At 44.8% G+C, this 215,513-nt stretch overlaps 1 protein-coding gene across 1 annotated transcript; it reads left to right on the plus strand.

Moving 5' to 3' along the window:
• The first annotated feature begins 37,929 nt into the window (after positions 1–37,929).
• On the plus strand, positions 37,930–186,291 carry CLPB (ClpB family mitochondrial disaggregase). Its single transcript, XM_060104923.1, has 16 exons — positions 37,930–38,391; positions 41,847–41,898; positions 73,797–73,883; positions 94,643–94,746; positions 115,211–115,339; positions 146,103–146,200; positions 158,643–158,757; positions 169,489–169,566; positions 170,829–170,884; positions 177,751–177,795; positions 178,171–178,332; positions 183,994–184,150; positions 184,906–184,979; positions 185,140–185,259; positions 185,476–185,580; positions 185,972–186,291. Exons 1-16 carry the CDS (start codon positions 38,001–38,003, stop codon positions 186,218–186,220), a joined length of 2,022 nt encoding a protein of 673 aa, XP_059960906.1. The 5' UTR covers positions 37,930–38,000; the 3' UTR covers positions 186,221–186,291.
• Positions 186,292–215,513: the final 29,222 nt, after the last annotated feature.

The raw sequence follows: 215,513 nt of genomic DNA on the forward strand, positions 1-215,513 counted from the left end.
CAAAGAGTTACAGACAGATACATTGATATGATGAACCAGATTCTGTACACCTAGGAGAAGCTACACTTTTATCAAATTTTCCCTGATAATTAATAAAAATTAAAGTTAAAAAACAAACAACAATTAAGGAGATATAAGCTCTTGGGGGTTTGCGCTGGCACATTCCACTCTAATTTGCAGCCTACTCACAGGATTTCCAGGAAATCTCTTTTGCCCAAAAACCCAGAGTTAGAAATGTAGAAATGCGGCCACTTTGTGGCCATTTCCCGCAAGGGTGGCTTTAAACCCACAGCTAACGGTCACTTAACATTCACAAGGACACAGGGCTGTAAAGGACACCTGCCCTCAAATATTGTGCTTAGGTAGGGAATGGCCAAAAAAACTCGACACTGACAAATTTTTCAAGGAGATAGCATGAAGAGGTAAGCTTTACTCACTCTTTTTCAAGAAGAGGAAAATGGAGAAAAGCTCAACATCAGGTATTATTAGACTCATGCAAATCTAACCCACAAAAAGATTTCAACTCAAGCATGTCAACTACCATCAGCAAAAAGTCTACAAACAATAAATGCTGAAGGGGTTTTAAAGAAATCTGTACCCTCTATCTGCTGGTGAGATGTAAAGTGGTAAAAGCCAATAATGAGAATATAAAGGAGCTGCGTTTTAAAGTGAAAATTGAGCCACCATTCCATACAGCAGGGCCATCGCTTAGCCTCTCATGTGAGAAGACCAGAGTTGAGCAGGCACAGGCTGCAACAGCTGCACTGCAGGAATTTCACAATAGCCAAGACACGGAAGCAAGCAAAATGTCCATCATCAGATGAATGGAGTAAGAAGTGGTCCATGTACACCATGGAATATTAGCCATGGAAAACAATGAATCACTGCTCTTTGAGGCACCATAAATGAGCCTAGAGATAATCACAGAATATGAGGTAAGTCGGAAAGCAAAAGACACATACTATGATATCACTTATAGACGTTATCCAACAACGGACACAAATGAACATATTTCCACACAAAAAGACACTCACAGACTTAGAAAACATAGTATGCTTATCTAAAAGGAAAGGTGGGGGGAATGGATAAATTAAGATTAGGGTTGCCATTCATGTACAAATACCTATTAAATTCATATATGAAAAAGACCGACCAGATAGCAACGGATGTCTACAGAACACTCTGCAATAATTTACATGGGAAGAGGATCTGTACATTAATATATATATATATATATATATATATATATATATATAATATACATTACATATATATGTGTGTAATGTACAAATTACTCACATTGTGTACACCTAGGACAAAGAATATTCTAATAATTACCCCGATTAAAAAAATTAATACAACGAACAAGAAGTAATGTGACATAAACTTACGGTTTTTGTTCCTGACACATTCCATTCTAATTCAAAACCTGGGAACAGGACTTCCAGAAAGGCTGTGCTGCCCTAGTGACCAGATTTGGGAATGGAGAAATGCTGCCTCCTTCTGGCCGTTTCCCACAACAGAAGCTTTAAATATTCACACTCATTGCAGGCCTGTAAATGACACCTGCCCTCAAAAAAAAATCCTGGGCTCGAGTATTGACCAAAATATTCAAAAGAGGGCAACCTTCCAAGAAGACAATTTCAAGAGATTTATTGTACTTACAGTTTTTTTCTGTTTTTGTTTATCAGAAATTTTAAAAAATGCGTGGAAAATGCTGAATATGAGGAATTATTAAACACATGCAAATCCAAATTACAAAAACCTATCAGCTCACATCAGTCAGAATGGCCATCAGCAAAAATTCTGCAAACAATAAATGCTGAAGGGGTTGTGGAGAAATGCGTACCCTCGGTTCAAAGTGAGACATGGTAAGAGCCAGTAATGAGAACACAAAGGATGTTCCTTGAAAAGGTAAATATTGAGCTGCCATTCAATCAAGCCCACCCACTGCTGGGCCTATCGCCTGAGAGGATGAGAATCAACAAGCCACAGGCTGGCAATCCTGCACTCCAGCAATATTTACCATAGCCAGCATTTGGAAGCAATGAAAATGTCAATCAACAGAGGAATGCACAAAGAAGAAGTGGTCCATGTACACAACAGGATATGACTCCAATAATAAAATATAAATTGAATTTAAAAAACAAATATATGTAGGGAGACATCAGCTTTTGGGTGTTTATCCGGGCACATTCCTCTCTAATTTATAACCGAGGAACACCACTGGCAGGAAGGTCTGTTTCCCTAGTTACCAGAGTGGGGAAAGCAGAAATGCTGCCACCCTCTGCCCGTTACCTGCAACAGCAGCTTTAAAACCTGTGCTAAGTTTCACTTCATATCCTCAAGTACTGGAGGGCTGTAAATGAAATCTGCCCTCAAAATGTCTTGAGGGAGGTAATGACCAAATTATTTCCAAATGTGGCACATACTTCAAGAAAACAATTTGGAGAGGTAAGCTGTACTCACAGCTTCCATTTGAAGAAAAAAGGGACATGCCTGAAAGCTCAATTTCAAGGGGTTATGAGACGCATGCAAATCCAACCACAAAGTGTTATCAGCTCACACCAGTCACAATAATCATCAGCAAAAATACTGCAATCAATAAATGCTGAAGGGGTTGTGGAGAAGTGCATACCCTCAACTTTAAGTGGGATGTATCCTGGTAAGAGCCACTAATGGGAATAGAATGGAGGTGCCTTTACAAGGTAAACATTTTGCTACCATATGATCCAGCAGGCCCACTCCTGGGCCTATAAACTAAGAAGACAGAATTGGAAGGACACAGCCAGGCAAATGTGCATTGCAGCAGTGTTACAATAGCCAAGACTTGAAAGCAACCAAAAAGTCCATCAACAGATGAGTGGACAAAGAAGAACTGGTACATGTACACATGGAACATTTGCCAAGGAAAAGAATGACACAATGCCATTTGCAGCACCATAGATGAGTCTAGAAGTAATCACGCAACTTGTAGTGAGCCAGAAAGCGAAAGACACATATCCTATGATATCACTTATAGGGGTTACCTAAAAATTGATACCAGTGAAGATATTTCCACAGAGAAAGGCAGTCACAGATTTATTAAACAAACTTATGGTTCACCAATGGAAAGGTGTGAGCATTGGATACATTAGGTTACTGGGGTTAACAGATATACAAACACAGGTGAAGTATATAATCACCAAAGACCTACGGAACACCGAGAGAAGACTACTCAACATTGTGTCATAACCTACATGGGAAAAAGATCCGAAGAAGAATAGATATATGTATATGCGTAAAAGAACCACATCTTGCACACCTAGAACAAGCAAAACTTTGTACTCAAACTTGCTGTGATAAAAAAATAAAAATTAAGTTAAAAAAATGAACAAGAAGTAGTGAGATATAATCTTAAGGGGATCTTTCCCTGTCACTTTCCACTCTAATTTACAACCTAGAACACGACTTCCATTGAGGCTCTGTTGCCCTACTAACCAGATTTGGTAGTGGAGAACTGCTGCCGCCTTGTGGCCATTTCACACAACAGCAGCTTTAAACCCAGCGCTAATGGTTAGTTGATATTCAAAATAATTGCAGGCCTGTAAACGACACCTGCCCTGAAAAAAATCCTTGGGTTGTAAATCGAGCAAAATATTCAAAAGACGTGCATGTTTCAAAACAACAATTTCAACAGGCATATTTTATGCACATTCTGTCTTCTGTTTCTTTTTGTTTCTTTCTCTTTTTTTGCTAAAAATAAGGGCATGGAAAAAAGGCTCATCATCAGGAATTAATAAAGCCATGGATATCCAGTCTACAAAAACGTTCACCTCACAGCCGTCAGAATGATCATCAGCAAAAAGTCTAAAAAGAGTAAATGCTGAAGGGATTTTAGAGAACTGTGTACCCTCTAGCTGCTTGTGGGATGTAACCTGGTAACAGCCAGTAGTGAGAACAGAATGGAGGTGCGTTTAATGGTAAAAATTGAGCTACCATGTGATCTAGTAGGCCCACTTATGGGCCTATCACCTGAGTAGACCAAAATCAAAAAGACACAGGCTGGGAATCCTGCACTGCAGCATCATTTAACATAGCCAAGACATGGAAGAAAACAAAATGTTCATCAACAGAAAAATGCAGAACGAATAAGTGGTCCATGTACAGAAGGAATATTTGCTGTGGAAAAGAATGAAACCATGCCCTTTGCACCACCATAGAAGGACCTACAGATAAACCCTCAATTTTAAGTAAGGAAGAAACCAAAAAACAGATAATCTATGATATCAATTATAGGTGTTATCTAAAAATTGATACCCATGAAATTACTTCCAAGAAGATGACACGCATGGATTCAGACAACAAAATTATGTTTAACCAAATGGAAAAGTGTAAGGAACAGATGAATTAGGATATGGGGGTTAACAGACATGTACTAACACATATGAAATATATAATCACAAAATACCTATGGAATACCAAGAGAGGTGTACTCAACACTCTCTAATAACCTACACGGGAAAGGATCCAAAGATGAATAGTTAGATACATAGATATAATGAATCAGATTTTGTACACCTAAAACAAACAACATTTTTATCAAATTTGCTCTGATAATTAACAAAAATTAAATTTAAATAACAAACGAGAAGTAAGGAGATATAAGCTCTTGGGGGTTTGCGCTGGCACATTCCACTCTAATTTGTAGCCTACTAACACGATTTCCAGGAAGGCTCTGTTGTCCAAAAACCTCGAGTTGGAAATGTAGAAATGGTGCCGCCTTGTGGCCGTTTCCCGCAAGAACGTCTTTAAACCCGCAGGTAACGGTCACTTAACATTCACAAGGACTCAGGGTTGTAAAGCACACCTGCCCTCAAAAAATGTCCTGAGGTAGGGAATGGCCAAAAAAATTCACAACTCGCAAATTTTTCAAAAAGATAGTGGGAAGAGGTAAGTTTTACATACTCTTTTTTTAAAGGAAGATGGATAAAAGCTCAACATCAGGAATTATTAGACTCATGCAAATCTAATCTACGATAAGGTTTCAACTCACATCAGTCGAATGACCATCAGCAAAATGTCTACAAACAATAAATGCTGAAGGGGTTTTAGAGAACTGTGTACCCTCTAGCTGCTGGTGAGATGTAAAATTAAAGATCCTGTAATGAGAACAGAAAGGAGCTGCATTTAAAAGTAAAATTTGAGATGCCATTCAATCCAGCATGCCCACCACTGGGCCTATCACCTAAGAGCCAAATCGAGAAGACACAGGCTGACAAAGCTGTACTGAAGCAATATTCAAAATAGCCAAGATATGGAAGCAGCCAAAATGTCAATCAACAGATGAATGGACAAAGAACAAGTGGTACATGTACCTAATGGAAGATTAGCTTTCAAAAAAAATTAACAATGCATTTTTCATGACTACAGATGACTCTAGAAATAATCATATTACGTTAAGTCAAAAGTGTATGATATATATCCTATGATATAATTTATAGATGTTATCCTAATATTCCTACCAATGAACATATTTCCAAAGGAAAAGACACTCAGAGACATATAAAGCAATCTAATAGTTAACCAGAATGAAAGTTGGGAGGATGGATAAATTAGGATTATGGGGTTAACATACATACACTAATGTATGTTATATGTGTATAAACTTATAATATATAAAATATATAAATTATATAATCACTAATACATATAAATTATATAATCACCAAACACCTACCAAATACCAAGGGAGGTTTACTCAACACTCTGTAATAACGTACATGGTAACAGGATCCAAAGATGAACAGATATATGTATGAAAAACTGATCAGAATTGGTACATCCAGAGAATCACAACACTCTAATTAAATTTACTCGGATATCAGCTTCCCTGGTGGCGCAGTGGTTGAGAATCTGCATGCCAATGCAGGGGACACAGGTTCGAGCCCTGGTCTGGGAGGATCCCACATGCTGTGGAGCAACTAGGCCCATGAGCCACAACTACTGATCCTGCGCATCTGGAGCCTGTGCTCCGCAACAAGAGAGGCCGCGATAGTGAGAGGCCCACGCACCGCGATGAAGAGTGGCCCCCGCTTGCCGCAACTAGAGAAAGCCCTCACACAGAAACAAAGACCCAACACAGCCAAAAATAAAAAAATAAATATTAAAGGCAAAGAAGACAGGGGAAATTGTAGATAGAGTAAGGATCTAGTTTAAAAAATTTTTACTCTGATAAAAAACATAAAATAAATTTAAAAGACAAACATAAGTAGGAGACATAAGCTTTTGGGAGTTTGTCCTGGAACATTCCACTACAATTTGCAACCTAGGCACACAACTTCCAGGAAGGCTCTCCTGCCCTGGTATCCAAAGCTGGGAATGTAGAAATCTGCCACCTTGTGGCCAATTCCCGCAACAGCAGCTTTAATCCCAGTGCTATTGGTCACTTAATATTCACAAGGACTGCAGGGCTTTAAATGACACCTGCCCTCAAAAAATATCCTGCGGTCAGGAATAGACATTAATATGCAAAACAGTAGAAAATCTGGAGAAGACAATTTCAAGAGGTAAATTTCCTCACAGTGTTTTTTTAAAGGACATGAAAAAATGTTCAACATCAAGAAGTATTAGGGACATGCAAATTTAAACTACAAAAAGGTATCACCTCACAATAGTCTGAATGGCCATCAGAGAAAAATGTCTGCAAACAATAAATGCTGAATGGGTTTCCAAGAATGGATACACTCCTATGCTGTTGCTGGGATGTAAACTGGTAACAGCCACTAATCAGAACAGAATGAAGCTGCCTTTAAAAGGTAACAGTTGAGCTACTATGTGATCCTGCCAAACCACTAATGGGCCTGTAACCCGAGAACACCAGAATTCAGAAAGACACAGGTACCCAAAAGTGCTCTTCAGCGATATTTACAATAGCCAGACATGGATGCAAGCAAAATGTCCAAGTACAGATGAATGGACAAAGAAGTGGTACATGTACACAATCGACTATTAGAAAAGATGAAACAATGCCTTGTGCAACACCACTGATGAACCTAGGGGTAATCATACCACATAAAGTAAGTCACAAAAAGAAAGACAAATATCCAATGATATCATTTACTAGTGTTATCTAAAAATTGATATCCATGAACATATTTCCACTGAGAAAGACCTATACAGACTTTGAAAAAGGTGAAAGGAATGGAAAAATTAGGATGTTGGGGTTAACATGCATTTAATAATTCATATAAAATATATAATCAAGAAGGACCTACTAGATGCCAAGGGAGGTCTACTCAACTCTCTCTAACAACCAACATGGGAAAGAATCTAAACCTGATTAGATATATGTATACGTATGAATGAATCAGATTCTGTACACCTAGAACAAACACAACATTGTAATCTAATTTACTCTGATAAGAAATAAAAATTAAATTAAACAAGAAGTAATGTGACACAAGATTTTGGGTATTTGTCCTGGCACTTTACACTCCAATTTACAACCTAGGAAGAGGAATTCCACTAAGCCTCTGTTTTCCCTAGCAATCAAGTTGAGTATGAATAAATTCCCCTGCCTTGTTGCCCTTTCCTGCAACTGCAAGTTAAAAACCAATGCTTATGGGTACTTAATAATCACAAGGACCGTTGGGCTGTAAATGATTGTGGGCTGTAAACCCACAATCAGGAAATGTCCAGGGGTAGGTAAGCAAAATAAATTCCAAAGGAACAGACTTTCAAGATCCTATTTCAATAGGTAAATTTTACACTGTTTAAAAGAAAAGCACTTGAAAAGATGCTCTAATTCCTGTATTACTACCGTCATGGAAATCACAACTACAATGAGGGATCACTTCACATGAGTAAGAATAGCTATCATCGAAAAGTCTACAAACAATAAATGCTTGAGATGTAGAAAAAAGGGAACCCTCCTATGCTGCTGTTGGGATCTAACGTGGTAACAGCCACTATAAATAACAGTATGGAGGTGCCTTTACAAGGTAAAATTAGAGGTACCATATGATCCAGCAGTCCCACTCCCAGGCGTATAACAGGAGAAAACCAGAATTGGAAAACACACATGCACCCATATGTGTACTGCAGCACAATTTACAATGTCTAAGACATGGAAGCAACCAAAATATCCATCAGCAGATGGATGGATAAAGAAGTGGTACACGTTCACAGTGAAATATTACTCAGAAATGAAAAAGAATGAAGGAATGCCATTTGCAGCATCATGGATAGAATTAGAGATAATCATACTAAGTGAAGTAAGTCAGAAAGAGAAAGTCAAATATCAGATGATACTACTTATAGCTGAAATTTTAAAATAGATACCAATGAACTAATTTACAAGAGAGAAACAGGGACTTTCCAGGTGGTCCAATGGTTAAGAATCCGAGCTTCCACTTCAGGTGGTATGGGTTCGATCCCTGGTGTTGGGAGAACTAATATCACGCATGCCTCGCAGTACAGCCAAACAAATAAAATAAAAGAGAGAGAAACAGACTCACAGACTTAGAAAACAAACTTATGGTCACCTAATGAGAAAGGTGGGCGGAAGGAATAAATCAGGAGGCTGGGAAAAATATTTACACACTAATATGTATAAAATAGATTACCAACAAGGACCTACTGTATAACAGAGGGAAGTCTACTCAACACTCTCTAATAACCTATATGGGAAAAGAATCTGAAGATGAATAGATGTATGAATATACATAACTGAACAAGATTCTGTATGTCTACCACAAACAGAATATTTTAAATCAACTTTACTCCAATAAAAAAGAAAAATTAAATTAAAACAAAAACAAGAAGTAACAAAACAGAAGATTTTGGGTGTTTGTTCTGCAACAGCCCACACTAATTTACAATCCAGGAGCCCGTCTTCCACAGTGGGTCTGGTTACCCAAGTAACCAGAGAGGGGCATGAAGGAAATCCTACTACCTGTGCCCATTTCCACAACAGCAACTTTAAAACGTGTGCTTATGGGCACTTCATAGTCACAAGGACTGCCAGGGTGTAAATGATACCTGCCCTTAACAAATGTCCTGTGGTAGTTATCAAACAAAAATTCAAAATAGTCAGACTTTCAAAAAGCCTATGTCAACTGTAACTTTTTCTCACAGTGTTTTAAAAAAACACATTCAAAGATGCTCAAAATATCGAATTATTAGACACATGCAAATCAAAACTACAACAAGGTATCACCTCGCACAGTCAGAATGGCCATCATCAAAAAGTTTACAAACCATAAATGCTGGAGAGGACATGGAGAAAAGGGAACCCTCCTATGCTGTTGGTGAGATGTAAGCTGGTAGCAGCCACTATAAAGCACAGTATGGAGATACCTTTATTTTTATTTTTATTTTTTTTTGCAGTATGCGGGCCTCTCACTGCTGTGGCCTCTCCCGTTGCAGAGCACAAGCTCCGGACGCGCAGGCTCAGCGGCCATGGCTCACGGGCCCAGCCGCTCCGCAGCATGTGGGATCTTCCCGGACCGGGGCACGAACCTGTGTCCCCTGCATCGGCAGGCAGACTCTCAACCACTGCGCCACCAGGGAAGCCCCTGGAGATACCTTTAAAAAGTAAAAATAGAGCTACCATATCATCCAGCAGTCCTACTTCTGGGCGTACATCTGCAGAAAGCCAGAATTCAAAAAAGACAAATGCACCCAAGCCCAAACATGCACTGTAGCACTATTTACAATAGCCAAGACATGGAGGCAACCAAAATGTCCATCAACAGATGAATGGATAATGAAGAAGTGGTACATGTACACAATCAAATACTACCCAGAAATGAAAAAGGATGATCATCTCTAGGTCCATTCCTTTTGCTGCAAATGGCATTATTTCATTCTAAGTGAAGTAAGTCAGATAGAAAAAGACAAATATCATATGATATCACTTATAGTGGAGTCAAAAAATGATAGAAATGAACAAATTTATAAAACAGAAACATACCAACAGACTTCAGATATCCTTCAGTGAGAAAAAATTTTAAATCTGTTACCAATCATTAAATGTCAACCTGAAAAATATAAGCAATAAATAACATTGTTAAGGTATTAATTCTCCCCAAATTAACCTATACCAGGCATTAGCAAACTAAACCTGGAGATCACATCCAGCCTATCACCTTCTTTTGTAAATTAAATTTAATGAATGACCCACAAGAAAACCCATAATGAGACGTCAGGTCATACCTCTCAACGTGGCTATTATTCCAAAGTCTACAAATATGAAATGTTGTTCATGACATGGAGAAGGGAATCCTAGTACACTGTTGGTGGGACTGTAAATTGGTATACCCACTATGAAAAGAATATGGAGGTCCTGAGAAAAGCTACAAGTAGAACTATTATATTAGCCAACAATTCCACTGCTTGGTATATGTCCAAAGAAAATGAAGATACCAATTTGACAAGATACATGCATCCCAGTGTTCATAACAGCATTATTTACAATTGCCAACATATGGAAGCAAACTAAATGTCCATCAACAGATGAGTGGATAAAGAAGATGTGGTATGTATACACAATAAACTATTACTCAGCCATTAAAAAGGGTCAAATTCTGCCATTTGCAACAACGTGGATAGGCCTAGAATATTTATACCTACTTAAATAAGTTAGAGAAAGACAAATACTCTATGTTCTCACTTCTCTGTAGAATCTAAAAATGCAAGAAAGGTATGTATATAACAAAACAGAAATAGGCTCACAGAGAACAAATTAGTGGTTACTGATGGGGCGAGGGAAAGACAGTAGTTTGTTTCTCTAAATCCAATACCCTTATGTATGAAATAAACAAACAAGGATATATAGTACAACACAGGGAAATATAGCCATTATTTTGTAATCACTTTAGTGGAGCATGATCTATAAAAATATTCAATCCATATGTTGTACCCCTGAGACTAATGTAATATTGTAAATCAACTATACTTCACTTTAAATAATCCATAGGGTGGCTGAATGGATGAAAGAAAGTTCAATTATACTGTGTACAAGAGATTCATGTTAACTTCTAATCCATATATATCATAAAGTTGAATGATTGGGAAAAAAACACTCCATGAAAATGATACTTGCCTGACTAGTCTGTTATGAGGTAAAAAAGACTTGAAGTCAAACCTCTCAAAGGAAAGAAGGTTATCATATAATGATAAATTGATTAATTCATCAAGAAATCATGACAATTATAAATATGTATGTATCCAGCTTTGGAGCCTCTCAACATATAAAGAATATATTAACCCACGTGAAGGGGAAAATGTGCAGAAATAAAATAATGGTAAGAAACATCGATACCCAACTTTCAACACTCTATAGATCATCCGGACAGAATATCAATCAGGAAACACTGAACTTGAACACACACTTGATATCAAATGAACCTAACATACATCTACAGTATATTCCACCCAACATCAGCAAACTTTCCATTGTTCTTAAGTACACATAGAACATTGCCTAGGGTAGATCCTATGTTAAGCCACAAAACAAGTCTTCAAAAATCCAAGAATATTGAAATCATATCAAGGATGATTTCCAAACACAATGGTATGAAACTGAAATTCAATATTAAAAAGAATAATTGAAAATTCAAGAACACTTAGAAATTGAACAATAAGCTCCTGAATAGCCAATGCACACAGGAATAAATCAAAAGGAAAATTTTAAAGAAATCTTAAAGCAAACAAAATTGGAAACACAAAGTACCTAAATCTATAGAATACAGGAACAAGACTGCAATTCAAAGAGTTATGTTTACAGTAATAAATGCAAATATTTTCAAAGGATTCTTGAGAGGGGATCAAGATGATAGAGTAGGAAGATACTGAGCTCCCCTCCTGCCACGGACACACCCAAATTACAACAACTTACATGGAAATTATCTCTGAAGACTAGCAGGGAACGTTTTCCACAACTAAAGATATAAGGAAGGAGAAACCACAAGGCAGGTAGGAGGACTGGAAACACAGTCTAATTGGAACCCACACGTGGAGCACAGTGACCCACAGCTGGAAGATATCACAATTGCATAGGTCCTCCACATGGAGGGAAGGGTCTGAGCCTGGCATAAGGCTGCTCAGCCCAGGGTTCCTGCACTGGAAGAAAAGAACATAGCAGGTCTGGCTTTGAAAACCTGCAGGGCTTATTTTCAGGAAAGCTAGAGGTTAAAGAAAACTGAGACTTTGCTCTCATAGGGCACACACAAATCTCACATGTTCTCAGTCCCTGTGCAGAGCCAATAGCATGAAAGACACGTGTGTCAGACCCACTTGTTAATCTCGGAGAGTTTCTTGGAAAGGCAAGAGGCAGCTGGGACTCCCACTAGGAACTGAGACATTGGCAAGCAATATTTTAGAGTCTTCCCTGGAACTGATTAGAATCAGGGGCCTGCCCCATTTACCACCATGCCCATAGCACTCCTGCACCAGAAGCCCTCACAACCAGAAACACTGGGGGCCTACCCTGTCTGCCTGTGCATCTGGAGAACCACACAGCCACCCATAATGGAGGGCTGCCTTGGCTATCAGCACACCCATGGCAATCACATACTGCAAGGGTTCACAGCCATTTAGGCCAGGGTCCAACACCACTTACCAGCTTATCTACAGCAGTTGGCCCTGCCGTAAGAGACAGGTGTGTGCAGCCCACACAGGGGACACCCCTGGAGCATGTGGCTCTGCTGGCCAGAGGACAATGTGCTGCTGGGCCCTATCAGTCATCTCCTATATAAGGCCACTTCTCTGAGACCCGGGAATGTAACAACCTGAACCTAATGAATAGAAGTGCACAGAGAATTAGGAAACATAAGGAAATAGAGGAATATGTTACAAATGAAGTAACAAGACACGATATCAGAAAAAGAACTGAATAAAACAGGGATAAGCATTCTACCCAATAAAAAAAGTGTTCACACTAATGATTATAAAGATGCTCACCCAAGTCAGGAGAAGAATAGATGGACATAGTGAGAATTTCAACAAAGAGTAATAACATGTCAAAAAGAACCAAACAGTGAACAATACAATAAAAGAGATTAAAACACACACACACACACACACACACACACACACACACACACACGAGAGAAGCCACATTATATTATATTATACAGAAGAACAGATCAGTGAAATGGAAAGCAGAGTAGTGAAAATCATCCAAACTGAATAGCACAAAGAAAAAACAATTAGGACTTTAGGTAAAGGGACCTCTGAGACAACATCAAGAATATTAACATGAGCATTACAGGGGTCCCAGAACGAGGAGAAGAGAGAAACGGGCAGAGAACTTATTAGAGGATATAGTAACTGATAACTTTCCTAACCTGGGGAAGGAAACACACATCCAGGTCCAGGAAACACAGAGTCCCAAACAAGATGAAGACAAACAGGTCCACACCAAGACATATTATAAAGCGCCAAAAATTACAAAATTTAAAGTGGGATCACAGAAGCACTGAAATAAAAGGGTCTAGTTATGTTCAAGGTATTCCCATAAGACTGTCAGATGACTTCTCAGCAGAATTTGCAGACTAGGAAGGAATGATAGGATATATTCAATGGGCTAAAAAGAAAAAGTCTATAACAGGAATACTCTACCAGCAAGATTATGATTCAGAATTGAAGGAGAGGGTTTCTCTGATGGCACAGTGGTTGATAATCTTCCTGCCAATGCAGGGGACACGGGTTTCAGCCCTGATCCAGGAAGATCCCACATGCCACAGAGCAACTAAGACTGTGTGCCACAACTACTGAGCCTGTGCTCTAGAGCCCATGGGCCACAACTACTGAGCCTGCGAGCCACGACTACTGAAGCCTGAGCACCTAGAACCCATGTTCCACAACAAGAAGAGCCACTGCAATGAGAAGCCCGTGCACCACAATGAAGAGTAACCTCCACTTGCCACAACTAGAGAAAAGCCCACACACTGCAATGAAGACCTAACGCAGCCAAAAATAAATAAATAAGTAAATTTACGGAAAAAAAAGAATTGAAGGAGAGATCAAGATTTTCCCAGACTAGCAAAAGCTAAAAGAGTTCATCACTAATAAACCAGCCTTATATGCAATGTTGAAGGATTTTACTTAAGCTTAAAAGAAGTCTCACTAATTATTGATAGTAACAAGAAAAACAAAAGTAAAAATCTCACTTCAAAAATTATACATAGAGTAAGGGTAGTAGATCAAACATTTATTAAGCTTCTGTAAAGAATAAAAGACAATAGTAGTATTTTTTAAAAAAAGAGAGGGCCCAAATAAATCAGAAATGAAAGTGATGATGTTACAACAGACACCACAGAAATACAAAGTATTCTAAGATACACACAGAGTAACTCAGGGCTCAGACTGAAAAGAACCCACACTCCATTCCACTGTACATGAGTTACAGGAGCCTCAGGAACTGAGGAGGGGGTCCCTGAGGGGAGGCACAAGATAGAAGATGTTAGGCATTAACCTGACTGTATTTATGTTAAACGTGCCTGAACTACATTCACGTGAGATGGTTTTGTCCTGTATGTACATCGGTACCTTTAGTCTAAACTGCAGATCTTTGGCTTCACCACCTCCACTGACAGCATTAGCTTCACCTGTTGTGGACCGTCTCCTATAGGATTTCCAGAACCACAAAGCATCGAGGCTTCACACGACCCAGAGTCTGTGAGACTCCACTTAGAGTCTCAGAGTCTCAACTCCACTCAGAGACGTAGAGTCACAACAGAGACTCCACTCTTGGAGGGCACACAACAGTAGTGTGCACATCAGGACCCAAGGGAAGGAGCAGTGACCCCAGAGGAGACTGATCAGACCTACATGCTAGTTTTAGAAGGTCTCCTGCAGAGGTGGGGGGTGACTGTGTCTCACCATAGGAACATGGACACTGGCAGCAGAAGTTCTGGGAAGTCCTCCTTGGCATGAGCCCTCCCAGAGTCCACCATTAGCCACATCAAAGAGCCAGGTAGGCTCCAGTGCTGGGTCACCTCAGGCCAAACAACCAACAGAGAGGGAACTCAACCCCATGCATCAGCAGACAAGTGGATTAAAGTTTCATTGAGGACTGGCCACCAGAGCAACACCCAGCTCAACCCACCACCAGTCCCTCACATCAGGAAGGTTGCACAAGCCTCTAAGATAGACTCATCCACCAGAGGGCAGACAGCAGAAGCAAGAAGAACTACAATCCTGCAGCCTATGGAAGGAAAACCACATTCACAGAAAGATAGACAAAATGGAAAGGCAGAGGAATTTGTACCAGATGAAGGAACAAGATATATCCCAGGAAAAAGAATTAAATGAGGTGGAGATAGGCCACCTTCCAGAAAAAGAATTCAGAATAATGATAGTGAAGATGATCCAAGGCCTTGGAAAAAGAATGGAGGCAAAGATCAAGAAGATGGAAGAAATGCTTAACAAAGACTTAGAAGAATTAAAGAACAAACAGAGATGAACAATACAATAACTGAAATGAAAAATACACTAGAATGAATCAATAGCAGAATAACTGAGGCAGAAGAACGGATAAGTGACCTGGAAGACAGAAAGGTGGAATTCACTGCTGCAGAACAGAATAAGCAAAAAAGAATGAAAAGAAATGAAGACAGCCTAAGAGACCTCTGGGATAACATTAAACGCAACAACATTCGCATTATAGGGGTCCCAGAAGGAGAAGAGAGAGAGAAAGAACCCGAGAAAATATTTGAAGAGATTATAGTCGAAAACGTCCCTAGCATGGGAAAGGAAGTAGCCACCCAAGTCCAGGAAGCACAGAGAGTCCCAGGCAGGATAAACCCAAGCAGAAAAATGCCAAGACACATAGCAATCAAATTGACAAAAATTAAAGACAAAAAAACTTATTGAAAGCAACAAGGGAAAAATGACAAATAACATACAAGGGAACTCCCATAAGGTTAACAGCTGATTTCTCAGCAGAAACGCTACAAACCAGAAGGGAGTGGCATGATATATTTAAAGTGATGAAAGGGAAGAACCTACAACCAAGAGAACTCTACCCAGCAAAGATCTCATTCAGATTCAACGGAGAAATCAAAAGCTTTACAGACAAGCAAAAGGTAAGAGAACTCAGCACCACCAAACCAGCTCTACAACAAATGCTAAAGGAACCTCTCTAAGTGGGAAACACAAGAGAAGGAAAGGATCTACAAAAACAAACCCATAACAATTAAGAAAATAGTAATAGGAACATACATATCAATATTTACCTTAAATGTGAATGGATTAAATGCTCCAACCAAAAGACACAGGCTTGTTGAATGGATACAAAAACAAGATCCATATATATGCTGTCTACAAGAGACCCATTTCAGATCTAGGGACACATACAGACTGAAAGTGAGGGGATGGAAAAGGATATTCCATGCAAATTAAAATCAAAAGAAAGCTGGAGTAGCAATACTCATATCAGATAAAATAGACTTTAAAATAAAGAATGTTACAAGAGACAAGGAAGGACACTACATAATGATTAATGGATCAATCCAAGAACAAGATATAACAATTATAAATATATATGTACCCAACATAGGAGCACCTCAATACATAAGGCAACTGCTAACAGCTGTAAAAGAGGAAATCGACAGTAACACAATAATAGCAGGAGACTTTAACACTTTACTTACACCAATGAAGGTCATCGAGACAGAAAATTAATAAGGAAACACAAGCTTTAAATGACACAATAGACCAAATAGATTTAATTGATATTTATAGGACATTCTATCCAAAAACAGCAGATTACACATTCTTCTCAACTGCACACAGAACATTCTCTGGGATACATCACATCTTGGGTCACAAATAAAGCCTCAGTAAATTTAAGAAAACTGAAATCATATCAAGTATCTGTTCCGACCAAAAGGCTATGAGCTTAGAAATGAATTATAGGGAAAAAAACGTAAAAAACACAAACACATGGAGGCTTAACAATACATTACTAAATAACAAAGAGATCACTGAAGAAATAAAAGAGGAAATCAAAAAATACCTAGAGAAAAATGTCAGCAAAAACATGATGATCCAAAACCTATGGGATGCAGCAAAAGCAGTTCTAAGAGGGAAGTTTATAGCAATACAAGCCTACATCAAGAAACAAGAAAAATCTCAAATAAACAATCTAACCTTACACCTAAAGGAACCAGAGAAAGAAGAACAAAACCCAAAGTTAGTAGAAGGAAAGAAATCATAAAGATCAGAGCAGAAATAAATGAAATAGAAACAAAGAAAACAATAGAAAATATCAATAAAACTAAAAGCTGGTTCTTTGAGAAGATAAACAAAAATGATAAAACTTTAGCCAGCCTCAAGAAAAAGAGGCAGAGGACTCAAATCAATAAAATTAGAAATGAAAAAGGAGAAGTTGCAACAGACACCACAGAAATACAAAGCATCCTAAGAGACTACTGCAAGCAACTGTATGCCAATAATATGGACAACCTGGAAGAAATGGACAAATTCTTAGAAAGGTATAACCTTCCAAGACTGAACCAGGAAGAAACAGAAAATATGAACAGACCAATCACAAGTAATGAAATTGAAACTGTGATTTAAAATCTTCCAAAAGTCCAGAACCAGATGGCATCAGAGGTGAATTCTATCAAACATTTAGACGAGAGCTAACACCAAACCATCTGAAACTCTTCAGAAATTTGCAGGGGAAGGAACACTCCCAAACTCATTCTATGAGGCCACCATCACCCTGATACCAAAACCAGAAAATGATACTACAAAAAAAAGAAAATTATAGACCAATATCACTGACGAATATAGATGTAAAAATCCCCAACAAAATACTAGCAAACAGAATCAAACAACACATTAAAAGGATCATACACTATGATCAGGTGGGGTTTATCCCAGGGATGCAAGGATTCTTCAATATACACAAATCATTCAATGTGATACACCATATTAACAAATTGTAGAATAAAAAATATGATCATCTCAATAGATGCAGGAAAAGCTTTTGACAAAATTCAACACCCATTTATGATAAGAAGTCTCCAGAAAGAGGGCATAGAGGGAATCTACCTCAAAATAATAAAGGCCATATATGACAAACCCACAGCACACATCATTCTCAATTGTGAAAAACTAAAAGCATTTCCTCTAAGATCAGGACAAAGACAAGTATGTCCACTGTCACCACTATTATTCAACATAGTTTTGGAAGTCCTAGACACAGCAATTAGAGAAGAAAAAGAAATAAAAGGAATACAAATTGGAAAAGAAGAAGTAAAACTGTCACTGTTTACAAATGACACGATACTATACATAGTGAATCCTAAAGATGACACCAGAAAACTACTAGAGCTAATCAATGAATTTGATAAAGTTGCAGGATACAAAATTAATGCACAGAAATCTCTTGCATTGCTATACACTAACAATAAAAGATCAGAAAGATAAATTAAGGAAAAAAATCCCATTCACTATTGCAAAAAAAAGAATAAAATACATAGGAATGAACCTACCTAAGGAGGTAAAAGACCTGTACTCAGAAAACTATAAGATACTGCTGAAATAAATCAAAGATGATATAAACAGATGGAGGTATAAACCATGTTCTTGGATTATAAGAATCAATATTGTGAAAATGACTATACTCCCCAAAGCAATCTACAGATTCAATGAAATCCCTACCAAATTACCAGTGGCATTTTCTACAGAACTAGAACAAAAAAATCTTAAAATTTGTATGGAGACAAAAAAAAAACACGAATAGCCAAATCAGTTTTGAGGGAAATTAAAAGAGCTGGAGGAATCAGACTTCCTGACTTCAGACTATACAACAAAGCTACACTAATGAAGACAGTATGGTACTGGCACAAAAACAGAAACATAGATCAATGAAACAGGATAGAAAGCCCAGAGATAAACCCACGCATATATGGTCAACTTATCTTTGATAAAGGAGGCAGGAATGTACAGTGGAGAGAGGAGAGACTCTTCAATAAGTGGTGCTGGGAAAGCTGGACAGCTACATGTAAAAGAATGAAATTAGAACACTCCATAACACCATACACAAAAATAAACTCAAAATGGATTAGAGACCTAAATGTAAGACCAGACACTATAAAACCCTTAGAGGAAAACTTAGGCAGAACACTCTATGACATAAACCACAGCAAGATCCTTTTTGACCCACCTCCTAGAGAAATGGAAATAGAAACAAAAATAAACAAATGGGACCTAATGAAACTTAAAAGCTTTTGCACAGCAAAGGAAAACATAAACAAGATGAAAATACAACCCTCAGAGTGGGAGAAAATATTTTCAAATGAAGTAAATGACGAAGGATTAATCTCCAAAATTTACAAGCAGCTCATGTAGCTCAATATCACAAAAACAAGCAACCCAATCCAAAAATGGGCAGAAGACCTAAATAGACATTTCTCCAAAGAAGATATACAGGTTGCCAACAAACACATGAGAGGATTCTGAACATCACTAATCATTAGAGAAATGCAAATCAAAACTACAGTGAAATATCACCTCACAGCAGTCAGAATGGCAATCATCAAAAAATCTACAAACAATAAATGCTGGAGAGGCATTTGCTGGAGAGGCATTTATTGGAGAAAAGGGAACACTCCTTCACTGTTGGTGGGAATGTAAATTGATATAGTCACTAGGGAAACCAGTATGGAGGTTCCTTAAAAAACTAAAAATAGAAGTACCATACGACCCAGCAATCCAACTACTGGACATTTACCCTGAGAAAACCATAATTCAAAAAGAGTTATGTACAACAATGTTCATTGCAGCTCTAGTTACAATAGTCAGGACATGGAAGCAACCTAAGTGTCCACAGACAGATGAATGGATAAAGAAGATTTGGCACATATATACAATGGAATATTACTCAGCCATAAAAAGAAACAAAACTGAGTTATTTGTAGTGAGGTGGATGGACTTAGAGTCTGTCCTACACAGTGAACTAAGTCAGAAAGAGAAAAACAAATACCGTATGCTAACACAGATATATGGAATCCAAAGAAAAAAAGTTTATGAAGGACCTAGGGGCAGGACAGGATTAAGAACACAGACGTAGAGAAAGGACTTGAGGACACGGGGTGGGGAAGGTAAGCTGGGACAAAGTGAGAGAGTGGCATGGACATATATACATTACCAAATGTAACATCGATAGCTACTGGGAAGCAGCCACATAGCACAGGGAGATCAGCTCGGTGTTTTGTGACCACATAAAGGGGTGGGATATGGAGGGTGGGAGGGAGATGCAAGAGGGAGGGGAGATGGTGATACATGTATATGTATAGCTGATTCACTTTGTTATACAGCAGAAATTAACACACCATTGTAAAGCAATTATACTCCAATAAAGGTGTAAAAGGAAAAAAAAAAAAGAAAGCCCAGAGATAAACCTACACAGCTATGGTCAACTAATCTATGACAAAGGAGGCAAGGCTACACAATGGATAAAAGACAGTCTCTTCAATCAGTGGTGCTGGGCTTCCCTGGTGGTGCAGTGGTTGAGAATCTACCTGCCAATGCAGGGGACATGGGTTCGAGCCCTGGTCTGGGAAGATCCCACATGCCGCGGAGCAGCTAGCCCCGTGAGCCACAATTACTGAGCCTGCGCGTCTGGAGCCTGTGCGCCTCAACAAGAGAGGCCGGAATAATGAGAGGCCCGAGCACCGCGATGAGGAGTGGCCCCCACTTGCCGCAACTAGAGAAAGCCCTCGCACAGAAACGAAGACCCAACACAGCCATAAATAAATAAATAAATAATTTTAAAAAAAGCAAAAGAAATCTGAATGAAGTATGGTCTTAAAAAAAAGAAGAATAAAAATAAAATAAAAAAACACATCCCCTGCCTCTGGGAGGGCAGGGGTTTAAAAAAAAATCAGTGGTGCTGGGGAAAATGGACAGCTACATGTAAAAGAATGAAATTAGAACACTCCCTAACACCGTACACAAAAATAAATTCAAAATGGATAAGAGACATTAATGTAAGACTGGACAGTATAAAACTCTTAGAGGAAAACATAGACAGAATACTCTGACATAAATCACAGCAAGATCTTTTTTGATCCACCTCCTAGAGTAATGCAATAAAAAAAGAAAAATAAACAAATGGGACTTAATGAAACATAAAAGCTTTTGCAAAGCAAAGGAAACTACAAACAAGATGAAAAGACAACCCTCAGAATGGGAGAAAATATTTGCAAACAAATCAACAAAGGGTTAATCTCCAATATATATAAACAGCTCATGCAGCTCAATATTAAAAAAAACAAACAACCCAATAAAAAATGGGCAGAAGATCTAGATAGACATTTCTTCCAAGAAGACATAGAGATGGCCAAGAAGCACATGAAAAGGCGCTCAACATCACTAATTAGAGAAATGCAAATCAAAACTACGAGGTATCACCTCACACCTGATAGAATGGGCATCATCAGAAAATCTACAAAGAACAAATGCTGGAGACAGTGTGGAGAAAAGGAACTCTCTTCCACTATTAGTGGGAATGTAAATTGATACAGTCACTATGGAGAACAGTATGGAGGTTCCTTAAAAAACTAAAAATAGAATTACCATATGATCCAGCACTCCCACTACTGGGCATATACCCAGAGAAAACCATAAATCAAACAGACACATTCATCACAATGTTCATTGCAGCACTATTTACAATAGCCAGGTAATGGAAGCAACCTAAATGCCCACAGACAGACGAATGGATAAAGATGTGGTACATATATAAAATGGAATATTACTCAGCCATAAAAAGGAATGAAATTAGGTCAGCTGTAGAGACGTCGATGGATCTAGAGACTGTCATACAGAGTGAAGTAAGTCAGAAAGAGAAAAACAAATATTGTATATTAATGCATATATGTGGAACCAAGAAAAATGGTACAGATGAACTAGTTTGCAGGGCAGAAATAGAGACACAGATGTAGAGAACAAACGTATGGACACCAAGGGGGGAAAGCCGTGGTGGGGGGCGGTGGTGGGATGAATTGGGAGATTGGGATTGACATGTATACACTTATATGTATAAAATAGATAACCAATAAGAACCTGCTGTGTAAAAAAATAAATAAAATTAAATTAAAAATAAATAAATAAAATTTAAAAAATGAAACAGAAAAAAATGTTCTTCCCTTCCCATAGATGTATTTATATGAATGAATTATTTCCATGTTTATGTCTATAAATACAAAAAAAGAGGAATAAAACCTACCTTGAATGAAAAAAGAAAAAAAATCAGAACCCACCAGTTATACAGAGGAAAACCCTATCAGGGCACTTGCTCCAGTGGTAAACAATTCTGAAGTTGGTCAGAGGTGGGGAATCGTCTCCCATGAAGCCAGCAGTCCTCCAGCAAGGAGCATCCTCATTGCAAAGCTGGGGGACCGTGCCGAGTCGTCTGTGAGTAAACATGAGCTGAGCTCCAGGCCAGCTGCTGCTGAACTGTTCCCACCCTTCACAGGTAAAACACCTGAATGTGTGCAAGGACTTGAAAGCCTAGAGGAAGGGCCGTGGAGCCACACCAGTGGCAGCACGCAGGCCAACTTGGTGCCTGCAGGCCAGCCAGGATGGTCCTGGCCCCGGGCGCTCTTCTGGAAGCTCTCCATTTCCCTGCCTGAGATACCCCTCCTGTCCCAGCCCCAACTGCGTTTTTCCTTCCTCACCTCTGCCTAGGGAGAAATTCCAGCGGCAGGTATGGGTGACACATCCTCTTCTTTAGCAGGTGGCAGCCTGGCAACTCCTGCGGAAAGTCCAGCAGAGCCCCACTCACACCGGGCCACCCACAAAGCCGTGGCCCCTCACTCCCTCCCACCAGCCCAGCCCCGAGACTGCTGACGCAGAAGAGAACATGGCGTCAGGCACAGCTGCAGGGGCTCTTGCTGCCTGGAGCAGTGTTTATATTGACCTCAAACCAGGCACACCTGGGGAGGGCTGGCCGGCAGGGTCAGGCTGCCGAGGTCAGCCAATCCTCAACCCTCAGGGGTTCACAGTTGCAGAAAATGGACCTTGATGAACCGGCCAGGTCCAAGGAACAGGTGTGGGCTCCTGAGAGTCAGGATAGACGAGGGGCTGCAGCTCCAGCTTGTTTTCTAATCATTTTATCTGGCCCATGAGTGGGAGACAATTTCAAGAAGACCCTCTCCTAATGAGAGGAACCCAGGAGTCAGGGAGAGGAGAGGTGGTGGATGGAGACAGAGGCCTGGTGCCCCAGCTGCAGTGGAAGTCTCTGGAAGACCAGGCGGAGGGAAGCCGCACAGAGTGATGCCCAGGGTCACAGACTTGTCAGAGCTGCTGTTTGTTAGTTCAAGTCCTGCTCTGAGGTGCTCTGTGTCAGCTCTGAGCGACAGGTGATCTGGGGGTGCTCTGCAATGAGGGCTATGTGCACGGTTCCTGTGTGCCCAGCCCTGCCGGGGTACCTGCACAGGGGAGCTCCGTATCCTGGGAGGGTCCTGACCACGAGAGCCCCATGGGCTGCTGGGTAGCTGCACAGGTGAGCTCCATACCCTGGGAGGAGCCTGACCACGAGAGCCCCGTGGGCTGCTGGGGACCTGGTAAAGGGTGTCAGGACAGTCAATGAAGCCACCGAACATATACATCCAGTAGTTCCTAATTCCTACACCCTGCTGGTCATTCTACCGTCCACCAGGACATGGTATTCTGTATTAGACTTCAATGATGCCTTCTTCTGTATTGCATTAGTCCCAGAGTCACAAGAAATTCTGGCTTGTGAGTGTCAGGACTCAACATACAACAAAAACAATACTGCTGGGCCGTCCTGCCCCAAGGGTTCAAAAACTCCCACACCATCTTTGGGGAAATGTTAGCTAAAGACCTAAAAGTTCTACCTCTGGAGAAGGGAACCCTCCTTCAATATGCAGATGACATTCTGATCGCCAGCCCTACTAAGGAGGCCTCTGAACTACCTAGCCAATAAAGGGTAGAAGGTGTCCAAGAAAAAGGCTCAAATGTCACAGACTAAGGTGACCTGCCTGGGCTTCATTCTCACAGAAGGTCGGAGAAGACCATCCCAGGAAAGGGAAGAAGCCATTTGCAGCCTTACGACTTCTAAAACTAGAAGACAGCTTAGGGGTTCCTGGGGAGGCCGGGGTTTGCTGCATCTGGATCCCTAACTACAGTCTAATAGCTGGGCCTCTATATGAAACACTGAAAGGAAAAGATGATGGTCCTTTTGAATAGAATCCAGAAGCAGCCTTTCAAGAATGGAAAGAGGGCCTGCCTGGTGGCGCAAGTGGTTGAGAGTCCGCCTGCCGATGCAGGGGATACGGGTTCGTGCCCCGGTCTGGGAGGATCCCATATGCCGCGGAGCGGCTGGGCCCGTGAGCCATGGCCGCTGAGCCTGCGCGTCCGGAGCCTGCGCGTCCGGAGCCTGTGCTCCGCAACGGGGGAGGCCACAACAGTGAGAGGCCCGCATACCGCAAAAAAAAAAAAAAAAAAAAAAAAAAAAAGAATGGAAAGAGCAGTCACTTCAGACCCTTGCCCTGGAACTCCCTAATTTAGCTAAACCCTTTGACCTTTACATTGCCAGTCAAATGTGAATTTCCCTTGGAGTATTAGTGAAAAAACTGGGGCCACTTGAAATGGAACAATGCTAGAATGCCCTCCAGGTAGGATAAACTATGGTCACCAAGTGCTTGGCCCGCTGCCCCATCCGGCCAGGATACTGGGGGTATCTAAAAACCTGGAAATCAGCAGCCTGCAAGGCCATCTCCCTCTCAAGGGAAAAGGACCCCACGTGGTGATCCTAAACACCCACCATGCCCTGAAGTTGCAGGGCTCGCTCCGTGGGCACACTGACCTTGAGGGAGGAGGCCCTCCAACTCCAACCTCCAGAGAGACAACCGGGGGCAACGGGCCCCCATGACGACTCATGTGACCATCACTTGACCTAGAGTTTCTCTCAGAAAACAACAAGAGTGTGACCCAAAAGAGCAGACTAGTGCTTGAAGGACTTACTGCACCCAGAGCGGAGCTAATAAGCTTGGCTGGGGAACCGTAGATAACGCTGTCACCATAGAAAAGCCTACAGACCCAGCGGTGACGGCGGCCAATAAGACCGGCTGGACTCCTGGCTACTTTAAAAGGCCGTTGACTCAGTGGCCGTCATGGTCCTGGATCACCACCGGCCCTGGGCTGTCTGGGAGTTGAGCGGGCAGGGCTCTGACACCTGGTGCTGTTTGTACGTTAATTCAGGGGCCTAATTGAAGAAAGCGCAGACTACTGGTCAGAGCATCTAGGCTGGCAGAAACCGTCAGCCTAAGGAGGCCGAACAAATGTGGGGCGGGGTAAAACTGGCCCCCCAGCGTCTCTGCACATCTCTTTCCTGGACGCTTAAAGGTCATTAGAATCTATAACACTTCCAATGCTGGTGCTCAGGCGGACGAGCAGTGAGACAGGAGGCCTGGGGACAATCAACCTCACCTGGAGGCTGCTGGGGAGAAGTTCTGCCCCTTCCCCCGGGTATGAGGACTCCCAACTCAGCATGAAGCATTTACAGAAGAGGGGTCTGCACCCTCGGCACCCCAAGAATGAGGAACGGGACAAAAAGCAGAGGAGGGGTTTGTCACCGGCAAAGCCCATTAAAAATTCCTGGGAGATAAAAAATAGAATCTGGGCAATAAAATAAAGTCTAACTTTTTTTTCCTTTGTGCTTTGTCTAATTTCACGTGCTCCTAGGGTTCCGCATGCAGAGGTCCCACACCCGGCACTTCAGACCCGATTTCCTGGTGCAGAATGGCTGGATCGACCCCTCAGCTCGCGGGGCCCCGTGCAGACTCCGCCGACATAGAGCCTGAGCTGCAGGCAACTCGGCTCTCGAGAGCTCCGCCCCCTCCCTCCCGCTGACGCTGCCGGGATCCCTACACAGCAGCCCGGCCCACAGCTAGCGGGGGAGCGCACGCTCTCACCTCTCCATTCTCTGATCAAAATATAAAGTTTCCTTTGCTTCTGAACCAAACTCAGTCTCAATCTGTTGGCCCCAATGACACTGGGCAGGGGGACCCTTTTGGGGCCCACTCTGGAGGATCAGTAACAGAAATTGAGAACACTGTAACTTCAATGAACAGATGTGTGAACCAAACTGTAATTAACATAGAGCAGTGTATAAGGCTCGGGTAAAATAAGATGTTTCTAACACTTCCATTTAATATTTCCATCACTTGATTATAAGCAAGTTCAGTGAAGAGGTTAGTCTTATTTGTCAGGTCAACATTAGAGAAATGAAGTGATTTCTTTCCAAGGATGTACATCTAATAATCTTGGCTGAAGCTTCAATCTTGTTTTGAATGCTTTACCATTGAAAATGTTACCTCTCTTTCAGCTCCCCCATTTCTGAGAAGTATAAAATCTTATAATTTATTATTACCAAAGGGGAAAGGTGGGAGGAGGGATAAATTAACAGTTTGGGATTAACACATACACACTGCTATGTATAAAATAGATCATCAACAAGGAACTACTGCATAGCACTGGGAACTACACTCAATATTTTACAATAACCTATAAGGGGGAAATAATCTGAAAAAGAATAGATATTTTTATCGACATCATCTATCAACGACAGATAAAATGTAACCTAAGGGAGGACGATGGTGAGCGCTTCTGACCCTGAAGACTTCAATCATCTAAAGTTCGGACTCTGCCTACTGCCCAAGGCCCTTAATAAACATACGTGTAGCTTAAAAATTCCCCAGTTTGGGGTTCGGGGAGACACTGATTTGGAAAAATCCCTGGTGTTCTCCTTACATGCACGGGACCCTTCCTACAGCTAAAACATGCCTGTGACACCCAGAGGATGGTACACCATTTGATCGCGAAGAGTTTGGAAAAGGCACCTCCTCTCCTCATCTCCTGGTGCTCGGGTTCACCCCTCCAGCGTCTTTCCTAACAATCTCCCCACTTGGGGATGTCAGCACTGTCAACATCCTGTTGCGCAGAGTTTGGAATTTGTCCAGAGGATGAAGCAGAAGGATGAGAAACAATGAGAGACAAGTCCTAGGTGTTCAGACAGGCACATGTCACTCTAATTTCCAATCAGGAAGACGAATTCACCAAAGGCTAGGATTGCCCACGGAAACAGAATAGGGCTTGAGGAAATCCCGCTGTTTTGTGGCCAGTTCCCAAAAACACAAGTTGAAAAATGGAACTCAGGGGCACTAAAATTCTCGGAACTGCAGAGTTGAAAATATCTATCGTCGAAAAATGTCTTGAGGTAAGTCACCAAAAAGGACTTGTAAGCAAGGGAGAATGGCAAAAGGGATTTGAAGAGGTAGAAAGGACTCACCATTAAAGCACAAGAAAAGGGGCTGAACATCGCCAACGATGCAGTTGGTCAAAAAGGGCGTAGGCGTTTTTTCTGAATATATTCAAGAAAAGGACATACACTCTTTTTAGCCAACCAAACAGGTGGGCACTGGAAATCAATACTACAAAAGGTATTACTTCGCATCAGTCAGAAGAGCCATCCTCATAAAGTGTAAACACCAGAAATGCAGGACAGGGCGAGGAGAAAAGGGAGCCCTGTGAGGCTGAGAGTGGAAATGCAAATTGCCAACGGCCACTCTGGAGAAGTGTATTGTGTTTACTAAAACATCTAAAAAATGAGCTACAGAGCATAGGGCACTTGCACTCATGGGCGTATATCTTGGGAAAAACAAAAATCAACAGGACACAGGCACCCCAACGTTTACCGCCTCTCTGTTTAAAAGAGCCTTGACTTGGATATAACCTAAATGTCCCTGGAAGGAAAAAATGGATAAAAGAGATGTGGTACTTATGTAGAGTGGAATATTACTCAGCCAGGAAATCAATGAAATAAGGCCAGTTGCAACAACTCTGGAGGAGTTACGTACGATCATTCTAAGTGACATAAGCCAGAAACAAAAAGACACGTATCATAAGATATCACTTAAAGTTGGAATCAAAAATGGCTACACATGAAATAAATTACAAAACAGAAACATAGTCAAATATGTAGAAAACACATATAGGGCTGCTAAAGCGGAAAGGGAGGGAGGGCTGAGGCATTATCCAGGAGGTTGAAATTAGCAAAGATACCATTCCAAATACCAAACTGATAATCGACAAGGCCTACACGGTACCTCAAAGAACTGCACTCAGCACACTCAAGTCACCGGAAAAGAATATATACGACTGGTAAGAATCTAAAAAAGAATTTATTGATGTCTCCCTGTGCGTGAATCAAGTGGATGTACAGCAGCAAGAAACAGAGCATTGAAAATCAGCTGTAACCAATATAATAATAAATTTTTTTTTAAAGTGAGACAGAAAAATTCTTACAACTTTTGCTCAGGGACTGTGATGCAACATGGATTGAACACATCTAGACCCACAGAAGGATGAGACATAATGCTGGAAAATGTTCGTGCTAAGAGAATTAGTGAGGTTGGGTGAGGAAATGCAGACCCTTTAAAGTACTACTGCCTGGTACCCATTCCATGGGTCCCAAATCTCCAGGTTCAAGGGAATCTTGCTACAGGAAAAACATACATGGGAAACCCAGAGGACTGTACACTGTGTGATCGAGAAAGGTGTCTAACATGCACCTCATTTTTCATCTCCTGGTGCTCGAGTTCGCCATTCCAGCTGCTGTACTAACAATCTCCCCAATTGGAGAATCAGCACCTTTAAACTCCTGTTTTGCACAGTTTGCAAATTGTCCGGAGGATGAACGGGCAGAGGGGGAACCAATGAGAGACTAGCTGTAGGTGTTTCGACAGGCACATGTCACTCTAATTTCCCATCAGGAAGAAGAATTAACCAAAGGCTCAGCCTTCTGCCCCGGAACCAGAATAGGGCCTGAAGCAATCCTGTGGTTTTGCGGCCAGCTCACAAAAAAGCGAGTTGAAAAATGGAGCTCAGGGGCAGTGCAATTCACAGACCTGAAGAGTTATAAATGACAAGTATAATGACAACTAACGTCCAAAAATATATTGAGGTAAGGCAACGAAGAGGATCTGAAAGCAAGGCAAAATTGTAGGAAACAGATTTCAAGAGGTAGATTGGACTCGCCTTTAAAGCACATGAAAAGCGGCAGAACTTCGACAATGATGCACTTGGCCAAAAAGGGCGCATACGCCCTTTTTGGCCAACCAAGCTAGCGGGCAAGGCAAATCCGCACTACTGCCAAACTCAGCTCGGGTGTCACTTCCTTGAGGTCTTCCCTTACCCACTACTCAGCCTGCTGTGTGCTCCCAGGGACACCTGAGTTGTCTCTGTTAGAGCACTTACCATTCTGCACTGATGTTTCCTGTTGACTGCAGGCCATCCAGAGTTCCATACCTTGACTGCCATTTCAGCACCTGGTGCCTCACGCTGTTCAGTTAAGTGAGGTTGAATATTATTGAAACTGTGTCAGCTTTAAAGGGTTGGTTGGTTGGGTCAGCTTACCCATAAGCATTCAACAAACATTTGTTGAGAGGAATGGAGTGGGATGGAGTGAAGTTGAATGGAGTCGTGAAAACTCTGATTATGATATTTAGCAGCATTATCTTAAAAGTCCACAAGATGTCAACACAACATTGTAAAACAACTATACCCCAATTTAAAAAAGAAAAATGGAACAGAAGGTGGAAAAAAAAAAGTCCACAAGATGTCAGTGTTTCTACCTGAGAAAAAAGAATGCAATAGTCTGAGATAAAGAACACTCTCACTGACGCCAGAAATTAATTTAAAGTGAATATTGGTATAGAAATAATAGATTGATATAATTGAATAAGCAATATATGCCCATGCTACAAAATTCAAAGTATATACGTGGAAAGTAAACTCTCCCTCCCTCCCTACTTCTTTCCCTGATCCCCCAGCCCCATTTTGTCTACCCCAAGGGCAACTATTTTTATTATCCTTCCAGAGATATCCTAAGTGTATAATCATATAAATGTATTTTTTTCTAAATAACACCGATGATTGTATACAATACAAGCGTTCTGTGCCTTGGTTTTTTTCACTTAAAATACCTCAGAGTTTTCATATTAAAAGAGATAATATTATTTATATCTGATTATTTATTATCATTTATACCATATCTTATTATTTATATATTAATATTAAAATAATAATATTTTAGCTGTACTAACATATTTACTAAACCTCCTATTATGGATATTCAGGCTGTTACCAATCTCTTGCTATTACAAATATCCCCAAACAACAGGCCTCATTTTACATATGTGCAAGTATATCTATATTTTAAATTCCAGTATTGAGATGTTGTCAGCCCTCCATTGAGACTGTACACATTTACACTCCCACCAACAATATGAGTGTCTTTTTCTTCACAAACTTGCCACAGATATATATATATATATAATATATATAGTTATATATATAAAACTTAATATATAACTTAAGTGTGTGTGTATATATATATATATATATATACTGTAAAATATATTGAAAATATATTTGCCAATCTGATAGGAGAATCATATCTCATTACAGTTTTAAAAAATGCTTTACTGGAGTATAATTGACATACAGTAAACTGCACATGTTTAAAACGTAAATTTAGTCAATTTTGACCTGTTTACCCACGTGAAACCATCACCACAATCAAGATAATAAACATCTCCATCACCCTCAAAGATTTCCTTGTGCTCCTTTGCAATCCCTCCCTCCTACCAACCTTCCTCACCCCTCCCCCATGCAACCACTGGTGTGCTTTGTGTTACTATAGTTTTTATTTTCTAGAATCTTATGTAAATAGGGTAATACAGTATGCAGTCTTTTTTTTAATCTTACTTTCACTCAGCATAATTATTTTGATATTCATCCATGTCATTGCATCTATCAGTAGTTCATTCCTTTTTATCATTGAGTAGTACTAGGTTGCATGGACACACCACAATTTGTTTATCCATTCTTGTGTTGATAGACATTTAGATTGTTTCCAGTTTGTAACTATCACAAATACGACAGTTACTTAGAAGCCATATGTTTCTGTTTCTCTTAGGTAAATACCTGGAAGTGGAATGGCTGGATCACACGGTACGTGTATGTTTAACTTTTAAAGAAATTGCCAAACTGTTTTCTAAAGTGATTGTACCATCTTGTGTTCCTATCAGCAGTGAATGAATGTGTGGTTGCTCCATATTCTCACCATATTTTGGGGTCAGCCTTTTTAATTTTAGACATTCTAATAGATGTGTAATGGTAATTCATTGTGTTTTTAGTTTTCATTTCCCTAATGAATAATGATGTTGAGGGTCTTTTCATTTCACTCTGATGAAGTGTCTGTTCAAATATTTCTACCATTTTAAAATCGGGTTGTTTTCTTATTATGGAGTCTTGAGAGTTCTTTTTATATTCTGGTACCAGTCTTTGATATATGATTTTCAAATATTTTCTCCCCTTTTGTGGCTTGTCTGTTCATTCTCTCAACAGTGGCTTTTGAGGAGCAAAGTTTCTCAATTTTGACGAAGTCTAATTTATCTCTTTTTTTCAAATGAATGTTTTTTGTGTTTTATCTAAGAAATCTTTGCCTTACTCAAAGTCACAAGGATTTTCTCTCTGTTTTCTTCTAGAGGTTTTAGAGTTTAGGTTTTACCTTAACCCATTTTGAGATCATTTTTGTATATGGTACAGGATGTGGATCATTATAGTTTTGATTTGTATGTTTATTATCACAGGTATTGAGTATATTTTCATATGTTTAAATATAATTTTTTTCTTGTGAACTCTTCAGTCAAGTTCTTTGTTCCAGGTTGCTATGATTGGATGTGCAGTTCATGTGCTGCTCAAAAGCCTAAGCCAACAAGACTAATGGAAGCAGAAACCTGGCAGCACACTGCTCACTCAACCCCTTTCCCTAATCCACCCCCAGGAAGACCCCGTCTTTACTTTGCACAAGGAGTGGTATAAGCTAGCACAAGCATTGACCTTGTCCATTTATTTATATCTTGTAGGCGTTCTTTGTATTACTTAGCCCTTAATCACTGTGGTGCAAATATATTTTTCCCAGACTGTCATTTATATTTTTCACTGTTTATGGTATTTTTCCATCAAGATTGCATTTTACAAAGTCAAATGTATCAGTCTTTTCTATTGTGGGTTCTGAGTTTTGTGTCATGCTTAGAAAGCTTCTCTACTTCAAATTCATTTTAAAAATACTTTATGCTTTTTCTAGCATTTTTATGGTTTCTTTTTTCACATTTCAACATTTTGATTCAGTAGCCATTTACTTTGGTGGAAGAGGTAAGATAGAAATCCAATTTTTTCCAATTGGCTCCCCAGTTGTCCCAATACCATTTACTAAATAATTCATCTTCAGGTTTTCATAAACAAAATTCTCATCTTTAGTGTAAAAAGTAGCCATGTTACTCTGCCCAGAGGCCACATACTACACTTTGATTCTGTGGGAAAGAGGCAGATGAGAAGAAAAGGAGGTGATACAAGAGATTTATTCTGCAAAATATTTTCCATGTGTGGTTTGGTTTAATGCTCAAGATTTCTACATTTACAACATGGTACAAAAAAATCTTTTGTTATAGCAATAACCTTGATCAGGAAAAGGTTAAATTATTTTCACTATCTGCTATTTGTTAATACAGGAAAGTGAGCAATGTATTGTATATGAGAAAAAATAATGCAGAACATTTTTCACACACACACCTACAAACATAGATAGAAAACACACACACAAGCACGCTCACACATTTCCTTCCTCAGAATGGTGTAATGGCTAAGAGTTTGGGCTCTGAGTCAGGCAAATCTGGGAATATTCATAGTATCTAACTCATAGGGTTAATGCAGGCAATTAAGAGAGTTTGCTCATATAAAGTGTTTATTAGCACTGCCTGACTCAGAATAAATCTCAGCATTCAGTACTTATTAACTTGCTCTGTTTTTGTAAGATGCTTAGGTAAGTTTCTCCAAGATTTCTCAGATGTAGTTTACATGTTATCTTTGGGGTATTGTACCTTCATTGACTAGAGAGATCACATGAAAAAAACATATTCAGCAAAACCTGGGAGAAACTTATCTGAGTATTTATATAAATAATAGATGCAGGTAGGTTATTTAGCACAGTGGCTGGAACATAGTAAATAGTTAATAAAACTTAGCTTCTATTATTACTAAAAAATCCATTCATATCACTTATTCCAAAGAGCTGTGGGAGAGTGGGCACCGAGGTAGGGGTATGACAGTATCCAGCAGGGTCTGCAGGACGTGAATTCTGTTACCAGACCCTATTCATTAACCTCTAGGTATGGTGCTAAATATACTTTAAAAGATCTTTGAGTAATGAAGGCTAACCAAAATGAACTACTTACCAGCCACTCTTGATATTTGGAAGAATACCTTATTTTAAAATTATATCTTTTGCTTCTGTTAACTGACCATATAACTTGTAGAAAAAAAATTGTTTTCAAAGGTTTCCACTGGAATGCCATGAGAGGATCTGGGGCTCTAGCCATCATCTTCCATGCAACCATGAAGATTCTTTGAGAACTCACATATTTTACCTTCAAAAAATCATGTAGGGGCTTCCCTGGTGGCGCAGTGGTTGGGAATCTGCCTGCTAATGCAGGGGACACGGGTTCGGGCCCTGGTCTGGGAGGATCCCACATGCCACGGAGTAACTAGGCCCATGAGCCACGACTGCTGAGCCTGCGCGTCTGGAGCCTGTGCTCCGCAACAAGAGGCCGCGATAGTGAGAGGCCCACGCACCGCGATGAAGAGTGGCCCCCGCTTGCCACAACTAGAGAAAGCCCTCGCACAGAAACGAAGACGCAACACAGCAATAATAAATTAATTAATTAATTTTAAAAAATCATGTAAATTTTGTATTTGAATTCATACCATTGAATGCTCTTTGAACTGAATGATGCCTATCCAAGATGGAGAGCAGCATGATGTGGTGGAAGGAGGCTTTGGAATCACACAGACCTGTGATGGCATCCTAGAGCCATTACTCACTAGTTTATGACATGGACAAGTCACTGAACCTGTTTCTCCATCTGAAAAATGGGGGTAAAATCCTACCTCATAGTTATTGTCAGAATTAAATAAGAACATACATGCCTTCTCTGTGCCAGCCACTGTGCAAAGTGCTTGAGATACATAAATGAATAAGACATGGACCCTATCCTCAAGGAGTTGACTCTAGTAAATCACTTAACATGGTATCCAGCATATAGTAGGTGCTCAACAAATACTTTGTTGAAAGGACTAATAAATGAATAGCAGACCCTTAATACATGTCAGTTTCTTCTTTATTTCCCCTGCCTATCCCAACTACCAACTGATTTGAGGGAGAAAATAGACTAAAGTACATTTCCCTTAAAAACACTTTATTTTGAATTAATTTTAGACTTACAGAAAGGTTGCAAAAATAGTACAAAGAGTTTCTTTATATCCCCCACCTCACTTTCTCAATGTTAACATCTTAAATAACCACAGTATAGTGATCCAGAACAGGAAATCAACATTTGTACAATATTACTAACTATAGAATTTACTTAAAATTCACCAGTATTCCCACTAATGTCCTTTTTTTGTCCCCAGATCCTATCCATGATCACACAAGGTATTTAGTTTTCATTTCCTTTCATCTCTTCCAGTCTGTAGCGGCTCCTCAGTCTTTCCTTATCTTTCATGACCTTGACTTTTTTTTTTTTTTTTGGCTGTGCCATGTGGCATGTGGGATCTTAGTTCCCCAACCAGGGATCTAACTCATGCCCCCTGCAGTGGAAGCGCAGAGTCTTAACCACTAGATCGCCAAGGAAGTCCCATGACCTTGACACTTTTGAAGAGTACCACAGTAGTCAGAATTCTAAGGTGACCTCCAAGATTCCCACCTCTGGGTGTACATGCCTTGTGCACACATTGAGAGAAAGAAGAACCTATGAATATGATGAACTATCACTCCTGTGATTTTATTACTTATCATTTGACATTGATTTATCAGAAGAGATATTACCTGGGTGGACCTTCACATTGACTCCTGTGTTCTTTTGACAAGCCTGTATCTGGTTTTTCTTTCCTTACTTTCTAGCACACAAGATAGTCCTGGGTCATCTTGTATTTTCCCTACCTCAGTTCTGAAAATAACCATTTCTCCAAAGAGAACTGGCTCCTTTTATTGGAGGATAGTGTTTAGATCTGGGTGGTATGGTGTATTCAGTGTTTAAGGTGTCATTGCTTCTAGACCTTCTCAGGAGACACAGAGAGGGAATATATGGGGTATACTAAACCATACATACTTACATATCTATCTTTCTGTATCGATGTATCTGTATATTTTTTATTTATTTATTTATTTATTTTTAATTTTTGGCCGAGCCGTGCAGCTAGCAGGATCTTAGTTCCCTGACCAGGGATCGAACCTGCACTCTCGGCAGTAAAAGCGTGGAGTCCTAACCACTGGACCACCAGGGAATTCCCTATCTGTATATATTTTGTTTTATTTTATTTTATTTTGTATATATTTTAAAACCATGAGTTTATACTGATACCCCTGATTCCAATCCAATGCCACAAGGTTCATTTTAGCTTTCTCTCCTTCCTTACTTATAACTTCTTTCTCTAACGGTGAAAAATCCAGCTTTCACTATCAACCATATATTTAATTATTTGTTTAAAAATGGGTGTGTGTGTTGTTTTTCAGGAGAAGTGTTTTCTTTAGAAACCTATAGAATGGTCTCCAACTCTACTCCATCAGTAGGTGACCACAGCAACTGCATTGATCCTTCATTTTCCGTCTCCTCCTAAACCCCACTCCAATATCTCTATTAACTTTATTACAAATTAAATGAAACTGGAGTCCTCTGTGCCCCAACCCAAGAGCTAGAAGCTCAGGGCCCAGGTGGGGTAACTAGAACCTGATATAAATCCTTGCTTTCTGAGCAGACCAAAAGGAAGTCTTCCTGAATTGAAGATCTTTTAAAATGTTATCAATGAGACCTAGGGGGGTTTGAATTGGTTATTGAAGATCTAGAATTCACTGAGTCCTGGCTGATTCTAATGGGTGATTCCCCCATGCTCCCTCACTACTTCTCACTCAGCCAAACATTGATCATTTAACACTCTCAGTACTCCCTACTAAATGCTGATAGTTATTCAACACTGCCTTTTTCCCTTCATAGATGTTATTTGTGAAAATCAAATGAGAGAATCAATGGATATGTGCTTGGAAAGTTATGCAGTTCTAAGTATACTGAGGGGCCCTGGAAAGTGTCTGCAGCAGGGGGTTTGAATTCTGCACACTCAGATGCTCTCCATCTTGTGACCCACCTGGTAATGGGAGCTCAGAGACCACTCTTCCTGCTGTGACCAACCCTAGTTGGGAGGCAGAAGTCCTCTAAGAAAACAGGGAGGGTGGAGCTGCTATAGTGAATACAGTGGCTAAAAAGACAGGATATCCTGGGAATCTCTTAAAATAGGGAGGTCAAAATGCTTTGACTATTGTACTTTTAAAACACTCATTCATTCATTCAACAGCTATTTGCTGAGTGCCTTTACTAAGAGATGGGGAGATGAGAAACCCCATCTCTGCCCACAAGAAGTTTAGAGTAGGGAATCCAATAAACCCCTAGTGCAGGGAATACAAGACCTGCCATTTCTTGAAGACCTACTGTGAGCCAGGGATGGTGGTGGTCTACATATTATCTCATTTAATACAACCGATTGTCTTGAAGGTAGGTATTATTATCTTTGATAAACATGAGGAAATTAAATATCAGAGAGGCAAAGAAATTTGTCCAAAGTCACACATGTAGTAAATACAAGAGTCATAATTGAAGTCCAGGTCTGCCTGGACTCTAAAGCTCATAGTCATTCCCCCACACTAATAAAGTGAGAGTAAGCCATTCACTGAACAAATATTTATTGAGTACCTCTTTTTGTTCCAGACATTGTTCTGGGTGCTAGTGATGTGTGAAAGTGAAAAAAATAAAGTCCTTGTGTCGTGGGTCTCACGTCTACTGGAGAAAGACAATAAACAAAACAAATAAGTATTTAGTATGTCAGGTGGTAAGTGCTATGAAGAAAAAGTAGGCAGGATAAGAAAGACAGGGGAAGGAAGATTGCTAATTTAAATAGAGTCATCTGGGAAGGCTCTGATACTGTGAAGTAAGTGCAGGAGCAGGAGCTGGAATTGGCATAAAGAAGAGCTTCCTCCTTTGCCTACCTGTGGGTTCATTCTGGAGAAGAGAGAGCAGGTTGGGGGTGCAGGTGTTAATGGAGAGGATGGGCTTGGAGTCAGAAGACTTGAGCTTTATTTATTGATATATTGATAAATCATTTCACTTTTGAGCCTAAATTTCCTTCCCTGTATACGGGAATTATAGTCCTTGCCCAGGTTCCCACATGCACCTACCATGAGGATGAGATGAGATAGCCCATGTGAAAGCCCTTTGAAAATAAGACAAGCAAGAAAGCAAGATTAGGCGTCAGCTTTTCAACCGAAAGGAAGTCTGTGTAGGAAAAGAAAAGGAATTCCTATTTCAGATACACCAGTTACCTAGAGATCTTTTTGAAAAGCAGTCCCAGGCTGAAAAGAGATGTAGGCTAAAAGAAATAAACATAAGTTTCATAACTGGCCTTCGCTGAAGATTCCTGTTTAATTTACAATAGTTAGAAATTGCGTCGCACGTTTTAACTAAACTTGGAAAACCGCTCTGGAAATCCAGCCTTAACTCTTGATCGCCGCGCCCCTACTTGCTTGTTTCCCTTCTTGCCACGCCCCCCCGCCCTATCTCCATTTCCCAACATACCTCGGGCTCCCGTAAGTCGGCAGTCATTCTGGCGCAAGTTCCAGAGCCTTCTGGGAAGTGTAGTTTATTTTTTCCTCCGCTGCGTCAATATCTAGGGCTGTGGACTACCACTCCCGTGAAGTAGTGCGTAATTCCACTACGCGGCGTCTTCGAACGCGCCGCGGCAGCCATGTTGGACGTGGAGAGCACAGGGGCCGGCACCAGAGGGTTATCGAAGCAGCTGTCACGATGCTGGGGTCCCTGGTGTTGAGGAGAACAGTGCCGGCGCCGCGGCTGCTCCTCCAGCTGCTTAGGTCCCCATCGCTCCGGAGCCGTGGGAGTGCCACCGACCGGAGTGTGACCACCGGGGGACGCGAGGAGCCTCAGTGGCTGAGGGCAGCCATCGGGGGGCGCCCTGGAACATCGCCGGCCTTACTCACCAGAGGAGAGGCAGCCACTGGGGGGCGCCAGAGAGGAGGTACCGAGACCCCCGCCACGTGGGGACGCCTTCCTAGCCCTGAAGACACTCTGCCTGGACAGGACAGCTGGAACGGGGTCCTCAACAGGGCCGGAATGGGCGTGTGGGCGCTGGCGACGGTGCTGGTGGTACACTGTTACAGCAAGAGCCCGTCCAACAAGGGTGATTATCTGGACAGTATGGGTTTGTGGAAGTGAGAGGCGGGAGGAGTGTCCTGACTCCATATCTTTGGAGGGTGGGAGGTGCATATAGATTTAGACCACCGGAGCCTCAGCCCTTGTAGGACATAGACATTATTAGGTCATAGAGCAGGACGAAGAGTTCAGTGTCTTTGAGTTGTATAATTTCCCAAATTGTACAACTATTATTGTATAATAATACAGTTATTACAGGTCAGCCTCCCTTCTTTGACCATCACTTTGTCCATCTGTACAATGGGAGCATTTTCTCTACCGTATCACCTGGTTCAATTCCTCTTTTAAGAGGTCTCCAAGGAACCGCGCGTGTTTTAAGGGCAACCATTAGATGATTTAGAGAAGTTGCCCCCCCTGAGAGGTGGCCTGAGAAAGGAAGAGGAGACTTGGTTTCAATGCCAGCTTTGGCCCTGCTCGCCCCTTGCTCCTCTCTATCTTCAGTTTCCCCACTTATACAGTGAAGGATGACTTCTCAGTACTCTTACAGTGCTGTTATTTTGACTCCTCTTGGAGTTCAGCAGCGTGAGTGCATCCATCAGGGAGACTCCTAAGGTTTTGCTGTGCCTGGTCTCAGGCGTGAGGTGATCTTGCTATGTGGGGCAGTTGGCAGGAGAAGGAAGACAAGGAAGTGGCTCTATAGAGCCCCAGAGCAACCATGGGGGCTGGCTGACCCAGGTTGGCATCCCCCCTGGGTGCATGGAGCCGAACAGGGACTGGGAGAGCAGGCAGAGAGCTAGACTTCTGGCCTACGTGAGTCCAGCTACTCAGGTTCTCAGCCTTTCCTCAAGGGAGAGGACTAAGGTATGGTGTTCCTAGATTCCATGCATCCCAAGCTCTGAGATTTTGGACCAAGAGGAGGGACTCCCTTGACATTCATTTGTTTATTCAACAGATGTGACCAACTATAAAGGAAGGGCCTTGGATGGGGAGTAAGGACACCTGGGGTCTTGTTTTGGTTCTGCCTCTAACTCCCATTGTGACTTTGGAGTTTTGCTCCTCCTCATGGTCCTCTGTTTTCTCATCTACAAAATGAGGGTGTTGAAATAGAAACCCTAAGGGCTCTTCTAGCTTGGGTATGCTATGATTCTATTACTTCCAGTATTTTTATACTCTGTGTGTGCCTACTTTGGAGCTCGATGTAGAACTCCTAACTTAACACAATGCCAGTTAAGGGGACAGTGCAGGCAGTTAGACCTGTGGGTCTGGTGAGTGGTCTGACAGTGTGTCGTTGGGGGATCAGAAGGTCAGCAGGGTCAGGAAAGCCTTCCTGAATGATTGGAGACCTTCCTGGAGGATGGGGAATTTGAACTTGAGTTCCGAAGGATAAGGCAAAGATGAAAAGGAGAGTGAATATTGTGAGCTCCATGAGAGCAGCAAGTGCATCTTGATATTTTCAGGTTGATGCCAGCTCCTTTCCCTAATACTTTCACGTTTGTCCACCATAGTCTCTGGTATTTAGTGTAGGTACTTAGTAAATGTACCTTGAGATGGTTTGTATTCTATGCAGAGGTTTCCGGGAACAAAGATAAAGTAGTCGCAGGTCAGCGTGGCATGTATAGAGGCTAGCAGAGTGTCCAGCCTGGTTGGAGGACAGGGGGTCTTTGGAATGAGGTGAGAGCAGATGGAGTGGGGTCTGGATATCAGGCACGAGGGTTTGGAAAGGTTGGAATTCTCCTGTAGGCAATGGAAAGTTGATGAGCAGGGAATGTTCCGAGGCCAGTATGTTTAGAAGGATTGGGGGAAGGTGTCCAAGGTCTTGCCTTAGAGCTTTTGGGGGGCTCCAGATTGGACTTTGTGGCATGTGAACCCCAGCAAAGAGACTAGGGTCTGTTCGCCAAAATAGATAATGACCAAAACCATGACCAGTTCAACCTTTCTGACCTGCCAGTTACCCTGTCTCCTTACTTTGAGTTGTAAGCTGAGACCCTCAGTGCAGCACAGTCATTACTGCCCTTTAGGAGCCAGGAGGCCCTAGTTCTCATCTCAGCTCATTCCTCACTCCCTCTGTGACCTTGCAGAGGCCACTTCTTTTTGAAGACTGAGGGGAGAGTGGATACAGCAATATCTGAGGAAGGCTTTTTTCCCTTCCAGCTAGGGGCTGCCCAAGCATGCCTGGGTGTGTGTTGGGAGAAGGTAACTGGGGAAGGTAACCAAGGAAGACCTGGCCCTGCAGTCTAGGCCAGGAGGTGAGGTGGAGGCATATGCATAGGTCTGAACCACAGAACTGGTTTGCATATGCATAATAAGGTGGATATTGTACACATGAGGAAACTGAGGCTCAGGAGGTTAGGTAAGTTAGCCAGCTCATACAGAAAGTAAGTGACAGAGTTAGGACTGGAGCCCGAGTCTGCTCCTTCCACCCTGCTCCAGTGCTTCCTCTCATGTTTTACTGGGTGACTCTCTTGGCTGGACTGAGAGCTCCTTGAGACAGGGATGGGTATGAGTCTGTCCAGTGCCCATCAGTGGAGCTCAGGACCAGCTGGGCTCAAAGTGTTGCACCAGCCCAGGAAAGAATTGTGCCTCTGCTGACTTGAGTTTTTTCGAGCCAGGCAGCTTTTCCTTATGGCCACAAGGTGGTGCCAGCAGCCTACAGGCTGCCCCGGCCAGGCCAGACTTAACATCTTTAAAACCAAGCACAGACTTAACATCGCCTTTCTGCTAGGCCTGGTGATTCCTAAAGGATTGATTGGAACCCTCTGCTTTGGATCTCCCTTTGTTGGGCGTGGCACTTGGGTGTTTGCAGATTTTTCAGCCATTATTTCATTTCTTTAGCATCCTTGTGAGGCCATCAGGGCAGGGATTACTGTCTCTGCTTTATAGTCAGGGAAGCTGGGGTTGAGGGAGGGGGGCTGCCATAGCACATGGTGAATAGCGGGCAGAGTGTATTGGAGCCTGGCCTCCTGGTCGAGCCTGTCTCCACTCTCAGAGGGGCCCACATCCCTGCCTGCTCCTCCCTATCCTGTCCCTCTTGCTGGAGTTGTGACCTGTGACATCAAGATTCAAAACTAGGCTGATAAACTGAAGTGGGGGGAGAAAGTGGGGCACGGTAGGGGGATGATTAATAACAGCAGTGATAATCACATAAACCTGCAGAGCTTTATAGCTAATGAAGAGTGAAGGAGTTCACACACTGAGTGTTTACTGTAGGCCACACGTGGTACTAACACGTTATTTGGATCACCTTTGTGATGAGAGTTAAGCGTTTGGGCTCTAATAGAAAGATGTGGAAGACAAGTTGTTAACAGAGGCTACCATGTAGGCAGGGGATGACTAGCTTTCTCTTTGTATATCTTGGCATCCTTTCACTTGCTAAAGCCCATGTTTCTGAAGTGCCTCCATATCCACTGTCTTACTGGGCCCTCCAAGCAGCCCTGAGGGGTAGGTCCTGGCCAGGGATTTGACCAGTGCTCCCTCTCTCTTCAGATGCAGCCCTGGTGGAAGCTGTTCGAGCCAACAATGTCCAAGAAGTCAACAGGTGAGTGTCATACCCCAAGCCTTGCTCTCCTGCGCAGGAGGGCTGAGCGGGATGGGCCCCTTGCTCTGGTGGTGGCTCTGCCTTGGAGGAAATCCTCACAGTGAGCTGGGAACTGAACCCTTTGTCTTCCTTGTAGTCACCGAGTCACTTGGGCTCCTTTGGCCCAGGTCAACCCTTAGATATTTTAAGGTAGAGAATCAGTCCCTGTGTCTTTTTTCTGGCCCCAAATATCCCCGGATCCTTTGGCTGTTTTGTTCTTTGAAGGGTATGGTTTGGAGTTCCTCTACATCCTGTAGGTTCTTCAATGAATCTTCCAGTTTGTTCTTGCTTCTCTGTGGGATCGGTCACTTGTAATTGCTTGTTGCCTGGATGGGGTGCAGGTGGGCACCAGTGGAGAGGCTTGGAGATTTGAGAGGGAGCTGGAAGAGACCTTTCTGCCAGAGCAGCCTGCCTGCAGGGCTGGGTGCACATGCTGGGCTCCTGCCCAGGGACTGACTGCATTTCTAGCCTCCCTGGCTCAGATGTTCCCCTAGTGACCACAGGTCAGTTAGATCTGAGACTTGTTCTTGCTCAGGGACAGGACTTGACTCGGGCCTCAGCCTGGTGCCCAGGGCAGGGCAGAGTCTGTGTCCTGGACGGATGCTCAGACATAGGGCATCAGTATGGGGCTGTTATTCAGGGGCAGAGGCTTCATTCTTGGTGAAACTAGTGGCCCGCATTAGGCCTAACTTTGGCCATTTTTTTGCCTTTTGTATAGAGGTAGGTGGCCATAGGACACCCTCCCTCCCCTGCCACTATGTCCACATTTTAAACAAGAAGTCAGGTGTTTGGAGAGGCTGTCACTGCACCCAGCGCTGCACACCCGTTGGTGCTCTCCCTCACTCCAGTTGCCTGAACATACAAGAAAGTGTTGAAAGGCAGTCACAGCCCCCATCAAGACTTATTGCTTTGATTCCCTTGCATTTTATCTGCAGCATTATTATTGATTCTCAAGGGTGCTTTTGAGTATTAATGTTCAAGGCTTAGTTTTTAATAAACCATTTTTGGAAGTATGGGCTGGGAGTTGCTTTGTAGCCAAATAAATATTATGGAGCAATAGTTTAATAAACATGTGATGATGCATCTTTAAAACCAAGCACAGATGTCAGCTTGTTGTTATAAGAGCCATTCATAACTCCAGGCATTGCGTGGCCAGAAACAGATGAGCCTCATTTCCTTCTGCTGCAGTACAATGGCATGAGGGGGCGGAAGGTGGCTGTGCCCCATCCTTTAAGGCCTTTGCTGACCCTTTAATCACCTGTTGATGACTGCTGAGGTAACTGCTGCCAGGCTGCTGCTTTCCTCTGGCGAGCCAGTATAGGCAGTGCATTTACAGAGCAGCAGTGCTGTGAATCCACCTTTCCATCACCTAGGGGAGGCTGAGTTTACCCTGTTCCATTGAGCCCCCAAGGGTTGATTGATTTAGCTCTTTCAAATACACATTTTTCTCATTAGCAGGTAAACCCCTGCCCCAAAATTACAGGAAGTGATTGAATTTATTTTGTGTGTGTGATTCAGAGCATTCATCCTTGCCTGTGTGGATCGGGTCTGTAGGGACTTTCCTGTGTGTCACCAGTCTCTAACCTGCCTTTCTCCTGCCTCCTCTTGTCCTATCTCTCTTGGTCATGATGACTCAATCAGAATCTCCCTTCACCCCTCGTGAGGGGGTCAGAGATGAGCAAGGCACAGACCCTGTCCCTCAGAACTGACAGTCTCCCCCCTCCACCACCACCTGGTCTCAAGGAAACAAACATGTAACCTACCAATCACAGTTCTTCCCACTCAGAGAGCTAGACCTACAGGTAGGGGTGGGGAGAGCCCGACAACCCTTGCTAGAAGGAAGCTTTCTTGAATTCCTACTGCAGGTCCTTGTTTAGCCTTTTTACACCCTAGACTCTGCACAGATGCTTAATGCTACCCCTAATTTCTTCCTCTGTGTGTCCTGGCCTTTAGTTCTGCCCAACAGACCTGCCGATACCAGGATAGAATTCCATTCTCAATTTTTAAAAAATATTTACTATAGTTTATACGTGGTTGGGTCACCATGTGTATGATATGTGGTTAAATCAGTATTTGGAATAAAACTCAGACCTGGTAATAATATTGTCCTCTACCCTCCTTTCCTCCTTGCCCTCTCTGGATTCTATGCTGTGTGTGTCTCTGCCTTGATGGCCCCCTACCTTCCGCTGGCCCCAGAGCCTTGGGAGAGCTCTGGATAGTGAAGGGCAGCAATCTGAAGCTCTTCTGCTCAGAGGCGGGAAATTTCATCATCCTCTTTAAGGATACTCTGGAATCTGCAGTTCCTAGGTTCTAGGTGTGGGCCCTCCACACAGATGGCTCTCTGTACACGGTGCTCATTACCCTCTGCTTAAAGCCTCCCAGCGTCAGCTCAAGTCCTACAGCCCTTGTGAAGACTTCCTTGACTCCTCCCAGCTGAGTGTGATCTGCCCGTTGCCCCACACCTGCCTGCTGGTCTGGGAGGGTACGTGGGTCATCTAGGAAGAGCCATGTTAGCTATGGCAGGAGAGGAATCCTTTGCTAGAAGAGAGGTTGGAGGTCAGGTGGGAGAAGCAGAGCTGAACATCAGGACTGAGGAGGCCCTCAGCCCACGAACAGGAAAACCAGTGTGGTTCCCATGCTGCCCAAATCAGGAACAGATGAGGAATCCTCACGCAGCAAGCCAACAGCTCTGGACAGCCACCTGAAGTATGGGCACTGTTGACCTGTTTTATGTAGAGCTGGCTAACCGTTTGTGGTATGGGCCTGCGTGGCTAAAGGGGCAGGGAAGGTTCTGCCACTCGCCACACTCTTTTTTATTTTAAGAAGGTTTGGGCTAGACTTCACCTTAAACCCCTGGATTGTATGCCTCCCCAGGGCAGGGACAAGGTCTGGTTTCCCACATGTCTTATCCTCTTCTCCAGCACAGTGAAAGTTGGGGAAAGCTGCTTTTTACTGACTTTTCAGCAAACCTGAAGTAGGCAATCCAGAGTCTTATTTCCATACTCCCATTGGCTATATCAGAGGAAGGCTGGGTCCCTTTTTCTTCCCGTTGTCCTCTCCTCCTTTCTCCCTGTGTGGCAACTGTTTCCTTCCTCCCCCAAGGCACTTAAACCTTTTTAGCAAGTTCAGGTCTGGCTCTTCAGGAGTGGAAGCCCAGTCCTGAGGCCCCTGTCCCACCTGTCAGCAGCATGAGCAGGTGGCCCTGCTTCTGGGCTCAGCCCAAACCCAAGCCTGGCTTCTGGACTCAGGATCCACTCACCCGAAACCTAGGGCACAGGGCAGTCTGAAGGACATCTGTCCAACCTCGGGCTGAGCCATGTGAGGAGCTGTCGGGGCTGGCAGAAGTGAGGCCTCCTGTTCTCCCAGTGGAGATCACATTTCCTTTCGAACAAACTTGGGTGAAAGACTATACCCCTACCCACTTCCCTTCTCCCGGCAGGGAGCTGGGCCTTTGCTGAGTGCTTTTTTTGTTGGTTTTTTTTTAAATTTATTTATTTTATTTTTGGCTGCGTTGGGTCTTTGTTGCTGCGCGCAGGCTTTTCTCTGGTTGTGGCGAGCGGGGGCTACTCTTTGTTGCGGTGCGCGGGCTTCTCATTGCGGTGGCTTCTCTTATTGCGGAGCACAGGCTGTAGACGCACGGGCTTCAGTAGTTGTGGCTCGCGGGCTCTAAAACACAGGCTCAATAGTTGTGGTGCACAGGCTTAGTTGCTCTGCGGCATGTGGGATCTTCCCGGACCAGGGCTTGAACCCATGTCCCCTGCATTGGCAGGCAGATTCTTAACCACTGTGTCACCAGGGAAGCCCTCTGCTGAGTGCTTAACTCAGTTGTTTCCATCCGCCCAAGTGCTTTTTAAAAGAAGGAAGTCTGATGGTGTCAATATTGGACTGCAGACTGCTTACCCTTTCTCTCCAGGATTCATTTGTTCATTTCACAAAATTTTACTGAGCACCTGTCATATGCTGGGTTGTATACTTGGCACAGGGCACATCTGACCACTCATGATTCCTGCCCTCAGTGAAGGAGTCTGGGGAAGACTGTGGTAACACAGTGTGATCAGTGCTGAGACAGGAGGCCAGGATGTGCCACTAATCAACCTGGGGGACCAGAGAAAATGTCCTAGAGGAAATGACACCTCTCGGACATTTCCTAGTGAAAAAGATTAGAGTCTTAAAATATCAGGAGGGCTTAGCAAATAGAAGGAGAAGGCGTTCCAGGCAAAGGGAACAGTGTAAGTGATAGTACTGAGGCAAGAAACAGCCTAGAGTGTGTGGTGAGGAGGGGAAATTATATACTGTTTGGTGTTGCTGGATCACAGCCTGAGGCCAGGAGAGACTGGAGATAGGAAGGACCCTGGTCATGGAGGGCATTGTCCATTTGTCCCTCAGTCATTCATCTGTCCAGCCTGTCCGTTGTGCCTAGCCCTGAGCTGAATTTGTGTTGGTGGCAACAAAATTAGAAAGGGGAAGCAGTCCTTGCTCTGGAGGAGCTCATTGACCCTCTTCTCGGGTGAAGAGGGAGCACATTAAGTCAAAAATCGAGAACCAGCAAAACAAGGCACAAGTTGCCTAACTTCTATAAGACTAAGTAACATGGAAATGATAATACCTATAACTTACAGAGTTGTTGAGTGTTCATTATTAATAATAGAATTATTACTTAGTTCAACCAATATATATGAGTGCTTATTAGGAGCTAGAAGTTGGACTGAGTGCTGGAGGTACAGTGGTGCACAAGATTGGCACAGTTTCTGCCCTCTTGGTACTTACAGTCTAACTGGGAGCCAGGTGACTAATTATGCAATTATAATTATGTACTTCAAAGTGATGAACAGTTTGTCTCTTCAACAAATGGTTCTGGGACAACTAGATATCCACATGCAAAAAAATGCAGTTGGAGCCCTACCTCACCTATACACAAAAATTAACTCAAAATGGATCATAGACCTAAATGTAAGAGCTAAAACTATAAAACTCTTAGAAGAAAACATAGAATTAAATCTTTGTGACTGTGGGCTAGGCAAAGCCTTCTTAGATATGGCACCAAAAGCATAGGAAACCAAAGAAAAAGTTAGATAAATTGGACTTCATGGAAATTAAAAACATTTGTGTTCAAAGGACACTTTCAAGAAGGTGAAAAGACTCTCCTACAGAAAAGGAGAAAATATTTGCAAATTATATGAGATTTGCATCCAGAATATGTAAAGAACTCTTACAACTCAACAATAAAAAAGTTAACCCAATTTAAAAATGGACAAAGGATCTGAATAGACATTTTTCTGAAAGAGATTTTCAAATGACCAATAAGCGTGTGAAAAGATGCCAAACATCATTAGCATTAGGGTGATGCTAATCAAAGCCACAATGAGATACTGCTTCTCACCCATTAGGATGGCTGTAATCAGAAAGGCATAATAGCAAGTGTTGGTAAGAATGTGGAGAAATTGGAATCCTCATATATTACTGGTGGGAATGTGAAATGGTGTAACTGCTTTGGAAAGCAGTTGGCAATTCTTCAAAATATTAAAGATAGAGTTACCTTATGATCCAGCAAGTCTACTCCTAGGTATGTACTGCAGAGAAATGAAAACATGTATATTAATGTACTTGTACATGAACGTTCACAGCAGCATTATTCATAGTAGCCTAAAGAGGGAAACAACTTCAAAGTCTATTAACTGATCAATGGATAAATAAAAATATGGTATAGCCATACAGTGGAATATTATTTATCAGTACAGAGAAATGAAGTACTGCTAGGTATATGCTACAACATGAATGAACCTTGGAAGCATTATGCTAAGTGAAAGAAGCCAGACACAAAAGACCACATATTATATGATTCAATTTACATAAAATGTCCAGAACAGACAAATCCATAGAGACAAAGTAGATTGGTGATTGCCAAAGACTGGAGAAGCTGGGGTTGGGAGGGCATAGGGGGTGACTGCTAATGGGTCCAGAGTTTCTTTCTGGGCTAATGAAAATGTTCTGAGGTTAGTAGTCAAGATCACACAACTCTGAATCTACTAAGAACAATTGAGTTGTGTACTTTTTAATGGATGGATTTTATGGTATGTGAATTATATCTTTTTTATTTCTCCTTTTTTTTTTTTTAGAAGAGAAGTTTTTGTTGTTGTTGTTGTTTTGTTTTGTTTTGTTTTTTTGCGGTACGCGGGACTTTCACTGTTGTGGCCTCTCCCATTGCGGAGCACAGGCTCCGGACGCACAGGCTCAGTGGCCATGGCTCACGGGCCCAGGTGCTCTGCAGCGTGTGGGATCCTCCCGGACTGGGGCACGAACCCGTGTCCCCTGCATCGGCAGGCGGACTCTCAACCACTGTGCCACCAGGGAAGCCCTAGAGGAGAGTTTTTAAAATATTTATTTTATTTATTTTTTGGCTGTGCCGCACGGCATGTGGGATCTTAGATCCCCGACCAGGGATTGAACCTGTGCCCCCCTGCAGTGGAAGCACGGAATCCTAACCACTGGACTGCCAGGGAAGTCCTGTGAATTATATCTTAATAAAACTCTTTAAAAAGTGAAGTACAAGACACTTGGGAATCTAACCTTGAGTATAAGAGGGGTTAGGGGTGGGGGTATGTTGTCAGTAAGGCAAAGCATCTGAGTGAGATTGAAGTGAACTCTGAAGAATTAAGAGAAAACTAGAACATTGTGTTAGAAGGACAGTAGGTAGAAGGCCCTGAGTCAAGCAAAGATGTGAAGGAATTAGAGAAGGCCAGTATGACTGGACTCTAGAGAGTAAGTGGGAGAGGGTGTGAAATAAAGTTGGAAAGTGAAGCAAGGACCATATCACACTGGATCTGTTGGCCAAGTTAATGATTTTTATTTTTACTAAGAACAGTGGGCAGCCATTGAAGAATTTTAAGGTGTGTGTATGTGAGAGAAAGAAAGAGACACATACATGGTGGCATGGTCTAGATCTGTAATTTTAAAGGATCACTCTGGCTGCTCTGTGGAGAATAGATTGATAGAGCTGTGGTGGATGCAGAAGACCGGTTGAAAGTGACTGGAGTAGTCCAGACCAGAGAGGATGATGGCAGGTGGTGACTTGAAGTAAGATGTCAGTAGCAGAGATGGAGGAGGTAAGCTAGATAGGACTTGGTAATGTGTAGAACAGTGTCAGTACCTGGTATGTAGTAGGTACTCAATATGTGAATCTTGAATGAATGAATGAATGAATAGAATTGGATATGGTTGATGAAGGAGAAGAAGGTGTTAAGAATGAATTTCTGTTTTCTGGCTTGATCAGCTGTGGAGATGCTGTTACCATTCACTGAGATGAAGATCCTGGAGGAGGACTGGGTTGGAAGAAAAAGATGAGTTCAGTTTTGAACATGCTGAGTTTAACGTTTCAGTGAGGTATTCAAGTGGAGAGGTCAACTAGGCAGTTGAGTGGGTCTTTCTGACTCTTCCTGCTATATACAGCATGCTGCCTCAATGATCGGTTTAGAGATTGTTTTGACATCTTGTTTTGATTTCTGGTTTGATGGTTTTAGACAATAAAGTACTTCATACCAGTTAAAAGTTTTTTACTAGATACCTTTGGGAAAAAGTCTGGTTTGATTTGCAACACAGGAAAGAAGAAAAGGTTGGGTTTTGTTGAAGGCTAAACACATTTATTCTAGCTCTGCATTGATGGCTTGGTTTGGTTCTTATCCCCAGATGCCCCAGCTTGGGGCTTGAGGCACTTGCTGTCCATGTGCCAGGATTAAGGTGTCCAGAATGTGCTTAGCTACAGTATAGGTAAACGTTCTGCATATTGATCCAGGGATTTTATCTAATTAACAAAAACCCTGGCTGGTAAATACATTTGGCTGTCTCGGGGCCTCAGGGAGGCTGTCTGTCTATTGATTGTTGTATCATTTTGGCTTGATGGGAAGATATTAATGATGGCATCAGAGCAACCAAAACATCTGACTCTCTTAACCAGTAAATATGTAAATGTTCTTGTGGCTTGCAGTAGATTGAAATAAAAGCTTTATCCTAGGCCAAAGGTCAAGGCCTAACTGGCATCACTCTTGTAATTTGATGCTTGTTGAGAGCATTTTTTGAATGCTAGGGTATAACCCACACAGGTTTTTTTGAATTCTAGGATGTTGGAAGGCAGCATAATGTTACAGAAAGAATACAAGGTTTTTAGGATTAGAAAACCTAAGTTCCCGTAATTCAAAAAGAGACATGTACCACAATGTTCATTACAGCACTATTTACAGTAGCCAGGACATGGAAGCAACCTAAGTATCCATCGACAGATGAATGGATAAAGATGTGGCACATATATACAATGAAATATTACTCAGCCATAAAAAGAAACGAAATTGAGTTATTTGTAATGAGGTGGATGGACCTAGAGTCTGTCATACAGAGTGAAGTAAGTCAGAAAGAGAAAAACAAATACCATATGCTAACACATATATATGGAATCTAAAAAAAAAAAAAAAAGGTTCTGAAGAACCTAGCGGCAGGACAGGAATAAAGATGCAGACGTAGAGAATGGACTTGAGGACACGGGGAGGGGGAAGGGTAAGCTGGGACAAAGTGAGAGAGTGGCATGGACATATATACACTACCAAATATAAAATAGATAGCTAGTGGGAAGCAGCCACATAGCACAGGGAGATCAGCTCTGTGCTTTGTGATCACCTAGAGGGGTGGGATAGGGAGGGTGGGAGGGAGACACAAGAGGGAGGGGATATGGGGATATATGTATACGTATAGCTGACGCACTTTGTTATACAGCAGAAACTAACACAACATTGTAAAGCAATTATACTCCAATAAAGATGTTTAAAAAAAATAACAGCTAGCAGTAATTGAATACTTGTAATGTGCCAGGCACAATTCTAAGCTCTTTAAGTATATGCTTATAACAATCCCAAGAGATGGATATCATTACCTCCACTTTATAGATAAGGAAACAAGGACAGAGTCAGGAAGAAAGCCAGCAGAGACAGGATTTAAACCTAGACCGTTCTAGTCGCTGTATTACCCTGGAATTACTAAGTTCATTATTATTCAGGAGACAGAATCAGTCGCTGATAGAAAAGTTACTAAAGTTTGACTGAAGTTATTAAAGTTTGCCACTGAATTTGTCACTAAATAGCTGGCTTGGATTTTAGGGAGAAGAGCAAGCAGTATGTATTTAAAATATATTACAAACCTCATCTGTTAACATCGTCACATAACTTTAAAGATGATATTTTTTATTTAAAATAATACTGTCAAATTAATTCTCGGTGGTTCTCTTATGTAAATAATTGGCATTAAAGTGAAGATTATTAAATAAAAAAAACAAGACCTGGGTTCCACTTCTGTCACAGTAACTGTCTCTATGACCCTTAGTAGGTAATAGACCCTCCCTTTTTGAATCTTAGTTTCCAAATCTTGTTAATGGGCTTCCCACTGAGAACTCTGAAATATAATTCTCACGGTTAAGCTCTACAGAAAAAACTGAGCCCTTTGGGGAGGGTCCAAATCACACACTAAAACACCAGGGTGTGCTCAAGTGGGCCTTCACCAAACAAGCAATTTTGCAGAGTGGTCCTGGGCCTGGCACCTTTTCTGAGGTGTGGACTTCCTGAGTCTCTGGTTGCTTGCTCCCTGGTGATGGAAGGCAACTGGGGCAGATTGGGTTAGCAGCTTTTTATGAACTTCAAGAGTAGGTGAGTTGTGGGAACAGCCAGTCAGCTGCTGAGAACCCCAGCAGAGTCAGGTGGTTGGCCAAGCCCAGGAGCAGAGAACAGCCAGGGCTTACTGGGGTGGCTTGGGGGAAGGAGGAATGCCCCTGAAGGGGAGCCCAGCCCTGGGATTGAGCCTCTAGTGCTGGCCCCACTGCTCCTTGGCTGTATGGCCTTGAGCTGGTAGTCCCTTAACTTCCTCAGTGACCTCGACTGTAAGATAACTTCACAGGCCACCCTCCCAGGATCTCGTGAGAGTTCCAGGCAGGTGAACTCTTGTGGTCTAGAAAATTACCCATCCTTTGGGTCATCAGTGTCACGTCTTCAGGGAAGCCTTCCCTAGCCCTCCAGGTACTTGTATACTACTTCCTCTGTGATAGCACTTATCACCCTCTTTTGGGATGGGTCATCTGTTTCCTTCTTCCTCTCTCTCTCTCTCTCTCTCTCTCTTTCTCTCTCTCTCTCTTTCTCTCTCTCTCTCTCTCTCTCTCTCTCTCTTTCTCTCACAGTACTGTGAGTTTTGGAGGTGAGAGACCATTGCTGTGTTGTTCATCTCTGTTCATGTAAACAGTTAACAAATACTTATTGAGAATTGTAAAAGTGTTTGGTGAATGGTAAGAGTTAGGCAGACGTTAATAGTTATTTACAGTCATAATAAACCTGTAAATGGAGGAACTGACATCCCCTAGGAAAAAAATAAAAATGGTGAATTAGTTCAGTCATTATTCATTCAACAAATAGTGCCTACTGTGTGCTGGCACTGTGCTAGGCCCTGATGGATCAGTGGTAAGCCAAAAATTTACAGACCTCACCTCATGAAGCTTAAAGCCTAGTCAGATGTTAATCATGCAAATATGAAATTATAGCTGTGACAAATGCTGCAAAGGAATGGTATGGAGAATCCTGAGTGCCGCTGAGAGATTTCCTCTGGTCAGGGAAAGCTTCCCAGAGGAAGCTGGAGTCCGAAGTGAAGGAGAGGAAGAATTAACCTAGGTGAAGAAGGATAAAAAGAGCTTTCCTGGCAGAAGGAACTTTTGTTTATAGAGGCCCCTTGGCAGGAGGAACAACAGCAAGTGTGAAGGACTGAAAAAGGCTGATGGGACTGCAGCTCAGAGGGGGGTGCCAGGAGCTTAGAGAATAAGCAGGTCTTGCAAGGCATCGGAGGCTGTCTATAGTAAGGAGCTTTGTCTTATTCTAACAGCAGTGACAGCTGAGTTGGGGGTGGGGCAGGGGTGGTTGAGAGGGGATTGATGTGCTCAGCTGCTCAGCAACCATTCTTTTTTTTTTTTTTTTTAATTCCTAGGTATTTTATTCTTTTTGTTGCAATGGTGAATGGGATTGTTTCCTTAATTTCTCTTTCTGATCTTTCATTGTTAGTGTATAGGAATGCAAGAGATTTCTGTGCATTAATTTTGTGTCCTGCAACTTCACCAAATTCATTAGCTCTAGTAGTTTTCTGGTGGCATCTTTAGGATTCTCTATGTATAGTATCATGTCATCTGCAAACAGTGACAGTTTTACTTTTTTTCCAATTTGTATTCCTTTTATTTCTTTTTCTTCTCCGACTGCCGTGGCTAGGAATTCCAAAACTGTGTTGAGTGATAGTGGTGAGAGTGGACATCCTTGTCTTGTTCCTGATCTTAGAGGAAATGCTTTCAGTTTTTCACCATTGAGAATGATGATTGCTGTGCGTTTGTCATATATGGCCTTTATTATGTTGAGGTAGGTTCCCTCTATGCCCACTTTCTGGAGAGTTTTTATCATAAATGGGTGTTGAATTTTGTCAAAAGCTTTTTCTGCATCTATTGAGATGATCATATGGTTTTTCTTCTTCAATTTGTTAATATGGTGTATCACATTGATTGATTTGCATATACTGAAGAATCCTTGCATCCCTGGGATAAATCCCACTTGATCATGGTGTATGATCCTTTTAATGTGTTGTTGGATTCTGTTTGCTAGTATTTTGTTGAGGATTTTTGCATCTATATTCATCAGTGATATTGGTCTGTAATTTTCTTTTTTTGTAGTATGTTTGTCTGATTTTGGTATCAGGGTGATGGTGGCCTCATAGAATGAGTTTGGGAGTGTTCCTTCCTCTGCAAATTTTTGGAAGAGTTTGAGAAGGATGGGTGTTAGCTCTTCTCTAAATGTTTGATAGAATTCACCTGTGAAGCCATCTGGTCCTGGACTTTTGTTTGTTGGAAGATTTTTAATCATTTTCAATTTCATTACTTGTGATTGGTCTGTTCATATTTTCTATTTCTTCCTGGTTCAGTCTTGGAAGGTTATACCTTTCTAAGAATTTGTCCATTTCTTCCAGGTTGTCCATTTTATTGGCATAGAGTTGCTTGTAGTAATCTCTCATGATCTTTTGTATTTCTGCGGTGTCCATTGTAACTTCTCCTTTTTCTAATTTTATTGATTTGAGTCCTCTCCCTCTTTTTCTTGATGAGTCTGGCTAAAGGTTTATCAATTTTGTTTATCTTCTCAAAGAACCAGCTTTTAGTTTTATTGATCTTTGCCATTGTTTTCTTTGTTTCTATTTCATTTATTTCTGCTCTGATCTTTATGATTTCTTTCCTTCTACTAACTTTGGGTTTTGTTTGTTCTTCTTTCTCTAGTTCCATTAGGTGTAAGGTTAGATTGTTTATTTGAGATTTTTCTTGTTTCTTGAGATAGGATTGTATTGCTATAAACTTCCTTCTTACAACTGCTTTTGCTGTTGGATCGTCAATTTTTTTTTGTCATTTGTCTCTACGTATTTTTTTATTTCCTCTTTGATTTCTTCAGTGATCTCTTGGGTATTTAGTAACATATTGTCTAGCCTCCATGTGTTTGTGTTTTTTACGTTTTTTTCCCTGTAATTTCTAATCTCATAGTGTTGTGGTCAGAAAAGATGCTTGATATGATTTCAAGTTTCTTAAATTTACCAAGGCTTTATTTGTGACCCAAGATATGATCTATCCTGGAGAATGTTCCGTGTGCACTTGAGAAGAAAGTGTAATCTGCTGGTTTTGGATGGAATGTCCTATAAATATCAATTAAATCTATCTCGTCTATTGTGTCATTTAAAGCTTGTGTTTCCTTATTAATTTTCTGTTTGGATGATCTGTCCATTGGTGCAAGTGAGGTGTTAAAGTCCCCCACTATTACTGTGTTACTGTCGATTTCCTCTTTTATAGCTGTTAGCATTTGTCTTATGCATTGAGGTGCTCCTATGTCAGTTTCCTCTTTTATAGCTGTTAGCATTTGTCTTATGTATTGAGGTGCTCCTATGTTGGGTGCATATATATTTATAATTGTTATATCTTCTTCTTGGATTGATCCCTTGATCATTATGTAGTGTCATTCCTTGTCTCTTGTAATAGTCTTTATTTTATTTTATTTTTAATTTATTTATTTTATTTTATTTTTTTGTGGTATGCGGGCCTCTCACTGTTGTGGCCTCTCCCGCTGTGGAGCACAGGCTCCGGACGCACAGGCTCAGCGGCCATGGCTCATGGGCCCAGCTGCTCCGCGGCATGTGGGATCTTCCCAGACTGGGGCACGAACCCATGTCCCCTGCATCGGCAGGCGGACTCTCAACCACTGCACCACCAGGGAAGTCCTAGTCTTTATTTTAAAGTCTATTATATCTGATATGAGTATTGCTACTCCAGCTTTCTTTTGATTTCCACTTGCATGGAATACCTTTTTCCTTCCCCTAACTTTCAGTCTGTATATGTCCCTAGGTCTGAAGTGGGTCTCTTGTACACAGCATATTTATGGGTCTTGTTTTTGTATCCATTCAGCGAGCCTTTGTCTTTTGGTTGGAGCCTTTAATCCATTCACATTTAAGGTAATTATCGATATGTATGTTCCTATTACCATTTTCTTAATTGTCTTGGGTTTGTTTTTGTAGGTACTTTTCTTCTCTTGTGTTTCCCACTTAGAGAAGTTCCTTTAGCATTTGTTGTAGAGCTGGTTTGGTGGTGCTGAATTCTGTTAGCTTTCGCTTATCTGTAAAGCTTTTGATTTCTCTGTCGAATCTGAATGAGATCTTTGCCAGGTAGGGTAATCTTGGTTGTAGGTTCTTCCCTTTCATCACTTTAAATATATCATGCCATTTCCTTCTGGCTTGTAGAGTTTCTGCTGAGAAATCAGTTGTTAACCTTATGGGAGTTCCCTTGCATGTTATTTGTCATTTTTCCCTTGTTGCTTTTAATAATTTTTCTTTGTCTTTAATTTTTTTCAATTTGATTACTATGTGTTTTGGTGTGTTTCTCCTTGGGTTTGTCCTGCCTGGGACTCTCTGTGCTTCCTGGACTTGGGTGCCCATTTCCTTCCCCATGTTAGGGAAGTTTTCGACTATAATCTCTTCAAATATTTTCTTGGGTTCTTTCTCTCTCTCTTCTCCTTCGGGGACCTCTATAATGCGAATGCTGGTGCGTTTAATGTTGTCCCAGAGGTCTCTTAGGCTGTCTTCATTTCTTTTCTTCTTTTTTCTTTATTCTGTTCTGCAGCAGTGAATTCCACCATTCTGTCTTCCAGGTCACTTATCCATTCTTCTGCCTCAGTTATTCTGCTATTGATTCCTTCTAGTGTATTTTTCTTTCCAGTTGTTGTATTGTTCATCTCTGTTTGTTCTTTAATTCTTCTAGGTGTTTGTTCTTTAATCTTCTAGGTCTTTGTTAAACATTTCTTACATCGTCTCGATCTTTGCCTCCATTCTTTTTCCGAGGTCCTGGATCATCTTCAGTATCATTATTCTGAATTCTTTTCCTGGAAGGTTGCCTATCTCCACTTCATTTAGTTGTTTTTCTGGGGTTTTATCTTGTTCCTTCATCTGGTGCATAGTCCTCTTCCTTTTCATTTTGTCTGTGTTTCTGTCAATGTGGTTTTCATTCCACAGGCTGCAGGATTGTAGTTCTTCTTGCTTCTGCTGTCTGCCCTCTTCAGCAACCATTCTGATTGCTGAGAAACATTAGGAACCAATCTGAGTGCCTACCAGCTTGTGTGTGCCAGCATCTTTTTGGGCACTGATCTAGCCACGGAGGCAGTGAGACTACAAAACTGCTGTCCCCCAGGGCTCCCCAGCAGGGGCAGCTGTCAGGCTGTATCTCCCCACCACCATTGCTGTGGTGCAAGTACTTCTTCTCCAAAGTCCCAGCTCAATCATGGCCATAACACAAATCCTGTCAGCGTGACTGGAACCAGTTGGATTTTTTCCCATGGAGTTTTCCTGGAAACTGAGGAACACAGAGAAATCTAAGAATATTAAAAATAGTCAAACTAATATGTTACTGGGCTTACCATATTCACTTTAGCAATTTGCCTCACAGTTCTGCTCTCTCTGTCCTCTTTGAAAAGCCTCCTCAGAAAATCTGACTTTCGAACTTTAAGGCTCTTCTACATCCTGCTTCCTTCCCTCTCCTCTCTTTGGAGCAGTGGTCCCAGGCCCAAAGTCCTCCTAAGGCCGTAAGTGGTTCTCTTCTTGTGACTCTGTCAGTGGGTTTGCTGGAGAGGTTTTCATATCGCTGGCAGGAATCCTGTCAGTAAGGAATTCAGAATCTGAGAAAACAAGGTTTGACTCCCAGCTGTGCCGTTTGTTAGCTCTGTGACCTTGGGAAAGTAGCCTAACCTCTCTAGCCTTGGATTTTTCATCTGCAAAGTGGGATGATGATTGACCTACCTCACACCTTTGCTGTGAGTATTAACTGAGAAAATTAAATGAGAAAAACCAGCGAGTGCTGTGCCTGGCACATACCAGGTGCTCAGTACATAGTAGGTGTTGTTTTTGAGTGTTGTTAATTACACTAAGTGTTTGCCCCTGAACTAGCAAAATAAATTAAGATAATGGATAGGATTTTCTGGATAATCTATTTTTACCCTCTACATTTTTCTTAAGCTCCTAGTGTGCATTCAGAGACCCCAGCGAATGAACACAAGGTAAATGGATATTAAGGTGGAGCAGAAAGACACCCAGCCTATCATGCTTAGTTTTACTACATTTTTTTAGAACCCATGTATATTCAGAGTTTTGTTTAATGGTTATAGCATATTACTTTGACAGCATACTTTTGTATATTTTTTACATATATTCGTTGTATATATATATTATAAAGCACATAAAATAATAATATTTTAATAACATTATTAACTATTATTAATAGTGACCAATGTTTATTGAATGCCTTTTTAGAGATAAGCATTACGTGAAACTTAAATCACTAAATCCTTAAAACTGTGCAAGTAGTATAGCCCCATTTCATAGATGATGAAACAGAAATTTGGATTGCTTGAGTAATTTACCCAAAGTCTCCCCCTTGGAAGTGACCCACCACTTCATTTTACAGATGAGGAGGCTGTGAGGCCCAAAGCAGAATGGAGCTTGCCTGGGTCACAGTTTCCTCCCAGCACTTTTCCAGGCTCAGGGAGATATTTTGTAGCTCAATGGAGAACCATTTCAGTCTGCCTTACTGGGAGTCTATAAGGTTCCTGAAGATAAATGTCAAATCTAGATCCCTTATCTGTCCTGCCCTCAACTCTGCTCTTCATTGACAGGCCCCACCCCACCCCTGCATTCCTCCCAGCCAAGCCGGCTCCCCTCTGTCCCAAGAACCCCCATTCCAGTCAGAACTGGCTTCTCTAGCCCTAAACACGCAGCTTACTTCTTCCCACCTGTGAGCCTTTGTAGCACTTCCAGCTCTACCCCTGTTCTCCTCACACCCCTATCTAGATCCTGTTCATGGTTCATTGCCCCCTTCAAGCCCTTCCTTTTCCAGAAAGCTCACCCTCCCTAATAATAATAGCTGCCATTTATTAGATACCCACTCTGTGTGAGGCAGAGTACCAGATACTGTATATGTATTATCTTCATTCTTTGCTGCAGTATTGCAAAACAGATTGCGTTATAATCATTTTCCACTTGAAACTCAGACAGATTTAGTGCTGCTTACTACCCTACAGCTTGTAAGGAGTAGAGCTGTGACTTAAACCGAGTCCCACGTGAATGCAAAGTATGTGCTTTTCTCACTGCAGTTCACTGCTAGTTCCAGCCCATGTTGATCTTTCTTATCAACATTCCCACAGCCTTAAAGTCTGAGCCAAATGGTATCATGTTTAGTTTTCACCTCCTTGTCTTTCTCCTCAGTTGCTTCATGCATGTGTCTCCTCACCCAGGCCATGCTGTCACAGCCAGGTAGATGGCACCTCCTCCTGCCTTCACCATAGCTAGTCACACAAGGCTGACTGGGCACTCAGAAAGCACACAGTACAGATAGAGTCTGGCCAGTTGATTGACTGGTTGAATAAAACCTTGTTTATCCTCCAGAGTCTACCCAGCAGGAGGGTACAGCAGCTGGGCAGGCTGACTGGTCTCCAGGATCCTCCATTCATGTGGATGGGAGGCCCAGGAAGGCTGCATAAGAATCCCGCTCTGAGGCTGAGCTGAGGCTTCCATCTCAATGCCCTTTTGTTTGGGAGGATAGCACCCAGGCCTCCCGGGAAGTCTGTGTATTTGACCAGCTTTTGCAGATAGTGAGCAGGGACCGAATGTAAAGCACAAACAATTGGAGGAGGCCCCTGAAATTCCCAGGGGTTCAGAGTCCAGCAGGCAGAGCAGTATCCTTCCCAGGGCCAACTGGGACTCAGGTACAGCCCCCGAATGGGTCTGTTAGGACCCAAGGCACTTTTGTCTCCAGCCTCACTTCCTCTCCAGTATTCATGTCTCCTCTTTAGGTTCTCTGATGGGCAACATCCAGCCCTCAGTTGGGCATCTCTAGGTATGAGGCACACTCTGCCTCCTGAATGATAAGCAGACTCTGATTGGTCAAACATTTACTCATTCATTTTATTTTTCCTTTTGAAATATAATTTGCATATCATAAAATTCACCCTTTTAAAGTATACAGTTCAGTGGTTTTTTTTAATATAGTTGTAAGATTATGCAACCATCGCTGCTCTCTAATTCCAGAACATTTTCATCACCATTTCCCCCCAAAAAACCCAGTCCCATTAGCAGTCACTCCCCATTCCCCCATCTCCTGGACCCTGGCAACTGCTAATTGACATTGTGTCTCCATGGATTTCCCTATATGGGTATTTCATATAAATGGACTCACACAATATGTGGCCTCCTGTCACTGGCTTCTTTCACTTAATATGTTTTCAGGGTTCATCTCTGTTGTAGCATGTATCAGTACTTTGTTCCTTTTAATGACTGAATAATATTCCATGTATAGATATACTACATTTTATTTATACATTCATCAGTTGATGGACATTTGTGTTTTCACTTTTTGGCTATTATGAATAACACTACTATGAACATTTGTGTACAGGTTTCATGTGAACGTATGTTTTTATATCTATACCTAGGAGTGGAACTGCCAGGTCATATGGTAACTCTATGTTTAACATTTTGAGGAACTGTCAGGCTATTTTCCAAAGTAACTACACCATTTTAACATTCTCACCAGCAATATAGAATATGAGGGTTCTGATTTCTCCACATCTTTGCGAACATTCGTTGTCATTTTTATTAGAGCCATCTTTTGTATGTGTGTAGTGATATCTCATGGTTTTGGTTTGCATTTCCTTGATAACATCTTTTAATAAGTTTTTTGGCCACTTGTACATTTTCTTTGCCATTTATTCATTCTTAAGGCCCATCATGAGCAGTATGCCCCATTTGGCATTGAGGAGGAGCATAAAGATGTATCCTCATGACCTTTGCCTTTCAAAGAACTTTCAGTCTGGTAAGAGAATTGTAATTAGTACATACGAAAAGTTAAGGCTCCATAGACAAGGGGGCATTTAGTCTGGGCCTGGAGATGGGTAGTATTTGGATACAAGGAGCTCGGTGGAAAGACATTCTGGGCAGTTGGAGTAATGTAAGCTTAAGCACTTTGTAATTAGAAAAGTATTATATTTTATGTCGTGGTGAATTCTGAGGTAATATTGTGAAAGCAACTGGCATAGCACTTGACAGATGGTGGGCTGCTGTTATGTACTTAGCGTGCTCTACTGCTTCCCTCTTTGGTCCCTGCTCTGTCTTCTAGGACTACACAGCTCCCTTTTCCTGTTCCAGACTTTTAAATATTAAGAGACAAAACTCCAAGCCAAATAAACCTTGGTTCTCTAAATTGTGATTTCAAGTCTTCTCCTCATCCTAGTCATTTTCTAATGAAGTGGCCACAAAGTTTTTGGTGCCCCTTCTGAATTCCAGTGTGGCATGACCATTATTGAGAGGAGCAGGGCAGTGATCCCCTTTTTAGAGATTTTAAGAATCTATTAACATGGCCTGAGCTTGCATTAGCTTTCTTGGCAGCTGCATTTTACTCTTAGAGTCTGTTAAGCTTGCAGTCAGCCCAGTCTACAGAAAACTAGGGCTTCCTGTACTTCTTTTTTTTTTTTTTAACATCTTTATTGGAGTATAATTGCTTTACAGTGGTGTGTTAGTTTCTGCTGTATAACAAAGTGAATCAGCTATACATATACATATATTCCCATTTCTCCTCCCTCTTGCATCTCCCTCCCACCCTCCCTATCCCACCCCTCTAGGTGGTCACAAAGCACTGAGCTGATCTCCCTGCGCCATGCAGCTGCTTCCCACTAGCTATCTATTTTATATTTGGTAGTGTATATATGTCCATGCCACTCTCTCACTTCGTCCCAGCTTACCCTTCCCCCTCCCCATGTCCTCAAGTCCATTCTCTACGTCTGCATCTTTATCGCTGTCCTTCCCCTAGGTTCTTCAGAACCTTTTTTTTTTTTAGATTCCATATGTATGTGTTAACATACGGTATTTGTTTTTCTCTTTCTGCCTTACTTCACTCTGTATGACAGTCTCTGGGTCCATCCACCTCACTGCAAATAACTCAATTTCGTTTCTTTTTATGGCTGAGTAATATTCCATTGTATATATGTGCCACATGCTCTTTATCTATTCATCTGTCAATGGAAACTTAGGTTGCTTCCATGTCCTCACTATTGTAAATAGTGCAGCAGTGAACATTGGGGTGCATGTGTCTTTTTGAATTATGGTTTTCTCAGGGTATATGCCCAGTAGTGGGATTGCTGGATCATATGGTAGTTCTATTTTTAGTTTTGTAAGGAACCTCCATACTGTTCTCCACAGTGGCTATATCAATTTACATTCCCACCAACAGTGCAGGAGGGTTCCCTCTTCTCCACACCCTCTCCAGCATTTATTGTTTGTAGATTTTTTGATGATGGGCATTCTGACCGGTGTGAGGGGATACCTCATTGTAGTTTTGATTTGCATTTCTCTAATGATTAGTGATGTTGGGGCTTCCTGTACTTCTATAACCTACCAATTAGATTTGTTTGCCAAGCTTGTTTTAACCAAGACCACTTTAAAGTATTGTATTGCCATGCAGCTGTGAAAGTGGTGGTAGTAGTATGGAGACTACCACGAAGAAGGGATGGATCTGGCCTTTCTCATCTTCAGTCTAAGAGAAGGGTCTCTTCCAAGGGAGAAGGTTCTAGACAGCAGAACTAATCAGAGTATCTCCATCCCTCAGATAACCTCCTTTTCACTTAAGACTTTTCCTTCTTTATCATTTTCTGTCAGTTGGTTAGTCCCATCAGATACTTGTGCTGGCCCCAGGCTAAATGTGGGAGAAAAGGGAAGAAGATGGGATATGTGCCCTGGAAGGCAGTGTGGTTCAGTAGAGAGAGCATGGGGTCCAGTCCCAAGCTGCCACTTAACAGACCATGTGATCTTAAGCAAGTCAGTTACCCTCTCTCTATATGACTCAGGCTCTTTCTCTAATCACAGGACCAGATGAGATTATAAATGTCAAGTGCCTGATGCATAGTAGGCTGCTCAAGAAACATGAGCTCTTTTGAACTCCACTATTCAAAAGCTTTGCAAGACCGGAAGAGCCAAGCATGCAGTGTGCTCACTGACCCTGTACAAACAGCTCTCAGAACACCTGTGATTCTTTAAGCACTTATTTGTGTACTTACTTGTCCCATTTCCCCACCCCCAGTTCAGACTGCGAGCTCCTTGTGGGCAGGATCCATGTCTGATTCATCTGTACCCTCAGTGCCCAGCACAGAGCCTGGTTGGAGAAGGGACTACTTAAGTTTTGTTACTGGGACAAACCTGAATTAATGAAAGCCAGATTTTGTCCCTCCCCGTGTAGAGGGCCAGGTACTGTGGTTGGCTTTGCACAGTCCATTCTTTACTGAAAATCTCATAGGGTTCTGGAGCTTAGCAGTAGTGGCTCAAGTGCCAACCCAATTTAAGAAATTTGAGCCACTTCTGTGTCTCGTTGTCATAGTATGACAAGCTTCCTATCAACCAGCCAGCTGCCCAGCTGCCCTACTGCCCTACTGCCCTCTGTGGCAGCCTAGAGGCCTGCCGTGGTGACAGTAGGTGGCGCTCATGGCCCTTTCCCACACTTCACTGCCTAGACAGACTTTGCCTTCTTGTCACCAAGGCAGCTGCTGACTGGGACATAGCTTAGAGCCCAGAGGTACCCAGATGAGAGTGAGGTACCCAGATGAGAGTGCCCTGGACCGCCCCCTCCCCTTTCTGGCCTTGTTGGTTTTTCTGTTTTATTGAGTCCCAGCCATGGCACACACTGCTTGAGGAAGTACAGATGTTTCCCATAGAAGATCCCAGGAATTCATTAAGGGAATCTGTGCTTCTGCCCATCCTTTGTGGCACGGCTCATGCCTCTGCCTCCAAGAAGTCGTCCCTGTGGCTCTTGCTCTGACCTACACTCACACGGTGCCTTGCTTGTATCTTAGCTGTTTGCCAGGTGTGTAGCTATCCAGTGAACACCTTGAAGACAAGAACACTGCATAATTCATCAAAGTGCCCTCAGTATCCTGCTCAGAGTCCTATAATAACCAGTTTCATGAAAAGTTTGTGGAATGAATAGTTGAATAATAGGACGTGGTTCCTCAAAAAAATTGTTACCCAAATTGAAGGACAATCTACAAACTAGCCTGACTCTGCAAAAATGTCTATATTATGAATATATATCAAAGAAAAGTTGAGGAACTGTTCTAGATGAAAGGAAACTGAAGGCACATGCAATGCTTGATTCCATTTTTTTTTTAATTTATTTATTTATGTATTTATGGCTGCATTGGGTCTTCATTGCTGCACGCAGGCTTTCTCTAGTTGTGGTGAGTGGGGGCTACTCTTCGTTGTGGTGCGTGGGCTGCTCATTGCGGTGGCCTCTCTTATTGTGGAGCACGGGCTCTAGACGCGTGGGCTTCAGTAGTTGTGGAGCGTGGGCTTCAGTAGTGGTGGCTTGTGGGCTCTAGAGCGCAGGCTCAGTAGTTGTGGCACACGGGCTTAGTTGCTCCACGGCATGTGGGATCCTCCCAGACCAGGGATGGAACCTGTGTCCCCTGCATTGGCAGGCAGATTCTTAATCACTGCGCCACCAGGGAAGTCCCTGATTCGAGTTTTGATCCTGGATTATAGCTGGATCTGGGGCAGAGAGGGGATTGCTATAAAGGATATTATTTGGATAATTGAAGAAATTTGAGTATGGGATATATATTAGATAAAAATATTTTATCAATGTTAAGTGTTCTGAATTCAACCATTATTGGTTAGTGGTTATGTAAGAGAGTGTCCTTATACTAGGAAATACGTGCTGAAGTATTTGGGAATAAAGGGGTATAATGTCTGAAACTAACTCTCACATGGTCTAGGAAAAAACAGAGAAAGAAAAGGAGTGGTAAGGCACATGAGGCAAAATGTAATGAGAATCCGAGTAAAGGATATACGTGAGTTTTGTGTGTGTGTGCTGTTTTTTAACTGCTCTGTAAGTTTGAAATCATTTCAAAATAAAATGTTAAAAATAATAATAATCTATGCACTTTAATGTGTGCCAAGTTCCTCCTAGAAACTGTAAGAAAGATGGGACAAAGAATGGTCCCATCTTTGGCTTTTATTCTGTTTAATCCAGCAGTATTCAGTAAAGTTCTGATACAGCTCCTCTGCTGTATGCCTTTTTTTTTTTAATAATAATTTATTTATTTATTTTTTGCTGTGTTGGATCTTCGTTGCTGCGGTGCAGGCTTTCTCTAGTTGCAGCGAGCAGGCGCTACTCTTCGTTGTGGTGTGCAGGCTTCTCATTGCGGTGGCTTCTCTTGTTGCGGAGCACGGGCTCTAGGCATGCGGGCTTCAGTAGTTGTGGCACTCAGGCTCAGTAGTTGTGGCTTGCAGGCTCTAGAGTGCAGGCTCAGTAGTTGTGGCACACAGGCTTAGTTGCTCCGTGGCGTGTGGGATCTTCCCAGACCAGGGCTTGAACCCGTGTCCCCGGCATTGGCAGGCAGATTCTTAACCACCGTGCCACCAGGGAAGTCCCCTCCGCTGTATGCTTTTGAACACATAAAACAATGGTAATGATGATAGCTAACACTTGGAAGTGCTTATGCATACATTATTTCCTTTGGTCATCTCAGCACCCTTGTTAGGTAGGTCTAGCAGACTGATAAATGATAAAGTAGGATGGCTGAGGTTCAGAGAGGTAAACATGACCTGCCCAAAGTCACACAGCCTGGAAGAGACAGGTGCAGGCTTATATCCGCATCAGTCTGTTCCAAGGCTGGTGCTTTCTGAGCCTCCATATCTGTATGTATAAAAGGAAGGTTTGGACAGATTGATCTCAGTGGGTCCCTCTTTACATCTGGAAATTTTAAAACTTTATACGATAGGAGGTAACTGGTTATGAAGCATGCAGGCACATTACACAGCACACCTCATTTGTTGTTGGTGCTGCCTAAGTGCCAGTCCTCCTCCCTCACTGCCCACCCACTGCCCTTTGGAGTAGTCCAGATATGGCCGCGCGGGATGGGCTACCTCACCGGGAATGAGAGCATCTGGAGAGATTCCTAGGGGCAGGGCCCTGAGCCGGCCCTTGAATGAGAGTACTCAGTCCAAGCAGTGAAAGCAAAAGATGCCAGAGAGGCCTCATGTCTGTGGAGTTGGAGCACCTGGACCTGCCTGAAGTCAGCTGGCCGAGGCTGGGGTCTGAGAGCAGCATTTCCTCCCTTGCCCCACCCTTCCCAGCCCAGACCCACCGGGTAGATAAGGCACAGATGGAGGCTGTGTGTGGATTCTAGCCCCAGGCGCCTTGCCTCTGCTCAGACAGCAGGGCCTGGTGCTGTTATTACTGTAAACAGGACCTTCTGGGAGGCTCCAGCCAGGGCCCTGTTGCCCAGATAGCAATTATGATTGAGTCTGCATGGCTCACTGCTTCCAGGCCTCTGATGCAGGTGGGACAGGGCTCCCACCCTTCAGCCCCCTCCCCGGCTGCAGCTGAGGGCAGTTCATGTGAAGGGTCCGGAAATCAGTTGGAACAATGCACGATTGAAGTTCAGTGGCCGCTTTATATTGATTGGTCATAAAGAAGAAGGAAGAAAAACCAGTGGTACCTCCCTCCCCTGAGTGGAAGAGCTGTTAGCCATAATAACACAAAACTGTCCTGTATCCCTGTCTGGGACTCCCTCCCTCCTATAAACAGCAAGCCTGAGGAGTTGTCTTTTCTTTGGAAGTCATGCTGGTGCCCGTGTCTGCTAGGAGTTCACTTCTGTTTTGATGCTGTACATATTTAGAATCCTAAGATTTTAGAACTGGCAGGGACTTGAAAAATCATTTAATTCAGTTCCCTTATTTTACTGCAGAGAAAAGTGAGGCCCAGAGAGACAGATTTGTCCAGGTCACACAGCTAGTTACTGAGAGAGCCATGACTGGAACACATGGCCTCCAGCCCCAGGCCTGTGTCTAAGCGTCCTCAGCCCTGAGAGCGAGGACATTTTCCTCACCCACATCTTCCACATATACACAAGAGCCTAAGTTCTTGGAAGAAGACAGGCACATGAGTATAGGTGAGAGATTTGTGTAGGGAAGTGCTACAGGCATTCATTTGTTCAACCCCGAGCCCTCTGGTGTGGGCCGCTGTGCCAGCATCAGGAGTCAAGAAACAAGACATGTCCTCATTTCTAGGGGGCCATGCTGACTACTGGGAGAGTAGGACAAGGCAACTGTATGACAGCTGTTGACACAAGCTAGCACAGGGCATCATGGCTGCACCAAGGCTATCTTAGCGAAGGCTTCTGGGAGGAAGAAAGGGTACGTTTTTCTTTTTCGGTTTTTTTTTTATTAATTTTTTTATTGGAGTATATTGGATTTACAGTGTGTTAGTTTCTGCTGTACAGCAAAGTGAATCAGTTATATGTATACATATATCCACCCTTTTTAAGATTCTATTCCCATATAGGTCATTACAGAGTATTGAGTAGAGTTCCCTGTGCTATGCAGTGGGTGCTTATTAGTTGTCTCTTTCATATGTAGTAGTATGTCTCTGTCAAGCCCACTCTCCCAGTTTATCCCTCCCCTGCACCCCCCACCACTGCCTTTCCCCCTTGGTAACCGTAAGTTGTTTTATACATCTGTGACTCAGTTTCTGTTTTGTCAGTTGGTTCATTTGTACCTTTTTTTAGATTCCACATATAAGCGATATCATATGATATTTGTCTTTCTCTGTCTGACTGACCTCACTCAGTATGACAAGCTCTAGGTCCAAAGTTTTTCTTTTCCTAAGAAATTTTTTTTTAAGAGTAATAGTATGCTTATTGTTACAAAAAAACAGCAACAGAACTTCAAACAATACAGAAGAGTTCATAGCCGGAAGTGAAAGTTTGAATCCCTTACCCCCGCTTCCCCAAAAGAGGTAACCACTGCTGCCTGTTTGGTCCGTAGCCTTCAGGACTCTCCTGGGTCCCTGATAGATGGGAGCAGCTTTTCTTCCCTTGATTAGTTACTCTCATGTGGAAATCTTCAGCTCTTGGGCTGGAGAACCCTTATTCTACCCACTGCCCTTGCCTGTGGGTTTGAGACCATCCATTTATCAATCCACAGAAAATTTGGAGCACTTATATTCCAAGTTCTGTGTACACCTTGGACATATCATCCTAGTTTGCTCTGTTGCTTCCTTAAAATGGGGTAGACACTCATTGGAAAATGATGATAGTAATGAAATAGGCTCTTCCATTTGTATAGCACTTTTATTGCATACCAAGTGCTTTTATATATTTTGTCTCGTTGTTTCTTCATGGTGCCCCTAAATGACATATGGAATAGGGCTGGTGGAGTCCTCTGCCTTTTTTTAACAGTTTTGGAACAGGCTCCGAGAGCAGGAGCTGTTACTCAGGTGAGGAGACCAAGTGAAATTGAGAGAGGTTGAGTCACTGGTTCATCCATGACTACCCACCCAGTAAGTGCCAGAGCCTGCATTTGAACCAAGGTCCCTCTCGCTTATTTTCCTGCCCCTCTCTACTGCCTGAGAGTTGTACATGAGCTGGGATTCAACTCTGGACTGCTGGTGCGGTCTCCTCTCCATCATCTACCCTGGGTTTGGTGTCACCCACCACTGCCCTGCCAAGCAGGAGACCTAGTTCATTAGGGAAGGGGCTTCCACAAGTCTGGAGTGAGCCCAGAAAGGCCTGCATTGCCCACCCTCACTTCTCAGCCCCTGGCCACAGGCAGCTCTGCCCTGAGTGGCAATCTGCATTAAGCCTTTCACTCATCATCTCAGGGATGATAGAATCCTAACCTTTTCGGAGACACCATGCTCTGTCACAAGCATTGCTCTTTTTAAAAGAGATTAATTCACTTGCCACATTTTGTCCGGTGGTGAAAATCACAGGGGAGAGCAAGGGTGGCTTTCTCAGGCCTCAGAGGCCCTTTCAGCTGCTCTCAGCAGGCATCCACCCGCCCAGCTGGCCCAGGACTTTGAAATGACTGCCCGCTGGGCATTCACTTGCAAAGCAACAAAATGAAATGGAGGAGACCTGGGTTTGTGAAATCCTAACTTTTGGGACTGCTCTGCACACAGAGGGGAAGTGGGGGAGAGGCCCACCCAGCTCTGAAAGAGGAAAAGTTGTTTGGAGTTGGGGTCACTGAGGTTTTTGTTTGTTCTGGTCCTTCCTTGATTTACTAGGTGCCACCACTCCTTATGGAATTCTGCCATGTGGTGTCTCTTTTAATCCTTACAACTACCTTGCACAATAGGGATTAATAGCCCCCATGTCACAGCTAATAAGTGACAGAGCCAGAATCTGAACTCCAGCCTTTGGACTCCAGGGCCATTGCTTTCTCCTTTACACCTCAGCCCCAGGAGGCTGCAAAGAATGATAGCCGGTATGCTGGGCAGGGCTTAAAAGCTGGTGTCTCACCAAAAAACACTAAGATTTGCCTCCTAGGAATGATCTCTTCAGGTTTGCAGAGCCCTTTCCTTCAGATTTCAGTGTCACCTCTTAAAACCCTAGTGGACCTATAAAGAGACTAAATCTCAGAGAGATAATATACCTTCTGTGGGATGTCAGAGTAGGAGGTGGCAGAACTGGAACTAGAACGCAGGTCTCTTGCTTCTGCCCTGTGCTCCTTCTACACTGTTCATTGAAAGGATAGCAAGTTTGGAGAAGCCTTCTCTCCCAGCAGTTCCTCCTCTTAAAAGAAAACCCTGCAGTGTACAGAAAAGGAAACCTCAACATGCTAATGTGCATATAATAAGTAGCTCAAAATTATTGGTAATCAGAGACATGCAAATTAAAACAACAATGTGAGATCCCTTTACACCTATTGAACTTGTAGTGATTAGGAAGTTGGCTACTGCCAAGTGTCCGTGGTACACAGGAACACCCCTGTCCTGCTGGTGGGAGGGTAGTTGGAGCAGTTGTCCTGTAGGACCCTGGTACTATTTAGTTAAATCAAGTGATATAAACACTGTAACCCAGGGATTGCACTCTGAGTACATGCCCTGGGAAAATACTCACAGGTCCAAAAGGGTATATGTAAGAGGATGTTCTTTGAGCATTGCTTTTGGTGGCTGAGAGATGGAGGTTAGCTGGGTGGGTATCCCTGGGAGAGCAGAGAGGGAAAATCTGGTGGATGTGCCATAGAGCATTAACTAGCAACTTAAAAATGGAATTATTGTATGAATTATCAGTATGAACATATCTTAAAATGCAATTATGGACTTCCCTGGTGGCGCAGTGGTTAAGAATCCACCTGCCAATGCAGGGGACAGGTGTTCAATCCCTAGTCCGGGAAGATCCCACATGCTGCGGAGCAACTAAGCCCGTGCACCACAACTACTGAGCCTGTGCTCTAGAGCCCGCGAGCCACAACTACTGAGCCCACACACCTAGAGCCCGTGCTCTGCAACAAGAGAAGCCACTGAATGAGAAGCCCATGCACTGCAACCGACAGTAGCCCTTGCTCGCTGCAACTAGAGAAAGCCTGCGCGCAGCAGTGAAGACCCAACACAGCCATAAATAAATAGATAGATAGATAGATAGATAGATAGATAGATAGATAGATAGATAGAAAAATAAATAAATATTTTTAAAATGCAATTTGTGGAAAACGTAATACACCCATGCACATTTTATATATATATATATATATATATATATATATATAGAGAGAGAGAGAGAGAGAGAGAGAGAGAGAGAGAGAGAAAACCTGCTTGGCTTAGGTCCTGGAAAGCAAGAACTTCAGTCTTGTCTCCTCCTCAGTAGCCAGTATGCGGCCAGGCACAGAGTGAGTGTGTGCATGTTTGTTGAATAAATGAACAAAAGAGTGTGTGAAGCCAGCCTGGCTGAACTACCCAGGTCATCCCATGTGACCCTGTGTTAGAATCCCAGGGTGCTTGCCAACCTGCCACTACCAACTTGAGGCCAGATCGCTTTGTTCCTTCAAAGAGATAGAAACAGGGTAGCATGGCAGGCAAAAATCACTCTGTACCGAATACTTGCTATATGCCAGGTACTGGGCTGGGATCCCTGCAAATTAGAGATTACTGTCCCTATTTGATAGGTGAGAAAACTGAGACTCAGAATTGATTTGCTCAGCATTATCTAGCTGAACCAGAATTTGAATCCACGTCTGACTTGCTCCAGAGGCTTTTATTCATCTTTTTCTTTTTATTACACTACACTCAGCCTTTAAAGGGCAGGAAGAGGAGGCATCTCAATCTTCTTTCTTCAGCACTACCTCCAGAGGAGTGCTGCTTCTAGAATTCTCAGGGCCCAGGCAGGGGAACACAGGTCACTGACCCACTAAAGGCATAAAGGGTTCTGGCTGCACTGAGTTTCTTCTGTTCACGTGCATTTTCTCATTTCCCTGCCCTAGCTCATCTCCCTTGGTCTGTGTTACAGAAACCTCCAAATTGGTCTCCTTGTCCCCATTTTCTATTCTGTCTCCTTTCAAATTCAGCCTGCTTAAGCTATTAGGTTAATTCTATAATTTCTTTTGCCCAAAACCTTCAATGACAACCCCACTTGCCTATGGTGAGAGACTAAGGAATGGCAAATAGGTTTCTTCTTATTGATGGTAGCTGATTGGAACCACTGTTGAGAAGGATTCTGAGGCTCTTTCAAAGGCTCCATAGGAAAGAGCTGCTGAGAGAGATTCATGATTTCTGACTGAGATACAGGAGGGCAGGACCATAGCACACACATGCCAGGCATTTGTCAACCCTTTAGATTGGGTTTTTAACCTAGGGTCCACTATTGATTTCATGGAGACCTATGAACCCCTGGGCATTGTATGTAAAGAAAGATTTTTTTCTTTTGAGTGTGTGTGTGCCTGTGCACTTTTCTGGAAAGAATCATCAGCTTTGATGATTTATCCTCAGAGGAATCCATGGCTTAAAAAAGGTTTATGCCCACTGCCTTGGCCTCCTAGCTCAGCTTTTGAGGCTCTGTGGTAGGCCCTGCCTACCTTGGCAGCTGCCTGTTTCTGTGCTGCTGTCACAGATGGATCTACCTGATGGTCTGAGTATACTTTCTCATCCCTTCCCTGCTTCTGAATAGTATCTTGTGTCTTTTGTCTTGACTGGCATGCACTTCCTCCCTCTTCTCTAAATTGTTCCTGTTCTTCAAGGCATAGTTCAAGTCTTTTCCCTCAGAAACCTCTCATCAGCCCTTCCTGATTTTCTAGTCTTATAGACTGAGGGCCAGAGAGGTGAAGCCATCCAACCAGAATCACAGTTAAAATCAGACTCCAGTCTCTCAGTTCTCAGAATCTTGCGCTCTCCACAGCACCACTTGGCCTGCTAAACAAGGGAAGGTTTTGTGCAAAGAGAGATTTCTGTCTCAGAAAATTATCCCCAGGGTTCTTAGCCTCTTTAACACCTTTGGCTATGGACAGTTGTTTCTGCATAAAGGATGCTTAACAGTGCATGTGGTAAGAGGAAGAGGCCCAGGACTTTGACCAGAAGAAACCTTTCAAACTAGAGGTGAGAGAGGAGGGTTTCCCAACCTCCTCTCTCAACACTTTCCCCTCGCACTTCGTGCCTGAGTCGTGCCAGACCTCTTTCAGGGCCTCATATACCCCATGCTGCCTTCTACTCTGATGAGAGGCTTTACCTCTGCCTGGAACACTCCTTCCCTCCCTTGCCCCCTTTTGTCTGGCTAACTCTCTATCATCACTTCCTCTGAGAGGCCTTCTGGGTCATTAAGGCTAGGTTAGGTTCCCTGGTTGTACATTTGCAACTTGAGGCCCCCTTCCTAGCACTCGTCTGATGTGTAGTGACGTGCTTGCTGGTCTGTCTTCCCCTCAGGCTTTGACAGTGCCTGTCTCATTCCCTGCATCAGCACAGGCTGAGTGAACAAATGAGTACATGATGTGTCTCTTCATCCTCCCAAGCCTTTATCACCTGCTTACTTCGGCAGCACAGAGGTTAGACTTGGCTTGGTCCAGAGAGGCATTTACTACAGATTATGGCATAAGAATGATGCTAGGACTCAACCCCAAGCCTCTGGACTCTCTGCCAGTGCCCTTTCGTCTAGAACGCACTGAAGTGTAGACAGCTTCCCAGTTCCCCCTAATGCCCATTCCTCATAAGCATCTCCTGCCTTGTTGGTGAAACACTCTTGACTTTTGGTCTCCCTGTTTCCTGGCCTCCTACAGCACTTATGGTGGGAAACCACACACGACAGCCTTTGGTTTCCTGCTATCCTGAGTCCTCCCTCCACAACTAAATTCCTTAGGGGAAACCCCATGTCTTCTCCACACCCCCATCCCAGAATTCAGCACAGGACCAAGCACATGTCATGCTGATTTGCTGGAGTCCATTTAGTCTTTTCTCTTCCATGTTACATGGAGTCAGGTTCAGTGTAGAGGAAGGTTGGTGAGGTGAGAAGGATTCAGGCTGCAGAGCCATTATCGACTTGGGTTCCAGTCACTGTACTGACCCTTAACTAGCTTTGTGACCTTCAGCGAGTCATTTCACCTCACTGAACTTATTATGTCATCCATGAAAAGAGGACATTAATACCAGCCCCTTAAGCTTGTGTGAAGAGTGAATGAGAGCATGTATGTAAAGTTCTGAGGCAGTTCCTGCTTGTAGGAGGTGCTCAGTAAGAGTTGGTTCTCTTCATTCTCCTTCTCTCTATCCACCCCCACATTATAGGACCCCCTGCTACTAGGACCCAGAATTCAGGCTTTTAGTGGTATACTTAAAAACTTGTGTTAACAGCTGCTGAGCTCCTACTGTGTGCTAGGCACTGGCATATAGAGTCAAATAGGCTCATATGGACTTTTCTAGAAACCTAATCTAGCATTTCTAACATTCTTTCCATCTTCCCTTGCATTCAGAGTTCCAATTTCCAAACAGCGACCATACGAATAAACTTGAGAAGTAGGATTCTTCTGTAAACCAGGAGCTACATAGATGAGAAGTGTCATTGGGCATTTGGTGCTAAGCATGGGGGAATTCTAAGGAAGGAGGAGAGTGTGGACTGGATGAGTCAGGAAAGCCTACTTGGGAGAGAGTCCTCAAGCCAGGGTTGTATCCCATTATATGAAAGTAGGTTTAGAATAGGCAGAGAGGCAGGGAGAGAGCATTCTGGACAGGGGGGAAGGCACATTCTTTCCTCAGTAGGCTGGGAGGATGACAGTAGAGGCAAACTCATTTAAGGGAAGAGGGAGAGAGGTAGGAGAAGCCTGGGGTCAAGGGAGAGTGGCCAGAGGAGCTGGGATGGGTATTTAGTTCTCAAAGCCTTATAACTATTTCCAAATTCATCTGGCCTCCGTGTTTATTGATTTTTCATTTCTTCCACTCTTATGTCCATGATAAGCCATACACTGAAAATATTTCTGTCTCTTTCTAGGCTGTTGTCGGAAGGTGCTGATGTCAATGCAAGGCACAGACTTGGCTGGACAGCACTCATGGTGGCAGCCATCAACCGAAACGACAGGTGAGAGATCTCCTTCCACATGGGGCTCCCTTTGCCAGAGCTCTGCAGACCACGATCCTGAACCCTCTCCCACCCTTGCCTGTCCCCCTGCTGTCTTCTTGAAAGGCAGGGAAATGGACTCAGCCTAAGGAACTGGTCTACACCTGGTGCAATGGAAAGTATAGGAGATGTGGAGAGGGAAGATGTAGCTCTGGATCGCAGCTCCATCATTCATTGACTTTGTGACCTTAGGCGAGTCATTTGCTTTATTGAAGCAACAAAATGTTTGAAAGCCTGTTGTAAGTGGTTAAGTGTACATGTGCAAGTTATCATCATGATTACGTTATCATTATCCATGTTGAGCAGTCTTCAGTCACTGTCCCCAGCAAGGGCTCCACTAGGCTGTTCCTTTGGAAGTTCTGGTATAAACTAGGGAAGGTGGGGGCGTTCCTTCCCTCTCATTGGAGGCCCTGCTGTTTTCCTATATGCTTCCCCATTCCTCCAGCATGCAGCTGTTGTGTAAAGATTGAAACAGTCTACTTTGTATAGAGTTATCTCTACTTCTTACAACCACCCACCAGATAGATATTATTATTTTTCATTTTGCAGCTGAGAAAACTGAAGCCCAAAGAGGTAAAGTGATTTGTCTGAGGTCACACAGATAGAATTTAGAACCTGGTCTGACTGCCTGCAGAGTTTGTGTGTTTTACTGTACCTCACTGCTGCCTCCCACTGCCAGATCCCCGGCTTGGGCTGGATGCTGCCATCACATTGCAGTCTCTAGCTGTGATTATGCAAAAGAATTTATTGAAAAGGAGCAAAAAGAGATGCTTTCAAAGAAGGCAGACTGGGTACTTTAGTAACAGCCACTGACATTGATAGTGGGAGGTGCAAATTTTCATTTTCCCTTCAAGCAGATCTTTAAGGATTTTATCTGCCAGTACTGGCCACCTTTGGAAGGGTCATAAATGTGGTGGAAATCGACCAAACAGGTATTTTATAATGTCGGGGTGGCACTGCCTCAGACTGGCTGAGAGACTTAGCTGTGCTGAGAGAGTTCTCTCTTCTCTGCTGCTCTGTTGTGAACTTGATCTCAGCACTCTTTCTCCTTATTTGCCTCTTTAGCTCTAAGCACATAGTCTTTAAAAGAAAAATTAATGTAAATAGGTTCTACAGTTGAGAGCCTGGAATCCAGTCCTGGCTCTGACCCTTAGTTGAATTTCAAAATTCTATGAGCACCTTGTTTCTTCACCTGAAATCAACTATTTCTACAAACATTTGGTAGATATCTACTCTGAACCAGGCTCTATGTTAATCACTGGGGAATCAGAGGCCTTGGGAGCTCATGGTCTAATGTGGACAAGACAGGCAGGTAGAGAAACAGAATATAGTGTAATCAATGATATCAGAGCAGTGTGGACAGGATATTATCAAAGCAGAGGGGGTGAGGGGACTGAATCTCACCGCAGAGCAGATAGATTCTTACTATATTCTTGTGAGAATCAAATGAGATAAGGTATGTGCTACAGGTTACAAATGGTGAGATGTTATTCTCTGCTGCTCGCATTAGACCTCTCTACACGCAAACACACATGTGCTTATTCTACCACTTATAACCCCCCTTCCCTGCCTCCACCCCCACCCACCAGTCGTTCCCAGCTTGCAGGTATCTCCATCTGCAAGAGGTAACCAGTGGTGGAGAAAAGGGAGGGGGTATGTGCACTTCTATGTTTGGTTTTATCAGCGTTGAGACAGAATAGGAATTAACACTGTACTTAAGAGTACTGCCAATCAGTGAGCACATAGCTAGTAGATGTGCTTTGAGGACACTTCTCTCTGAATCTAATGAGTTGTTGGTTTAACTGATTGCTCTGTCTTTATCCAGGGCCATTAGCAAATCAGTGATGCTCATTGAGCAAAGTGAGAGTGTTGGCTTGTATTTACTCGGTTCCTAGGACTAATTACTGGTGTTTTAAGCTTCTATTTTGTGCCCTCCTCTTCCTTCCGATACCCAGTGAGGACAGATTTTTATAGAAAATAGCATAGTCTCAGGTTGGATTTATTTATTCATATCACAAAACTTGTTTGGCACCTACTGTTTGCCAGGCACTGTTCTTGACAGACAAATATCCCTGTCCTCAAAGAGCTTATTTCTGTACAAGTGGTGGTCCCTGGGTAGAGAGAGGCAGGGACAGACAATAAACAATAAATACAATGCGTAAGTAAACTATATATTAGAAGATAAGAAGTGCTAATGGAAAAAAAGGAAAAGTAGAATCTGGTAAAAGTGAATGCCAGGAGTACACTGCTCAGGGTGGGTAGGCCTCATTGGTAAGGTGCTATGGGAGTGGTCTTGAAGGATTATCGTGTCCATCCCAGCACAATCTGCCAGTAAGTTTTTCTGTATTAGAAATGTGCTGATTCTCATCTCATCAGTCACCAAACCCTTCTGGAATCATACTGGCCAGGCCTGAAATGCCACCACCTTTGAAATGGGTTTGGATCAAGGGCGAGTAGAGGGACAGCACCCCGTGATTCAAGGCTGAAAGTAGAGAACCTTCTCCTCCTTTAGAATGTTGGCAGCCCACAAGCTCAAAGGTGATATCCTGAGAGAAGCCCAGTCATTTCACCCTCAACTGCCTTTAGTGCCTGGCTGCTTAATGTGTTAAGTCCTTGGGGATATGAACACAGTAGTCTCTGTACTTAAGGAGATTATCTTCTTGTGAACCTTTATTTATATATGTATTTATTATTTTATTTTATTTTGAATAGTAAAGAGAATGCTATTTTGTTTAATTTTGAACAGAAAATAGTGTTATAAAACAAAATGTTAAAAATATGCATGGGAACTTATTTATAATTTATTCCCTCCTTTTATTTACAAAAAGGGTTTAAGGTGACTTAAATCAAAATACAAATATAAATGTACACAGGAGAGTTAAAACTGGATCAAGATCAGAAATCATATTGGTAAAAGGAAAGATAATTCTATCAGGATTGAACTAGAGATTTTCTTCTCCAAAATTAGGTTTATTGTTTTTGTAAAGAAAATATGGAGAAGAAAGTAGCCGTCAACTGAATCCCCTCTACCTAGAGACTGATCACTATATCTATACCTATATCTATATCTATGTGTCTAATTTTACATAAATGGGACCAGGCTGTACTCACTGTAAATCAGGTAATTAGTGGAATCGAGTATGAATTTAATTTGAAGTTTCCTGACAAGCAGGGCAAAAAAGGGATACAGAGAGTTTTGGTTCTTCAGGAGAGAGGAACTTTGTGCTGACATACCTTTATGTTATCATGTTATGCATCCAGCAGACTTTTTTAAAAACTAGACTGTGTCAGGTGCTGATATGCTAGGCTAAAGGGGATTCAGATACTAAGTAAGCATCACAGCCTTTGCCTTAAGAAGCTTACTTGGACTGCTGACATCAAGGACTCGAGCATTGTGATGGCCATTGTCTTCAGTAGCCCTCCTGCCAAAGATTTACCAACATTCTGCTAGGACAATCCTTTTGCCAGCCTAGTAACAGCTTGGGTGTAGTGTTGACTTGAGGAGTAGTTGGCGGGGGCTGGCCCCTTCTCCACAGTGATCCCTCCATAAGCCTCATGCCACTGGCACTTGTTTAGCCTGAGTCTGGGTGCCTCATTCCATGTTGCACTCTGACCCAGCCCAGCTAAACGCTAAGCCACAGGGTCCCAGGATGACCACTGTGACTTAGCACAGCCTCTACTGGCTCGTGCAAATATACCCAGCCTTCAGCTAAATTCAATTAGTTTTTCTTTAAGAAGGGAAAGAAATCCAATTTTACTAAACATGGACAGACGGTGGAAGGCACTTTGATGTTACAACCTCTCAGTGATGCTTTACTTAGTCACAAGTTCATAAGCAAGAAGGCTTAATTACTTGGGAAAACACGGGATTAAAACTGGACACAATGGCTGAGTATCCGCTCTTGGGCAACTTGATTCGAACCCAGGCACCCAGTTCGTGTGTGGTGCAAACTTTGATGTGTGCTGTGACAAGCTGAAAGTCATGACCCCCTCAGGGATGCTCCTTCAGATGGCATTTGCAGGATGTGTAGGCGGAGAGGCAGGGCCTGCCAGGCCTGTTTGCTCTACTTTGATGTCCAGGCAGCCACAGGCCCCACTGTTTGCTCTTTCACTGAGGGGTGGATTGGGAGCCTCCTACCTTTCCCGGTGGACAATGGCCAGCAATGGAGTGTGACGACTGTTGACCATTCCAAGAGCCTGGCAGACCAGAACAGCTTTGGGAGGTGCAGAGCCTGGGGGGCAAAAGCTGTTTATAGGACAGCCATTTCTCCAGATGTAGCTTTCTTTAAAGCCTAATGGTGGTTGGGCGCTCATCATGGAGGTAAAAACAGTCTCATGAGTTTTAACAGGTACTAAGTACTGCTTGACCCTTTGTCCAATGACACTAAGGTATTTGTAAATTGAAAATTTAAGTCTATCCTGTTTTCTTCATCAGCATGTATATGCAGGGGATAGTGGTTTGGAAGAAAAATGGTATTAATTCTAATTCCTCAAAAAATAAGCTGTCAAAACACATCTGATAAAAGAATAGTATCCAGAAGATATAAAGAACTCTTACAAATCAGTAATTAAAGGTAGCCCAATTTTTTTAAAATAAATTTATTTATTTATTTTTGGCTGCGTTGGGTCTTCGTTGCTGCGCACAGGTTTATCTAGTTGTGGCGAGCGGGGGCTACTCTTTGTTGTGGTGCACGGGCTTCTCATTGTGGTGGCTTCTCTTGTTGTGGAGCATGGGCTCTAGGCTTGTAGGCTTCAGTAGTTGTGGCATGCGGGCTCAGTAGTTGTGGCTCACAGGCTCTAGAGCGCAGGCTCAGTAGTTGTGGCGCACGGGCTTAGTTGCTCCACGGCACGTGGGATCTTCCCAGAGCACGGATTGAACCCATGTCCCTTGCATTGGCAGGCAGATTCTTAACCACTGCGCCACCAGGGAAGTCCCAATAGCCCAATTTTTAAAAAATAGGCAAAAGATTTGAGCAGACACTTCACCAAAGAAGAGATTGATGGCAAATAAGCACATGAAAGATACTCAGCATTTAGGGGAGTGCAAGTTAAAACCACAATGAGATACCACTACACACCTATTCCAATGGCCAACATTTTTAAAACTGACAATACCAAGTGCTGATAAGGATGCAGAACAGTTGTCATCCCTGCTGATAGGAATGCATAATAGTATAGCCACTTTGGAAAACACTTCAGCAGTTTCTTATAAAGGTAAAACATACATTTATCATATAGACCAGCAGTACCAACTCCTAGATATTTGTCCATGAGAAATAAAAACATGCATCTACAATAAGACCTGTATGCAAATATTTATAGTAGCTTTATTCATAATCACCAAAAACTTGAAATCACCCAGATGTCCATCATCTGGTGAATGGACAAATTATGGTACATCCATACAGTGGACTACTCAGCAGTAAAAAAAGAACAAACTTCTTGTACAGGTAACAACATGGTCAAATCTTTAAAGCCTTATGCTAGTGGCTAAGAGTCCGCCTGCCGATGCAGGGGATGCGGGTTCGTGCCCCGGTCTGGGAGGATCCCATATGCCGCGGAGCGGCTGGGCCCGTGAGCCATGGCCGCTGGGCCTGCGCGTCCGGAGCCTGTGCTCCGCAACGGGAGAGGCCACAGCAGTGAGAGGCCCGCATACCGCAAAAAAAAAAAAAAAAAAAAAAAAAAGCCTTATGCTAAGTTAAAGCCAGACATGAAAAGCTACCTGCCGTATAATTCCATTTATATGACGGTCTGGAAAAGGCAGTACTATAGGGACGGAAATCAGGTTAGTGGCTGCTAGGGTTTGGGGGGGGTGCCCAATGGAACTTTTGGGGTGATGGAAGTACTCTAAGTGTTGATTATAGTGGTGGTCATAGAACTCATCAAACTGTACAACTTAAAAGGATGAATTTTACTATGCATAAATGATACTTCAATAAACAGACTTTAAAAAAGTTTTCAAAAAACCACCATCTCTCTATATTTTCACTGTTAATTGTGACCTTTGGTGTACTGAGAATTCCTGTTAGAGTTAAAATGAATTCATAATGTTTATGGTCACCTGGAATTTTTTGAATTCTTATAGTTGATGGTATCTTACATAGCAGTACTATATATTCTGATTGTTAGTAGAGAATAAAGATTTGTGGATTCACACGGTTTGTTATGTCATGAAGTAGAGTTACTGATGAACAGTGATAAATTCACCTTATGAGTGGTATACAGTGGGCTCACAAAGTGTCATATGGTTCTTTATGGCAAGGAGAAGGTGCAGGGTTCAGGACTGGGAGCTTGCCTCTCATCCCACATCATTCTTGGTTTCCTTGTCCCTGGACTGCCATGCAGGGAGGACCACCTAAGTAGTATGGCCATTGTGGAGCTTCAGGAACCAAAGATCCTGAAACAGTGGGGTGGTGGGGGGAGGTTCAGATTTGAGTCCACTTGGGCTTGCTGGTTGCCTTGAAAGCCCCTGCCTCAGAGAAGTGAGACTGCCAGGCAGAGAAGGAAGCTCCAGCAGAACTGTTTGAAATTCCCCACAAGAGTCTCCCTCCCTCCTTCTGCTTTTTCTCCCGGAGTGCATTTCATCAGCATCGGAAGGACTGCTTCCCGGCACTGCCTTCCCTGCTTGGCTGGGGTCCCTGAGGAGCTGAGCTAATGAGTGGATAACACGCATTTGCCAAGGCCTTCCTGGATGTGGTACCTGGGCTTTGTTAATTTTAAAATGCCGCCATCCTTGGCTGAAGACCACTTAATTCCCTCTCATAGCAGTCATTTATTTTTAGCATTTGCTTATTTTCCCTCCACCTTACTAAGGGGGGCGGGCATTAAATCCTATCTTTAAGAACCCAGCAGCCCAAGCCAGATCGCTGACCTGCAGGAGAGGTTTTACAGGCCTCTCTGTGTGGCCGACAACTCCACAGGTGTTCTTAGAGCAAAGAGCTGATGCTTCTCTTGCAGCTGGACTGGGGCAGCCTCCATGGGAGGCTCTTCTTCCTTGCTGGCTGGCCAGAGGCAGAGCAGGTAGAGCACCCCAGTACCTGTGCTTTAATGTAGGTACCGGGGGGCCTGACAACATGGAGGTCTATCCTGCTTTGGAGGCCTACAGTCTCTTCCCAAGGTCCCCAGCCTGTTCTCAGCCTGGCTGCTTGCTGCAGAGTGGTGCTTCCTTCGGCCCGAGGAGGCTGGCTTTGTGCTATCTGATCTCCTGACTATAGTGATGATGATGGCTGTGGTTGATTGGGTGTCTTCTGTGTGCCAGGCCCATGTTGAGTACTTCCATGTTGGCTCTAATCCTCACTGCAATCCTAAAATGGGGGGATTATTATCCCTATTTTACAGATAGGGAAAATGAAGCTCAGAGATGCCTAAGGTTGTCCAATAAGTGAAAGGGGGAGCCAGGATTTGAAGTCAGGTCCCTCTGAACCCCAAACCCTTATTCTGTCCACTGGACTATACTACCTGGGTAGGGAAGATGCAGGGAGCAAAGCCATGCAATGAATCAAGGGGTGCCAAGACCAGGAGTCAAGTCAATTCAGGCAGGGTTTCTTGATGACCCACTATGTGCTGGATGATTTTTTGAGAAATCTAAAAACCGACAAACTACTTGTCTTCAGAAAAGCTTTCAGAAAAGGGATAAAACAAGCCTCCTTTTAACAGTAGATTGAGGCAGAATGTGGTCAGTACCCAGAGAAGACCAGCCTAGAGTGCTGGGGTGGGGGTTAATCATGAAAGGAGGCCCTTTCTCATGAGGTGGGCCTTGAAAGACAGACAGGATTTTGGTTGGTAGAGGTGGAGAGTAGAAAGACAGCATTTCTGGAATAAGCATCATTGTGAGCATAGGCTCCTAAAAGTAAGAAAGTAGAGATGTACCAGAGTTAGTAGGGGGCACTGGCAGGGTCTGGAGACCAGTGAGGGTAAAGGAAAGCCTTATCCAGCACGGACCATGGTCCTCTCAGGCTGTAACTGTCTAGCATGTGGTAGAGCTGTGAGCTCTAGAGCTGGACGACCTGGATTCACATCCAAGCTGTGTCTTCCTCTTACTAGTCATCTACCTTGGCAAGTTCTTTCACTTATCTGTGATTGTTTCCTCAGCCATAAAATGGAGATAATAAGCTGAGCTACTTTAAATGTGTAAATATATGTAAAGTGTTTAGAATAATGCCTGCCACATAGTAAGCACTTGATAAGAGTTTGCTACTTTAGTTAATAGTAGTATAGTAGTAGTGGTAGTGTCTTAATTATTATTATGACTAACACTGCTGCTGCTGCTGATTGGTGACCTCAGGAAGTTAGTGAATTTCCTGCGGGTAAGCCTCTCTTTGATGGAGGTGGGGGTATTACTTGCCTCTCACCAGTATCTGATGGGTGATGCAGAGGCAGTAGGGCTTTGGATATTCCTTTTCCACTCCTTTTCATCTAAGAAGCTGGGCCTAGAACATGGGACCCCAAAGCAGGGCATTTTGATGTGGAGCTTGCTCTCGTCCCAGGTGGCCGCAGCTGCCTAGTGAAGAACAGTTCCCAGTATTTCCCAGCAAGGAAGGGCGGGTGAGCGTGCTGGCCAGGTGCCCGGAATGCCAGCACCATGCCCCCAGAAAAGTGTGCCGAGCTTGATGTCTCTCCCACCGCTGCTGTGGTTGATTATCTCTGAGTAACAAAGAGTCATTTCTAATCCCATTTAGAATCATTGCTCAAGATAATCCTGTTTCGTAGTAATGATATTCCAATTCCAGCATGCACCCGTTTCTAGTTTGGCAGACACATGCCTTGACCTCAGGCCACCCAGACACTGCTCCCTGGAAAGTGATGTCAGCTCATTTGCCTAAACTGACAGTCTCAGAGTACTCACCCCCCTCTCCAACGCTATATCCCATCCTGGGGTTCTGTGTTCAGTGCTGTCTTCATGGAGAAGATCAGTTGGGATGTAAAGAGCATCCAGTGCTCATCCAGTTCAGCAGCGTGGGGAAGGGTGTTCCATTTCTAGGGACTGTGGTATGGTCCACTCCTGCACCTCGTCTTTAAAGACATCAGACCCATTCTGTGCTTATTTAAATAGGGGTGCCAGCTTGGTGGGTCAGGAATATACAGTAAATATGGTAGGTGTGTCTGGGTTGCAGCAAGGTATTTGGCTGTCTCTCATAGTATCCACATGAATAAAATATGATGTGGCAAATAGTTTGGTCAAACTAATGAATGGTGAATGATCTGGTTCATTGTTTATATATGAATGGATATCAGACTGGAAAGCAGACTGTACTGGTGAGCCACAGGGGTCTGTCCTATTCACTAGTCATATCACTGATTCTAGTGAGACCATTGATAAATGCCAACCAAATGGGCAGATTAAATGAACCTTAGAGGTAGTTGATATGTTAGGTGAAAGAGTCGGAGATGTGAAAAAAGAACTCAGTGGGCTAGAGCAATGGTTAAATCTGTGGTGATAAAAATTAATAGGGACAAGTGTTTCAGTCTACAGCTGAAACCAAAAACCAACTGTAAAATCCAAGGAGACCCACTTTAGTAATACTAGCAAGTAAAGCCCAGGAGCTGACTGAAAACTCAATGTGTGCATCAACAGTGCAGTGTTAAGGCCTTAGAAGTGAATTGATTCAACGAATATTTCCTGGCCCGTACTGCAGCCTATGTGCAAGGGAACAGATGGCCAGGCACAGTCTTTACTTTGGGGAGCACAGTCTAGTTGTGTGTGGCAGAGTGGTGAGGAACAAGAGCTCTGGAAAGAGGGCCTGAGTTTAAAACCTAGCTCTACCTCTTAACAGCTGTTTCCTCATCTGCAAAGTAGGAACAATAATAGCATCTGCGTCAGCATAGGGTGGTTGCGATGATTAACATGCATTGTAAGACTGCTTACTGCAATGCCTAGTGCATAGTATGTCTAGGAGATGTACCAGCCTCAGCATGCTCTTACGGATCATTTGCCTAGAGAGAGCCTAGTCTAGCCTATACTGTGGAACGAATCCCTAATAACCAGGGCTTGACCACACTGCCCCATCGGTTTGGCGACTGTGTGTTATGAACCACAGATTGAAAGATATGGAAGTGTATTTAGAACTAGGCTAAAGATATGAAATTGGGATTGTCCTGGAAATCCTGTGATGGGTAATCTCGATTTCTTGGTCCTCTGCTTAACGTGCCATGCCTTCCTTAAGCCTTGCCTAAATTATCTCACCTGGTCTGAGCCCTCTACTGATTTTGACCCTTGTCCCTCTGAATCATACTCCCTCTTATCCCAGCTAGCTGTTATGACCATCTGAAAATATCACTGTCCCAGGTACATAGTAAGGGCCCAGCGACTATGGGATATTATGACAGACTAATGGATGGTCAGATGGGTGAGAACCAGTGTGGTTTAGGGGAATGTGCACTGGGTTTGGCCCCAGACAGACACATGGATTTGAATCGTGATTCCTGTGCTTATTTAATGTGTATACTTGGATAACTCTTGTTATCTCGCTGAGCCTCAGTTTATTCATTTGTAAAATTGACTAGTACCTCATTGCAAGTGGTTATAAGGATCTGGAATAGTAAATGTAAAGTGCTCAACCCACCGTGGCTGCTTTATTATGATTATTGATCTTTACCTTTTGAGGGAAGTAAACAAAATAACATCCTCATTCGAGGAAACTGGGGCACATTTTCTACACAGGTACCTTCCTTGCTTCCTCCCTAGTCTTTAGTTTGTTTCCCTAGGAAGCTGGCTTTAAAAAGAAAACTGCACCCCACCCCCCAAAAAAGAAAAGAAAACTGCCTTCCCATCCTGCCCCCCACCAAGCTCATGCCTCCACACCACAGGACCTCTAGATTCAACACAGGCCAGTGCCTTTGGTCGGGCCACCCCGCTTTCCCGACCGCCTGTAGACCAACCAGTAGACTGAATGATCCATAGCTCATTTGACTTTCCAGCAAACCTCCTGACCTGTGACCTCTTTGCTTTCTCCCCTCATCGAGGTGTGCTCTGAGTTGAGAATAGGTCAACTCTTTGTCTTTTCCTTGGGACACAGTGACCCTGTGCTTGCATGTGGGGGGTAGAGGAGAGGAGGAGTCGGAGGAGCTTCTTCTGAAGCTCCACATTGTGTGGGGATGACCTGGAGCTGGGATCACTGCCCTTCTTGCTTCACCAACTCCAGCTGCTTGCCAGCCGTCTTTGACACGCGCCTGGCCCAGCTTAGGCCTCAGCTCACACCACAGGTTTCCTCCCTCTTTCCTAAACAATGTGATGACCCAAAGCCCCTCCGGCCACTGAGAGCAGAAAGCCAATCGATGTAACTGTCCTCCTGTGCATTGTGACACCCCACTGTCCTGAAAGCAGGAGCTCATCAAGGTCCTTGTGAGCCAACTTCCTACGTGTGCTCCCACATCTAATCTAATTACAAACCTGATCGGCAAGTTAAAACTTGACTGGTGGGGGCTGTTGCTCCAAAGGGAGTTCTGTGAGTCCCAGGAGCTGCTTCTTAGGGACCACCCTCCCGTTCTTTTCCTCAGCTTTGTTTGGGAACTGCCTGGTAGAGGGCAGGAAGGGCCTAGTGCTCAGGAGAGGAAGATGGAAGTTTTCCACAGCTAAGCTGCCTGCAGCCCAGTTCGGACCCTCAGGTGGGGGAAGGCTGGTCAGGGCTGAGACAGTTGCGTTCCACCTTTCTCCCCCATTTCTCACCAAATAAAATAATTATTTCATTTATTCATTCTTCATTTTTTCATACAGTCATTCAGAAAGCATCTGTTGACCACTTATTGTGATCCAAGGCACCGGGCAAGGAGCTGGGAAAGAAGGTTGAGACATGGCTCTTGCCCCATGATCTACTGGGAAAGGCAAGTAAAAGTAGACAGGCAATCACGATATAACATGGTGAGGGTCACCTTCCACAGGAGTAGGTACCGGATTCTGTGCAAAGAGGGTGTGGACCTGGGCTGGGAGTCAGAGAAGCCTCAGTTGAGTTGGTGACTGTGTCACTGAGGAGCCCTGAAGGTGAATGAGCACTAACCAGTTGAACCAGTAGGAGGGCCCTATGTGATGGCCTTTGGTGTACTTTGGGGAATTCATTGTTTTCACTGGGTCCTTAATTCTTCAGCCCCCAAGATCACTAGATCAGCATGGGAATTAGAGTTCTGCAATTGAGAGACTCCCTGAAGGAATAAATTTTTAGAACAGATGGTCACGTTCAATTAATGAATAATAGTAGGTGGCAGGGAATCAACCCCTTTTTAAAAATCATCTATTCATCATGTTGCTGCACGTGTATCCAGCCTGTTGCTTCTGACTGCTGCATCATGTTTCATAGCATGTGTCTACCACATTTAACTTACCTGTTCCTCCAGTAATGGACACTTGATTGCCAGCAACTCCCCACTGCCACAAAATATGTGGTGAACATCTCCCATGTTGCCCTCTGTAGACCTGTGTAAGAATCTCTCTGAGATACATATCCTGAGGAGCAAAGTGCTGGGTCATAGGGTAAGGTACTTTAACATGACAAATATTACAAGACTGGCTTCCAGAATGGCTGCATCAGTCTGTCCCCTGGCAGTGCATGAAGAATCTGAGATCCCCATGTCTTCACCAACACTGGACATTTTTCAGCTTTCTCACTTTTTGCCAGTGTGTTAACTTGAAGTTCTATCTCATATTTTTAAATTAATTAATTAATTTACAGTAAGTCCTTGTTGGTTATCTCTTTTTTTTCTTTCTTTTTTTTTTTTTTTTTGCGGTACACGGGCCTCTCACTGTTGTGGCCTCTCCCATTGCGGAGCACAGGCTCCGGACTCGCAGGCTCAGCGGCCATGGCTCACGGGCCCAGCCGCTCCGCAGCATGTGGGATCTTCCCAGACCGGGGCACGAACCCGTGTACCCTGCATCGGCAGGCGGACTCTCAACCACTGTGCCACCAGGGAAGCCCGGTTATCTCTTTTAAATATAGCAGTGTGTACATATCAATCCCAAATTCCCAATAAAATGCTATCTCATTTTTAAAAATTTTCCTTTCTCTAATCACACACTAGCTTGAGGATCTCTTCATATACTTAATCATCTTGTTTGTTTGTTTTTTTCCTCCTCTGGGCATTAACTGTTCATATCCTTGCCTCATTTTTCTGTTGGGCTTCCTGATCCTAGCCTTGTTGCTAAAACTTGAGTTGAGGCGAAGTGCTTATACAGACTGTTAGCTACCTGGGAGTCAACACAGGGAAGTGAGAGGCCATGTAGCAGAGTGATAAGGACATGGGCTTGGTAGCCAGACTGCCCTGGTTTGAATCCCACCTCTGCTCCTTACAGCTGAGTGACCTTAGACAAGTTACTTATCCCTCAGTTTCTGTTTAACCTCCCTCATAGGATTGTTGTGAAGATTAGATGTTAGTATATATAAAGTATTTAAAATAGTGCCTAGCATGTAGGAAGTATATACAAATGCTAGCTCTTATTATTAGACTGCTATCTTCCTCCTACTTAGCCCTACTCTACCCTTGAGAAAATAGATACTTGTATCAGCAGGCAGTAAAATAAGCAGAAAGAAAACAGCTCTCAGCCTAGGCTCAGAGCTCACCACTCCTACTCACATGTGTAACTCTTACCAAGGTCTCAGGCTCTGGACCTGCGTTCTGCTCCCTACCTAAGGCCAATCTTTAAGACCTGACCATTTCTGATTAGCCAGATTTCCAGGCCTGCAGTGCCCCCATCCCTGGCCTGGCTAGCTCTGCCCTATTGCTGCTTCTCTGCCAACCTGTCAGCTGGACACTATCCCTCACAACCTTCACCTTCAGTATTCACAAAGCCCAGTCTTTTGGGTGAGTCATCTCACTTGGGCAGAGATAAGACCAGAGTAGATTCTGATGGACACACAGGAAGGCAAGTACTGCTACCAGAGCCAAGTCACTAAAGGCCAACTCTAAACCTCCATCCTCCTGGGCTGTAGACATTCTCTGACTCTCCAGATTAGTATTGGAAGTAGGGTATCTGGAGATTATCTCTCACCTTTGAGGTTGATACTGACATTGGTAGGCATATCTTTCCATACACCACCAGAGGCCAAGTCCTGAGGTGGCTGGGAGAATTGCTGATGTTTGTAAGCCTTTGTCCAGTGAGAACCTCTGGAGTAGTCAGCATAGTTCCTTTGAGTGTGTTATAGAAAAACATAAGTGAGTGGGATGGTGTACTCTGTCCCCTTTAACCCAGCTGTTAAGACCATGAAGGCCTAGCCCATACACTTCACTGCCCATTTAGCATCAGCTACTCCAGTTTAAGATAGTGATACCTAAACCCAAACCTCCCAAGTGACAGCCAGTATGCCAACGCCAGAACAGAGGGGCAGCTCCAGTTGTCCTTTGGTGGATCACCTCGGATAGCAGTACCTGCCTCCCTTTGTGCCGTCAGATCCTGTAGTCCCCTTGTCAGCCAGGTGGGCCAACTCACCATCTTGTGTACGTCACCTTCTCCCAGATACAGTTCTGAATTGGGGGATTTGTTTCTGCTTCAGCAAAAAATGTCAAAGAGGCAGAAATCTCTTCATTTGCCAAGTCTCCTCACTGCTGCCCCTGGTGTCTGCTTCTTTTGCCTTGTCTTGACCTCTGATACCAGTGTGTTTCTTGGTTTCTGGTTGCTTACTTGTTTTGCGGTCTGTTGTTTCCCTCTGCCTCTAGTCCTTGACATCTGACCTGGGTTTTTACTCTCTGCCTCACGTCTCTGCTGCCTGGTCTCTGGCCCTTGGCTCTGTTTTGACTATGAACTTCTTGACACTCCCTGGGCCTGGCCTGCTGCTAAGCCTGTTCTCACCAGCCTTGCCTTAGCTTTCTCTTACCTGGCTAGCCTCGTACTCTGTTTCTGCCCTCCTACATCCCATTGGTCCACGAAGTTCTTTTCATCATCAGAGCTAACCATAGTCGTGTAGTCCTTTAGCCTGATCTGGGCTGGCTTCTCCAAAAGGCCTGATCACTGTGGAACTCTGGGTTAGATGCTTTTTAAGTATGAGGTAGCTCTTGGGCAAAAAAAGCTTACTAGCTATGTGGTAAGGTGTTTGGTGCCACTCTTGGCCACTGAGCAGCCACAGTTCCTTTAGTCCTAGGTATACCCCACAGTGGGGCTGCTGCCTTTTGAGTTAATTAAAAGTGAAAGGAATCTTCTCCACAATTGCAGAATGAGTCACTAGCTTAGATGCTCACCCTCTTTGTCCTCCAAGTTTGTAAAGTGAATTGCCCATTCCTTTTGATTGGGTTAGCAGCCCCAGGGCTTAGCCTAGTCACTTTCCTCTCCCCATCCTGCCAGACCACTGTCTGCCCTTTGGGGCGAAGGGCAGCATACTTGGTTGCTTGCACACGTCTTGCAGCCTGCAAATTGGACAGATGGAATCAATACTCAGGAACCTGGAGAGGCCCAGGTAGCACAGTTAGTGACACTAGCTGCCTGGAGGGACAGCTTGCCATGGGAGGGGGTGTGATTGAATGGTGATTGGACACAGCAGCTGAGGATTAACCAAATTATGTCCCTTTGAGTTTAGATCGACAAACCCTTCTCACTTAGATTTTAAAACAAGCCAACTTGTGCAGAATATAGAAGAGCTGCCTTTTTTTTTTTAACATCTTTATTGGAGTATAATTGCTTTACATTGTTGTGTTAGTTTCTGCTGTATCACAAAATGAATCAGCCTTACGTATACATATATCCCCATATCCCCTCCCTCTTGCGTCTCCCTCCCACCCCTCTAGGTGGTCACAAAGCACCGAGCTGATCTCCCTGTGCTGTGCTATGCGGCTGCTTCCCACTGGCTATCTATTTTACATTTGGTAGTGTATATATGTCCATGCCACTCTCTCACTTTGTCCCAGCTTACCCTTCCCCCTCCCTGTGTCCTCAAGTCCATTCTCTATGTCTGTGTCTTTATTCCTGTCCTGCCCCTAGGTTCTTCAGAACCTTTTTTTTTTTTTTAGATTCCATATATATGTGTTAGCATACGGTATTTGTTTTTCTCTTTCTGACTTACTTCACTCTGTATGACAGACTCTAGGTCCATCCACCTCACTACAAATAACTCAATTTCATTTCCTTTTATGGCTGAGTAATATTCCATTGTATATATGTGCCACGTCTTCTTTATCCATTCATCTGTCGATGGACTTTTTGGTTGCTTCCACATCCTGGCTATTGTAAATAGTGGTGCAATGAACATTGTGGTACATGACTAGAAGAGCTGCCTTCTTTTTCTTTTTTTTTTTTTTTTTTTGCGGTACGTGGGCCTCTCACTGTTGTGGCCTCTCCCATTGCGGAGCACAGGCTCCGGACGCGCAGGCTCAGCGTCCATGGCTCACGGGCCCAGCTGCTCCGCGGCATGTGGGATCTTCCCAGACCGGGGCACAAACCCGTGTCCCCTGCATCGGCAGGCAGACTCTCAACCACTGCGCCACCAGGGAAGCCCAAGAGCTGCCTTCTTAACACAGGGCTATGCCAACATGAGTCCTGGGGGTGATTAGGTATAGATCTAGAGCCCACTTCAGCCCAGATTTGTGTTATTGTCACTAAGATTATATGGACACAGAGAAGAGAGTTCATGTTTGTGGATCTCCTTTGATGTGCCAGGCATTGTGGAGTTTTACATACTTATAACCTACAAGGGAGGCTTCATTATCTGTTATTCCAGTAAGGAAATGGAGTCCCAGAGGTAAAGTAACTTGTCCAAGATCACAGTCAGTAAATGATAGAGCTTTGATTTGAACCCAGGTCTCCCTATACTTGTTATAAAATGTCATGCTGTCTTCCCAATTTGTGTCTTAGTTCAAACTTCTCTTGACTTTCCCACAGCCCAGCTACAGGGTCAGGTACATAGTAACGATGACTAATGTTCTTTGAGCACTTATTATATGTCAGGCACTGTACAAGCACATTACATACACTAACAGAGTCATATGAGCTAGATACTCCTTTTTTTTTTTTTTTTTTAATTTGGGGGTGCTGCATACCATAACCTTCTTTAGGAGCATCACAGTACTCATTAGCATTTATGTATGTATGTATGTTTGTATTTATTTGGGCAGGCTGTGTTGGGTCTCCGTTGCTGTGCACGGGTTTTCTCTAGTTGCAGCAAGTGGGAGCTACTCTTCGTTGTGGCGCACGGTCTTTTCATTGCAGTGGCTTCTCTTGTTGTGGAGCACAGGCTCCAGGCGTGCGGACTTCAGTAGTTGTGGCTTGCAGGCTCCAGAGCACAGGCTCAGTAGTTGTGGTGCATGGGCCCAGTTGCTCCGTGGCATGTGGGATCTTCCTGGACCAGGGCTCGAACCCGTGTCCCCTACACCGGCAGGCGGGTTCTCAACCACTGCGCCACCAGGGAAGTCTGAGCTACATACTCTTAATATCCCTGATAATTATGATTGCAAAATGATTTTCTAATTTCATCATTTGTTCTACGTGTATTATTTGTCATTTTACAGTAAAGAAGAGCTTTCCTTTCTCTCCCATTGACTTATTCACTTATTTTCAATACGGACTCTTGGAATCTTAGTGTACCCAATGGGTGATAATCCATTAATGTCTTTATTCATGTTGATGCTCATATTGTCTCCCGATTTTAAAGCCAGCATTCTTAACCTCTGTACCATACTACATCCCTCTCTATCAGATATTTTTCTCACTGCCTGCAGTTAGTTTGCCCATCTCTAACAGCCTTTTTGAACCCTCTTAATTTTTAATCTTCTGGCAAGCAGGAAGACTAATGCCAGTCTTAATCCAAATTATGTGTAAACTACGAGCAAATAGTCTGCAGGTGAAACCTGACAGACTCTGCTGTGAGTTAAATATCTGAGTTTTAGACATGGATTTTAAGTGCTTAGAGACCCTTCTTATTTCTCTTTGGGATCGTAATTCATATCCTAGATAAATTACCTGTAAAAGGTAATTCTTAAGATCCTTTTAGGTAAGGGGAATAGACACAGGAGGCTCACTTGACCATGTTAGATCGGATGTAGAAGAACCTCATCTATGTGGGAGATAGATTATGGTTCTTTGACTTACCTATGAGGACTGTGTGTTTGTGTGCATGGGAGTTATTGAAATTCATTCATCCATTCAGCAAATAATTGGGCAGGTCTTGTGCCTGTTGAAGGTTATGAAACTCAAACCAATTGATACAGGGAAAACCAACAATACTGCTGGCTACAGATATTGAAAAACTAACAAAGGAGAGAAACTAAAATTGTAGGTTGGCTTTTTAATATTTATGATAGAGTGATTTTTAAATTTTTATTTATTTTTATTTTTGGCTGGGCCACAAGGCTTCCAGAATCTTAGTTCCCCAACCAGGGATTGAACCCAGGCTCTGACGGTGAAAGTGCCAAGTCCTAACCACTGGACCACCAGCGAATTCCCTAGAGTAATTTTTTTAAATGCTTGCCATTTATGCCTTCAAAAGCACTAATAGTTTTGAAGGCCAGTGAGCAAAAGATGAACCGGCTAAGAGAAAAATAGGCAAAGGACATTATGCCTGAAAATAAAAACAAAATTGATAATTGTGACTCATGAAAAAAGAAACACAACTGATTGCTAAACATTTTTTTTAAGTCCAACCTCACTAGTAATCAAGGAAATGCAAGTTGAAACAGCAGTGTGATTCCATTTTCTGTGTCCAGATTAACACATAACGAAAAAGCTTTGGTGAAAGGAAGGCACAGCGGTTACTCTCATCCTTCTTCCTTTGATAGTAAAAATAAAAATCGGTACAATCTTTCTGAAAGGTAATTTAGTAACATTTATCAAAAGCCTTTAAAATGCTTATACTTTTGATCTAGAAATTCATCTCTTAGGAATTTATTCAAAGGAAATAGAGATTGTTATTGAAATATTAAAAATAATCTAATTGTTTTACCATTGGGGATTAGCTAAATATAGACTAGCCTTTTAGTAGAATACTGTGCAGTCATTAAAAACAATGTGATAGATATTTAAGACATGGAAGGGGTGAGGTATGTGTGTGTTTAGGGAGAGTTTATATATGATCCAATTTTTGGTAAATAAAAATGTGCATACATTGAAAAAACTGGAAAGATATTATATATTCTAAAACATTTTTTTCTTTTTGATTAGCTATATCTTCTGAGTTTTTTTTATAGTGAACACGAACCTTTTTTTATTAGGGAAAAAAAGGAAAGTATTAGCAGGAACATTACATGATAGAAGGGAAGCTAACATATATGGAGTATTCCTGGGTCAGGCACTGTACTTGGTGCTATATAAATTCACCTAATTTAACCTCACTGTGGAGGCTCCTGCCTCTTGTCCTACTCCCTCCAGTCCATTCTCACACAGCTATAGGAGTGATTCTTCTAATAGCAAAGATTTGGAAGGAAACACACCAAACTATAAATAGTGGTTACTCTTAGAATTTAGATTAAGGAGATGGCTATAAGGGAAGACTTTCATTTTTCAATTTAATATTTCTATATGATTTGCATTTTTTAAATGTATATATCTTGAAGTGGGGAGGAAAAGCATGTGTTGCCACGTCACTTCCCTTTTAATCCCTTCAGTGACTTGTCTCATTCCCCACTTTTCTTCCCCTTACACCCTCTACTCCAATTCTACCTTCTTTTTTTTTTTTAATTTTTTTTTTTTTTTTTTTTGGCTGCGTTGGGTCTTCGTTGCTGCGTGTGGACTTTCTCTAGTTGCGGCGAGCAGGGGACTATTCTTTTTTTTTTTTTTTTTTTGCGCGGTACGCAGGCTTCTCACCGCTGCGGCCTCTTCCGTCGTGGAGCACAGGCTCTGAACGCGCAGGCTGAGGAGCCACGGCTCACAGGCCCAGCCACTCCGTGGCATGTGGGATCCTCCAGGACCAGGGCATGAACCCACGCCCCCTGCATTGGCAGGCGGACTCCTATCCACTGCGCCACCAGGGAAGTCCATGGGGGCTACTCTTTATTGCAGTGCACAGGCTTCTTATTGCAGTGGCTTCTCTTGTTGCAGAGCACAGGCTCTAGGCGTGCAGGCTCAGTAGTTGTGGCTCACGGGCTCTAGAGCTCAGGCTCAGTAGTTTTGGCGCACGGGCTTAGTTGCTCCGTGGAATGTGGGATCTTCCTGGACCAGGGATGGAACCTGCATCGGCAGGCGGATTCTTAACCACTGCGCCACCAGGGAAATCCCCAATTCTGCTTTCTTCAGGTGAAGCTTCGTGCTCTTTTGCCTCCAAGATTTGTAAATGCATTGGGTCCTCCCACTTCACCAACCCAGCTCTGGCTTCTCAGCCTTCCAAGTCTTTAATACCTTAAATACTACGTCCTCTGGGAGGCCTTTCTTGATCCCCTCCCTTGGTTTCCCACCATACATGGTACTTCTGCCATCGTAGCCTTTATCACACTTCGCTGTAATTTTATGCTAAATTGTTGTCCTTCCCAGAAGAGACTGTAAGCTCCTTGAGGGCATGGACACTAGCACCTAGAACAGTGACTAGAACACAGTAAGCATTTGATAAGTAATTGATGAATAAACACTTCGTATTTTATAGTCGTGGACACTGAGCCTTAGAGAGGCGTTAGATAACGTGTCCAGAGCCTCTCAGCCAGTAAAGTTTCAGAGCCAACTTTTCTACCCTTGTCTTTGATGCTCGTAAAGTTCATGTTCTCTCCACTGTACCACTCACATGAGCAGAGGCAGATCCAGTCCCCAAACATGCCTCAGAATCTGAGTGTCTACTTCCTGGGCCTTTCCTATTTTTGACACTTGGTGTCTTTTTGATTTCTTCCAGTGTGGTGCAGGTCCTGCTTGCAGCTGGTGCTGACCCAAACCTCGGGGATGATTTCAGCAGTGTTTACAAGACTGCCAAGGAGCAGGGAATCCATTCTTTAGAAGGTAAGTGTGGGCTACCCTGCTGTTCTGAGATCTCTCCTCCCTGTGGCTTCCAGGCAGCCGTGCTCTGTGTCAGCTCTACCAGCAACTCAGGTTGAGAGCCTGCAAGTACCTCCTCCTCTAGGAACTCATGGAGAGCACAAAAGGCTTGGAACAGATGCCCTTCACAGTCCCCTCTGGCTCTATAATTTATGTCACTTCAAGTCTTGGGGAATAAAATAGAGGCCCAATTTCATAACTGGGTTGAGGGAGGGGTAGAAGAACCTTTTAACTGGTGTTCTCCCAAAAGTGCCTCAATCTATGGAGTCTCAGATGAGTGGACAGTGGAGCAGGTTTCCATAAAATAATTAAGGCAACTGTGTGGAATGTGGATTTATTCTTCCTCTACTTTCTGCAGACTTACCCTGTCCCAGCCCTGCCCCAGAACTAGAAAGCAGCCTCACTGGTTTCCTCAGCCTCAGAAGTCCCTCAACTGTTTTCTTCCCCTCTTCTATGTGAAATACAATCCTCTCTCTGGACTGGCCCCTCAACTTACTGAATGACCCAGGACAAAGAGTGGGCCTTGTCTGTGCTTGTAAAATGGGGTGGTCATCAGTGCCTCCCTGGGGTGTTGTGTGCGTGGTTGCTTGGACCTCTCAGAGGAAGGAGGCAGTGTGCACCTACCAGGGCTTGGTCACGTGTCCGTTGAAGGGTACCTGGGCAAGTTAGTCCCTTATTGCCTCTGGTGAGTTTTTCGAAAGTGGGGTTGAGAAGAGGGTAGGTTGCTTTGACTGCAGACAGAGATGAATACTTTACGTTTGAGCTTTGCTTGTCCATATTGACTCTGCTGCCCGCCCATTATCCTGGATCACTCACAGAGGCTGAGATTCCCCTCACTTTCCAGCAGCAGGGCAGATGAGCAGTAGCTACTTTAGGGTTGGCAGTAATGCCAGGAGGACAGACAGCCTTGCTGATTGCCTAAGGGTCAGAACATTGACCTGAGGGAAGGTTCAGCAGAGGGAAGCAGTGTGCTCAGCCCTCAGAGCTGTCAGCAAGGCTACCAGACTGACATGGGTGTGGTAGCCTAGGGCAGAGGTGTCACTGCTGCCCCAGCAAGGTTTCTCAAATCAGCAGTGTGAGAGAAATGTCAAGAGCATCAGAGCATTGCTACCCAGTTGCAGTGTGAAGTTGCCCTCCCCCTGCCTCTCCACCTCTCTGAACCTGCTCCTTGTATCAAGCTCGCTTGCTGTGACTAGATCCTCCATGGAACCTTTGCTGCAACCTGCCCTCAGCTGCTCTTTTGAATGTTCTCTAAATCTTGGCCCTTTATGTGGTTATTTGAACTCTGATCTGCTCATAAGTCTTTTCTTTCCTCATCAGCTGACAGTTCCATGTTCAACCTTGACCTATGCCTCCTTGGATTCCCCACTGAGCTGGGGGAATCTTGTTCACTTTGTTTCCAACAGAGGAGAATTTCATGAGTACCAAACTTGCCCTATATGTGCAGCCTGATGTGTGGGGACTCAGCTTATAGGCTGTCCTCTCCTCACTCAGACATAGCATTGCCACCCTTAGCTCTGTCTTCTATTCAGGTGCTCTCACCAAAAAGCAAGGAGGAGCATTTGCTGAGAGGGCAGGGCCAGTTAGAAGGGAAGGAATTATTTGAGTGCCTTCTTATCTGTTCTTGGGATCCCAACAGGGTCCAGTAAGCTTTTTTTTTTTTTTTTGTGGTACACGGGCCTGTCACCGCTGCAGCCTCTCCCTTTGCGGAGCACAGGCTCCGGACGCGCAGGCTCAGCGGCCATGGCCCACGGGCCCAGCCGCTCCGCAGCACGTGGGATCCTCCCGGACCAGGGTACAAACCCGCGTCCCCTGCATTGGCAGGCAGACTCTCAACCACTGCGCCACCAGGGAAGCCACAGTAAGCATTTTTGATTTCACAGAATCTCAGAACTGTGCAGCCGTCTAATCCAGCCTCTGCTGTCACACCAGTCCCCACCCATGCCTTTCACGTTTTGTACCTTTGTGTTCTAATAGTTAAGCTTTCCAGGTTGATGCTCATATTCAACATTCTAGATCAGTGGTCAACAAAGTTTTTCTGGAAAGTGCCAGATAGTAAACATCTTAAGTTTGTGGGCCAGTTGGTCTTAGCTGTGACTACTCAGCTTGGCCACTGTAGCGTAGAACACAATACACAAATGAGAGTGTGTGGGTGTGTTCCAGTAAAACTTTATTTACAAATATTGGCAGCAGGCTGGATTTGGCCCATAGGCTGTAGTTTGCCAACCATGTTTTAGATATTTCCTTTTTTCTTTCTTTCCTTCCTTCTTCCCTCCCTCCCTCCCTTCCTCCCTCCTTCCCTCCCTTCCTTGCTTCCTTTCCATTTCTTTGCCTGTTTTCGTCAACCTCCTCTGAATTTTTTTTAACTTTTGCTAGCCAGCCTATATGCTAGGTAGCTAGGTAGGTAGACAACAAAAATATTGGAATAGGCTAGCATATCTCTCATGAAATAAAGATAAAAATATTAACTATCTCTTCTTATTTTATATGATCTGCCAAGTTAGCAAATAGGCTTTCTGTGGATTCATTTACTTATTCAGCAATAATTTTACAAGATTTTATTGATCACACTCCTATCTAGCAGGCACTGATCTAGGTACTGGTGAGTTAGACAGACAAGATCCCTGCCATCATGTACTTCATGTGCTAGTCTTTGATTAAAATGTTTACAGGACTCTATTAAGTACAGAGCCCTGGAGCTCATGATCAGGACAATTTAGAAGCATTACTCAACAGTCACAGTTGTAGATCCACCAAACTTCATTCTTTTCTAGCCTCCATTTCTTCATCCTGTCCACAAAATTTTAAGAGATTTTCTCTGATTTATTGCTGAAATAAAAACATGTTTAACATTTGTCTTAATTTGTTGCTCAGTAATCCTTTCCCAAAAGGATATTAGGTTATTCTGGCATGGTTTTGTCTTATCCTTAGCGGACCCATACTGGTACCCAGTAATCACCTAAGTGTTTCAGAACCATTAAAAATAAATTTTAGGGCCTCCCTGGTGGCGCAGTGGTTAAGAGTCCGCCTGCCGATGCAGGGGATACGGGTTCGTGCCCCGGTCTGGGAGGATCCCATATGCCGCGGAGCGGCTGGGCCCGTGAGCCATGGCCGCTGGGCCTGCGCATCCGGAGCCTGTGCTCCGCAACGGGAGAGGCCACAACAGTGAGAGGCCCACATACCGCAAAAAGAAAAAAACAAAAACAAAAAACAAAAAAAAATAAATTTTAGATTGAAATAATAAATTTTATCAACAATCATTGATAAACTCACTGCTCTGTGGCTTGTGAGATCTAACTCTCTATGTAGCTTTTTCTCTTTTTTGAATTTCAGACTACCTTTGCTGGCCACAGTTTTCTGGCAGCTCATCTGATTTTCCCTGGTGTATCAGTGTGGATGTACTCTGCTCTCTGACTTCATGCGCTCTGCTTTCTGACTTCGGGCCTGGAGAGTAACAATTCTTTAAAATCATCTCAGGGTTCTCCTCTCCTTACCAGTCTAAGCCTTTAACTCCTTCTTAAACATATTTTTCTTTCCTTTTTCCATTTAAAGATACCTCATTCATTTATCCATTCAACCAGTATTTATTGATTGCCCACTGTATGCAAGTCACTGTACCCAGCTCGGGGTCATTCTCACTGATGAAGTAGACAGAAACAAAAGAATCCTGTGGTTCTTTTTTTTCTTTGGATTGGACTGACTTTTTCATGGGAAGCTACCTGACCTGGAATGTGTGAGGAGGTTAAGTAGAAGACGAGGTACAAGCACCTTGTCCAGAGTGTGTCTAGGCAAATTCACAGGAAAGTCACAAGCTCAGCAAGGTTCTTCAAAACACAAGCAAAGCATAAAGTCAGTGACAAAGTCCATCAAGTTCACTAAATTTCTAATAGATATTTCTGTGGAGCTCAGCCTGTGCTCAGTACTGAAGGGAAGAGTGAGTTGTAGTTTGTGTCTTTGGCAAGACCTCCCTAAACCCCCATAATATATCCCTTGTCTACCTTATCAGTATTATGTGAAGATGAAGAGATAAAGTATGTGATGTGTGAATTGTAAAGTACTCTACGGTTGTAATTGCTTATTAGTTTTGTTTATTTATAATTGAGCATGCACTTCCTGAGTGTCAGGCACTCTGCCACATGCTGGGAATAAATAAATAAAAATGGATATATATGATCTAGCCCCTCAATATATATGATCTGCTCCCAGTCAGGTAAGAAGACAGACCTATGAACAGGCACCACAGTGCAGAATGATAAATGCAAAGGTTGATAGATGTACAAAGGATATAGGTAGCACTGGTATAGGCAGTGATGCCCTCTACCTGAAGGCAGACTCATATCTGGGAAGTGTCACAGGGTAAGTGACTTTGAACTGGGTCTTAAGGATGAGTCAGAGACTGCCAGGCAGACTAAGAGGGATGGACTTTCCAGGTAGAAGGGATAACACATGCAGAGATATGGGATAGGTGACAGCCACTGGAATCATCTGCCACAGTACTGAGAACAGCAAGAAGTAAGACCAGAGAGGGAGGCAGGGTTCTATGTGGGAAGGACCCTGAAAGGCAATTCTAAGGAGCTCATAGTGTTTTCTGAAGGCCATCAAAGGGTTTTAAGTAGGAGAATGCTCAGTTTACATTAGCATTTTAGATGGACCATTCTGATGGGGTGGGGATGAATTGGAGAAGAGAGATTAGCAATGATTTTTGATGTTTGGGGGATGATGGATCCCTTTGAGAATTGGATGAGAAGTCATGCTCCTCTCCCTCAAAATGCATTTCTTGTTTCTGGGGATTTCTAAAAGAAATCTTTGGGAATGGAGAGAATAGGTATTAGAAAAATATTAGGAGGAGGTGGAGTATTCAGTGGAATGTGGGAATTGATGGAAAAGGAGGCGCCCATCTGTCACCTCGGGTTCTGCTTTGGGTGAACTGTTAGATGAGTGGGTCTGTAGTTCAAAGAAGTCTGGCAGCATTTGCTTTGTAGCTAAAACAATGAATGTGACTGAAACTGCCTAAGGAAAAGAGTTAAAGGGAAGGGATAGGAGGACAAGTCCTTCACTCAGGAAGCATTTAAGGTGTGGGGAGGAAAGAGGATCCAGGCAAGGAGACCAAAAGGTATCAGAGAAGTTTCTCTCAGAGAGGCTCTATATCCGTTCTGCCTGCTCAGAATGGGCACAGCCTAGAGAGGAAAGAAACCTCTTTGCTGAGACTTGGCTATCGGTTGCCCCATTCCTAGTGAAACCCTTCTGTTTGACATTTGGCATTGCTCTAGCAAGAAGCCTGCTCAACTGGCACATTACAGTATCTTCAGCTCTTGCCAAGGTTGGTGTTTCTGGGTAGAGAGCAGGTCTGCTGGTGCAGGTGATGTAGGGATGCTTGGCCTTATTGGCCTAACTGTTCTGTCCATTCTCTCCAGTTCTCAGAATGGCATCTTCAGAGGCACAGCAGTATCCTGGAGAAAGGTCAGTCTTCAGTGCCAGGAAGTAATGGGTCCTCTAAGCTCTGTCACCAGCTGTGTGATCTTAAGCAAGTGGCTTAAGGTCCTTGAATTTAGGTTTTCTCATCTGTAACATAGGGATAACAATACCCATCTTAAAGGGTTGTTTGGATGACTAGAAATAAATACATGTAAAGCACAGTAGCATGTGATGAAGAATTTCTGTACAGAGTTGAGTCTTGGATCAGTGTAAGGCAGGAAACCTGCCTTGGAGGTACTGAGCAACTCACCACTCAAGGGGCACTGACAGAGGTTGGCTGTCCGCCCATCAGGGATTTTGTAAAGGGTCATTAGATTATATAGCCTCCAGGGTTCCTGTCAGCCATGTGATTTCTAAGGTTCTAGAAACTTTAGGCTCATTGTCAGAGCAAGTAATGTACTTAGAAGAAGTAGGATTTGAGCTGGGCTTTGGAGAGTGAAGAGGAGGGGGGAAAAAAGAAAAGATTTTCTTAGCAGGGAGCACAGCTTGAGCAAGGCACTTAGAGGGGACACATGGAGGGGAGCTTAAGAGATCACTGCTGCTTCTCTACCAACTCACTCCCTGATCTTGACCACATTCCATTCAGTGCCTTGAGCCCCACCCATGCCCTCTCCAGGAGAGTTCCACTTGTGGCTGGCTGATGGGTGGTGGGCCCCAATCCTCAGGTGGAGGAGGCAGTAGATTAGACATAACAGTAAACAAGTCACCCAGTCAGGGATGCTGCTGGCTGCTTGTAAGTAACTGTTATAAACATTGGGTGTCTGGGGCTGTCAGAAATGCAAGTGAGCACTCTGAGCTCCTCCCACATAGACAATTAAAGCAATAAAACACGGCAGAAACGTGGCCAGAGCAGGCTATAAATCAGCTTCTCTTCTCAGCTCCAAGTGGCGGCTGTATAAAGATGAGTTGTGCAGAAGCTGGGTTGGCACAGGGCCCTTCTGGGGGTAGAGGGCCTGGCTTGCCTGGCTGAACCTGCCAAGGCCAACCCCACCAGCCCAGGTGGCCCTCTTCCCACAGCTCCAGGGGCTGCAGGTCCTGACCTGCTCCAGCTGACTTCCCCATCTCTGTGTCTTCAGATGGGGGACAGGATGATGCAAGCTGGTACATCACAAACCAGTGGACAAGTGCCCTGGAGTTCAGGAGATGGCTAGGAGTCCCCGCCAGTGGTAATGGAACTGCTCTCTATAAAATTTCTCCGTCTCCCCAGGACATGCTAAGGAGTAGTCTTACCCTAGCTCATCTGTTCACTATAAGTTAACACCTAGCACCCACTGCATGTCCAGACCTACCCAGGCAAAGCAGAGAGAATCTGAGCCCTTGGAGACCAACTCATATGGGAGTAATAAGGCTCCCAAGGACGTAAGAATCACCTAGAGAGCTTGTTAAAACACAGATTCCTGCCACACCCCAACTCCCAAGATTCTGATTCAGTATGTCTGGGGTGGGACCTGATATTTTTCATTTCTAACAGGCTTCCACCCTTGAGTAGACGATCTAGGCTACTTGTGCTTGAACTGCTTTAAAAAAAACTCATCTGGACCTTCTCCTCCCTGGAAGAGACCTTTTTTTTTTGCCACTTTAAGTTTCATTCCTAGAGCGTCTGTGTGCTTAAGCCATGGTATTATGGGTGTACAGAACACTTAGTAGCTATGACACCTGGAACAATTTTCTGTACCTCTCAGAGGCTGCATCTCCTTATTTGTAAAATAAAGGTTATTGGGAGAGTTAGGGATAGTATATTTATCCCTAGCCTAAAACCTAGAACATAGAAGGAATTCCATTAATGTAAATTTCTATTTTTATATCATCATCTTTGTCCTCATCATACTCCTATAAAACTTCATTCAGAGTCTCTGTCACAGCCTTCCAAATGCTTTTCAGTGGTAGCAAGCTGTTATCTGCAAAGAACCAAACATTATCTCAGAGTCCAAGGAATGGCTTGGCTATCACCTAACTGTGTGACCTTGGGCAGTTCTCTTTAGCTCTCCAAGCCTTGATTTTCTCATCTGTAGAGAATAATACTTTTTATACCATAGGCTTATTATAAAGATGAAATTGAAGTACTTATGAAATATTTGAGAAAATACAAGGTATCGTGCACATATAAGGTATCAGCAAGAATCATAATTAATAACAATAAAGTTTGATGACATGACCAGGACAGTGTTTGACAGGGTCCAGTCAGAGGTGCAGGTAACAAGGACTATCAGAGCTCAGAGAAGAGAATCTCTGGCTGAAACATCAGGAAGTAAAATGGTATTTGAGCCTCAAAGTATAAGAAGGTTTTATGGAAGGGCCTGCAACTAAGTGTGAATTGGGTGTGATCAGAGAAGGGGTATGTTATGTCCAAAATATTCAGGGGTGGAAAACAGAAAAAACATATTTCAGGGCAGCAAGTAAACTTGTTAGGGTGAAGCATCTGTACAGCAGAAGATTCATTTTAGAGAGTAAAGGTGCTGCTTTAAAGAGAGTAGACTGGGGCCAAATCAAGATTCTTGGACCTTATCCTTTAGGCAGAGAGGAGTCTTGAAGGTCCTAGAGGAGAAGGTACTGCAGGAACTGATTCCTTCCAGGGTAGAGAAGCAGGGGGAAGTGATAATAATAATAGTAAGATGATGATGATGACGGTAGCTACAGCAGCAGGTTATGTTTATTGATACTTACTGTGTGCTCACAGCAACCCTGTGATGTAGGCACTGAAGGAAACTGAGGCAGAGAGATGATGCCAAGTGCCAGCAGAACTGTCTCCTGCCCTTGTAGGAACCCAGCAACCGTATCAGCCTGTATGTGCCCCACACTTAGCTCAGAACCTCTGACTTGTCCGAAGTCTTGGAAGGCTTGGAGATCTGCCAGGCCAAAAGCTGTTTGGGCAAGCTATTATTTTTAATAATGTCCCTGCCTCTTCCTCATCATTGTCAGAGCCTTGTCACACCTTCAGTGCCAGTGGTTCTACATGTCATTTCTCAGCAGTGTCAGGCACTACAGAGTCACTAGGATGGACAATGCACTGTCTATCCATCAGGCCTTTTGGTCAACTTGAAGATTAAGTGTAGCAGCCAGTTAGGTTAATTGTTTCCATCCTTTTAGCCCTCCAAATCTATATATACATTTAACTAGGAGAGGGAGATAGACTAGTTGACATGTTTTATTAAAAAGAATAAATTCGATACATTTATAAAAATAAGAAAAAAGTGGGATGGGGTGTCAAAGAACTAGTCTTATGATTTTTAACTGATTTACATATTTTGTGTATAAATATTTTTCATCAAAAGTTCCAAATCAGGGATGGGTCCCACACACCACACAAAATATATTAGAGACATTTATATGGATAGCAGGAAGGGAGACAGAGGGCTGAAATTTTCCAGGCACCCAGTGATTGATGGGGGCTGAGGCTCCCCCTGACGCTTTATTGAGTTTCCGATGATTATCTCTCACTGAGACATTTTTTACAGATGACGGTCGAGCTGTCACAATGGACCATGGGGGAAAAAAACCCAACAATAATAACACTTTAATCTTTTTACTGCACTGCTCCCTAGTATCTCAGATTCATCTTCCCTGACGCATGCAGTTCATTATTCTGCCCCTCCCTGGATGGGAAATAAAGGAAAATAAATATATATGTAGACACACTTACCACATACATACATACACACAGAGTATATATAAGAGACCACCCCAGAACCAGAGAGGGGCAGAATTTATTGTTCTTTTTGCAAGTGTTGAGGTTTATTAGTAGAGATGCTGGGTTGGCTTGGAATTGGCTATTAATTACAGCATTTTGTATTTGTTTTTTATTGCGGGTTTTTAACATCTTAAAGAAAAGGCAGAGGAGAGGCAAGCAGGTGTAGAGATGAGGAGCACAGAGGGACCAAGTTTGGCCAACCAAGTAGCATAGCTTGCTGAGAGGCAGAGAGGTCAGACTCCTTCCTCTTGTTGCCAGCCCTGCCCAGAGGATCCCTGGACCTGAAAGAATACTGCTTTGGTTAGGATCAGGGTGGGGGCAGGGGAGTAGGAGAAGGTGAGATCAGGGTAATTATAGGACAAATCAAAGGGACTCTAGATACCTGTGAGCATGTTATTCCCCTGAGAGTTAGGAGAGATGGGAAGTAGTGGAAGTTCACAGACTGTTGATGGGTCTGTAGATAACAGAGTAAAAGATAACAGAACAAGTAACAGATTCTTAAGAGTTTGCCCAGCTCTTTGATTTTGATGGTGTGCAGGTGAGACATGGGCTCTGGAAAGCTGTACCTGGGTCTGTGGTCAGAGGAGGGTCCTGGGCCAGAGAGGATGCCACACTGACTGTCTAGGGCCACAGGCAGGGTGAACAACCTATCATCTTAAGGTTCCAGGCCAACCTTCCTGCTCTTCCACTTCTCTTTCTTGGAGTGAGAGAAGATGGACTTGGGATCCCAATGGGAAGGCTGCCCTTGATGTGTCTCCAATAGAGTAAGTGCTAGCCCAGTCTTCTCTTTAATTCATCAAACCTTTCTGAGCTCCTACTACAGAAAGTGCCAGTGCTCATGCTACACTATGATAAGGTATAATAAGGTGAGCCAGGGTCCTGTTCTTAAGGAGAAACCTTCCAGTCTGTGGGCAGAGAGCATGGTGTTTGTGAGAACTATTTTTAAGCAGGGTCTAACCCTCCAGCCATAGGCCAGCCTAGATGACCGTTCTCTACATGAAGGTTAAAGAGATCTATAAGACACAGTATCTGTCCTTCAAGAACCTGTTTTCTGCTTGGAGAGACAAGCGTAACATCCATTCACTAAAAAAGTATTTATGGAACACCTGCGATGCTCAAGAGTGTATGCATGAAGCAATCTGAGAACACAAAAGACTATGTAAGAGAAAATGTTAACTAATTTGATGTGGACTAGACAGTACTAGAATGCAGAGAGGAAAGGGAGATCGGTGAAAACCAGGCTTCTTGAGTTGTAAAGAATGGGTAAAACATAGATAAATAAAAGGAAGAAATAGTGAAGCCATGATATCACATAGAGAAGAGAGTAAAAGCCTTGGAGTTGAACAGACTAGCTCAGTCATTGACTACCAGTATGACCTGAAACAAGCTACATAACCTCTCTAAGTGCCAGTTGCTTCATTTAGTAAATAAGAATAATAACAGCCCCATATGATTCTTTCAAGAAAAATAATTGTAAAGTTCCTTGCACAGTACCTGGCACATGGTAAGTGCTCAGTAAATGGAGGCCATTATTTTCTTATTACTTCAAGAGTTTTATATATATATATGTGTGTGTGTGTATTAATATGTATATAAATATATTTTTAAATATATTTTTAAATTTTTTGCTGCATTGCACGGCATGTGAGATCATAGTTCCTGAACCAGGGATCGAACCCATGCCCCCTGCAGTGGAAGCACAGAATCTCAACCACTGGACCCCCAGTGGTTTCTGCTTGGAGAGACAAGCGTAACATCCATTCACTAAAGAACTTCACTCTTGGGAAGTCCCCCAAGAGTTATATATTTATGTAAGACTCTTAGTCCTGGGATATTAGCCTTCGGAACTCACCTGTGACCCTTCACTGAGTATGAAATGGGCTTCCTTCAGTGAGCCTGACATATTCTTCAGTATTAGTGTAAGAGGTGATTCTGGCCGTGGTTAGAGTGGCATCAAGAAGAGGAAAGGGCACAATAATAAATTTATTACCATTTATTGCATCCTTACTACATCAGGCAATGTGCTCAGTTCTTTACATTTTTTAATGTAATCGTTTTATTGAGATTTAATTTACATACTATACAGTTTACTCATTTAAAGTGCATAATTCAGTGGTTTATAGTGTATTCACAAGATTTGTGCCACCATCACCACAATCAATTTTAGAACATTTTCATCACCCTATAAAGAAACCCCGTACCCATTATCAGTCATTCTCCACGTCTCTCAACTCTCCCTAGCTCTAGACAACCACTAATCTACTTTCTGTTTCCATAGGTTTGCCCATTCTGGACACTTCATATAAATGGAATCATACAATATGTGATCTTTTGTGGCTGAATTCTTTTTGACTTAGCATGTTTTCAGGATTCATTCAAGTTGTAGCATGTATCAGTACTTCATTCCTTTTTCTTAGCTGAGTAATATTCCATTGGTGGCTATACTACATTTAGTTTATCCATTCATCAATTGAGGGTCATTTCAGTTGTTTCAACTTTTGCTATCATGAATAATGCTGCTGTGAATGTTTGTGTACAAGTTTTTGTGTGAACATAATGTTTTCAGTTTTCTTGGGTTTATATCTAGGAATAGAATTGCTGGGTCATATAGTAACTCTATGTTTAACCTTTTGAGGAACTACCAGACTGTTTTCCAAAGAGGCTGCATCATTTTACATTCCCACTAGCCATGTATGAGGGTTCCAGGTTCTCTGCATCCTCATCAACACATATTATTGCCTGTCTTTTTCACTTTAGCCATCCTAGTGGATGTGAAGTGGTATCTCATTGTGGTTTTTATTTGCATTTGATGGCTAATGATGTTGAGCATCTTTTCATGTGCTTTTAGGCCATTATGTGTCTTCTTTGGAGAAATATCTACTCAGATTCTTTGTCCATTTTTTAATTGGATTTGCCATTGAATCTTGTGAGATAGGTGATGATATCTATCTTACAGATGAGAAAACATTCTCAGAGATGTTAATTTGATCAAGGTCATACAGTGAGTTTTGCTTACCAGTCTGACTGGCTCTGACCTTTATGCTCTTCCTAATACACAGTGCTGCCTACTGAGGATTCATGGTAGGATCACCAGGGTCATCTCATGGAGGGGGGTCTCTCCAGCAGGAAGGAAGGAGTTGGAAGTCTATTTGGAGACATTAGGACCAGGTAGGAGAGCCTCTGAAAGTCAAACAGAGGAATATGGATATAGTACAGGTTCCAGGACAGCGGAGGACATGTTAATTTAAAAATCGCCATTTCCTAGATGCAGCCATTTCCTGTGCCCTTCACTGTATCACATCATTTCAATTTTCACAACAACCCGATTCAAAGATATTAATGCTTCCATTTTACCAGTGAGCAATTTGAAGCTCAGAGGGATGAAATAATTTTCTAGAGTCACCAGGATTAGAATCCAGGTCTTTCCACCTCAATACTCTGAACTCTTTCCTTTCAGAGATACTTGGTAAAAGATAGATTCTTTTGATGTTATTTGCAGCATTTATAAGATCTTGAGGGCAGAGCCTGTTCATATTGCCATGGCCCAGCCCATGGAAAGTACGTAACACTTTGCTGGATAAACAAGGAAAAAGACTAGAGTATATGGTATAGAAGGACCTAATTCCAGTTGGATTTTGGCAGGGAGAGGAGGTTTGAGTTAGATATTGGATGTCTCCAGTATCCCAAGACTTGGTGTCCTGGGGGCTTTGCTCTAACTTTCTAAACATGGGCCTTGGGAAGAACATTCTGGTGCCTAGACATCCTTGGCTTCCCTAGAGCAGGATCAGGCATTTGGAAGTGGGATGGGTTTGGCCAGCCTTGCATCTTTCTTGTGTTCATGACAAGATTAGAATGGGAAGGACCCTCAGAGACCAGACCCTCAGAGACTAGTCCAGTGCTGCTCAGAGTTTTCTGTGAGGAGCAACACAAAGGGCTTTTTCAACTGTGCATTCCCAGGCCCTGCCTATTGAATCTAAATTGCTGAAGCGAGGGCCCAAGAATCAACTGTTTGTTTGTTTTTTTCCTTACAAGTTGCCCATGTGATTCTGTTGCCACTAAAGTTTAAGAGCCACTGATGTGAAAAAACTCCTCTACTTTAAAAATAGGGGATCTGAGGGGCTTCCCTGGTGGTACAGTGGTTGAGAGTCTGCCTGCCAATGCAGGGGACACGGGTTCGTGTCCCAGTCTGGGAAGATCCCACATGCCGCAGAGCGGCTGGGCCCGTGAGCCATGGCCACTGAGCCTGTGCGTCCGGAGCCTGTGCTCCGCAACGGGAGAGGCCACAACAGTGAGAGGCCCGCATACCACACACACACACACACACACACACACACACACAAAAAAAAGGGGGATCTGGGACATGGAGGGATTGAGATACATGTCAAGTTTAGTGAAAGCCATTTTTGAACCCAGTTCACTTTTCTCCTGGTCTGTTTTGCTGTTCCCCATGCTGCTTAATTCATCAATAAAAACCATTGCCTGCGCATAGCTTTCAGGATAGAGTCCAAACCCCTCTCAGGATCAGGCCTCTGCCTGCCTGGGCAACCTCATCTGTGCCCACTGCTCCACCTGCCTTCACTCAGCATTCCAAGTTTTCTGAAGGACTCCCAGTTTCTTGTATGGGCAGGTAATGCAGCCTTCACCCTCTGTCCTTTGCAAGCACCACTTCCTTTCCTGGAACACTCTTCTCCACCTCATCTTCCAGATAGTTTTTCTGGGAGATTCCTCCCCAAGCCACATGACACGCGCCCTGTCTTTGCTGCCATCAGACAGTTTGCACACATGCCTTTCATAGCACTCACTGTGCTGAGGTGCTCAGTAGTGGTGTGCTCCAGGGCAGGGGGTGAATGAAGGCTCCTGTGTGCTCATTGCTGAAGCTGCATGAAATACTGAAGTGATGCTGGGTGAGATACATACAGAAAATGTTATGAACTAGTTTCTGTCATCCATGAGGAAATTAGGGAGTCAGAAGGGAAATTTTAACACAAGAAAGTATTATAAGAGCCGTTATAAGACAGTCAGTAAGTAAGTGGTAAATGGATACACACAATCAACATGATAGGCATCCAGGGCAGGGCAGGGAGGAAAGGACTTCCTAGAAGAGGAGGCCTTGAATTGGGTTTAAAGAACAGTTAGGATTTGGAGAGGAAGGAGGGTCCTCCAGGCTGTGGAAGGAAATGAAGAGCCTTGCCCTCCCCAGAGATGGTCTCTTGGTGACCTAGCACAGAGAGTCTCCCTCTTGCCCCATCCCCTGGCTGAAGATAAACACAAAAGGCAGAGCCAACAGTGCCCGCAGAAGTTGAGGCAGCTTGCCGATGCTGGCAGTAGGAATAAGGATTTAATGAGGTGGTAGATACACAACACCTTGTGGGGAGGGAGCTGTGAGCCCAGAGGCTTCTTCCTGGAGACTCTTGGTAAGAATTTAGCTTAGTCCCTGAGCTTCAAGCCAGGTCCGCTGATGCTGGGGTATGTGAGGCTTGAGCCTGTGGGCACTGGTGAAGCTGTGCAATATGGAGGATGGAGCCAAGTGGGCTCAGGACCTAGTCCTGGTCCACCACCAATTAGCAATCCAAGTTGGGCAGGCCATCCAACCTCTTTACCTCGGTCTCCTCCTCTGTTCAATAGAATAATATTTGACCTATCTGTCCTAGGTTGACCTGGGGTAAGGAAACAATTGCATTGAAGCGCTCTCTAAACCGTAAAGTGCTGCACAAATGTAAAAGGTTATCCTTGTGTTTGTCAGGTTAGTCCTAAAGGTTCCCTCTCATGGAGACATGCTCATGTTTTTAAAGGCACTGCTACACACTCCATGACATTAGATGGCATAAGTTCCTGGGCGTGGCGGGTAGAGGCTGAGCCTGAGGGAGAGACTTTTAGCTTGGGTTACCTTTCCTCCACACAAGGCAATGATAATAAAGCTTTTGTTATCTGGAGACCACCCATTTTGCCTCACATGCCTTTTTTCAGTCTCCTCCAATAGCCTTAGCAATGTGAGGACAGAAGCCATGTCTGATTCACTTCTGCATCCGCAGTGCCTACCCCAGGGGAGAAAACAGCATTACTAAATGTTTGTGGTAATGTTTTTAAAAATCTGTTATCAGAATTTATTCTCATAATACTTAAATATTTAGTATTCCTTAAATCATTGCTTGTCATGCCCATTTTACAGATAGAAGAACTTAGTAAGTGGCAGAGCTAAGATTCAGGACTGTGTGACTCGTTTACCTTAAATTACTCTTTCTTATTGCTGGAGGCAGTGGTTTGTTTTGTTTTATTTAGTTTTGTTCTGCAGTTTCAGCAGTGCTGAGTAGTGGCCAGGCTGTAGGAAGGGCTTTGGGGACAACTTTCACCTCTGCTAACTCCTTGGCACTGCTAAGTGCAGGGAATCCTGCACAGTGTACGTCAGGTGCACACCTGCCACGGCACTCAGACTGACCCTGGCCACAGCACCATGCCATAGACTTTGCAACATCAAAAGGCAGAGGTGGGAGCAGAAGGATAACAAGGTAATGCTTTGTCATTCTTCCTGTGGCCACAAGGGTGAAGGGACAGGAATGGCTGGCCTGGAGGGGAAACAGGAGCCTGAGCCCATCTCCCCCTGTGCTGGAGACAGGCTGGTAGATGTCTTTGGGAAGGGGATGGTTCACTGGCTGAGGACCAGCTGTAAACACTGGGCCTCAAAAGACCACCATGGTGGCCAGCTGGTGAAACAGCCTTGGATGAGTCACTTTAGCTTCTGTGGGTTTGCTTCTGCTTTCTCTGTGAGAGCAAGTAAGAACATGAGGGTGCATGCTGCACACACCTCCTTTCCACCTTTAGTCTTTTTTTTTTTTTTTTTTTTTGGATAGAGAAGAGTATGAGATCTAATGATCTGGGGGTTTCAGCAAGATATCCTGGGTCAGGGCTTCTAAAACTGGACGATGAGGGGAGAAGAGCTTACTGTTAAGAGCATGAAATGGGCCTAGCTGACCTGGACTGGGTCCTAGCTCCACCGGTGACTGACTGTGGCACCCTGCTGAACTTCAGCTTCCCCATCTATAAAATGGGGAGAGTGAACTTCCACCTCACAGGGTCATTCTGAAATAAATAAGTAAATGAAGTGCTTTACAGATTGTTATGCACAACTCAGTTCCAAAGAGTGTTCCATGGAACACCAGTACTGCAGGATTTTAACAAGGGTTGGGTGGAAAGAGGCTGTCAGACATAAAACTGCTGAGTAACGCCAAATTAAACAGCTGGTTCTTACTCAGAACTGTGCCTTTTGGAGGGGAAAAGTGCATGCAGGGTTCCCCACACCTCTTTTCACAGAGAGAATACACTTTTGGAAGCACAAGACTAGACAGTAAGGATAATAGCTGACATTGACTAAGAGGTACTGTTAGGCCCTGTTCCAAGCCCCTTTACTCACAGTGTCTCATTCAATCCTTACAATATCCCATGAGAGGGCACTGTTATCATCTCTGCGTACAGGTAAAGAAACTTGGCATGGAGAGGTTAGGTGAGTTACCCAAGATTACACAGTCAGTAACTTCAGAACTGGGACCCAAACACAAGTGGTCTGGCTCCAGAGCTCACTTATTTAACAGCTGCACTCTACTTCCTCTACTAAATACTGCTGGCTGGCATTATTATTATTATTCCAAAACCAAGATAATATTAGGGCCTTATTTATGTATTAGGTATGCATTTGCTGATTCAACAAGTATTTGTTAAGCACATGTTTATGGTCATACACCGTACTGGGCACTGGGATACAACTGTGGGGAAGACAGTCACGCTTCCTGTCCTCATTGCGCTTTTGGTCTAGTGGGGAACGTAGTCAAGTAAACAGATGATTGCAGTGGAGTGGGTAATAAACACCATAATTGGGAGGTGCCTAAAGTGCTAGGGAAGCTCTTGGGAGGAGTAACTACCTCAAACTCGGCAAGAATCACTAGAGGAAGTGACTTCTAATCAGAGGCCTAAAAGTGAATTGGAGTTAGTCAGCTGAAGGCATGGGAGAGGGGGAAATGTTCCAGGCTGTGGAATAGTATTTGCAAAAGCCAAGAGGCAAGAAAGAGCATTAGGAAGGGGATGGTAAGTGATGAGACCTCAGAGGGGAGCAGGGGCCTTCTTCATGGACATTCCTTATTAGCTGGGCTGTGACACTGCCACTCTGCTGATGTTTGTCCCTGAACCAAATAGACCAGCTGTGTCCCTTGAGTTCATCTACTTTTTTATGGTAGGCACCCTGTGTGTAGCTCTATCTTGCACTCGTGAAACAGTGTTATAATTTGTCCATTCAGTGGTCTGATTCTTGCATTAGACTGTTAACTTCTTAGAGTCAAGAAGTGTGTCTTATTTGTATATCTCCAGAAGCTACCACCATGCATTGGTGTTCATTAATGATATATTTTGAATGAATGATATATTTTCTTTGTAAAATGGATTATACCCTTCCGGCTTTCTTGAACCAGCTATCACTTTTCGTCAGGTTCATCATTATATCTAGCAGTTAATGTCCTATGTGGCAATTCAGTGGTGCCCTAGGGGCTCTTGAGGCACTGTATTCTGTGGCTTCCTCTTTCAGCTTTATATTGTGCTGTTCTTTTCCCTCCCTGCCTGGTCAGCACTTGATTGTAATCAGCATACTTGATTCTGAAGACTTCTCCCTAGCCTTCTAGTTTGCTTCTTCTAATCTGCAGTGGGCTGGAAACAAGATCCCTTACCATGATTTGATGAGACTGTTCATGACCAAGAGTTAATCTCTGAGTTAGATCCTAAAGGGCTCTTATTAAGAGAAAAATGCAGATGCCATTGCACAACGGACTTACACGTTAGCTAATCAGAGGCCTTCTTCCTGTTTTCCCTGCTCCAGGAAAGGTCAGATAACACTCTAGGGGTGGGGGTCATCAGTCAGGAGAGCCTCTGTCTGGTACAGAAGAGCTGATGGACCACTGATTCACCAGACCACGAGAAAGTGTGGTCTGTTTTCCAGTTACACACTCCAACAACTTCATTTTGACCAAACATGTGAAATGCTTCCACCTAAGTCAGCTTATCCGGTATTAACTACAAACCTCAGGCTGATCTCTGTTGGGGCAAGTTCCACAGAGAGTGTGCTGGCACCTTCACTTGAGCAGGGAAAGAAGAAGGAGTAGGAGCCAAGGCTGGGACCAGAACATCTGGGCTCTGAGCTCTGATTCCCTCATTTGCAAAATGAGAGTGACAGCATGATATGATGGGAAAAAAGGGTGAGGACTCAGATTAGACCTGGGTTCTAATCCTCACTTAACCACTTATTAGCTCTATGATCTCTGTGCTTTAGCTTCCATCTATAAAATGGGAATTATAATACTTACTATATAAGGTAGTTAGGAGAATTAAATAGATTGTGTGAAATGACCATGTCAGCCACAGAGTAGAGGAAGGTCAGTAAGTGAAATCTATTAGGATTAGGAAGAGGCATGATAGTCTTCTGGCTTTTGGGACTTTTAATAGCAAGTTCAGTTTTGTAGGAGGGGAAAATGCATAGATTTCATTCCAAGACAGCTTGGAAAAGAATGGTTTCAGAATTGTCTGGTGCTTTTGACTGCATAGGCAAGGTTATGAATTACACGCCTTTATCCAGTGGGAGGTAGGAGGAGCCTGCCCTCTGCAGGCCCTGTGCCCTGGACTCAGGGAGGAGTGGGTACAGGTAGGTAGGATCCAAATTCCTCCTCCAATGAACTAAGCTCAGGAGGGAACATAAGGCAAGAACTCCAATAATTTCTGCATGAGGCAGAAAGAAACCCCATCACCTAAGCAGCATAGATATCATTCCACGGGGGCTCGGTTCCCAAGGGAGGGCCCAGAGGTTGGGTAGCCTTCCAACTATTGTCCAGACTGGGACCATTCAGGACAACAAGCATAAATCATGACTGTCCCCGGTGAACAAGGACATGTGTGGTCACCTAACCTAGAGTGATGCAACTGGTTTTAGGTTCTTTTGTATCAATTTGGAGAGAGAGAGTCACTAATATTAGCACTAGAGTGAGCCTGGGGGTTTTTGGTTCTTTGACACATGAAATGCTTATTCTTCCTACCTTCAAAAACAAATGTTCACAGTACATTTATTAAGGGAAAAAAAAGCAGATTACAAAATTGCAATGTAGTAAATTCCAGTTTTGTAGGATATATATGCAGGTATAGCTATACCTATAGATATAGATGTAGATATAGATGTAGATATCAGAGGACATATACCAAAATACTAAATGCAGTTTCTCAAGTTGCAGAGATAATGATGCTTTTTCTTCTTTGTACTTTCAAATTTTTAATGGCTTTTATAAATTTTAAAAGTTCTTTACGAAACATTAAATACTCACTATATTGCAGACATCTTCAGAGCACAGAGGAGGTATGTTACTGTTCTGCTAAGAACAGCCTCTGTCTCTTTCCTGACTTGTCCCATGTCTTTTTTTTTTTTTTATGGCTGCGTTTGGTCTTCGCTGCCGCGCATGGGCTTTCTCTAGTTGCAGTGAGCAGGGGCTACCCTTCGTTGCAGTGCACGGGCTTCTCATTGCAGTGGCTTCTCCCGTTGCAGAGCACAGGCTCTAGGCGCGCAGGCTTCAGTAGTTGCAGCACGCAGACTCAGTACTTGTGGCTCGCGGGCTCCAGAGCCATGGGCTCAGTAGTTGCGGTGCACGGGCCCAGCTGCTCTGCGGCATGTGTGATTTCCCAGACCAGGGCTTGAACCCGTGTCCCCTGCATTGGTAGGCGGATTCTTAACCACTGCGCCACCAGGGAAGTCCCTTGTCCCAAGTCTTACCCTAGCCTTCTTTTCTTCACCTGGATAAATTCTCTTCACCTGGATAACTTCTCTTCACCCTTCAAGACTGTCATCTTTTGAGATCCTCTCCATGCCCAAATTGAGCTAAGCTCCCTTCTGGCTTTCTATATCATCCCGTTATACCTATAATGGCATTTATCTCAAACAATACTGTAAACATCTGTCTACTGTCTGCCTCCTTTGTCAGATTAGGTCAGGGACCATGTCTGATTCATTTCCGTGTCCCCAAGTGAATCCTATCAACATAATGGATGTCAGTAAACATTTGTGGATGGGCTCTGTTTTACCTCCTCTTTCCCAGCACAGATGGCCAGGCACATAGTAGGTGCCATTATATGTTTAGTAAGTAGGTAGATGAGTGAATGAGGGAATTAAAATGCCAAGAGAAAGAAGAAGAGGTTGGCAGCTCATGGCATTTGTTGCTAATGGAAGGGTTTGTGTTGCTGTCCCTCTAGTCCTGGTTACCCGAGAGGATGACTTCAACAACCGGCTGAACAACCGTGCCAGCTTCAAGGGCTGCACAGCCCTGCACTATGCTGTCCTTGCTGACGACTACCGCACCGTCAAGGAGCTGCTTGATGGAGGTGAGATCATGGGTGAATGGGGGGTGCGGGGGGATGACAAGGAAAGAGAGTAAGGACTTATCAACCTCTCTACCCTGGAAATGCCATGCTTCCCCAGAGCCTTGTTACCCTCTTAGAGCTGGAAATGCCTCGAGGGTGCCTGCACTTTATGAGAGTGGCCGTGTGCATGTGTGATTTGCCCTCACGTGGCTGGAGTGTGTTCTTTGCCTGTGATTGTGTGATGTACCATGCCATCCTGCCTGTCTGCACATGCTCTGAGAGTTTTCTTGATTGTTGCTCTCCCCCAAAGTGTCCTCTCTTCTCCCCTGTGACCTCCAGAGCAGGGCTGGTGGACCAAGGGGGAGACCCTTTAAATCTCTACTAACTCCAGTCTCAAAGACATCTTCCTTGATCCCACCTCCACCCTAGTCTAAATTAGGCTCCTTCCGTTACTCTGGGTCATGGTACCCTACTCTTTTCTGTCATCGCACTTGTTGCAATCTAGAATTGTTTTTTTATGTTCAGTAGCCTTTTCTCTAACCTGACTCTGAGCTCCCTGAAAGCAAAGGCAAGAACCATGGCTGATTCATTCCCAGCACCTGGTAAAGTACCTGGCACACAGTAAGCACTCAGTAAATCTTTGTTGAATGATTGAATACCCTTCCTTTAGAGAGCATTGATTTAATTGGAGGGATAATACGTACCATCCCCAGACTCAGGCTAGTCTGGTCCTGTCCAGGCCTGCTACAGAGTTACCTGCCACCCTGCCAGATGCCTCCCACGCAGTCACTTTCCCTCATCCCACTCCAGCCTCTCCTTGGAATAGGGAGGGAAGCATCTTGCCAGGATGTGTGGTGCCCAGGCCCCAGAGTGAGTATGGCATTGACTCCCTGTTTATGCCCTCACTTACACTTCTTAAAGGTTTAGGGACCCTCTCTTGGGCCTGGACGCCAGGGTATTCCTTGTCAGTGGTCATTCTTCATAGAACCTGGGAGCTAGAAGGATCCTCAGAAGTCCTCTGGGTTACCCTGATTGCCTGACTTCTCTTCTCCTGGCAGAAACCTCTCCAACAGCTGGCTGACTGGCATTTCCTTGGATTGTCTCAGGGACTCAGGGAATCCTACTTCTTCCCTAGGAGTCCATTCCATTTTAGTTCTTCTCTGAATGGTTGAAATAGATTCTTTTAAATGAGGTGTGATTTTCTTCTCTGTATCTTCTGCCACCTGTCCTTTGCAGCCAATCACTTTTTCAAAACCCAGTCTTCAGTGAAAGTTCTTTCAGTCCCAGAGCCTTTGCCTCCCTGGCCCAACCTCCCCAGATCATTTTCTAGTCCTTGTCATGTGATTGGACTGGAAGGATTTCACAGTAACCCTCAAATCCTGCCACCTTCCATCAGCCCCAGCCACACTCACTTAAGACTCAGGCCTGGCCCATATCCCCAGCCTACAAGGGACCTACCTGCCCCAGAGTAGCTAGAGTGTGCCTTGGTCTGGGGCATGTACATTGTGAGGGGCAGGACTGCTCACAGATGTGGTGACAGCGCCTGGGATGACTGATGCTTCTGGAGCAAGAACTCATTGCTCTCAGAAGCAGAGACTTAGAAAACGTCCCCAAGCAAGATGCTACTCACTTTGTCCTTTGGAAAGCTCTCCGACGAGACATCTGTAGCTAGGAAGTGGAGTGTTCACCATGGAGCTTCTCTCTGCCATGCCTTAAAATCAATCAATACCCCCAGCTATTGTCCAGTGGTTTACATTCCCTGCTTTCCCTCAGCCCCTAAGCAGACAGGGAATTCACTCTAAAAAGAGTCCTTCTCCCCAGCCTTCCAGATCGAACACCTTTGAAATGAAGAAGCACAGGCCTTTTATGAAGCACCCCTCCACCCTCACCCCCCAGGCCAAGGCTGGCCCTTTGAGCCGTTCCAGGGGTATGGTTCTTGCTTGTTGACTTGGAACAGATGCCCTTAGCCCCCACCTTTACAGTTCACCCACCTGCCTTTTTACCCAGAATCCATTTACACCCCCTGCCCTAGCCTCCCAGCCTCAAGGGCCAAAACCATTAACCCACTTATTTCTCCCTTTCTGACCTGAACAAGTGGCCGTCACCGTCACTCAGGGCCTGCAGGCTTGCCAACTTCTGACCTCCCTCCCAGCTTGACCTCTCTCGGTCCGCCTCTGTGTGTGACCAGCCAACCGAGAGGCAGGATCCTGCTCCCTTGTCCTAGGGGCTCTTGTCAGTGACATTTCCGAAGTTTTCTGACCTCAGCTGACCTCCTCCAGAAGGTTTCAGGGAAGGCAGCCCCTGCCTTCCTGACCATCCAGCTTTTTTAGCCTATATTTGCCACCAGCTTTGCTGCAGCACCTTAGAGATCCAAGGCAGGTTTAGACACAGGGCCAGCCTGTGCTCACGAGGTCAACACTGAACCCTTGTCCTTGAAATTGCTTAGTCCACAGGGATTTAGGGCCCCCAGATCTTAGAGGGTTAGAGCTAGAGGGGGCAGCCGCACTTGCCCTCTGATCAGCAGTCCCCACGTGAGAGCTCGGGGGGGGTCCAGGCAGCAGCATCAGTCTGGTAATGTGGGAAGTTCTCTGACCTCTTAAGAGGCAGCATGGAGTAATAAAAAGGACTTTAGGCTTCAGAGTCAGACCAACCTGGGTTTGAATCCCAGCTTCCCTAGCTACTAGCTCTGTTGGCTTGGACATGTTACTTTAACTCTCTAAGCCTCAGTTTTCTTGTCTGTAAAGTAACACCTGGGAAATATCACAGTGATTAGTGGGCATGAGGATTAGTGATGACATCTATAAAAGCTCCTAGTACAGGTAGGTGCTCCACGATTGTATAAAGAAATCAAACTCTCACCTGGCAGCTGTAATCCCATTCCTCCCCCATGAAACCTGTACTCCTACCTAATGGCTTCTTAATTCTGTTTCTGCCCACAACTTCCCCACCTTGCCTAAAACACCATCGTGTTCCCTGTCTTCTCAGCTAGATCCTTAGACTCTTCAAGGATCTACCTCTAAGGAAGCCTCTCCAGGTGGTCTGGTCTACTCTGATAGCACTGCCTCTGAACTCTTCAGTGTTGGGCTGGGTGCTTAGCACAGAAAGACCCTTCTTCATCTTCGGGACACCCTGTAACATAGTGAAAAGAACAGTCTTGGGGCTCAGACAGACCTGTAGTGTGTCTGATCTCAGCTCTGTAGTGTGACTCTGGGTAAGCCAGTTGCCATCTTTGAGACCATGGACCTCAGGGCATCCGAAGATGGATCTGGCAAACTGTCCCTGACCCTGAGAGAGGCTCAGGCTGGTAGAGGAGACAGACATGGAAACAGGCAGTGACAGCAGGCAGGTGCTCCAGCAGGGTCCTGGACAAGGGGCTGTGGGGATACCGAGGAGGAAATACCTGCTTCTGCCTGGTGAGCAGGGAGGTGGAATCAGTTACAGAAAGCTTCCCAGAGGATGACGTGCTTCAGCCTTATCAGAGAGAGTAATAGGAGTTTGCCAGATGGATTTCTGTGGAAGAGTTCTGAGTTCAGTAGTGCCAGTTTTCTACCCCCCAGCCTCCACAGAAAAGTGGGTGCACTGGCTTCTGTGGTTTTCATCTCTGAAGATACTGCTTCTGCCTGGGTTGCTGGCTTACGAGCAGGAAGGCTCTGCTTCAGCACTTGACTGCCAAGTACAAGAAAAGGTTGGAGGAATGAAGGGAGGGCAGGACAACTGAGAAGACAAGTAATTAGAGAAGATGGGGGCCTCCTTCCTCAAGCCCCTGGAGCTGACTCATCCCAGTAGTTCCAAAGCTGTTTAGGTGCTTTTGCAGCTTTTTCCTCCCAGGGATGTGATCCCACTGCCAGATTGATTTTCCTAAAACATATCTCTTGTCATGCAGCCTTTCTCAAACAGGGTTCCTCTGGAAAATTAAGCTCTAATGTTCTAAGGCGTCTGTTGCACACAGGGAATTAATTTCTCTCCCAGGCATCTAAAGTGGTACGAGTTATGTACCATTCTTGAGAGAATCGAGAAAATCATTACTCAAATAATTTCCCAGTTGTGGTTCAAAGGAGAAACCCCAGGTGAGAAAGACCACAAGGAGGGAGCATAAACTGTGGAGTCAGGATCTGAATACAGCCCTGCCCTTAATAGCTGTGTGTCCTGGCTAAGCTGTGACCGTTCTGCAGTTCTCTTTCCTCATATGGAAATGGGAGCATGCCACCTACCATCTAAGGTTTTGTAGGACTGGGCATGTGTAGGTTCTACAGAGTAAGCACTCTACATATAATATCTGTTATTAACTTGAAAAACACCCAGTGCTCGTGTATTTTTTTTTAAAAAAGGAATTCTACCCATCCTGATTTGTTAACCTGGTTTTAGAGTTGTTCTAGTCTGACCCTCACTTAGCTTTTTTTTCCCACTGCTGCCCTAATACTCCAGCTACAGCGTAACGTCACTTCTGTGTTCCTACCTCAGTGCCTTTACTCAGGCAGGTCTTTCTGCCTCTCATTTCCCTTCAAGACTTTGTTTCTCAGCCTAGTGGAATGCATTCTACCAGCCAATCCACAGCTCTCATGCCACCTCCCTTCTAAACTCTTCCCTGTTCCCTGTGATTTGGGTCCAGTCCCCCCTGCTAGACTGAGTTCATTTGAGGGCGAGGGTTATGTCTTACTTTCCCTGCCTCCTTTGCCACAATGCCCTGCACATAGTTTAGTACATATTTGGATGCACCGGAATCTCCAGAGCAACTGTAGATTTGGATGCCACTGGAGATGTGGTGTCTTTGCTTCCTGGCCCACTTGCTCTGAGTGTCATAATATATCTGGCTTTTTAAAGCTTCATGTATGAAGCTATCTTCCTTCTTTTAGTCACAGTGCCCCTGCCTTTTCAGCCACCGGTGCTCATCACCTCAGAAACACTGGGCTTTATGAAACCTAATAGCATCTTCCCCAGGGCTTCCCTTAGCCTCTTTCCTACCTATTTTCTTGCCCTTCCATGTCCCTCTGTCCAAGTACAGGGCTCAGTTGTCAGTGTTAACCAGCTGTCCTTAAATTCCCAACCATTGCCGCCTGAGGCAAGGAACCTTTCCAGTGCTGATATCTTCCCTTTAACAGCCTATTATTTTGTTGTTGGGGCTAGAAACTTAGAGCTCCATTTCTTGTTCCACTTCACTGTCTGCCCATCTGGCTGCACTGCCAGATGTTGAGGGGATCGGTTTTGCCCCAGGCTGTCCTCCATGGAAATGTCACCCTCTGATTCTTGCCAGCAGTGCAGGGAAGGGGGATGAGCACTGGGCTGAAGATCAGACCTTCTGGCTCTGCCACCAGCAAACCCTATCTGCTTTAGGCAAAACCTTTCTCCTCCATAGTAAAATAGAGAAATTAGTGTAGCTGATTCCAAGGACCCCTTCCAGCTCCCGCATACGGTATTATGTAACCCCTGGGCGAGTCTTCTCACTTATTTTTCAAGCACTTATTGAGCATCTCTCCTGTCATAGGCTTCACCCTAGGCACCTGGGAAATAAAAGATGATCCAGACATGGTCTTTACCCTTAAGGAACTCATAGGTCAGTGAGGAAATCAGACATTTTAGCAAAAAATTGCTATCTGATGCATTAATGGAGATGTATAGAAGGTGCTGATGGATCACAAAGAAAAGACCATTTAAATCTCTGGGGAGAACAGGGAAAGCATGCTATAGGAGATGGTGTTTACACTAAGTCTTAAAGGATGCATGTGAGTTTACCAGGTGGTTGAGGAAGAAAGGCAGAGGGAACAGCATGTTCGGAGGTATGGAGTAGAAAGCAGCATACTTTATTCAGTACATGGCAGGTAGTTCAGAAGAGCTGAATTTATGGGGTATGAATTGAAGAATGGAAAGCAGGAACCAATAATGAAGGCCTGTAACATAAGATCTGCTAAGGACATAGAACTTTATCCTCCAGTGGGAAACCATTAAGATTAAGGGTAGGGAAGGATCAGATTTATGTTTAATGTGAAAGATAGTTTAGAAGTTTCAAAAATGTGTATCAGTAGTTGAATGGATAAATAAATTATGGACACACAATGGAATAATAGAATGAATGAATGACAAATGAACAAACTAACGAATGAACTCTTACTGTATACAACAACATGGATGAATCTCAACACCCTAACATTTCTGGACACAAGCCAGACATGGAAGAGTACTAACTGTATGACTGGACTGATATATAAAGTTCAAAATAGACAAATCACCCAATGTGTAAGAAGTCAGGATGGTGGTTACCCTCAAGAGGGTAGATAGTGACTGGGGAAGGGCACATGAGGGCTTCAGAGGTGCATAATGTCCTGCTTCTTTACCTAGGTGCTGGTTATGCATCCACCTTGTGAAAATTCTTTGAGCTGTATCCTTATGCCTTTTTTGTACTTTTCTGTATATGCGTTATACTTGAAAGAAAGATTAGAGAAAATAGGGGAAAAATATATTAGGAGGGGCATGATTGGAGAAAGGGAAAATATTTCATTTGAAAGCTATTTTAATTGTCTAGGTGAGACCTACAGCAAGGCAGTTGCAGTGGGAAAGGAGAGAAAGATTGATCCCAGAAAGATTTAGGAGTAGAATCATTAGGATCAGATGGTGAGAGAGAAGGAGTAGTCAAGATCAGGTCCAGATTCTGGACTGGATGGCCGAGTAGATGGTATGTGCTTGTACTGAGGTAAGCAATACGGGAAGGAGGTATGGGTGGATTGGATGTGCAGAGGAATGACCAGTTCTGCTTTGAACATTTTCTTCCTCCCTCTTTCCCACTTTTAGACTCCATGGCCCAGTGTTCTAACTATTCCCTTGCTTCTCTCTCCCTTCTTTGTAATCACCTGATGAAACACTAGCCCTAGTTAAACCCAATTTCTTTTTACTTCATGTCTGTATCTGAAGAGCTGAATATTGCTGGAGAAAAAACTATCACACAACCATGCTAACTTGACTCACTTTACGTTTATGTCCGTGAATTTCAGACACTCAGTATTGGCAGCCACCCCGCTACACTTCTTGAGTAAAATCACAGTCTTGTTCTGGATCACGACCACTTTTATATACTTCTTTCTCCTCAAACCTCCAGCACTCTCCTTCCCCAACTCCCAAACTAATGATCTCACTTCACACTTCATAGAGAAAATAAATTGCAGTCATAAGGAAACTACCTTATCTTCCCACCACCACTTCCACCAGCCTACCTGCACCTATACTCCTGTATGCTGCCTTCCTTCTCTGCAGTGGAAGAAGTTCCTAAGATCACCTCTGCTTTTGGTCTCAGGCTCCTATTTCCTCTCTCTTTCTCAATTACTTTGCTCCTCCGGTGATCCCCTGTCTTTCCTACATTATCCTTTTTCTCCTCTCTGCTGGCTCATTCCCATCGGCATAAAAACATGCCTTAATATCACCCATCTTAAACAACAAAGCAAACTAAAAACTTCCCTTGACCCCCATATCTACCTCCAGCTGCTACCTCACTTCTCTGCATCCCTTCATGGTTAAAAGTCCTCAAAAAGAAATGATAGGTAATCACTTAATTCACTTCCCCGGCTCCAGTTCTTTCCTCAGTCTCAGTGTCATCATGGCCAAAATATACTTCTATTTTTCTCCCAAAATTGGTATCCCCCAAGTCTTCTCCATCTCAGTAAATGGTAACTGTCACTTACCTAGTTTTCGGGCCACAAATCTTAGAGTTATCCTTGAATTCTCTTTCTCCCTTACACTGCCTATCAAGTCCTTCAGTAAGTCCTGTCAGCTGTACCTCTAAAGTACATCTTGAACCATCCCTTTTTTGCCTCTAGTCAAACTCTAGTCCCAGTTCAGGACCACAATGCAGTTCTCCTGGATGATCACCACAGCTTCCTGGGTAGTCTCACCATTTCCACTTGTGTCTCCATGAATCCATCCTCCACATAACTGCCAGGAGGATCTTTTTAAAAATAAACCCTGTCTTTCTGCGATTTAAAATCTTCTTTTGGCATACCAGTGAAGCCAAAATGAAATCCAAATCCTTTACCAGAGCCTACAAGGCTCTATGTTATCTAGACCCTTCCTGTCTCTGTGACCTCATCTCTAGCTACTCCCTCACCCCACTTGTTCATTGTTGTCCAGTGACACTGACCTTCTTTCGCCCCTCAGGCACACTGAGCTCCTTTCCATCTCGGGGCCTCTGTACCAACCTCTCCCAGTGATGGGAACACTCTGCCCCTTGGGAATTCAGGTCTCAACTCAAATGTCTCTTCCTCAGAGAGGCCTCACCCTAGTAAAATAGCTCCCCGGTCACTTTTTTGTTTTAATTAATTAATTTTATTTTTGGCTGCGTTGGGTCTTTGTTGCTGTGCGCAAGCTTTCTCTAGTTACAGCGAGCAGGGGCTACTCTTCGTTGTGGTGCACAGGCTTTTCATTGCGGTGGCTTCTCTAGTTGCGGAGCACGGGCTCTGGGCGCCTGGGCTTCAGTTGTTGTGACACGTAGGCTCAGTAGTTGTGGCGCACAGGCTTAGTTGCTCCGCAGCATGTGGGATCTTCCCAGACCAGGGCTCGAACCCGTGTCCCCTGCATTGGCAGGAGGATTCTTAACCACTGCACCACCAAGGAAGCCCCCCAGTCACTTTCTGTCACATTACCTTATTTTATCTTCTTCATGGTACTTATCGGTCCCTAAAATGATCATGTTTGTTTGCATGTTTATCATCTCTCTCTCCCCGCCACTAGGATGTAAGCCTTGTAATCACAGAGACCTTGTCTATTTATTTCACTGCCATGTTCACGGCTCCTAGGGAAAAACCTCACAGCTGGCATATAGTAGGTGACTAATAAATAGCTGTTGACCAGCCGGGGAACCTGTGGGACACTCCTGTAGAGATGTGTAGCAGGCAGTTGGAGAATGCGTCTGAAGCTCAGGAGAGAAAGGACTGTAAGTTGGGCGTGAAGATTCGAGCGTTGTCAGTCTCTTGGGGGTGGTGGAAGCTGGCTTAGTCTGAGTTGTCCATGGAAAGTTGTCGAGCTAAAGAGGCCCAAGGACACAACTGAGAGAACCTACATATCAGGTGTGAGCATGAGAAGAGGAGCCAGTGCAAGAGATTCAAGGAAACAGGGAAAAGGAGAAGCAGAAGAGAGTGGGGAAGGGGTTGCTTTAAGGCAGTGCTTCTCAAACTATCTGAAAAACCTGTCTTCTACAGGTTTTCTTTTTTGTAAAATATGATGAAAACAAATTATTAGAAAAAAATATATTTTGAAAGGGCATATAAAATACAGGCCCTGGGCTTCCCTGGTGGTGCAGTGGTTGAGAGTCTGCCTGCCGATGCAGGGGACACGGGTTTGTGCCCCGGTCCGGGAAGATCCCACATGCCGCGGAGCGGCTGGACCGTGAGCCATGGCTGCTGAGCCTGCGCGTCCAGAGCCTGTGCTCCGCAACAGGAGAGGCCACAACAGTGAGAGGCCCGCGTACTGAAAAAAAAAAAAAATACAGGCCCAAATTTGTCATTAGGTTCAACAGACAAAATTACTCTTAAGTTGCTATAAAAGTTTCCAGACACTTACTCTCACTTACTGTGCTTGTCTCACCGATGACTAGTAACAAAGTTCACAGACCAGCACAAGTATGTGGACTACACTTTAAGCATCATTGCTCTGATGGTACTCCTGGGCAAGAGGGGAAGACAAATGAGCGGAACATAGCCTCTGCCCTCAAGTAGCTTAAAGTCCAGTGGGGTAAACAGTTTGGGATAGACAGACACACTACATGGCAGAGAGATCAAAGCAATGCCATTAGGATGCAGGCGCTGGGGACCATGATCTGCCCCAGCTCTGCCACCATCTCACCCTTGTAGGGCCTCTGGCAGATCACAGCCCCTCTGTGGCATCACTTTTTTCATCTGTATGGCGAAGAAATCATGTCAGATGATTGGATGCTAAAGTTTTCTTCTGGTTGTTTGGACACAGAGCTAAAAACCCTCCATGCCAGCAGTTTTCTGTGGGAGCGTTGGGGAGTGACTTCTAGTGGGTGCAAGGTTTCTTTTGGGGATGATGAAGGTATTCTAAAATCAGATTATGGTGATGGTCGCACAACTCTGTAAATATACTTTTTTAAAAACCCATTAAATTGTATACTTTAAATAGGTGAGCTTTATAGTATATAATGCTATTTTAAACAAAAAGGAAGAAAATCCTCCATGCCACTCAAAACCAGAAAAGATTGGCTTGGATGGGTAACTGGTTGCAGGCTGTAAAGCCAGTTGGTCCCATAGCTAATGTGGTGTATAGGAGGGGCCCCTCTGTTGTATATAAAAGTTTCTTTTTAAAGAATACTATTAAAAACTTACCTGTAGGGCTTCCCTGGTGGTGCAGTGGCTGAGAGTCCGCCTGCTGATGCAGGGGATGCGGGTTCGTGCCCCAGTCCGGGAAGATCCCACATTCCGTGGAGCGGCTAGGCCCATGAGACATGGCTGCTGAGCCTGCGCGTCCGGAGCCTGTGCTCCGCAACGGGAAAGGCCACAACAGTGAGAGGCCCGCGTACCGCAAAAAAAAACAAAAACAACAACAACAACAAAAAAAAAACTTACCTGTAAAACTTTTTCTTGCCCATACTGGTCTTTTTATTGATTTCCAGTTATTACCTTAACAAGTATAGCACTCCCCATTTTTTTTTCTTTTTTTTTGGCCGCTTCACACAGCTTGCGAGATCTTAGTTCCCTGACCAGGGATCGAACCTGCGCCCTTGGCAGTGAAAGCATGGAATCCTAACCACTGGACTGCCAGGGAATTCCTGCACTCCCCATTCTTATGAAGCTTTAAGTCTGGCAGAGTATAGACATTAGGCAAATAATCACAAAATTATTAAGTAATTACCACTGAAAGAAGTAGTATTAATGAAAAGTAGAGGGTACTAGGAGAGTGTAATGGAGACCTAATCTAGTCTGAATAAGGTGAGGGAGGTCTTCCCTGAGCAAATAGCATATACATGGAAACCTGAAGTGTAGATGTTAGCCTGTCACTTGACTTGAGAAAAGCCTGTGGAGAGTGATGGCCATTAGTCATCCAGAAGGACCCAGCAGTCCAGTCAGGGGCATTTTGGGGAATGGAGGAATTCTGTGGTGTTACTGCAGTTCATATGGTAGGTCAGGGCTAAAAGGGTCCCTCAGTGACCCTGAGTCCTGTCCTCTGCCCTTGGCCTAGTCAGTGCAGAATGATGAACTGTCCTTGCTGTCCCCAGGGAAAAGTGTTTCTGTATCCCAGATCCTATGGACATAGAGGAGTCACTGCATAGTTGAGTTAGAGATGAGAGCGCCCGGGCACCAGAGCCCCAAGCTCTCCAGAGCCACCTGCCATCCAGGCACCCGCATTTCATCAAGGCTTTAATCGGCTCCAAGCAGTCCTCAGATGAGCCTGGCTGGTATCTGGCATGAGCTCATCACCGCCAACAGTGGCAGCTGGAGGCCAAGGCTCCCTTGGGTGAGGGAGAGGTCAGCATCAGTTGGGCCAGGTCTGTTCTGCGTTCTATGCTTTCCTCCACCTGCACTGGGCCTGGAAACATCTGAGTAGGATTCCGATTTCCCAAGGCAGGGCCAACTGCCCTTTGCCAGCCCACTCGTGCCCCTCCAGTGAATGTGCTCTTGGGCAGAATGCACAGAGAAAGGGCAGCACTGTGTTTTAAGAAGGGGAACATCAGTCTGAAGGTCAGAGCCTGCAAAGTAGCAACAGAGGCCCATTCCAGGGTCAGATGGGTCAGAACCGAGGTTCCCTTCCCAAAAAGAGTTTGCTTCTAGTATTCACATGCTCTTTTCCTCTACACAGAGGCCTAGAAGTGTCCCAGGGAGAACACAGCAGAGGTGCTCTCTGTAGGCTGATCCCACAGACTCCTTCCTGAACATCATTTTGGAAATGAATTCTTTTAAGTGTAGCAGAAGAAAGGAGCCTGCCACTTCAGGAATCCTTCAGAAACTCCCTTTGAAGTAATGAACCCTGTGCAGTGGGAAGTGCTGACTGGGCGTCCGGTGACCTGCACTAACTTGACCTTGTGGTGGGCCCTTGAATAAGTCCCTTTCCCCTCACTGGGCCTCATTTACCCCATCTGTAAAATTAGTTGGTCTAAGTTGGTGATTATTAGTTGGCGATCTCAAAGCTCCCTTCCATTTTCAAATTTTGTGATTCTGATAAATAATTGCTCTTTGATTTATCTAATTGCAAATCTAAGTATTCATATTTATTCAGCAACTATTAATTTTCCTGCAGCTGACCACTGGCATCCCTCTTCTAGGTTCCTCTGCTCTTAAAGCAGCCTGTATAATTTCTTTATATCACTTACCACAGCATGTAGCTATTCAGTTATCTGATTAATAGATCTCACCTTCATTACACAAGGTAGGGTCTGGATCTGCAGGGCTTACATCCACAACACCTTGCACTATCCTTAGCACATGTAGATGCTCACTGAATGTTTGCTAAGTTCATTTATAAATGGGCACTAGGCATTACAGGAATAGAAAAAAAAGATACAGGCCCTTCCTTCAGACTGCACCCTGTAGAGTGCTGGTTTGGTGAAAAGGCCCAGACACAAAGCACACTGAAAACACCATGACAGTAGGTAACAGGACTAAATTAAATGTAAGCAAAGGTCAGAAAAAACAGTAAGTATAATGAATAAGGTGAGGAGGGGAAAGATGAGTGTTGGCATTGTAGAAAGCTTCATGGAGGAGGGCACCTGGAGGCAGATCCTGAAGGACAGGCAGAATTCAAAGCAGCGTGGGGAGGAGGGAAGCTTGTCAGGTGTGGGAGGTGCAGAGATGAGCCTTGCATGTTCAAGACCTGGAAGAAACTGGCCACCTATCGGATGGTGGGTGGGGAGGCCTGAGTGTGGAGGGCCTTGGGGGTGAGCCAGAGGACTTGTACTCAACTTTGAAGTCAGTAGAGAGCCCCTGAAGTGATTATCTATTGTTGGCTTGTTTAGCAACTGTAGTGATTTTTACTTCAAAAAAAGGTAAAAAATAAAAATTTCAAGAAGTACCAGAGGTTGTATAGTGAAAAGGAAGTCTGCCTTCCACATGCCTGGTCTTCCTCCTCAGAGGCAACCACTGTAGCTTTTCCTATGTATCCTCCTTAATGCTGCTGTAAACAGATTATCACAAATTTAGCAGCTTAAAACAACCCAAATTTATTATCTTATAGTTCTGGAGATAAGTCTGAAATGAATCTCACTGGACAAAAATCAAGGTGTCAGCAGAGTTGCGTTCCTTTTTGGAGACTCAGAATCCGTTTTCTTGCCTTTTCCAGCTTCTTGAGGCAGCCCACATTCCTTGTCTCAGTCCCCTTCCATCCTCAAGCCAGCAACTGTCCCTCAAGTCTTTCTCACATTTCATCACGCTGACACTGACCCTTCTGCCTCCCTCTTTTACTTGTAAAGGACCCTTGTGATTACATTGGGCCCACCTGGATAATCCAGGATACTCTTTCCATCTCAAAGTCACTGATGAGAAACCTTAATTCCCCGTTGCCAAGTTAACTTTATATATTCACAGGTTCCAGGGATTAGAACGTGGACATCATTGGGGGCCATTATTTTATCTACCACACTATCAGAGATATTTTATAAATGTTTTTATTTTTCTTCCTGTTTTTGAACAGTTAATAGTTTTGAATAGTTAACTTGTACACAGTACAAAATTCAAAAGGGTTTTCAGTGAAAAGTCTTACTCCCACCCTATCTCTAACCCAAGTATTGTCCAGTTTCTCCATTGTATCATTATTAGTTTTTCCCTTGAAATTAATAAAGTCTATGGGGAGACATTTTGAAGGCCATTCAACTATCCTTTTCATCAAAATTTCCCCCCTAGACTTAGCATCCGCTGATGGTTCTTTCCTGAATAAATCTTTATATGATGGTTGCAAAATGAATATTTTACATCTTTCCCAACTCCAGTGCTCACTCCACAGTTGACCAGTCAGCACCTGGCATTCTATGGTCAACAAGAACCCCTTTTCTCCCATTTATCTCTTTATTGTCAAAATGTGCTTGTGGATACTCTTGTTTTAATGTTCTAGAATTAATTACTGACCTTAGTTGTTACGTTGGTGCTAAAATTGTCTCAGATTTGGCCAGGGTGCCATACCCCCATCTTTTTTTTTTTTAATTTCCGTATTTTCTGGCATAGCAAGATGCTTCAGTCTTACCTTGGATCCACCTTGCCATTGACCTGGAATCAGCCATTTCTCTGAAAGCCCTACAACTTTTTACTGGGCAGTTGTATTAGAGACCAAAACATGAGTAATAGTTGTGCTTATTACACACATGCATATACATATACACACATATATGCATATGCACATACCTATTTTAGAGGTCCTGAGAACACTGATACCTCCCATTCCAGTCCATTGTTACAGCGTTCTTCCTTGTCTTCACACATTTCATATTTCTATGCCCCTTCTTCTGTAATGAGAATTCTGGCTCCAAACAGCACTGATACATGTACTCATTTGCTTAATCCTATAATACATCTAAAAAAATCTTCAGACCTACTTTAGCTAAACCACTATAGGAAACAAACTACTAAAAGAGTTCAGGTCAGGGCTTCCCTGGTGGCGCAGTGGTTGAGAGTCCGCCTGCCGATGCAGGGGATACGGGTTCGTGCCCCGGTCTGGGAAGATCCCACATGCCGCGGAGAGGCTGGGCCCGTGAGCCATGGCCGCTGGGCCTGTGCGTCCGGAGCCTGTGCTCCGCAATGGGGGAGGCCACAACAGTGAGAGGCCCGCGTACAGCAAAAAAAAAAAAAAAAAAAAAAAAGAGTTCAGGTCAGAATTTGTTTACAGTTCTCACAGCTACTCCATCCAAGGCTAAGGGTATATAGTCAAATACTGGTTCCTCAGTTACTTAGGTGGGTGTTTTTCCCTTCAGGGTGTTTATGTTGTTCGTTTGAAATACAGTTGGGTTAATTTTTTTAATATTCTTTCAGTTTTAGGGTTTATCTCCTCTACCTCTCCTTGTTTTAATTTTGTTGTTTGAATATGTAGAACATTAACGTTTTTCTAAAAACTGTACAAAAAAGAGAAGTAAAACTCCCTCCTGTGTCCCTTTCAACCTTTTTCTGCTCTCCTTAGTAAGCCCTGACCCCTTGTAGATAACCAGTTTTGATTGTTTTCTGGTTTATTCTTCCTGTATTTCTTCATATAAGCAAATATATGTATGTTTTCTTATTTCTCCTTTTTCCTACATAGAAGCATACTATATATGCTCTTCTGAAGTTTGCTTTTTTTTACTTAACCATATTTCCTAAAATTCACTTGATATCATTTCACAGAAATCTTCCTTATTTTTTACAGCTGCATAGTAACCCATTGTGTGTATGTGCTATATATCCTATGCTTGATTTCCATTATTTTACAATTACAAATAATGCTATGTGAATAACCTCTTGCACATACATTTGGGGATTGTGGGAGGTGCGTCTCTACAGTAAAATTCTAGAAGTCATATTGCTGGGTCAAAGGATAAATGTATGCCCTTGGTTAATACCGCAAATTTCTCCTCCATAGAAGTTGTGCCATTTTGCATTCCCACTAGTAATGTATGAAAGTGGCTGTTTTCTCACAGCCTTGTCAACATTGTATATTGCCAAGCTTTTGAATTTTTGCCAATCTAATAGGTGAGATACAGTATTTTGGTATAGTTTTAGTTTGATTCTTTTATTATGACTGAAGCGGGCATCATTTCAAATGTTTAAGAGCCATTTTATCTCCTTTTGTCAATTGCCTATTCATGTCTTCTGCCCATTTTTCTCTAGGACTTTTGGTCTTTGTTTTCCTCTTGATTTTTAAAAGCTCTTTGTAGTTAAGAATATTAGCTATTTATCTGTGATATATATTTCAGATATTTTCTCCCATTTTGGATTGATGTGGTTTTAATACTTCTCATATAGTCCTAAATGTACAGCCAGGACTGAGAACCACTGGGATAGTTTGTGCAAATTGGAACTATTTTTTTTTAAAGGAGAATGGATACAGAGAGAAAGGGACAGGGGCTGAGGACTCAGCCTTGGGTGTCACCCATGACTTGGGATAGAAGAATGAACAGGAACCTGCAAAGGAGACAAAGGTTTAGGTATTGTGTATCATATAAATCAAGGTAGAAAAGAATCCAGAGGAGGCAGGATTGGTCAGCAGCACTGGTTACTACAGCCATGGGCAGAGGAAGAAGAGGTTTCTGGGTGTGGGTAGTAATGAGGTCCATACCTTTACCTCCCAACAGCACTTCATCCCTTCTCTTTCAGGCTGAGAGAAGATGCCCCGGATCTCTGTGAGTGATTTTGTTCAGCATTATTACCAGGGACTACAGGAGGCCTCTCCTGACAAACACATTGAAGGAACATAGCTCAGTTGCATCATAAGTAGGGCATAATTATTCAGTCAGCAAATATTTATTAAATTCCCACTGAGTGCCAGGTACTGTTCTGGGCATGGGCTATCACAATAAACCCTCTTTTTTTTTTTTTTTTTTGCGGTACGCAGGCATGGCCCACGGGCCCAGCCGCTCCGCGGCACATGGGATCCTCCCGGACCAGGCCACGAACCCGCGTCCCCCGCATCGGCAGGCGGACTCTCAAGCACTGCGCCACCAGGGAAGCCCAAACCCTCATTTTTAATGTGCTTCTCTCTCACCACTTTCTAAAAAGTTGGAGGTTTCCTTTACCCAAGTCCATCCATCTGGTTTGTCATGAAGCTTCAACTCTGAGACAGACTTGGTAAAGTCCTTAGAATTAATTAGGGAAAAGCACTTTTGAGAAACAGTGGAATCATTAGCACCAGCAAGAAGCTCTGGGTTGAAAATGGTCCTCTTGGTATAGATTTCAAGTCTATTCCCTGTCTTCTCCTTTTCCTAATCTCCCCACTACCCTTCCACTTATACTTTCAGTGACTATTGCCTGCTGACTGTGGTTGGGCATGAAGGAAGGAGTATTAACTGGAAGAGTCCGTTTGGCAGTGGCTCCTGGTTTTTTGTTTGTTTGTTTGTTTCTGGTTTTTTTGGCAACAGTTCTATGAGGGAGATGAGTAATTCCTTTCAACCTTGATGGGGGGTTGAAAAGCAGACATCAGTGGTGAACAGTTCCTGTGCCCAGAACTGCAGCCTGTGGCATTTAATATCATAGTTAAAGATACTTGCCTCTGTAGGGTTTCCCTGGTGGCACAGTGGTTGAGAGTCCGCCTGCCGATGCAGAGGACACGGGTTCGTGCCCCGGTCCGGGAGGGTCCCACATGCCGCGGAGTGGCTGGGTCTGTGAGCCATGGCCGCTGAGCCTGCGAGTCCGGAGCCTGTGCTCCGCAATGGGAGAGGCCACAACAGTGAGAGGCCCGCGTACTGGAAAAAAAAAAAAAAAAAAGATACTTGCCTCTGTATTCCTGAATTGCTCCTGTATTCTCTCCATTCTGGGAAGTGCAGTTAGCAAAACTATTTCATCAGTTTCTGTTTCTGTAGCTGTTCTCAAAGCCAACTGTAAATAAGGCCTCCTGTCTTCCTTAAGGTCAGAGTGGAAGTCTGTATATTTGAGTGTACTTCATTCCAGTTAGCCTGGCTCAGCCACCACTCTGACGTGCTGGTACTTCTCATTCAAGCAGAAGGCTTTACTTAGCTTTGGGAATAGACATGTGAGTGGAAGCCTAAGCCATCTCTTGATAACCCCCTCTTCCCTGCTATGGACATTAGGCTGGGATTGGTCCACAGAAGCTTAAACATCTGGTCAAGTCAGTCCTTTGGGGTGGTTGGTATTTTATAGACAACCCATCAAGATTGATTGGCCTCGTAACTGAATTAGCCAGATGTGTGGGCATTGTGTGCCCTTTCCTCAGCCTCCTTCAGTGTTGTTAGATGGAAGCAGACATGCGATTAGCATGTTTGAAGATGGTGTGCTTTTAGCGCATGAACAAAAGCTGCTGCCTTCTGCAGAGACTGTGGCTCTGCCCCGACGTCAGCAGTATAATTATGACTGCTAAATTCAGCCCAGACCCCAGGCTTGGCTGCCTTGGTCTCAGCTGTCATTTGCAGGAAGGGGAGGAGGGGTGCTGAAGCCCGGGGACCCAGGCTCTTATTATAGTTCACTTTGAACTCTGCTTTATCCAGAGTCTCTCCCTCCTTGCTGACATTTGCTCCCAGCTGCTTTCTGGTCACGGAGCCTGCTGCCACTCCTGAGCATAGTCTGTGCTGGATTGTAGGGAGCACAGGGGCTGGCCTACTGAAAGCCCACAACATACAGGAAACTTGCCCCAAATGAAAATGAACTAAGGATCCTCATACTTCCAGCGCATATGTCACACGCTATTCAGAGCATTATCCCTCATCTAGAAAACCCCTACCTTAGGTTTGCCTTGAACAGAAATCTTTGGCAGGAGTTTTTGCTTTTGCCCTTTTCCTCACCTAACTCTGTACGTGAAATATTCGATACATTTGAATGTTCATTTCCATGCTTTTGTATCACCTCTTTTCTAACCAGACCAGCCTGCATATTTGCCTTCCTTAGAACACATCAGGCATTTTCATGTCTCTAGTAGCTCTGCTGATGCTTCATATTCTGTAGACATCTCATGCTCAATGTATCCAAGCCCCGCCCTCCTCATACTTTCTTCTGTATTCCCTAGTTGGTGAATGGCATCATCATTACTGGTCACCCAAACAAGAAAGTGTTTATAAGTGTCTGATGAATTCATCCTCACTTTCCACCAAGCCCATCTTTCTTAGAGTTTTCTCTCAAATTTATCCTCTCTCCTCTGTCCCCACTATCCTAGTTCAGACTTCATCACTCTCACCTGGACTATTGTAAGAGACTTCTTGTTGGTCTCCCTACCTCTAGGCTCCTTTCCAAACCTTTACCCTGAAAAACCCTACCACCCCCCTGTTTTGAAACCTTCAGTAATTTCTAATGCTTGTGAGTTAAGCTCACATGCCTAACCCAGCCTGCAAGTCTCTCTGCAGTCCACCAGGAATCTTCTACCACCCTATCTCCAAGAGGGGCAGGGGACAGTTGTTTGCTTCAGGATTGGGACCAGAGCTTGATAGGCTTACCAGGGGCATGCCTGCAGCCAGGTGGGCCTGGGGACACAGGAACTGTCTCTGCCATAGGCCCACTCAACTACTCATTCCCTAGCATGGAGTCTCTCCTGCCTCCAAACCTTTGCTCATTCACTTTTCTGTGCCTGGGATGCCCTTTCCCCACTTCACCACCTATCAAACCCCTACTTAGCCTTCAAGAGCCAACTCATTTATGTCTCTTGTCACTTTTACTGGTTTTGCCTACCTGAAGTGAATCAGTTCTCACTCTGTTACCCCACAGCAATTTTAGAAAGCTTATTTTTGGCCGAGCCGCATGGCATGTGGGGTTTTAGTTCCCCAACCAGGGATTGAACCCCTGCCCCCTGCATTGGAAGCACCGAGCCCCTACTGCTGGGCCACCAGGGAATTCCCTAGGAAGCTGTTTTATTGTTTTAAAGATTACAACTGAAGTTTGAAAAAACAGAGCTTAGCATGTGTCTCCTCATATATCCTCTTCCTTCTGTTCCTCTGATTCTGCTGCCAGTAGGCCTGAGTAGGTCTCTAACCTGTGGAAGGCCACTCAGTCTCCCTTCCATCTGCTAAAGAGTTGGGGTGGCTGGCTCCCTCCTCAACACCTCCATCTCTACACATACACCATTAGTGAGAAATATTATAGGAAGGAATGCTTAATAATGGTAATTGTAGTAAAAATAACAGTAGCTGTCATTTATTGAGTTCTTACTTTGTACCAAGCTCTAGACTAAGGCTTTTCTCCCTTTCAGTACTTAAAATATCTTTGCAAGTTTAATACTCTTATTACCTACATTTTCCATATGCATACTCAAAGGCATTAGGCTGTTAAGTAACTTGCCCAAGTTCCACCACTAGTAAGTGGCAGAGCCACTGTGATATTTGTGATTATGATCTCAAGAGCAGAGCTCCAGTTGTGTTCCTGGAGCCTATACAAGGTTCAGCATAAAATAGGTGCTCTGGAATGTTGGTTGGTTGATCACATGAATGAATGGATCAGTGTTCTTCCCATTGAACTTGTCTTCAGGCTTTTAGAGACTGGCTGAGCATCTGTAGCTTATGCCAAGAAGTATGGATTTTGTCTCATTTCCTAATGCCCAGCTATACACAGACGTGTTCCCTCCCATTCAGTAACAAACTGCCTGGAACTCTTTCCTGGCTCATATTTACAAGAGAATGTGATAAATTCAGTATTGATCCCTCCTGTTCCACTGTAAATTTTGCAAAAGATGATTAAATAGAGAAATAGAGTCTGCAGGCATTGTGGCTCAATATGTTGTGGAGTGGCGTATCGACCTCCTCCATCCAAAGGCAGCCAGTGCCTAGCCCTGCTGCCCCAGACCAGTAATTAAAATCCTGGGAGACTGGGATTTAAAATCCAATCATATCCCTGAATCAAGCCTTCTAGCCTCCCCATGTGATGAGTGCAATAAGGTAACAGCAGGAGCATGTTTATGTCTGTGCTGAAGCAGTCCCCATAGGGTGGGTAAGAAATGGAGAGTTGGGTAGCCCCACTGGCTAAATCACTTTGCCCTGACACCACAGCCACTTGTAAGACAATCTGTAGATACATAAACAAGTCCCAGCCAAAGACCAGTTTGGACTGTAAGAGCAAAATACCATGCACAAAAATTCACAGATTGTGCTTCAGTATACACTTCTATTCCCACAGCCAGTAGTTGGTTTACACAAATGATTTGGCCTTGATTAAACTATGACCTTTAGTAACCAAACATGTGTTTGAATTTCCATAGGAACTCTTTGATTTAACCTGAGCTGAAGTCAACCTTCTCTGCCCTGAGGCCTGTAATCAAGGCATAAGATATATTGAAATAAACTTGTCCATCTGCTTTCAGCAGGATCAGGAGCTCCCTGAGAGCAAGGACAGTGTCTTCTTATTCACCTTTCTGTCCCTGGCACCTGGCATGGTGCCAGATGCATAGAAGGCTCTCCAAAGGTATCTCTGAATGAATGAATAAATACAAATTAACAATCTTAAAAAAAAAAAAACCTCTGTAAACTGATGTGTAGGTAGTAGACCTACCACATTGTTACCCATTCAGAGCTTGAACACTTCCAGTGCTGGGGAACTCATTTGTTCCTGAGGCTGTTCACATTCTATCTTTGGATTTTCTAATGGTTAGAATTTTCTAATATTGAGCCAAAATCTGCTTCCAAGGGTCTTAATTTTACTGTTGGGTTCATGTAGAATAAATCTAATTCCTGTTCCACATGATAGCCCTTCAGATACCTGAAAATTCAGGCATGTTCTCCCTTCAAATACCTGAAAATTCAGGCATGTTCTCCTGAGCTATCTTTCCTCTAGCCTAAACCTCCAATTCCTTAAACCGTGTTTCTCACATGGCTTCTAAACCCTTTCTTATCTTGATCACTCTTCCCAGAACAGTCTCCACTTTGTCTGTCATCCAAAACCCATGACTTCCCATTTATCTCCATTAATTTTCATCTCATGTGTTTTAGCTGTTAATGTCCATCTTCCACACATGTATTTGGTACTCTTCCCACCCTAATCTGACATCCATAGACATGTTGAACACAATAAAAGGCCATCCCCATGTCAGGGGTCAACATGCTGAACCAGGACCAAGCCTTTTTGCTGCCATTGGAAACTTCCTTTTTCTTCACCTCTGATCTGTCAGTCACTCCACCCTGCCGCTTGGGTCTGGTTAGTCCACCAGTCACTGACTAACCCTCCACACTGTAGTGACATGGAGCACACATTTCTCCATTGTGTCCTCAGTGTTGTCCTGAGACACCCCAGCACATGTCTGAAGAAGTCTACATATGCCCTAACTGTACCTGCTTAAGCAAACACATGTAATCCTGATGAAGAAAGGAAATGAGGTTAGTCTGGCATGACTTGGTTTCTGTGAACCCATCCTGATGCCTAGGGATCATCACCATTTCCTTCTCTAGGCCTTCACAAAGCATCCCTTTAGTAATGCATTTGCTTCTGGAGACAAGACACACATGGGTGAAAAGTGTATGATCAGATAAGTACTCTAGGGCTTCAAAGGAGGAAGTTGTCCACGTAAGCTGCAGTGGTCTGAGAAGGCTTCGAGACAGGGGAAATGGAGCTGGTCTTTGCAGAATGTTGGGTCTGAGTGGTAGGCAAAGAGGCGTTTGACACACTGAAGAGAACGGTGAAAACCCAGTGTAGTCTAGTCCCTCTGGTCAGTGCTGGAACTGAAAGCTCATGGGGTAAGGCTCGAGGCAAGTAGAAAGAGCCCTGGACTGGAAGGCCTGGGTTCTAGCTTACACTCTCCCACTCAGTCTCCATGACCCTGAGCTCTGACTTTCCCCTCTCCAGGCTTTCTCCAGTCTTTTTTTCCCTTAGTTCTTATTATAGCACCTTCTGCTCTAAAGCTGGTATTCTTTTTCCATCTCCCCAGCTACACTGTGTATGGCTCCCTTGGAGTGGGGGGAGGGATTCATCATCCTCTTCTCATCCTGACACCACACTGTATTGTCATTGTTTCTGTCGCTGTCTGTCTCCTACCAGTCTGGGTCCTCCCCCAGGGCAAGAACAAGTCTGATTCCACTGCGTGCCCAGCTCCTGGCCCAAAGTCAGTGCTCAGTGAATTTTAATGATGGAGCCATGAGGTAGTAGCTCTCTGTTCCATGAATTTTAGAAATCTACCTCCCTGAAGGCAAGGGTTCCCACCGAGACTGTGTCAGAGAATTAGGACTTCCAAATGACATTCTGGGGGCCAGCTAGGACTTCTAAATGACTTGTTTGGGGGCTCCTCTGTCACCCCAGACAGGGGAGCCCTGAATGGGAGGAAAAGGAGTTCCATTTCATACCCTTCTACAAAGCTGTCTGTCCCAAACCTGCCTCTGGAGACCCGCCCCACCCCCATTTTGGTTTTGGATCATCTGAGCACATAGGAAGGGAAGAGGAAAGACGATTTTTGCCTCTTTTTGAGTCATCAGGCCTTTGGAAGGTAGCACTGTGTGGTGGAAAACCAGACCTATCTTCTTTAAAAAAAATTTTTTTTATTATGTAAAATTTCAAACATATACAAAAGAGAAAATAGTATAATAAGTTCCATGACTGTGGGCAGATTATTTCAGCTCTCCCCGCTTCCGTTTTCTCAGTCTTTGAATGATGAATAACTGTATATAAAGGCCGTAACACCCAACAAATGTTAGCCAGTCTCCTTTCACCTTGCTCTTCCACTGGACTCAGTTATCTGTGAAATGGAAAAAAATTATACCTCTCCTTTCTTCATCAAATTCTTATTAAGAATTAAATAGAAGGAAGTAGTTGGCACAGGGTATGGCACATAATAAGAACTCAGTAGGGCTTCCCTGGTGGCACAGTGGTTGACAATCTGCCTGCCAATGCAGGGGACACGGGTTCGAGCCCTGGTCTGGGAAGATCCCACATGCCGCGGAGCAACTGGGCCCGTGAGCCACAATTACCGAGCCTACGCGTCTGGAGCCTGTGCTCCGCAACAGCAGAGGCCGCGATAGTGAGAGGCCTGCGCACCGTGATGAAGAATGGCCCCCGCTTGCCACAACTAGAGAAAGCCCATGCACAGAAACGAAGACCCAACACAGCCATAAATAAATAATAAATACTTAAAAAAAAGAAAAAAACTCAGTAAATGTTCTCGGTTACCAGGGAGGCTGATTTGCAGGTGCACATGTGCGCGGGTGTATGGATTCTGTTGAGAATGCTCAGTGGTTGGTTTAGGGGAAAAGCTCAGGAATCTCAGCTCTGTTCCCAGTGCTGCTGTGCTGCCTGCAGCATTCTGGACAGGGCTCCTCTCTCTCACCTTCAGCCTCTGGGAACACACAGAAGAATCAGTCCATCTCTGACCTGAGGAGCTACACACAGACTAGCTCTGAAGATTAAACAGAGATGGACTCCCAGAAAAGGGAGGAGTGGGGGGAGGATAATAGGAGCCCGTAGATGATGAGCATTGAGAACTGGAAGGGTGAGGAGACTTCCCAGAGAAGGGCCCTTGAAAAGGGGTAGGGTCTGGATAGTCAGGGAGACAAGGAGTGGGGTTCCAGGCATGAGGAGTGTCCCAGACAACAGTGTGGAGGTGAGTGAAGGTGAGTGTGGAGGTGGGACAGGTGCATGGCATCTCTCATGTGGTCGTCCTATCTCTCTTGGAGCGCTTCCTTGATGGGGAGCTTGCAGCCAAAAAGAATGGATGGCTCCACATTGATGTCTCTGATCATGGGAAAGATTTCCCTTACATTCAACAAAAACTTCTAATTGGAAATAGTAAACAGACTGTTAAAATAGTGAAAATCAGGATGAAGGTGCTAAAGGAGCCAGCAGTAAAAATGGAAAGGAAGAGTGAATGCAAAAGTTATTACAAAGAGCATTGTACAGCCAGTACAATCTTTCTCCCCCGCCCCAATAGTTTTCAAGCTTTTTATCTTATTCAGTTCAAACAAAACCCCTAGAGGTAGGCAGGGCAGCAGTCATTACCACCAGAGAAATGAAGCAGGACCCCAGTCATACAGCCAGGGAGTGGTGACCCCCATCCCCACTGGCTCTCAGGCCGTGTGCCCTGTTAGGGGGCAGGGAGCCAGCTGCAGTTAGGGGAAGGGGTGAATCATGGAAACTGCAGTGGTGGTAGATCTGGATCACTAGAAGGCCCCGATGGCTGATAGAACTGTGGGGGGTGGGAGGGAGTGGGTGAGCATGTCAATATTATTGATAATATAGCCTCACACATTTGTATAGGACAGTTACTGGTTTTTTTTTAAGCTGTCTCATACACATCATCTTCTTTGATATTCAGAGGTAGCAGAGGGCCAGAACAGAGTGGTGTCAAGGGAGGAGGAAGTAACATGCCTCCTCCCCTCCCCACCTTAGGCTTGCTGTCAGCACAGAGAAGATCTGAATCCCATCTCCCACTCTGATTTTAGCGCTCTCCCCAGGAAGGGCAAGTGGGCTTCTCTCTCCAACCACTTCCTCCCCACTTCCCACCCACAGAACACTGTGGGTGTCGGAGCCTGACCTGACCTGATCCGTCACCCAGACAAAGAGGTGTCTAGAACCAGCAAAGAGACTGGGGGCTTTGGCACACAGGAGCAAAGAACATGGTCACACACTTGCTGTGAGAAGGGCTTTTCTGGGTCAGGAAGAACAGCCATGTTGTGTGTGCCCTCAGAAGATAGCACCTAGAAAGAAGTCCGTTCATTTGGTAAATCTCATTGAACACCTGTTCTGTGCCGGGCCCTGTGCTGGGTAGTCAGGATATAGCAGTGGATCAGCCATGGTCCCTGACTTCTGAGGGTTCTCGGTCTTGGATGGAGACAGACTGTTTTAACACAGGGATCAGTGTAGTAAGATAGAAGCAGAAGGGCCTGTGGGAGCACAAAGGATGGTACCAAACCTGGGGTGGTAGGGAAGCAAAGAAGTTTTCCTGGAGAAGAAGCCCGAACTGAGTCTTAAAAGATGAACAGGTGTTTACAGGAAGTCCAAGGTGGGAGTGGGGTTGGAGAGAGAGGTTGGGGCTCATGCGAAAAGAATCTGCCCTCAGTTTAGTAGCGGGAACCCCTTGGTAGGCCATGAGCTTGGGACTGGGTTCTGAGCATGTTCAGGGAAGCCAGAATGACCCACCTGTTTCGAATGTAGTAGGGGTGTCTCTTCTTAAGGAATTGGAAGAGCTCATCATTAAGGTCTTTTTCCACTCAGAAAGCCTATGATTATGTCAAACCTAAAGCAGGTGCTGTACCAGAGAAGAGCAGCAGGCTCCCTGAGCCCCCGTGGGCCAGGCCTCCTCTCCCATCAATACCATTTTCACTGCCTTATCCTGCCCTGGGTGTTGAGACCCAAGCCTGTCACTGGCACCAGCCAGAACCAGTCCAGGACCATCCACCCCCATCCTACTTTCCTGGCCCAAGCCCTATTGACAGATCCCCCAGAATCTGAAGGAATTCAAGACAAATGGTTAAGAGGATGGAGTTAATAAAATTTGAAAAATTGAGGCCTGTCACTCCACTAAACTTTTTTCAATACCACTGACAGAAACATATTTCCCCAATGAGTGACCTTCCACAGCTGTAGGGGGCAGGCGCAGCCGCAGCAGTGCTGCCAGGGAGCCAATCTTCTGTTTATCAAATATTATAAGCTGGGACACACTAATCTGAAGCAGGGAGAGGAGGGGAGGGGTCCTGCACTATACTGCCTGGGGTGCTCCAGGTGTTGGCCTGAGCCCCAGACAGCCAGTGGGAGGTGACGGATGGCCTGCGATTAGCGCTCCCCACCTCCACCCAGCCCTCTGACTTATTCCCAGAAGCCTGACCCTCTAGACCAGCTGCTTGGCCCGGAGGGGCCCTGGGTGGGAGGCAAGGCGAGGTCAGGCCAGGGCATGGGCCATCCTGATGCCCCTGGAGAGGGCAGGCGGGTGAGGCCCAACGTGGTTATTTATTGGAGTGTAATGGTTTGTGGCCGTTGGTCGTGGAGGTGAAATCGATCAGTTGTAGAAGTCAGGTTCTATCAATTATTACAGCAATTAGTCAAGCCAGAGCATCAGAGCAAGGGTGCAGGGGCTGGGGGACTAATATTAGATGGACATTATCCATGATGCCCCTGCCTCAGCCTTCCTAAAGTGGGAGCAGCCGTGCTGCCCTGAGGCTCCAGAACCTTGGGGAGCCTGGCTGCCTTCCCCGCTGGGGGTGGCTGGGGTGGGGCCTAGCTGAGAGCCTCCTGGGCTGGTGACAGGCCCAGCCCTGCTTTAAAAGGCATCCCTGTGCTGGCTGGCCCCAGTGCAGAGATGCCCTACCTATCCCCATCCCATCCTTTATGAGAAGTGACACGACTCCTACTAGAAATTACTCAGTGGCCAATGTTTATGGCACGCATTTTTCATTCTGTAAGCAAATATAGATCACTGACAGCACTTGTTTGAAGCTTCTAATCTCACCCTCTGGTCTTCCACTATCTTCTTCTCTCACCTCTCTTCCTCTCCCCCTCCCCTTCTCTCTCCCAATTTTTTTCCCCTCTCTTTCTTAACCATTTCTCTTTTCTCTTTGTCCTTCTCTTCTTTCCCTTCCAGAGGTCTCTCCCTCATCTCCCTTCCACTCTAGCCCATATTTAGTGACAGAGCTCCCCCTGAGGCTACCTGAGAAAGGAGAGGCCTTTCCACTACATGATTGTAGCTCTCTTTCGACCCTCCCTAGCTGTGGTCCAAGAGCTTTGGGGAAGGGGAAGATGATGTCTGCCACTGCCCGTCGAGTCCTCAGTGCTGAGCACCAGAGAGAACAGGGCTGGGCTGGGAAAACTGGGCCAGGTGAACAAGCCCCTTAGCGCTGTGTTCCTTCCTGAGCCTCCACAGTCCTGCTGTCCCTCCTTCAGCACACTGATCACACTTAGCCTGAGTTGTAGTTGCATGGTCACCTCTGGTCCCCGTTAGCTTCTGGAGAGCTGGAATTGTGCCTAGACTCGAACTCTAGGTGGCACCTAATCTTTTTTTTTTTTTTTTTTTTTTTAATTTTTGGCTGCATTGGGTCTTCGTTGCTGAGCGCGGGCTTTCTCTAGTTGCGGCGAGCGGGAGCTACTCTTTGTCGCGGTGCACAGGCTTCTCATTGCGGTGTCTTCTCTTGTTGCGGAGCACAGGCTCTAGGCATGCGGGCTTCAGTAGTTGTGGCATGCGGACTCTAGAGTGCAGGCTCAGTAGTTGTGGTGCACGGGCTTAGTTGCTCCACAGCATGTGGGATCTTCCCGGACCAGGGATCGAACCCGTGTCCCCTGAATTGGCAGGCAGATTCTTATCCACCGCCCCACCAGGGAAGCCCGACCTCATCTTAAAGACAGGAAGAGGAGCCTGCAGAAGAGAGAAGGAACGGTCACAGGGTGTGAGGAAAACCTGAAAAGTGTTTTTTAGAACTCAAAGGAGAGAGTGGCCAAGGTATCAGTTGCTACAGAGTGGTCAAGAAATGTAAAAAAGAAAACTCTTCATTGGCTTTGGCAGTCCCCCATCTTCCTATATACAGGGGGCTGATACACAGTGCCCAGTAAGCACCAACAGAATTGAAAGGAAAAATGAGGCTCCAACTGAGCCTCTGAGGACTTGCCTGCTAGTTAGGAAGAACCCAGGCACCTTCCTTATTAGGAAGGTTGTATTTTATCCTGTAAGCAGTAAAAAAAACACAGAATCATTTTTCACCAGTGGTGTGTCTTGGCTGCCCTGGTGGGAGTGTGGAGAATTGTAGTCGACCAGCATTAGACTCCTGCTCCAAACAAGTAACTTTGTGACCTTGGCTAGTTGTCTCACTCCTCTGAGCCCAGTTTCCATGTCTGTAGTATGGGAATTTAATTCCTGCCCCTCAGGATGGTTGTAAGGATTTAATGATATAACGTATATAAAGTACAGAGCACCGTGCCTAGCACATAGTAAGTAAATACCAGTGGCTATTATTCTTATTATCATCACCACTTCTAGATATATACCTGAGACATGAAAACATACGTCCATGCAAAGACCTGTACACAGATGTTAGTAGCAGCATATTCATAACAGCCAAAAGGGGGGAACAACTCAAATGTTCATCAGCTGGTGAATAGGTAGACAAAATGGGGTATGTCCACAGAATGGAATATTATTCAACCATAAAAGAAAGAAGTACGTGCTATATCCCTACATTCATGTTGTAGCATGAATGACACGTGCTGCAACATGGATGAACCTTGAAAACATGCTAAATTTTAAAAGCCAGACTGAAAAGACCACATGTTGTATGATGCCATTTATATGAAATGTCAAGTGTAGGCAAATACAGAAGGAGAAAGTAGGCTAATGGTTGCTGGGGTCGAGGGGAATGAGGAGTGTCTCTGATAATGGTGACGGGGTTTCCTTTCAGGATGATGAAAGTGATCTGGAATTAGATAGTGGTGATGTACGATGTTGTAAGTGCATTTAAAACCACTGAATTGTATATTTATTTTTTTGAATTGTATACTTTAAATGGTATGTGAATTATATTGTAGTAAAATTATTTATATTAATATTTTGTACCAGATTTCTATTAGAAAATAGGATCATGTATAAAAGTATTAATTTTTCTTATTGACAATAAGTTTCCTTGGCCTGGATCATACTTTCTGCTCTCTGTTCCTTTCCCCTCGTCCTCCCACACCTCTTCTCTGCAGCCCAGGCAGACAGCCGCTTGTAAATGCTTAATGAATGTTTGCCATTGTCAGTAAGTTTATGGTCCTTTAAGAAGCAGAGAGTTGGGCTTCCCTGGTGGTGCAGTGGTTGAGAGTCCGCCTGCCGATGCAGGGGACACGGGTTCATGCCCCAGTCTGGGAAGATACCACATGCCGCGGAGCGGCTGGGCCCGTGAGCCATGGTCGCTGAGCCTGCGCGTCCGGAGCCTGTGCTCCACAACGGGAGAGGCCACAACAGTGAGAGGCCCGCGTACCGCAAAAAAAAAAAAAAAAAGCAGCAGAGAGTTTCAATAGGAATGATTTTATGTCGTGGTATAAATGTTTCCTCAGCCTGGGATTGTCCATCAACAAACAGTGGCTGGACATCCCCCTGAGCCAGGCCTCATGGTGACACAGCCTTACCTGTGTATTTAGTGTCCCCAGCCAACTTATTATATCCTTGTGGCAGGGACTGTGTCTTAACTCTTCTGTACTTCTAGACAACACTTCCCTAGCAAAAAAGAAGATCAAGGAATACTAGTTGACCACTACCTTAATGTTCCATTTAACACATAGTTCTTGAGAGGAGTGCTTTAAGAGCAGGGCCAGATCTGAGTCTTCGATGTTCCCAGGCCCCACTCATTCAAGATTTGGCAAATTGAATGGAATGGACAGTTTTTGAAGAGGAGAGTGAGGTGCTCAGACCTAGGCTTTGGGAAGGAGATTCTGATAGCATGGGGGTTAGAGTAGCCTTTACTCCACGACTGCCTGTCCACAGGGCTTTGCACCAAGTGGACACTTTATTCAAGGTTCATCAGCTGCCAGCACTTAAAAGTGAGAGAAGGTAGATGCATGGCCCCCAGCAAGCCTCTTACTTTTGTTATACTTAAAGTTCTTTGTCTTCAAATCATAGGAACTAATGATTGGAGGAAATGCCTGCCTGAGTGCACAAACTCACCAACAAGTAGCACCGGTGAGGGCTGGCACAGCCAGGTTGCTGATGATGACCAGAGGACTCAGCTGACTCTGGTAGACAGGAAGTGTCCAGAAGGAAGAGAGCATTAAGGGAGAGGGAGAGGCAAAGAGCAGAAGGAAGGGGGCCTTTTCACTGTTATTTGGTATATTCTGTGCTTTAGATTTTTGTATGATTTTCATGAATGAATATTCGTCTGTGTACAAACGAATTTGATAATGCGGGCATTTAAATGAATAATGCATTGGTGTTGGGATGTATTATTAATCTATGTGCGTGTTCGGTGTATTTTTTAGCATGTTTGGCTGTGTGTATTTTTGTATGCACAGCACACCTGTGTGTGTGTGTAGCATATCTGTGTGGGTGGCACCTCTCTGCGTGGGTGGTGTGTTTCTGCACATGTGTGCATGCCCATGTAGGAGCCTCAGTACCCTGACCTCTGTGTCAGAGAGGACTGAGAACTCCTCTCTCAAAGTAGCTTAACATGTATTTCAATCTCTTAGGTTTCTGTTGCTCCATATTTCTGTGGGCATTCCTTACACTGAAATCAAGGCACAAGCCACCTCTGAGGGAAGGCCGAGAGCCCACTGATCACTTATAGAGGCTCTGTTTCTCCTTCTCCTCCTGCCAGGAGCTAATCCCCTGCAGAGGAATGAAATGGGACACACACCCTTGGATTATGCTCGAGAAGGGGAGGTGATGAAGCTTTTAAGGACTTCTGAGGCCAAGGTAAGTCTCAAAGAAAGGAGAAGGCCTGTGGGCACTCCATGCTGCATTTGGTCTTTCACTCATTAAATTATGTCAGGCTCCACACCAAGGGCCACTTCTCCTTAGGGGATTATTGTCTATTTAAATTCAAATCCAACGCCCACTCTCATCAAGAATAGGAAGCTGCCCCTCTTCCTGACCAGGAAGAGGCCTGGGCCACTTCTGACTTCTGAGGACTTTCAAATTCAGTTTTTGATGTAATGGACCTTCCAGCTCCTTTTCATAGGAGGAAGGATAGCAAAACATAAATCTCAGCCTAAGTACTATTTCCTCAGGCCTCATGTATTCTTTAGCCTCATTAAGTAATCCTTTCCCATCATCACTCCTTCTAGAGCTATTCCCTGACCTCTTCCCTCCACACCCACTCCAGAGAGCCTTGTATAGCATCTGAGCCAAAACAATCTCCATCTTCATTTGATCTTCTCAACCAGACTTTTGAACCTTCTAAAAACAGGCTGCCTTCTGCTCCTCTCAGCCACCCAACTATATCTCAGAAAGTGCTTGGCAGAATCCAAGAACTAGAATCACAAATCTCAGAACTGGCAGGGACCTGAGAAGTCATCAAGTCCGGTGATGGGAAATCTTATCTAAGTCTAAACAAATAAGTCAGAGGAAAATAGAGCTGTTCTTGTTGAAGGAGAGGTGGCCCAGTGCCCCGCCCACCGGACTGTCCCCACCCCCCAGGTAACGTCCCTGAAGGCTGTGCTGTGTGCACACATTTTAAATCTCTGAAACCTAAATCAAATGACTTCTTTTCTTCCTGGGGAGACTGGAGCCCAGGGATGTGGTGTGCCTTGCCTTTGGTCCCAGAGTGAGTTACTGTCAAAACTGTAACTAAGACTTGGACACGAGGTCATATAGTAGGTTCACTGGCAGGACTGGAACTGGAAGGCTTGGTTTCTGACTCTCAGTCTTGTGCTCTTTCCAGCATCGTGGAGTTTCTCATTGGCAAACTGGCCGAAGTGCTTTGAGATGATTAAGAGTGGCAGGTCCCACCTAGTGGCACATACTCTCTGTGTCTTGAGTAAGAGCACTTAGGTCACCAGACTAAGACAGACAAGACAGGGGTTGTGATCCTAGCTCCCCCACTCACTGACTGGGTGACCTCGGGTGAGCGCTTCCCCTCTTGAAGATCAGTTTACCTTTGTGAAATGAAAACACTGTGACTAAGTGGTTTCTAAGGTTCCATTCAAAATACCATTGTCTGTGTAGCAGTCAGGATAAACTAGGTCATGCTATTGTAACAACCCAAAATTTCGGAGGCTTAAAACAGCAAAGATTCATTTTTACCTCATGCTACACATGAAGGTCAGCAGAGGGGGTTGTGCTCATCCTAGGTCCTCAGGGACCTGACTGGCAGAGCAGCCACCCTCTGAAATACTGCTGCTTGCTTACAGAGAGGAGAGAGTGCTCTGAAGGGCCTTGCATCTGCAGCTAACTGCTCAGCCTGGAAGTAGGACCCTTTACTTCCACTCACAACTCACTGGACAGTACTAATCCCATGTTCCTGTCCTATAGTTGGGTCAGCTTCCCCCATGCCGTAAGGAAATCCCTGAGCATTGTTTCAGGTCACCTCGGGGACTGCATCCCCATCATTATCTCCCTTTTTAGGCCAAACCACTGTCCCCTGAGAGCAAGTGCTGCACTTGGCCAAAAGTAACCATATTTGTCCGGTGGTGTGACATAGGGCAGGCCCTGGTCTAGTCACGTAAATCAGGAGAACAGGCCGCTTAGTGCCAGAGGGGGTGGAAGGGTTAGGACTGCATAGGGACCCTTAACAAAATTTGGCTGCCCAAGAAATGGCCTGATGTCAGCCACATCAGTACAAAGCTGGTGTCCCGAGTGAATAAGTGGCAGTTGCGATCTCTGTGCCAGTCAGATCCTTCTGGACCACAGAGGGCAATTGCAGATGCTACCTTCTGAGTAGACTGAGCTCTTAGAATCTGTGCAGAGGGGGGCAGTAAGGAGGCAAGCAGAACTGTGCCATGAGAAGAGGCTGAAGGCAATGGGGCGTCTGGCCCGGAAAGGAGAGACTGCACGTAGACACAGGGACGACTGTGAGGGGGGTGGGAGGAGAGGAAATTAATTCAGTATTAGGACTAGGACAGAGCCAGGCTTAACGGATGGCTGCTGCAGGAGGAGCTCCCTCAGAGAGCTGTGACCCAGGGCAGGGGCTGCCTTTAGAGGCTAGAAGACCACTCAGAGCCAGCCCAGGGGTTCTGTCACCTCTCAGCTGGAAGACTTTCTCTGTCGTCACCTCCCTGCGCTTGATCCCTTTACCCAGTCTAGATTTCCTCTTTCCAAAATGTTCACCTGTCTGCTGAGCACTTCCACTTGATTGCTCTGCAGTCCCCTCAGATTCTACCCACGTGAACCACCCTCACCTCTCCCTGGATGTCAGCAGCGTTGTCTTTCTCTTAGTTGCTCAGCATCTCCATGGTCACCCATTCTTTCTGCTCTGCTTTTTTCCTCCAAGCTGCAAAAAACTGCCTTTTCAAAACTGTGCGGAAGAGTTTCGTGGAAGAGTTTCAGGGCAAGAACACTGCTTTAGACTGGGTTCTGTCTCCCTCTGCCAGTAGGTAAGCAGCAGCTGCTCCTCTCTGAGTTCAGGCCCCATGTCAGTAACATAATGATTCAGGCCTGGAGGGTGCTGAGGCGCCAACCTGAGACCTCATCTCCTGGCTCTTTGTCTAGACACAGGTTACCACCACTCTGATCTTATCTTCCTCCCCTGCTTTCCATCCGGCATCCCCCTGCCACCCAGCTCAGCCTCTTCCACCTTCACCTACCTCTATAGTCAGATATGGGCTCTTTATAGAAAATTTGTAATTATAAAAGTCATCTTTCCCATTATGGAAAATTTGGAGAGTAAAATGAAGAGAATTAAATAAGTCAGCACATATTTATGAATGACATCTGTGTGCCAGGCTCTCGGCTAGATGGGAAGAAGACAGCTGGGTGAAACCCTCAAGGAGGTCCCAATCTGGTGAGGAGACAGGCAAGTAAAGCATGACACCAGAGTCATCAGTCCCAGGGAAGCCCAGGGACAGGGACTGTGGAAAGCCAAGGTGGCTTCTAATCCTGCCTGGGAGATCACGGAAGGCTTCCTGGAAGGGATGTCAACTGAGCTAAATCTCAATTAAAAACATTTTAGCCTGATAGCCTGACTACCTGTACATAACTGCTATTAATGTTCTTAATTATTTATAATAACAGTAGGTACCATTTATCAAGTGCATCTAGGCACTCTGCCAGGTGTTCTAATATATATTTTTTCTAATTCTGTAACAAAGCCATGAAGTAGCTCTTATTCCCCACATTTTACAAATGAGAAATCTGAAGCCGAAATAAATCAGGTGACTTTAGAAAATCAAGCTATTATTAGTAACTATTGGGATAGGAGTCAGAGATTTCTTCTTATGATACTACATTTGACTTTTCTGGACCATATCTATATATATTTATATAAGTGGTCTTTTTTTTTTTAACCTGGTTAGTAGCCTACTGTATAAACCCCAGGGGTCTCAAACTGGCAGCCATGTTTTATTTTGCCAACTCAGCTTTTTTTTTTTTTTTTTTTTTTTAATGTGAGTATAATGCCTTAGAGGTTGGAGCGTGGACTCTCCAGCCACAGGCACCTATTTCCTATTGTATTATGTGCTTGCCTGTCAGACATTTGTATTTCCTACTTGGTCCTGAAGGTGTTATGAGTTATGATCCTAATTCCATATTTGGAATCTGCCTTTTTTCACTTATTATTTCTTGATGATTTTCTCATTTTAGAATTATCCATAAGCCTAATTTTTAATTTTCTTCTGCCTTTTAAAATGTGTCACTCACTTATCTAAGAATCTCTGTCACCTTATGTGGCCTAAATAATTTTCTCCTCATGGCTGGTTTGCTCAGTTCTCTCAGCATTCTCTGTGTGCGGAAGCCCCCTTGGGCCCCCTGAGAAGATCCAGAGGTGGATGAAGCCCAGCTCCTGTCTCCTGAGCTGGCTGTTGGGAGAGGAAGATGGGGAGAGGCAGGCACTCTTAGCTCTGATATGCACAGACTGACTTGTGCCTTAGGAGGGGTCCACACAGAGTTTGTGGGGGCCCCAGGAAAGCATGGATCACCTCCAGGCAGAATGAGCAGGGCAGGCTTCGTAGAGAAGATAACTGTGATCTCACTTTGAAGGATTTCACTAGCTGGAGAGTTTAATACTTAAAGCTTAGACCATTTTCACATCTTAACTAAGAGACGAAGGAGAGGTAGAAATATATCTCTGTGCACACGATGGCAGATAAAACAAAAATATAGGGAGCTATTCCATGATGGATGTTCAGCTGAGGGGGACGTGTTTGTGCCAGCCCGCATCTCCACTCCCAGATCCTCACTCCACCGAGACTCACGAGGAATTTATTGCTCATTTTAATCACATCCAGAGAATGAATTGGCAGGAATATTAGGCAGATAGGCCTATCATATATATTTTATTTGCATATCCCAGTGACAGAATCACAAGCACATTTCCTATCTCTGTATTTTTTCATTTGCTTCAGGGGTAGCTGGGGATGCAGTGCTCCCCTGAGCCCCTCATTCTGGGCTGCAGGCCTGGGTGCTCCCATCAGATCTGAAGGAAGCTATCAGGAGAGAACAGGTGAGGTATACAGGAGGGTAAGAGGGTTATGTTCCTCCTGGCTTAGAGTGAAGAGCTATCCCTTCCCTGCCTTGCCCAACCTGCTCCCTGCTTCGCATCTCATTTCGAGAGCCACTGTGCCGCATGCCTGGCTCTGTGCTTGGCCCAGATGGCCCAGACAGCACCGTCTGATCTTCGTTACAGGTTCTCCATGGGCCAAACACAGCACTCCATGCTTTACGGGGACAGCTTTTGCTTTCTTTCTTTTTCTTTTTACTTCTTTTTTTCTTTTTTTTTTGGCTGTGTTGGGTCTTTGTTGCTTCGCGCAGGCTTTCTCTAGTTGCGGTGAGCAGGGGCTACTCTTCGTTGCGGTGCGCAGGCTTCTCATTGCGGTGGCTTCTCGTTGCAGAGCACAGGCTCTAGGTGCACGGGCTTCAGTAGTTGTGGCACGTGGGCTCAGTAGTTGTGGCTCACGGGCTCTAGAGCGCAGGCGCATGTTGTGGCACACAGGGCTTAGTTGCTCTGCTGCATGTGGGATCTTCCCGGACCAGGGCTCGAACCCGTGTCGCCTGCGTTGGCAGGTGGATTATTAACAACTGCGCCACCAGGGAAGTCCCTTCTTTTAACTTCTCAAAAACTTTTTGTTGAAACATATTTGTATAAAGTACACATAAGTGTATAGCTCACTGTATTTTTACAAGCTGAATATACCTGATCAAGAAATAGACTAGGGCCTCCCTGGTGGCGCAGTGGTTGAGAGTCCGCCTGCCAATGCAGGGGATACGGGTTTGTGCCCCGGTCTGGGAGGATCCCATATGCCGCGGAGCGGCTGGGCCCGTGAGCCATGGCCGCTGAGCCTGCGCGTCCGGAGCCTGTGCTCCGCAACGGGAGAGGCCACAACAGTGAGAGGCCCGCGTACCGCAAAAAAAAAAAAAAAAGAAAAGAAATAGACTATTACAAGCACTCATTTGCATCATACTCCCTTCCAGTCACTACCCATCCCTAAGGGTAAGCATTGTCCTGATTTGTTTCACTTTTACTTTTACATAATTTCAAAGATAGTTCAGCAAATTCCTATAAACCTTCACCCATAATACCAATTGTTAACATTTTATTGCACTTGCTTTATTACTTATGTATATATAGATAATATAGAGAGAGATATATGTATAATTTTTTCTGAACCATTTGAGGGTTAAGTTATATATTCGATAGCCCTTTACCCCTAAATACTTGTGTGAATTTCCTAAAAAATAGAGGGCATTTTCTTATATAATCTCAGTACAATCCTTAAAATCAGACCATTAATATTGATATTAACTAATCTATAGATATTATTCAGATTTCACCAGTTGTCCCAATAATTCTCTTTACAAGAAAAGAAAATTCTGGATCTGAAGCTGGATTCAGTTTTCATATCTCTTTGGTCTCCTTTATTTTTTAATTTTTTAAAATTAATTAATTAAATTTTTTTTTTTTGGCTGTGTTGGGTCTTTGTTGCCGCACCTGGCTTTCTCTAGTTGCCGAGAGTGGGGGCTACTCTTCGTTGCGGTTCGCGGGCTTCTCATTGCGGTGGCTTCTCTTGTTGTGGAGCATGGGCTCTAGGCACGCTAGCTACAGTAGTTGTGGCACACAGATTCAGTAGTTTTGCGGCTCGCGGGCTCTAGAGCGCAGGCTCAGTAGTTGTGGCACACGGGCTTCGTTGCTCCACGGCATGTGGGATCTTCCCGGACCAGGGCTCAAACCCGTGTCCCCTGCATTGGCAGGCGGATTCTTAACAACTGCGCCACCAGGGAAGCCCTGCTCTTTAATCTGGAACAGTTCCTCAGTCTGTCTTTCATGACTTTGACATTTTAACGAGTACAAGCTGGTTATTTTGTAGACCATCCTTGATTTGGGTTTGTCTAATGTTTCCTTATGATTCAACTCAGATTATGCACTTCTGCAAGAACACCCTCTGGTGTTTATTTTCAATAAATTCGTTAGGTAGCCCCATGCTAAAAGTAGGAATATGAAATTTATGTTTTAAGTCTCATCTTCCTAAATAGGCTCTGAACTTCCTGAAGGCAAGAACAGGTCTTTTCTTATCTCCAGGGTGGACAGTGCAGGCACTGGAGTTAGACTACAGGGGTTAGTGTTCTGCCTTTATTACTTGCTATCAGTGGGACCCTGCTTTAATTACTTCATCTCTGGACAGTGAGGGAGGAGATCCTCTGAACTCCACAGGGCTGTGAGAATTAGAACAGTTGGTCCCAAATCAAGCAAGACTCATCAGTCCATGTTCAAACTAGTGAGTGGAAGTTTGAGGAGTAACAGGATGTTTTCACAGTCACTGAGTCCCACCCCACAAGGTACTTATTAATTACAAAGGGAAAAATGATGGAGAAACTTGGCACAGACCACCTTAACCAAGTGATCAAAATTAACATCCCCAGCCACAGGTATAGGAACATCACGCGCCTCCTGATGTGATGGACTGAGGAGAACATAACCCATTTTCTCACCTTAGCCACTCCTTGCGCCTCTTAACCTTCTCTCACCACTCTTGTCTCTGGATCAACCCAGCTATTTGCAAAGGAATGACATGATCTGATTTACATGTTAAAAATATGGCTCTGGCAGCAAAAGGAGGATCGACTGGAGGAGAGGAGAATGGAATCTGGGATGCTGACATAGTGGTCCTCAAGTCTGATGGGACTGATGCCTGCTCTGTACCCAGCTTTCCTCTACAAGGATGTGGACTCTGAGCTAGTTCAAGAGACTTTGAAGTCCCTTAGGTGCCCCTCTTGTCCCCCAGTCTCCTCTCCTGTCTGCTCTGTATTTCCCAGGCTCCTTTGTTGGACCCCCTGGGCTCCTCTTGTCATCACCCCCCTTCTCAGGACTCTTTCCATCATCCCACACCCCCGCCAGTCTCATCTGTTGCCCCATGGTCCCCTTTGTTGGCCTCTGCACCCAGTCCTCTCTGTCCCCCACAGCTTCAGGGCAAGGTAGAAGCCCTGACTATGATGTAAGTTGGGGTTGGATCAGGGAGTCAGGAGGATGGGGCATATCTGAGTGTGTGAGCAGCCAGTGGGCTCTGCCCTGACCTCCCACAAGAGGCAAACTGCAGCTTGGCCTCTCTTCTCTTCCCTCCTCTGGGCTTATCCTGTTCTTGTCCAGGGTCTCATTCTGCCTACCACCCCTACCCTAGCTCCTCTCTCAGTGAATGTACTACCAGGTTTGTTATCAGACCTGTTCCTGAGGAATGCCCAACAGTAGGTGTGCTGCCATATCCCTTCTCCCTGTAACCCTCCTCCGCAGAGCCACTCTGCCCAGCCGCCCACTTCCTAGCGAGAGCCCAGCTAGGCTTCACCTCGGCCTCCCAGGCCTTTCCTGTAAATGCACTCAGAGCCAGGAGGGGTGCCATATTAAATCAAGAATGATGGAAACCAGTGGCCATGATTATCCAGCTGAGATGCAGCATAGGGAGCTGGTTGCTGCTAGCTCCAGGTGAGGGCTTCTGAAGCTAATTGCATGTGGCTTTTATTAAGAAGATGATCACTCCCCCGCTCTTGCTCTCCTGGGTAGCTTCTTGGGCCTCTCAGCCCAGTGCCCCCTACTTTTGCAGCCTGGGTCATCTAACCTGTCTTCTCCTCCAGTGGAATCCTGTCAAAACAGGGCCTTGACCTCAGTCCCTGTAGCCTTCCTCCCCATTTCCTCAGAAAGCTGGGAACAGCAGTAGCCCACATTCATAGACCCTTACCAAGTGCCTTCTCCCATCCTTCTCTCTCCTCTCCCCCAAATAGAATATATACAGACCAAGTGTTTTCCTTTCCTAGGTTCTTCCACTGGTTAGTTTTCCGCAAGACTGAACTCGTACCTCATGCCTTAAAAAGTCATTCATTCATTCAACATATTTTTTAATATAAACTCTGTGCTAATAAGCATTAGGAAAAGAGCATGAAGCAGTAACCTTCTACCTGGTTTAATCCCATTGTTCTGTACATTTTTATCAAAAAGTCTGATCCAGTTTCAGAAGTTTCTCTGAGGGCTTCAGGCTGGGAGGGAATATGCTAGAATCAGAATGTGCTCAGATTTAAGCCATAGGTTGAATCTTTCCCAGTACCATCTAGAAAGCTCCTGAGAAACCAGCCAGATCACAGTGCAACCTTTCCCCCATGCTCACCCCCATAAAAGCCAAGAACCCTTTCCCATTGCCCAAGAAAATAACAGGAATACTAAGATAACCTAAAATCATGACAGTGAAGTCGAGTTGTAGGAGGTAGAAATATTTCCCTGAAAAAGACTTAAGGAGGCCATGGTGGCAGTACCCAAACCAACAAAGTGGCAGGAAATGTCATGTTAGGCTTTGCCTGTAGCAAAGGAAAAAAGATATGTTTTGTGAGGCCCCACAAACTAATGGATGGAAAGTACCTATATTTGGCATTCTCTACCATGTAAGGAAAATTGACAGGCAGAGCTGAGCCACCCCAGACAGTAGAGGCATCCTGAAAACTCAGTTGGTGTTGAGACTGTACCCTGCAGACCCAGGGTTCCTAGGGGGAGAAGCCTCAGGAGCCACGCTGGGGCAAGTGGGGGCATCCAAGTGGACTTGGCCTCTGGCTTCTACTTAAGCCGGAGCAACTGTTCCCCTTATCTGTGGGCTCCATGCAGATTAAATTAGTTAAAAGGGTTCCAGCACCAAAACAAAAACAAATATACAAAAAAGGCACTGGGTTAGATAATCATTTATCAAAATGCAGCAAAGGAGAAGTTACATTTATCAGAGGCCTGCCACGGGCCAAATACTATGCTGGCCACTTGAGTCTCTCACATAGCGACTTCTACATAGACATCTGTTGTATGCCAGAGACCTGCCAATTGTTTCGTATGCATCACCTCACTTAATCCTCACCAGCTTCCCACAAGGATCCTGCAAGGTAGGTGTGAGTACCATCACTGTGTTAGAGATGCGGAAACTGAAATTCAGGGAGGTGAATTAACTTCCCCAAGGTCAGCTAACTAGTAAGTGGATTAGGCGAGGTCTAAATTCACATCTTTCTGGAGCAAAGCTGCTTCTTTCTGCCACACTGTGTGCCCCACTGTGAGCCAGAAGAGGAGTCAAACTCCAGATGGGGACTACTATAAGAATTCAGTGAGACACTACATATAAAGTGCTGAGTACAGTGCCTGGCACACAGCAGCTCTTCCACAAACGGTAGTTACCTCATTCGGTTGGCAACATGTATTGACTCCTTCTGTGAGTAGGGCCCTATGCTAGGTGCTGGAGCTATAGCAATGAATAAAACATGGGCTTTGTCACTACGGACCTCATGTGTGGAGTAAGGAGACATAAACAGTCAGTTAAATAAGTGCTCTGGAGGTCCCGGGGCCAGGGCAACAGGCTCCTTAGACAATTTGGTATTTAAACTGAGATCACTTAGAGGTAGGTGGGAATAGAGAAGACTGTTGTGCTGAGGGAGCAGTGTGAGCAAAAGGCCCAGAGGCAGGAATACCCATCCCTGAGGGGAAGTGATGAAACAGACCTAACAAACCCTCGGAGGCCAGCTTCCTTCTGCAGCCAAACTGACTATGAGCTGGCCAGGCAGCTGGCCAGTGCTATACCAGCAGGTATGTGTGCATCTCACCATCAGAGCCTTCCACCCCAGTGGACTCAAGTGCTGAGAGGGGCTGGGTGGACAGGGGGGAGGAGGCAGATATATGGCTGGAGTCGGCAGAGCCAGGTGATGTATGTGGCGCCTGAGGGAGCTGCACGATGATGCGCTGGATTCCAACCAGCAAGTGTTGCTCCGCTGGGATCGGCGCCGAATTATTGCTCCGTATGAAACCCCAGAACTGATGGGAGCTTTCAGTTACAGACTTATAGCAACAGCCGAAATTGGATTGTTTGCTATTTATTTTTTTTAACTTCTGTCAAGGTCACTACCTTAACAGGAAAACACTGCCCAAGCAGCAGGTATTTTTCATCCACTCTCTGCAAGAGCAATCTGCAGCCACAGCTTTTGTGACACGGCCATACCTTGGCAGCTCGCTTTCTAGAAAGCTGTCAGTATTACAGGGGCCCTAGGGGAAAGAAGCCTCCTGAAGACCCAGGTCTTTCCATCCCACTTCAAGACCTGCTTCCTTCCCCCACCCTCCATCCCCTGGCCTCCATAAATGCTTTATCATCAGACCCACACACTCACCCCTCCTTGCCCAGTCTCCAGATAGTCCCACAGCTCCCACCTAGCCCAGTATTCCAGCTCCTTCAAGCCTCCTGTCTCCCAGGATTGTTCCATGCTTTATGTATCCTTCCCTTCTCTGTGCTCCTACACCACCCAGTCTGGCTGTTAATTTCTCTTTATATCTGTCATCAGCTTCATTTTTGAAAATATTCACCAGATGCCTCCACTGTACCAGGACCCGTGCCGGGAATAGCAGTGAGTAAAAGTCAGTGCCTACCCTCAGGGGGCTCATAATTGACCTGGAAGACAGAATCACACACATACAACAAACTGGTTTTCAAGTAATTTTTTTTTAGTGCTAGGTACAAGGCTAGAAATAGGCACACATGCTTTGGAACCATGAGAGAAATGGCTAATTCTGCCTGAGTAGTGTTTGTATACAGACCCTGCCTCACCTCCCCTGCCCAACTTTGAGCTCCCTGAGAGCAAGGCCTGGCTCTCCTCTTCCCCCTCACAGCAGGACCAAGCTCGGGCCTCCTCCGTCTGCCTTTTCTGAAATGGACCAAGCTGGAGGCCAGACACATGCGAGGCACTCAGCATCATCTAAACCTCCCAGGGGGCACGGTATAATCCTCCTCCTCCTTCCCCCTGCCCCACCTTTCCATCATTGCATGCACAGGGCCAGGCACACAGCAATTGCTGAATAGTTGTGTTTAATAGAAATGCAGTATCATTGAAGTAGAGGGTGTTTGTAGCTCTGGTTTAAAAACCAAAATGGTTTTCAAGAGAATAGGTGGAGGACTTCCCTGGTGGTGCAGTGGTTAAGTATCCGCCTGCCAATGCAGGGGTCACGGGTTCGAGCCCTGGTCTGGGAAGATCCGACGTGTCGTGGAACAACTAAGCCGGTGCGCCACCACTACTAAGCCTGCGCTCTAGAGCCCATGGACCACAACTACTGAAGCCCGCACGCCTAGAGCCCATGCTCCGCAACAAGAGAAGCCACCTCAATGAGAAGCCCACACACCGCAACGAAGAGTAGCCCCCGCTCACCACAACTAAAAGAAAGCTCGCACGCAGCAACAAGGACCCAATACAGCCAAAAATAAAATAAATAAATAAATAAATTTATAAAGAAAAAGGGGATAAGTGGAAAAGGAAAGGAACCTATATTTGTAAGCACTCGGTGCACATCAGCCATGATGCTAGGCACATTCTCTATACATTATCATATTTAATCCCCAATTTACAGAGGAGAAAACTGGGGCAAAGTAACTTGCTCCAGGTAATGAGCACATCTTGTAAGTGATAGAGCTGAGATTCGAACCAAATCTTCTGTCAGACGCCAGAGTCAAGGGTTAATTTCCTAGCAGTACTTACTAGCAGGGTGAGGCAGGACCCCTGAGCAGTGGCCACCCGAGGTAGGGAGATGAGGTGAGGCCTGGGTCGAGGGGCAGGGGGAGGACTGGGCCAGCCTCCAGTGGTCATGAGCCAGAGCCGTGCATCAGGACCCCCAGAGGAAAAAACCTGTGTTTTTTCCCCCCCTGGGTTGGGGGATAGAATGAAACTAGGATCCTCCTGGGCCCAGCACTCCTGAGCCACCTTCCCTCTCTCCCCACAGTACCAGGAGAAGCAGCGGAAACGTGAGGCCGAGGAACGGCGCCGCTTTCCCCTGGAGCAGCGGCTGAAGGAGCACATCATTGGCCAGGAGAGTGCCATCGCCACAGTAGGTGCTGGTGAGTATGCGAGATGCTGGCCCGCGCCAAAAAGGGCAAGGAAGCTCGCGGTCTGCCCCAATGAGCTGTAGTCCTGCTGTCTCCATGCTGGGGAGAAGTGGCTAATGATATTAGAACGTAACATTTGTTGAGTACTTCCTATGTTCCAGGCAGTGTTCTAGGCTCTTTGCATATGTTGTGTCATTTAGTCTTTACAGCAACCCTATGAGGTTGGTGCCATTAAATTCCTCTTTTACAGATGAGGAAGCTGAGAGCACTTCAGTGATGTGCTCAAGGCTGCTTTCGTATGCTTTGAATTTAACTCTGACCTTCGTCTGGTCTACTGCCCCCACCCCACCCCCATTTTTCAGGTGGGGAAACTGAGACTCAGAGAGAAACAGGAGTTTGTCCATCACTAGTAATGTAGCAGCTGAGCCAGAACTAGAACTTTTATCTTCTGTCTCCCAGCACAGGACTCTGTCACACTTCAGTATAATTTGTCAGCAGCTGGCTCAATTTTGGGGAAAATATTCTGAACAAGTCTTGAGTGCCTTCTTCTCCACCTCAGAAGTTCTTTCTGTCCGATACTTTGACCCCTGGGGGCTAGACTGCCTGCTGGTGTAACTCCTAATCTAATGGCCCTCCTCCCCATGCAGATCCCACTAGAGAGATATATCAAACTGAGATTCTGCTCAGGATGGTGGCCTCACTATTGTTCCTCTACTCAGGTGCATGACTCCCTGAGGGTGACCTCAGACAGGTGAGGTAAGGTCAGTGGAACCCTATGCCTGGCTTAGACAAGGGGTATCCCCCAGGGCAGTGGTTCTCAAAGTGGTCTCTGGACCAGCAGCACCAGCATCCTCTGGGAACTTGTTAGAAATGTAGATCTGAGGCCTCAGCCCAGACCTATGGAATAAGAAGTTCCAGCAGGGGGCCCCAGAAATCTGTGGGTTTTGTTTTTTTGGGGTTATTTTTTAATTTTTTTTTTTTTGGCCATGCCATGCAGCTTATGGGATCTTAGTTCTCCGACCAAGGATTGAACCCAGGCCCTTGTCAGTGAAAGCACAGAGTCCTAACCACTGGGCCCCCAGGGAATTCCCCAGAAATCTGTGTTTTAACAGGCCCTGCAGGCAATCTGATGCTCAGCTCAAGTTTAAAAACCTCTTTCCGGGACTTCCCTGGAGGTCCAATGGTTAGGACTCTGCGCTTCCACTGCAGAGGGTACAGGTTCAATCCCTGGTCGGGGACTGGGATCCTGTGTGCCACGTGGCTGGGCCAAAAAAAAAAAAAAAAAGGAAATTAAAAACCTCTTCCCTATGATGTCGTGGTCAGTCCCACTCACATGTTGCTTCTAGTGCTGCATCTAGTCCCACCAGATGCAGCCCAGTGACTGCCAAGGCCAGCACCAGTTCTGCTCGCCAGTAAAAAAGGAGATATGAGTCTGATATTGTGGTGCCCCTCTGGAACATTCTGGAGTGGCCTTGTCAGCCCTAGGAAACCTATTAGGGGAGTCATTGAACAATGAAGGCAGTCACCCCTGTGACACCAAGCCCAGCCCAATCTCCATCATCCTCACACACCAGTGGGACTGTTAATTTCTCTTTATATCTGTCATCAACTTCATTTTTGCAAGTATTCACCAGATGCCTCACACACCAGTAGGATCGTGAGCCCCTCATCAGGGGCCTGACCATCAGTGAATAAGAGGAGCCCATAGGGACTTCCCTGGTGGCACAGTGGGTAAGACTCCGTGCTCCCAATGCAGGGGGCCCGGGTTCAATCCCTGGTCAGGGAACTAGAGCCCACATGCATGCTGCAACTAAGAATTCACATGCCATAACTAAGGAGCGCACTTGCCACAACTGAGGAGCCAGCAAGCTGCAACTAAGGAGCCCTGGAGCTGCAACTAAGGAGTACGCCTGCCACAACTAAGGAGTCCACATGCTGCAACTAAGGAGCTGGCGAGCTGCAACTAAGGAGCCCACCTGCTGCAACTAAGAAGACCCAGTACAACCAAAATTAATTAATTAATTTTTTAAAAAAAAGAGAAGCCCATAGACCAGAGCTGCCTCACCAGGTAGAGGTCAGAAGGCTGCCTGCAGGCACACACAGGAGCCAGGGAAAGCTTTAATGAATACACAAGTTCCTGCTACTCAGGCCCAGACCACACCAGGCTGCCCTTTTGGGTCTGGATACAGACAGCCACCCTCAGCCACCACCTTGGAGGTGGCAACACCCCACTTTGTGTCTGAGGTAGAGGGAAAGGAGACCTGGGAGCTCTTGAGCTGAAGAAGAGAGGAGGAGGAGCCCATGGGAGGGACAGATGACATAGCAGAGATCTGAGAAAGCATATCCTGCTGGAGTCTCATGTCCACTTGGGCCAGAACTGCAGCTGCCATCATGATATTTTCCCCCCACTTCTTACACAGCCCTTTCCCAGCAGGTTGCCTGCTCCTCTTACCTCCTGCTACTCACCAGCTTCTCAAGCCCATAAGCTATGAAGCTCCCAGAAGTAGGTGGGGGGAGAGGGAGGATCAACTAGGGCTCAAATCGTAGGTGGGCCACTTACCAGCTGTGCAACTCAGGCTGGTCATTCAGCTTCTTTGAGCATCAGTTTCCTCATCTCTGTACCGGGGAGCCAAATCCAGGACTGTCAGACTGTAAAGCACATGCTCCTTCCAGTATGAACCAGATAGCACTCAACAAAATCTAGTCCCCTTCCTCAAGATGTTTACCACCTAGGGTTGGGTACTGTGCTCTATAGGTCAGGCCCACAGTTATTTCCTTCAACCCAGGACTTATCCCTAGTCCCAGCCCCAGACTGGCCTCTTCCCCTGGTCCTACATCACCTTTTCTGTCCCTGCCCTTGGCCCAGAGCAGGAGTAGATGATTCTACTCCCCACCTCCTAGAAGCTGTCAGAATGTCTGCCCCGAGTGCTTCCTTCTACCCAAAGCTCCATTCTGTCACCCGAACTGCCTCAGATCTGGAGGCAGATCCTTGTCCTGTGGTATGTAGGTTGACCCTGCTATGGCTCCAGTGATGCTGGAAAAGATACAGAGGCCGTGGATGGCTTGGGCTGCGGGGTTGGTATGTTCTCTTCCATTTGTAAGGCAGTAACTGTGCACCCACCTTGCTAGAGGCCCTGCATCCAGGGATCACACTGATAATAGATTGTGTTCGGCTACCAACTCAGGTGAAGCATGAGGCACTCTTTGGGTTGGAATTTGTGGCAGGTAAGCAGCAGCCAGTGCCTCAGGACCTCAAGACTGAAGTAGGTGCAGGAGAGGGAGGTGGATCGAGAGGGTAGGCCAGACCTCCCTGAGTCCTCTAGGCTAGTGTCAGATGTGTGCTGGGGGCTGGCTGGGTGGAGCCTGGCACCCCAGGGGTACCACGAGGATGGGCAGGCAGAGAAGTGCCGCAGAATGAATTGATTTGATAAATGGCCATTTATTACCCTCACGAATTGACTGAAACCAATTTCGGTCACATCAACCCCTGGTAAGTGCTGGGATATTGATTTGTGCAAAGTAATACAGTGAATTTATCAGTGTGATCCCCAGCTGCAGGGCTTCTAGCAAGGCTGGCGCACAGTTACCGCCTTACAAATGGAGGAGATAAAGCACCAGCCCCATAGCCCAGGCCCCCATGGCCTCTCTGGTCTTCTGGGGTCACTGGAGCCAAAGCAGGGCCAACCTACAGACCACAAGCCAGAGCACTGACATTGAAAGTGAGGCTCTCCATCCAGAATTCAGAGCCGTTCTTGATCATGGGGAAGGGGAGGATGCCTGTTCTATTGGGCAGACCTCCTAGGAGCTCAGAGCCTCTGTGCCCCACCATCCTCAGAAACGCAAGCAGTTGTCTGTTCAGCCCATTCAGACCTAGACTCCGCCCCCCTCCTCCAACCCACCCGCCTCCCGTGTTCCTACCTCAGTAAAGGCACTACCGTTCCTTGGTCTCCTAAATAGAAACTTAGGTGTTTCCTTGGTCCTTCCCTCCCCCTCCCCCCTCTCAGCCCATCAAGTTCAATCGCTGTAACTCTGTTCTTCTCCCCTCTGTTCCTAATTCTGCTGCCCCAGCTCAGGAGCTCAGTATCTCCCATGTGAACCAAGCAGTGGCCTCCTCACCGGTGTCTCTGCCTCCTTTTCTTTCCCTATAATCACTTCTCCCCAGCTAGAGTCAGCTTTGTAAAGTATAGGGGGGAAAAAAAAACTGTTTAAAATCTTTGAGTGGCTGCCCTAGCCTGGCATACAAGGCCCACCCCTGCTGCTCCCCCTCCTCAGTTGCCCCCACCCGTCCCCACTTGACACTGCACAAAACAGCTGCTTCTGCTGCCCTGCATGTGCTGTGTTCATCTCCTGCCTGCATTTGTTGATGCTGCCCTCTCTGCTTGTAATTCCCTTTCTTCTGGCCCCTTCCCCACCCCAGCCCTGCCCATCTCCCACACTCGGGCTGGTTTTTACTTATCCTAACTCAGTTCAGGAGCAATAGACTGTAGACTCCTGAGGGCAGAGACCATGACTGAATCATTTTTGTTCCCATGTCCTGGCACAGCACTCTGCTCGAAGTAGATGCTTAGTGAAGTTTGTCAGATTAATTATTTGGGTATGGCCCTTTGTCCATCTCTGTGATGTGCTCTGAGGAAAGAAGAGAAGCTGTAAGCCTGCTTTCTAGTTGTTCACAAGCATACTAGGAATGTGACTGTAGCGAAATAGTTAATTACAACACCCGTACTACTCAGCCTTTGACCCCTTTTCCCCAGACCTGCTCCAAGAAGCTTTTTCTGGGCAGCAGGTCATCCTGCACACCCTGTCGCTTCCTCTGACCAGGGGCCTGTCCCCAGAACCCATTGCATCTGGTCCCAGTTGACTCAAGCCCATGAACTCCCCCGGGAAGCTCTACCATCTTGACTGCTCTTCCAAGGTCTGGCCCGAATTCAGAATCTCAACATCAGCCATGTGCACACAGTAGGCGCACCATCCTGTCTTGTGCTCCATGTCCCTCTTTGACTAATCCAAAAATGTAATCTTCCTAAGCACTGCACCTTTCTGGACCCTCCCTTGGAGTCCTGTTTCTAATCTGAGAAATACATCCAGGTCATCCCTGAGTTGTAGAGAGGCAGTGACTGATTTAGAAAACTTCTTACAGTTCCACTTCCCCGCCTCACCACTTCAGGTGTCCCTCCCGTGCGCCTGCCATTCTTATTGTCTGGACTGCCCTGCCCTTCCACTCACCTGCCAGGACCCTCAACACCCAGGCCTCCTCCAGGAAGCCTTCCTTAGCCCTCCACCTGGGTGCGGGGCCCTTTCTCTGGGCTTCTGTGGACATCTTTTAAAACTGAACTTACCACATGGCATTAGTTTGTATGTCTTTCTCCCTCCCAAGGTCAGGAACTACCTCTCATTCAGGTCTGTTTCCCCAGGGTTGGTACACAGGTGTGTAAAAGGTTGAACTCAAGTGAACTCAAATGAACAAAGTCTGAGACCATCTTGACATTCTGCCTCTCCTCAGCACAGATTCTGATCTCAGCCTCTTTCTGGAAGGGTGTCAGTCTTCCCTTCAGGGATCCCTTACCTCACAGCATGCACATAGGCACATATAATCGGTGGGCTCAACGAAAGCTGTTTTTTGCAATTTTAATACGTAACCCCTTAGTAGCAATAGTTTGTCTTCAGAAAGACTAATCCTTAAAGACTAAGAAGAGAACTCTCTCTCATCATCCACCAAACCCAAGGCACCAGTATCCACTCAGTCAGCATACGTTTCTTGAGCTGTGCTCCTCAAACCTATAATCTTAGATAGGAAATTGCTAATAGACATTTAGATGACTCAGCCATGGAGTCCCTCTGAAGGACAGGTTTCCCTAGGAGGTGGCACAAGCATGGAACAAACACGTTCCAGTTAGGTTAAAAAAATCTCTCCCTTGGGACTTCCCTGGTGGCGCAGTGGTTAAGAATCCGCCTCCCAATGCAGGGGACACGGATTTGAGCCCTGGTCCGGGAAGATCCCACATGCCGTGGAGCAACTAAGCCCGTGTGCCACAACTACTGAGCCCACGTGCTGCAACTGCTGAAGCCTGCGCGCCTGGAGCCCGTGCTCCTCAACAAGAGAAGCCACTGCAGTGAGGGGCCCATGCACCGCAGCGAAGAGTGGCCCCCACTCGCCACAACTAGGGAAAGCCCGCGTGCAGCAACAAAGACCCAATGCAGCCAAAAATTAATAAATTAATTTTTAAAAATAAATTAATAATTTTTTTTAAAAAAGGCCCACTTGGCCAATGGGTGTAAACATTTAAAAAAAAAAATCTCTCCCACTGCATCACCAGAACTTACCAGGAAAGAAGAGTCAGCCTGCCCAGACTCCCCCAGAACCTTGAGCTAGATGGAGGCAAAGGCCTGGCATGGGAGGAGGAGGCAGTGCTTTTGTCTCACTTTGGTTTTGCACACGCCAGGGCTTTCCTCTGGAATGTCCCTTCATACCCAGACTGCCTGGCCATCTCTCCCTCATACTTCAGGCACAAATGGCTCTTCCCACACTTATCCCAGTTGCTCCCATCCCACTTGGAACCCACAGTTTTCATAGCAGCGTTCAACCAAAAGGCACAAACCTTGTTTTAGGCTTCTTTGTAGGTGCCCCAGCACTCAACACAGAGCTTTTTTGCTGAACAAATGAATAAGGCTCCCTGGAGAGAGGTTAAGAAGAGAGTGGAAACCTTATTCACCCAAGGGTAGTAGTAGTAGTAGTAGTAGTAACCAGTTGAAGCCATAAGAGACTCTTGGGTCTAGGCCTCACTCTTCTCTGTAAAATGGGAGTTGAAGTGTCAGTTATTTTCCCCTGTGATTCCAGAAAAACCAAGAATTAATTCATTTAGTCAGCACACATTAAACCAGTGATGGGCAAGAGTCCCTCAGGAAATAGAATGCTTAGCACATGCACCCACGGAATACACAGATTGGGGCACACCCTCCCCCTGATACGAGGGCAGAGACAGATGAAACCTGTTCCACTGCCCCTCTTTGAGCCTCAGTCTCTTCTTCTGTGAAATGGAGATAATGTCTACTATGAATTATTGTAAGGATGAAAGAGAGATCTGTAAAACAGCAAAGCTAATGGCAGCTGCCACTACTGCTGCTATGACTACCATTATTTTTATTATTATTCCATTCTTTGCAACTTATAAAATACTATAGCCATTAACTCATTTTAATCTTCATGTGGGGCTGACTGAGCATGTATGGCTCTTCCCATTTTATAGATGAAGAAACCAAGCCTCTAAATCAGTAAGTGTTTTACTCAGTCAATCAACTAAGTGGCAGAGCCAGGACTCCAAACTAGGTCCTATAACTCCTGCCCTCTCCACCATACTGCCCCATAGATGAACATAGGAGTTAATGGAGCAGATGTGATGTGGTGGAGTAAACAGGAAAGAGTTGTTGCAGGTGAGACTTAGGATGGTCTGGTAGTGGTTGACATGGTCAGGAGAAGACGTTCTGGTAAGGGGAAGAACCCAGCAAGGAGGCCCTGGAGCTGGCTCAGCATGTGGAGAGGCTGCCAAGCCTGTTGGAGCTTTCAGAGATGGGACTGGCCAGAGAAGGGGCTGAGCTGCCTGCTCAGGGGACCTGACACCATCTCAAGCTAAGAGAGCAGTGGTCAGGATATGGTCAGGGGCAGGGGCTCCTGAGGCCATGTATGGAATGGCTGAGCCAGCCAGACTGGAAGACTGCAGCGTGGTGGCTTTCCAGGTTAGGTGAGGGAATGAGGAGATGTTGTGGTAGGGGAGAGCCAACTCCTTTCTCTAAACTCCTGAAGCACCAGTTCATGCTCAGGAGCTAGCCAGAGCCAGGGTTAAAGCCCAGGTTCATTTATTTACCTGTGTAACCTTGAGCAGGTCACCTAACTTCTTTATATATATTTCCTCGTCTGTAAAATGAGAATCAAGTTACCTGCCCTGCCAGCCTCATGGGTTCATAACCAGCCTCAAATGAAGTTATGTCTACAGAAGTTCTTTACAGACTCTGAAGTGCTAGCAGAGGAAGTTGCTGCATTTGCTTGTCCACAGTGAGAGCACCGATACCTGTGGCCACATCCCAAATGGGCCTATCCAGGTCTCTGTCTGTCCCAGCCTCTGCCCCAGCCTGACAGAACCCTGAGGCACCCAGCCTTGGTCCTCAGCCACCCTGCCAACCACACACCCCAGGGCCCGCCTTCCCCAGTCTTTCCTAGCTGCTTCCATTTTTCATTCTGTCGGACGCCATCTGCTTGGCCATTTTTCTCTTCAGATATTATTAGAAATATCCAGAGTTGTAATTGTTTAATGGTTGGCATTTTGCCTGTTTCACGGGGAGCCCAGATCAAGCCCACGCCAGACTCATGCCCTGGGTCTGGCAGAATTGACCAGGGACAGCTGTGCAGTGGAGTCTGCTTGGCATTATAAAGAGCTCTCTCCAAGGTGCATTATTAGAAAAGAAGGGGGAAAAGATGGCCCCTGGCATAATCCAATTCCACATTCTCCGTGGTGTTTTTGAACTGCATAGCCCAGAGGCATGCAGCTCTTGGTGGGCTGGGAAGCTTCCTGAAAGAGAAGTCAAGATCAGAACCTCAGGTTCATGACACCTGGGGAACCCTGGTCCCCCAGGCCAAATACCTCCACAAATACCCCCATGAAGCCTGAATCCAGTTTTTGCTCAGCTTCTTTCCAACCTAGATTCTCAACTTAGCCAACTTTTGGAAGAGTGTGACTCCTTTCATATGACCCCTTCTCTCACCCTTGCCTCAACACACATCCACACATAATGTTCACAGAAGTCTAGCCTTTGCCATTTTACAGTATCTCCACCTCCCCAAATACCCCCACCCACAGGGTCTTGTTTCTGTCAGGACACTGGGGGCTCCCTCTCACCAGGCTGGGACTTCTCCATCTTCATCCCCAGCCTTCAGATACCTATGAGGCCTGTGGATTCCCATCATGGCCAGGCCTTCCAGAGGACCAAGCCAGTCAGTTTAGAGATGATCTGAGACCTAGCCCAAGGGAGAGGTTAGACTGAGTATTTTCTCAGGCCCCTCTCAGGAGTCTCAGGGAGTATCTCCCAGGCAGGCAGAGTGGCTAGTCTGGTGTCCGTGAGGTTGCACAGTTTCTTTTTCTGCTGAGGCCAGAACTAGAAAGTATCTTAGGTAGAAGCACTAGAGATTGAGGTGAGAAAGCCCACAGTGTGGACCTGAACTCCTAAGACAGGAATTCGAGACCTCTTTGATCTGATCCCACCCACAAGTACTCATGTTCATTCCTGTCTCTCCACCTCTGTCATGCTGCGGCTTTTGCCCCCTCCAGATCCCACCCAGTCTCTGTGATCTGTCGTCAGTCCCACTTCTTCCAAAAGCCTTCCCTGATCTCTCCAGCCGCTTCTTTGAAACCCAACCACACAGATTATACCACACAGTGTAGAATTTAGGATCTTTGCACCTCAAGAATGGACAATGCTTCCCTAAGACTGTCAACTCTTCCTCCATTGACTTGGTTTCCATGCCTTGTCCTCTGACATACATCCGTTTGCTCATCTCCCCTCAACACTCTGGGGACCAGATCATATATGCTGTTCCATCTGCAGGATGACCTTGACATTGCACAATGGTCTCTCCCCTTCCTTCTTCTGACGGCCGTGATTCCGTTTAATGCAACCCAAATTGATACTAGCTTTTGTAAGTAACCATCTGTGACAAAAAAAGAAGACAGGTTTGGAGATGCAACTCTACCATCTCCACCAGTCAGCTGGTAATCTACTAGTTGTGTGACTTGGGCAGATCTCTTTATCTCTTGTTTCAGTTGCCTGTTCAGTATGATGGAGTTGAAAATAATATTTTCCACTCAGGGTATGGGTCTTGAGTAATAAAATGTTGGCGATTTTTCCATTGGGCCTAGCAGATAGCATGTTTAATAAATGATTCTTCTGATGGTTCTGCCTCATTCTGTTCCTACTCTTATACTTGAGTGACGCTTCTGAGCCTGACTCTCCCACTCTGTGGTTGGGCACTTAATTTCCTCATCTTGCACAGAGAACCCTTGAAGAGGAGAGGTCAGCACTCACTCTAGCAGAGCTGAGCCCCAGGGAACCTAGTACATGTTTATTCCCCTTCCCCCACCTCTGCCCAGTGGAGGCCATGTTGGCGGAGGTGCTAACCAGGTGGCTCACCCTTCCGTGCCCTGAGCTCCACACTACCCTTCATTGGCTTCCAGAAAGTGCATTTGGCTGTATTTCGTAACAGCAGACAAGACCTTAGTTCCCCCAAATGGGAAAGAGTTCAGAGCTCACACTCCAGATCCCCAAGGGCCTGCCATGGGCTTCTGCCTCTCCCATTTGCATAGGAGCAGGCTCAGACTCCCACCAGTGGTGAGTAGATGGGTTACCAGTGGAGAGCTAAAGTTCCTCTCGAATTCTCCTTCACCAGCCCCCCACCCCCTTCACCTCCATTCACCATCCACCCGCCTTTCAGTTTCCTTGGCAACGCTGAGTGCTCATCCTGGAAAACTTTATCCGAAATCTGCTCTGGGCAGCCTTCCAAATCCATGCTAACCTGATTAGGTGTCTCTAGGGGCCTTGCCAGCTAATCAGATTAGGCAGCACTAATGGTAGTGAGGACTTTGAGTGGGCGCAGAGCAGTAAAACATATTGTATACTTAGTGATAATTATCCTGCCTTTTGTGTCATTGATTTATCTGCCTCCCTCCCTGTCCTCCCATCTTATGTGTTTGGCCACAGCGATCCGGAGGAAGGAGAATGGCTGGTACGACGAAGAACACCCTCTGGTCTTCCTCTTCCTGGGATCATCTGGAATAGGTAACTGGGAGTAGATCAGCCTGTGGGGAAGGAGAGCTGGGGGAGCCCCAGCTGCTAAGGGCCAGAGTCACACGACCCACCTCTCATTCAAATCTACCTCCCAAAACAACTGCCTCCAAATTACAGAGCCAGCAAGAGGATCATCTGTTACATTAGGAACAGCTGGAATTATGCCCCTCCCTCTGGAAGCTGTGGTGCAGGGCCTACTTCACCTGGAAGGCCAGGCCCTTGGGGTCCTGTGAGTCCTGGTCCAGCCGCTCTGCAACCCCAGAGGCTGCCGTGTAGGAACTGAACCACCTCCACTGCCCAGTGCACCAGCCTTATCTAGTGTAGCCTGAGACATAACCCTCTAGGAAGCTAAAGAAAGCCCCTGATGGCCAGCACAGTGCTAAGTGCATAGCAAAATTGGTTGCAGTGAAATGGGTTGGGGATTTTTATAGCCATTTGGGCTGGATTATCTGAGGCATTCTCACCCCCTCACTCTCTGCCCTCACAGATATTTCCCACTGCCACCACCACACCACCATCACCTCCCGTTGTCTTTTTTTTTTTCTCTCTCTCCCATTGTCTTGATAGGGAATTTCATGCATCTGTTGCCTCCTCTTCCCCTCTCAGCATCTTCATGGGTGCTCCCTCAGATGTAGGGTCCCAAAGGGTTACCATTACCTCACATGATACTATAGAACTTGACCCATGCCAGATAGTGACTTCCAAAGGCTTGACGGTCATGCCAAATGGCCCTTCAGAGCCACCCCTTCAGTATTATCATTCCTACTTTATGTTACAAAGCAAGTTACTGTGAAGCCAAGGAGAGGTGCTTTTTATCCTCTCCCAGCCTCTATTTGGCCTGTGGCTCCAGGGCCTGGCTGGATGGCAAGACCGTGGGTGTCCAGAGAGATACAGTGCAGTGAGCCAGGAGGTCAGGGTGCTCCTAGGACAGGCAAGGTTTATGCTGGGCTTCAAGGGACAGGTCGGCTCTGGATTGTAAGAGTCAACCTCTCACTCTTAGGATGCTGCTGTAGAGAAAAGGTTTCAGTCCCCATCCACAAAAAAATCAAGATGCAATGCAGACTTTGATTCTGGTCCCAGCTTTACCATTAATTCCCTTGGTGACTTTGAGACAGTCACTGACCCTCTCTGAGCCTCAACATTCCCATCCATAACATACATTATTTCCAGCATCCATGCATTTCTAATATGCTTTCATCACAGGAGATAGTCATCTGGTCCTAACCCAACACTTCTCTTTTCCTTCTTACTAGGAAAAACAGAACTGGCCAAGCAGACAGCCAAATATATGCACAAAGATGCCAAAAAGGTAAGGGCTGGGATCTACGCCCGATTGGCAGGCCATGGAGAGCTTACCACTCCTGCTAACCCAAAAAATCCTGGGCTCCCTGAATCTGGCAATAGCCAATCAAAAAGATGGGCCCTGGCCCAGGAAGCAGGCCTCAGCTATGGCCCCAACTTGGCCACCAGTTGCTCCAGGGATTTGGGCAAGTTATTCAACCTCTTTGTGCCTCAATTTCTTCATCTGAAATAGGATGAATAATCCTTACCCTGCCTGACTCTTGAGGCACTTGGGAGAACCCAGTGAGATTCATTTATACAACATTTCTAAGCGTCTACTCTGTGCCAGGTATTGTACTAGATCCTGATAATACGGCGTTCATTAAGACACTCCCCTGCCCTGAGGAGCTCAGTCTTGAGGGGGAGACAGCTTTAGAAACATATCACTACTGTCCAGTGCCATCAAGGGCATGCTAGAGGGAGTCTCAGACCTGTAGGAGAAAAGTAGAAATAAGAGGATTTGCTTTTCTCCATTCTACATGAGCTTTTGAACATGATTTCTTAATGCCCTAAGCTATGAGGTAGTCACAGTCCCCTTTTTCCCATGACCCAGAGGCCTGGATTCTCCATAGGACAGGGCTGTGCCCATCCCCTTGTTCAGACTCTGGCTTTCCAAGGCCTGCTCAGTTTGACTTTCTAGACTGACAGGAAATACTTTCACACAGAGAGAAATGTCAGAGCAGTCCTTGGAGATTGCAGAAACATTTCAACTTAAAGCCACACATTCTTCTTCCTACTGGCCTTCCCAGTGTGGAGGCATCGCAGGTTGCCCACGACCCTGGGTGTCCTTGCCTACTTTCTGTGGAAAGCCTCCCCAGCTGAGGTGATGAAGAATTGCCCAAGCCTCCGCCAGCCAAACTGCCAGCAACAGAGTCCTGGCCACCTCCTATCCTGCTTTTGCCTAGCTCCCCCTTCACCACCTCCCTGAGGGCCTGGCAGCCACAGAAACAAGGTAGCTCAGGCTGTGTCCTTCTGAGCCGCATTCATAGCCCCCTTCTACTGACTCTGCCAGTAGCTGTCTGTGAGCTGTCTCAACCAAAGCTAGAGCAGACCCACTCAACAGGCAGGCAGGCAAGAAGCAGCGCATGGCATGTTAATATGCTCCAGCCGAAATAGCATTTTTAAGACAATTCATCAGGTTGGCAGCGATTGAAACAATTAGCACTCTGGAAAGGGCCATAAACTAGCAAGACTATTAGGGAAGATGCAGTTACGGGCAGGAACCACCTGATTAGGGATGAAGAATTCCGAGTGGTTTAATTTTAATACTGTCAGAAAGGTTAATATTTAATTACAAATCATAATCTCCTTATCCAAGCTGTCTTAATATGTCTTCATACGCAGTGGAAGTAGAAGGAAGGTATCTGCTGACTTGCTGGTGTAGAAAGGAGAAGGGGCTTGATGAAAGACTGATGATGCAAGTCATTTTTCAGTTGGAGCATCTAAACAAGAGGCAGATTTCCACCAGTGCAGGGTGTCCTGAAAGCTGATGATGGCATCCTTCACTACATGCCTCACCTAGGAGACGGAGTTAACACCATCACCACTTGGAGGCAGTGGCCTGGGTGATCCAGGCTCTGGAGTCAGCCATTCCTTGGCGCAGGTCCTACTGGTCCTAGACGGGTTGCTTTACCCCTCTTAAGTTTCAGCTCTTGCCTCAAAGTGAAGCTAATCAGTCCTGTGTCTAAGGTTGTCGTGAGCATCAAGTGAGATACTATGAATCACAGAGAACACAGGTTCTAGTACCCAGTAAGTGCCTGATCCCTTGTCTTATATTTATTCATCACTCTGTACTTTCCACAGCAGTACTCCCATCCATTGTCTTATTTTATCCTATAAGGAAGATAGCATAAATGCTAAATCAGACCCACTTTTTAGATGAGAGAACTGAGAGCCTACAGCGTTAAGCATCCAAAGTCACCTGTTAGGGGAAGAAGTAAAATCAGAATCCAGTCTCTCAACTCTTCTCTCAGAACTGTTGTTCTCAGCCACAAGAGGAGGCTAGATTATAAACTTGTCCATTTGTCTCCATGTCACATAGGGAGATGAGAGGCATGAGAAGCCCAATATAACCATGTATTTTATTTTTAAATCATAGTTGTTGCTTCTATAAAACTTCTACCTTCACCAGCCCTGAGGACCAACTCATTACAGCATCTATGTCTAGCATAGACATTCTCTGGACATGCAACAGGCATGTTTGAAACCTGCCTTCAAAATCTGAGGGTTCTGGGCTTCCCTGGTGGCACAGTGATTGGGGATCCGCCTGCCAATGCAGGGGACAAGGGTTCAAGCCCTGGTCCGGGAGGTTCCCATATGCTGCGGAGCAGTGAAGCCCGTGCACCACAACTACTGGTCCTGCACTCTGGAGCCCACGAGCCACAACTACAGAAGCCCACGTGCCTGGAGCCCGTGCTCCGCAACAAGAGAAGCCACCGCAATGAGAAGCCTACGCACCACAACCGAGAGTAGCCCCTGCTCGCGGCAACTAGAGAAAGCATGCATGCAGCAGGGAAGACCCAACGCAGCCAAAAATTAATTAATTAATTAATTAATTAAATTAAAAAACAAAAACAAAACAACAAAATCTGAGGGTTCTGGACTGTAACCTGTCTAACCAGGGTACCTGACGTCACCAGGACCCACGGAGTGATGTGTGGGAAGTGTCATATACGGGATCCAGTGTAAAGGAGGACTGAGCACTGACCTGGGAGTCAGTGACTTGAATTCGAGTTCTGGCTCTCTGATCCTTAGTTTCCTCATTTGTAAAGAGCCACAATACCTCCAGACCTGGCTGCCTCACAAGGACTTGTTTGCACATTTTTATAATTTCTTTTTTATTATTATTATTTATTTATTTATTTTTGGCTGTGTTGGGTCTTCATTGCTGCGCGCGGGGGCTACTCTTCGTTGCAGTGTGCGGGCTTCTCATTGTTGCGGCTTCTCTTGTTGCGGAGCACAGGCTCTAGGCACGTGGGCTTCAGTAGTTGCGGCACGTGGGCTCAGTAGTTGTGGCTTGCAGGCTCAATAATTGTGGCATATGGGCTCAGTTGCTCCATGGCATGTGAGATCTTCCCAGACCAGGGCTCAAACCTGTGTCCCCTGCCTTGGCAGGTGGATTCTTAACCACTGCACCACCAGGGAAGTCCTATAATTTCTTTACCAGACTTGTGAGCTTATTATTTTTCTCTCATTAACCTCTACTATTTCCCCCAAATTGAGCAGCTTTGTTAACTCTCATTATTAGGGTTAATAATCCTTGAGAAAAAACCTTAATGGCATTCTGTGATTTCATCCTGAAGTAGGGTAGTGAAGCCCTAAAGACTGCAGTTATAGTGGCAGTATGATGAAGGGATCAAGAGCAGGGCTCTGAGTCCAATGCTAAACTACTCTGTGGAGTTGGCTGAGATCTCTGTTTACATCAGTTTTCTCATCTGTAAAATGGATTCAATAATGGTGCCTGTCTCATTGGATTATTATGAAGGTTAAGTGAGATAATGATGTAAAATGCTAAACACCATTCTTGGCACATAGTAAGCAATCAGTACATGTTAGATATAATTGTTATTATTGTTGCCTCACTTCTAGATAACCCTAAGGTAAGATCATTTGAAACCAAAATTATTCCAGCCAAGAAAATCAAGCCCTTAGATTTGTTGAGAGTTACTCAGCAAATCAGTAGAAGGACTAGGATAAGAACCCAGGTAATTTGACATAAGCGTAAGTGAGCACTGAAGTCTGTACTCCCTGTTACCTTGGAGCATTGATTGACACTGGTTCTGGACACAAAGCTCAGAACCCTTCAAATGAAGATGCCAAGAGCCCAACTGATTGATGGAGTGGGAAATATGAGGCAGGAGAGTATAGTGGCTAAGAGCACAGGCTTGGAGCCAGATTGTCAAGCTTGAGTGACCTTGGGCAAGTTAATCTGTGGCTCGGTTTTCTCATCTGTAAGGTGGGAATGATAATAGTACTTTTACCTCATAGACTTACACACATTCTAAGCCCTTGATAGCTTGCTTATTTAGAACATCGCCGGACACATAGTAAGCGCCCAGTGAGTGTCACCTATTATCCAGATACCCATCTCATGGCTTCCAGCTCATTGCTCCCTCTGGGCAGCACTCCCCATGTCTATCTTCCCACGCTTCCTGAAGCCAGTGTTTCTCTTGGCTGAGCTGCCTGGGTCCCTCTGAAGATGCTTGCTGGCTAATGCTGCATGTCCTCTGATAACAGTGATCACCCCCTCATGACCTTAAGAACTTCTTCAAGGCCTTTCCCACCTCTTGGATTAGGTCCTCTCCTCAGGCCATAACATAAAGGAGAAACAGCGAGAGGGCATAAGGGCCTGAGTATATAGGAAGAAACTGCAGCTCCAAAAGGGAAGGCAGCCAAGGCCACACAGATAGTGGAGAACTGGGGCTGGAAGCCAAGCCTGGGGCTCTTTCTGCCACCCTGTACCTCACGTACAGAGTGACAGGACAGAGAAAAAAATAGAATACATCACAGACTGAATTTCTGGCCAGCAACCGAACTACAGTATAGCCTGGATTTCAGACATAGCTACCTCCCTCTCAGGGTCTTGGCACGCCCTCCCTCATCCCCAGCTCTCAGGAGAAGCATAGGCAGTGGGTGCATTCTCTTAGATGGAAGCATGTGCCAGTAGGAGAGGATCCTGAGGAGTCTCTGGGGAACCCTGATCTGGGTGGAGAGACAGGGCCTCTGAATGCCCTTATAATGCCCTAAATCCCTAAATTCTTCATGAAAAGGCATGGGCATTCTGCTTGTTTTAACTCTCAAATCCCACTCCAGAGGGTGTGCTCTTCCCCTGGGGCTAATTATGGTCGGGCCTCACCCCAGGGGGCCAGTTCCCTGGAAATCAGCCCTAGGCCCAACCATGGAGAGAGAAGGGCTGCAAGCTACATTCTGGATAGCTCTTAAATGAAGTGAAAACATATAAAGAAATGAGAAAGATTTATTAGTTTAAAAGAAAAGTAGGGGGCTTCCCTGGTGGCACAGTGGTTGAGAGTCTGCCTGCTGATGCAGGGGACATGGGTTCGTGCCCCGGTCCAGGAAGATCCCACGTGCCACGGAGTGGCTAGGTCCATGAGCCATGGCCTCTGAGCCTGCACGTCCGGAGCCTGTGCTCCACAATGGGAGAGGCCACAACAGTGGGAGAGGCCCCAACAGTGAGAGAGGCCCGCGTACCGCAAAAAAAAAAAGAAAAAAGTAGGGACTTCCCTGGTGGTGCAGTGGTTAAGAATCCGCCTGCCAATGCAGGGGACACGGGTTTGATCCCTGGCCTAGGAAGATCCCACATGCTGTGGAGCACCTGGGCCCATGTGCCACAATTAGCCTGCACTCTAGAGCCCGCGAGCCACAACTACTGAAGCCCACGTGCCTAGAGCCCATGCTCCACAACAAGAGAAGCCACCACTATAAGAAACCTGCGCACTGCAACAGAGTAGCCCCTGCTCGCCACAATTAGAGAAAGCCTGCACACAGCAGCGAAGGCCCAACGCAGCCAAGAAATAAATAAAATAAATTTATTTTTTTTAAACTGTGATTAAAAAAAATTTTTTTAAATAAATTGGTGCAACCACTGTGAAGAACAGTATGGAGGTTCCTTAAAAAACTAAAAATAGAGTTACCGTATGTCGCAGCAATCCCACTCCTGGGCATATATCCAGAAAAGACGAAAACTCCAATTCGAAAAGATACATGCAACCCAGTGATCATTGCAGCACTATTTACAATAGCCAAGACATGGAAGCAACCTAAATGTCCATTGACAGATGAATGGATAAAGAAGATGTGGTACATATATACAATGGAATACTACTCAGCCATAAAAAAGAATGAAATAATGCCATTTGCAGCAACATGGATGGACCTAGAGATTATCATACTAAGTGAAGTAAGTCAGACAGAGACAAATATTGTATGATACCCTTATATGTGGACACTAAAAAAATGATACAAATGAACTTGTTTATGAAACAGAAATAGACTCTCAGATGTAGAAAACAAACTCATGGTTACCAAAGGAGGAAGGGGGAGAGGATAAGTTAGTAGTTTGGGATTAACATATACACACTACTATGTGTAAAAAAGGTAAGTAACAAGGACCTACTGTATAGCATGGGGAACTGTATTCAATATCTTGTAATAATCTGTAATGGAAAAGAATCTGAAAAAGAATATATATATATATATATATATATATATATATATATATATATATATATATATATATATGGGTGTATGTATGTATAACTGAATCACTTTGCTGTACACCTAAAACTAACACAACTTTGTAAATCAACTATACTTAAAAAAAAGAAAAAGGGGCATGTGCCCACATAGACTTGCAAAGTTGAGGGCACCATGGAGCTGTCTGGGTGCTTGTTGCTCCCCTCCATCTCATCATGATCCCACGCTGATGGTGACTGACTTTGTCCATGTCAGCGTGCCCCATTTGGGTGCTTCTAGAGAACAGAGACATAGCTCCAGTGCTTGGCACACACAGTGTGCCCTCAGGAAATGTGGGATGAGTGGATGATGTGGTGATCAGACCCAGTAGAAGCCTGAAAAAGACATTCCAAGCCAGATTTAAGGCAGGAACACGGCTTGGGTTTATTAAGGTAGGGCATGAGGGAATCGTGGGGGATGAGTAGACAGGAAAAGGAGGCAAGGAACCAGAAAAAACTATATCATGAAAATGGGATAGAAAATCTTGGCTTGGTGTGGCTTAAAAGCCGGAATATATTTGAGATCTCTCCTCCTGAGCCCTTCCCCCTGCCTTCTTCAAATGGACTGCTTGTTTCCACACAGGGTTTCATCAGGCTAGACATGTCTGAGTTCCAGGAGCGGCATGAGGTGAGTGAGAGTCCTTGGTGAAGTGTGGTTTGGAGAGCCTGTCAACAGGGCTCTGCCTGGCTATTTTGATGTGACTTGTCGATTAGGCCTGAGATAATTCCAGCAGCCTTGGGATTTGTCCTTTGCGGGGAGCATATGTACACAGCAGGGTCAGTGATCTGTTTTGCATACGATTTGCTCTGAAGATTAAACACAGAAAAGATCATCTGCTGTCCCATCACAGCAGGATTCCTTCCACCCAAAGAGACAACCTGATTGTCCTTGTTGAGACAGGCAATCTTAACAGTATATAAAGCCATCTTACCCTTGCATGTCCCATATTGGAAACTAAAAGCATAGAAAGGCCTTCCTAACTTATTTCCTTCCTTCCATCAGGTGGCCAAGTTTATTGGGTCCCCACCTGGCTATATTGGCCATGAGGAGGGTGGCCAGCTGACCAAGAAGCTGAAGCAGTGCCCCAACGCTGTGGTGCTCTTCGATGAGGTGGACAAAGCCCATCCAGATGTGCTCACCATCATGCTGCAGCTGTTTGATGAGGTGCAAGTCAGCTTGGGCCGGGATGGAGTTGGGGACACCTGTAGGTATGGGGGGCTGTGAACAGCAGGACCCAGGGGCCCAATATTGAACATTCTTCAAGTTTCTGCTTCCTCGTGTGTACGTTCAGTCACTTAGCAGGTGTGGCTTCACCCCCTCTCTGGACCAGGGCCCAGACTGGGCACCCAAGGAAGACCAGCACTGCCCAAGAGTTGAAATGTGGCTGCCCAGACTACCTTCAAAAGAGACAGAATGGGACAGGGGTGCCAGGGGGGAGAGAGAGAGCTGAATTTTTAGTTCTAGCTCTGCTCCGTGTCTAGGCATCAGGGACCTCGTGTGACACACAAGGAGGCTGGATGCAATCAGCTCCAGGAACCTTTCTGCTCAGACAGTTCCTCTCCTCCCTGCGTCAACCATCATCCTCACCAGGTCTTTAAAACGCCAGTGACGCTGCTGCTGTCTGTGATGATGACCATGATGATGGAATGGTGGTGCCCTGGTTCATGGAACCGTCTTCTCTTGAGGAGCTCCAGGCTGGTCACAAGCAAGGACAGTCTCCCTCTTAACTGGTGAAGTGAGCTCTAAATGAGAACAACTTCCTCTTTTTCAGCACAGTCTATGTAATAGGCCTGTGCTAAAGACTTTACAGGCGTTCTTGCTAATCATCACAATAGCCAGGCAAGGTACAAATCATTTGTTACAGATGAAGAAACTGAGGTTCAGCGAGGTTATAAATGACTTGCCCAAGGCCACAGAGCTACTGTGTGGAAGAGCCAGAAATGGGCTGCAGATACATCTGGTCCAAGAGCCCCAGTTCTCCCCATCTGTACCAGTCCTTATCTTGAGCAAGTGAGGGAGAGCTTATGATCGTGGGAGGGGCTGCCATCCACCTTTTCCAGGGGTCCTGCAGAACTGGGGATGAGGCCTCCCATCTGCTCCCATGCAGGGACTGTATTAGCCAGCACATGGCTGGATGGAGTCCAGCTCACCTTTCCACTTAGTCCCCTCCAGCCCTGGGAAAATGGAAAGAGGTTTGCTTCCCATGTCAAAGTTCACTAACGAAGTGCAGGAATGGATACCCCTGGGCCAAATAGCACATCAGGTACGAAGCCAGGAAGAACCAGATCCAAATGTCCCCACAGCTGCCCACTGCCTGTCCCACCTGGCCCAGCATCCTTGCCCCTGCCCCAGTTTATTGCTCTCTTCCTAGGCTCTCATCTGCTCCCTGTCTCGAGACCCACCCCCCACCCCCACTGAGGAATGAAGGCCAAGCCTTCAAAGGTCACATATTCTGTTTCCCGCACCTGTGCTCTGAGACCCACCCCCACCCCCACCCCCGCTGCCGCCTTCTAGCCTCTTGATGGGATTCAGGTACACAGCTGTGGACCAGACCCAAACCTAACCTCTGGGAACTCCCTACCTAGCAGACAGCAGAAAGGAGATGTGATAAAGTTGACATTTTTGTACTTTGTGTGCAAGGCATTGTTATTGCATGTATGAACTCCTTTAATCCTCCCAGAAGGAGGATTGGTTCCCAGAAGATGGTTATTATTACTGACTCCATGTAACAAATGTAGAAACTGAAGTAAAGTGAGACAACTAATTCACCCATGGTCACACAGTTGGGAAGAGGAAATCCAGGATTTGAACCCAGGCAGTCCAGTTCCAGAGCCTGCAGCTTAAATAGTAACTACCATGCAGCCAAGGCCAAAAGAGAACAGTAGATCTGGAGTGAAGCATTCACAGGAAGGGAGAGCCCAGCTTAGGGAAGGTGAGCACAGCAGCCTGTTTGGCCTCTCACTTCCCTGGAGAGGTTCCTGGTCCAGAAAGAGGGAAGGCAACTGCTGACAGAAATACAACCAACCCCACCTGGAAAATGCTTACCACCCCCGTGTGTAAACCCTGTCCACCCCTCCCCTGCTGCTGTCACTCCACTGACTACCTTGGAGAGTTGATAATAACTCCTTCCTACAGCTCCCAACAACCTGCTACAGTTTCTGATGTTTGTGCCCTTGGTTCCATTGACCAAAGCTGCCATCTAAGTTTACTTAGCCAGATTTATGCATGTTTGCTTCTTGAGGACAGAGACCTTGTCTCACTCCAACCATTCCCAGAATCCACAGCGCCAGGAGAAATGCCCTGTTGACTAACTTAATTCAGTAGTAATTCAGCAAACCTTCCAAGGATGAATAAGTATTTGCCAGGTGAACAGAGTGGAGAAGGGCCGGCAGTAGACACCCAGTGTGCAGAAGCACAGGAGCATGAGGCAGCCTGGTATATGCAGAGAACTACAGCTGTTCAGTATTGATCGACTGCAGAGGGAAAGTGAGAATAGAATGGTGGAGATAGGTGGATAAGGTAGACAGGGGCAGGTTAGAATGCCAGGCAGAGGAGAGTGGATTTTTTTGGTGAATAGTAAGAAGACTTTAAAGACTTTAGGCAAGAGAGAAATATGATCAGGTTTTCACTTTATAAAGATCCTGTAGGCAGCAGTGAGCAAATGGACTAGAAGGAAGAAGAGAGACCAGCGAGGAGACTGTTGAAGAGTCCAGGCGAGAGCTTGAGAGGCCTGCTCTCAAGCAGGGCTGTGGGATGGGGAGAGCTCCCGGGAAGTCAACTGTGCAGGGCTCGGTGATTGGATGTGAGGAGAGAGGGAGGGACCAAGGATGACCAGTGGCAGGATTTCTGGCCTGGGTGACCCATGGGTGCTGCTGCCATCAGCCTGCGGCAGGGAACACAGGGGGATGAGCAACAGATTGATGAGGAAGGTGAGGAGCTAAGGTTTGGAATTGTTGAAAATGAAATGCCACAGCCAGATGGATATGTCCAAGAAGTCGCTCATCAGTTTGAGCGGTCTGGAGTGTAAGAGAGGCCTGCACCGGAAGTAGAGACTCAGGAATGCTTCAGCACAGAGAGAGTACCGGAAGCCACAGGAAGGGATGAGATCTCTGACCTAGTGAGAGTATGGGGTGCAGAGAAGAGGTAAGAACAGCCTTGCAGCCTCCAAAAAGAGTCAAAGACAGAATTGCCAGAGAGTAAGAGGCAAACCAGGAGGAAGTGGTTCAGTGCAGGACAGAGAGGACACAGGGAGAACAGACAGTCCCTGCCTCAGTGTTTCTGAGCAAGGGGGAGACAGGCAGCACAAAGCAGTCCAGCCACTGTGGTGAGTGGTGCGCTAGAATAAGTAGGAGTTATAAGGGCACCTGATCCAGTCTGGGGGAATAGGGAAGCCCCCCCATATCCACCCAGCCCAGACCTCCCAAGCTTGAACCCAGGAAAGCAGAAGCCCTAATGCTCTCACCAAAACACCAAGCAGAGCTAATGCAGGTCACTTCTCTGTTGACCCCAGAGTCTGTAGCACAGGGCAGAAGTCCCAGGAAGCCCACCCACTGCTCCTCCCTTCAAGGACAGAAATGGGGGGAAAGCAGCCCCTGTAACCCTGAGGTGAGCATTCACGCCCCACCCAGGATGCGTGCACTCCAGTCATTGCTGAGAGGCAGGACAGCAACAGCTCCCTCTTTGGGACACATTTTCTTGCCAGGGACTCTGAGGAGAAGGAGACGTGAACAGTGTGAAGGTCACCCTTTGGGTCAGTAATACACTGCACCTGCTCCCCTCACCCACCTGGGACCCATCCTCAGGCCCAGTTATGAGCAGAGCTTTGATCTCTCAGAAAGAAATGGCCACTGGTTATTGCTCTGGCCAGCACAACAGTGTGTGTGCTCAGTCCTCAGGGATGAGCTCTGTGAACACACACAGGGTCATTTGCACGCACTTGGGCACATCACACATGCACGCAGACCTGGTCCCCAAAACTAGAGTTGCCCTTAGTGGATTCTGTCCTGTTGTAACCCATAAGCAGGGGGTGAAGTAGGAAGCTAATGGCCAAGCTCAGGAACATCTGCTTGCACTCTTGCCTTCTCCTCGTCCCTCCCAAGGCTGGGACAGGAGCGTGACCAGGACTTGGATCTCGAGGCCCCCTTTGAATAGACCCCCTTGGAGCTAACACTTTCTGAGTCCTGTGCCAAGGTCCCGTGTAAAGTGAGGCAGAAAAGCACTTGGTACTGTGCCCAGTACACAGTAGGTGCTCAGTTAATGCACATTCCTTTCTTTTTTACCTCTGAGGGCCAGGGCTGGTCTGCCTTTGCACTGGCTTTAGAACCAAGGGATGACCTTGAGTGAGGCCCTCGCCACCAGGGAAAGGGGAACACTTGAGGAGGATTGGTTACCTGAGGCTGGGGCAGAGCCCAGCATCACTGGCTTGGGCAGGTGCCAACAGGCTGAGGTCAGTGACCTTTCCCCAAAGCCATGTTCTCAAACTTGGCAGGAGTTATGCTTTTGCCTGAAACCCAGATGAGTTCCCAGGAATGTCTGCCTCTCCCCACACCTGTCCCGGTAGCTTGTTTCCAGTCAGGATCAAAGGATGCAAACTGAATTTGGCAGGATTCTGAGAAATTTTTATTTAGGGAAAGAAAATTGCATGAGGCCTCATTTTATCCCACACTGTTGGTATGACCCCAGTAGCCTGGTGTACAGTGAAGGATATGGGTTCTGGGGTCAGACAGTTCAATAGAGCCTCAGCTCTACTGTATTCTAACTGTGAGACCTTGTACAAATTACTTAACCTCTCTGAGCCTCAGCTTCTTTGTAGGGGTGGTGAGGATTCAAGCATTCAGCAAGCAAGTGTTGAGCACCTGCTATATGCCAGACACTGTTCTAGGACCCAGTGAGAGCAAGACCCAGCCTCTGCCCTCATAAAGCGACCTTCTAGTGGGCAGAGTGCAACAGTGCACAGAAAGCACTAAGCAAGGCGCTGGCAGTGGAAGTAGATGTGCCCATCAAATTCAGACTCCATCAGTTCCTCTCAGTGGGGCCCTGATTATTGCTTTTTTATAAATGACTGCAAAGTGCTGTTGTACCATGCTAGCCTTGAGGTTTGCTGAGTGGGCAGAGTTCCTTGCCCTTGAGCTGAATGGCCCTGGACAGCTATACTTTTCTCATTCTTGTCTCCTCCCTCTACCGTTGCCCCTTTTCTCTTTCCTTGGTGCATCTGTTTCTAGTAAAGATGCTTTCTTCTGTGTCACCTCTAGAAAAAGCTAAAGATTCCAAGGCAACTTCCCAAGTTGGTTAAAGGAGGAACATTAACCAGGCCAGAGGATGGCTCTAAAGATGCAGAGATTATACCTGTTTCAGTTCATTTATCTGGTCCTCACAATGACCCTGTAGAATACCCTCCTCTGACCTCCTACAGCAGCCTGGCTTTCCCTTTATCATAACACTTAACCACTGAATTGTGACTGCTGGTTTCCTGACCTCACTCCTTCTCTAGACTGGGAGCGTGTCAGAGGCAGTGAGTCCCCAGTGCCCCAACACAGAGCCTGGCCCAGATTGGGCCTCCAGGAGAGTATGTTGGATGGATGCATGTACAGTCAGGCTGGCTTCTGGGTGCCCTCAGAGATGCCAGACAGCAGGTGCAGTCTTACCTGGGGCACTCCCAGCAGGTGAGCACTGTAGCCGAGGTGTGAGAACAGTGCTCAGAGACCCCAGAGGAGGGAGTGCTGACTCTGCTGGAGGAGGGGGAAGCACAGGGGTTCTGGAGAGAGCTCCTGGGAGAGGTGCCCAGCCTTACCATTCCCTGACCATGCAGTCACGCTTCCTTCCCAGGGCCGGCTGACTGATGGAAAAGGGAAGACCATCGACTGCAAGGACGCCATCTTCATCATGACCTCCAATGTGGGCAGTGACGAGATAGCACAGCACGCGCTGCAGCTGAGGCAGGAGGCTTTGGAGATGAGCCATAACCGGATTGCCGAGAACCTTGGTACAGCACGTGGCCCGAGCTCTCTGGGCAACTGGTCAGGTGACCAGGCCGCCAGCGCATCTCTTGGTCCTGGGGCCAGATGAGGGCCCTGGTAGCATCTTTGTCCCTAGCTGGCCCTGACCAGACACCAAGCACCCTACTAGATAATGGAGGGAGGCAGACAGACGGTGCCCCTACTTCCTCAAGAAAGCTCCAAGTCTCTTGGGTGACAGGAGGGCTCCAGACAGAGTAATGGACAGAACCACATCAGGGCATGGGGCCAGGAAGAGGCCAGGGCCTAAGGGCACTGAAGGGATGCACACTCAACAGATGGAGACACTTCAGTGCAATGAGGGGATAGCAGATCAGAAACCGTATGGAGGTGACACAGCCTTTTTCAGCCAGGGAGCCTTCCTGCATAGGTGGAAAAGAGGAGCATGTCAGGCAGGAGGCCGCATCTGTCACCTTTCCATTTAGGATTCAACTCTCCAGCCCACTTCTTACAAGTCAGGACTCAAGTCTTGGTCCTGACTCTTCTCCTCTCCCCTCCCCTCCTTCATACAGTTCCTTCCACATGAGCAGTGGAAGGGCCTAGAAGGTACCCAGTCCAGTCCTCTCACTGTGCAGGTGAGGAGAAGGCTGAGGCCCAGACAGCCTGAGACTTTGACCAGGAACACACAGACCATCAGGGTCAGGACCAGGGCTCTTTTCGTGGTTAGAGTGAAGGAGCAGGCACAGCTCCCAGAGGTCCTGGGTTTATGATTCTGTCTCTACAGGGGATGTCCAGACTAGTGACAAGATCACCATCTCTAAGAACTTCAAGGAAAATGTGATTCGCCCCATCCTAAAAGTAAGAGTTCCTTGTCATTCCTGCTGGAGCCTCGGGTTGGGGGGGATCCCCTTAGCCATCGTGAAGATACGGAAACCCTCCCACACCCATCTTCCCCAGTAGGGTCCAGTAATTCCTTTATAGTCACTGAGTTCACCCCATCCCTAACCTGGCCCTATAGGCTCACTTCAGGAGAGATGAGTTTCTGGGACGAATCAATGAGATCGTCTACTTCCTCCCCTTCTGCCACTCGGAGCTCATCCAACTCGTCAACAAGGAGCTGAATTTCTGGGCCAAGAGAGTAAGAGCGGGGACTGCCTGTGGGTGGGGGTGGGATATATGCCCACTGGAAGTCAGGGAACACTGGGCTGGGAGCGCCACCCCCAGAAGAAGGAGCACACGGGGCCAGTGGCTATAGGGCACACAGTCTCTCACAGGCCCAGGCCTCAGGCCAGAGTGCTGAGAGATAGAAAGCCCTGGCCCACATTCAGGCACGCTCCTATCTGACCTGTCCCAGGCCAAGCAAAGGCACAACATCACACTGCTCTGGGACCGTGAGGTGGCGGACGTGTTGGTTGACGGCTACAATGTGCACTATGGCGCCCGCTCCATTAAGCATGAGGTGAGCACAGGAGCCTGAGAGAAGTGAGGCACCTGCACATCCCCCTCCCTGGTGCCCCCAGACCCATTCCCTGGGCTCCCAGTCTGTCCAGACAGGCTGGAATTGTTCTTAGCCAGAGCAGATGCCCCTTCAGAACCAAAAACAATATAATCAAGTAAAACCCCTATCTTAGAGGGTAACTGAGTTTGAACCCCTACCAGTGTGAGAAACTGGGCTGAGAACCTCAGAAACTGACATTACTTTGTCATTAACACTGTCCTGCAAGCTTGCATTGTTAGCCTTTTGCAGATGAAAAAGCTGAAGCTTTGAGTAAGTACTTGCCTGAGCAGTAAGTGATAGAGCCAGGCCTCCAGGCTTTGGCAGTGAAGACCACTTCACCTACCACCTGCAGGTGGAGCGCCGTGTGGTAAACCAGCTGGCAGCCGCCTATGAGCAGGACCTGCTGCCAGGGGGCTGCACTCTGCGCATCACTGTGGAGGACTCAGACAAGCAGCTACTCAAGAGTCCTGAACTGCCCTCACCCCAGGCTGAGAAGCGTCCACCCAAGCTGCGGCTGGAGATCATCGATAAGGACAGCAAGACCCACAGATTGGACATCCAGGCACCACTAAACCCTGAGAAGGTGTGCCACACCCTCTAGCGTCTACCTACCTGCCTATACGTGCCCTGAACACCTAATAAAGCCCCCTTGGCTGTGGCATGGTAACCGACCTACCTTCTCCTCCTGCCTCTCACTCCTTTCCAAAGTCAAAAGCAGGAATTTTGCCCTACCCTGATCCCTTCCTTGTGGGCCCCACTAGTGCTAACAGGTCTCTGGGAAAGAAGCTGCTCCTCCATCCCCTTAAAGGCAGGGGGAAGAGGGAAGTCCCTTATCTCTGTCCTTCAGCGTGATCCCCATGTCCCAGAGTCTCTGGAACTTTATCATGTTTCCTGGAAGCTCAGAAGTACGGCAGCTGAGAACAGATCTGGCTGGAAGAAGACAGGGACCAGGCTGTGACCTGCCACCCTCTGCTGGCTCTCATGCAACTGAGTCCCCAGAATTTCTCCACTGGGAATGGAGAAGAATGCAGAGGCCCAGGCACAGAGGTTCTGCATTTAGGCCGTAGCTTCCTCTTTCCCAAGCTCTGAAATTCCAAGGGAAAGGGACTCTCGGGGACACTACCGTGTCATAGCTACTGTTCCTCCCCACCCCATGTTCAGAGGTCAGACCAGACCATGTCTCTCCAGCCTTGGAACTAAGCCAGCATAGGGCATCTTTAGGAGGAAGGCTGACTGGGCATTACCCTGCCCTACACGGAGACTGGACAGAAGTTACCAAATGACCAAGCAAGGTCAGCTCTACAGGGCCTCCTTCAGGAGACCAACTACGTAGACATTGGGGAACTGCAGGAGGAGGAATCATGGGGTCAGGCTCTGCCCAGATGGCCATGGAGCCTGTCTCAGCCCCATCTATGCTATGGTCCCAGCTAAGTGAACCTGGAATAAACAGCTCCCCTGTGCAGTCTGCATGTTAGTCACTAAGCAGAGGGACTGCACACCATCCCCCAAGGCATTCCACGGAGCAGACATGTTCCAGCCTCAGCAGGGCACAGCAAGGCTTGGTACATCCTTGCGAGCCATCTGCAATAGCCACCATCAATGACCATGTCATCACCCTCCCCCTGCAAGGCCATTTTGGAACTTTCCTTTGGTGTTACAAAGTCTCTTTCAGGAAGCAGAAAATGAGGGCAGGAATCAAAGTCCCTTGGGTGATGACAACACAGCGGGTGTGAGGCAGTCAGAAGCCAGAACGTGGGCTCCAGCAGATGCTCCAGCAATCACTGTCCAGCCCCTCAAGGAGTTGTCTGCTGCTGCTTAACCTCAGTGACTGCCATTCTTTTTTTTTTTTTAATTTATTTTATTTATTTATTTTTGGCTGCGTTGGGTCTTTGTTGCTGCATGCGGGCTTTCTGTAGCTGCGGCGAGTGGGGGCTACTCTTCATTGAGGTGCACAGGCTACTCTTTATTGTGGTGTGCAGGCTTCTCATTGCAGGGGCTTCTCGTTGCAGAGCACGGGCTCTAGGTGCACAGGCTTCAGTAGTTGTGGCACGTGGGCTCAGTAGTTGTAGCTCACGTGCCATTCTTTTTTGTGTGTTATTTTTTTTTTTTTTACTTCTTGTTCTGAAATAATTTTAGACTTACAGGTAGTTGCCAAAATAATAGAGTTCCCATGCACCCTTCACCAGCTTCTCCTGATACTAACATCTTTAAAAATGATTAAATTACAGTATAATTAGTAAAACCAGGAAATTAACATGATACAGTACTACTAACTAATCTGTAGACATTCAAATTTTGCCATGTTCCCCACTGATGTCCTTTTTCTGGTCCAGAATCCAATCAAGGAGCCCACATTGCATTTTGTTATGTTTTCTTCATCTCCTTCAGCCTGTGACAGTTCCTCTGGCTTTCTTTGCCTTTTATGACCTTGACACTTTTGAAATGTCCAGATCAGTTAATTTGTAGAATGTCCCTTAATTTGGGTTTGTCTGCTGTTTTCACATGATTAGATTGAGGGTCTGCATTTTGGACAAGACTAGCCCACAAGTGACGCTGTGCCCTTCTTAGTGCCTCATAGTGGCGGCACATGGCTGAGGTTGTGTGTGCCAGTTTCTCCACTGTAAGTTTACTAATTTCCCTTTTGAAATTAATAAGAATCTCATGGAAAGATAGGAGCTGTATAGATGTCTTATTTATCCTTAGAATTTTGCCCACTGATTTTTAGCATCCATCAGTGGTTCTTATAACAAGCATTAATATTGTATTCGCCTAATGATGACTTTCTCTTTTCTTATTCCATCTGTTTATTAATTGGTATTCTACTGTAAGGAACAGCTGTCTCTTTTCCCCCATTTATTCAGTAATTTATTTATATCAGTATAAACTAATGGATATTTGTTTTAGTCTATGGGTTATAACCTAATACTAACATAGTTTATTTTTTTTTTGCTCATTTGGCCTACATTTGGCCATTGAGAGCTCTTAAATTGGCTCCTGTGTTGTTTCAACATTGCCCCATCATTTTTTTTAGTATTGCCTTACTTTCTGGTACCATAGGATGTTCCAGGCTCACTCATACTTTTCTTGTCCCAGCCCTGGCATCAGCCATTTCTCTAAGCAGCTCCTGGTTCCTTTTATTTGAGAATGGTACTTAGAAACCAAGATGGTATATTCATTGCTACTGGAGTGTCGTTGCTTCTAGGCCTTTTCAGCACACAAAGCTAGGAAATATATGTGTGTATGTTAACACATGTATTACACACAACTGAATTTATTACTATATCTGTCCATCTGTATATTATTAAAAACCATGAGTGGGCTTCCCTGGTGGTGCAGTGGTTGAGAGTCCGCCTGCCAATGCAGGGGACACGGGTTCGTGCCCCAGTCCGGGAAGATCCCACATGCTGCGGAGCGGCTACGCCTGTGAGCCATGGCCACTGAGCCTGCGCATCCGGAGCCTGTGCTCCGCAACGGGAGAGGCCACAACAGTGAGAGGCCTGCGTACCACAGAGAAAAAAAAAACCATGAGTCCATATTGATGCCTACAGTTCTAATCCAACACCACAGGGTTTACGATTTGCCCTTATTATCATGACTTTACTATTCTTTTTCTGCTTCTTCCTCTCCTGCTATCTCTGTTTCTTCTCCTCTCACTCTGTTTTTTTGTTCAGACTTCCCTTAGAGGCTCTAATTAAGTCAGTCGGTGACCATCCTATATGGAACATTCCTATTGGATAAAGTTCTTATGCTTGGCTGTCAGTCCCTTGGTTCAGTCAGCTGTGGCCAGGAGCAGCAGACATATAACTCAAAACCAGATAATTTTTGTACAAGAAAACCCAATGGCCACCTTTCTGAGAAGAGGGTAGGGGACAGGGTAGACCCTCAGATTCTGAGGAACTTAAGTATCACCTGTAGGGATTCTTAGCTAGACCTCCTAGGTGATGTTGGACCATAGTATCCTAGGCAGTACTCAGCTCACTTGCATTATTTGTTCTATGTAAGAACAGATAGAGCGTAAGATCCAAGAGGGCAGATACCCAGTTATTCCACTCACTATCCTATTCATAGAAGCTGGCACAGAGCCATCACGTGATGGCTGCTCCAGGTATTTGGATGGATGGGTGGGCCCTGCAGCAAGCATAGACCTTCATAGTGAGTCCCAGGACAAAACTGTATCATATGTTCATGGAGCACACATTTGTCATGTGTTTGTGGCCAGGCAGTAGAACCTGCTACACCCTCAGTGAATGGGGCAAAGTAAGACCCCAGATACTTACTGAGTATCCAGAAATACATGAGGCTGGACTTGCTAATGAAAATGTAATATCTTTATTGTTCAAAAGGAAAAATTCAAAGATGTGTAGTGATGGTTTTAGGAATTTAGAAAAAAAACACATTTAAAGCATAGGAAAATAGAAAATGGATCAATTAAAGATAAAACCTGAAGTTAAGTAGGAATGCAAAAAAAAAGAAAAAGGATAAGAAGAAAACTATTCTTTTTGAAAACACCAATAAAATAGATAAAATCTCCTCAGCCTGATATAGGGAAAAAGCACACACACACAAAAAAAGACCAAGATTAAGAATGAGAAATCAGACATAACCACATATATGAAAGTATTTAAAATAATTTTAGGAGAAGTCTGTGGCCACAATTTTGAAAACAGAGCAGATAGATCATTTCCTAGCAAACACTGACCCAAGTCAGTGGTTTGAATACGCCAATTAGTTACCAAAAGAAGAGATTGGAAAGGTGATTAAAATTTTATCTTTTAAAAGATTGTTTTCTTTAAACTTTTTAAATTGACATATACATGGAAAAGTACACAAATCACAAGTATACAATTCAATGAGTTATCCACAAAGTGAATACCACTGTAGCCATCATCCAGCCCAAAAAATAGATGAGAGTAATTTTTAATTACTATATAAACTGCTTCAGGTCATGGGAAAAGATGGAAAGATGCTCAGTTGATTTTTAAAGGCCAGCGTAAGATTAATACTCAAACCCGCTAAACTGCCAAAAAGAATGCCATAGCTTAATCTCATCTACGACTATAGAGGCAAAACTTCCAAATAAAACTAAGTTGAATTATACAACATAATTACATAAGTTCTATTTCAGCAATACAAGCCTCAGAATCAGGAAATTTAGTAATCCATTACATTGAGAACTTGAAGATTATTTAAATGTCTGTAGATTAATATTAATTTTCTTATTTTGGTAATAGTTCTTATGATTATGTAAGAGAATATCCTTGTTTTTAGAAAATATACATTGAAATATTTAAAGATAAGGACAGTTGGCAAATGTTTCAGGAAGCTAAATTATACACACATACAAAAGTATACATACTGAATGATTAAAGTATTCACATGGAGGAAATCTGAAGGGTATACAGGAACTCTTTGTATTTTTGCAACTTTTCTGTAAGTCTAAAATTATTTCAGAATAAAGTTTTTTTAATGAAAGGAGATGAACATTTTATCAGTATATGCTGAAAAAGCATTTGATAAAATATTACAGCTTTAAGTATGATTTGATAAACTCCAAGTAAAAGAAACCATTCATCAAAAACCAATAGCAGGGGCTTCCCTGGTGGCGCAGTGGTTGAGAGTCCGCCTGCCGATGCAGGGGACACGGGTTCGTGCCCTGGTCCGGGAGGATCCCACATGCCGCGGAGCGGCTGGGCCTGTGAGCCATGGCCGCTGGGCCTGCGTGTCCGGAGCCTGTGCTCCGCAACGGGAGAGGCCACAACAGTGAGAGGCCCACGTAACGCAAAAAAATAAAAAAAATTAAAAAAAAATAAAAAAACCAATAGCAAACATTTTTAATTATAAATACTAAAGCTACTTCTGTTAAAGTCTGAAATAAGACAAGAGTCAACATTGCTTTGAAAATTCAGGTGAAAATTAGGCAAGAAAAGTGAGTAATTGGTATCTATTGGAAAATAATAAATGATCTTGTTTTGCTGATATGTGACTATGTTTTTAGGAGATCTAAGAGGCTATAAGTAAAACCTATTAGCATTAATAAGGAAATTTGGTAGGTGTCTGAATAAAAGATAAATGTACAAAAATCAATAGCTTTTTTCTATTCCAGCAGTAATCAACTAGAAACAATAACAAAAGTATTCCATTCACAATTGAAATAAATAGGTGTAGGTATTTGCTCATATACATATAAAATATCTCTGGAAGAGAGAAGAATTGGGCAGAGAGGAGACTACAATGGAAGGGTAAATTCACTGTATTCTTTTTTTTTTTTGCGGTATGTGGGCCTCTCACTGCTGTGGCCTCTCCCGTTGCAGAGCACAGGCTCCGGATGCGCAGGCTCAGCGGCCATGGCTCACGGGCCCAGCCACTCCACGGCACGTGGGATCTTCCCGGACAGGGGCATGAACCCGTGTCCCCTGCATCGGCAGGCGGACTCTCAACCACTGCGCCACCAGGGAAGCCCTCATTTTTATAATTTAAAATTTTGAACCATATTAATGTGATACCTATTCAAAATTATAGAATACTAAGAATAAACAAGAAAAAATCATATTGAAGGGCATAGAACAAGATCTGACAAATGAAAAGACATACCAGGTTCTTGGAAGGGTGACTTAATATCATTAAAGTGTCAACTCTTAAATTAATACACAATTCAGTGTAAGCATAGTTAGACTCGAACATCTTTAATAAAATTAAAATCATGTTATACTGAAGTGCCTAGTGGCTTCACCATATGGAGCTACTGTTTTCTGGGTTAGGGAGATAATGAGTTACTACAATTCCATCTTGATAGCACACAAACTAGAGAATAAGTAAATGTAGCTACTATCAATGTACACCCTGAATAAAATTATGAGAGAAGAGAAAGAGAAGAATTAGTGTCTGTGACTGGAGTGTAGAGAGTGTATGTGAGTGTGAAGAAGAGGAGAAAGTGGTGGGAAATGAAGCTAGAGAGGTGAGTTTCCGGACTTCATGGTGCCTTGAATGCCATGCTGAGGGGATGAAATGGCCATATTTGTGGGTTTTGTTGTTTTGCGGTACACGGGCCTCTCACTGTTGTGGCCTCTCCCGTTGTGGAACACAGGCTCCGGACACAGGCTCAGCGGCCATGGCTCATGGGCCCAGCCGCTCCACAGCATGTGGGATCTTCCCGGACCGGGGCACGAGCCCGTGTCCCCTGCATCGGCAGGCGGACTCTCAACCACTGCACCACCAGGGAAGCCCCATGAGCCTGTTTTTGTTTTGTAAATTCGTTTGTACTGCTTTTTAGATTACACGTATGAGTGATATAATATTTGTCTTTCTCTTTCTTACTTAGTATGATGATCTCTAGGTCCATCCATGTTGCTGCAAATGACATTACTTCATTCTTTTTTATGGCTGAGTAATATTCCATTGTGTATATATACCACATCTTCTTTATCCGTTCATCTGTTCATGGATCCTTAGGTTTCTTCCATGTCTTGGCTATTGTAAATAATGCTGCTATGAATATTGGGGTGCATGTGTGTTTTGGAATTAGAGCTTTCGTCTTTTTTGGATATATGCCCAGTAGTGGGATTGATGGATCATATGGTAGTTCTATTTTTAGTTTTTTAAGGAACCTCCATACTGTTCTCCATAGTGGCTGTATCAATTTACATTTCCCGGGCTTCCCTGGTGGCGCAGTGGTTGAGAGTCTGCCTGCCGATGCGGGGGACATGGATTCGTGCCCCGGTCCGGGAGGATCCCACATGCCCCGGAGCGGCTGGGCCTGTGGGCCATGGCCGCTGGGCCTGCGCGGCCGGAGCCCGTGCTCTGCAGTGGGAGAGGCCACAGCAGTGAGAGGCCCGCGTACCACAAAAAAAAAAAAAAAAAAAAAAAAAAAATTTACGTTTCCCCCAGCAGTGTAGGAGGGATCCCTTTTCTCCACACCCTCTCCAGTGCTTGTTATTTGTATACTTTTTTATGTTGGCCATTGTGACTGGTGTGAGGTGATACCTTATTGTAGTTTTGATTTGCTTTTCTCTAATAATTAGTGATGTTGAGCATCTTTTCATGTGCTGTTGGCCATCGGTATGTCTTCTTTGGAGGAATATCTATTTCAGTCTTCTGCCCATTTTTTGATTGTTTTTTTGTTACTGCATTATATGAGCCATTTGTATATTTTGGAAGTTAAGCCCTTGTCGGTCACATGATTTGCAAATATTTTCTCCCAGTCCATAGGTTGTCTTTTCATTTTGTTTATGGTTTCCTTTGCTGTGCAAAAGCTTATAAGTTTGATTAGGTCCCATTTGTTTATTTTTGCTTTTATTTCTATTGTGTTGGGAGACTGACCTAAGAAAACATTGCTATGATTTATGTCAGAGAATATTTTTCACCTTAACTGTCTCCTGAAGGTATCGTTTACTCTGGCTGTCCCTTAAGATGCTTCTTCCCCTGTAGTCCTCTTAGGTGGCAGCTGCTTTTATTGTCAGACCCAGGAAGTGAGCCCCCACTGCTTCTCTGTGATTATTGCTCATCTTTCCTCCTAGCTTTTTAAAATTCAGCAGTTTGACTATTCCAGCCCTCTGTCATTGCCCTATCTACTGATCTCTCAACAACTTTCCTCACACAAGGAAGATCTTAGGCCCCATATCACTTTCTCCCTTCCTCAACACATGCCATCATTCTTGGTGGCTTCAACTTCCCATGAATGACTTATCCAATACCCTACTTTGCTTACATTTACTGACCTTTTTATGCCCCTGCCCACCTTAGTCACCTGTATCATGGTCACATCTAAATTTTATAAACAATAACTGTACTTCCTCCAAAAGCCCCATCCTTCTCTGGCCAGTCTAGTATACTGAGTAAATAAAAAACTTCTACAACTCAACAATAAAAAGACAATTTAAATAGGAAAAGCATCTGAGTAAACATATCTCCAAAGAAGATATACAAATGGCCAATAAGCACATCATTAGCCATCAGGGAAATGCAAACCAAAACTGCACACCCACTAGAATGGCTGTAATCAAAAAGACAGACAATAGCAAGTGTTGGTGAGGATGCTGAGAAACTGGGAATGTAAAATGATGCAACCACTTTGGAAAAGAGTCTAGCAGTCCCTTAAAAGAGTAAACATAGCATTTTCATGTCCCAGCAATTCCATTTCTAAGTATACCTAAGAGACATGAAAACATACACCCACACAAAAACTTGTTGCACAAATGTTCAGAAAGTAGAAACAACCCAAATGCCCATCAAACTACTGAATGAATAAACAAAACGTGGTATATCCATACAATAGAATATTATTTACCCATAAAAAGAATGAAGTAATGACTCATGCTTCAACATGGATGAACCTTGAAAACATGCTAAATGAAAGAAGCCAGTTACAAAAGAATACATATTATGATTCCGTTTATATGGAAATGTCTAGATAGGCAAATCAATAGAGACAGAAAGTAGATTAGTGGTTGTCAGGGGCTGAGGGAAGAGGGGAATGGGAACAACTGATAATGGGCTTCTTTTGGAATGATGAAAATGTTATAGAATTACATAGTGGTGACGGTTGCACCACTTTGTGCAGTCACGCAGTTGTACACTTCAAAGGGTAAATTTTATGATGTGAGTTACTTCAATTTTTTATATCAAAAAATTATACATCAAATTTAAGAAAATTTTCTTTAAAAATAAGGTTTTTTTAATGTATCAAAGTTAAATATCAAGAGAATGGGAAGACAAGCCATAGACTGAGAGAAAATATTTGCAAAACATAGTATCTGATGAAGGACTGGTATCCAAAATATACAAAGAACTCTTAAAACTCAACAATAACAAAATGAACAACCAGATTAAAACTGGGCAAAAGATCTGAACAGATAACTTCTCCAAAGAAGACCTACAGAGGGCAAATAAGCATATGAAAAGATGTTCAACATCATACGTCATCAGGGAAATACAAACTAATACAAATTAACAAACGAGATACCACTACACACCTATTAGAATGGCCAAAATCTGGAACACTGACAGCAAGAAATGCTGACAGCAACAGGCACTTTCATTCATTGCTGGTGGGAATGCACAAACTTTGGAAGACAATTTGACGGTTTCTTAAAAAACTATATACGCTCTTACCATGCAATCCTGTAATCGTACTCATTGGCATTTGCCCAAAGAAGCTGAAAATGGATGTCCACACAAAAACCTATACACAAATGTTTGTAGCAGTTTTATTCACATTCAAGTTGCCAAAACTTGGAAACAACCAAGATATTCTTTGATTGGCAAGTGCATAAGCAAACTCTGGACATCCAGACAATGGAATATTATTTAGCACTAAAAAGAAATAAGCTATCAAGCTAGAAAAAGACATGGAGAAACCATAAATGAAAGAAACCAATCTGCAAAGGCTACATACTATATGATTCCATTCTGGAAAAGGGAAAACTATGGAGAGAGTAAAAAACATCAGTGGTTGCTAGGAACTTGAGTGGGGGGCAGAGATGAACAGGTAGAGAACAGGGGATTTTTAGAACAGTGAAACTATTCTGTATGATAATGGTGGGTATGTGACATTATACATTTGTCAAAACCCATGGAATGGACAAGAGTGAACCCTAATGTAAACTATGGAATTCAGTTGACAATGATGTGTCAATATTGTTTCATCAGTTGTAATAAAGCTGCCATTCCAATGCTGATGTTGATAGTGGGGAGGCTTTGGGGCAGGTGTGAAATACAGGAACTCTATATTTTCCTCCCAGTTTTGCTGTGAACCTAAAGCTGCTCTAAGAAAGTCTATCAATTTTAAAAAGTAAAACTACATTTTAATAGAGCTGTATCAAAGAAGTCAAGGTTCATATTTTAACAGGTTAAAATGACAAAACTGTCTTAGGGTCTTCCTCTGCTTGATTTCTGTAGCTTCTCTGGGCATACCCAGACACAGAGTAGATGCTTACCTAGTGCTTGCTGGAAGAGCAAATTACTCAATATGCTTTCTATGGCATAATTTCATGATTTGGGATTTTATCTTTGGTAGTTTCTTCCCATTACAGTAACTCCTCATCCAGCTGCCTTTTTCTGACAAATATATAAAATAATTATAATTTCCTGATGACTAAAGCATACCAACTTAAAGTCCTCACAATGTGGCAGCATTCCCAGAGCAATCTTAGAGTCAGGCAGAAGCAGCACTGTCTTGTATGATCTAGGTCTCAGAGGTACCACACCATTATTCCCACCATAGTCTCTCCATTAAAAGTGAGTTTCCTATGGAAAACAATATGGAGTTTCCTCAAAAAATTAAAAATAGAACTACCTTATGATCCAGCAGTTCCACTTCTGGGTATTTATCCGAAGAAAATGAAAACACTAACTCAGAAAGATATATGCATCCCCATGTTCATTGCAACATTATTTGCAATAGCCAAAGTTTGGAAACAACGTAAGAGTCCATTGATGGATGAATGGGTAAAGAAAATGTGAGTTATAAACACACACTGGAATATTATTCAACCATTAAAAAATGAAATCTTTCCATTTGGGACATAGATGGACCTTGAGGATCACACTTATATGTGGAATCTTAAAAAAAAAAAAACTATAGCTACAGAAAACAATGTGGTTGTTGCCAGAGGCAGGGCCGTGTGCGGAGGTGGGTGAAATGGGTTAAGGGGGTCAAAAGGTACAAAGTAAGGTTCAGGTTATAAAATTAGTAAGTCATAGGGATGTAATATGAAAAAAAATTGGAACTATGTATGGTGACAGTTAACAAGACATTGATCACTTCTGCAATACATACAATTGAATCATGTTGCACACCTGAAACTAATACAATGTTATATGTCAATTAAATCTCAATCCAAAAATAAAAATCAAGACAAAAATTTTAAAAACTCCACCTTATACCTGGAAAAAAAGAAGCAAGTCTCTAAGTCTATCCCAAACGTAAGAGGAGGGGAATTAAGCTCTACCTTCTATTTTTCTTTCTTTTTTTTTTTTTTTTGCGGTATGCGGGCCTCTCACTGTTGTGGCCTCTCCCACTGCAGAGCACAGGCTCCGGACGCGCAGGCTCAGTGGCCATGGCTCACGGGCCCAGCCGCTCCGCGGCACGTGGGATCCTCCCGGACCAGGGCACGAACCCGTGTCCCCTGCATCGGCAGGCGGACTCTCAAGCACTGCGCCACCAGGGAAGCCCTGTATGCATATTTTTAAACTACGACACACGCCTGGACTTATATTCATATTCCAAAAACCAAAGGTAAAAAGAAAATCTTGAAAGCAGTCAGAGAAAAAAGACATTATACAGAGGAAAAAAGCACACTTCTCACCAGAAACTCTGTAAGCTAGAAGACAGTAGAGTGACATGTTTGAAGTGCTAAAGGAAGAAACTGTCAACTCAGCATTCTAAACCCAATGAAAATGTTTCAAAAATAAAAATTAAGTGCTTTTTCAGACAAATATAAGTTGAGAGAATTCATTTTCATCGGACTTGCATTACAAGAAATATTACAGAAACTTCTTCAGGAAGATGGAATGTGATATCAGAGAGAAACTTGGATCTGCATAAAGAAATGTAGATCTCCATAAATGGTTAAAATGAAGACTTGTAGGCAAGTCCTGGCCTTGTTTGAACAATAATTCCTACTGCTTTTCACTTTTGCTTGAAAGGACCACACAGCTTTGGAGGCCCAAAGAAAAGGTTGTGCTGATGGTTTCCAAACTGGTAAAGGCATCTTTGATTGGGTAGGATCTCTTCTCTGTGACCCAGGGAACCTTTGGCATGGCCATTATAAAACCTTCTCTAAGGACTTGAATTCCCTTTGAATGATGGCATCACTGAAATCTTACCCCTTCCAGGAAGTCTCATCAAAGAATTAAAAGATTCAGTAATGGCAGACCCCTAGAAGAAGCAGAAGCAATACAGGAAAACTTCCCCCCAAATCTATGATATCTATAGAGAAAAAGAAAATAATATAGCCATGAAAGGAAAACAAGATCCTTCTTTTAAAAGTAATAACAGGGCCTCCCTGGTGGCGCAAGTGGTTGAGAGTCCGCCTGCCGATGCAGGGGATACGGGTTCGTGCCCCGGTCTGGGAGGATCCCATATGCCGCGGAGCGGCTGGGCCCGTGAGCCATGGCCGCTGAGCCTGCGCGTCCGGAGCCTGCGCTCCGCAACGGGGGAGGCCACAACAGTGAGAGGCCCGCATACCGCAAAAAAAAAAATAAATAAAATAAAAAAATAAAAGTAATAACAGAGGGGCTTCCCTGGTGGAGCAGGGGTTAAGAATCCGCCTGCCAGTGCAGGGGACATGGGTTTGAGCCCTGGTCCGGGAAGATCCCACATGCTGCGGAGCAACTAAGCCTGTGCGCCACAACTGCTGAAGCCCACGCACTCTAGAGCCCTCGAGCCACAACTACTGAACCCACGTGCCTAGAGCCCATGCTCCACAACAAGAGAATCCACCGCAATGAGAAGCCTGTGCACCGCAACAAAGAGTAGCTCCCGCTCGCCGCAACCAGAGAAAGCCTGCATGCAGCAACGAAGACCCAACGCAGCCAAAGATAAATAAAATAAATTTACATTAAAAAAGTAATAATAGAAGAGAATAACTTAGAATTTTAAGATATGGTAGTTATTTTTTTAATCCATAAAATAATTGGAAGATAAACTTGAGAAAATCTCCCAAGAAGTAAAACGAAAAGAAATGGAAAATATGAGAGACCAGATAAAGTTAGAAAAAGCAATTAAGAATACCCAACATCCACCTAGTAGGAGTTTTTAAAAGAAGAGGTAACCCCCCTGGGTGGTCCAGTGGTTAGGACTCCACGCTTTCACTGCTGAGGGCCCAGGTTCAATCCCTGGTCAGGGAAATAAGATCCTGCAAGCCACGCAGCCAAAAAAAAAAAAAAAAGGATTAAGTGAGGCAGAAAATACTATCAAATAATTAGTATCGAAGAAATTTTCCATCGCTAAAGGACATGAATTTTTCAGACTGAAAGGACCCACCAAATGCCCATTGGTTGAAAGCAGATTCCTACCCAGTCATATCATATTGAAATATCAAAACCCTCAGGATGTAAAGAAGATTCTAAAAGCTTCCAAAGGAAAACTAAAGTCACATACAAAGAATAAGGAGTCATAATGATATCCCTCAAAAGCAACATAGGAAGCTGAAAGAAAATGGTGAAATTATGAGAGAAAATTATTTTCAACCTAGAAATACAAACGTAGCCAAATTATTAATCAAATGTAATGGCCCAATAAATGTTCAGATATGCATGGGACTCAAAAGATATTCCTATCTTGCACCCATTCTCAGGTAGCTACTTGAGGATGTGCTCCTTTAAAACAAGGAAATAAACCAAGAAAAAGAAAGTCACAGAATTCAGTAAATGGGGTATCTGGCCCAATAGATACGCAAAGGCATATCCCAGGACAATAGCTCTACAGAGCAACAGCTAGTCCAGATTCATGAAGGAGGACAGAAGGTATATTAATCAGTATTTTCTGTGTAATAAAAGAAAATCTCAAAAACTCGGGAGCTTACAACAATATTTTTCATGTTAGTGGGTCTGCATACTGGCTAGAGTTCAATCAATACAGCTGCACTCAGTTGGGCTTACTCCTAGGCTGAGGTTTCGGTTCAGGTCTTCTCCCCATGTTTTCTCATTCTCCTTGAACTAACAGCTATCCAAGCCATGTCCTTTTCACGGTGGATTGCAGAGGCTCAAGAAGCAAGCCATATTACACAAGCACATTGAAATCTCTTTTCCTCTCACGTCTGTTAAAATTCTTGAGCCAAAGCAGGTCACGGGGCCATGCTCAACATCAGTGGGATGGGAAAATATACTCCCCCTACTCTAGGGAGAGATACTGCAAAGTCACATGGCAAAAAGCAGGGGTGTATAATTCTCTTAACTGGAAAGAAATGAAGCACTGGGAACAATAATCCAATCTACCCCAAAAAGCTCCAGGAAAGATGTCTCCAGGAAAAAAAATACGGAACTGATAGAAGACTTGATATATCCGACTGTGTGGAAAAGACTATCTCCAAGAATTTTACAGTTCCTTAGGAGAGTGACAGTGATAGAGGCTTAGGAAACTAAGCAAATGAAAAATAGGTAATTATTACTTCTATGAAAATTCATACAAGGAAATTAAGGACCTCCCTGGTGGCACAGTGGTTAAGAATCCGCCTGGCAAGGCAGGGGACACGGGTGCGAGCCCTGGTCTGGGAAGATCCCACATGCCACGGAGCAACTAAGCCCGTGCGCCACAACTACTGAAGCCCGCTCACCTAGAGCCCGTGTTCTGCAACAAGAGAAGCCACCACAATGAGAAGCCCGTGCACCGCAAAGAAGAATAACCCCCGCTCGACGCAACTAGAGAAAGCCCACGTGCAAAAATGAAGACCCGGGCTTCCCTGGTGGCGCAGTGGTTGAGAGTCCGCCTGCCGATGCAGGGGACACAGGTTCGTGCCCCAGTCCGGGAGGATCCCGCGTGCCGCGGAGCGGCTGGGCCCGTGAGCCGTGGCTGCTGAGCCTGCGCATCCGGAGCCTGTGCTCCGCAATGGGAGAGGCCACAACAGTGAGAGGCCCGCGTACCGCAAAAAAAAAAAAAAAAAAAGTGGGGAGAGAAGAGGACTGATGTTTTTCATTATGTCTTGATTGTTTTTTAATTCTGTACTTTTAATTTGATTTAAAATTTTTCTTTTTTTATTTGTTTCTTTTTGATAAAATAATTATTTAAAATACACACGTAGGGACTTCCCTGGTGGCGCACTGGTTAAGAATCCACCTGCCAGTGCAGGGGACACGGATTCGAGTCCTGGTCCGGGAAGATCCCACATGCTGCAGAGCAACTAAGCCCGTGCACCACAACTACTGAGCCTGCGCTCTAGAGCCCGTGAACCACGACTACTGAGCCCACGTACCACAACTACTGAAGCCTGCGCACCTAGAGCCCATGCTCCACAACAAGAGAAGCCACCGCAATGAGAAGCCCACGCACCACACCAAAGAGTAGCCCCCGCTCGCCGCAACTAGAGAAAGCCCACACACGGCAACGAAGACCCGACACAGCCCAAAATTAATTAATTAATTAATTAATTTAAAAATAATAATAAAATACACATGTTAGTGGGTCATAGACCTAAATGTAAAATGCAAAACTATAAAACTCGTAGAAGATAACATAGGAGAAAACTGAGGTGATCTTGGGTTTGGCAATGGCTGTTTGTCTGTTTTTGGCCATGCTGCAGGGCTTGCAGGATCTTAGTTTTCTGACCAGGGATTGAACCTGGGCCCCGGCAGTGAAAGTGCCGAGTCCTAACCACTGGACCACCAGGGAACTCCCAAATAGCTGTTTAGATATAACACCAAAAGCAAGATCCATGAAAGAAAAAACAGATAAGTTGGACTTGATTAAAATTAGAAACTTCTGTTCTGCAAAAGACACTGTTAAGAGAATGGAAGAACAAGCCACAGCCTGGGAGAAAATATTTGCAAAACACATATCTGACTAGTATTTGACATAACACAACGGTTAAAACTCAACAATTAAAAAAAAAACACCTCATTTTAAAATAGGCAAAAGATCTGAACAACACCTCACCAAAGATGATATACAGATATCAAATAAGCACATGAAAAAATGTTCCACATCATATGTTATCAGAGAATTGCAAAGTAAAACGATGAAATACCACTACACACTTACTAGAATGACTAAAATCCCAAACACTGACAACACCAACTCACTAAGACATGCAGGGTACCTGATACTTCCTGCTATTTAGGTTTTATCAGCATTTTGTCATAATCATAGTGGACCGATGTGTTGTCTTATGGGATGCTAAGGTGATCAAAGTCCCTGTGGACTAAATTGTGGCCCAGAGGCAAAGTTAACATGGTCCTGAAGCAAAATGGTGAAGATGTACTTCTTCCCTTGACAGGTTAAACAAAACTACTTTTGGCCTTCTTTGCTATTGAAATAAAGAAAAAACATTCGCAAGTTAATAACTTTATTATAGGCGGCAGAGGCTCTATTGTTTTGCTCTAGTAAAGAAACCATATCTGGAACAGCAGTACAATTGGAGTCATCACCTGTCTTAACGTTTCAATAATCCACTGTCATTCTCCAAGGCTCTTCTGACTTCATCATGAGCCAGAGAGGTGAGTTAAGTGGGTAAGTAACAGGAATCACCACCTCTTAATTTTCAGGTCTTTGATGGTTACCAAGTCTTGCATTTCCCCCCAGTGATGTGTTATTATTTTTTGTTTATAATTTTGATAGGAAGGAAGCCCTAGGGCTTCCACTTAGCCCTTTCAACCATAATAGCTGTATTCCCTGTATTAGAGAGACATATTCTGCCAACTGCTTACTATCCCTAGTCTATACACTCTGGAACTAGAGAAATCATGGGGAAAGGGGTTTAAGGACTAGACTGATGTTGAAGTAGATTAGAATCAAGTCAATTTATCACTTGACTCCACTCTGAATGGTGGACCACTGTGCCAACTACAGCCCCAATTAGCATTACAGCCAGTGTCAACAATCCCAGTATCACAGTTATTCTATTCATTTTCTAGGGCTGCCATAACAAAGTACCACAAACTGGGTGACTTAAAACAACAGAAGTTTATTCTCTTGCGGTTCTGGAAAACAGAAGTCCAAAGTCAAAGTGTTGCCATGGCTGGTTCCTTCTGAGGCTTTGAGGGACATCCATTCCATGCCTCTCTCCTAGCTTCTGGTGGTTACCAGCAGACCTTGGCATTCCTCAGCTTGCAGTTGCATCACTCCAAACTCTGCCTCCGTCCTCACATGGTGTTCTCTCTGTGTGTGTCCAAAATTCCCTCTCCTTATAAGGACATCAGTCATTGGATTAGGGCCCACACTAATTCCATATGACCTCATCTTAACTTGATTACATCTGTAAAGAACATATTTCCAAATAAGGTCACCTATTGCAAAGGTACCTGGGTGAGGTCTTCAACATATCTTTTTGGGAGACATAATTCAACCCATAATTTACCTTGAGAAATGACTACAGGTCCCATCAGGGAAATCTATAGGGAATATATAGACAGAGTGTACTTACTTTCACTTCATTCAAGGTACTCAAAGTCTGTGAACTAACCCGGGCCTGAAAATTGGGTGAAAGATCATAACTATCTTGTTTTAAGTTCACCCTCTGTTCACCAGTTCCAGAGGACTTTTGGTTTTACAAATTAGGATATTAGTGAACTACCCATATTCTTTAGTCCCATCTGTAGTGTCTTCCTCCAGCATCACTGGCCTTCAGAAACCAGTTGCTACAGCACTTTCCAAAGCTGCCATCACCCTCTCACAAATGTATTTCTCAACACCTTGGTGAAGAGAATGTCATCTGGGCCCTCTCAGGGGGTGGAATTGGATGTAGATGAATCACACTTATAAACTTAGAAGGAGAGGTTTATAAACCAACATTCTCATCTCCTTAAGTGTTTTTAATTCTTTCTTCTTCATTATACCAAAGGATTCTCAATTTCATTTAACTTCATCAGTGAATCCAGGTGTCAGTCAACCAACTGAAAAAAAAAAGCAACTGAATCCATTATACACCCACCAGGATGGAAAATATTAAAAAGACTGACACTATTTGACTTTCAAGAGTATGTGAAGCAACCAGAGTTCACATACATTATTGGTGAGAGTGTAAAATGACACAACTACTTTAGGAAAAGCTCTGGCAGTTTCTTAGAAAACTAAATACACATCTACCCTATGACCCAAGAGAAATGAAAACATATAACCACAAAAAAAGACTTGTACATAAATGTTCATAGCAGCATGATTGATAATAGTCTAAAACTAGAAATAACCCATATGTCCATCAAAAGAGAATGACTAAGCAAACTGCGGTATTATATTAGTTTGTTATTGCTGTGTAACAAATAACCCCACAACTTAGCAGCTGAAAACAATGTTCATTTCAGCTCACAAGTTTGTATTTCAAAGTCTGGCACAGTTCTCATCTACTCAGAACATGGCTGGACTATCATCTGCTCTGGATCTCAGGGTGTCAGTTGAGCTGCATTCCTTTCTGGGGGCTCTGAGGAAGAATCCACTCTTAAGTTTATTCAGGTTCTTAGCTGACTTCAGATCCTTGTGGCTGTAGGACTAAGGTCCTGTTTTCTTACTGGCTGTCAGCTGGAAATCACTCTCAACCCCTAGAGGTCACCCACATTCTTTGCAATGTGGCCTCTCCATCCGGCAATGAAGAATCGTCCTCCTGTTGAGTGTCTCTCATGCTTCACATCTCTCTGACTTCACTGTTTAAGACCTCTTGAACCAAATGTAAACGGTTCATGTCATTAGGTTAGATCAACCCAGATAATCCCCCTTTCTAAAAGTCAAATGTGTGGGACTTCCCTGGTGGCACAGTGGTTAAGAATCCACCTGCCATGTCAGGGGACACAGGTTCAAGCCCTGGTCCGGGAAGATCCCACATGCCGCGGAGCAACGAAGCCCATGTGCCACAGCCACCGAGCCTGTGCTCTACAGTCTGTGAGCCACAACTACTGAGCCCACGTGCCACAACTACTGAAGCCTGCGCACCTAGAGCCTGTGCTCCGCAACAAGAGAAGCCACCACAATGAGAAGCCCAAGCACCACAATGAAGAGTAGCCCCTGCTCGCCGCAACTAGAGAAAGCCCGTGCCCAGCAACAAAGACCCAGTGCAGCCAAAAAAATAAATAATTAAAAAAAAATTTAAGTCAAATGTGCTATATAAGTGGTCCCCAACTTTTTGACAACGAGGACTGGTTTCATGGAAGACAATTTTTCCACGGACTGGGGGCAGGGAGGATGGTTTGGGGATGATTCAAGCACATTGATTTATTATGGTGTCTGTGCAGTCAAACCTCTCTGCTAATAATAATCTGTATTTGCAGCCGCTCCCCAGAGCTAGCATCACCACCTCAGCTCCACCTCAGATCATCCAGCATTAGATTCTCATAAGGAGTGCACAACCTAGATCCCTTGCATGCACAGTTCACAGTAAGGTTCACACTCCTATGAGAATCAAATGCCACCGCTGATCTGACAGAAGGCAGAGCTCAGGCAATAATGCGAGTGATGGGGAGTGGCTGTAAATACAGATGAAGCTTCGCTCCCTCGCCTGCCTCTCACCTCCTGCTGTGTGGCCCAGTTGCTAACAGGCCACAGACTGGTACCAGTCCGTGGCCTGGGGGTTGGGGACCCCTGTGCTATATGACATAACCTAATCATGGGAGTGCTATCCCATTGTATTCACAGAATTGGGGATTGTACAGGCCATGTGCACCAGGAAGCAGGAATCTTGGGGGACATCTTAGAATTCTGCCTACGCAGGTATATTCATTCAATGAAACACTACTCAGCAATAAAAAGTAGTGAACTACTGATACACACAACATGGATGAATCTCAAAAATACTATGCTGAGTAAAAAAGAAGGCTTACACAAAGAGTACTCGGAGGAATTCAAGAACAGGCAACATTAATCTGTAGTGGAAAAGAATCAGAAGAGTGGTTGCCTCTGAGGGAGCAGGCTTGGGATTGATTGGGAAGAGGCATGGAAGAACTTTCTGGGGTGATGGTAAGGGGTAGGGTTGCACAGATATATACATGTGTCAAACTCACTGAATGGTACACTTAGCTTTATTCATTTCACTATATGAAAATTTTACCTGAAAAATTAACAATAATTTTCTCTACTTAATGATATGCACACTGAAGTGTTAGGGGCCAAGTGTATGGCTGTCTGCAACTTACTGTGAATACATCAAAAATACAGTCTGAAAAATCTACATGCTCTGTGATTCTATTCTGGAAAAGGCAAAAATATAGAGACAGTATTGGAAAGGGGAGAGGGATTAATAGTTGAAACACAGGGGCAGTGAAACTATTATGTATGACACTGTAATGGTGAATAAAGACATTATGTATTTGTCAAAAATTATAGAAACATATAACACAAAGAGTAAACCTTAATGTAAACTATGGACTTTAGTTAATATATCAATACTGGTTCATTAATAGTAACAGATATACCACACTAATGTAAGATGTTGATAATAGGAGAAACTGGGGTGGGGGAGGGGACTATATGAGAACTTTCTCTATTATCTGCTCATTTTCTATGTTAATCCAAAACTATCCTAAATACTAAACTCTATTAATTAAAAAAATAATCTGAAAAAAATACAATGAATTGACAGATAGATAGAAAAATGCATAGATGGGTGGATATGTGATCAAGTGAATATAATAAGATGTTAGACTCTAAGAAAAAATAAACTCATCTCTTTTGTACACAAAGGTGATTAGAACTCCCAGCTCTTAAAATCGGCACATGAAATCCAGGCTTTCTGGTAAGTGCACTCATATTGGTCTTTTCATCCTAATTTTAAATTATGTTCCTCCTCCTTAGTCCTGAACCCTCAGAATCCATTCCCACAAATATTTGCCAAATTTTATTGATATAAATTTGAAAAATCTTTTAATTCTTTTAGTGGGAAAGCCTTCTTGTGAATTTGAGCTCCTATTTGACCCTGATGCATGTTGGGGTCTGATTTTGATAATGAGTATGGAGACAAGTCAGTGGGATGGGGCATGAGGAGACTTGGCTTCCTCTTGTCACATAATTCCCCATGTGAAGTCTATATATAGTCTTCAAACCAGAGGGAAGCAACCCCATTGGACAGGGAGAGGGTGCTATAGTCTCTGGCTATTTTCAGTAGTAGGTTGGGGTTGTAAGAGAGATCACCAACTACCTGCTGTGGTAGACAGCTTCTGACATGACTCCCATAGATCTCTGCCTCCTGATGCTCATGCCCTGTGTAATCCCCTCTCCCTAAGTGTGAGAAGGAAGACATAGTAACTTGCTTCTAAGGAATAGAAATGGCAAAAGTGACAGAGTGTCATTTCCAAGGATAAGTTATAAAAGGCTGAGTTCATTCTTGCTGGCATTCTCTCTGGCTCTTCCTACATGCTTGCCCTGATGGAGAGGCCCATAGGCCAAGGGAATGAGGATAACCACTGGCTAACATCTGATAAGGACTGAGCCCTTCAGACTAACAGCCCTGGAGGAACTGAGTCCTGGCAACAACCATGTGAGTGAGCTTGGGGGAAATCATTCCTTAGTCAAGCCTTCATTTGAGACTGCAGAACTGGCACCTCGATTGCATCCTTGGGCGAGGCCCTTGAAGCAGAAGACTCAGGTAAGCTATGCCCAGAGATCTTACTCACAGAAACTGTGACTTTATAAGCATGTGGGTTTGTTTTGTTTTGTTTTGCTTTTTGCGGTACGCGGGCCTCTCACTGTTGTGGCCTCTCCCGTTGTGGAGCACAGGCTCCAGACACGCAGGGTCAGTGGCCATGGCTCATGGGCCTAGCCGCTCCGCGGCATATGGGATCCTCCCGGACCGGGCCACGAACCTGTGTCCCCTGCATCGGCAGGCGGACTCTCAACCACTGTGCCACCAGGGAAGCCCAGTGTGTGTTGTTTTAAGCTAGTAAATTTGGGGTAATTTGTTATGCAGCAATGGATAACTAATACACTTGCCTAATATCCATTCTCTCCTTATTCCTCAGTAACAGAGACTCTGTTTTATTTGGGATACTAACGTGCCCAGTTGAAATCATGCCTTTTCTAATCTTTCATTAAGTCTGATGTGACCATATGACTGAGTTCAGGCAGAAAAGAAGTAAGCAGAAGTGTTGCATGGAACTTCTGGAACGTTCTTTATAGGAAGATATCTCACTGAGAAATGTACCTGTTGTTTTCCTTCTTCCTCATTCTTGCTGCCTAGAATGTGGATGTGATGACTGGAACTCGTGCAGTCATCTTAGAACATGAAGTAATTTTGAGGTTAGAAATCATACTCTAGGAAACAGAAAGGAAGAAGGAATATGAGTCCCTGATGTGCACTCAGCAGCCATACCAACACTGGACTCCTTACCTCCAGACTTACTTTAAGTGAAGAAGAAATAATCTGTTATCTTGTTTACATTATTGTTATTTTGGATTTTCCCTTATGTGCACCCAACATAACCCTAACTCATAGAGGACTCAGGGCTCTCTTAGCCATCCACATCCTCTCATTTATCACCAACCCATGTCCCCCTTCCAAACAGTACTCAAACTTTCACACAGGAGCAACCTTTGAATTTGATTTTTACATTTTTCAATCTCTCTTTAAGCTTTCCACACCTCCTCACAATCCTTGCATTCCTCATTCTCTTTATACTGATCTCTGACAGTCCCCCAAGTCTGTGCTCTCAATGGACACTTCATTCCAGGTGCCACTAGTAATAAACTGATGAGCTGTTTTGCCCCTGAATGCCACTCCATCTCTGGATTTCCACTGACTCTAGTCCCAACAAAGCCACACAACTATTCCCAGATTCCAACTAGTACTCTGAGAGTCTGATGCCCTCAGCCAATCTAGTACTAATTTCTTTATCAATCAGTCATTAGTTACAAGCAACAGAAATTAACTTCATCTTATTTAAGCAAAAAAAAATTTTATGTTAAACATATTACATTTATAAAACATATCTCAGGGGATTGCTGAAATGACTGGAGGACCAACTACAGAGCCACACAACTAGAAACAATGCCCTAAATTAAGCTGCATTGTTGTCTCCATGAGGACAGCCCCATCACCACTGCCCCTTGCACAGCTGGCATGGTTGGCACTGAACCCTCAATGCTGCCCAAAACAAGCTATGTCAGGGCCCTGCTCCACCTAGAACTAGATCTTGCTGTAAAGCCATTTCCCCTGGAGAGAATTCTTATGGTCACTGAGTGCTCACTTCCTTAGCTACAGAGTCATTAGCTTAGGCTGTGATCAAGGTACATGCTTGGCTGAGAATAGGTCAGGTCTCTGGTTTTAAGGGAAGTTCAGAGAGTATCTGGCATCTATTAGGTAGGGAATTCCCCTAACTTAGGAGGTGGTTTCAGATGCCAGATGTCAAAAAAAATGCCACCTTTTTCCTACTCTCAGGCCAGGGCACCAAGAAGGACTGGGAGAATCACACTTCCCTAATTTCTCTAGATCTTCCCAAATATTCCCGTTATCACCTGTCAAACAGTCAATGTTTCCTAATCAATGCATTCACTCTAGAGTGTGGCAGAGAACTTGGCTATAACCAATCTGCAGATCACATGGCTCTCCTCCTGCGGCAGCCTCAGATTGCTGGCTACGGGCAGAGGCTTCCTTACCAGAGTTACAAATTGTCATGCTGTTCCTCATCTGCTTGTCCCCTCTTAAACCCCTTCCCAAGGTTGCCAGATGTGAATTATTTTACCACTTTTCTACTTAATCCTCTGCAGTTACAACCACAGGGCAATGGGGAAAGTTGAGGTCAAGTTCTAAGAGACAACATGCAGTAGTTTTCCCAGTTACTTCATTATCACCTAACAAGGACATCTCATTTCCAGGCTCAGAATGGAGGGATTCTCACTGCATCCCACCCTATATCAACAAGGCCAGTTCCATTTTTTAAGGTCTGCTATTTGCATCACTGCATACCTTATACCTATTTTTTATTTGAATCTCTTTGTTTGGAAGTGACAGAAATCCAACTTGAAATAGATTAAACATAAAGACTGTATTGGATAACAAAATTCAATAAAGGGCTGAGCAACTAATTTGCAAAAAGAGTAAGGATGTCTCAGGAATAACTGGAACTAGGCTCTTAAATTCTAACATAAGTCTCTATATCTTTTGCCTCAACTTCTTCTTTTTTTTTTTTTTTTTTTTTTTGCGGTATGCGGACCTCTCTGTTGCGGCCTCTCCCGTTGCGGAGCACAGGCTCTGGACGCGCAGGCTCAGCGGCCATGGCTCACGGGCCCAACCACTCCGCGGCATGTGGGATCTTCCCGGACCGGGGCACGAACCCGTGTCCCCTGCATTGGCAGGCGGACTCTCAACCACTGCGCCACCAGGGAAGCCCTCAACTTCTTATTTATTCTTTCTTCACTCCAACTACCTTCCTCCTCTTCATGTTGGGGAACATGGCTGCAAACATTTCCTGAGCTTTACATTTATAGTTTTCACCACTCTAAAGAGAATGACTGGTTTCTCAATTCAAATAAGAAAAAAATGATGAGAAAGGGTTATATTGACCCATCTTCAAAAAGGTACCCACACCTGTACCAGTTATGGCTGAGGGTAGGATTATGTAAGAACAATGGTTCTGTGGGTAGCCATGTGGATGGAGGAGACAGTTCCCAAGAGAAGAGTTGTGCTGGGCTAACCACACTACAGATGTCCACTATGGTGGCCCTCAAGCAGGTCCTTTCTCATGCACAAAAGCTTGAATAAGCTTATCAATGTATGGCATATTTGGTAGGATCAAACCCTTTTTTCCCCCTTCCCTTTTTAAAAAAAGAGCCATCTTGTCTCACCTTCTATGTACCATTCTCTTGCCCAGACAACTAAAACATTCTAAGGAGAACCTCCCCATAAGTAAGTGCCTATGTGCCCACCAGATCGGAAGATCCTTAAAGAAAGCAACAAGGATTAATTTATCCCCATGTGTCGACTGCCCCATGATTCCATCATAGATCAGACACTCAAGAAATATTTGTAGAACTGAGTTAAGATCTCTTCTCATTCTTCAGGGATATCTGAGAACTGAACATTTTGGATGTTTAGGATCCCTGGAAAGGCCTAATGCTAGAAGCTAAAAATAAAAGTGGAAATTAATAGAAGACCGGGTAACCTAAGGTAATGGTGGGAAGAAAAAAAATAGTAAGGGTTGTCCCCATAACAGAGAGATGAACAAGAGACTACAGGTTATGATAGACAGATTGGGAATATACAGTTAATATATTTGCCTCCAACCTTCCCTGGACCAGAAATTATAGCAGGAGAGAAGAGCGATTGGGAAGAACATTGCTGATGGAGTTGGTAGATATATGGGGGTGAAAGGAATTTTAAGGTCCTTAAGCAGGACCAGAAATGTGCTAACTTTTCACTGATAGATAAGCTCCATCCTTTATTAGAAGGTAGACATGGATGTCTAATCAAGCTTGGCTTCTAATCATAGTTGTACAGTGATGACACTGAGCACATTGCTTCAGAGAGTGAGAAGATGCATTTCAAAGGTAAGGAGGCACCATCACTTTATGTTCTCCCCGTAGAGAGAGAAGGACTGACAGGAGTGCACTGGATTAGTAAATCAGCCTGGTGCCCACACTCTGAGCCCTGGAGATCCTTGCTCAGAGTTCTGAGGGAGGCTAAGATCTGTGGCTGCTCTAGAAGTAGCCTGGGAATTCTCCAAATGACCACAGGCAGCAAGAGTTCTCCAAGGCATGGGTCCTTTCTCCTCTGTTCTCAAGGTAATTCCACTATCCAGGCTCGCAGAGTTGGGATCAGAGCAGTAGAAAAAGGACAGTCCCCACTGTACCCTCTCCCCAGGTTCCTTTTCGCATGCTGCTCCCTCTCTGGAAGGAATCCCCCCCAGCCATGACACACTCTCGCTGTTTTTTTTTGTTTGTTTGTTTGTTTTTGCAGTACGCGGGCCTCTCACTGTTGTGGTCTCTCCTGTTGCGGAGCACAGGCTCCGGACGCGTAGGCTCAGCGGCCATGGCTCATGGGCCCAGCCGCTCCGCGGCATGTGGGATCCTCGCGGACCGGCGCACGAACCCACGTCCCCCACATCAGCAGGCGGACTCTCAACCACTGCGCCACCAGGGAAGCCCCTCGCTGTTTTCACTTTTCCTCCAGGACTCCTCTCTAGGCATCAGTTTCTTCATCTGCAAAAGTTAAGGGGTCAGGCTGGGTAACTCTGCAGGGCCCCGATATCTTCTGAAATCTCGAAGGTAGAAGTGATGCTGTGATGCAAAGACGGGAGTCCATGTCCAGATTATATGTCCAGGTATCAGGTGCAACAGATCACAGGAGCCTGACTAGAGTGTAGTCTGGGTCTGTCAGTCACAGGCCTCAATCACTTGGTGAGAGAGAGAAGGGGTGGTGGTGGTAGCTAATTTATTTAATGTTTACTATGTGCCAGACACTGTTCAAACACTTCATATATATATATATATATATATATATTTTAATAAATTTACTTTTTTTGGCCGCGTTCGTTCTTTGTTGCTGTGCGTGGGCTTTCTCTAGTTGCGGCGAGCAGGGGCTACTCTTTGTTGCAGTGCGTGGGCTTCTTGTTACGGTGGCTTCTCTCATTGCAGAGCATGGGCTCTAGGCGCGCGGGCTTCAGTAGTTGCGACACGCGGGCTCGGTAATTGTGGTTTGCGGGCTATAGAGCACAGGCTCAGTAGTTGTGGCGCACAGGCTTAGTTGCTCCGCGGCATGTGAGATCTTCCTGGACCAGGGCTTGAACCCTTGTCCCCTGCATTGGCAGGCGGATTCTTAACCACTGTGCCACCAGGGGAAGTCCTACTTCGTATATTTTAATTCACCTAATCATTAAAATAAACCAGGTTACAGGTGAAAAAGGTGAGTCACAGAGAGGCTGAATAACTTACCCTAAGTCATCCAACTTGGAAGTGGCAGTGTCAGAGCCAGAACCTAGCAGTCAGGCTCCAGAATCTGTCATCAGTTATGGAAGTGAGGACATGCTTAGCAAGGAGGCTTCACAGAAGGATTGCTGTGACAGTGTTTCACGTCAGAGCATTTTTAGTTCCCCAGGAGTGCATGCATTTGGGAGGGGGTCTCAGTCAGGATGAGCTCCCACATCAGATCACAGCCACTAGCCTCTCTGGTATGAGGCCCTTGCAAAGCCCAGCCCACTCTGCCTGTCTCCTTCTTCTTCTTCTTTTTTTTTTTTTTGCGGTACGTGGGCCTCTCACTGTTGTGGCCTCTCCGGTTGTTGAGCACAGGCTCCGGACGTGCAGGCTCAGCGGCCATGGCTCACGGGCCCAGCCACTCCACGGCATGTGGGATCCTCCCGGACCGGGGCACGAACCCACGTCCCCTGCATCGGCAGGCGGACTCCCAACCACTGCGCCACCAGGGAAGCCCTCTCCTTCTTTTATGGTGAGTTCTCAGGAAGCCCTCTTGGGTGTCCGCATATCACACACACACACAGATGCGCGCAGCCTGGATTCCAAAGTCCCCCCACCTCCACCATCTGAAACACCTGAACCCAACAGTGGACAGGGTTCAAAGCATTTTCTTGGGTTCATCTCAGTTTCAGTGCCAATCAGCAGATACAAATGGCTCCTTGCAGAGAGAGGAGGCTCGAACTTCACAGTCCTGAGTCAGGGGAAGGGCAGCTCCTGCCCAGCTGACGCTGAAACATGCATGTTACCGTAAAACTTCCAATCACAACCATTTGTTTGATTATCTGTAAAAGTGTCAAGCATTTACAGGTTATATTGCTCAGAGCTCTTGGTTTTAAGTGTCAGAAGCCCAACTTAAAGCAGTTTAGACAGAACGAGGAACTTAATGGCTCAGTGACCAAACTGTAGAAATGACAGGGATGGCTCATGGAAACAGAGACAGGTGGAACCAGGGCCTCTTATCTCTGCTGGTCCCTGCATGAATGCTTCAGCTTTGTCCCTGTGGAAGGGATATGGCCCCTTGAAAATTCCTCAGATGAGGAAGACTTTCCCCCAGGCAGAAGGTTGGCCCAGATGGAGGAAGTTTCCTGTCCTTGGGGACCGAGGGAATGAAGAAGGGAGAATGATCCCTTTTCAGAGAGTGGGGAGTGGGAGGCTGGGGATGGGGATTCCTTCCCTAGAAACAAGGGCAGGATTCCCCAACACAAAGAGTTCAGCCTAGCCTTCACTAATTCATTCAACAAACAGATATGGGAAGGCCTATGATGTGCAGTGATGCCATAGACATCGTGGGTGGGCTGCAGAGAAAGTGGTCAACGTGAGGACACAGCTCTGCCCTGAGACCTTGCACTTTATTGCAAATACTTCAACAAGGTGAGTAACCCAAAGAGAGGGAGGTACTGTGGGACACCCAACCTAGTCTAGGGGTATCAGGGAAGGCTTTCAGGAAGCAGTGACTTCCAAGTTGATACCTGGTGGACAAACAAGCGTCAACCAGGTTTTGGCTTGTTTTTTGGCGGGGGATGGGGGGAGTGTGGTGGGATGGAGACTGGAATGAACATTCCAGCCAGAGAGAACAGCTCTGAACTAAAAGATCAATGTGTGAGGGCTGCAAAGAAAACCACGGTGAGGAGGAAGCAGACTGGAGCACTGGCATGGAGGACATTGTGGGCCAGAATGGATTTGATCCTGAGGGCAATGGAGAGCCATGGGATGTCTAAGGAAGAGAGCAGTGGCACTGTCTGATTTCCCAATTGTGAGATCACTTGGGTCCCTGGGTCAAGGTGGAGAGGTGCACCTCCCACACCAGTGGAGAGAACATTTTGAATCAGTTTTGCTCTTAGTTTTAGAAGCTTAGACCTAAAAATAATTAGAGAAAATACCTCAGAGAAACACCCTGAAAAGGAGTGGTTACAGAAAGGGGGATAGGTGTCATTGTGTTAAGCAAAGAATGAGTGGCCAGGGAAGTGGATCACCTGAGGCTGGGCATACTCCCCACTGTGCTGGTAAGCTGGGGGGAGGGATTCCAGGAGCCGTCTCTCATCCCCTGAAGACTCTGGTTGGTGACAAGGGGGCCCCCCTGCCTTCTTGCTGGGTCTCCACTTCTCCATCTGCAGGACTTGCCAAGATTAGGTGCAGGAGGCTGGGGGTTGGGTGGGAAAGCTGCTAAATCCTTAGGTGAGCTGCGGGGGTGGAAGAGTTCTCTATTCTCTTCTCCTGGAAAGGATTCTGTGTCCTGTGGCCCCACAGTATGGAGGCCAATGGCTAAGTCCGTGGAGCGCATCCGTGGCCAAGTCCAGACTGAGTCTAGGTGGTTTTCCTGAAGAAGAAAAAGTCCTCTGCAGGAGGGGGTGGAAGCTGA

This window comes from Mesoplodon densirostris, chromosome 7, assembly GCF_025265405.1.
Source record: "Mesoplodon densirostris isolate mMesDen1 chromosome 7, mMesDen1 primary haplotype, whole genome shotgun sequence".
NCBI lineage: Eukaryota > Metazoa > Chordata > Mammalia > Artiodactyla > Ziphiidae > Mesoplodon > Mesoplodon densirostris.

Bases quoted from the DNA above. Each gene is read 5' to 3' on its own strand.
- CLPB (XM_060104923.1), top strand. From the start codon at position 38,001: ATGCTGGGGTCCCTGGTGTTGAGGAGAACAGTGCCGGCGCCGCGGCTG. The intron at 73,884-94,642 runs GTGAGAGATCTC...GATTTCTTCCAG, and splicing joins GCCATCAACCGAAACGACAG to TGTGGTGCAGGTCCTGCTTG. The intron at 169,567-170,828 runs GTAACTGGGAGT...CCTTCTTACTAG, and splicing joins CCTGGGATCATCTGGAATAG to GAAAAACAGAACTGGCCAAG.